This window comes from Lepidochelys kempii, chromosome 5 (assembly GCF_965140285.1).
Source record: "Lepidochelys kempii isolate rLepKem1 chromosome 5, rLepKem1.hap1, whole genome shotgun sequence".
NCBI classification, from domain to species: Eukaryota; Metazoa; Chordata; order Testudines; family Cheloniidae; genus Lepidochelys; species Lepidochelys kempii.
This window is the reverse complement of record NC_136384.1, coordinates 44,498,247-44,786,604: the sequence shown is the minus strand read 5'-3', so window position 1 is coordinate 44,786,604 and position 288,358 is coordinate 44,498,247. Positions and strand designations below refer to the sequence as shown.

The window sequence follows — 288,358 nt, the reverse complement described above, 5'->3', positions numbered from 1 at the left end:
CCCACAGTTCATGAGTGTACAGATATACACTGTAGTTAGATTGGGTTCATATTTACTGCTAAGATATCCTTGAACTAATTTTAAACACTGTACCCCCTACTTAACATCCAAAGTTAGGAAGTTCTCTTCTCTTTGCTTGTTGCTCTTAAATCCATGGGAAATATTCTGAGCAGTGCATGTCCTATGTTGTTCATCTTTGAGCTTTGGAAACTATGTAATGCTACCGGGATTTATTTGGATATATATTTTCTTCCCAATAGGTTACTTTCTGCAATGGATAATTCTCTCTCATTAGAAAAAATGCCCAGTGCATTTTCACTTTTTGACCATTATGCAGACAGTTCAGTGAGAAGTGACCAGAAGACCTTAAAATGTGTCGCTGGTAAGAATCTATGGGTGCATCCTGTGAAAAAATGAACATTTTTGGCAAAGCCCTGGAATTTATAAAAAAAGTAAAATCAGAATTTGCTTTGAAAAAAAAAAGTTTGGAGTTCTGAGCCTGTGTAATTAGCAATCAGAGCTGAATTGGAAATGAAGTCTAATTGTGCCTGTGTACAATTAAGCCTGTGTAACACTCTCCATGCTGAGGAAGCCCCGTGGTGCCTATGTGTGTGGGGTCACAAATATGGCAGCCATTCCGGGTGTGCTTCTCAACCACGTCCTTGCTGGGGAAGCAGGCCTCTGGAGTGGAGAGAAAAGTTGGGGGTGGACTGAAAAAAAGAGGCCACTGGATGTGTATTTATGTGGATCTAGTGGCTGGAAACCTATCTACATGTGGATCTGAAGGAGCAGTGGCTGCAGTAGCTGGACCCAGCCCACTCTGTAGGCAAGGGCAGTGACTATGGAGGGTAATGGGGTGTATTCTATGTCCCCAGCCCATACTTAGTTCTCTTCACAAAGCCTGTTTAGTTGCGTTTTGTGCCATATATGTGTGTGTGTGAATTTTACCTATGAAGATCATCCAGATCTGACCAGCAGTCATGGAAGTTAAGAGAATAAACAAGCCATGTTTGTCTACTGGCCATGGCTTATCAGCTTCATCCATTACTAGCTTTCTCTTCAGTTTTATGATTTCTGAGAACTAACAGCTCAGAGTCAGCATAGTTCTTTGCAGCAAGCCACCTATTCAGCTTCCCTCCCATCAGCATCCTGCCAACCATTCTCTTCATCTTTTCAAAACATATTTTTAATGTTTTTTCAAGAAATAAGAGAAGTAAATGTATTTAGATGTATCAAGGTAATTCTTCATTCAAGTGATGGTCTGAGTGCTGGGGCCCTACCCCAACACAGCCCTATGCCATTGTAGCTGTAAAAAAAAAAGTAACTTATGAGGAAATCTCTAGCAGTTTTTATTAAAGATTTTGAGCAAATTTGATGCTATTATTCAGTTTATGAACTGACCCTTCCAATCCAGCAGGTGAGTCCCACCTTCCTACTCTGGCTGCCAGCCAACAGCCAGGAGGTAAATGATGCAACAGATTTGCTTTGCCTTTGTTTTGTGTTTGCTTGCCACAAACATTTGGATTAAAAACAAGTTAGCTTCCTAAAGTTGCTGAACTCCCCCTCCTATTTTGATCTGCTTTAACCACCGTGTCCAATCAAAACCAAACCGCACATCCAACCAGAGCTGGATTTGCACTGACAAACTAGGGGTGAGTGGCTCTAGCTTCCATTTCCAGTTCCCAGTAACCCAGCCAGCCCCTTCCTATATTTCTCTCCTTCCCTTTTTCCTCCACATAGTCTTTTCCCTTGCTCTTCTGCACTGTATCCTTACATTCCCTTGAAACTAAATGTGCTATATAAACATAAGATATCATCTCTTCCTCTTTTTTCTTTTCCTCCATACCTTTTAAAACTCTCCCTTAGCTCCCTATGCAGTCTAGCCCCTTTCTCTTCCTGTCTAATCCTCCTTTTTGCGCTGTCTCTTCTCCGACTTTTGCATTGCTCACCTCTGCTGCATCACTCTATTCTATCTATTTAAGGTACTTATATGAAGTCCATTACTATACCATCCGTGACTGTGCCTCACAGTCTTTATCAATTTATCTTTGCAAGTAGAGTATTTGCCAAAAACACACATTCAGGTTGACTAAAAATTTAGCAAATTCATGCTGAATTTACCAAATTCTTTCAGTTGAAAACAAAACCAAATATTTTCGAGTTTTTCAAATCACCAGAACATTTTTGTTTCAGGTTAATTCAAAGCAAATTTTTTTCTCCGATTTTTTTTTTCAGCCAGCTAGCTGAAAAATGTATTCATCCAGTTCTGCTCTCAATGCCCCTGAGAGGTAGGGAAGTGCTATTATACCCATTTTACAGTTGGGGAACTGAGCCACAGAGAGGCTAAGTGACTTGCCCAATGTCAGACAGGAAGCCTGTCACAGAGCAGGGAATTGAACCAGGGTCTTCCCAGTCCTAGGTGCCATAACTCCTGGACCATACTTCTTCCACTTCTTTGTCGGTGCACTGATACTGAAATAAAATTTCCTCAGATTTTGATCTTTGAAGTCCTCTCATCCACTGCACTCTCTCTCTCTCTCTAGGTGCTGAATGGTTAATAAAATAGCAAAAATAGGGTGGTTGTTTTTTTCAGAGCCTTTTCACCACATCAGAAAATTCTCCCCTTCAAGCCACTCAGCATCCCTAAGAGCTTCCCACCCAGTAATTTTCTTCTCCCCATTCATCCCTTCACTTAACCTACTCTCTCAGTAAAAGCCTGGGGACATAGATTAACCTTGCAGCATACCCAGAATGTAATCAAATCTGTCAGGGAAAAAAGGAGGGAACAAATTCCAAAGTCAAGGACATGTCACTGATAAAAACCTGCCACCAGCCCCTGCTGTTTAAATCAGGTTACTGTTTGACTCAAGCACTTCCATTGATTGCAACTTTCTGCCAGGGGTACTATGAAAGGAGGGGGAAACTGACCATTCTCCGCGTTACACTGACCTTATGAAAACCCCTCCATGGAATGCTATATGTTTGGCTTCGTTTTCATGCCACTGAAAACTAGAGCTAGTAGAAATTTTTTTATGGATTATTTTTCCATTGGAAAATGCCATTTCATTGAAACTGAAACTTTCCCTGGAATCTTGTCAGTTTTGATTAAATTTTATCTCAGGAAAAAAGCCTCGACATGAAGCATTTTGATAATGTCAGTACATTCCACTTCAACATTTTCTGAAGGGAACATATCAATATTCTGTTTTGAAATGACTTTTCAATTTGAAATTTATTCTATATTATAAAAAATAAAGTTTGTATTAAATCAAAAATTTTCATTTCAATATCAACTAAATGTTTTGATTGACTTGAAACAACAATTTTTCAAAAAAATTCATTGTTTGGGGAATTTTGAATTTTGTTGTTTTCATTCTAATTTGGAACAGAAACAAATTTCAAAATTGCATGATTTCCCATTAAATGGGAATTCTGGTTCCCATACAACTCTTCTAAAAACCCACAACAATTTCCCCACTGGACACTATTAGAAGACAGACTCTTCTAGATGCAATAAAAAACCCCAAATCAGGTTTGCTTTTAGCAACTAAAGGGATGAATTTTTCAATGACAGGCAGATGTAATCTTACAGTAGCTCTCTGTATAAACCGCAGGAAAACAGCTAGCATCAGCATCTACTTTGTTAATGACACAGGCAATCATCATCATCATTAGTCTGAAGAGAACTGAAAAGAGCAAAAGTTTTCTGCTTGTATCTTTGTAGAATCCATGTAACATGGAAATTTACTAGGTAAATGAAAAAACAGTGTATATTTTTGTTCGGTGCAATCAGACTATTTAATGTTGAGATATGGTTTTGTCTTCCATTGACTCATAATCCTGAAAAACAACAATCTCATGAGGGCTGGTTCTATTTTGACTGCTTATTTGAGGTTTATGCAAATCTTAGAGGACTTTGTGGCATCCCCAATCAGGTCACAAGGTGTCAGATGATATAGGGTTCAAAATCAAAGTATGGCAGCCTTGCAGAGCTCAAGCAGAGTTCTATGTCTACTCCCTGAAAGGATTATCTTCCCACAAAACATCTCTGGACATCCAAGGAACAGTTCAACAATAGTGAGACTCCACACAGTCTCTCACTCTTCATGCTGTTAAGTTCTGAGCCCTGGAGGGCAGAGCCCACTTAGCATCGGGTCCAAGCAGAGTCTGTTCCTCTCTGGGAGCAATGGCCTCTCCCATAGTTCACATCCTTTCTTCTAAAGACCTATTGCCCGGCTGTCACCCCTCCCTCTACAACTGACAGACTGTACAATGTCTTCATGGTATGGCAGGTACTTTTCCTAGATTCCAAGGAATCTTATTAACTCTTTCTGCCCTTGGCTGGCAGTGGGGTACATCCAATCCTGCCTCTGAAACCTGGCTCCCTTCTTCAGTAGGTTTCCACTTCCCACTAACTAGCTCTAGTGTAGTATTTCCTATGAACACGTGTTTCACTCGCCTTTTTGGTTGGTCTCCTGTTCAGGAGGTGCTGTCCTGTTATAATCTCTCTGTTCAGGGCAGACCCAGGCTGCCAGGGCAGTTCAGCAAAAATAGGCTCTCCCAAGAGGCAGCCTGCTTCCCTCTCTAATACAGTGCAACCGACAACAGTCACCCTCCTGCTGGACTTTCTGATCTGACAGTTTAAATTATAAGAGGCACTTTGAGGCTTCAGCAGAATTTATGCCTCAGAGTGCACTAGAAAGTAGTAGATGCCTGAGCACATGGACTCTCTCTCTTCTATTAAGATGAATAGTCCTCATGGGGAAAGGACAGGGAAAGGAATGATGCCCATGACATTTTACTACACTGCAGTACATACCTGGTACTTTTAAAACTTAAAGCTATCACAGGACTCAATGGTGGAACGCGGGTTCCCATATCACCAAAGGGCAGACCCAGGCTGCCTCTATCTATTAATATCTAGATTGGGAGAAAGCAAGTTAGTGACATGGGCACTCCTAAGGCTGACTGGACTCTGAGCTGGTGGGGAAGGTTTTCCCAACCCCACAAGGACATCATTTACATCATGCCTCTAATGCTGGAATAATATTGTCTGCATCACAGATTGTAGACCTGTGTGATGGTCCTTTTTTTTTTTTTTAAGAAAAGAATGGACAAGATGGGATATTATCATTAGCTGCTGAGAAGTTCTGATTCTGACTAGATGCAGTTGTGCAGAAAAGGAAAATCTGCACCTGTAGAGCTAGGAAGCTCTACACCATCTTAGGGAACAAAAATCTTACCTGCCTTCATCTGATAGTATTAGGCCTTGGTGATCAATTCAGTATTTGGGTTTAGGATTATTTTATCTGGGGTCCTACCAACTGGATGATACTCTGGCCTCCAAATATGCATATGATCCAAACATACTCCTCTGCATACTGCCTCTGCCTAGCCTGATAATCTGTATTTAGCCCTTCCAGGCGTTGGAAGCCTTGTGCCTGGCTCCTCTTGGACTCAGGGTTTGGCTTCAATCCTTGAGCCTACCAAGAACTGTCATTGTGTCTCTCTGGGTGCCTCATGGGAGGTTTGGAAGAGGTGAAGGTAGGCCAGCAGCTCACATGCTGCTGGTTGTGGCATGCTGTCTGAGGAGGAGTTCTCATGGTACTCATGTAGCAACAACTAGCTGAACACTCATAAGCCTGGGAATTGCTGCTGCTGAGAAGATGGACCATTAGAGACAGGTAGCTGCGTATGGCCTGAATATTCACCTAGCTGGATAGCACTGATATTTTTACTATTTGACAAATATTGGGCTAACTTCTGTCAGCCTCTGCACCTATGCCAACCCCACTCAGATCAGTGGAATTGTATGGGAGTAGTGAATCAGACAGCGAATTTCACTCCTAGCCGTTGATTCACCCATCCCTAATTGATATGAACTTATTGGCCTAAAATTACATCTTTATTGTCCTTATTCAGTTATTTGAAATAGTCCCCCTATTTTTTATTTTAATGAATCCTTAACTGGCTGTCATCTCAAGTATTCATAGTTAAGGGAAAATAAACCATCTGGTTGCCTCATGACATGCATAGCTGGAGTTGGTGTGGTTCAATACAAGCAGTATAAATAACTACCAAGGTCTGTCTTCCAGTTCCACAGACTCCAAAATTGCTACCTCAGGAACCAAACTCGGCTACAAGCACATCAATTGCAGTCTATTGGACTGTGAGTGAAGGGGACGTCATTGATTGCTTCCAGGTGTATTGCATGGAGGAACCTCAACCGAACAAAGATCAAAGTGGTATGTGACTGAACCCGCATCTCACCAACATTAGTTCAGCATCTCAAATAAAATTATATCTAAAATGATCCTTAAAAGACGTGGCTGAGCTATTGCTACATGAAAGGGAAGAGCACAATATGACTGACCCTGAAGAGTTAATATTAACAATAGTAAGGACAGATAACTGAGGAGAACGTGAGTTAAGTTTTTTAAAAAATAGAATAATAGCTAAATATTTTAGCCAAAACATTTCAACTTGAGTGCTTAATGTTAGGCACCTAAACCCATATTTAGGTTCCTTAATTTTCAGAGGTGATGAGCTCCTGTAGTGCCTATTTGTGTTTATGGGAGCTGCAGATACAGATCTCCACCTCCAAAGATCAGGTGCCTGATTATGGATTTAGGGGTCTGGATTTAGGCTCCCAAGTTTGAAATATGTGTTCGATGGTAACAAAGCAGGAAGAACTCAGCAAAAATGCAACATTTCAACACACAGGTGCAGATTTTTCAAAATGGAACAAAACATTTTACTTTTTAAATATGTGAATTTGAAGTGCAATAAAGCAGTTTGTATAGTAAAAAACCAGACTAGTAATAAGAATTATTTAAAGTATTTGAATGTTGCTTCAGCATTATTTGTAAGATGTGTAGCGAGTTAAATTCCTTTCTGAGAGATTTAGTTACACAAGACCGAAATGAAGCCAAGATTCACAACTGAGGTATTACTAAAAATTTGGGATCCAGTCCCTCAAAGTATTGAGTGCTCTGTTCTCTGCTTGACTTCAGTGGGAGCTGATGGCACTCAGCACTAGGGCTGGTCTAAGAGTTTGTCAGAATTTTTTTCAGTGGAAAATTGGATTTCCAATTAAACAAAATCTTCCAAAGAAAATGTCTGCTTTCAGGCATGGTGTTGTAGCCATGCTGGTCCCAGGATATTAGAGAGGCAAGGTGGGTGAGGTAATATATTTTTTGGCTCAACTTTTGTTGGAGAGAGAGAGAGAGAGAGACATGTTTTTGAGCTACACAGATCTCTGCAGAAGAGGAAGAGCTCTGTATAGCTTGAAAGCTTCTCTCCCCCACCCTCCCCCCCATGGAAGTTGGGCCAATAAAATATATTCCCTCACCCATCTTGTCTCTACTTTCAGAAGAAAATTTCAATATGTAATTGAAAAAACAAATGCCCCCAACCAAAAGGTTTTCAATTTTGCCCAAAAGCTAAGATTTTTCTTTTCAAAATACTGCCACAGTGCCTCATGGGAATTTTAATCTGGGTGTTTTACACTTCCATTCTCCTTTATAGGCCAGGCTCTCTGGTTGGACTGTATCTCCCATGATGCACCACAGACAGGGATTCCTATGATTCACGCCTTTACTAAGAGCGGAGAAGGAGTTGTCCACCTAGAAAGCAGCCCACAGGGAAGAATGGGAGCGTAAGGCACCCATACTACAACTCCTGTGAGGCACTGCAGCACCATTTTAACTGGAAATATATTGGTTTGTGATACATTGCCAAAAAGTCTAAATTTTCTGTGGAAAACAAACAAACAAAAAGTAATTTTTGTCTAAATTTCCTACAGTAAACCCCCCCCTCTGTTTCTCAGCCATCTCTACTCAATGCCTTCCAAGAAGAACTTAGCATATTTGCCTGTAGTAATCCCTTTGTAACTTAACTTTGCTTTTCTAACATTTTATTTGAGAGTGAATGGTAAAGAGTTAAAGCAATTTAAGAGCTAGAATACCTCCATGTTAATTAGCCGAGGGAGTGCCTAGCTAGCTCTAGAAATGCAGTGTGCAATAAAAGGCCAAATGGCAATTACATTTGATGGTGCCCAGCAGTGGCGTTGGAACAATTTGTACAGTGCGGGTGCTGAGAGCCATTGAGCCAAAACTGAGAGCCAAAACTGTAAGCCCTGTAAATGATGGAAACCACTTCAAGCCAGGGGGTGTTACAGCATCCCTAGTTTCAGCACCCCTGGTGCCCACAAATAAATTATCTCCTTACTCTGCGGAACTCATTTAGTTCCTTCTTGACCATATTTTTGTGGCAAGCGTTAGGCCTATTGTATACAAGCCCTGATATGATCGACTCCTGTTTACATATTGGTCTATATAAGAGACCCTAAACCATACAAATTGTTTCTAACAGGTGTGCATTTCTCTAATGACCTGTATGTGTATGCTTGTACTAGCCCTGGTGGAAGAATACAGAGTTACAGTGAAGGAGAGTTACTGCATTTTGGAAGACCTGGAGCCAGATCGCTATTATGGTGTGTGGGTCATGGCTGTGAACTATACAGGATGTAGCTTACCAAGTCACAAATCCACTTTTAGAACTGGTAGGTATATTTTGACATTTAAAGATTAGATCTCAGTTCCTGAGACGGTATTAACCAGACAATGCTATTAGAAATGTAGAGAAGTGTTTCACTGATTCCATCCACTAGATAATAGGCAAGTCAAATAGTTTCCCTACCTGTAAAATGACAGCAATGTATTTACCATATGTGAAATTTGAGAAAACACAGAATTTAAAATGTCCCCAATCATGACTTGTACTTGAGGCATTGGAATGGAATGATATTAGTTCAATTTCTGACACTGTCACACATTCACTGTGTGACTTTGGGAAAGTCGTTCAGTCACTCCATGCCTCAGTTTCCCATCTGTAAAATGGGGATGATGCTGATGATACTTACTTTTCCCCACCTTTTTTCTGTCTTGTCTATTTAAATTGTAACTTCTTTTGGGGGGTGGGAGGGTTTCTCTTATTATGTGTATGTACAGCACCTAGCACACAGAGGCTCTGATCTTAACTGGGGATTCTAGGCACTATGGTGATACAAATAATACATTATAATAATGGCAAGTAATTAGATAAGTATTATGTATTAGCTTCATTTGACAGATGACGATCAGAGTTTGTGACTTGCTTCGGAGGCACTGTGATCTAGCAGATTAGGCATAGGTTTAGGAGGCCTGTGTTCTAATCCATGTTCTGAAATTTACTTTGCTGGATGACTTTTGGCAGATCATTTAAACTCTGCAGGATGAGAAGGATTATTCAATTTCCCTATTGGTAAAATATGATGATGATATTTACATGCTTCATAATGAAATAATATTTATAAAGCACCAAGTATTATTGAGACCACTTGGTGGGAGCTGTGCCTTTGAGATGGGTAAAGTAAAGTGTCCTCTTCCCCTCACCCCCCCCCCCCAAAAAAAAGATAATGGGAGAACATTATTGTAGTGTTGTTGTTTACAGTTGTTTCCACACACATTATTTCCATCTGAGGAAAAATGATCTTTCTATGCTAATTCAGTTTATTGGGTTTTTTTAGGATTGGTGACATGTGCATTTTGTGGTTGTCTTTTCATTTCAATCTGCCTAGCATATACATTGCAATTGCTTCATAGTACAGCTAACACATCATTGTGTTCACAGCACCCTCTACCCCCTTACTAAAGGCAGAAGACTGTACTGTGTGTTGGGACACTGCCGTCATCCGATGGAGCACAGCCAACCCTGAAGCAACAAAGTCTTTCACACTGGAGTACTGCAGACAGTACTCTCCTGAAGGAGAGGGTCTCAGGTCAGTCCCTAAGGTTTGAAATGTGGATAGATGAGATTAAAGAGAAATTAAGGAGCACTTTCCAGATCATGGATTATTATATAAGAGATTATTCTGTTTGTCTTGAATTACATAAGGAAGAAAAATCAGCTTCTGGGCCAGATGCTAATCTCTGAGGTTAGATGCGGGGAAACTAGAAATATCATCATTTTATTCTGCTAAACTAATGAACTCATTTACTTCAGCCCCAAACCTGAAGTCTGTAAGCAGTCTTTACTCAGGAAAAACGTCCATTGAGCTAGTCCTCAGTTGGGAAATAAAAGACATTAAGGGGCAAATTCTACCTTCTCTTCTTCAGCTATGGAGCCCTCCTGCCTCCTCCTTCTCCTCCTCCTCCCCTCCCAGCAGAACCAGTGCACTTGTACTGCACCGGAAAGGTCAGGGGCTAGGAAGTCTGTATGTTTGTTTAAAAAAAAAAGAATTAAGAGACCTGAAAATCTGTTGTGCTGGTTCATTACTAGAGCGTAGCAGAAGGATTCATTCGTGTGATTTCTTAAACACATCACAAGTATTAGTACGCTATTGGTATGGAGCTTTCCTGTGTTAAATTGTAAGATTTACAATTAGATTGTAAGCTTTCCTAAGACCTGATCCATCAATGAGTTCTGTGTGGGTGGAATGCCTGGTAATTTCAATCGGGCTCTGTGCTGGCACAGGGATCTGTCTGTGGAAATCATCTTGCTATATCAAAAAAACTTGAATTGTAAGATCCTCAGGGCAGGGATCTAGCTTGCTATGTATTTGTGCAGCACCCAGAACAATGGGGCCCCAGATCTTGAGTAGGTTCAGATTCTGGATATTCTTGCAATGTAAATAATAATAATGCAGGTACTCTAAAAATCACAATAATAGGCGTATCCAAATTGTGAGTGCATGCAACTTTTAAACCATTTCTCCTAGGAAAATAAATAATAATTAATCATCACTAATAAATAACATTTCCTATCCCACCCCAAAAAAGGCTCCCACACACTAACACGAACCAACTCTTGGATTGGAGCTGGTTTGGAATTTTTTGACACTTTTTTTTTTTTTTGGTCAGGAAATGCTAATTTGTTGAAACCAAAACGTTTTGTACTGCTTTTGGCTGAACTTTTGGGAGAAGTTTCTCAAGTCCAGGATGGAATTTCAGGAGGTGAGGAGTGAGATCCACCCCAGAATAGTCCAGTGAGAAGGTCACTCACCTGGCATGTCAGAGACCCAGGTTCAAGTCCCTGGTCTGAATCAGGCAGAGCAAGCACTCGAATCTGGGTAGCTGATGTCCCAAGTGGCTGCTCTAGCTATTTCTCTCCGGTGTTTCACCAAAACGCTTCAAAGGGTCTTTGTTTCATCCTGATATGGAATGGGTCCATTTTTGAAATATCAAATGTTCGTGGGATGGCAAAACCATTTCCCACCCAGCTTGGCTTACCATCCGTCACTTCAAACACAGTAATGATGCCGCTGAGTATATATGTTGTCATCATCCATATCCAGGCTCATATTGGTCAGGTGAGGGTAATAGACAGGTTCCAGTGACATAAGCACTGTCCCAGACTGCACTGACTTCAGTGTGTGTTCCCCATAACTGATCAGTATATTTTCTATCCTCTTGTACCTGCCCAAAGGATGGCAACAGAGAGAATGAGAAACCCCCCCAGGTCCCAATGACCTTCCAACCCCACATGATGCAGGGACAGTAAGGAAGATGGAGGTTTATACAGAGGGAAGATCCCATTGCCCAAAGGCGTTTGGGGGAATAGTTTAATTGTTCTTAAAAGAAACGAATTAGGTGACACACAGAGGCGGTTGGTGATAGTCTCTAAGGAAAAGGAAAAACAAATCTGATAAATACATTTTAAAAGAATATTTAAATAGCCTGCAAAAAAAGTCAGTACCTATGTGCCAAATGTAGCCCCCAGAACTCTGCAATGTAGACCATGGCTCCTTCTGATCTTTAAATAGGGAGTTGAGGCCTGCAAAGACTAAATGTGCCAGCACAAGATGCTTTGTCTTAATCTGAACAGGAGTTCTGCATGGCTGTCCCTTGTATGCAGGCAGCTGCAGTGTGCTCAGTTTCATACACATTTTATGAGGACCTTGAATTCCTGCCAATGTTGTCTTCAGTTAGGCAAAATGTGATTGCTCCTGACTATACAATACAAGTTTACTTACAATTAATTCGAATAGCCTTTATTTTGCTCAACAGCAAAGCTGAAAATGTTCAGTTTTCTGTCATCGGTGAGCAAAATAAGTTCAGGGAGCAGTTTGCTTGTGTGAAGATAACTGTGCCTACAAAATGATAGAATTGACTGACCCTCATTGTCAAGTATGTCTGTGCAAAATCTGAAATGTTCATGAGTCTATATATTACTGAATCAGATTGATATTTTGGCCTTTCTGTGGTAGAAAATAGCTTTTCACTGTGACCAGAGTGAAATTTCAGAAAGAACAAAAAATGAAATTTGTCAAAATTGCTCCAGCGAGATTTTCCCAATTTTTCAGAAAGGTTTTTGCCTCCTTTGATATAATAGTTTCTAACCTAAGAAAACCGCCATTTATTTTCACAAAAGTCAGGAAAAAAAGACTAAACTGGAAAATGCTCTGTACTAAAGTAGGATGTTCCTCTGGCAATATTTTTTTTTGCACATAGCCCAAATAATAAGTGGCCTGATGAGGGTTGGTGAGTATATGGTCACATAACAGTAGGGTCCAGGAAACTTTGTGGGACTCCCCTACAGTTTCCTCTGAATTTTTCCATTGGAGGCATGGGGAACCTCCATAAAAGCAAACAGGGAGTACGTTTGACAGACACCACAGATCTTGGGGATATGCCAGGCACAGGCCATTTACACAGTGAACCTGTATCTCTAGTCCCATCCTGTTTTGCTCCAGCTCCATGAAGCCCAGAGACTCCCCATCTAGTGCCTGCCTCTTGGATTTCCCTTGAAAGGGGCTTCTGCAGCACCAATAGGGATCCAATGGATAGTTAATACAACTGCTGGGGTGGCCTGGGCATGGTGGAGGGAGCAGAGAATGAGGGAGGAGACATAGGAAGTAGTGGGCAAGTTGGGGGGTAGAGGATGCAAATTGCACACTCCTGCTGGTATATGGAACTTGCCAGGAAAAGGTAATATGGTCCTAGGCTACATAAACTTCTCTGCATATATCCTTTTGGGGAGCCACCACAGAAAAGGAGGGGTCTCCAATGTACCACAGGGGGCTGGATCAGGTGCAAGGATACAGGGCTTACATGCAAATAGTTGTGGCCTCCTGGAGGTTCCAGGAGATCCACCAGGTATGTGCACAGGACCACACTCTTTCCTGTGGAGACAATCCCCACTCCCCAGTGGGAGAGTTTGGGGGAATCTCTGCAAAGAAATTGGCACAGAGATTTTCTCCTCAAATGTCCCCCCCCCCTTTCAACTTTTCACCTGCATGAGGGATGATTTAGTGCAGAACCTTTTTAGTCCTCTGACAACAATCAGTCCCTAACCTTGCTATTGTGGTGGCTGAAGATTTCCTACTGGCTGTGTGTAAACTCATGGAGCTCCTCCTCACACATCCTTGCTTTTCTTTAATCCTTTTCCAGGGTAAGTGGGCTTGAAATATTTCTTTTGATTTCTACACCTCTGCTGTTTTCTCACAGTTCCGCTTTTTCTGGGTGGAGAAGTCAATGGAGCTGTGGGTGGAAGATGGAAAATATTGAGAAATATAGTCCTGGGACTAGCTGTGTGGGCTGTTCAGATAGAAACTGTGAGAAACCTGAGACACAGAAATTAATATGTTGTGAATTCATAAGAAGTGTAAATAATTGTGTTTGTGTTTTCCTGAGTGAATTTAATCCTTGTGATCAGTGTGAGTTTGACACCCCTAGAGACTGAAATCTTCCATCTGTGCGTAGAATAGCAGGGCAAGCATCCCTGCCCATTGCCTTGCCAATATGATTTGGTTACATGGACACCTGTCCAGTAGGAACTGGATTGAGACCACCAACTCCTTTCACATAGACCACCTACTGGCAAAACTTTCTCTCAGCACCACTGATCTGTGCTGGATTTCAGCTGGCATCCTGATGCCAACTAGAACCTTCAGGTATCTATGCAATACTATACCTGTCTACTGGCAGGAATGCTAGCCTAGGAGAGAATGGACTGCTTTGCTTGAGGCCACTCTCAGAAGTACGGTCTCCATCGAGCAAATAGGTCTGGGAATGATATAACAATGTTGTCCAGTGTCAAACAGTGCTGTAGAGACATTGTGAAAACTTGTGTATGCTGAGAAGTTGCATCTGCCACTGAAGTGAATGGCAGCTGTAGGTGCTCAGAACCTCGGACAGCCCAAGGTGGCTCAAGATGAGCATCCCAAAACAGCCATTCAAGATTAAGCAATGCTTGTAAAAAAAAATTGGGCCTAAATGATTTGCATGCACTCACTGAAGAAGAGCCCGGTACTGTCTTCAGATATACTGTGAGGTGCTATACTTGCAAAATGTGTGCATTCAGCTCCCACCACAGATATCAAGGATATCAGCACAGCTCTAGATGTTGGGTTTCATTGGTGGATTGTTTGAAAGGGAAAATAACTATTTAAAATACAGAGGGGATTCTGAACACTTTAACATATGTAAGTCATCCATTGGCTTACACTGTATTTGAAAGTACCCCTTTAGAATTTTTATTGAAATAGATGGGAACCAATGGGATATAACTGTTGTGTGAATGAAAACAAAAAACAACTACAAATCAGATTTCTCATGACTCAGGAAAATCTCCAGTGTCCTAGGTAATTTCTGAGCATTGAGCTACATCAGTCAGGTGACACAATTTTGTTCACCAATTTAAATGTGAAGAAAAATGTAACTCCTTCCTGCTTAAAGTCAAATAGTGTTACTGTTAAATATAATACCTGAAATTTGGACACTGGCTTTGAGACTTAGATTTCTCATTCTAAACAGGAGCAAAAGAGAAAATGAAAAAAACATCAAGCGTCTTGTGTTCCTTTGCTTTTAATGCCCTGTACTTTTTGTCAAAGGTTTTGTAGCAATAGTATGCAACCTAAAGAAACCTCTTGGAAAAGGGCCAGGTTATGTCATGCTTTGACAATACAATTATCTTTTTACATTTCCAATTGTCTGTAAAATGTGCAGGCATATTTTAAACAGCAAGTATATAACAGAACACTCAGCATATTTTGTTAGATTGATTTCCCTTCCTTCCATGACAGAAATTACAGGGTTCAGTGGTTTTTGCTAGATTAAGGGTGATCTAGCATCACAGTTTATCACAGGTACTTGGAAATGGAACAGGCTTTTCCCATAGCACCATCAGGATGTTAACAATGCTGATTCCCTTCCCACATACTTGCCTTATACTCACATAAACGAGGCAGTAATCATGCCTTTTTCATTCTAAAGTTTGTATTACTGACTAGAGGGCTGACCTAAAGCATAACCAACAAAAGTGATTGCCTATGGCTCGGAGGGGGTGGGGGAGGGGGTGTCATTGGTTCAGTTTTCCACCTCATCCCTTCCCCCAGCAGCCAGACCAAAAGGCAAGGCATTCAAAGACATTTCTTGTTTGGGACTCAGCTTGTTGTGAGTCTGAAGCTGGCTGAAATTAACTGAGTGTTGCAAATGAATGTCCATCTTGTTGGCTTATCCTCTTTCATCAGTTGGCACCAGCAGGGATATTTTTTAAGCCTTAATCTCAGATAAAATTGATGGGCTCGTATTCTTAGGAAGCTTAAAGCTAGCTAAAATAGGTTACTAAGCACAGTACCTTACTGGCAAACCTGATCACTGTTTTACTGAGAGGTCCATTCTGAGTCCAGACACTTTTGTGCTGCTATGAAATCTGCGCTGTAGGTAAAATATTGCGCTCTCATATTGCGATGGGCCCAAAGCCGAAATTCAAGTATCCTCAGACTTGGAGGACATCCCAGTCTGAACTGGTTGGCTGATCCTACTCTGAACACACACGCAGCTCTGAACGCCCCTGCGTTTGGCTCTGACTCAGGATGTGAATGTTGCAGTTTGCTCCCCTCTCTACTCAGATGGACGTGTTGCACAGCCTTTGGTTAGGCTAAGAAGCCATCTCAAATGTTATGATATAACTATTCTGCAATGGGGGGAAAGGACACCACCTGTTTTCATGGTAGGGCAGTGACTTTTGTGGCATCTCTTAGGGAAAACAGGAAGGCATTCTGCAGAGGAAATCTCTGCTTGAGAGATTTTGCCCATTCATTAGGACAAGCAGTTTTCTATATGTCTCCTTGTAGCTCTATTTTTAACTACTCATTCTTTTAACTACTTGAGCAAAATGGCTCCTTTCCAGTGTGTTCTGCTTCTATCACAGAACTTTTAATGGAGAACTATGAAAAATGACTTCACCTGCAAAAACTATTGGGGTATCAAGGACATTATAGAGTGTCCCAGGCTATCTTCCCAGTTTAAGTAAGTGTGGACAACTTGTTTCAAAGCTTTGCAAAACTCCATTCCTGCATGAGTCTTGGCTGTCTCTCCTTCCTTGCTTCTTTTATTCTACTTTAGCCTGCCTCCAAAGTGCTTCTTTTGTATTCTTCTTGTACTCTCATCATGCTTTTTTCCATGTTCCTCCTATACTCAGACCAGTCTTTCTCCTCTATGAGACTCCCCTCTCTATAGTCATCCCTCCTCTAGTCACACTTCTCCCATAAAACCTTTCTGGGATAATCCACCAATATGATTATTCACCTGCTTAAAGGCAGGCACATGCTAAAGTACCTTGTTGAATCAGGGTCTTTGTCACTTACGTGATAGTGACACAATCTGTCAATCTCCATCAATTTTGGGTTACTTGATTCTGCATTTACTGCATCTCTTTTGGGATTTGCATGCTTATTTCTGTAATGAGGTTTGGCTTAGTCCTGATGAGCTTAAAACCCCCAACCCTTTGAAGTTCACTCATCTTTGAAGGACATAATGATTTTTTTCTAAAATTTTTCATGACAAAAGACACTGTAAAACGCATACAATGGAGAAGTGAAATAAATTGCAGATAGAGTGCAATCCTGCAATCTTTATGGACATAAAGCTCCTTTTGAAGTTAAAGGGAGTTTTGCCTTCATGAGGAACGTGTAAGGACTGCGAGATTTTGCTCATACTGATAAACAAGGCTCAGATGTGCATGTGAAAATCCTAGTGGAAGAGCACTGATCATTCTTCAGTTTGTACTGCTCTCTGGTGGGACATCTGCAGAAAAACAGTTTCCATACATTAGTAATAATGGACTTATGTAGCAAACTGCATTTGCCTGTCAAACATACTGTGGGATCATAGAAATTAGAGATGGTAAAGACTCATTGGCTAATCTAGTTCCATCTCCCTGTCGGTGCAGGAGCAGTAATTGTTGTAGTGTGACTATTCTGGTCTCATTTTAACTGTCCCAAGTGAGGGAGTTTCTGTCATTTCCCCTGGAGGAACCATTTTCATCTGTCCAATATTCAGACACCGAGCAGCTCGTCTAAATCGTCAGACTATGTGCTGGGGAGATGCACAGTTGGAGCCAGGGTGGGAGGAATCCTCTTCTCCATGTTTCAGAAAAGTTGCAGAGCCTTTTCTTTTCTTTTCCATGTTTCAGAAAAGTTGCAGAGCCTTTTCTTTTCTTTTTTTTTTTTTTATCTAGACACGAAACAGCAAGCAGAGAGAAGGAGGTTCTGTGCTGTGGTGATCCCCAACTTTCTCTCCTCCCACCTTCCATAAGCTGGCACACAGCGGTCTTGTTCGGAGCTAGGGTCCCCCATATCCAGCTCCTCCTTGTACAACAGAACCATGTGGTTCCATTGTGAAGGAACAGGCATGCAGATGGGGGCAGAATTTGACCCAAAATGTGCACACGGATGTGCACATTGCAGACAACAACCTACACTTACATTTGAAAACTGGGTAACTGTATGGCATGTACAGACTGGTACTTGTGGGCAAAGTTACCTAATCTGTGCAGGTACCTGCTAGCTGGGCACTCGGATACAGGTTGTGTGCATACAATGGTGTACGTGCATTCTATGGGACTCTGAAAATATGGACCCAGAAAGTGAGAAAATGTTAAATTCAGCCCATATGTTTCCATCAAAATAAAAAGTAAAGTTCCTATTTTTCCAGGCAACCCAAGTGCCTTCAAGGTCACTTCAAAGTGTCTGTGAAGTAGCTCGAGTGAGTGCTGATTCTCTGTTTTCCTGGAGTGTGTAATGGCACCAGCTGTCAAAGATATGAAGGCAGGAGCTTTTGAGGAATCATAAAGGGCAGGATTAATCAAAGTAGGACACTGTGCCAAGGCAGTTCTCCTACTGTTGTATCTTGCAAAGCTAGCCAGTTAAAGTGCACTGCAAAATTAGGGAGGGGAAGCCAGGTCTTTTTTGCTGAATGATGTGTGAGATCAGAGCCCTCAATAAGATATGTGTGGTTTTCATGTATATTCAAAAGGTGGTATCTTTCACTCACAGTTGAAATCTGTATTTAAGTAGCTCAGTCATACCAGCCATGTGTTCTCATCTGCAGCTGTATTTATTGACGGTTCTATTTGTTTAACTTGTTCATCTGGCAACATGGAGGCTTTACTGGGAAGATTTGATGATTTAACTGGGAATTGGTCCTGCTTTGAGCAGGGGGTTGGACTAGATGACCTTCTGGGGTCCCTTCCAACCCTGATATTCTATGATTCTATGATTCTATGATCAATGAAAATTAGGGGTCCTGATTCTCCACTGCCTTGCACTTTGTATACTTACTTCCATCTGCGCAATCTGAGCACAAAGTGGGTGTAAAATGCAACTAAATCAGATTAGTTGAATTTTACACCTGATTTACATAGGTGTAAATAACTATATAAGGTGCAAGGCAGTAGAGACTCAAGTCATTTTAAAGGAATAGGCCAGTAAAACGAGGGAAAATGTCATAGGTGAAAGGCAAAATCCATCTGTAATCTGAAGAAAAGAAGGTCGGTCTGTCTGTCTGTCTATGCTTCCATCCAACCTCAGGTTTTTCTACAGTGCCCATCACTGTAATATCCGAGTACAATATTATGTAGCTAAAATGGCTTAGCTGTTTGTATAAGAGATCATTTTAATTTGATCATGATAGTTTTAGTATGCATTTTCAATTGTAAAAATTGTTGAATTTTTCTAGATCTGTTGCTGGAATAAAAAAGCCTGAACTGCAAGTTAATCTGCAGCCCAATGTGAATTATTTCTTCTATGTGAGAGCTGCCAACTCATCTGGGACAAGTGAACAGAGTGAAGCCGCCCTCATCTCAACGAAAGGTAGATCTGCATTTTCTGACATGAAAACAATGGAGTAGAGTGGCAGGGCACCCAAAGGTGGCATAATTGCCCCAAAATGCTGAAATTTAGTCTCCAAAAGTAACCAGTTTATTGTGACATATTTATTGGGCCTGCTTCTGATTTGACTGACCTTTAGTGTAAATTGGGAATAACTCAGCTGAATTTAGTAGAGTTATGCCAGTGTAAAGCTGGTGTAAGTGAAATCAGAATCAGAACCACTGGAAACTGCCCAATGTTCTTCAGGTTCTGGAGTTTTGTACAACTCCTATGAATGTAAAACTCCTAAAACAATACCAAGTTCTGCCCTGGTTAGAGCTATGCAACTCTAGTGAATTCAACAGTTGACAGAAACTGATCTTTGCATTTCAGCCTCTTGTGTGCCTTACCTGGGTATGTTTGGGGATTTTTTTTTACCTTGGCAAGACATTTCCTAATAAAAGACTCTATTCAAAATTATTCAGAATGATGTGAAACACAACTAAAAGTCTGTAAGTGGATTTAAAAAACAACAACAACGTAGTCCAGTGTTTTAGGAGAAGATACATTATGGCAGGCTCAAACTTCAAGAACTGTGTTTTGAAAAATAATTGACTTCAAAACTTTTTTTAATATCAGGGATCTCTGTGTTGCCCCAAAGAGTTTTTGAACTACCCTAACCACTTGAGAGCCTTTGCCTTCTTTGGTATAATATTATCCATTACTAATGAAAAAGATTTTGACGGACGCAGAACAGCTTGTGGCAATAAGATTAGTAAAGAAATGTGGAGTACAATCACAGCAACAAACCCTACGTAAAGTAGTCATACAGTTTTCCAGCATATCTCTAGTTGTCTTATTTTTATTTTTGAGTGTGTGATTACCTATGGCAGATTCACTTGAAGTCTATGTAGTGAGGCCGTATTTATGATTGTGCTATTCTAGTGGGGAACTGGATTACGATAGTTTAGTACGGAAAGTTATTAAAGTTCAAAACTGCTGGGATCTCCTTTGTGAAACTTTCATGGTTATGCTAGAAAATGCTACAAAAATAAAATTAGCTGTCAATGCTGGTAGCCACTGCTGCTCCTGCTGTATAATTATTTTATGTGTGGGAGAGTGAAGCAGGGAAAACACTGCTGATACAGGTGTTGCCCTGATTTAAGGCTTGCTGCTTCCATACACCACCTCCTCCTTTTGTGAAAATAAGATGGATCCAAGCTGCCATGTTCAGATCCAGATCTGAATTTCAAGAGAAGAGTAGTAGAAGGGTGCACTGTTCAGGCTCTGCCCTTCTCTAAGAGAAACTCATCCTTGCTGCTGTGTCTTGTTTAGAAAACAGTAAATGTTGTTGTATTGTTTGGTATTTTATGATTCACTTCAAATTAGCACTGTAGTCATCCCTGAACTGGTGTGTGTTTCTTTATCATGAATAATAACAGGAACTAGATTTCATGTGATGAGTGACACAGCTCATCCTGCTTTGCAAGTGTCTTCCGATGGAACTGTGATATGCCTTCCTGAGAGAACCAAATTCACTGGGTAAGTATAAGAATCCTGAGCATGGAAGTTCTAATGTCTCCATATGGGGCCAGACTCTTCAGGCTTGTTTACACCCAGTTTTTTATACCATTTTAACTCAAATGGTAGAAAAAACATTTAGTTAAATTGGTGCAATACCCTGATATGGTATAACTGAGTCTACACTGGGAGGCTGCACCAGTTTAACTAAAAAGAAAAGGAGTACTTGTGGCACCTTAGAGACTAACCAATTTATTTGAGCATAAGTTTTCGTGAGCTACAGCTCACTTCATCGGATGCATACTGTGAAAACTGCAGAAGACATTATATACACAGAGACCATGAAACAATACCTCCTCCCACCCCATTGTTTCATGGTCTCTGTGTATATAATGTCTTCTGCAGTTTCCACAGTATGCATCCGATGAAGTGAGCTGTAGCTCACGAAAGCTTATGATCAAATAAATTGGTTAGTCTCTAAGGTGCCACAAGTACTCCTTTTCTTTTTGCGAATACAGACTAACACGGCTGTTACTCTGAAACCAGTTTAAGTTATTTTTTCTACTGATTTAGTTAAATCGGTGCAAAACCTGTTTGGTCAAGCCTTCATTGCCTTGTACCTTGTATAATCTACCCCTGCACCAGGTGAGTGCAAAATGCTTAATCAAATGGCAGCATTTTATGCTCACTTTAAACAGCTGTAGATGATTATTTAGGGTGCAAGGGAGTGGAGAATTCACCTTAAAAATAAAGATACACTGGACTTGAACTGCTTTAAGAGGGAACAGAACACCTCTTCAATGAGAGCAAGAATCTGCCTCATCTTGCATAAGTCAGTAAGGCCTTGTCTACACTATGTGGGGAGATCAATCTAAGTTACACAACTTCAGCTATGTGGATAATGTAGCTGTAGTCGACGTACTTAGATCTACTTACTGTGGGGTACACACTATGCTATGTGGATGGGAGATGCTCTCCCGTTGACTCCCCTTGCGCTTCTCGTTCAGGTGGAGTACAGGAGTTGACGGGAGAGCGATCTGCAGTTGATTTAGCGGGTCTTCACTTGAGCTGTTAAATTGACCGCCGATGCATTGATCACCGCGGATCGATCCCTCAGTAAGTGTAGACAAGCCCTGCATTTGTAGAAACTGAATGGGATAGCGCTTCAAGTTTAGCACTACTGTGAAGTGGAAACAATCACAGCTATAAACCTAAAACGGTACTTGTTTTGTGGTCACACCAATTTATTTCATTATTTGGATTTATAAAACAGCACCTATCTCATACGATATTTGCTCATGACAGTTGATTTTAAAAAAACTTATAATAAATTATTATTGAACTTTAGAAAACACCTTTGTTGTTCTAAAACAGAGGTATCAAGGGAATGTTTCAGAAAAAATAGCACCGATGTTGTGATTTGTTGTTGTATTATTAATTGATTTACATTATATTAGCAACAATATGCTAGGCACTGTTGATATAGATGATGAAATGGGCCAGATTATCTGGTTCAACTGGCATAAACAACCACCTTTATGCTCTCATATCACAGTGTGGTCTCTGGTGTAAGCTTAAGCAGCCTGAAGGCTATTCTAATTTATGTGTGACAGTCCATGGTCCTGGAGCTGTGCAAAGTAGCTGGCTCACATCAATAAATTAGACATATCGTGCCTGTCCATTACAGCTCAAAATATTGAAACGCTCCCCTCCCTCAAAACCAATATTTGAAGGTTGGGAGAGTGGGATACAAAATACTATCAAAATATACACTTTAAAAATATTATATTCTAACTTTTAATATTAAGAGAGGAAGAGATGGGTAACAAAACGTTGTATCCTCAAATGAAAAAAAACGTCAAACTGGCTTATCCAGACACCTTAATAAAATTGAGGCCAGATGGAAGAGAAAATACAACATATCAATGTCTGTCAGTCTGATACTATTTTTAATGTTGTAAAGAGGTTAAGGCTGCACTGAGAAACCTTCCCTGAAAATTAAACTGATAAAAACATAAAAATGGCCATAGTGGCTCAGACCAGTGGTCCATCTAGCCCAGTGCCCTGCCTGCCTTCTGACAGTGCCAGATGCTTCAGAGGGAATGAACAGAACAGGGCAATTAGCGAGTGATCTAGCAGTCAGAAGCTTAGGGACACCCAGTGCATGGGGTTGCGTCCCTGACCATCTTGACCCATAGCTATTGATGGACCAATCTAACTCTTTTTTAAACCCAGTTATACTTTTGGCCTTCACATCCTGGTAACAACTTCTACATGTTGACTGTGTTTTGTCTGAAGAAGTATTTCCTTATGTTAGTTTTAAACCTGCAGCCTATTAATTTCATTGGATGGCCCCTAGTTCTTGTCTCATGTGGAGGGGTAAATAACACCTTCATATTCATTTTTGTCTACACTGTTCATGATTTTATAGATCTCTATCATATCCCTCCTTAATTGTCTCTTTTCTAAGCTGGCTTGTCCCAGTCTTTTTAATTTCTTCTTGTATGGAAGCTGTTCTATACCCCTAATCATTTCTGTTGTCCTTCTCTGTACTTTTTCCAGTGCTAATATATCTATTTTGAGATGGGAAGTGCAGAACTGCAAGCAATATTCCAGGTCTAGGTGTACCATGGTGTTATGATATTTTCTGTCTTATTATCTATCCCTTTCCTAATTGTTTCTAACATTGTTAGTTTTTTGACTGGCACTGCACATTGAAAATATGTTTTCAGAGAACTATTCACAATGACTCCAAGCTCTCTTTCTTGAGTGGCAACCGCTAATTGAGACCCCATTGGTTTTTGTATAGTTGGGATTATGTTTTCCAATGTGCATTACATTACCTTGCACCTATCAACACTGAATTTTGTTTTATTGCCCAAGTCACCACGTTTTGTGAGATAAAAATTCAGAGAATAAGCTACATACTGGAGTGACTGGCTCTGCCCTTGTCTTGGCCCATACTCAGTTCTCTGACTCTTCAAGACCCTTTCTGTCTTGAAAATTGTCCCAAGAAGACCTGATTTGTGATTTTATTGCCATATTGACCATGGTTAAAAATGGCTGTTCATCTTACTTTCTTTTCATAAGGAGTATTCACTATTCTCTCTTTATAGCTCTGGCCCGTCGACTTACAGCATCTCCGTTAACGTGCTACAGCGACACTGCTGCACTGATGCAGCGTTTTAAGTGTAAACTTCCCCCAAGTCCCTTACGAGCCTAAATCTCATTTTCAAAAGTGACTCCTGAGGACTGGTCTACACTAGGAAAGTTAAACTAGTATAACGATGTCAGTTAGGGATGGGATTTTTTTTGTTATACTGGTATAAACCCTAGTGTGGATGCAGTTGTACCTGCATAGAAGGTGTTCATACAGATATAGTCTGTTTGGCTTCCTGAACCTCAGTAATCTACATTGGTACAAGCACCTTTCTACCACCATAACCGTACACATACTAGGGTTTTTTTCAATCTAACTGTACTAGTATAATCAAGTGGCAAAACTTTCTGGTGTAGACCAGCCCTTAATGCCTAAGTCTCTTTTGAGAATGGGACTTCTAAATCAACCAGGCACATTTGAAAATGTTGTTCTACATCCTTGTGTCTCTTTTACTGGACATCATAAGGCTTTCTATAATGTTTAATAGTATTAAATTCTCATGGTGAGTTTACCACAATGTGCAGGTAGAATCAGAGGATTTTTGCTAAAAGTAACTAAGCTTTTTATGTTGAAAAGCTTCAGTTAGGAGGAGGATGAAGTTAATATCTAAGCAATATAAGATGCTGCCACATGACGTGACTATAACTGATGAAAAGAACATTATGCAGTCACTATGCTGAAACACTGGCTTTGCTGTATTCTCTTTGTTCATAGAATTCCATCTGTCCTGGGTGAGCTGCTGCCAGCTCGTGGTCGGCATTACTGGGAAAGCACCGTCACTGGCTGCAAAGGCTACCGGATTGGAATCTCCTATAACTCTACCCCACGAGGCAGCATCCTGGGGCAGGATGATACTTCTTGGTGCATATGTTGTTGTTCTACACAAACAAGGTAAAGCTGAGTGAGTCTAGGTAATTGCAAAGTTACATTTTTGCACATGGTGGAAGACATCTTTGTTTATTTTTACTTTTTCAGATTTAAGTCATAATTAAAAAGATACCTATAAAAGATCTCTAGGTGCCCGGACACTTAGTCTGACAGCAGCTTAGCACACCTGGCAGCATTAAAAAACAAACATTTATCAGGCACAAATGAACCGAACCCAACCCAACTCAGCTCAGCCAGCCAGTGGATCAGGTACAGGGTTCTCGGGACATACTCTCAACTCTCTTGCAAAACCCTATCAAAAAGGGCTTTTGGAGCATGTGCGGAAGGTCATTTCTAGAGCACGGAGCAAGTTCCAGAGTCCTAGAGATCACACAAACACACCCTGCCAGCCATTCCACTCTTTTATAATGAGGGGGATCCAGCTTGAGTGCCCCTGTGGCTGCAGCTGTGGCATGGGGAAAGGGACAGTCCCAAGTCACTTAGAGCTATATAGGTAGGGTTATAATTTGTCACGAGGTCACTGTGGTTATGGAAATCCTGAACTGGAATGGAGTTGGTGCAATCTTGGAAATGGCCGTATAAAGACATTTGATTAGGCCCGAGTGGTGGGGTGGCTTGGCACACAGGGTTCAGCACCACTCAGGTTTGGCCCCTCTGCCTCTATTTGCAGAGCAGTGGATGGGCAAAACCAAAGTGGTGGTACAACCCTGTGTGCCAGGTTGCAACGCCCAGCAAGGGGAGCCGGGCCCAGTCCTATGGGACAGAACTGCTGCTGTGGGGTGAGAGCGGGGTGGGCTTGCTCTCTTTTCTGTGACTTATCTATTTCCTCCCCCCCCCCCCCCCCGTGCACTTCTGGCATGAAATTTACTAAAAATTTCCAAGATAAAATCGTAGCCCTGTTTATAGGGCATGAGCATACTACAGGTTCAAGTAAAGTGCCAAACTTTGGGGAGTACATTTTTAATTTAATCCTAAATCTGAGCAAATTAGCAACAATCAACTAAATGCAGCACTTGAGACAAATAGGGCCTGATCTTGTGAGGAGCTGAGCATCCTCAAATCTCCATGATGCCATAACTGGGCCCAGAGGCCAGAAGAGAACAAAGGTGGCATTGATGAATGAGATCAGAATGGGTGCCTTTCTCCTGAAAGAGAGTTCTTTGAAATGCTGAGGAGCTAGTGTAAGAGTTCAGAGTGTACAGGGTAGTATTGTGAAATAACTTCACCTTAGACGTGTAGTAAGTTTCATACTTCTCAGAGATCTCCTTCAATGTGTGAACTCCACTGTGCAAAGTGTGCAAGAGTGGAGCAATTTGTTATTGGCTGGGAAATAAATGGTGGTAGTTTATTTCTGATTAATGGCATCATGGATTCTCATTTTGTTTCTATTTCCCATTCTCTACAGTTTCATTTATAAATTCTTCCACCGTGGTGTAATGAATGACGTTTATGTGATGGAGCAGCCAGCCAGGGTCGGAATTCTGCTGGATTATAATGCTGGGAGACTTTCATTCTTCAATGCAGAGAGAGGACTAGTTCTGTTCACCATCAGGCACAGATTTACCAATGCTGCTCACCCTGCCTTTGTTCTGGAGAAAGCTGGCGTACTTAACCTGCACACAGGAATGGAGCTGCCAGAGTTTGTGAAACACAGCTAATCTTTTGCTTTCAAACTCTCCGGAAGACAAATCATTATAATTTTTGGGGGGCAGGGAGAGGGTATCTATTTTTCTCTTAACAAATGTTACCCACACCATTCTCCCACACATCAACACTAATTGTAATTATACACATAGCACTCTGTGCATGGAGAGGATAATAGACTCCTTCCCACTTAGTATGTATCTTGTGGTATATATTGAGTTATTCTCTAAAGGAAAAAGGTGTATATTAGAACCAAGCATTGGGAGGGGGAAAGATAAATTCATGAACAGGAACTGCAGTCTTTATGACGATAAAAAATCATTACCATACTAGCTGAATTTTGTTATGTGTGATGATGACATAAGTGCTTCTCTCTCTGAGCTTTAGAAATCTGCATTTCTACAAAAATAAATGGGCAGAGAAAATAAGATTACAGGGGCAACATTTTCAAGCCAGCCCCAAACTAGCCTCCAACGTTGCTCACACAAATTTTGAATCTGTAGACCCCATATTCTGCACCCACATTGTTCAGACAGACAGACTTATCTGATTTGTGTGCACACAGGTATCTGATTTGTGTAATGTGAATAGATGTTCAGCAAAAATATGCATATGCAGTTTTGGAGTCTGACGTGTTGCCTGTGTTTTTGGCCCTAAAATTACTGCCTGGATGGTTTAAAGGATAGACAGGGTCCTGTAGCCTGCAACCTGTGGAGTAAAATTGTCATCAACCTTCCTGTGAATTGTCCCTTTTTCATCTTTGACATAATTGCTGTTGCCTTTGATCTTACCTTACCCAGTTTCACACTTAAGTATAGAACTCCCCATAGATGATGTCCTGCTCTCGTCTCTTTGTCCCATTTGAGCTTTGTCTACACTAGCATTGGACCCTAGTTAACAAGCTGCAATGCTTGGGGGCTATTGTGATTGGCTGCCTAGAAATTGCTAGATAAGAAGACGAAGATGGCATCTGAATATGATTAAACATTGCCAGCAGAGCTATATTCTGGTATTAACCCTGGCCAGTGTTAGATAGAACTGTATTTCAAAGCACTTTACAAATCAGTGCTATGGGCCCTTCCTCTCCCGGCCAGATTCATTGGTGGTGGTACCAGTGAAGCCCTGTGAACCCCTGGTGTGTATTCACCCTAAGGAATGGCAGGCAATGCGATCCATGCTGTCCATCCTTGTGGTTCCCTACTGGGCTCACTTCTCATCTCAGTTAATCCCTGGTAAGTGAGGTTTCACATGTCTAACTGAGTGGAGTTGCTGTTGAAAATAGTTTTTTAATTAATTACAATTTAGGTTTCTGCTTGTCAAGATCACAGTTGGTGTCTAATCTGCAGTCTGTTATTTTTTTTATGATTTATTTTAGCAGCACCTACAAGTGGGCTAGAGGCTTCACAAAACAATAGTAAGACATACTCCATGTCCCATAGGGTTTACGCGCTGAGTTTGGTGTAGTGACAGATGTAACAAATACCTGGCTCACTGGGAGCATCCTGGAAGGAGTGCATCCTAAGGAGTCCTTTGAATCGAGAGAGGGATTCAGCTGGCTTGTTGGCTTGGGAGAAGGGAGAGTATCCCATGTGTGTGAAGGGGACGGTGTGGAAAAAGCCTTGGAACACACAAAGGGGGCACTGAAGGTGGTGATATTATCAGAGCTGAAGGGCCGGGTGTGGAAAGCAGAAAAATAGAATAGGCAGGAGAGAGGCTAGGTCAGAGGTGTAGGCTGTGTGTATTCCTAGAGCTCCCAGAAAGCCAATGATTTCACTGGAGATTTGAGTGCAGAAACAATACAGGGTTGAGTTTTTAGTAGGTAAATTCAGAAAATATTTATGAAAATGAAACTAAATATGCAATTCCCCGTTTTCCAGTTATTTTATTTGCAATGTCCTCTACTACTTGTCATTTCTGCATCCTTGCAGGGCAGCTGTGTCCCACGATCCAAAGTCAGCTTCACTCATCAGCAATGACATGATGTATTGCAGGGGGGACAAATCAGGGTTAAGGAGAGCAAGAATGGCAAAGAAAACCAAAACCACTTTTTGTGACAAACTAGAATCTTTCAGGCAATATTTACAGATGACAAAACAAAGCCTTGATTATAACTATTCATCGTTGTACAGGTAGCATTATAATAGTCCTTCTATATCAAAGGCTTTTTCAAAACTGTTCCAATTATACAAATACAGTATCTCTGTTGGTTTTGAAGGACTACCTGATAGGCTTCCCGGATGTACCGTATAATTCCCTTTATCCAAAAATCCTAGTTATCCAAATCCAGTGTGTCCCCCAGGTAGTCCTATGTTCAAAATAGCACTTCCATTTAGCTGAACACTTGGTTATCTAGAAAGTTAGGATGTCCCCCAGACCATTTAGCTAAATGGGAGGTACAGTATTTTTATATTTGCATTTTTAAGTTTCAGTTTTGATCTTGGATGCCTATGTGCATAGCACCAAAAAGTGGAACGTATTTGCAGGACTAGAAATCAGCTGTGCCCAAAATTTAGATTTCACCAGCATTTTGTCACTTACGTACTGCAAAAGCTAGACCTTTCAAACATAAGAAGTGGTGGTTGTGTGTTGACCCTAAGCAGTATATAACTCTACGCTTTTGTTATTTGCATACTTCTGTCTGAAAACGGAAGATCTGGAGCATTTTGCATTAGTAATATATTCCAAATAACTCTGGAAATATCCAAGACAGATGAACTGGTCAGATGCAAAATAAATATAGAGCTGTCTGCCCATCTGTGACTTTACACCTCTTCAAAGCAAATTAGCGAAACAAATGCAAAATCCAGCATGCGACACATCATAGGAAGCTGTGATTCTGTCTGGTAGATTTTGGGCCAGAGTCTGTTTCAGTTAAATCCATGTGCATGGGAGCAGAATTTAGCCCGTTGGATTTATAGATTTAAGTTCTACTCATCCACAAACAGGGTGAAATCTCAACTTAATTGTCTTGAATGGCAAAATTCCCATAGGCTTCAGTGTGACCAGGATTTCTCAAACAGTCTATATGTTTTCTGTGAAGTATGTGGATAATCTTAATTTAACCAATAATCCAAGAATAATGCAGTGCAGATTACTAAAATATGTGGACAATGTCTATTTAATTGACCTGTTTCAAAACACCATGTGTGAGAGAACACAATAGAACACTGAATGCTGGTAGGAAAAGGATAAATATATTTAAATGGTGAAAAGCACATTGATTAAAAACAATATATGCATTTTTGTTTGCAGCCACCAGGAACTGTCTATAAGAAATAAGGAGCAAGGTGTATATATTTGATGCCCACTCTGATGTTGGATACTTTTTTTTTTTTGAGCTGTCAAAGCATTTATTTCTTGCATAATGCCAGTCTCAGTTACTAATCTGGTCCACATTAATTAATGTTGAATGAACAAATAGCATGGAAGCTCATCCTAGCTTGGACAGCCAGAACAAAGCACATGGTAAATAATATGTATTACCCAAGACTTGTAAGCATACATATTGATTAGAGATTTACCAAATTTACGAGAAGTACGGATGTTGAAATCCCACAATATGATCTGCCAAAACACAGCAGTATGCAGTGTAAACTCTGCTGCCCCTAAGAATCTAGAGATGCAGTTACAGTGCTTTTTGTATTTGCTTTTGTGAATACAGGGCAGAGATGAGCTCCTAGAATTTATTTACCGGAATGTGCTTCTAGTGTAAGTTTGAATATAAAATATAGTCACTCTGGCTTTTCACTATGACGTATATTGAATCAAGATGTTGGGGCTTGTTACACCCATTTTTCAGGATACTGTGATTAATAGTTACCTATACAAAAACAAGATCCAAGTAAATATACAATATTGCTAGTGTTCTTGAGGCTGTTTTTGTTTAATGATACATTATAGCTGCGTGAATTATTTTTGATGATAGGCTGCTGGCTCAGCTGGTAGTGGCTGAGACATTTTTCCAAATGCTAATGAGTTTATGCAATATGTGTACACAGTCTGTTCATCATTCCATGCTTATCATTGCACAGGTGCGCTTCAGAGTCAAGACAATGCAACAGTAAAAAACTAAGGATGCTCGAAATACCCTGGGGTGTGTTTTTGTATTGAGGCATGGGGATTTGCACTTGCAGCTGTTGTTAGCATTAATTAATATTTGGCCTGATCCAAAGCCCACTGAATGGAAAGAGTCATGTTAGCTTCACTGGGCTTGGATTAGGTCTATAAATCCTTGTGCTCGGAGGTAAGAATAGATGCCTGACTATAAGAGATGATCATTAATTTCTACTGTCAAAAACAAGTGCTGAATGGGACTAGTATAGATCGTATTGATCCACAAATTTCACTTAGGCCTTTCTGTTCCAGAAAAAAAGCTAAATGCTTCATTTCAGTGACAGCTTGTAATATTATATATCAAGCAGAACCTGCTTTTATGAGTGCCCTGCAGAGCATATGGGGTGGGGGTGTCTATGAGCAATAACTTCCTCTTCTGTTGCAGTCAGTAGGTTTTTTTTTAAGGGAAACATCACTTAAGTTTAAATTTCTTTGTACTAAAGATTGTCTAGAGACACCTTATTTTGGAGATACGGAATGGAAGAAAGAAAAAAAAACACATTACACTATGAATTATGGAATTTGATTATGGTATCAATCACCAAGCCTATTTTAAAGTATGACATGTAGGTGCTAAATCCCCATTATTGTGGTGTTTTCTTTGGTATATGAGTGAGCTACACATTCTTATTGCCACTGTAGGGTTGGGTTGGGTTGTTTTTAATAGTATATAAAAACTAATGTGAAGTTAGATTCATTTGGAATTTCCCTCTTCTAAAATCATTCACAAATTGGGACTTTAGATAGGTTGAGGGTTAATTTTGATTTTGAAAATAGCAATACATGTTATAGCATCACTAATCTTCAGAAAATCATTCATATTTAACGAGCAAGGAATTCATAATCAACTATCAAAAAGCTAGATCCTAACCAGTGAGGAAAAGTAAATGCCCCATTCTGCCTTCAACAGTTTGTTGTGCAAATGAGTTTCAAAGTTCATTGTAACAAACAGGAATATTTTTGCTTATGTTCTGCATACCAGAAGGTAGCATTCTCTGGTCATGGACCACATCTCATTGCAGTTCCTCATGAGGCACAACATGGGGGGAATGGAAAAGAGATTCTCCACAAATGGAAGAATTGTCCCAATTATAGTTTAGTCATCAGGTGAAAAATGTATAGTTTAAAGTATTATTCTACCCTGAAAAACCTTCTTGCACAGCATATATGTTGCCTGAGTGTATTCAGAGATGCATTTTCTCATTTTACTAACAAAAATACATGTTCACTTATTTTAATTTATTGCGGCTAAACCTGCAGAATCAATGCTGTTAAGGAGGAGTGATGTTAATAATTGGCGTCTATTACGTATTATGCATCAACAGATGTGGTAGCTAAATTCCAATCAGCTATACCTTTACAAATCCACTTAAGACCAAGGGATTGCACAGATGTAACTAGGGGCATAATATGCCTTGCAGAATCTTTATTTCAGGTGATAAGGCACAAGAAGGAGTGAACCCAGTATGACTTTCAGAGCCTAATCTGAGGTTGCAGGGCTGACCATGAGAAAAATCACCTTTCTGCTTGTAAGTTAAGCATATATTACATATACCAGTCCTGCGAGGTGCTAAGATCCTCCTGAGGGGTGCTTGGCAGACTTGGATCATGGGACATGATAAATATATCATCCCACACACCCATTTTCACAGAGCAACTTTTCAGAGCAGAACTGCACCTTCAGGTAAAATTAACTAAGGTTATCTGTAACCGTGTACTAGTTATCGGCCTGTTTTCCTTATGTTTCCTCAACTAGACCTATCAAAATTCACACTCATAAAGCCAAGAAGCCCCACTGAAATGGTACAAATAGTAATATGTAGAATAAAACCATGTAACTCCCGTAACACACACAGTTGTCTGTTACGTGCTGATTACATAATATCAAGGGATCCTCATGCGGTTCTTTCTTATACATGTATATTTTCGTATCTCTATTATTAATAAATGCCATATATAAAGTTACTATTTACATGGATGCTTTATAGATTTATCATACTGTCAGTGCTTAATAAATAAATGTTGGTTATTTTATCTTTTAAAAGGTGAGATTTCCTGTCCATTCACATTTCCATCTCTTGCTTTAAAAACAGTCAGTCAAAGATTGTTCCTTGATTCAGCTAATAGCACATTTTATATAGGAGCACAAGACATTACACAGATGTTTGTAGAGCTCTCATCACCATAGTATCAGAGCCCCTTTGAGGCTTAAGTCAGAGGCATCTCTGGGGAAAGGGAAGAGTCCGTCATAACTGTGGGTCTTGGCCTGCGAACAAATTTTTATAAAACTCCCATTGGTTTCCGGACTGCAAGACTGGGCCCCATATGTTTGTTTACAAATGGCTGCATGAGACTCTAAAGTACTCTTCCTGAAGATAAGAGTCTGCCACAAGTAGTACACCAAAAAGAAGAAAAGGGCCAAATCCCTCTTGTCTTACTCAAGGAGGTAGTTTCATTAAAGTGTATGAGAGGATTTGGCCCATTTAGTGTCACACTTTTTGTTTCCCTAGTGTATGTGTAACAAGCTGGACGGTTACTCTTCATTGGTAGATTATAGCATTTTTGCTGCTTTTTTAAAGATCTCCATTAATGGCCAAATAAGGGAGATGCTAAAACCCTGAGTGGTTATAAGCACTTCTCTTTAAAGTCAGCTATTTTTCAAAGAAAGCTAGAATTAATTAATGCAACTCTGTTAACAAATACAATATTGATATTGAGTTAAGCAGGTTGGTTTGATCTTCTGGAATTCAAAATAGTAGTGAGCTCATCTCTTAGCAACTGAGCTAAGGGCTGGCAGTTAAGCTTCTTTTAAAATATAGAGATATTAAACTGATCGAATTATCTGCATTTCAGATTTTTAAAACTAACATCTAGAATTTTCATCTTGTGTAGACAGTACTGTGGAATCTGTGACACTACATACCTTGTGGATAGTAATGAACCTTTTAGAATGAAGTCTCTCTGTGATAACTGTGGCGTAGAAATACCTGGATGTCTGTTTTAAAGATGATGCATATGGTGTGGCCAAAATTCCCCCCCCTCTAAACTGCATTGACGTTCTCTTATCTGCAGTGCAGCGATAATAGAGAGAATTAATGGTTTTAGTGTAGTGGGCTAACGTAAAGCCACAGATGTGTGCTTTAATGTGTGCTGATAAGGAGGCAGGTTAAAAAACATAAGGACAACTAAAAATGTGGAAGGGGAAGTTAGTTAGGAGGACAGAAGCATGTGGACATTGGAGAGTTTTAAACCAAATGAAGGCATTTTAAGAATTGTACTACAGTCTTTATTGAATATTACAAGTGCAGAATATGCAATAGGAATCTGTCTGGTGGATCAGAGAGCAAGCATGCAGATCAAGGGGGAGAATTTTGCTAATATATGACACACACATAATAGCATATTTAAATCGGCTGTAACCTACTTTCTAATGTTGTAAACCCAGGTTCTGGGAAATGAAAAAGAGAGATGGAAGCAGTGATTTTACCAACACTACAGCTAGGTGTTCGACATTGCAAGAGAGAAATATAGGGGAAAGCCTGAGACGCATGCTGTATTTAAATTCTTCTTTGTAGAAATAAAGATTATTTTTGTAAGGCGTGCTAACTTTTTTTAAGCAAAGCATTAAATATGAAAATTCATATGCTTTCTATTGTAATATGCTGTATTTTACCCAGGCTGTTGAAGAAATGTTGTTGGAAGTGGTTATTTCATTAAACATACTCAGAGAAAACGTCTTTTGTTTTTCCTTGTTGAAAAATCTCTATTAACTGATCATTGAGAAGACACTGTTGGTTGGGGAAATGAGCTGTATTATTTTAACTTGACTCTTGGTGTCTTTTTTTTTTTTTAACTTGTATGGTGATCTTAGACTTTATCTGAACCTACTAGATCACATACATATTCATTTGAAAAGGATATGTTACAAATCTTAGGAATTATCCCCAATAAGTTTAGAAATAATAAGAAAATAAGTTTAAACTCCGAATGATGGTGCAAGCTTCATGTCCAGCTTCAGACCCAGGAATGGAGGACCTCCCTGTACATAGAGCTACCAGGACAACTAGTGCTGCATCTACATGGATGTCTTGGTCACTGGAGAGTGGTAGACAGCTAGGCAGTACTGCAGCACAGACTACATCTATGATACCAAAGTCCTCATCTATATCCACCTCTAAGCAGTAGGAAGTAAAAAATAAATCTCCAAGAAGTTCTCAGTCACTGTCTCACAAGAGCTCAGCTCCCAAGCGGAGTTCCATGCAGGCTCCAAGTGAGGCTGGTACCACAAAGATGAAGAGGAATCCGTCATCCGTCAGGGGGTTGGACTAGATGACCTCCCGAGGTCCCTTCCAACCCTGATATTCTATGATTCTATGATCTAAGGCAGACTCAGTACCAAGTTTGGATACCCATACCCTGAGTGGCAGAGACAGGGCTGAAAAGACTAAGCCCATCCCTGAACAACAATTCACACTGATAAGAAAATCATCAATACCAAAGACTGCTCATCTACCTACTGTACTGAGGGAATCCCATATCACGTGCTTAGTACCAGGTGCATTGGTACCGAAGCTGTCCTCCACAGGTACCCACTCAGCCCCATCTTTGATACTGTTGGTACCATAAGAGTTTAGGTGCCCTAAGGATCTGAGAATATATCCTGAGCTGGAGTTTCCCCTGTTAATGAGTGCTGTGGATTTGTCAGTGTCAAGCCTCTCTCGGTCACTGACTCCTCTATCACACACTCGCCCTCATCCACTCTGCAAGCTGAATGGCTATCTCCCCACTTAGACTATGTGGAAGAGGACTCATCAGACTGAAATTTTGGTGCAGGGTTCCCCTACCTATTCTAGGACACATCCCTCTACCTCCTATGCTGATGTATTACAGGAGGATAGACCTCAAATGGCATCCACATGGCAGAAACACAGATGACTTCCTCCACCAATGCCATTTGGGCCTCCTCATCTGGTTCTTTTTCTAATCATTATGCTTTGAAACCTGATCAGAATCTCTGACCTTAATGGAGGTTATGACGCATGGCCAGGAAGGGTTAAACATCCTGAAGGATAAATGACTCAAATTCAACTCTTAAAGACATATAGGGAGATAATTTGTGTTTTTGTGTATTTACATATATATGGGTAGTGGTCAACACTGTAATCAACAGTCCCTGTCTATGCTGTATTCTGTTAATTCAAAGATCAAAAGAACATCCTAGCATTTAAATGAACTGTAAAGATAGGATATTGCTGTATTCATCTCTCTTTGAAATGTATAGCCAAACATCTGCGAATGGCAAAAAGCAGGCAATCACCTTATGTTAATTCGTGTAGCTAAGTACCAGTGATGGACCTACTTCAAAGTCGCCCCAATTACCTAGTGTAAGCCAAGGGACTCCGACTTGTCAAATAAGGCTTGAAATTGTATAAAAGATTCTTGGGTCCCGATCCTGTCATTTCAGATCTGCTTAAGCTTCATTAGGGGAAGTTTGAGTGACAAGATGAGATCCAGTTCAGCTGATACACCCTAAATATGATATTGGACATTGGACTATAACCTGTGGACTAAATTCTAAAAGAACTCTTTGCAACTACAAAGCTCACCATCTCTGCTATGAATCTGAACCTCAAGAACTGAACTCATGTCTGTATGTATAGTGATCTTTTAACCATACTCTCTCTCTTCTCTTTTTAAATAAATTTTAGTTTAGGTAATAAGAATTGGCTGTAAGCGTGTATTTGGGTAAGAACTGAAATATTCATTAACCTGGGAGGTAATGTGTCTGATCCTTTGGGATTGGTAGAACCTTTTATTGTATATGATGAAAAAGATTTTAAGTTATCTTCATCATTCTTGACTTGGGTATCTGGGTGGAGGCCTGAGGCTGGGTTACTTAAATTTTGATCAAAGACATAGGGAACAGGCACAGCTGAAGTGGGACACCCACAGGAGTACATATCTTGCAGAACTCCATTTACTGCACAAGGAGAATAGCCTCTCCTTCTCAAACACTTGTGCGCTGTGGTCCTTTTGTAAGCCTTGTGGCCTGAAACTTTAAAGGGTAAGAAGCTCTTTGCTCCCATCACTCGGTGAACAGGTGGAAGTATGGCTACAGAGGGCCCCATTTGCATAAACTTTCTACCCAGAATTCCTCCAATGGCACTTTGGGACTCACCATAACTGCATACAATGTCCAGGGTTAGTTGAAAAGTGGACCTGAATTGAGAAGAGAGAGGAGGAAATGCTCCTATTTTGTGGCAAGGAGTGCATCCCTGGAGCATGGACTCTGCTCTGGGGTCCTATTTGTTACTGATTCCTTTCCAATGGGGGTGCTGTGCTGTTAGGAGGATTCTCTGATGAAGTGCAATGCAGAGAGGGCTCTTCTGAAGCCTCTGAGAACAGAAGCTGAGTGAACTCTGATGAGGGCCCTCCTACCCAACCACTAAATAAAGCTGAAATCACTCTACAGCCGGATGAGGTGGTGGAGCCTCAGGACAGGTGTGGGCAGCACTTCCCAAGGGACTGCAGACAGGCCTGCATGTGGACACCTCTGCACTGTGGGACTATGTGACCTACTGACATCAAACCATGAGTCTGGCTTAGTGGATGGGGAAGGAGAAGTGACATGGTAAAAAGACATATGCCTATGGGACACGCACACTGTGGCTGGGGAACTGACTTACCGGAATTAGTTACCATGCGGGAGTGATCTATTGATCATTCATATAGATAAATGCTGCTGTGTTCTCTTCCCCTAATAACGTTTTCTTTGTTTCATACAGACTCCGTGCTTGCAGATGGAGAACTATTGGCTGTGAAGGGGGCCCAGGGAAGCTAGTTAGTGACATTCTGTGTGGTTGTGTCAAGCTGGTGGTTGTAGTTAGTTTTCAGAGGGAACGCCAGCTGTTTCAACCTGGCCCTTTTTGTTGGTAACAACATCTGGCAGAAGGGTTACACTTTGACGCCCCGATCCAGCAAAGCATTTAACAATTTCACGGGTCTTAGTGCCTACGGTGTGACAGAAACATACATGCATTAGCCAGCTGGAGGGGTAGGTGAAATCAGGCTTAAATGTGTAGCCTGTTTCTGCAAATGGATGCCCTTATTGAAAGAGCCTGCACAGGAGCTCTGTATGTCTTCCTGCTGGGCTTGTAGCTCTGCATGGCAGCGAACTTCCCTTTCTGAACTCCACTCCTGCACAACAAAGAACATGCAGGAGCAGAAGGTTGCTCCATTGCCCCGACCCTGAGTTGTGCAAAAAGGGGAGCTCTGTTCCTCTGCAGGGTAAGAGCTGCAGCGGAGGGAAAAGCATGCGTAGCTCCCAAGTGGCTCAGGGAGAATGAGAATCTTCCCTTCATGAGAATCATAGGAGCTCGGCCTGACAGCTACCTCCCTCTCCAGCAACTCCCCGGCTTAGAGCTCCAGTTGTGAGGAAGCTTAGAGAGCGCCTCCATCCACCCCCAGCGGAATATCAGGCATGCCAGGGTATGGCAGAGAATATTCTTCTGCTACTTCCAGTTTTCCAGTTTAACAAGTGCTTCTGCCCCTTCTCTCCCAGCCCACTTGCCCAACAGACTCACAAAAGCTCATGAAGTGCCAGGCCATGTCCCTCTGTTCTACAGTGCACATAAATAATATTAACATGATTATTTTCATTTGCTGGTTTCAGAGTAACAGCCGTGTTAGTCTGTATTCGCAAAAAGAAAAGGAGTACTTGTGGCACCTTAGAGACTAACCAATTTATTTGAGCATGAGCTTTCGTGAGCTACAGCTCACTTCATCGGATGCATACCGTGGAAACTGCAGCAGACTTTATATATACACAGAGAATATGAAACAATACCTCCTCCCACCCCACTGTCCTGCTGGTAACAGCTTATCTAAAGTGATCATCAGGTTGGGCCATTTCCAGCACAAATCCAGGTTTTCTCACCCTCCACCCCCCCACACAAATTCACTCTCCTGCTGGTGATAGCCCATCCAAAGTGACAACTCTTTACACAATGTGCATGATAATCAAGTTGGGCCATTTCCTGCACAAATCCAGGTTCTCTCACCCCCTCACCCCCCTCCCAAAAACCACACACACAAACTCACTATCCTGCTGGTAATAGCTCATCCAAAGTGACCATTCTCCCTACAATGTGCATGATAATCAAGGTGGGCCATTTCCAGCACAAATCCAGGTTTTCTCACATCCCCCCCACCCCCATACACACACAAACTCACTCTCCTGCTGGTAATAGCTCATCCAAACTGACCACTCTCCAAGTTTAAATCCAAGTTAAACCAGAACATCTGGGGGGGGGGGGGTAGGAAAAAACTCTTGTTTTTTCCTACCCCCAAGAACAAACAAGAGTTTTTTCCTACCCCCCCCCCCCCAGATGTTCTGGTTTAACTTGGATTTAAACTTGGAGAGTGGTCAGTTTGGATGAGCTATTACCAGCAGGAGAGTGAGTTTGTGTGTGTGGTTTTTGGGAGGGGGGTGAGGGGGTGAGAGAACCTGGATTTGTGCAGGAAATGGCCCAACTTGATTATCATGCACATTGTGTAAAGAGTTGTCACTTTGGATGGGCTATCACCAGCAGGAGAGTGAATTTGTGTGGGGGGGTGGAGGGTGAGAAAACCTGGATTTGTGCTGGAAATGGCCCAACCTGATGATCACTTTAGATAAGCTGTTACCAGCAGGACAGTGGGGTGGGAGGAGGTATTGTTTCATATTCTCTGTGTATATATAAAGTCTGCTGCAGTTTCCACGGTATGCATCCGATGATTGGATATTAGGAAAAACTTTTTCACTAAGAGGGTGGTGAAACACTGGAATGCGTTACCTAGGGAGGTGGTAGAATCTCCTTCCTTAGAGGTTTTTAAGGTCAGGCTTGACAAAGCCCTTGCTGGGATGATTTAACTGGGAATTGGTCCTGCTTTGAGCAGGGGGTTGGACTAGATGACCTTCTGGGGTCCCTTCCAACCCTGATATTCTATGATTCTAAGTGAGCTGTAGCTCACGAAAGCTCATGATCAAATAAATTGGTTAGTCTCTAAGGTGCCACAAGTACTCCTTTTCTTTTTTCATTTGCTGGTGCATTTTAGAATTCCTGCAGGAAAATCAAAGGGCACTGAAGAAGCCTGCAATCAATTAGCATTGCCGCATAGAGGCTGTTTTGCTACAGAATTTGTTGTGGTTCTCCTTGCATAACTTTTGAGGTGAGGCTGCATAATTGAGCCTTGATGCACTGTACTGCACATATGAGGCCTTGTCTGAGATGTTATGGGACAATTCTGCTTTCTTTGGTTTGCAGAAATGCAGTGGGTTAGATTGTAGAAACAGCCTATGGCTTTCATCCTCAGAGGAATAGCCTCCGGGAACAAAACAACAAGCAAGTACACTAGAAGTCGTAGCAAGCACGGCACCTTCTCTTCCATCTTTCATGCAGCCAGTAGTTAGAGCACTGAATCCTATTTGGACAAGTGGGTCACTGAGAGAATACACCAGCATGAGATGGTCTCTCTCTTTCTCCTACCTACTCTACGATATCTTCAGGAGGAGTACTGTATGTATAGTATAGCTTATCAAGGAGTGGCCCCAATGGTATGATGAGATCACAGTTTTCTGTGATACTACTCCTGGAACTATTACACTAGGAAAGAGATTTCTGGTAGTCCCAGGTTTCTAGCATGGATTTCATTGTGTCAACTCATCACTCTGTCCGAGGCGGTGATTTCACCCCAACTGCTACACACTGTGTGGTATTTCCAGGAGGAGAAAATTGTGCAATACTGGGGGGTCACATAGTTCCTGCATCCTACTTCCCCTGCACTGTCCCAGGTCCTCAGTCAGGTGAATGAGCTGGGTCCATCACCATCTTTGAAGCTGTTTGCTTTGGGAAATAGTGCTGCTTGTCTCCTTTTTGCCTGCAGTGTTACCAAGCTCTCAAAAGCCTGAAAGCTCATTCATCTCCACCTGAGCTCCCAAGCTCTTAGCAAAGCTAATAGCAAATCCCCTTGGTTTTTTAAAATGTATTTCAAGCCACCAAAACAAACTAATCATTGGAAATCTTGCGTGTAATCACATCTCAGTGGAATGATTATGCTTCCCCGTGACATTTTGGTGAAACAGATTCCAGAAATTTTGCAGAGGCCTAATGCCCACATAGTAACCCAAAGAGTCTGCTTAGCAACCGAGAACTGCTTCAGGAAAAAAAAATCCTTCACAGTTTGGGAGCTGGTTCTTGTGACCGCCATCATAAGAAAGAGGAGAGCTGCAATCGTATAAGGTCAGTGGCATATGGCAATCCCATCACAAAGACCTCCAGTACCTAAATGTGGGTTTATTTTTCACCCTAAGAACTCTGCTAATATCTGAACTTAGCCAGATATGTCTCAAAGACCAGCCACAGCATTGCTCTTGGATCAGTCATAGCTTCCCAGGTGCTCCCAACACCCAAAGCCTGCTGAATTCTTTCCTCCAGAAGGCTGAGTTCAAGACCAAGAGTCCTGAGGTTGCTGCATAGTGTGAATGACTGTTCATTGCTCTATCAGCTCTGAACTTGGCAAGGGTGCAATGAAGGGGGGAGGCTGGGGACCCAGTCCCCCAACCCCTCTTTGGCCCCTCACCAAAGTGGGGTGGTGTAATAGAAGAATTTCTTCCCTGCTGACATGGTGGAGGGGTAGCCAGGCCAAATTCTGAGTGGGTGGCATTGTCAGTTCATGCATGGGAGCACAATGCCACTCAAATTTGGCTTATTTTGGTTGCTTGGTCCCCAGTCCTTCCAGCACCCATGCCACCAGCAAAGAAGTAAATAACTTGAGTTACTGGCTGAGGTTGGGCTCATATTTGATATAATAACATATGATGCCCCTCTCCTTAAGAATAAAGGATCTCTCGCATGTACATATACCCCACGACAAGACAACAAGAGACTGTATGTGAAGAGGAGAAAAAAGCAAAATGTTTTTCAGCTATCTTCCACATTTTCTTTATTTAAAAGTTAACCATTCACTTATTTGTAGTTGAGAAGAAAGCCATGAATGCCCCCTTTTTAAACTATATATTCCCTGGTTCTAAATAATCAGTATCTTCCTACCAAAGGAATGTGTTTTGCTCCTGTTTTTCTGTGGTTTGCATTGTCATTTGGGAAATATAATCTGATATGTGCTTTACCTCACTTAGCATCTTAATATTATGTCATTGTGACAATATTGCTGGACTATTTTTATATTTATTTTATATTTTGAAATGTTGATCTCTTTGGTATTGAGAGTTGCCCTGTTCTAGTGTGGTATGAAATAGTAATGTGGTGCAATTTAATGCAAAGAGAGGACTGGAAAATCTCTCTTACACAACGTCCCTTGTACAGAGTCATCACAAAATGTCCCACATGGTTTCATCTGGTTATAGATGTGTATTTTTCAAAGTGACAAACTTGTATTGCCCAGTAAATATTCTGCAAATGGAACTGTTTTAATAAATGGGCTTGCTGTTGTTGTTTATAACTATTCATTGTCCATAAGGGGGCAATATATGTCAAGAAAAACAGAATTGTTGGGTCTCACCGAAAGTGCTAGCAAGACACAAGATTAAGTGTACATTGGCTTCTCTAACTGAACAGCTTAGAACTGAACTGCTTTTGTAGGAGAAGGAAAAATAAGGAATCCCCACTCCCCATATCCTAGAATCATAGAACATCAGGGTTGGAAGGGACCTCAGGAGGTCATCTAGTCCAGCCCCCTGCTCAAAGCAGGACCAATCCCCAACTAAATCATCCCAGCCAGGGCTTGGTCAAGCCTGACCTTAAAAACTTCTAAGGAAGGAGATTCCACCACCTCCCTAGGTAACGCATTCCAGTGTTTCACCACCCTCCTAGTGAAAACGTTTTTCCTAATATCCAACCTAAACCTCCCCCACTGCAACTTGAGACCATTACTCCTTGTTCTGTCATTAGCCACCACTGAGAACAGTCTAGATCCATCCTCTTTGGAACCACCTTTCAGGTAGTTGAAAGCAGCTATCAAATCTCCCCTCATTCTTCTCTTCCGCAGACTAAACAATCCCAGTTCCCTCAGCTTCTCCTCATAAGTCATGTGTTCCAGTCCGCTAATCATTTTTGTTGGCCTCCGCTGGACTCTCTCCAATTTTTCCACATCCTTCTTGTAGTGTGGGGCCCAAAACTGGACACAGTACTCCAGATGAGGCCTCACCAATGTCGAATAGAGGGGAACGATCACATCCCTCGATCTGCTGGCTATGTCCCTACTTATACATCCCAAAATGCCATTGGCCTTCTTGGCAACAAGGGCAAACTGTTGACTCATATCCAGCTTCTCATTCACTGTCACCCCTAGGTCCTTTTCCGCAGAACTGCTGCCTAGCCATTCGGTCCCTAGTCTGTAGCGGTGCATTAGATTCTTCCGTCCTAAGTGCAGGACCCTGCACTTATCCTTGTTGAACCTCATCAAATTTCTTTTGGCCCAATCCTCCAATTTGTCTAGGTCCCTCTGTATCCTATCCCTACCTGCCACCATATCTACCTCTCCTCCTAGTTTAGTATCATCCGCAAATTTGCTGAGAGTGCAATCCACACCATCCTCCAGATCATTTATGAAGATATTGAACAAAACCGGCCCCAGGACTGACCCTTGGGTCACTCCACTTGATACCGGCTGCCATCTAGACATGGAACCATTGAGCCCGACAATCTAGCCAACTTTCTACCCACCTTATAGTGCATTCATCCAGCCCATACTTCTTTAACTTGCTGACAAGAATACTGTGGGAGACCGTGTCAAAAGCTTTGCTAAAGTCAAGAAACAATACATCCACTGCTTTCCCTTCATCTACAGAACCAGTAATCTCATCATAGAAGGCGATTAGATTCATCAGGCATGACCTTCCCTTGATGAATCCATGCTGACTGTTCCTGATCACTTTCCTCTCGTGTAAGTGCTTCAGGATTGATTCCTTGAGGACCTGCTCCATGATTTTTTTGGGGATTGAGGTGAGGCTGACTGGTCTGTAGTTCCCAGGATCCTCCTTCTTCCCTTTTTTAAAGATGGGCACTACATTAGCCTTTTTCCAGTCGTCCGGGACTTCCCCCAATCGCCATGAGTATTCAAAGATAATGGCCAATGGCTCTGCAATCACAGCCGCCAACTCCTTTAGCACTCTCGGATGCAATGCATCCAGCCCCATGGGCTTGTGCATGTCCAGCTTTTCTAAATAGTCCCTAACCACTTCTTTCTCCACAGAGGGCTGGCCACCTACTCCCCACGCTGTGTTGCCCAGCGCAGCAGTCTGGGAGCTGACCTTGTTCATGAAGACAGAGGCAAAAAAGGCATTGAGTACATTAGCTTTTTCCACATCCTCTGTCACTAGGTTGCCTCCCTCATTCAGTAAGGGGCCCACACTTTCCTTGGCTTTCTTCTTGTTGCCAACATACCTGAAGAAACCCTTCTTATTACTCTTAACATCTCTTGCTAGCTGCAGCTCCAGGTGCGATTTGGCCCTCCTGATTTCATTCCTACATACCCGAGCAATATTTTTATACTCTTCCCTGGTCATTTGTCCAATCTTCCACTTCTTGTAAGCTTCTTTTTTATGTTTAAGATCCGCAAGGATTTCACTATTAAGCCAAGCTGGTCGCCTGCCATATTTACTATTCTTTCGACACATCGGGATGGTTTGTCCCTGTAACCTCAACAGGGATTCTTTAAAATACAGCCACCTCTCATGGACTTCTTTCCCCCTCATGTTATTCCCCCAGGGGATCCTGCCCATCAGTTCCCTGAGGGAGTCGAAGTCTGCTTTCCTGAAGTCCAGGGTCCGTATTCTGCTGCTTACCTTTCTTCGCTGTGTCAGGATCCTGAACTCGACCAACTCATGGTCACTGCCTCCCAGATTCCCATCCACTTTTGCTTCCCCTACTAATTCTTCCCGGTTTGTGAGCAGCAGGTCAAGAAAAGCTCTCCCCCTAGTTGGCTCCTCCAGCACTTGCACCAGGAAATTGTCCCCTACATTTTCCAAAACTTCCTGGATTGTCTGTGCATTGCTGTAGTGCTCTCCCATCAGATATCAGGATGATTAAAGTCGCCCATGAGAGCCAGGGCGTGCGATCTAGTAGCTTCTGCGAGTTGCTGGAAGAAAGCCTCATCCACCTCATCCCCCTGGTCCGGTGGTCTATAGCAGACTCCCACCACTACATCACTCTTGTTGCTCGCACTTCTAAACTTAACCCAGAGACACTCAGGTTTTTCTGCAGTTTCGTACCCAAGCTCTGAGCAGTCATACTGCTCCCTTACATACAGTGCTACTCCCCCACCTTTTCTGCCCTGCCTGTCCTTCCTGAACAGTTTATAACCATCCATGACAGTACTCCAGTCATGTGAGTTAACCCACCAAGTCTCTGTTATTCCAATCACGTCATAATTCCTTGCCTTCACCAGGACCTCCAGTTCTCCCTGCTTGTTTCCAAGGCTTTGTGCATTTGTATATAGGCACTTGAGATAACCTGCTGATCACCCCTCATTCTCATTATGAGGTAGGAGCCCTCCCCTCACAGACATTCCTGCCTGTGCTTCCTGCTCTGAAGAGCTGCCATTCTAAGACAGACAAGGCAAGACACTGAACGCTAGTTCAAGTAAGAGAAAATAACTTTGAGGGGCTTCTTCCTGTACTGTCCCCATTTGTGCATGTTGTGTTGATGGCAAGGCGATGGCAGAATAGAAGACAATGGAATCCTGCCATCCTGTCCCCCCAGTCCTCTGGTCCGATAGTTACGCACAGTAAAAGTGGAACGACTGCACAGGTGTGAAACATAAGTAAATATCTGGACAGATTTCTTAAGCTAAAGATAGTAATGTGGTGCAACAGACCAAAAAAATATTGTCAGTAAAGAGAGATGTCTAATACAGTTAGCTTGATTCCAACAAATGACACCTGAAAGTCAAAGCTCTGATCTAATTGTATTATATGGGTCCCTTGCTTATACTTGTAATGTCTATAAATGCAGCTCTATGAATGCATGCCAGGGAGATCAGCAAAAAATGTCTTCACATGTGTCATTGACTTTTACAGAAGCCAACATCCACATATCTAAATAACAGGCAGTGTGCGCCAGCCTTGATCTATCTCTTCAGAAAATCATTTATTTTTTCCGAAAACAGCAAGATCTGACCAGTATTCTTTGAAACTTGCTGCACAGTGAGTTTAGTTGCCTTTATACCAGTTCTGCACCACAGCATGCTTCCCAGGTGCTGGGTAAATCCTTGCTATGGTGGATCATACTAGGGGTAGGTATAGGGCTACCATGCACCAGTGGAACAAAGCAAAGTGGCCAGAACCCAGCAGAGGATTAGGGCCTGAATTTGAAATTTGTATTCTTTAGTTCTAATCTAAAAGCATAAATTCTTTCAAAGTGACCAAAAAGGAAAAAAAATGAACTGGGGCAAACAAGCAAAACAAAACTGTGGAGGCCCCCGGAACACAGTGCATCAGGGTCTTCTTCACATCTCTTGAGTCATCAGGTACCGTAAGTACCTTTAAAATAAGAGCTCAAGAGAACCGAAAATAAAGAGTGGGGGAGGAGAAAATAACTCAGGTTCCAAGATTGAAAGGAATTTTCCTCTTAAGAATTTTATATCCTCAACATTTTTTTAAAGAAAACCCCGTGTTCAAACAGAAGAGCCTAGAATGAGTCGAGGTATATAACTCTGCTGCTATATAACTCTGTTAATTGAACTCGGTTGTTCTGTCACATGAAGATATCCCTCTTATTGAGTCTGTCTGCAGAGAAAAATCTCAGCTTTAATTCAGATTTCATTTTCTCTATTACAGCACTGATAAAATGTATGATCATTCCCTATAACTGCCCATGGAATGATGAATATAAAAAGTTCTGACCTGAAAAACCAACTTGGAATTTCTTAGGATGCTTTTTCATTGAAAAAGAATTTGTCCAATACCTAGAAAATTTGCCTTTCAAAATATTGGTAACTGGATAGTTCTTCAAGAAAAGGAGTAAGTTGTTTCTCCATCTTTGTAACAACACAGAAGTGAGGTCTGAAGGAACTGCACCTTCTTGAACTTCAATTCTCTGCTTGATGCTTCTCTGTAAGATACAGATTAACTTTCTGGGTGGGTGTTGGTAAGGTTTAATGTATACTTTTTTTATTGCAGTGTTAAATCTGGGAACACCCCAAAATGTCCTACCTTCCAGGTTTACTTATTTATAGCCATATTAGGAACTCCATTTCGGCTATTATCTAATTACCTGGGGGTCATTTGAAAGTAGAAACTAAGCAAGTACTCTTCTTGTGGCAAATTTTATTTCAAGTTTATTAACAGCATATGGTATTTTTGAGCTCATGTCATTCTTTTGTGGCAGGCCTATAATACTGTATTTACAAGGAGGGTTGCTTCCAAGAGTCTTATATGAAAAGTCAACTTCCAGTTGGACTGGTTAAAAGTTTAATATTTACCAGATGCAGTGCCCAAATTGGAAGGGGAGTGAGGGTAATGCACCTCCAAAATGAAGGTTTGCCCCACTCACTCCTAAAATGAAAAGATACTGTCAAAAAGAGACGCTGTGTTCCAACTTTTCCCTCAACCTTTTATTCATTTTTCCATACTCTTTTTATTTGTCTCACTCCACAGCATTCAGCTCTGGGGATTATAACACAACCACGTACGTTTCCTTAGCTGGAGGAATGAGCTGATAGTGCATTACAAAAGTCTCACTTTACTTTTCAGTAAGAAGTTCCACAGAATATCTTTCTGATTCTTAAAACTCAGGAAAAAGAAAACACAGTGGTAAGCAAATTAGCAAAGGACGCACATCGTTTGGTTGAACAATATTTATTCAACAGAAGCACTAAGGAACAGATTCAGGTGGATGGCTCACTAGATAGAGGATTGTTTTGAAGTTGATACATCAGTTTAAAGCTCACCAGTCTTGGAAGACATAGATGTGATGTGCTTGTCACATGTTCCTTTAAAGGGATATTATCAGAGTTTTTCAGCCCCCTTCCCTCCCCAAATGATTGTGTCCATGACACCTGTGCTGCTTCAAATCCTCTGTGAACCAATTAGACTGGTCTTTTGGGGGGAAAGTAAAAGAACATGTTCATTTAAGTTCTATTCCAAACCAGGTTAAAAATACTATTTACCAAAATAGGAAAGGACAAAGACTGCACGGTTCCACGCATGCTCATGGGTCTATCTGCACAGATACAATCGATGAGTGGAGCTGAAATAAGTAGGAAAACCTTTCCCTAGAGCAGCTCTTCTGCACAACCATTCTCCCCTCACTTACACCAGTTTAACACCACTGTAACTCCATTGATGTCAGGGGAGTTGCTCTGGATTTACATCAGTGTAAATGACAGGAAATTCAGGTCCCTTCTGGTCAAGCTTCCAAGAGGGCATTGGAAACAATGGGTAGTAAAATAACGTTAAAAACAATAAAAAAGCATTAGCTAGTGTCCTATTAATGTGAGCATTTCCCCAGAGCCAGCACACGTTCATGTGTTTAGGAGACTCAGGAGGAAACCACCAGTGAGATTCCCAGGAGACAGAGGTACTTTTACGGACTTTTAAAAAATCTGGTTCCATTTAAGAATAATTTCTGTGTGTTCCACTACTTTCTCCATTTACCAGTTTTAATTACAGGAATGAAAGGGGGCTTTGTACTGGAAAGAAAACAAATGCTCCAAAACTGTATTTTAAGATGTTATCACAAAATATTTCCATATACTACAAACGTTTCTAGACCATGCACTAATTTGGTCCTGTCCCACAGTATGTTACATTAGCCTGATGAATGACAATTTCTGCATTTTACAGTTAAATAAAAATATATCACTTGAATGTGAATTATACTGTAGGTTTATTAGAACATTTTGATTTATGGAAACCAGCAACCTGCTGTTTAAGATCCTTAATTCACCTGACTAATAATCTCTTCTCCACTAGGACTAATTTTAGCTGTTGCCATTTGTAATTTTTCAAGTTTTCGGCTTCTTCCTTCCGTAGAGTAACTCTTCCAGCCTCTCTGAAGTGTATTCCATATTCATACATCTAAGGATTATATATAGCTCCATCTGAAAAATGGTCACTGGAGGAGTTAGATATACAGGTAGGAACTGCAAATAAATAGATTATTAATGCCCCTCTGAGCACCAAGTCACTGATTCACTCACAATCACTTCCCACGCAGCTCTGGCTGAGTCAACCACTGAGGACTGAGAGGGCGTTGTAGCCAAGAGAGAAGATTCAAAGAGGATAATGATGCTGCAAAGCCCAAAATGGAAGAATGATTCAGAGAGGAAACTAAAAGAAGAGAAACAAACACATGAAATAAAAAATCAAAAGGGAAATAAAAATAGAGATGCAAAACTGGGTGGAGGAGGAACCCCAAACACCCAACAGTGGAAAAACAAGATGTTCAAAGGAGCGCAGAGAAGAAAGAGAGGCAAATTGAAGGAGATGAGTGCATAAAGGAAGAGAAAAGACATTAAATAATAGAAATAGTGGCAGACGAGAAAATTAGATCATCGGAGCAAGGCTAAAAAGGAAAGAAGAAAAAGCTATACATGTAGGAGAAAGACACAATTTGGATAAAACTTCAGGCAACCTCAGCTTTGGCTTCTGACTTTCCGCCCATATAAACACACATACAAGTGTTAGCATCCATAAAAAATGCTAGCATCTCTATTTGTTCAGGAGAAAAATCGGACGGCAGAGTGTAAAGCTTGACATTTTACATCTATGATAGAGTTTAGATTATGAAATGGAGAAATAGGTCCTGAGGGTTTGCATGAAAACCAAAAACTCTTTAGACATTTGAAAGTACAGTACATTGGTGATGAGTCATTTGTTAATTGAACTCATTTACCAGACAAGTCTTGGGAGTGGGTAAACCTGTTTTTCAAAGACAAAGGTGACAACTCGAGCCAGGTGTCATCAAACCTGATCAAGTGCCCATTCTTTGGCAATGATGGAACAAAGTGGCATTTTAGCAAACAACAGCATAAAATCTCTCCCCCCACCAGACTCCGTATCTCTTTGCTCTCAGCGTGAAAGAATTTTATCTAGGAGTCACTCTCAGGAAACTGCATTTCAAAGGGTGACTGAACTATAAAAGTGAGGGGTAAAAGCACCGCAAGTTATCTCTCTCTATCCATCTCTCTTTTCCACACAAGAAGACAAAAGAAACAACCTATGGACTTTGGGATCTGATTCTGGCCTGCGAGTTTGCTCAGCTATGTCCTGAAAACATGTGGTAAGAACTTCACCTTGAACTAAGTCTAGTTTAAGTTTAGAAAGAATTTTATATTTAGTTTTCTTGTAACCATTTCTGACTTTAATGCCTCATTACTCTGACTTTACTGCACTCATATAAAATCTCTCTTTATAGTTAAATAAACTTGTTTTATAATTTAATTAAAACTAATCCGGTATTATGAATTATTTGGGTAACTTCATTTAAGGTAGCACACTGTTGTATGTTGATACCTTTAGAGGGGCAATAGACTAATATACCTGACTGTCCAGGAGAGGGCTGGACAGTGAAAAACTCACATATTTGGGAGGAAACTTCAGAACTGGGAACCTGTTGGGGTCACCATGCAAATAGTAACCAATGCTGCTGGAAGCCACAGTGTGGCTGGTGTTTGCTGCCAGATTGCTGGGGTCAGAACTGCTGGACCAGGGCTGTGGCTATACCCAGACACTCAGGGTGTGACTTGCATGCGTTTATAAGGAGCCCAGTTTCGGAGCTACAGCAACAAAGAATTGTGAGGCACCCCAGGTTGTAGGGCAAGTGGTGACACAGCCCCTCACTGATCTGGATTGCACCCTGGAACATCATAAACCACAAACCAAGAGGCCATTTTTATGGTTCTGGTGGAAAACATGCAAAACTCAGCAGCTCCATCTGGTTTTCAGTCTCATAGGCCAGGTCTACACTACAGACCTATATCAGTAGAACTACATCACTCAGGGGTCTGAAATATCCACACACCTGAGCAATGTAGTTATGCTGACCGAACCCCCATGTACACAGCGCTATGTCGATGGGAGAGCTTCTCCATGGACATAGCTACCACCTCTCGGAGAGCTGGGTTAACTACACTGACAGGAGAAGCTCTCCCATCCGCGTAGGAGAACCTTCACTTAAGTGCAATACAGTTCAGCTGTAATGGGACAGCTGTGCTGATGCAGTGTTTTAAATGTAGACCTGCCCATACCTCCAAATCACAGCAAAACTCAGCAGAGTTTCATCTATGTTCTGTGTTTGTTCAACTGAATCCACTCAAACTAAAACTGTAAAAATGGTTCACATGAACCCACTAACAGATACTGTAATATGCAGTCCAAGGGATCAAATATAGGAAGAGGATTATTTTTTTATTCAAAATTCTTTGCAAAAGATTTTAGACACACCAAATTCTGGTCTGATTTTACCCCCTGAAGTTATTGGGTCTGCATGAAAGCATAAATCAGGCAGAATAGGGCTCCAAATGTTTTGCACTAGTACTGTATAACAGTAATTATGAGTGAGATTGTTTACTCCCACTGGTGATCAGTAATTTTCATGAATAATCTCACTGATTTCTCATGACCCAGCGAGAGGAAGGGGCTTGCAATCTGGCCCTATGTAACTTGTGATAAACTTGTCACTCCAGTAAGTCATTCTTTTCTCAGAAAAAAAAATACTTTTCACAATTTTAAATGGGCTTCTTTCTCCTCTTCCATTAATGAGTGAGACAATAGAGATGTCAATCTAGGCCAACTGCCTTCAGCAGCAAAACAGACAGAGGAAGTCATTTTTTATCTTATACGTACCATTTTCCCTTGTTTGTAAGAACATGAGCTAGGTCACAAATTCTCCAGCTTCAGCATAACTGAGGCAAAGAGTTAAAATAAAATGAAGCTGTCCAGAATCAATGCAGCCAAGGAATGGAGAGAACATTAGAACAGTTTTGTGTGTAATAGACTTTCTAATGGTGCCTAACCTCTTGCTATCAGAGAGAAATAGTTTCTAAACAAATTATTTGGTTTAAAAATTGGTTACTGTGCTCCTCTGAGAGGCGTTTTTCAGCAAATTATGAATTAAGATTTTTAAACATAGTACATCACAGTTCACTAGGTCACTAATCTATAGAATAAAAAAGAACTCCAAGAACTGGCAGTCCAGAGAAGGCATACAATAAAAGGCTTCAATGCAGTAAATATTATCTGTCCTTCAAAGGAGGCAAAATCCTATTGATGCTCTTCCCTTGGTGGTGATGATACTTGCCCACTGCTGTAAGTGCTTGGAGATTCTCAGAAGAAAGAGGTTGTACAAGTGCAAGGTTGTATTATCATTGGGTCAAACGCTGAGTAAAGAGTCTGCTTTGCACCCAGCATAAGGGCTGGCCAGAATGGCAGTCCCCGCAACTCCTGCTGAGTTGCTCCCCTACCTTGGGAGCAAATTGCCTAATCTGAAGTAGGCAGAGCCATAGCTTCCCCCATGCAGTAGGCCAGCCCAGTTCTCCAGTCTCACAAGGGGGAGTTTACTGCACTCCTGTATGGGATGTTGCAGATTGCTCTCTTCCTAGTGCAGATGGGGAGCTTCAGGAGCTTTCCTATGGGGTGCCCTCCTAAGCAGCCCGCCTTACTACTCTCACTGCAGTCCTTACTCAGACAAAGCTCACACTGATGCGCAAATGACTTATTAATTAATACAATTGAGTAATAGCAGCAGAAAGTGAAGCGTTTGTGGGGGGGGGGGGGGGTTTAAACCATTACAGCAATACGATAGAATGTTGGCCTGAATTTTTATTCTTTCCTCAGAATGTCTTTGGTTCTGTAGCATTTGAGTCAAACACAATGTGGCTTTTATAATTTAAGATTCCAATTTAGCAAAGCATCTAAACACATGCCTAACTTTAAGTTGACTTGAGTGTTAAGCTTGTGTTTAAGTGTGTCCCTGAATCAATGACACAGGGTTAATATAGTAGCATTGCTTAATTACATGATGAGAATTATCTACACCTTTGCACAACAATAAAGTGCTAATTGGTTAACACCTAGCTGCAGTGACAGGATTTAAACCAAAATCCATGTCCTTGCAGAACAATTAATGATCTATATTAAGCAAAAATGAGTGCACTTTTCTCATTGTATTTGGCTGGAAAAATAGATGTGTGTGTGTGTGTGTGTGTTTTTAACTGAATATCCAGTTAAGTGTATCTGTGTTAAGTGGAGTGCACTTTATATCAACTACTGCCTGACTGCACTGAGAAAATATTAAAAGTATGTTACTTCAGTAACATGATGTTTGGTGATACAGATCTCCTCTGTAGCTCTGTTTCACAGATGTGGAACTGGAATCTTACTGGGGTTTTCTATTGGGAAAAGTATTAAGTATGCATAACAATAAACAGATTTTTTGTACATCCTCCCCAGAAGGCAAAAATATTTAGTTTACTAAAAGCATTCAACTTCTGTCTGAGAAGGCCATATCAGCGTATGGAAGGAGTGAAAGATGTTCTTGGTAAGTTAAAAGACAACCTGGAACAAGGAAAATGGAGGTCTTAAAAAGATTGAAAGGAATTGCATCAATAAGTCAATAATAAGTAGCAGTGTTTTAGGAAACTAAAGCACGGTCACACAGACAAAAATAAACCACTAAGACCAAAGCTTAGCAGATCCCTTATCTATTAGTAGCCTTCTTCTGGAAGAGGCCTAAGGACCAGTAACCAACACCAAGATCATCACTCAAGAGCATCTGGCTCTGAATGTCGTAACTTAGGAGTGTTCCTCTCAGGATGTTGTCTTTATACAGAGGGAGTGTCTTGAGAGACTTGTGACTTGAGGTAACACCGGGTACTAATCCAGAATATGAATGATTGTTTATCCAAAATCTGAAGCCACTGTGTCGGTGAAGTTTGATCATTTTGGAACTAAACAGAAAGAAAGAAAGATACTGCATCAGTGTGCTGGGTTGCTGAAATTCATACCAAAGTTAGAAAGCTAGCTACAATATTATGACCAGGAATCTTTCTTTGGAAATAATATTTGAAGGGGGGAAGTTATTGGTTTTCCACTTTCCTTGTGGATTAAAGTTTGTAGGAGATCTTGAAGATATAAAATGTAATATAAGTGCTTAATAACATTAGTAGTAACAGAGAGAGAACTGAGCTAGCACTCCAAATTGGAGCATCCTGAACTTTGAAAAGTTTGGATCCAGATTGGAGCTTAGGGTCACTTCCTGGTCCTTGATTCTGCAATGGACTCAATCAAAGCCCCACACTCTCAAACAATGGTTAAATTCTGCTCTGGAGGCAGGTAAGCAGTAGTATTTGTATAACTTTCCTTTTCTCTGAGCTAGAGAGCTGATTGAACCCCAGCACACCCAACAGATTGCTAATGGATACCTCCTCTTCAGTGCTCCAGGATTCAGGCTGCAGGCCTGGGGAGGAGCACTCATACGCCCCTTTGAACCGCTACGATACATAGCTACCCTTTTAGAAAACCATGGACCTGCCTTTAAAAACCTAGTGCTCTTGGGGACGTGGCAGAAAAGGAGTTAACGTAAATGCTAACCATATTTATAGTTTATTTTACTGCAGCCTAGTTCATACTGTGCATATTCTACCAATTTCATTTTTTGTTCCGAATGATGCCCATGTACTGGACACTTTTCAATACAAGACATTCCACACTTAATTGGGGAAGCTTTTTAATTGGGCTGCCTCCCAAGGGATGACATTTAAGACCAAAGCTATTTATAGTAATGACTACTGCTTAATGGGGGCACTCATTTCTCTAAATGGAGACACCTACTGCTTATGTATTTTGTCTCCTTCTCCTTCTGGTTCTGCATGTTTGCTCCTCAAACAGCAGCTTTCAGTCCAACCTCGGCTGTGATGCATATGAAAAGTGGATGAATTGCGAGATGTCTGGTTGGCTGTGGTTGTTAGTATGTTCTTTCTGCACCAGCTACACATGCTGGGCCACTCTACTGGGAATCTTGCAACTGTTTCTGCCGCTAGCATTAGTCAGGCAGCAAGCTCAGCCCCCATCCCAATTCACACAGGCAACTCATTGAATTGAACAGTAATATGATGGACTCTGGAGCTCCCCAGAAAGCTCCATTGTTGTTAAAATGGTGTCCTCTGTAAATTCGGAATGGCAGACAGTGGAGACAAAAGGCCACTCACCAGGATATTCCAATTAAGAGGACTCTGTTATATTCCTACACAAATTAGGAGCAGAGCCCTGTTTTGACCTGTCTTTTTCTGGTGGGAGTGGCATTGTTATGAGTGGAAAGCACAGAGAAAAATTGCTTGCAAGTTTGGAAAGGTTTTGTCTTAAAGCACTGCTGTCACTAAATAATCATGTATTCATTTGCTGCTCTCCCACCAATAAAAGGCAACTAAATCTACAGTCGCATGGATCAGATTCTAATTCTGCCACATCATCAGGCTAATGGGGAGAAACCAAAGTTTATTGGATTACCTATGGCTGGCTAGACTTCCAGCTAAGAATGATGGAATGCTAAAACAGTAGAACACCTAAGCAGCAAAATATGAGGACAGCATAAAAATATTTTAGAAACTAAATGTGAGTGTGCCCATAACCAGTCCCAAGAATGTAATATGTCGTCTCTACCAGGAGAGAGAAATAAGCAGTTAGGAAAGGAAACCATATTATTACAGTGACAAAGGAGCTGTGTTAGAGTGATTGGCTGCAGACTAAAACTGAAACATCAAAAGGAACCTAAATCATTTATTTTCCCAGAACTGGGAAAGAGCTGTTTCCTTTGAATGAATAATGCATTTACCAAGTGTTTTCCTGTGCACCTAATTAAGATAATATAGAAAAGTATTCAGCATTTTCTCTCTGAAGCCTACACTTTCCAAGGATAACACATGGGCCTCCCATGAGCTATCAGTCTGGATACTTGTGCATTAGTGAAGAAAGCTGATGTTCATAGTCTGCCAATATTCCTGGGTCTCTAAAAATTTACAAATCATTTCCCCCTCACATATGTTCCCACATGACTGGCCTTTATGAGATCTATTATAGTTGGCTATGCCCAAAGAGTTGTTGCTGAGAAGGATCGTTAAATCTTGAACTTGCAGAGACTGGTGAGAGAACACCTCAAACAGAACTCTCTTTAGGGCTTTTGGCTAAGAGTTTGGCTAGTACTGTATGTTGTTAATTTTGATGGTACATTGGTTTATATTACCCAAATGGGGTTATTCAAAGGAAGGCACTTAAATAGCTGAACATCATCTGTCCAATTTGGCTGTCCTTGATGTCTAACTACATACGTCCTTGATGCCTATTTGGTGTGGCTGGATAAAAGTTTGCATCTGCATGATAGAAAATTGTGTGGTTAGGTTAGGTTAGCTATTAGGTTAACTGTGTATCATCCACCAGGTATAACATGTGGGATTCCAAGGCATTTCCAGTGCTGCCCAGTGTACCTAGTACATTCTTATTGCACTGTAACATTTATTGGCCTTTGGAAAAAATGTGGCTGTGATCTGCTATAGCAACACAACCACCTTCAGCAGGCTGCAGCTGGGAAGGGGATAACACTTTTATATCAGATTTGAGAGTTGGGGCTTATAAGGATCAACTAGTACGGCTGAAGGACACTCCTCATGTGATGTTTCACAAGAAGCTATGAAACCATTGGCTTTAACGTATTACAGCACAATGCAAAGAAGGGCAAGGGAAAAACCATCACAATAAAAGTCCATTGTGCAAATCATTTGTCAGTGCTGTTACCATCGCCATACCAATGTTAACCTCATGTCAGCATTGATCAGCTGCATTTATGCCCGTAAGAACAGCATATAAACCATTCATTCTAGGCCCATTTTCAAACTCGGGAGTACCAGTCATGCCAAAGCAATCCAGGCTCTGCATTGATCATGATGGTTTCCTTATAAATCTGAGAAATGATCAGATAACATAGATTCATAGATATTAAGGTCAGAAGGGACCATTATGATCATCTAGTCTGACCTCCTGCACAATGCAGGCCACAGAATCTCACCCACCCACTCCTGCGATAAACCTCTCACCTATGTCTGAGCAACTGAAGTCCTCAAATCGTGGTTTAAAGACTTCAAGGAGAAGAGAATCCTCACAGAGTAAGTTATTACTCTGTAAGTTAAACTACTCACAGAGTAATGAAGTGAGGCCTGCAGAATTTACCCCTCTGGATGAGATTACTTGCCCTTATTATTCTACTACATGGGGAGGAAGAATAGTCAGTCCAGTGGTTAAGGGTACTAAGTGTGGAATAGGAAGATTTAAGTTAAATTCCCAACTCTGCCAGAGACTTGGACAAGTCACTTAGTTTCTTTGTGCCTCAGTTCCCCATTTGTAAACTGAGAAAATAGTACTTCTGTGTTGTGAGGGGTAAATACCATGGCGATTGTGGAGTGATCAGATACTATGGTTAATGGAGGCTATCTAAGTACCTGAAATGGATAGGTGGATCAATATATAAATATATCAAGTGCAAACTGAATATTTGTCACATCCCTATTGCACCGTACACTATCCATCCATTTAATTTGTGCTGCAACCAAGTGCTGCTGGCCCCCCCATTGCAACACAAGAAAAACTAATTTATTTGGCCCAATAGTCCATGTGAGGAGGCCTCTGCATGTGGATCTGTCCCTGCTCATGTAGAAAGAGATCTGCCCTCTCTGCACAGATAACCCATCCAACTGAGAACTGCTGGATTCGGAGGACAGAGCTAAAGGTTGTAGAGGGCAACAGTGCAGGGAATTTATAATCTTTGTGATACCCTCCTCTGCAGAACTCAGAGAATTCCAGGTGAAAGCTCAATTGGAAGGTGAAACAACCAGGAGCTATACTGAATTCTTCTGACTTTCTTCTGTGGCTTCTACTGAGCAGCCCCAGGAGACCCAGGATGGAGGAGGTGCCTGCCATCAGAACAATGGGTATTCCTGCAAGATAGCTCATGCCTCTGTGTAGATGGGGATTGTCCTCTTCCCTGGGTGGGGCCTATAGTTCCTTTAAAATGTGCTCCCAGACCCTTCTACCAGATGTGACATTCCGGAACAGCAACCTTCTCCTCTGGATTTTTAGATGGGGGTTGGGGAAGGGTCACTTGCCCTTATCATTTAGTGGATGTATTGGGCTTACATTGCCACAGAGTGATGAGGCACTACTTGGACCTTAGTACATATGGTATCATCACCAACTTCCTTTTTTCTCTTCCCTAGTGCAGGTAATCAGGGAGGGGTTATAAGAAGGGCTGGTGGAGAGACAGAAAGGGGAGAGTGTCAGGGCTCCCTATTCCTGCTCTGCAGGCTGGAGAATCCCTCGACTAGGGAAGTTGTTTGCTACCCTTTGTTCCCTTGTTCTGATTTGTGATTATAAAGATCCTTTCCTGCTGCAAACACCTTACTGCCTGCTGCTGTGATTTGATTCTGCTCAGTCATCCCACCAGTTTACATAGCTCTTCTGATCAAAGATAAAAGCAAGTCTTGCCAGACTGGAAAGTTATTTGTTGAGTTTTTATTGTGAGGAAAGGCTTAATTCCTTCAGCTATTAGATATCCTCTTGTGCTAAGCTTTATTATTACCCACCTGCAAGGTTCCTGATATTGAATTGTTCTAACAACTGCATGTGTATTACTGAGAATGCCAATAAGAAGAAAATAGAATTTAAACCCCTCTTCCAACACTAGCCAGTGAGCTTCACTCTGGAGAGTTACAGTGCTTGTGACACCAACACCTTGCAGTGCCGTGTCAGAGAGTATGCCTTACTTTCCATATGGCCTTGCTGCTCATTTAATGATCATTGTGTTTAACGTTTACATGCTGAAGACAGTGTTTTGCTGTTAAAGCATTCAAAAGCAAAATGAGAAGATGGTTTGCAGTTGCTTACATTTCGCTCCCTTACAGCTGGTGTGGAGCCAGCCAAAAGTCAAGCCGCTAAAACTGAAGTCTGCACTTTTAACAATGACAAACCCTGGTCGTCAGTGGGCGGGATCGAACTAGGGACCTCTGGAGCTTACTGCATGAGCCTCAACTGCATGAGCTAAAAGCTAGGGGCCTGGTAGCTAACGTTATAGAACATACCCATTTAACTCTCTCTAAGTGGTCTTGGTGCCACTCGATGAGACAGAGCACCGCACCCAGGAGGTGTGTGGGTTACACACACACCGGCTCTTGCAGGTGAGTTCTGTGGACGCCTCCCATGGATCATGCTAATAGGGTCTGTACCTTTTTCAGGTAATCTAGCAAGCAATTCCCAGAAGAGTCCGAAAGTGCTGGGGAAATGAATAGTTCTGCACCAGGAAAGAGCTAAAAGGAGCCTAGAAAAACTGTACAAGTGGAAAACCTGGAATAACAGAGTCCTGTTCCTAATGTATTGATTGTACTCAGGAATGTACTCAGGAATGCCCTGGCTGGGATGATTTAGTTGGGGTTGGTCCTGCTTTGCGCAGGGGATTGAACTAGATGATCTCCTGAGGTCTCTTCCAACCCTGATCTTCTAGGATTCTATGTATTCTTAAGCCCCATATAGAGGCTCAGCTGCTGGTGGAGCAGCCTCACAAAGTTATCTAAATAATACCCATATGTACCATGGAAATGGCCTCCATGTCAGATCTGCATAGTCTAGTGAAGAAGGCCACAAAGGGGTTGGGCGAGGGAAGGGTACAAGTCCATCTTGATGTGGATCCAGTGACCATAGTATGCCACTCAGTTGGTGGGGCGGGGCTTAAGATGCTAGTCTAGCCCAGATGATGAAAAAGCAGTGAGTGGGTGGGTGGGGCTGTGCAGCAGCTATCCCCTGGTCTTGAATGGAGGGTGTGGATTAAAGCTCCATACTTCACCCAGTACTCAGGTTTTAATGAGTGAAGTCACTGACTTAAGTGCTTTGCTGAATTGAAGCTGAATCTTTACAATAGCAAACCCATTCTCAGAAATCAGGATTGGCATGTGAATGATTCATAAACAGAAAGAAAGCACCAAATGCACTGGATAATTTATTTGCCATGAGCAATTCAATGGCAAGAACTAAGGACCCAAATCTACTACCCGTCCTCCTGATGAGCTGCACTTTACTCCATGAGTTTTCCCATAGATCCTCTAAGTAAGTACTTCAGGATTCAGATCACTTGGTACTAATACATTTACCTCTAATTTTGCTAACCACTCCACCAGTTAGAACCCCAGACATCCTTTATCAGTCATGTTGCCTTTTCTAATACTTTATCATTCTGGCAATAAGGTGCTCCAACTTTGTCAGGGTGCTCTGCACAGTCTTTCTAGTCCTGTCTAGCTTGCCATAGCAGTCTGGTATGGTTTTTGGTTGAGTTCTCTTATTTCTACATCCCTGTCTTCTATCTGATATTTTAATCTTTACCAAACCAGGAATTTGTGCGGCCACTACACCCTACAAATTATTTTCCTGGTCTTCGTTTTAGTTATATTTTTTAAGCACCCAAGAAGCCTTTGGAAATGCAGTGCCACAGAAATAAACATTGATTGTTGTTATTATTTTATTATTATTGTGTATAATAATAATTTTGAATGTTATTGTGATCAATGTGTTGCATGTGGTGGCCATTTAGGATATAATCCATTTAATTTAAGATATATAACCTCTCCCTGGCTTCCATTGTTCCAGGTCCCTTTGGACCCAGCCTTTCTCTAGAGGGGAGGAGGTAGGGGACATCAGGACAGAAGACTAGGTCAGATGAAAAAATGAGGGGGAGGGGCAGGGTTATACAGGACCTTGAAGATGAGGACAGGGGGTGACATCCTTGCCCCATTGAACTCAATGGGAGTTTTGCCATTGACCTCAATAGGGCCAGGATTTCACTCAAGAAGTTTAAACTTGATGCAGTGGAGAAGTTGGAGCCAGAGGGGAGATTTAAAGATGGAGTCAGATTGACAGACTAAGATCAAGGACTATGATTTTAGCAGCTGAGTTTTGTAAGGACTCACGGGCATGTTGGGCTGGGGAGGAGGAGTTTATTGCACTCAATGTGTCCTAATAATCATTTTTTATACTAGGCAATGCAGAAGAGGCAAAACTGATTAAAATAACCTTTAGAGTTGCAATATGAGGAAATTCCCCCGTGTATTGGGTTCTGCCTTCCTATTGGTAATAGATTTATGGGAAGAAGGTGGGATTTTATTGTTTGCATCTCAGATTTAATCATGGTGGGGTGAGAGCAAATAAAGCATGTCCCACAAAAAGTTGTGCTAGAAACATTGCCAATGAGAATTCCAGCTACTCTCAGATGTTAGAAAAATAGATATCGCCTTTCATGTTTAAATCACTGGAAGCTGCAGTTTTCGTCTGGATTTCCTCTCAGATCCCTTGGTTTTATTGATAGGCACCCAATGGAAAAATTCTGAGATTACCAAGACTGTGGTCTGGAGCTTTGCTGAAGAGTTTAGCCACAATTCATCCCACTTCTTGGTAACAACAACAGATGTCTGATTCCTGCAATGTGCTTTTATTGTAAGTCATGGCTGCATTTAGCTCTGCCTTATTTGTTCCAGTTGCCATGAGACATTACAACGTGGATGATAAAATAGTTTGCTATTTTTAAAATCTGCAATAAAGATGAGATTCTCCCCCCAAAACCCAAAGTGTTTTAAACAATCTAGGTAAAGTATTGTTCTGGATTACAAAGGTAAGAGCTGATGCTGATGAGGTAGCAAGTCTAATACTTGTCATTTCACTCACAGAACCCCCCTCCTGCCCCCTGGGGCCAGAGTGTTTTATGGTTTGGACCTACTTTATCTATACAGTCACATTAAGGACCCTATGTTAGCTCTGTGTGCTTTGTTAGGAAACTTTAAGATAATGCCTGGTAAGATAGTGTGATCCTAATTATGCCAAATCTTTTAGAGCAAGGCTTCTATACAATCAGGGGTGCGATTGTTTTGGACGGACCTGAATGGCTTATGGCAGTGTCTTTAGAGATCAAGAAGCTGCGTGGCTCTGGCTGAAGGAGAAAGGACCCAAAGGGCTTATTGTATGACAAGAGACTTAACAAAAATGGAGACTACAGAGATGACAGGTACTTATTGTTATTAATTGTAGTGCCCGAGGATCAATCAAGAGCAGAGAGCCATTGTGGTAGGCACTGTACAAACACTGAGTAGCAGACAGCCCCTTCCCCCATGAAGTTATAATCTAAAGACAAGATGGTGTGTGGGGAGGGAAGGGGAACAGCACACAAGCAGCATGAACAGTGCGATGCCTCTGCAACTTTTCCTACCAGCTGGAGTGTCTGCCTGGCTCCTGTTAGTGGTTTTTCCCCAAGACTGCATGGGGGGAGGGGGTGCAGAGGAGAGGCACCACCCTAGGATGGGTTGGTCTACCCAGCACAGTTCTGGGTCAGGGAGAGAGGGAGTCTTGAGGCAGGGGACGGGTGGCCCCAGCTGGGCTCCATCTTAGTGCAGCAATCCCTGCTTTTGCTGTTTCTGCTCTGAGCTGTTTCTTTGGATGCTTGTGCCTCTCTGGGCTGTCTCTCACAGCTAGCAGACTGTAAGATGCTGTGAACCCTGCTGGGAATGGGCCTCAGGGTTTGGATACTTAGATTGTAAGCTCTCTGGGGCAGGAACCATCTCTTTGTTCTCATAGACTTTACAGTCAGAAGGGACCATGGTAATCATCTAGTCTGATCTCCTGCACAATGTAGGCAGGCCACAGAGCCTCACCCACCTATGCCTGAAATAGACCCATAACCTCTGGCTGAGTTACTGAAGTCCTCAAATCATGGTTTAAAGACTTCAAGTTGCAGAGAATCCACCATTTACCCATGCTGCAGAGGAAGCTGAAAACCCCCAGGGTCTCTGCCAATCTGACCCGGGGGAAAATTCCTTCCTGACCCCAAATATGGCCATCAGTTACACCCTGAGCATGGGGGCAAGACCTGCCAGGCAGATAAGTGGGAAAGAATTTGCTGTAGTAACTCAGAGCCCTCCCCATCTAGTGTCCCCTCTCTAGCAGTTGGGGTTGTTTGCTACTAGCAATCACTGAGGGGCCACATGCCATCGTAGGCAGTCCCATCATACCATTCCCTCCATACATTTATCAGGCTCAGTCTTGAAGCTACTTAAGTTTTTTGGCCCCACTGCTCCCTCACTTCTCTATTTCTACAGCACATAGCACAAGGGGGTCTTGGTCTGTGGGTGGAGCTCCTAAGTGCTACCACAATATAAATAATAATGTATGCCAATTACATGCTTAAAAAGATGCACCATAATCCCTGTCACATGGTTGTTAAGGAAACTCAAGAGTACCTGTCACATTCCAGGGTGTAATTTGTACCAGTGAGGGGCTGTGTCACAACTTGCCTTGCAATCTTGGGTGCCTCACAATGCTTTGCTACTGTAGCTTCCAGCCTGGATCGGTCTCAAACAGCTGAACAGCAGGCAGGTCATATCCTAAGTGTCTGTGTATGGCTACAGCCCTGATGGAGCAGCTCTGACCCCAGCAATGCATCAGACACACTCTGGCTTGTACAGCCTTGGTTACTATTTCAGGGTGCTCCAACACACTCCCCATCCTGAATTTTCCCCGAAACATGTGTTCTGCACTTACCAGCCCTTTCCTGGACAGTTCAGATATTAAAAGTCCTTTGCCCCTGTAAAGGGTCAACATGCAAGTTTGCTGCTTTACTTGGAGTTACCCGAACCGTTCAGTTTAAGCATTACACTGGATTAGTTTTTATTTAAAAAATAAAACAAGTTTATTTAACTACAAAGAGAGAGGTTTTAAGTGAGTACAAGTATAAGGTATTAAGGTCAGAAATGGTTACAAGAGAAATAAAAATAAAATGCTTTCTAGTAACTAAACCTAACAAACTAGACTTGGTTCAAGATAAAATCCTTATCACATGTTCCCAGCACCAGGGCTGATCAAATTCTCCAGTCAGAACCGCTCCCAAAGTCTGGTTCCTTTGTCTTCTTAGGGAAAAGAGAGAGAAAGTTAGGGAGAGAAAGAAAGAGAGGACACTGGGGTCTTTTTGCCCCTCAGTTTTATAGTCCAGTCACCCTTTGAAATGCATTTCCCTGCGGGTTACCCCTAAATAAAGTTTCTTCCAGCTGTGAGGATGGAGACATGGAGTCTAGTGGTGAAAGAGATGTCATGTTGTTGTTTGCTAAAATGCAGATTGATCTGTTTCTGCTCCCCTACCTGGCCAAAAAATGGCTGCTTGACTGGTGATTGCCAATCAATTTTGATGACACCTCACTAGATGTGTCACCTTGTCCTTTGTCTTTGAGGAACAAAGTTGTCCCCTCTCCAGACCAGTCTGATAAACACATTTCAGTTTAGGTTCATAACTTTACATATAATGTTGTTACAAACATTTCACTATGATATTATTGACCACCAAGTTATTAGTTTTCAAGTGATACCTCACAGGCTATACCAAGTGATACCTCACAATATATAATTCTGTACATCAAGTGATACTTCACAGTACATAATTCTGTGCAAGGATTATTACAATAGTCTGTAGGTTATGAACACAGGGGTGCATTTAGTCACGGTACCGTAGCCACTGTTAGGTATTATGGGGCTTCCCTGTCCCTGTGGTCCGTTTCAGAATGGCTGCATAGGGAGAAGCAGGTTTTTTGCAGGGGGTGGGGAGATAGTACATCCCTCTGACCCACTCACCCAGGAGAATAGGAATGGGAGGTGAGGGTTCTTTGAGTAGCCTGCTATGGGGAGTGGTCATGTGTCCCCAAGAACTGGGAAAACTTGTTGAGCCAAAAAAAATTTCAGTGAAAAATGCAGATACAGCATGACCAAACCACTGCATGAATTTGTGTCAATTTCACCCAATTGTTTCAGTTGAAAAAAAAAACTGGAAAAAAATTGAGAAAAAAAATCAAAGCATTTTGCTTCAGCTTTTACAAAAAGCTATGTTTTAGTTTTCCAATTCAAAACATCTTTTCATTTAGAAATTTTCTTCATTTAAAAAAAAATTAGAAATATAAAAAACCACTCAAAATTTAAATGAAACACTTAATTTGACCTGAAACTATTTTTTCCCAATTTTTTTTAAAACCTGGGGTTTACGGGGGTCATGGGCCTGTTGAGAGAAGGGAGGTATGCTGTCTATTGGAGGATGTAGTTCTTGGCTGTGTAGGGTGAAAATTGTATTATGACAATGGTAAACAATAATAGAAAGAATCACGTTCTTCTTACACTGAACAAGGAACAGTAGGATAAAGAAAACAGTGTTATCCCTAAAACTAATCTTTTTCTCCTTTCCTTCTTCAATTCAGCACTTAGGCCTTCAACCTTCCCCAGCCTTGCTTCTCACTATGCCTACCTTACTGCTACGGTTTAAAGAGACAGTGCACGTATCCCCACAACTCCCACTCCTTTCCATATCAGCAGTCTTTAACAAGAATTAATATTTAACAATGAGTCATAGATTCAGATGAATCACCAGCTTCACCATTCAACCAGATCTAGTCATCTGGCCTCAGGGAAGGTTTTTGTCCAGTTTATTCCGTTGATTATCAAATCACAGATGTGTAGTTTTCTGATCAATGGTGATGGGAGGCTTCTCAATAAGATTATCGCCCTGAACTAAGGCTGTGGTACAAGTACCATTGCTGCTACAGTTATACAGCAATTCAGCTGGGTTTAGAAGATGCCTCTTGTTTCTTTTGTGCTGAGCACCTAGATCAGCTTCAACCGTAAAGGATCTCTGGGTGCAGTTATGACAAGTGAGACTGGCTGGTGGTGGGCATTATTTTTCCTGATTAAATATATGAGGGACTGGGTCTTGAGGTTTCAGGCTGTATTCAGACAGCATAAAAAAGTCCATCCCTACAACCTTGTAGATTTGGTGTATTTCAACCTTGTATCCTGTAAGCAGGGCTGCTTATGATAAGATGAAGATCTATCTCTGAGGTGGGCAGGGTTGTTCTGATCTTTCAACTGAGCTGGTCTTAGACTTTTCTCTGAGAAGAAAGTGTTTTTCAGCTGTTCACCTGCGTTAATATGGGTTTTTTTTCTGTTGTAGAACTGTTTTAAGAATGTGTTATGCTCTCCCTGCCAGTGCATTTCCTTGTGGCAGCTGGTGGCTGGCAATAGTATGTACAATCTCTGGGATCTAAGAGACACCTTGTCTACGTTTTTACAGCTTATTCTGTAATTGTAAACTTTAATATCTCCAGCAATATCTTTAGCATTCCACTAGTATTGCTGGAGGATGTTAAACAGAAGCTACTAAAGTCAGATATTTTTAAATCAGTTGGTCCAGATAATTGCATCCAAGAGTTTTAAAAGAGCTGACTGAGGAGCTTACTGGACCATTGATGTTGATTTTCAATAAGTCTTGGAGCACTGGGGAAGTTCCAGAAGACTAGAAGAAAGCTAATGTTCTGCCAAATATTTAAAAGGGTAAACTGGATGACCCAGGTAATTATTGGCCTGTCAGCCTGACATCAATGCCTGGCAAGGTAATAAAGCAACTGATATGGCACTCAATTAATAAAGAATTAAAAGGAGGGCAATGTAATTAATGCCAATCAACATGGATTTATGGAAAATAGATCCTGTCAAACTAACTTTATATCTTTTTTTGATGAGATTACAAGTTAAGTTGATTAAGATAATAATGCTGATGTAATATACTAAGACTTCTCTACGGCATTTGACTTGGTATTGCACAACATTTTGATTTAAACACTAGACAGATAAAATTAACATAACCGATATTAAATGGATTAAAAACTGGATAACTGTTAGGTTTTAGAATGTACTTGTAAATCAAGTGCGTGTTTAGAGTGGGGGGTCCCACACAGATTGGTTCTTGGCCCTATGCTATATAACATTTTTATCAATGACCTAGAAGAAAACATAACATCATCACACACAAAGTTTTCAGATGACACATAAATTAGGGAAGTGGTAAATAATAAAGAGGACAGGTCACTGATTTAGAGCAATCTGGATCACTTGATAAACTGGGCACAAGCAAATATGTGCTTTAATCTAGCTAACTGTAAATGTATACATTTAGGAACAAAGAATGTAGGCCATACATACATACAGGTGGGCTTTGTCCTGGGATGCAATGATTCAGAAAAAGATTTGGGGGTTGTGGTGGATAATCAGCTGAAAAATGAGCTCCCCGTGTGATGCTGGGTCCAGAAGAGCTAATGCGATCCTTGAGTATATAAAGAGGGAAATATCAAGTGGGAATAGGGAGGTTATATTACATCTGTATTTGGCTTTGGTGAGACTAATGTTGGAATACTGTGTCCAGTTCTGGTGTCCACAATTCAAGAAGGTTGTTGATAAATTGGAGAGGATTCAGAGAAGAGCTGTGAGAATGATTAATAGTGATACACTCAGAGAGCTCAATATATTTAGCTTAACAAAGAGAAGGTCAAGGGGTCTAAAGTATCTACATGGGGAACAAATATTTAATAATGGGCTCTTCAATCTAGCAGAGAAAGATATAACAATCCAATGGTTGGAAGTTGAAGCAAATAAATTCAGACTGGAAATAAGGCATTGATTTTTAACAGTGAGGGTAATTAACCATTGGAACAATTTACCAAGGGTCTTGGTGAATTTTCCATCACTGACCATTTTTAAATCAAGGTTGAATGTTTTTTCTAAAAGATCTGCTTTAGGAATTATTCTGGAGAAGCTCTCTGGCCTGTGTTATACAGGAGGTTAGACTAGATTATCACAATGATCCCTTCTGGCCTTGGAATCTATGAAACTATAAATTTCCTTTGGAAGATTTCTGGAGTGCTTGTGATATTGAGTGGGAGGGGGAAAAAGAACTCTTTTCTGTCTGGTGTTATAAAATTGTCAGCTTGTTACTTTGAGGGTGAAGCAGAATTCACCAGTATCCATTATCGACTTCTAGTGAAACTAATACGGTTGCACCAAAGGTTATATTACCCATGGGGGTGGGGGAAGGGGAGTTTACATAACTCCATACTGACAGGTTTCAGAGTAGCAGCCGTGTTAATCTGTATCCGCAAAAAGAACAGGAGGACTTGTGGCACCTTAGAGACTAACGCATTTATTAGAGCATAAGCTTTCATGGGCTACAGCCCACTTCATTGGATGCATAGAATGGAACATATAGTAAGAAGATATATATATATATATATATATATATATATATATATATATATATATATATATATATATATATATACACATGCAGAGAAGTTGGAAGTTTCCATACGAACTCCATACTGCTTCACTGAGCTTCTTAAAATCTACACCTCATCTTTCCTGGGTTTTTCCTTGTTACACCTGTCTCATTTCTGCCTGGGGAACTCAGAGCTCCTAAGGATGCATTTTCACAGTGCTTTCTTTTTCTCAATGTGATTCCTTTTCTTCCCTTTCTTGCACCATGCTTCACCTACTTTCTTGCTGGGTGTCTGGCATTGTTAGTGGTTCAGGCAACTGTGCCACTTGGACTGCCTGTTCCAGGATGAGCAAAAATATTAACTATACTGTTTCTGAAATCACAGTGCTTTTTCATACAGTACTAGTATGTCTTCTGCACCTTTTCTGACCCTGGGAAACCTTTGCGTATTACGTTCCTTTTTGGAATGATATGCTCCTCATACGTCATCTTAAAACTGATGTTACAATTATTCTCATCTTTTTCCTCATTGTGGACAAACTATTTCTGAATGTTTTCAGCTTGATTTCCCTTTGCATGGATTAATATTAATACGTGTAGGCTGGCCTGTTCTTCATTGTTTTCTGTATTCAGTTGCTTTGTGTTCTGGAATCTGGTGATGCTCTCCTTGCACCGAGGCCATTTTATGAGCTTGTCAAACTTCAGCGTTGAATTTTGGCATTTTTATTTATGCTGGTACTGGTTGAAAAATCTTGCATGAAGATTGGCTGCCATCTGCCTCACTGTTGTATGCAGTGTAATTGTAGCCGTGTCGATCCCAGGATATTAGGGAGACAAGGTGGGTGAGGTAATATCTCTCTAATCTGCCTCCTTGACCGTTGAGGAAGATGCCCTCATTCATCCATAGTGGTGGCAGCCACGTTGCAGAATAATAATTTTCCTTAATTGTGGAAGCTGAGCACCTTATTGTAGAATCTTTATTCTGCTATTGCAATGCTACCTCTACAAGCAGTGACAATCGTTTTCCAGTAGTCATTTGTGTCAGCATTTGAGGGGATGGCATCAGTAAGCAGCCCCAACATTCTTTCCCAGGCAAAAACTATACGGGAGTTCGCCCTGGTTGCTTCTGATAATTTTAAAGATGGTAAAAAGAAAGGAATGTGTGCTTTGAGTTCCAGAGTGGGCACTGATTTACATGCTTGAAATTATTGGTTTAAACAGGTATTTGACGGATAATATTTGGAAAGGGCATCCCTCTATTCATAGGTGATGGAGCTAGGAGTGCTGGGGGTGCTGCCGCATCCCCTGGCTTGAAGTGGTTTCCATCATATACAGGATTTACAGTTTGGTTCAATGGCTCTCAGCACCCCCACTATACAAATTGTTCCATCACACCTGCACATGTATTTAACCTACTCTCAGTCAATCCTTCCAAAGGAATTGGTGATCAAAACATACTGCAGGTGAGATTGGCTCACATTCTCTCTCGATATAATAAGTTGTCAATTATTTTTTGAGATCCACAATTGAAAAGTTGAGGCGTAGGGGAGGGAGACAGCTCCTAACATAACTGTCTGAATGGGCTGCTTCTGTGAAAGGCATCAGCTGTAAGTTTAGCAATTGTTTACAGATTCTTGGCAGGCATCAGGATACATATCTGCTTGGAGTAAGTGCCTTGCGGGGATGACATATAGTGGGTTCTCTTACTAACTAAAGGGCAGATGGTAACCTCAGCTGCGTGATACATGCCAACACCTATCTCAGAAAGTAAAAAATCTCCTACTCTGTTTCTATGTATTTAGTCTGGATTTGCTTGTGCCAGAGAATGAGTAGCAGACATTTTATATTCTACAAGAAACTGTAAATAATTTTTAGTACTTGTGGCAGGATGGTAGCACTGGAAAATTGACATTTCTGCTAGGCCAAAAAGTACAAAATGGGCAACGGTAGTAAAAGCTTCCTCACACTGCTGCCCCAATCTGCCTCCACCCTGACTTCCTGGGACCCCTCCTCCCCCATAGAAAGGTAGACCAGTCTCTAAATGGATTCAGTACTTGGTTTCTCTGCTGGGGTTTCCAACAAAGGTGTGAATCACTGTCAGCTGTCATAGTGTTTTTTTATGATTTGATCTGTGTGCTAGCAACTAGAATAAGATGAGAAAAATTTGATTCATATAGACCACTGAATAATCCCTGGAGTAATAGACATGCTAGTGTCCAGCCAAAGTGAACTGGCTCAACATGGAGAATGCAGTGATTTTTGGCAAGTAGACATGACTGGAACAGGTATTGTACAGAATTGTAATACACTTAACCCGTCTTGAAATTAAGCTTTCCCCTCTTCATTCTCCAGGAATTTGCAGATATTCTTTATGCTGGATACTTGCCTTTGGTTTTTTGTTTTGATTTTTGTGTCTGAATTGACACTGGCCCTGCCTTTATCCAGAAACTGCTGCTGCTTTTGTTGGTATATGTGGAAAATGTGTCTTTCGTGAACAGGGAGCCCAAGGGATCTACCCGCTACTTAACAGTGTCAATGAAATGCTTAAAAGACGTGTTCCAAAAATGTTACAAAACTGAAATATCTGTTTTCCTTTATTACAAATTGAATTTATGGAAGACGTATACTGGACAATGAGAATAGTATAAATAAACTAATTACAGCCAAAACTCTTTAATGGGGTGGTTATTTTATGATTTTTATAAACAACAACAACAAAACTTTATTAGCTGGAAAAACAAAATGAGAATCGTCTGCAGGCTTCCACAGTAATTCATTTAATTTCCTGTTTTCTGTGTTGTTTGACTTCTGTAGCATGATTATTAAAAGCGGGGGGAGAAACATCAACTGCTTTTCTTTGAAGATGGTACAGGAAACTCAGGAAATGTAAATTTCAAAGATTTACAAGTTTATAGGAGGAATGTATTTTACAAACTCTGTGTACATTCCAAATAATGAACTGACTTTCAGGATGCTGTGGAGACCAGCAGCATCCATCTGTTTTAGAAAAGAAAGCATAATGTTCTTTCCATATGGTAAAGGCCAGAACAAAGGATATGTAATATGGTTGTGTAACAGTGTCAGAAAATAAGCTTCTGCCATCCCTAATATACCAAAAATATAGTATCCCCGTCCCTCACTTTATGCCACTGTAGGTATCAGATCACTGCAGCCTAGTTCTTCCCAGTGATAATACTGCATCCCTTTTAAAAAAAAGTCTGAGGTCTAGAACTATTTCCATTCTTGGAAAAACAAGCTGGCAGGAAGCAGTGGGATCATTCTGTAAAGTATCCAGCCTTGCTCCCTCTAGAATAGGTAAGGAGTTTAACTTGGAACCCTCATCTCTGCTGTCTGTCTGGAGACTCTGTGCCTCCATACTGTTTCTTGGGCCTCAGTGGCTTCTCCCTTGTTAATGTGGCACTGATGTAGTTGCACTACCAAGCCTTCTCCTCTTGATGGCAGCTGCCTCCAGATTCCCCCCAAAGGAAGGGTCAACAGCACAAAGTGACTCTGTATAAATGCCAATACAGATCGATGCTGTGTTTATAAAAGCAGATTCCCCACTAATGTTGGGAAGTGTGGAGTGAGATGATGGCGTACCTAATACACCTGGCATCATACACTCTCCTCTCCCAGTTCTAGTCTTCCTTAACACATACAAATTTCTGACCCTATGGAGGCACTCCACAGAATCCAAAGACATGAGTATGGTGTTATGGAGGTAACACATGATTCTGCTCCTTATGGACAGCAGGCGAGCCACATCCAAAGGTCTCCCTGTGGATGTACCTCCCTGGGGGACTTCTAGATAGGAAATAAGGCACGCTTATGGTACGAATGTCACAGAAATTCCTTAGCTCTGCTGAACAATGTTAAAAATGTGCACCTTATTTGTAGCCTAAATTCGTCTAGCTTCAACTTCCAGCCATTGCATCTTGTCTTGTCATATCTTTGTCTATTAGATTGAAGAGACCACTATGATCAAATTTCTATTTTCCATGTAGGTTCTTATAAACTGTAATCAAGTCACCCATTAACCTTCTTTTTGTTAAGCTAAAGCGATTAAGCTCCTTTAGTCTTTCAATATAAGGCATATTTTCCAATCCTTTAATCATTCTCAGGCCTCGTCTCTGAACCCTCTCCAATTTATCACCGTCCTTCATGAATTGTAGACACCAGACCTGGACACAGTATTCTAATAGTGGTCACAACATTGCCAAATACAGAGGTAATATAACCTCCCTACTTCTACTTGATATTCCCCTCTTTACACACCCAAGGCATTGGTTCTTTTGGCCACAGCATCACTCTGGAAGAACCTGAGGGGGGACCTGATAACAATTATATAATATGTTAAGCGCTGTAATAAGGAGGACAGTGGTCAATTGTTCTCCAGGATCACCGAAGGTAGGACAAGCAGTAATGGGCTTAATCTGCAGCAGGGGAGATTTAGAGTAGATTTTAGGAAAAGCTTTCTACCTATAATCCTAGTTAAGCTCTGGAATAGGCTTCCAAAGGAGGTTGTGAAATCCCTATCACTGGAAGTTTAAAAGACTATGTTAGACAAATTCCTATCAGGGATGGTCTATTAGGCTTATGGTCCTGCCTTGACACAGGAAGCTGGACTAGATAACTTCTTAAGGTCCCTTCCAGCCCTACATTTCTCTGATTCTATGTTCTCTCCAATATGTTCTGGGGACTCAGTGTTTATTAAGTGCTCATCAGCAGTGAACCAAATATCATAGCTGGTTTATTTCTTTCAGAAAGCTGATAGCCCTTTTTGTGTCTCAAATGGTCTGACTAGTATATTGCACACTATCAAAGCTGAAATAACATATTTTGCTTGTTTTTAATCAACAAATGTTGGAGATACTATTCATAATGTATGCAAAATTCTGAAATAATGTTATATTATAGCATTGGGTTTTTAGTAAAAGGGTTAAAACTATGTTGGTATTTATTATAAAACCTGGTTTTCAGAATTTTTTTTATAACCTAGCCATTTTAATTTAGCTTGTGGGAGACGGGATATCAAATTTTGGCAGTAAATTGTCAGCTTTAAAGTTAATTTCTATCTTAAATAATAGCTTATATTGACTAACCAGACATTTACATTATATAGACTTTCAGACCATTTATTTATTTATCTTTTGTAATACAGGCCTCGTTTTTAAAAGTTCTTAGGGGAATGTTTGCAATATATCACACAGGGATTTTACCTTTAAGATTATCAAGGGCTATATAGCTAAATTCTTTACAAGGCTTTGAAAATGCCCTCCTTATTCTTTATTGTGAGCTATTAAAGAAGCAACTAAAGCAGCTGAGAAATTTGACTTTAGAAAGCTTCCCAGCAGGCACTATTCATAACATTTTTATTGTTGTCACTAACAACCTCGGTTATGTAGTGTGATAAAATGGTAACGGTTTGAATGGAAGTACCACAGACTATTCTTAATAGCAAAATCCACAGGTACATTTCCAATGAGATTAAAGGGAACTATTAATTTCTCAGTGGGAAGATGGGAACTGTTCTTAAAGCACTTTTGTGTTTAAATATTGAACCATATACGATACTCTTGTTGCTATTCTCTGTTATTTGTACTGTTGTAGCACCTAAAGGCTGTGCCTGGGGATCAAGACCCCATCTGGGTAGGGCCTGAGAAAAGCAAAGGGTGATATTAAAGACCATATTTGGTTGAGGTTTGTGATTTCTTTGAGTCCATTTGTCTTGTATTTTGTACAGAAATGATGAAATATCTGCTTAAGAGTGTGATATACAAATACCAACATATATAGACATATAGACAAACGGATAAGAAAGGCAAAAAGATGAATTATATAGAAATGTGTCTCCTCCATTCCCAATAGACATACGTTTGATCAGTAGTAACACGGTGTTAAGTGCCCTGGATTTTAAACGATATATCAGGATACAGCTACAGTGTGTTGAGAGATGTGGGTGGAGAATGAGGACAAGCTCGTCTAAAACAAGCAAATGGAACAAATTTCTCAATGAAAACCTCAGATAGCCTGAAGTCTTTGGCAACATTACATGGACAACCTTTGCTGCTTTAGAACAAGTTGTACTTCTACTGTTTTTCCAGGGTATCATATAAACATACACTGAACAGGTTACAAGCAGACAGATTTGCTGAGGCCAATACATAGAAAATCCTGCTCCCCGTACCATTCAGATTCCTGTTAATTGCTATTACTGGAAAAGCCTTCCTCTCCCATACTAGCTAGGTCACGGGAGTGTGGTTAGAGTGAGGTGGGGGAAATTGTAAATGAAATAGAGTGTTCTTTTGAGGGATGGGGTTGCATGTCACCAACTCCAGGAGGGATATGCACTGTCATGTAGGGACTCTGGCTGCCTTCCGATTTTTGGTGGAGAATATACAATGTGCATTAAGGGTATGTCTGCATTGCAATCAGAGTTGTGATTGCAGCACATGTAGACGGAGCCAAGGGACCCTGTCCCACTGAAGTCAGTGGGAATTTTGCCTTTGATGTCAGTGGGTGCTAGATCAGACGCTAACACTGTAAATTCTTGTATGTCCTTCCTAACACACCGCTAGAGCAATGCTGCACTGCATAGTCTTGGTCTCAGTTAGGTGGACAGGGATCTGGGATCAGAGGAGTCAGTAGCTGGGGCAAGGCAAAACAACCAGGTTGGGGACAAGACAGTGACAGGGGATCTAAGGGTATGTCTACACTGGCAGAGTTACCGCCCCGCTCAGAAAGCACTGAAGGGAAACCGCTGTTGTGTGTTCATACCGTCAGCTGCCTGCACAATAGCGTGTTCACACTGGCAGCAGTATTTGGAGCGGTGCACTCTGGGCTGCTTCCCACAGAGCATCTCTTTCTCGTCTGCTGCTGAGAGTTATGGGAAGGTGGAGGGGGTCACGAGGTGTCCTGGGTCTGTCCCAGTGCCCCGTGATGCATTGCTTGGCATCCCAGCAATCCTTATGCTTCTGTCCACATTTGGAGCCATCTTTCAATGGTTTGTGTACTGCATGCTCTGCCTCTTCGGTCTGCAGGAGTGGATCCCGCACTGTTGACCAATACGCTGCTCACTCTGACCAACACATCACGAGTGGCAGTGGAGTTATTCCTTAAACTATAGAGGCAAGAGGAATGTGAAATTGATCTTGCCACTCATACTAGCTACGACACTAGATTGCTTGTGTTATTCATGGAACTGCTGACCACAGCGGAACACCGCTTTTGGGCTCAGAAACAAGCACTGAGCGGTGGGATCACATCGTGATGCACATCTGGGATGATGAGCCATGGCTGCAGCACTTTCAGATGAGGAAAGCCACATTCATGGGCCTGTGTGATGAGCTCGCCCCAGCCCTGTGGCACAAGGACACAAGAATGAGAGCTGTCCGGCCACTGGAGAAGCGCGTGGCGATTGCACTGTGGAAGCTGGCTACTCTAGACTGCTACCGATCGGTCGCTAACGGGTTTGGAGTGGGAAAGTAGATCATTGGACTCGTGTTGACGGAAGTGTGCAGGACCATTAATCGCATCCTACTCCGAAAGATTGTGACTCTGGGCAATGTGCGTGACATTGTGGATGGCTTTGCACAAATGGGCTTTTTTAACTGCAGAGGGGCAATAGATGGCACGCATATTCCAATTCTGGCACCAGACCACCTAGCCACCGAGTTCATTAATCTGAAGGGGTATTTCTCAATGGTTCTCCAAGCACTTTTGGATCACCGTGGGCGTTTCACAGACATTAACGCCAGGTAGTCTGGAAAGTTGCATGATGCACGCATCTTTTGGAACACTGGCCTGTTCAGAAAGCTGCAAGCAGGCACTTTCTTCCTGGATCAGAAGATCACCATAGGGGAAGTTGAAATGCCCACTGTGATCCTGGGAGACCCTGCCTACCCCTTAATGCCGTGGCTTATGAAGCCATACACGGGGCACCTTGACATCAGCAAGGAGCGGTTCAACAACAGGCTGAGCAAGTGCAGAATGACTGTTGAGTGTGCTTTTGGCTGTTTGGCCTGCCAGCGCTGCCTATATGGGAGGCTGGACCTGGCCGATGACAATATTCCTATGCTTATAGCCGCATGCTGTAAGTTCCATAATATTTGTGAAGGGAAGGGTGAAAGCTTCACTCAGGGCCTGGCCTCTGAGGCTCAGCATCTGGAGGCTGAATTTGAACAGCCAGAGACCAGGGCTATTAGAGGGTCCATAAGGATCAGGGATGCCTTGAGGCAGCAGTTGGAAGCTGACAACCACTAATATTTGTTGCTATGCTCGGGAGTGCAATGCTTGTAATGCTAGGAGGTGATTGTGACTGGTGCAGACGATGCAGTATGAAGGTTTAAAAAAATTGCCTGTTGCTTTGCAGGGTTCTGTTTGCTTTCAATTAATGGAATGCAGATTGCTTTCAAACCAAAACAATTCTTTTATTAAAAAACAGCAACCGGAGGAGAGAGACAAACAAAAAAATACCTCAGCACTGAGGGGGATGAGGGAAGGGAGGATCCCGGGAGGAGGTGGGGTCCTAGGACGGTTAAAGATTTATGTATGTCCCGGTATCATATCCAATCTTCTCCTTTGGAGTACAGTGCAGCGGGTACTGTACTTCAGCAGGGCTCAACTATAGAGGGATGGGTGCTGAGTGCAGTGGGTACTGGGAGTGCGCAGGGCTGGACTGGGACGGGGGAGGAGTAGAATGCAGCAGGTACATACTGGAGCCAGAAGGTTGATAAGAGTGTGTTGGTGGTGTCTGGGGGATGCATGGGAAATAGTTTTGTGACAGCGGCTGCAGGGGAGGGCTGGTGCAGAGCTGCTCGGTTTGCAGTGCTAGTAGAGCCTGGAGCATGTCCGCTTGGCGCTCCATAACGTTTAAGAGCTGCTCCATGGCTTCACTCTGGTGCGCCGCGTTCTCCTTTTGGTCCCCCTTCTCGCTGTCCCGTCACTCCTTCAATTCCTGTTTTTCGGTTGCAGAATGCACCATGACGTCACACAGAAAGTCCTCTTTAGTTCTTCATGACCACTTTCTAATTCTGCGCAGCTGTTCAGCCAAAGATAACAAAGAGGGGGGCTGGGGTCCCGAGGTCATACCTGTGAATCTGAAATACAACATTTTACAGAAGCAGTATTGTTTGTAATACAGAGACCACTGATTCAGTGATTCACATACCTGTCACTTACTGGCTGACCCCAGGCAAGCACACATGAGCCACAAGACCCCCAAAATGGTGAGTAACTGCAAGGGCAGGGGAAATCAGTGTTCCAGGACTGTACTGTACACTAGGCACATGGCTCTTGGGGAGAGCCAGCACTGTAGCAGGGCCCTTATAATCATTCCTGTCCCCATATTTTCCACAGGCTGTGTTCATTACGGAAGATATCTCACTGCTGAGGGTGAGCTGAGGATCTACTCCAAGACTGAGGCTTCTGCTCTGGCCCTTATGCGGCTCGCCTGTGTGCAGTAATGGTTCCCCCCATCCCATGACAGCAGAGTGGCAAGGGAAAGTTACTCTTAATGGGGCAAGAAACAAAGCAGCTCTTCCAAAGAACCTGCAGCAGCAGACTGCCCAGTCATGCATCGTGAAATCTGTCCGTAGGTATCATAATTCCTACGGCTGGAGCGCAGTTGGGACTGCACAGCCTCCTCTCCCCAAATGCTGATGAGGTCCAGCAGCTCGGCATTGCTCCAAGCAGGGGATCACCTGGTGCATGGAGCAGGCATGGCCACCTGGAAAGATGTGCTGAGACCACTGCGTGTGTCACTGAGCAAACAGGAAGGGGACTTTCAAAATTCCCAAGGAATTTAAGGGTGGGGCTAACAGTTGGTCACTTGAGGGAGGGGCAGTAGAGTTCAAACCGATGACCAGAGAGGCATTGTGGGACACCTCCCGGAGGCCAATCGCAGCACTGTAATCAACCAGGGTGTCTACACTGGCACTGCAGAGCTGTAGCCGCAGCGCAGAAAACTCTACACCTCTTGTCAGGGTGGGTTTTTTACGGCGCTGCAACCGTGCAGTTTTTGCTCACAAAGTGGCTTGGCAGCGTGTGCCCCTCAGGAGTTACGCTGCAGAAAGCTGCTTTACTGTGCAGAAACTTGCCAGTGTAGACAAGGCCTAAGAATATTCATATTAGCAAAACTAAGGGCTAACTTCTGCACTGACTTAATGAGATGGCACTTAACTCAGTAAGGAATCTGGCCCTGTATGTCGCATTTTTTAACCAGAAAAAATGCTAAGTGGGTATGGACTTAAGGCCCAGGGATCTGGACATGTGTGGGGAAAAACAGTAATAAAAAAAAAAGTTTTTTTACCATGGTAAAAACAACAAAAATCCAAATTTGGACAAATTGTGCCTCCCTCCATTCTCCCCCACGAATACAAATCAGATTTAAAAGCAGACAAATATTTGCCAGTTAGGGGCTGTACAGACACCTGGTGGCTATCAGAGGCCTCCATGTCATTTAATCCACCACACAGCTGGATTAATACTAAGTAAAACACACACATTTCTTCCCTGGCTACTGGTCCATTGAATCAGTGGGGAGTTTGGGAGGGGTGAGGAAGGTTCTCATTAAAATGCCCATCACTTTGTGACCTGGATCTGCCTAACAAAAGGAAAGAGAATTCTGAGCCCCACGTTTTTGCTGGGTGAAATGCCTGGAAGGGTGCACAATCCTGGGCCGAGGCCTTCTACAGCTCTTGCCAGATTTAATGTTAGAAGGTACCTACATTTTAGCAAAGGACTAAGTCAAAAAACTCTGCAGATCCCATTGGCCAGGAACCACAGCCAATGGGAACTGTAGGGGCAGTGCCTGTGGGTAGGGGCAGTGTGCAGGGCCATCTGGCTGTCCCTGATCCAAGGAGCTGGAGGGACAGGCCGGTCACTTTCGGGCGCCGCACAAAGTAAGGATTGCCCAGCCAGAGCTCGCACCCCTCAGCCCCTCCCACATCCCAATCCCCAACCCCAGCCCTGAGCTACCTCCTGCACACAAATTCCCTCCCAGAGCCTGCACCCCCAACCCCCCCACACACCCCAACTCCCTGCCCCAGCCCTGAACCCCCTCCTGCACTCCAAACCCCTTGGCCCCCGCTCTGAGCCCCCCTCCTGCATTGCAAGCCTCTCATCCCCAGCCCCACACCAGAGCCCGCACCCACAGCCGAAGCCCCCCCACCACCACTCTGAACCCTTTGGCCCCAGCCCGGAGCCACCTCCTGCACCCCAAGCCCCTCAGCCCCAAGCCAGACCCCCTCCCAAACCCCTACCCCCTGCTGCAGCCCAGAGCCCACTCCTACACCCTGAACCCCTAATTTCTGGCCCCACCCTGGAACCCACACTCCGCAGCCAGAGACCTCACCCCCTCCCGCACTCCAGCCCCTGTCCCAGCCCGGTGAAAGTGAGTAAGGGTAGGGGAGAGCGAGTGACAAAGGGAGGGTGGTGGAGTGAGTTGGGGTGGGGGCCTCAGAGAAGGGGTGTGGCAGGGGCGTGGTCTCAGGGAAGGTGCAGGGCTGGGCAAGGCACGGGTGTTCGATTTTGTGCGATTAGAAAGCTGGCAACCCTCCCTAAAGGATCTGCTGCTTCAGGGCCCATCTTTTGTGTGGAAGCTCATGCTTTGTCAACAGAGGCTACTCCAGTCTTTAGACTTCACAGAGCAGCTCCATTGCCAATCCCTGGCCTGGGCAAAGAATACTTCCTTATCCTTATCCCAGTGGGGATCCCCAGTACCTAGCTGGGTTATTTAGCCTTGGGGAAAGTTTGTATCTAGCTAGGTGCAGACAGCTACCCCAGTTTGCATTTGTACGTTTGTTCTTAGGTTGTTCCTGTACCTTTGAGTCCAGGAACTACAATTCCCACTGGGGGAGGGGAGTAGAGAGAGGAGAAAGAGAAGGAAAGGAAGAATGTGGTATGAGGTCTATGAAAGAGTGAGGGGAATGAACTTTATCTTTGTTGTTATCAAGATTCCAGAGTTTCTCAAAGGGGTTTGGGTATTTGGAGAGATAAGAGGGTTTAATGCAGAGGCATTTACATAATATAATCTCATGCCAATGTTTTGGTTGCTTTTTCCTGTGTGTTCACTTTTAAACATTTATAAAGACACTGACTTCTACATATTCCAGCCCAAGGCTGTGACACATCATCAGACTGTTTCTGATTAGGAAGAAGAGAGGGGTGTTTTTAATCAGAAAATTCTGACTATCTGTACAAAATGAACCCTGTTCAGAAGGCACTTCTGTTTTTTTTTTTTCCAAGATGCCGGCAGAAGTGCTGTAATGACAGCAGCATTTTGCCCTAGAAATGTTCAGCACCCTAGAACCAGAAGGCTGCTCAGTGGCCAGAACTGCAGGGAAATGTTCTAAGTCAGTGGTTCTCAAAGCCGGTCTGCCGCTTGTTCAGGGAAAGTCCCTGGCGGGCCAGACCGGTTTGTTTACCTGCCACGTTCACAGGTTCGGCTGATCGCGGCTCCCACTGGCCGCGGTTTGTCGCTCCAGGCCAATGGGGGCTGTGGGAAGGGCGGCCAGCACGTCCCTTGGCCCGCGCCACTTCCCGCAACCCCCATTGGCCTGGAGCGGCGAACCGCAGCCAGTGGGAGCCGCGATCAGCCGAACCTGCGGACACGGCAGGTAAACAAACCGGTCCGGCCCGCCAGGGGCTTTCCCTGAACAAGCGGCGGATTGGCTTTGAGAACCACTGTTCTAAGTGACATAACGTGACATCATTCAGTCACATGAAACCAGTTGAGCTATAAATCTGAGCTTCGGCAAGCATGGGAACTATGAGGAATAATCCTTCGTGAAGCATACAAGCCCACTGACTGTATTTTCCACTGAATGCATCCGATGAAGTGAGCTGTAGCTCACGAAAGCTTATGCTCAAATAAATTTGTTAGTCTTTAAGGTGCCACAAGTACTCCTTTTCATTCTCCTTTTAGGCTTTCAATAAAAGGGATCGCTTGAAGAAATTGCACTGTTGAACAGCCAGGCCCCAGGAAGTTCAAAATGCTCACTGTCTGGGGGCCACCTGAGACGCTGACCTTGTAAAGTGACCTACAGAGATTTTCTAATTTCTTTTTTTTAACTGGATTAATGCAGCAGTAGCTGAATCACAGTTGCAATTTAAATAATAGATAGGTCTTACCATAGCGCTGAGAAATCTCTGATTTCCTGTGCATTCCAGTGGGGAGGTAGAATTTCTGTGGCCCCAGCCCTACATCAGATTCTCAAAAGAAACCTAGGATTGAGACTCAGGATAGGGAACAAGAAAGAGGAAAAGTTCTCCCTAACAAGAAAACGTTATAAAGTTCTCTTAAGTGCCCACTTTGTGTTACCAGGAATCATGGAGGAGAGAATGGACTGAGGTAAATTTTGAGGCTCGTGAGAATTTATCCTTGTGCTACATAGGAAATGACCTTTTTCCTCCATTGTGTTTAGAGTAATAGTTATTAGATGTAGAAAGGCAAATTGAGAAGACAATAGATCAGAGGCAAAAGTAAAACCTGCTATTTGTATTTCCTTAGAGGAATACTGTGGAGCTGAATAAAAACATGTAAGAAATTTATTCACTGCCTTCTAGAGCGTTTGCTATGCTAGTTTTGAAATAAGGTATATTAGTTACCATTTCAACTACTGATGGGAGAGGGAGTCTAGCGTGGGGATGAATGGATACTGCTAACTGGAGACTGCATTTGGAGATGGAAACAGCAGCATCTCAGCACATATCAGAAATTATTTCAATTCTATGTATAATAGTGTCCTATATTAACAGATTGGATATTAAAGGGCTGGTCCTGCAGCCTGTACATAGAGCTGGACCCCTGCCAATAGTAAGTCACACTGATTACATGGATATGTTGTGTATATAAAAACTACAGGACTGGACTTGAATTGAGTGGCCAACTAACTGCACTCTTTGATTCAAACTTCACACTTCATAGGAAACAGCAGACTCATTATTATCCCAGAGAAATTGGCTAAGATAGGTATATTTTTAAGTACTGAACCAAGTCCCTTTAAGTAATCCATTAAATAATATTTGAACAACTTTGAACACTTTTCAGATAATGACATTGTAAAAGTCCAAAGCTGCTCCAGTGGAAGGAATTGCAAAGAGGCCTTCCTTTAGAGTGTTGTTTAACTAGTAGAGTAGGGCTACCTGAGGATTTACAGTCAGTTGTCCGCTTGTCTTGTTCTGCTGTCTAGGCCACATACAGGCTTCCTAAGGCTGTGCGACTCCCTTACTTAATAATTCCATATTAGTTCTGTTTGAACTGCTTTTTGTAGACAGCCGTTAGAGTTTCAAACCACTTGTGTTTCAGATAAACTATGAAAAAGTGTATCTGAGATTATAAAGTTCTACTCATGTCAATATCATCATTACTTTGTGTTGTGATCCCCTTAGCTCTGACAAATTAAGCAGGGTGAGGTCAGGAGACTATGTGGATGGGAGGCTGCTAAGAAATACACACATGCTGCAAGCAATGGTGTTGTTGACTGAGTAGGTGGAACTGAGGGGGCTCAGAACAAGCATGACAGCATGGTGCTAGGAGGAGAACATGATGCTGCTGGAGACGCCATCTTTCAAACAAGACATAAAACTCAGGTCCTGAATGCCTGCAGTAATTCTCTCTCTCTAAATATTTATATAGCTGACATCATTGTAGTATTTAAGCATCTATCACTAATGTCTTTTTGTGAGAGAGTTAAGTTTGATTGGATGGCTAGATTCCAACGTAGGTAGTTACAGCCAACCTATTTAAATGCTTCGTGCAGTTTCAATTGGCTGTGGGATTGTTCTTCATTTTCTGTCATAAACTATGTAGATTGTTACTCCGCACTATTGAACAGTTCCTGCATTTCACCCCAATGAGGGATGAAGTGATACTTTGTAGAGTACATTTGACTCCAATGTCCTAAATAAATGAAAGGTATTATCTTTGCTACAGGTAAAGAGGGGGGTGGGAATTGAAATGCTGACCTGATCCATCTTGAAGGGAGCACTCCAATTAAAACAGGTGAAAAGCTAGAAAATGTCTGATTTGTGCTCATTGTCATACACTGGAAAACGTGCTCCTGCTGTAAAGCCATGGCAATACTCATGTTATTGCTACTGATTTCTTTCATTTTTCAAAAATGAAATGAGTTTTCTGATATGTCCTATGCTAACCTGCCAGACAGTCATGATAATCTAGATACCAAAAGATGTGAGATGGCCTTATTTCACTGAAAATAATCTATTCCTGGAACATGTAAATGGCATCAATCTATTGAAGGCTAGTGTTCTCAACCACAGCTACTGTGGTTCTCTGCTTTTCCACTACTCCAATAATTGGCCAAACCACATCCCAGGGACTTAGGTTTCCTGCAAATCCTAAAGAGTTTGGATTCCATCTGAACTCCCTTATTTTCCAAACGCAACTTTTTCCTTCTCCTACATTCCAGCTGTTGGTACTCATTTGCCACCCTCTGGTCAAAACACAGATTGTCTCTTTCCTCCCACTTTTCACAACACTCAATGACATCAGCTTGGCTATGTGTACTTTGTGATCTAGATTCTTGAGACCTGGCATTTCTTGCCTAGTTTATTCTATACCTAAAATAAGTGGTTATGTGGAATAACACACCAGAGGTACATTTCTGAGATGACTTAAAGTAGTTTCAAAATGAGCTGTGCATGTTCTGATAGTGTGTTGCTTTCACTTAGGGCATCTTTAGAAATCCAGGGGGGAGCTTCAGTCCTGTTGTGTATAATTTCAGAATCCAGTGCTGTCATTTAGAAGATAATGCCCATCTTGCTGTATTATCTGTGCACCATATTTCACTGATTTTCACCAAATATTGAAAACTGTGGAAGTATTCACACAAGGCTTTCCTGGCAATTCAGATCTTTGCCTCCTTTGTCCAATTGCTCCTGCACACCCCTGTCTGACGACTGACACTGGGACTGTTTCTTTTGAGGGGTTTTTTAGCCTTGAATTTGAGCAGAGGTTGAATAGGACATTGCTGATGCCAGAAATCTTGCAGGAAAATGAGTGAAGCACATAAACAAAGTGAGACAAATTGCACCATCCCACAGGAATGGTTCATGCCCCACCATGACCCTCTTCAGCCTTCTCCCCACATCACTCCATCTGGGAACAGGGTTTGACACCCCTGTGGAATAGGCTGCAGGCCCTGCCCTCAAACTTGTGGGCATCCAGGAGGGACAGCTGGGAAGAGGCCTTCTTGTGTCTCTACACTGTCTAGCCACTGGTGTTCACACCCGTCTTGCCCCTAGCAATGTGGTTTCCTGCAAGTAGCACTACCCGGGATGGCCCACCTTGCTGCAGCTGCCACCTGGAACTCCCTTCCCACCCTTGTCCCCATAAAGCTCTGCAGAAAAGTTTATCCAGCCTGAGGTTGTAGTATCTTTTCCAGGAACCGCTATGAGAGGTAAAGCCCCGCAGGTCTAGAAGCCAGGCCTACAGAGCAGCCAGGCAGCTGACAGCTCCATGCTGCCACCCAGCAGCAGCTGTAACCAGCTTGTGCTCCATTGCCCATCACCTGCTGTGGCTACAGACCATGGAAAGTCCCATTTCAAGGGTCTGATAGGCAGAAGCCTCATGGCTCCTGATTGGCTCCCCACCATATATAAACCCAATGGACATTCCAGGAAGTGTCTAGGCAACAGGGTGGATCTCCTTTCATTGCCATGATAATTTCTGCTCCTGAACTTCTGGCTTTGACCTCAGCTGTATTTGGTCTTCGCCTCCTGACCTGAAACCTGACTCAGACTCTGATGCTTCGTAGCAACCCTGACCTGGAACCTGACTACAAACTCCGCCCCCGCTCCTTATCTCAGATTTGACCCGGCTCTGAGCCTTGGTCCGGACTGCCCTTGTTAGGATCCTGACAGTAGAAGCAGATTACATGCAGCTCCTGTGGTCCCTTTCACTCAGCAGCCCTCCTGCTCAAACCACCCCCCACTGCAGACCCTGGACTTGGAGAACCTTCAACAGTGTTCAGAGGAGTGAGGGAGATCTGGGCCTGGAGAGAGAGTGGATCTAGGGGAGGACAGTCCTATCCATTATTAGGCTAGCCATTCACTCCATCTCAGAAGGAAAAGGTACGAGAAAGAGTTCTCTGAGCACTGTCTATTCTAGTTCTTCCATTCCTGTTTGGATGGACACTGGAAGTTGTTGAATATGTCTCTGTGGAAAGCTGCCTCTGTCCATGGCTGGAAAGCACACTTGGTGCCATACTTTTAATCACCCCAATCCCCTCTGCACTGTCACAAACGGCTGTGAAATAAGTTAGAGTATGTTGGGGACTGCTATGTAACTTTGCAGACCAGCTGGGGCTGGTACAGCATCTGTGATAAAACACCCTATATGGGAGACTAAAAAGCTTTCAAAGGGCCTGAATGGTCAGTCCAGACACATCTGGATGTTTACCCAAAACTTATGCAAACCCAAACCCTTCTAGGGTTCAATCCCCTTCTTCCTGGCAACTCTCCTGACTGTTCCCCGGCTCTTTTCTCATTCCCTGTCACCCTTCTTCCCCCATGCTTCCAGCTCCTCACAAGTCAATCTCCTTCCCTCAGTGGCAGGCTTTGGCTCCCTATAACAGCCCCTCTGTCCACAGCCGGATTAGGTGGTTATTTTTATGTATGTTAGGCAAGTGCCTTCCCAGCAACAATCCTTGATCATGACTGTCAACCCTCCCAAACAGCATCCTCCTTTCCTGAAAAGTGTGGCTGGATAAAGATGCTGAATCTGCAACTATGGTGGCATTTATGCTGATTCTCATTTGTGTATGAGCATTGCATTTCATCTTCAGCCATCTTCTCAAAGAGCTGCTGTGATGGTCCCATGAACTGAACCCAGAATGTCCCAGTAGCTAGGGTGACCACCTTTTCAAAAGGCAAAAGCGAGACCCCCTGCTCCTCTTTACCCTGAAGCCTCATCCTCTGGCCAGGCCAGAAGTTGGATCCAGGCCATGGTAAAAGGAGCCCGGGCTGCCCAAGGCAGGTGGAGGGTCTGGGATTCCCCACAGCAGCCCAGGCTCCCTGGGTGGCTCTTACCATGACCTGACTCTGGCTTCTGGCCTGGGGATTGCGGGGAGGAGGAACAGGGGTGGGGCCTCATGGCAAAGGGTGTGGGCTAAGGCCCACTTCAGCCTCCCCTACTGGGAAGAGGCTGGCACTGCGCCTCAGCCTCGGGCAGCTGTGGAGTAGCACCGCAGGGAATCCAGGACAAATGCTGACCCGGAGTCATTCAGCCCAGGACTGGGACTTGAACTCTGCATTTCAGGCCTGGCCTGTCCAATTTTCAGAGTGGTCACCCTACCAGTAAAGCATTGATCCCTTCTCTATAGCGCACCAGCAGAAGGGTAAAATTTTTGTCTGTCTTTCTGTCTATCAAGAATGCAGTAATCAGTGCAAATCGAATGCTGGTCTAAAACTGTCATTAGTGAATGAAAGAAGCAGCTTTAAGGAGCCACTTCTGTTTTCTGCTTTAATGTGTTTTGCATGTTTGTTACTGACATGTGTTTTAATGTGTTTTAACTGATTCAAGTTTAAAGATGTTGTAACCATTGAAGAAAACAGAAGTATGATCACCATCGTGGCTTCTGGTTGCATAGATTGCAAAACATTCTATTTTCTCTGGATTCAATTTGTACCCTGGAAAAACACTAGAAACAGATGATTTACTATCTGAATTTTACAAGCAGTTCAAACAGGGATAGGCGCCCTGTGTGCTGCAAATGGTATAGAGGTTAAGCATAATCAACTCCCTCCAGAGTCACTAAGAACTACCCTAATGATGTTAGTGGTGAAGTCAAGGAAGCAGGCTAAGGAAAGATAGTTTTATAAGCACATTTCACTGTTCAACACAGCCCTGCTAAAAAGCTGACTTAGAGAGTCTTACCTCCAGAACACTTTGATCTTTTTTCCAAGGATACTAATCAATATTAGTAACCACTTGAAAACCAGTGGAAGGCTTTTGTTTCAGTTCCGTCTGCAGATGGAAAAGGTCTCTGAGGTAGCTCCTGGACATGACTATATCTATCCTCGAGAAAAATCAGGCAAGTATGCTTGGCGTTCATATATATGTATGTTTTTAACATTAGTCTATTAGCAAACTGGGAGGAATAATGAGCAGAATTTTCTCTGCACTGCAAATATTTTGTGGCACCAGGCAAAGATATCTGTTTCCTCATACAGTATTCTTGCTTGTGAGCGATGTCTTTTTAACACTGATGAGCCCTGCTCTGATTAGGCCTCATGAATCTCAGCTTCCACCTGCTGACCAAGACATTATAGGAATGATATTGTTCACAATTTTAAAGCTTAGGGTTTGCCTTTTAAAGGCAACCTAGGAGCATAATACTGCTCTGACCAGGCCTGCAAAGCAAGCCAATGCCAATATAATTCTTTGCACTATGGTTATATGACTTCTAGGAAAATATGTCATGAGTTCAGATTTTTCCTAGTCCTATCAAAGCTGTACAATGAGAGGTTTCAGAGTAACAGCCGTGTTAGTCTGTATTCGCAAAAAGAAAAGGAGTACTTGTACTTCATGGGAGTGAGCTGTAGCTCACGAAAGCTTATGCTCAAATAAATTGGTTAGTCTCTAAGGTGCCCAAGTACTCCTTTTCTTTGTACAATGAGAGACTTTTCTATATCATTGAAAACACCCCCTCCCATCCATTAAATTAATTATCTCTGCCCAGAATAAGAGACCCCTTGGAACTGATATAATCTTCCTCATGGATGCAATCTCTTTACCATATCTTCCTGTTGATACCTAATGTGTGATGTCCAAAAGTGATTAATGGGAATCTGAGTTGAGACATCTGAAAGGAGTCTGATTTTCAAAAGAGGCCAATCACCTGACTCTTTAAAATCAAGCTACATTAAGGTTTCAAGTTGGGCACCCAAAAATGAAGTAATCAAAAATTACTAGTTACTTTTGAAAATGTAGGTATGGTCCTATTTTTCATTAGCCTATAGGAAAAATACTGTCCAGAATGGAGAGGAAGAGATTTGATGTTAAATGAATGCTGCAAGCTAAGTTCACCAACCTAGAGTTATAAAAGTTAGAGACTTAGAGATGACTTATGGGGCTGGTCTGTGGCCATATCATGTTAAGCCACATATCCTGAATTAAGATCCAGGTTTGTTCAGTACTTGTTTACAGAACCTCTGGACAACATTTAGGTCATACCAGCATTACTGGTGTTAATGATTCAGCACAAAACAGCATTTGTTTGGAATCAATACTGGAGCAATGTAACCGTATGCCGCCAACAGGCGGAGGGATATTGGAGGTTCTGTTTTACATATGAAACATAAAACTAAGGTCTGGTTCAACTGGGGTCACTAGTGGTCACTAATGGTTGCATGACGGTGGGGATTGCCTCACTGTTTCTGAAGGAGGCTAGAAGCAAGGAGGATTTTAGTTCTCTGAGGGCTGAGTTCACCTTTATAACTTAATTGGAGTGGAGATTTTTCTAATTACTTCTCCTGGTGGTATAGCCCATGCTGGCCCATTTCTATTTTTGAGATCTAGTATATTTGCTCATCCTGATTATTTTAGCTGGAGCACTGTTATAATTTGGTATTTTGTTGTACTTAAAGGGGTCTCTCTCATTCCTTAACCTCTCTAAAAGGCCACTGAGAAATTATCACCAGCATGTTAAACACACTCCTCTTCCCCTGCCCCCAATAAAAAAACACTTGCCTAATACTGCTTTCCTCTGGAGAGACAGGGGGAGCAATGGTAGCCATACAAGTTTGAAATGTCAGAATCTGACCAAAGGGTGAAATCCTAGCTCCACTGAAGTCAGTGGGAGTTTTGCCATTGACTTCAATAAAGGCAGAATTTCACCCTAGATTTATAACCTACAAGAAACAGTTAAAAGAACATTAAGCATGGTGTAATTGAGAATCAGTCTCATGGGGTCTGAAGTACAGGTGCAGAATTGGAGTGTAAATGCACTTTGTGCTACCATTGTAAGAGACAGCTGTTTGTTCCATGGAAAAATCGCAATAATGTGAACTTTAAGGCATGTTTTTGTTTGAAGCTTACTGACAATTCTGAAACTAATTATCATGACAATACACCTTCAGAGTTGGAGCTTCCCCAACAACTGCTCTCCTCCCTCCGCCCACATTTTTCAAAATACCTTTCTATAAAGACAGGTTTCAGAGTAGCAGCCGTGTTAGTCTGTATTCGCAAAAAGAAAAGGAGTACTTGTGGCACCTTAGAGACTAACAAAATAAATTTGTTAGTCTCTAAGGTGCCACAAGTACTCCTTTTCTTTTTCTATAAAGACCGAGTCTTGACCTGACTTGCTCGATTCTTCAATAACATGCAGAATTTTAGTGCTTTCCTTTTTCTCTGCTTTGGATAAATAAAGAGTTATACCAGAAACTTGGAAGTGAGAGGGGAAAAAACCATTTATTCCCTGACATTATTGAATCAGTACAGGCACAGCATAAACATAATTAAGAGTTAGTTGAGTTGATTTTTCTTGGAATGACAATTTCACTTTGTTTTTTTGTAAAGCTGTATCATGATTGAAGAGAAGAAATAAATTTTCTTAAAATGATGCCAAACTGTTAGTGACAAAATAATTTTAAAAAGTTAAAAGGAGGCTTAATGACAACACCTTGAGTGGTGATAATCGTAAAGCTGCTGTAGCTAAATCCTTAGATGATTGATTGTTTCAGTGTCTGAATATTCTTTTTGAGGCTGCTCTGGATATTTCTCCCTGTTGTACATTCTGAAACAATATCAAGACATTAATTTAAAATGTGTTCTCTTCTTACTGAAGTATCTACACGGTGGCTCTTTTGAGAGCATAATCCACATTTTACTCTCCTTTTCGTATGACCCGAAGTGCGTTGTTTTTATTAACAAGTATTTTTTCCCATTAGTGGTGAAGTATTTGAGAAAATGAAAATAAAGGTGTTTGAAAAAAACAAATCAAGAGACTCATGGTCTTTTCTCTAAAAGTTGGGTTGGTAGTGTTAGTGTGCTGGCCCTATTCCAATACAATAGTTACATTTGGCATGACTAGATCAGCCCTTCACTTTTAGGTCCTGATTCCAAAAAGCACCACTAGTTAGGGCAACACTTAATTACATGCTTAAGTATTTCCTGATTCCAGGCTGTAACATGGCATGCCCTCACTGACACGGCACCTCCTGCTAGTTACCTCTGGAATTAGCTCATCCCAGCCTCCGAACACCTCCTGCTGGCTGGTGTCTCCCTACTGGTACCTGCTTCCTTTCCTTCTCCACCACTGTAGTTCAGGAACCCTCCTGGCCCACAGTGCCTCTTCTCTTGGGTACTGCCCCATGGCAGTACCCCCACACTCAGGGTCTTCCCCTCCCCAGGGAGCCCCAATCCCCTAAGCCCACTTCACCTCAATGACCCACTGCCAGTCTTTATCTAGCCCCTTCCCTCAGGGACAAACTGCAGTCTGAAGTGGCCACTCTTCTTCGACCAGGGGGTTAGACCTGTGGCCTCTTCTTCCCCTGGCTGCTTCCCCACAGCCCTAGTACCTCCTCTGGCCCCAAAAGCAAGGCCTCTGCCTGGGGGTTTGCCAGGCTGGAGGTTCCCCAGCTCCTCCTGCCCTTCCTCAGCACTACACTGGCCAAAGTACGCTTTTCTTCTTCAGGCAGCCAGGTCCATCTCTCTCCAAAGCTGGAGAGAGACTGACTGCTTTTTGGCCCTGCAGCCCTTTTATGGGGCCCAGCCTGGCCCTGATTGGCTGCCTCCCAGCCTTCTCTGATTAGCTCCCAGCCCTCTCCAAGGGCTGGCTTTTAACCCCTTCTAAACCAGAGCAGGGTGACTGCCCTGCTACACAGGCCATGGTGCGGTACACTATCCTTCTCAGGTCTTGTCTCACTCTTTTGTGGAGTGGAACAATGTGCTGTAAAACAGCTCTTGTGAAGCCCCACACAGGTAACTGCAGTTCTATGGTGGGTAAAGTGCTCCCATTATTATTTGTATTATTGTAGCACCGAGGAGCTCTAGTCATGGACCGGGGCCCCACTGTGCTAGGTGCTGTACAAAAACAGAACAAAAAGATGCTCCCTACCTCAAGGAGTGTACAATTTAAGTATAAGAAAAGCGATAACAGATGGTTACAGACACATGGGAGAGTACAAGTAAACAATGAGACAATATTAGTTTATGTAGATTATACAGAACTTTTGGCCCCAATGAAATAAAAAGCATTGCCTTTGAAAGTCTGCCTCATGCCATGGTGCACATAAGCCTGGCAAGGACAGAATTGAGCCTCTAAAAAAATCTAACCCTGCCCAGGTTTATTTAACCTACAGTTCTTAGTTGTGTTTAGAATTTAACCAGAAGGCACAAATGCTTGCTCCTTGTCTGCGTTTGTGTTAAAAGCAGGTGTTAGCAGGTGTTAAAACACAACTGGAAATTTTAGTATATACAAATCCTTAAAAGGAGGCTATGTTATATGGATAATAAATAGCCTAAATTACAAACTGTAATATCCATTTGATAAATTTAACCTGTAATCACTTTTTTCAAGTTTTCTGTCTACTGCTGTTGTCTGAGCAGTGATTGTTTCATAAGCTATTTTGCTGCTACCTCAGGTGGATATGGTTAAATAGAAGGATTTGTGTGTCTTTAATTTTTCAACAGAAACATTTAAGCTTGAGGTCTACACATTTTCCAAAGAGGGTTGTTTTGGTACCAAAAAAGCAGCACTATATGTTTCAGAAATGGAAAAGCCCCACCCTGCCTTTGTGGTTTGTGGTACAGTTATGGACAGGTACTGTGGACAATACACATCCCTTTATGCACCAGTATCAGTCTGAATTCTTTCCTTTAATTCTCAATAATGATTCTGAAAGGAAAGGTATTAGCTTGACATCACTACAGTCAAAAATTCTTTATCCACTAAACAGCTGCACTGCTGCAGCCGATGCTGTAAGCTTCCTAGCACTATCCTGCTGCTTTGATCAGTCCCCATTTCAGGCATTTCTAGTTGTGGAGTATTTCATACTCCACCATAATTCAGTCCTTAGACTCTCAGTTGTATCACCATATGGTACTTGGGCACCTCAGAAATACCTAAGCAGCTGCCAATAGTGGCTGCACCTGTGCTGTGGACAAATATTCATTAAATCCAGGATTAAACTAAAAGAAAAGGAGGACTTGTGGCACCTTGGAGACTAACAAATTTATTTGAGCATAAGCTTTCGTGAGCTACAGCTCACTACATCGGATGCAAGTGAGCTGTAGCTCACGAAAGCTTATGCTCAAATAAATTTGTTAGTCTCTAAGGTGCCACAAGTCCTCCTTTTCTTTTTGCGAATACAAACTAACACGGCTGCTCCTCTGAAACTAGGATTAAACTAGTGAACTCATTTCACACAAAACTTCACTGGTGTCAGACAGGAACATGTTTCGGCCATTAGTGAACTGGGAAGAGCCTGACTAGGGTGAAAGACTCTATAATCTCTTACCAGCAGGTCAAGCCATTCAGTCTCCTACAAAGCAATTACTTTTAGTTAGCAAAAACACTGACACCAAACTGAATACTTCAGGAAAAGTACATGGAAAAAAGTTAGTTGATTAGAATTCATGCTTTATATATATATAAAGCATGAATATATATCAGCAGTTGTGGTTAGAAGAAATAGGTGGGCAAGTCTTTAAAATGAGTCTGTCTAGATCCATTTTTTCCAGAATGTGTCCATGGTGTATATTCAGTTACTTAAGTTTGTAGAAGTATCTCAGACCAGACCCTGGCGAGTCTGGTGTTTGTGGTAAGCCTAGGAGTGAGGGAGATGTTACTAAAGCTGAAAATACTCCAAAAAATATTATTAAAATGTCAGACAACAGCGCCATGGGACACTATCAGACACAGACTAAAACAGAATGGAAAAAGTGTAATTATCCATAAGAACCACCAGCTAGTTACTTAATAGAAATCACATGGTCTGTAACCTGTGGTTAACATTTTAGCTGCTCCACATACACTTCAGTGAGCATAACCTATTATATTTCATTCACATGCTTTTTGGAAGATGGGTGGTAGGTTTCTGAAAGATAAACATCCAATTTACTGTTTCCCACTCGCAACATATCCTTCCCCCTTTGCCTATGTATTATTTTAATAATGTTTTGACAGAGGATAAGATGCAATGAAATAGTGCATTATGCTGGGCTGTCAAACACCCTTTATGAAGTAGATAAATCAGAGAACGGATGTAATTTTGGCATTTATTTTTCCTTTCGCAAAATGTCATTGCAATATGGAGTTCAGCCACATTTCAAAGTAGTAAGACTTTCCTTTTCTACCAATAGATGATTTCTTACTCAGAAATAATATTTCTAGTAAACAAAGAGCATCTCTAAATTAATGTTCCACTTATGTCATGCTTTTCCAGGTATAAGAAGCCACTAGAACTTCAGGAAATTTGGATGTCAAAACAGGTAAGCTAGAGTGGAAAACAGTTGGTACAGAAACAGGCAAAAAATTTCTACCAATCTATGCTACTAGTGCAAAGGAGGCAGAGAGATCTTACTTCTCTGCCTCAGAAATAGCAGTGTCATGCCCTACAGAGGTTTTCCAGACTGTAAATCACTTCATAAACTCAGTCTGCCTCAACTCAACCTGGGAAACCAGCCCCTCATTTCATGAGATCACGCACCTACATGATGGCTTTATGAGTCACCCAGAACACAAGACCCTGCTTCCAAGAATTTGGCCTGTTTACACAAGAAGCAATCATAGCAGCACTGACAGAAATCAAGGCCATACATGGAACTGACTCCTGACTTTAGTTTAAAAAAACAAACAAAAGAACCCCCCCACACACTTGGGACATCTAATATGAGATTGTAAAACCTCCTTTAAGAAATCTACCGCCCACCCTAAAGCAAAGTACCTTCCAGTACAAAAGAAAGCATCACTCAGTGCTAGACTCCTCACAAACTGCTCCTTAGTTCTCACCTCCCATGGCTAAACAAATTGAGAAGTGAGCAGAGTATCCAACAGCACCTATCACTCACCAATATCCTGGACTCCTCTCAGTCAAGGTTCAAACTAGGGCCTGGTTTAGAGACAGCACTTGTTGCTATGGTGGATGACTGTCTCCTGTAAGTACACAAGGAAAACACATCCATAATCATCTTGCTCAGTCTTTGACATACTATTCAACATCCCTATGAAGCTGTTGGGAGAGACAACACAGGCTGAAGTGCTAGCTGCACATAGAAAACACCCCCCCCTCTACATGTCCTTTATGTAAAACTTAAACAGCACCACCTCACAGCCGTCAGAATCCCTAGGTGAAATCAGCTCTTGGATAAAGAGCAGATAGCTAAAGCTGAATTGGGGGACGACTGAGGTGATGCTGCTGGCAGGAAAATGGAAGACCTTCAAAAAAACTTGCCACCTCTAACATCCCTCACGACCAAGGGACTTTGTCCTCAGACTTAGGCCATATCTACACTACCAATTTGTGTGGACAAAAGTGATGTTGACACCCAAAAGTCAACATGTTAAAAATCGCAATTTCATGTTCACACTTGTTCCCTCTGTTGGCAGATTGCATCCGTAGTGGGGGCACCGTCATCAAATGTGTGAGCAATGCACTGTGGGTACCTAGCCCACAGTCCTTCTGGCACTAGGTGGTGTGGGACGATGGAGCGGATCGCGGCGCATCTTGAGACAGTTCTAAATGCCCTGTGATGAATTGCTTTCTGTCCCAGCACTCCATGGGCATGCATCTTTCTTTCGCGGCATTTTTTCAATGGCCCTTTTTTTGCTGTTCACCCCAACATCTTTGTGAGAAGGGATGGATCCCACACTGCTCTCCTATGTTCTGTCATGAAGACATCGCAGATGGCAGTGCAGTTAATCGTGAAGTTCTTAACTGAAGAAGATTCACAGGCGCCCGACATTCTGCGTGATATGGATAGGAGCAACTTTAGATCACTTTTGGCATTCACAGAGCAGGTGCATAGAGTAGACTGTTGCTTTTGGGCTTGTGAAACAAGCACTGAGTGGTGGGATCATATCATCATGCAGCTTTGCGATGACGAGCAGTGGCTACGGAACTTTTGGATGCAGAAAGCCACCTTCCTGGAATGGAGCTTGCTCCAGACCTGCAGTGCAAGGACACCAGAATGAGAGCTACTCTCTCAGTAGAGAAGTGTGTGGCAATCACTGTGTGGAAAGTGGTGACTACAGACTGCTACCGGTCAGTCACGAATCAGTTTGGAGTGGGGAAGTCAGCCATTGGGGCTGCGTTAATGCAAGTGTGCAGGGCAATAAATGCATCCTGCAATGAAGGACCATGACTCTGAGAAATGTGCGTGAAATAGTGGATGACTTTGCAGAAATGGGTTTCCCTAACTGTGGAGGAGCAATAGCTGGCACACATATTCCAATTTTGGCACCAGACCACCTTGCCATCAGTAGGAAGGGGTACTTCTCCATGGTGTTGCAGGCATTTGTGGATCACCTTGGATGTTTCACTGACATCAATGCAGGGTGGTCTATGAAGGTGCATGATGCACGCATCTTCAGGAACACCAGCCTGTACAGAAAGCTGTAAGCAGGGACTTCCTTTCCTAATGAGAAGATTACAGTGGGGGGTGTTGAAATGCCCATAATGATCCTGGGGGAACCTGTGTACCCCTTACAGCCGTGGCTCATGAAACCTTACGTGGGACACCTGGATAGCAGTAAGGAGCGGTTCAACAACAGGCTCAGTAGGTGCGCTGGCAATGCCTTTGTGGCAGGTTGGACCTCACTGAGGAGAATATTCCTATAGTCATAGCCGCATGCTGTACATTGCATAATCTCTGTGAAGCTAAGGATGAAAGGTTTGCTCAGGGGTGGAGTGCTGAGGCAGACTGCTTGGCCGCTGATTTTGAGCAGCCAGATATCAGGGCTGTCAGAGGAGCCCAGAGGGGAGCTATTCGAATCAGGGAGTCTTTGAGGCAGCACTTTGACAACGACCAGTGACATATAGCGCTGTCTGAGTTGCTTCAATGTTACATGACATGTCGTTTTCCTAGGGGGCAATGGTGACATTTGTGACCTTCTATTCCTGTAATAGAGGTACTAAAATGCTTGTGCAAGTACTTGGAGTGCCTGCACTCTCACCTTCTAGAAAAAAATTAAAGCGGATTTACCAGTTTGCTTTTATTGCACAAGAAACAGCACACACGAACACACAGATGCCTGGTGGGAGAGGCAGACTTTCACAGCTGTGGGCAGGTCCAGCTATCATTGTGAAAGTTGTCCGCGGGGTTGGAGTGAAAGGGAAACCGAGAAGTCCCGGAAGGTGGAAAGGACTGTGCGGGTGCAGTTGGGGGGTGGGGGGGGGCATGGAAAATAATTCTGAATGTGCTGCAGGGGAGGTCAAGCACTGATCTCCGCCTGAAGCATTATTAAGGACTTCGGCATTTGCATTTGCTCCTCCATTACTTTAAGCATCTGCGCAGTAGCATCCTTAACAAACATGTGATTCTCTTTTCTGTCCTGCCATTTGGCTTCCCAGCACTCCTTTCACTCCCTTTTTTTTTGCATTGGAGCACTGCAGGATCTCCCAGAACATGTCTTTTTTGCTGTGTCTTGGGCGCTTTATTATCTGGGGGAGACGCTCGGCCAGGGTACTTGGGGTGTTCCTGAAGGCCACGTCTAGTGAAGCACAGGGGACAATGTACAGAAGCAGAATTGTTAAATTCACACACAGCATTGAAACATTTCTGTTAAATACACCTTTTGCAACATTGCCAGCACTCTCTCGCTGACCCTAGCCAGGCACATGTCTCTGTGAACACTCAAAGCATGGTGAATGTTGGTGGCAGCTTGTGGGAATGGTGGTGGGGGGAGCATCTCTACATGGGGAAAAGAGCACACACTCTTTGCAAGGGTCATGGTGCAGCACTCTAGGGAACAAATTCTAAAATTCTCCCACACTTTTCCACAGGTGGGGGTAATTCTAGCAGACATCTCACTGCTAAGGATAAGCAGAGAAACGAGGGTACATCTACTCCATGTTTGTGGCTTCCGCCCTGCTCCCTATGCTGCTCGCCTATGTGCCGCTTTGGTCCCTGCACAAGTGATTGCCAAACAGCGCAGGAAAGTTTCCTACGATGGGGGAAGGAACAAAGCTGCTCTGCCATGGAACCTTTGGCAGAGGATTACTGAGTACCTCCAGGAAAATTTCCTGGAGATCTCTCTGGAGAATTTCCATGAGATCTTGATATGCATCAACACCCTGTTCCACTGTACTGATTAGCTGCACAGGGAAATGTCCAGCTCCCAGAAACACAGCCAACCTCCCACATTTCTATACCCTGAACCCACCTCCGCACTACAAAAGCCACAGCCACTTATCAGGCGTCTCACCTCCTGCTTCTTGCTCCCCGGAGAGCAACTGCTGAGACTGGCTAGACCCCTCCGGAGTGGAGAACAGTTCGTGGCCGCCTGCCCCACTGGGTGATCCTGCCAGGAGCTGCACACCCTTCTCTAACTCCACCTCTTCATCAATAACTTGGTCCTCTGGATTAGGTACTCCTTCCGCTGCCTCCATTCCCTCTGAAGCATCCATGGGGCTCTTGGGGATGGAGGTGGGGTCATCACAGAGGATAGCATCCAGCTCCTTATAGAACTGGCAGGTCTTAGGTGAAGCACCGGAGTGATGGTTTGCCTCCCTCACCTTATGGTACACCTGCCTCAGGACCTTTATCTTTGCTCTGCACTGCAGCATGTCCCGATCACAGCACTTTTCGCACAAGCCTTGAGAAATGTGCCTGTAGGTATCCCAATTCATATGGCTCAAGAGCAGCTGGGACTGCACAGCCTCCTCTCCCCATATACTGATCAGATCCAAAAGCTCTGCTGTGCTCCAAGCAGGAGAGGATTTACTGTGATAATCCGCCATGGTCACCTGGGAGGATGCAATGAGACCTCTCCACGCTGAGCAAACAGGAGATGGAATTTCAAAAATTCCTGGGGCTTCTAGGGAGGAGGGATGGATGGTTGTTTACCAGCTGCAGGGCAGTGGAGTTCAAACTGCTGACCAGAGTGGTCAGGAGAGGTACAGTAGGACACCTCCTGGAGGCCAGTTAAGACACTGAAATGAAGTGTGGTGTCTACACTTGCATGTTGTCAATGAAAATATGAGGAAAAAGACTTAAATCTCTCATGAGGGTGGATGTATTTTGTCGCTAAAACCAGGCATTTTCCCATGACAAAAGTTGCCTCGCAGTGTGTAAGCAGTCACTGTTTGGGTTGATAAATGGCAGTTTTGGCAACAAAACATGGTAGTGTAGACAAGGCCTTAAATAAATCCACAATCTTTTGGATCTTCAGTGCTGTCTGATTCCCAAATAGCCATGACAGCAGAACCCCCCTCCCCCGCTGCATTCAACACCTCCCCAGTTACTGGAACTCATATCTAGGGAGTAGCTGCACACCTTTGTAAAATCTGCATCTGGTACAATATGCAACATCCTACCTATTAAACAACACATGATTTTTGTGAGCATACCATCCTGGCGCTCACTGGCTCCCCACTCAATACAGAGTCCAATTCAAGGTCTCAGTCTTGTCTCTACAACACCAGCTATGTTCTGCTAGAATAACGAAACTGTAGACAAAATAGGGGAAAGTCTCATAAGACTAACACTATACTCTCCAACCATCCCCCCGTCAAGCCTGGACCCTAACACTGGAACTCACACGTAAAAGCATTTATAATGATTCGCCTGGCCTCACCTCACCATATTCAGAATTAAATGCAAACTGTAATGAGAGAAGCCAAGGTGAAGAGAGAAGTTCCTCTCATATGCACCCCAATCTGATTAAAGAATTGAGGAAGGTGTTTATTTAAATATTTTTGTTTATTCTCTATGGACACTACCACATGAAAACTAGACAGCTTCTTGTTAGCATCCCAGTCTTGCATGCCATAGCTCTCCAACTCAAATTATTTATAAGCTAGGAGTGAACAAGAGCCTTGCTGTAATGGAAAGAAAGAGATTTACTCAAGATAAAAGAAGGGGGGAAAGGACGAGAGAGAGAGAAGCCAAACACCTTTATTCAGAAATAACCATCCAAACAAGAGATGTTTCAGAGTAGGAAAACGCCAAGGAAACACAAACATCATATTACAAAAAGTAGAGAACAGTTAACTGGTAGGGTCACTATAAACTGACATTGTCTATTGGGAAGGGAGGAATATTTACAGCCTAGGTAAGAAAATTTTTCTATTCTTTAAGTAGAAAATGTCAGTCCCTAACTTAATTGCATCTACATAGTAATTCCACAACAGTAACCTGCCAAGCAACTAAGTCAGCTGATAAATGATTGTTCAAACAAGTGAGTAGTAATCATAAATGGCCGGTTTGCTTGTTTAACAAAAAGAATGAGGAAAAGCAACGCAGGAGGGTGTAAGATAAAGCTGGACCACCACCACCTTTATTTTAGATTTGCTCTGGGTAAGTCACAACTTTGCTGTGGATCAAGTCTCCCTCGTTTATAAAAATGGGGATAACATTTACACATTGGGCTCAGGGGGGTTGTAATGATCCGACAATGTTTGCCGTGCACTGGAAATGTCAAGCATTAAATGTTACAGTGGAAAGTCTGGCAGCAAAAATACCTGCAAACTACCTCACCACCCATGTCAAAATAATTTGACCACTTTAAACTGAATATAGAATGCTTAAAAGGAAGGCTGTTTCTACTTAAATTTCAAGTATCAGGGGGTAGTCGTGTTAGTCTGTATCCACAAAAACAATAAGGAGTCGGGTGGCACCTTAAAGACTAACAGATTTATTTAAGCATAAGCTTTTGTGGGTAAAAACATCTGAAGAAATGAGGTTTTTACCCACGAAAGCTTATGCTCAAATAAATCTGTTAGTCTTTAAGGTGACACCGGACTCCTTGTTGTTTCTACTTAAATGAACATTCTTGACACACAAGGCAGTTGATTTCTCTACCCTCTCATTCAATGTTGGCTTAATTATGAGAAAAGGAATATTTATGTATACAGACAGTGGTGTAAAAGCACCCACAGCCACATACATAACTTCAACATTATAAAACACTGATTATATTCGATGGTTAGGATTTAAACCAACAGGGTAGCAGTGATTGAATATGCAAAAGAATAAATGGTGCCACAGGGAAATCTTTTACCAAAGTTGTTTATTGGAAGATGTGTTTATAAAGGCAATGGAGTGCAAGATTCTTCGGTAAACTCTTTTTGGTTAGTTTTTAAATGACACCTAACAGTAACGATAGACAGTTCGCTCTTAAAATGGTGACAATTGCAGAATGTCCAAACACACATGAATGACATCTGTGCTTAACCTTAAATACTCTTTATAAAACTGGATACAATTCTTGTGCCCACACAGTCCTGATAGAGTACATTATTACATAAGAAGGAGAGGAAAATAAGTACAAGCCTAAGGCCGTCAGTTCTTTACATGGATTTTTCATTGTCAAGTGAGAAAATGTGATTGAGCAATTTAAGTTTTTTAGCGCTTGTTGCAATTAGGCTCAGCCTAAGTGTCTAGGCCTAAACCTGCTCTGCATCAATTCCAGCTTTTATGATCAAGGGTTCAATATTGCAGCATGCTCAGCACTTCTGTGAGACAGGTCAGTGAGTGCTGAGAGATCCAGCACCTCACAGGAGTTGCTTAGCACCTTGCAGGATTGTAATCTAGGGCCCCAATTCAGCAAAGCACTTAGCCACAGGCTTACCTTTTAAGTACATGCTTAAGTGCTTTGATAAACTGGGGTCTACTCAGTACATTCTAAATCTAACAGGTCATTAAGTAATATGGCGTAGACAAGGCCAGTGTGTTTTAACAGCTCTTTCAATAGCTTAGATCAGTAAAGATTATTTGATCTATAGCAACAAGGTTTTAAATATATAACAGAAAAAAATCTATTGATATTATGTATGAGAAATACACCATAAATGGTTCCCACTGGAATGCCAAAAATAATAGTAATGTTGAGTAAGAGAGGTACATACTTTGAGAGTCTGAAAAACTATTTTAACCAGAAATCATAATGGTAGCGGTTTTCTTAATACAATTCTAAGCCATTTTGGCATATGTGCTGTAACTTTATAAAAATGCAATTTATAAGAACATACTATATTCCACTAAGATTTGCAGCAAAAATAAATAAAGACCATTTTAAAAGTTAGCCTTTGAAGCCTTAAATAGGTACATTTACAGCAGCTCATTCTTTATACTTCTCATCCTATTTCTTTAGGGTATTACAGATGTCCCCGCAACTAGAACAGAGAAAGTTACAGAAAAGTTTGCTTTATTTTTATTTTTAAAAAGGACCTATACATACTTCACAGGCCCACTCATTTTCATTCTCAGACAGCGCCTGGGGCAATCACTGAATGACACAATGGATTAATCAAACTCTGCCCACCACCTAAGTGTAGCACACACGTAATCTGATGTCTGTCTTCATACCAGAGGTAAAGATTTCCACATAAAGTTTTTACATTTGAGTTACATTGCTTAAATATTGGTCTGCACAAAAAATTTAACAACGATTGGCCACTGACTGGAATGAGTAGTCACTAAATAAAAACCCTTAATATTAATATTAACTAATTGGTAAATTAAGACTAAATGGGGCTTGATTCCAGTCTGACCAAAGGGACAACAACAACAACAAACAGTACTCAGATTTAATCAGATTGGAGGAGTCTTGATCATATATATATATATTTAATATAAAAAAACTAAATTATTCAAAAGCTTATTTAAATGTAAACAAATGTAATATACAAATCCACCTATTGTGATCTCTTTTATTCTACCAACTGCAAACTAAGCTTCCCTTTCATTACTCTGCAGCAGTGTCTCTTAGATCATATGCAAATGCTTCCATAGGAAACTTTGCCTCTAACACAAACTTTTAGTTCTGGATAAGTGCTTCAAAAACCCCTTTAATCTCAAAGAAAGAGTTCAACTAGTTTACAAAATACGGTTTTAAAGGGCAAACATACATATTCACAAAACAGACTTACTAAGTTATACTTTTCTTCACAATTACATGTTTGTTAGATTATGAAAGAACTTTGGAGAAATTATGCAACATGATCTCATTCTAAATCCTGTCAAGATGCAGACAGTAAAAATTTTCAAAACATTTGACAACCCTAGGGATGTACATGAAAGTTATTTTATTCAATTATTGTGTGTGGTTTCAGTATGTCTCAAATTGCTAAAACATTCTAGAAGTAGCATGTAACAAAGTTTATTTCCACGTGTCCACTGGAGACACATTTTATTATAAATAACAAGATATGTTAAAGTTAAGATTACATTCTTTGCTGATAAAGTAAAGTACAGTATTTACACAATCCACAGTCTTGTCTGTATAAATAGTTTATCTACATATACTGAACGTTGGAAAAGTTGAGAGAAAAAAATGTCAAGAGACTTCTTAGTTTGACTTGTCAAATAAAGTTAGTAGTAATCTTGCACATATACTCGTCTGCATCATCGCTCTCTAAGATGAAATCTTGAATTAACACTTGACAAAAAGCAGCTCCCATTTTGGCTGAGCATCTTTAGTAATCTGATGATATCATTAATAAAGCATCTGTCAACATACCAAAATTTCAGAATTATTTAGATTTCTAGAACTGACAGTGCTGCTAAGAGGAAACATAATTACATGTGCATCTCCTTTAACAATTCAATGAAGATTTTGCAATGCGACACTCTCAAGGACTTGATGATCAAGGAATAAGATTAGATGGCTTTTGTTTTAGTTTTTGGGTGAATGATAGTGCTTATAAAAGTGAGACACTGATGACTGGTTAGAGACTGGCCAGCAGTATAAAGTAGAAAGGCCTGTGCAAGCCTCTTCTCACAACCCTAACCAATGCACTTCAGTCCAGACCAGCTAGTCTGGTCTTTTGCCTTTGTTGAACCAACACTGGCAATCTTTCTATATTATAGTTTGTGCTATGATTTTGTAGCATGGCTATCCAGCAGGCTGATGAAACTTATTTGACTAAGGCCAGATCTCAATAAAGGTTCAGAAGTGATGTTTAGTACATTTGGTCACTGTGCCTCCTAACAGTGCAATGTGACTTTTAAAAAATACATACTCTTAAAATATAATATATACACAATACATTATTTGTGAAAGCACATTAACAAATGGCCAGCATCCCTCATTGCTATTCAGTTCTTGTCTGCCATCAAAGATAATCTTTCATTGCTTTCCCATTTTAGAACTGAATTTGGTAGTCTGCTAAAATCTAGAAAAATGCAAGAAGTGGTGATTAAGTAGCTACACTAGTGTATAGCAACCTGATCAAGCTATAACATGGTTACAGTAAAACCAAAAATCTTAAAAGTAAAATGAAATCTTAGTCAACAAATGTGCTAGCCTAAAAGGCAGAAATCTCCAGAAGTTAAGGCAATTTCATACAGTACATTGTTTAAGGATTCACTCTATCCTCAACTTAGTGTTAGTTCACTAGACTATAAATTTTCCTATAGGAACAGACAGCATGGGATGTTTTATACCATATTAGGTGATTCATCCCCTTGTCAGACCACATTTATGTAAAGAATTACTGTGAAGTTCAGATTACTTGAAGGCAAACACATTCATGGCAACACAGGCTGTCAGGGCGACAAGCGATTCAATGAACTGCTTTCATCTCCTGTTGCAGTAAGTTTGAGTGTTGTCAGCTTCCGAGGGGGATGTTGAGGACTCTTACGAAGGTTATCGTCCATCTGCAGGAAACAAAATGGAAGCTGAATTTGGTGTACAGAAGAACACAGACGCATGCCAAGAGCCTGCATACTCTGCATGGTTCCAGTCATGAATGTTTGTGTGAGTGGTCTCACCCTGCTATTTCTGCTCTCAGCCCTGGTCATAAAGGATGCTTTGGTTCCTCTCTCATCCCTAAACTCCTGCTTGTGCTTAGATGGCTATTTATACCATGGCACATAAGAAGTGGGACAGTTATGTGGGCTCTTCCTTGAATCATCTAACTGAGAGCATTGAAGAACTGCTGTGGCTCACCTTCTCCAAGGAAGCCTAAGTATCAGTTTTATGACAGCCAAATTCTGTTGGATCAAAAGTCATAAAGCTGCCAAACTCAACTGGCGCATTAATCTGCTCAGCACCTGAAGCAGCATTCAGCACCTTTGAGAAGTGTAGCCTTTAATTTCAGAAGTGCTGCAGAGGAGTAGGGGAATTTCATTTTATAATGATTTATAAAATATATTGCTAAAAGAGCATGATAAGATCTTTTCAAAGACATGTTAAAAGCAATTTCTGAATAAAAGGATTTTAACTTCCCAGAAGAAATAAATGGAATTTTAAACACTCCACATAGAACAGTGCATAAAGTTCAGCAAATATGCTACAATTGCTACCTAATGCAGGAAACCCTCCATATTATTCATGAACAAACCATTTTATACATTGACATTTTTCTCTGAATGTTATTTTTAGTCACATCTGGGTGGCATCTTTTAGTGAATTAATATGCTTAGTGTCCTCAAATATTGTCCCCAGTAATTTAGTGCTTATGAAAGGTTCTGACAGACGGCCATGGAAACAAGCGCCCTTTACCAAGTACAGGACAGACCAGAGAACTTCTGACTGACCCATTAACTAAAAAAAAACAAACAAAAAACAAAAAACCCAACAAGCATTAGAAGGAACAAACGTAGAATTAAAAATACAGAGTGAGTAGGGCAAAGAAGGAATGTTCCTAGACAGGGGATGACAAGTAGTTACATAGAAGACTCTTTGGTCTTCAAACCAGTCTTCGAACCGAAAGGAAAGGGCTTAAATGGATGTCCAGAGCAAGTTCCACATCTTAGGGGACACCATGAAAAAACTTTGTCAGTTGCCGATTTAAGTGGTGAGAACAGAAACCATAACAAAAGGGGTAGTGTCAGACTGCAGCAGATCTGATGATGTGGACATCTCTAGATTGCTAAGACAATTCACACAAGGCCCTGAACAGTTACATGGGAAGGACTTTTGGTCTCTAATTCCAACGGATTATCTGAACTGCAGGCCTAAGAGTGAAAAACTGCCTCTCTCATTACCAATTCCTTATTTAGGGAGAAGTCTGGATTATTCATAGGGACATGGTTAACCAAATTCTGCTAGTTACCAGCATTTATTCAAAAGAAAATTGCTGACATAAGCCTTTGGAAGAGGACAAGATTTGAGGCAGGGATTGTGTATTTTACATGTGTGTACAGTGACTAGCACAATGGGGCCTTGATCCAGGAATGTGGCTTGCAGGTGCTACTGCAACACAAATAATACATACTCCTATTAATATGTTGTGTTATCCTTCAACATTTGAGCACACTGTATTTCCTTTGTCAACAATACTGCTTTGAAAACAATGAAACAGTTACCTCAGGAAGCAGAAGAATTTGTTACTGGTTTATTTTGAATTATGACATTATGTTCATGTTTTTTATGTAAATTAACTCCTTAGCAAAGAAACAAGGAAAGAAAAACTTTGCATTGTAAAGTTACAATGATTATTTAGGGCAAGTTTACACTACAAAATTAAGTCAACCTAATTTACATCGACACACAGCCACCACAGTAATAGAATTGGTTTTACACATCCACACTACGTTCCTTGTGTCAGCGGTGTGCATCCTCACTTGGAGCACTTACACTACTTTAACTGTGAGTGTGGGAAATTGTGGGACAGCTGCTGAAAGGCAGCAACAGTCGATATATGCAATGCAGTGTCTGCACTGACACTGTGTTGACCTAACTACATCGATTTAAGCGCTACACCTGTCGCAGAGGTGGAGTTCGTAAGTCGGGGTAGTGGGTGAGTTACATCGGTGGGAGCTACGTTTTAGTATAGATGCTTACAGAGTTAGCGCAACATAAGCTACCTTACATTGACATAACTCTGTAGCGTAGACCAGGCCCCAATATGCAAGAATAGCTGGGAACAACAATGAAGTCACAAGAACTAATGGAAAATAAAGACTGAAGAAAAATAACCTTTTCAATCAAGTTGGATTCCTTATTTACAAGCTGTGTGAGTTTCTGTAGATTTGCATCTACGGTATCCTGTCCAGACGGAGAGACGCCTAAAGCATCAAAGCAGAAAGATGAAGATGGAAAGAAATTTAGAAGAGCTTCACAAGTCTCTTGCAAAGCTTTTTTGGACAGAAAGATCATGCAGTTTTTCACCCCTATAAACAGGTCCACTGTTCCCTCCAAGCTGTGCACACGCACACAGGTCCTAAATCCCACGCACATGTGTGCACAAAAAATGAAACACTACATCGGAGCCAGTCCGAAATATCATTTACAGGTGACTTTTGACATTGTTTGCCCGCCATCTATCAACACAGCCAGATTCTACTAGCTGGCAAGGGGAGGAAAGGGAAAGGAGGTTAAATTTCCTTTTTCTAAGTATTTAAAAATGACATTTATAAAATAACATGGTGTAAAACTATTATCATCATCACAAACTGCAAATTAAAACTTTTAAACGTATAACATTTTACTCGCTTGGGCGCATTTGCCTCATAGTGCACAAATCTGAACTCTGCTTCAAAAATTTGCACAGAAGAAATTTTTTGTGCACACAGCCTGTCAAAAATTAGAGGGAACATTGAACAGGTCTTTAATAAAGAAACACTTTGTATTGCAGACAATGTTGTAGCTTTTTGTTTCCAAACTGAAATCCTGAACCCGAACTTCTGTGTAGATATAGGTACATCCTGCTAATCTTGACATGCTTTAAAGGGAAGAATTAAGTGGTTCTCAACCCTTTAAAAACCATGCCCTCATGTTACAACAACAAAAGAAAGTTTCAGGATCCATTCTCCCCCCAACTCAAAAAAATTGTGATTCTTCTCCCCACTCCATCTAGCCATAAAGAAGACAGAAGGGCCACTTGCACAGAGGTTTGACAGCAAAGTTAAAGCCATAAGCAAAATCTGCAATAATCAAATACTTAGGGCTTGTCTTCACTACCATGCTAAATCGGCACTGCTGCATCGCATGTCTGGTGAAGATTCATTATGTCAACAGGAGAGCACTGTCCCATCAACGTATTTACTCAACTCAACAAGAGGAGGAAGCTATGCCGGTAAGAGAGCATCTCCCGCCAACATAGTGCGTTGTAAACACCGCTTAAGTCGATGTACGTTACGTCACTCAGGGGAGCAGTTTTTTCACACTCCTGAGTGACGTAATTTACATCAACTTAAGCAGTAGTATAGACCACTGGTTCTCAATCATGGGTACGGGGACTCCTGGGGGACCAAGAGCAGGTTTCAGGGGGGGCACCTAGCAGGGCCAGTATTAGACTCGCTGGGGCCCAGGGTAGAAAGCTGAAGCCCCACTGCAGGGGGCTGAAGCCCAGGGCCCTGAATCCCACCAGCCAGGGCTTAAGCCGAAGCTTGAGCAATGTACCTTTGGTGGAGCTCCTGTGGTGTGGGGCCCCAGGCAATTGCCCTGGTTGCTACCCCTAATGCTGGCCCTGGCTTTTATATGCAGAAAACCAGTTATCGCGGCACAGGTGGGCCATGGAGTTTTTATAGCATGTTGGGGGAGGGAAAGAGGGGAGGAAGGGCTCAGAAAGAAAAAGGTTGAGAACCACTGGTGTAGACAAGCCCTTAGCCTTCAAAATGCAATGGTAATCTTAACTTGTCCAAAGTGATTAAGAAGTTATGCACTCACCTCTTCTCCTTTCCCCATTCCACAGCCATTTGATTTTGGCAAGTCATTAGATATTTTATGTAGGATTTCTAGACTGACTAGACAGGTTTATTCTTGTGCAACTGACATTAGTAACCCTTTATCTACTGTAATGCAAGAGTACCTGTTTCCTTCCCAGATATATTCCATGCCTTCTATCCCTTCCCTCGGCCTTCCAAAGAAAGGGAAACCTCTCCCACAACACACACACACACAAGCTATCAGCGGGCAAATCAGAAGAGTTAATATCAGTCTGGCTTTTTGAGTTTTTGTCAGTACTGTGCTTATATCTACATCTTAACATGAAATGCTGGTGCACTGATGCCTCAGGTTGTGTCATCTGCGGGACTGAACCTGGGATCTCTGGATCTAAAAGTATGAAACTTTACTGCTTGAGTTAAAGGACCAGATCCATTGGCTGGGAAGCAGTAGCAAACTCAAACCTCTTACATGATCTAGTCACTAGAGGAGGAATAAAGACCCACACTACAGGTCTCGGTGTGGCTTACACTGGTAGGTTGTTTTCTAGAAAAGGAACAGAAATCTGACTGTGAAGGGACAGATTCTAAATACAGGAGGAAAAATTGGTAAATAAGGACCAAGTGCTGTCATACTTTATTGAGCAAAACCTCCCTGATTTCAGTGGGAGACCTGCGCAATTTAAGGACCACTAAATTTAGCCATATAGACTTAAGTTATCCTCTTAACCCAAAAGGAGATGTCTGTTTAGGCTGAGGGAACAAAGATGAAGAGGAACAATCAAGTTTCTCAGTTTCATATATCAGAAAAACAAATGTAGATTTGTTCCCATTTCCAAATAATATACGATAAGGGGCAGGAGAAGCTACTTTAAAATGTTAAACAAGTGCTGTTGTCACTCCACTGTTCAAGCATTACTTTATCCTACTATACAACTTGAGAACTGATCATGACTTAATTTCTTCTCCACACCCGCAACATGAAAAGCCATAGGCCAAAGTTGTAGCTTTGTAACTGACTAATATAGTTTCAATTTGGCATCCAATGGAAAGAGGCATCCTTCTTTTGAATATAGTATCCATGTTAAAGAAGAAAAACAAACATGGCTTACCTGTAACATTAAGTCTAAAGTAGCCACTCAGGATGTCATCACAGAAGCGACACAGGTTGGAAAGCTGTTTCAAGTGCTCTTGTAATTGGACTCTAGGGAAGTGCACTTTATAAAGAGGTGCAATAAAACCAAATACAAAGGCATCTAAGGTTGTAGGCCTATCGAGAATAAAAAAAAACAGACAAAACATTAACAGTGCAGTACTCCATAAACCACTTTCTGAGCACACACCAAAAAAAATGCAAAGCACAATTTAACCAATTATTCTGGGACTCCATCACACCATCAGCTGAGTGGACTTCTACTGACTTTAGAGCTTCTGAATTTGAGAGGGCCTTACAAGCTCAAGCAGCATAATTTCAGAATTAAAATTCAGCCCTGCTTCCATATATGGTAGGCGTTCAAGTCACATTACAAACCATTTCTTGCACCACCTCCGGAACAGTCTAGTCTCCTGTGCAGAAACCAAGTAAACAAACTTTAGGCAGGGAAACAGAATCTGCTCACAGGCCACAAAGCACTAGTACATCCAGCACTACAGCCCGTAACTAGAAATAGGCAGCAGTTGACCAAGTGTGGGGGGATCACTGCATTGATTTAGATAACCAACACACCTCTGCCCTTCCATTTTCATGCTTCCAAATCCCCCAGAACCACTTTGGAGAGAGCTGCTGAGCTCGCACACATGGGATATCCACCTGCACAGTAGACCTCCTGTGGGTCTACTGTATTTAGGGCCTTCCACACTTGGGGATTGAGGCAGCATGATGTGGCCAAAATTGGGAGTTTGCTACACTTAAAGTGGATGGGCCTGGTTTTAATTATTTTGTTCAAGCAGTGGCCATCACCAGCAAAAGACATATAAATAAGTGGAGAAAGCACTGAAGGTTTTAGTGAAAAATTATAATCTTTGGTTCACCAAGACCCCTGTCTGAACAGACTGACACTAAAGTACTATGTTGTTTATAACATATACATTTCTCTTCAGATCTTACCTCCAAAGATAAATGTTAAACCTGAATCTATTTTGGAGCAGCATGAGACATTCTTGCAATTAATCAATAATGTTAGAGCATGCACTATGTGAGATGACTATCAATCATAAAAAGGTTTACACTCACATATTTCCAAAGAAAAACTGAGATGTTCCCAATCTGTTTGATAGAAGATTTAGGCACTCCTTGGCATCTCTGTATATCTAACAAGAGAAAAATTGACCTAAGAGCAATAAAAAGTGGGAAGACTAGTATGCAGAACAGCATTTATCGTTACACAACATAAGTCTCCATTTCAGCTCTTCCCCTTGTCAGTACCAATTTGTGACCTAAGTTACTCATAAAGCAAAGCATACCTGTGCTTCTACTTCACTCAAACTGTATAGTGGAGGCTCTCCCCTCATCAGCAGGATCCTGTTAAGTGCTTCCCTGGACATCTTCCCAGGTAGATATAAACTCAATGGAAATGGAATCCTTGAAGCAAACCACGGCTTTGTCACAGTACAGTAATTTTCAGCCTCGACCCAGAATGTGTGCAGCTGTATCAACACAGTGAAGAACATGAACAAGAGTTAATAGGAATTCTAATGAAAACATTATGCTTCTCTTTATAAAGACTGTGTAAGGTTCTCTGTTACACAAATAATAGGAATTATAGTATTAAAAAAAGCAAGCAGGCGCCTTACTAAATTATATTCCCACACACAAGGCATTAAGATACAGTTTAAGGCTGTAACTATGCTCCTATTAAATTAAGACATTAGGACATTGTAGATAATGCACAACATTCAAAGCAAAGATTCTAAATAAATCGACGACTGATCCTATAGATCATTCACTCATCTTATGGTGCAGTGTCAATGTCATAGGAAAAGTTTATATCACTATCACACACTATATCCTTCAATATTTAACATTCATAAACGATTTGGAAAAAGAGGTAAACAGTGAGGTAGCAAAATTTGCAGATGATACAAAACTACTCAAGATAGTTAAGTCCCAGACAGACTGTGAAGAGCTACAAGGGGAATCTCACAAAACCAGGTAACTGGGCAACAAAATGACAGATGAAATTTAATGTTGAGAAATGCAAAGTAAGGCTCATTGGAAAACATAATCCTAACTATACACATATAATAATGGGGTCTAAATTAGCTGTTATCACTCAAGAAAGATCTTGGAGTCATTGTGGACAGTTCTCTGAAATCATCCACTCAATGTGCAGCAGCAGTCAAAAAAGCGAACAGAATGTTGGGAATCATCAAGAAAAGGATAGATAATAAGACCGAAAATATCGTATTGCCTCTATATAAATCCATGGTACGCCCACACCTTGAATACTGCATGCAGATGTGGTCGCCCCATCTCAAAGAAGATATACACCTACAACCTGATATAACGCGATCCGATATAACACGAATTCGGATATAACACGGTAAAGCATTTCCCCTCCTCCCCAATCCCTCCCAGGCTTGCGCAAGCCTAGGAGGGAGGGGGAAGAAGCAGAGTGGCAGCAGCACGCTCAGGGGAGGAGGCTGAGGCGGAGCTGGGGTGGGGGTGGGGGGCAGGGAACTGCGGGGAACTGCAATTTTTCTCCGTGGGTGCTCCAGTCCCGGAGTTGGCGCCTATGGTGGCAGTGTGTCTGGCTCTGACATGCTGCTCAGAGCGGCGTGTTAAGAGGGCCGTGCCGGGGCCAGGGGGTTGGATAAGAGGTAGAGGGGATGGGTTTGAGACAGTTACAGAACTAAGTGGGATGAAGGAGATATTGGTGTTTATTGCTCTCAGGAAGTAGATGAAGGTGAAGAGGCTAGGTTAGAATCAGCACCAGTATGTGAAATTTGGTAGACCTGTAGCATGGTAGGTAATGGTTTCCAGTATAAACTGGAGCCAAAGTCATACAACTCCAATATAGAGGTAATGCAAGCAGCTACAGAGTTCTACATCTTTACTGTAATTCACAGTATGTTGGTGTGGGCTTGTGGCCTATGTTAGATGTGATCGAGGTATGGAGGCTACTGGTGGACTGTTAGAACATGGATATGAATAGAGTCAGGGTAAAGGTTGTTAGAGAACCTTAACTTTGAATGTGTAGGCTTTTACATTTTTAAACAAGTACAAGACTCATGTTTAAATACAACTGATATAGTTCAGGCTCTAAATGGGCATCTTAAAGTAGTTTTCATCTGAGAATTTCCCTAGATGTCTTTAGAGGGAAAAGAAAAATCTATATCGCATGAAAGCTTGCTAAGGATAGTTATTTTGCTTTCTGATACAAAGATATTTTATGACAATACTAGATGTAATGTACAGGGAACACAGGTTATTTAATAGAACATATGACAAAACAGTCTTTAAATCAAATCTCAAGAGGCACATGTGTAAGTTCTCTTAAACTTGGGCAGTTCAACTGAGGGCATTTACAGACTCTGTCAGGACATCTTCATACCAGCATACCTTGAGAAGTTCCAAAAATCCATTAAAAAGAACTCCACAGTTATGCCCCTGACATTATCAAAAATGATCAGGCATGTCAGATCTCATTCAGGAGTACTAAATAAAACACATCTGAAATTTCTATTTGACACATTGGGGAACCACGCACACCAGTAAGGGGTTCTGTCACTGCCTGCCCTGGTTCATGTCTTCAAGAGCAATGAACCAGAGGGGAACGGTCTGGTACTTAAGAACTTAGAGAGAACGGATTTAGGACACTCAGGACTGGAAGGGCCACTGGTGTCACCTCCAGTGAATAACTAGGCTGGCAGAAGCCAGGGTGAGACCTTGTGCTTATGGGCAGGCTATTGGTGTCAGCGATCTGAGACATAGCAGCACAGCATTAAGGAACCCCACGGTTACAGGATAGATAGTGACAGAACCCCTTACTGGTCTGGGTGATCCCCCAAATGTCACATTACTATGCATTGGTTGCATTCAAAACGTTGCATTTAGAAAGAAAATAAAGGAAAAATAGGTATAGCTCATTTTAAAAAGAGTATCTCAGAGATACCTTGCCCCCCAGATTTTTGGAAGCAGACAGAAGTACTGTCAAAATTGGGCTTAAAAAAAGGAAGCAAGTTGCAGCCACAGCTGTGGTGTGATGGCTGCGTCTACACAATCAACACCAATGACCATCTCCCATAAGAATCCATTTGGAGCAATGCATGCTGCCTAACACCTTCACAGATACAAATATTTACGAATAACGTATAGCCTGCTCCATTCAGTGTCTGAAAGCGTTCATCACCCTCTCTCTGAAAACCAAGTTCCTTTGAAATGTCTCACACTGGGCAATATTTAATTATTGATCACATTTTATCTTGACCATCATTCTATGTTTGTAGATGCTTACCACAGCAGGAAGCAGTTTTTCTTCAAGTAGTGCAATGTAGGCCAGTGTGTCAGCTCCTTGTTTTGCAGATAGTTCATAATCAGCATTGTATTTCTGTCAAGTTAAAAAACACACATGCAATACACACACACAGTGTCACATGAAAATTCTCACACAGAAAAGAAGTCCCACAACTGGTGGCTTCTGTAGAGCTAAACAGTTATTAAGCAGGTCAAGTAACCAAAATAATTTTAAGTCCTGCAATCTAAGAATGGAAAATGTATACCTACTGAAATTTTCTTCCTTTAATCATCCATACCCTCTGTGCTAAACCTCTCCATGCCCAACCTCTCTACTGCTCCCAGTATCCTCAGCCTCCACTGGAGAGGAAGGCCCAGAAAAACAGCCTGCCTTTAACTGCTTTCCAAGCAGCAGCAGAGTGAAACAGATGCAAAAAGTATTACTCAGGTCCCAATACTGTACTGAACTCCTCCGGTAGATAGCTCTCTCAGTTTTCTGTAAAGCCTCATGCACATATGGAGATGTATAGAGAGTAAACCAAAACACTCTTTTATTTGTTATTTTTCAAAGTTATCCTTTTAGAAATGTAAACACTGTCTGAGTCCTGAAGGTACCTTAGATCAAATTCTAGATTCAATTACACCAGCATAAATTTGAGTAATTCTACTGAAGTCAACAAATCAAATCCATTTAAGTTAGCTGAGATCAGAATCTGACCCTTGGTGTTTAGCCTTGTAGTTCACTGCCCAAGGAAAGAAAAGAGAAGTGGATATGTGTATAGACTATTCTGTACCATTCCTGGTTTCTAGAGCAGAAGTGAGAAACTTCTCAAAGAATGAGAAGATAGATACACACAAATTTATGCAGGTACATATTTGTTCCTTTTAAAAGATGACCTGCAACAGATTTTTTTTAAAATGGGTCTTGTGCCCACTTTTTCAGTCTTTACACTGTGTAAAGAAGATTTGGACGTTTGTTTTGTCAAAAAGAGACAAGTGTAGATATACTGGGAGTGTTAATGGTTTTCTTCCCAGTTTTGTGGAAGACCTCTGGGATATCTCAGAGGATGCATATTGTTAGTTCTCACACCTTGATTGGAAAGAGAGAAGTATTGAATCTCTAACCGATGTCTTTTCTCCAAGAGGTTCCTTAGTCACTGATGTTTAAAATTCTTGGGTTAAATATGTGTTAAACAGTGTGATTAAAAATCCTTTCCCAGCTCCAATTCTCAGTTTTCACTCTCTTAATTCTTCTGATGTCATAATATCACTAACTTTCCAGTCATCAGAGACTCTTCCAGGCTAGACAGGAACTGAATTTCTGATGTAAAAACAAAGCAGGGGGAAAAAAAAGAGACAATACCATTTTAGGCCCTCTTCCTACATTATAAAGATGGAAAAACTGTACAAACCAACTCCCACCCTTTGCAGATTACTTAACATTCTAGATGTTGCTCATCAAGAGTAAAACTGTACATTGCCAAAATGTGCATCACGAAAAACGATTCCAGATTTTCTTTGTTTTGCTATCCAAAAAATCCCCACAGCAGATTAAAAATAATAGAGGTTTTAAAGTAAAATAAACATTTCTGTTAGAGTAATCCAGTTATGTAAAAAACATGACATAAAAATGTGATCTATAAAAACCAGCAACATTAGAGAAAGATTAGCTATTTGAACACTTCATACACAACTCAGGCTGGGTCAACCTGCTCGATGAAGCTTTTGTTGTTTGTTTTATATTTAAACCTTAGAAGGGTTAAAGTTAGTCCTGCTTAAACAGCTAACCATGGTCCACACTCTGCCACCCTTACTCATACTTGAGAGACAATTACTTATGAGTAGTCACAATGAAGTGATCTAGTGCTACTCTACACAAGTAAGAGTAGCAGAATCGGGCTTCATGTTATTAGAAACCATCTGTATGGATATTTACAGATAAATATTGTGACACAGGCAGAAATGTTTCATGACAGAGAAAAAAACAAGTTGCAAATTAAATTAAACTGAACTAAACCCAACATTTCTCTTTAGCAAATTAGAGACCTACCTGTTTTCTTAGGAAGTTTAGTATTTTTGCTGGCTGAGTAATAACTGTGTCTTCTGATATCAACACTGGCACATCTCCTAAGAAGTGAAAATTATACTGTCAACAGAATTTACATGGGACACTTTTAATTGAATTTGAAATGGGCCCTAATCCTACAAACACTGATACAAGTGCTTAGCTTTACACAACAAAGAACTTCATTACGGTCGTGCATGTGTTTCCAGAATCAGGGCCATAGTTAGCATGAAAAAGAATCCAAACAAAGACAGGGCCACATCACAGTCAGACTGAAGTCAATAGGATACGCTGGGCACTTTTGAAAAGCAGGCTACTTTTTAGGTACCTAACTGTAGCTACCTATTTGAAAATTTCAGCCAGTAAACCTACAACTTGTACACACAACTAGTCCGTTAGGCCATTCTCCCATCTTTCTCCCCCATTTGTTTTAAACCCCAGTTATGTCTTGCCTTAAACTAGAGCCACAATCTGATCTGAGCAGGCAGATCCCTGCACCCTTATGGAACCTCATTGACTTCAATGGGACTCCTCACAATGGTGTGAGGGTCAACCTGAACACACCAGATTGCAGGATTGGGGTTTAAGATTGTAAACTCTTTGGGACAGCCTACAGCAGTGGTCCCCAAACTGTGGGGTGTGCCCCCCGTGGGGGGGGTGCGGAGAAACATTCCAGGGGGCATGGTAAGGCCCAGGCCAGCCCCTTTGGGAGGGCAGGGAGGAAGAGCCACCCAGCCCTGTTCTGCCCTCAGCTCTGTTCTGGCTCCGGACCCAGACCTGCCCCCAGCAAAGGCCTCAACTCCCAGCTGTTGCTCTGCTCTCGGCCCTGGACACAGCCCCAGCCAGGTGGGGAGGGAGCGCCACCCAGTTCCACTCCGGCTCTGCCCCCAGCTGAGGCCCCAGCTTTGGCTTCTGGCCACGACTGTGGCCTGGCCACGGCCCCACTCCCAGCCACGGCTCTGCTTCCGGCTGCAGCTCTGCTGCCAGCCGCAGTTACGCTCCTGACCATGGCCCCAGCCGCAGCTCCAGCCCCGGCTCCCAGCGGGATGCACACAGATTACATTTATAGGAAAGGGGGGGCATGACCTTAAGATATTTGGGGACCACTGGCCCACAGAGTCTATCTTATATTATATTTGTACAGTACCTACCACAATGGGACTAGATTTGGTTGGGTCTTTAGCTGCTACCATAATACAAGTAAATAAGACTGTATTATTGAACCAGAGTTTTGGAGAATTAGTTGAATTTAAAATGCTCTTTCCTTATATTTAACTTGTTAAAAAATACAGAATTTATGAGCATATATGTTAAATTAGATCCTGATGTAATTCATAGAAATCAAAGAGATATACCAGGGATGAATTTTGCCCTACAAGTCATAAGGGGCGAAGTTCTATGTGGATATAAGTGATACACAAGCTAATCATATGACAGGTAGCAGTGGCAAATTAGTTTAACTTGCACTGATTTGGTTTCCAGAGCCTGTGCAAAAAGAGTGTGATTTACATACCAATGATGAAGGAAATAAACTAGCAGGAGAGTCCAAAATAAAGGCCTCCCTAGCATATTATCTTAAACCCACCTCTTAGTTGTATTTCCTCATACACCATCCTTTTGATTCACCTTTGTGTAAATTCATCATGGTTTTGCACATTCAGATTGGTGCAAATTATACTTCTTGACGTTTACACTCATCTTCTAACCAAGTTACACCTAATTTAAAGGAACACTGGTAACTTGATAATCTAATTTCCATTTGAAAGTTCTGTGGCTACTATTTTTACAAATTACCTCTAGCTATACTGTGCTGAAAAATTAGAAAATTTTAACTTTTTTCTGATACAATTTGTTTACTGTGTGTGTTTGACAAAACTATAGGTATAGTCAGTTTCAGTGTTTTGTTGATTGTCAGTTGTATCAAATTTACATAGTGATCCAGGACATACTATTTATACCCTCTGGATAGCACTTTACTGTCATACAATTTTCAGGCTTGATATTGTAAACACATTTTCATGCATGCTTAATTTCATTAATGTGAGTAGTCCCACTGACGTCAAATAGATTACTCACATGTGTAAAAGTTTGGCATGTACATACAATTATTTGCAAACTCAGGCGTTCATTTGTAAAATGGCTAGTGTGTATAGGAAAAAAAATTACAAAAGCAAGTACCTTTTGGAGCTCTCCATGAGTTATCAATAGCATTCACTTTCACTGGCGCACCAGAAAAACTGGCATAAGCCTGCAATAAACATTGCATTAAAAATTCTAGTCAGCATTTAAAAAAAAAAAGTGATCTTTTTAAGAATTGATATCACTAGAGCACTTCTGGGTAGCCATGTTGTTAATGGTTCACGATCTCACTTTCTTTATGCACATTCAGTGTATTTTTTAACAAATAGATGACTAACATTATTAATCTTTTTGTGCTAAGAGTTAGAATTTCTTGCTGTAACTTGTACTTATATTAACTGCAAAAGGGTTGGTTTAGGCAGTTTCAGGCAGTGGTGGTCAGCTAGAATAATTTTTAAATGTCAGAACGTTTCTAGGAAACTAGGAGTTAAGAATAATGTCCTGACATCAGTGCCATACTGCAAACACATAGGTATCCAAATTAACTCTATGTTGTAGAAAGACTTTGGAATTATGTGACCAAGCATTACTATGGGCTCTAGAGACTAAACGGGAAAAGACATGGCAGCAATTCCCTACCTCCTGACCACGCCAGCTCCCCTGTGCAGGCTCAATGACTTCAGGGCAGCTCTGCAAGGGTGTAAAAGTCCACCAAAGCAGATCGGCTATCAGGATTAGTATTTTAGGTTGTAAACTCCTCAGGCCGTCATTTAGGTTTAAAGAAATAGTTTTCCCTACTGAGCAATCACCGAGACACAGACGTGAACAATAATGTTGCTACACTTCAATTAATGGGCTTTTTGCTCGTCTCTGCCTATAGTACCTGCCAGGGAAGCTGTAGCATCGCTTTCCTGTAGCCCAAACAGAGTCCCAGGCGAGGTATAAATAACGCGCCATTCCGCATCAGGGAACCGGCAGGCGGCATGAGCCGTAACAAAGGTCCGAACACAGGCCCGTGGTGGAAGGGAACCGCTTCCCGGAGTTATTTCAACGGCCACAGCCCGGGGATCGGATTTCCCGCAGCGCGGCGCCCCGCAGCTCCCATCAGCGGCCGAGGGGCTCTAGCCGGGGGCCGCGCCGCCACGGGAGCTGGGGCCGTTTGCCATCGCCCCAGGCAGACCGGCAGCCGGCTCCGCAGAAACTGAGACGAGAACTAGGACTCCGCGCCCGGCAGCAGCTGCAGCGGCGCCGCCCCGCAGAGCCAGCCTCCCGACCGACCGACCGACCGCCCCCCAGCGCGGCGCCAGCCGGGGCCATCCCGGTCCGCGAGCCGATCGGGCGCGAGCTACTTCCCCGCCCCACCTCCCGCGAGCTGATTGGGTCGCCCCCCGCCGGCCGTTACCATGACAATCAAGGACTCCCTGTGCACGGACGGCAGCCCCCAGTCTCCTCCCCAGCAGCTCAGCTCCATGGGAGACGCCATCTTGCCGCGGCCCCTTTGCCCCGGAAGCGATTGCTTCCGCCTCGGGCCTTCCGGCGGGTGCTCCGTCCCGCGAGACGCGTGTGGCTTGGGCACTGGTGGGCCTCGTGCTGCTGGCTCCCGGCGGGCGGGGTTCGGCGCTAGCGCGTGTCGCGGAATTCTGGGCGGCCGGAGCCCGCCCCCAGCGGCCCGGCACCCTCCCAGCTCAGCCTACGCGCAGCCGCCCGCCCCGGAGCTGCGGCGCCCCCACCACGGGGAGGGAACAAGGCGAGCCCCCCTCTCCACCGCATAGACCTGGCTGCTGGGGCGGCCCGCTGCATGAGCCCGCAGCTCCGCAGACGGGGGTGGTGCCGTAGGTCGCCAGTGGGGTGGCGCCTTTAATTTCCCCCTCTCCCCTTCATGCCCAGTCTAGTTGAGTGCCCTCGCCACTGAGCCTCACTGTCAGCCCTCGGCAGCTAACATAGGGTCTGTCTGCACAGCCGGGGGTTAGTGGGAGTGGAGTCAGCTGGCTGGTCTGCGTTAGCTAGGCCTGAGCACCTGCTCCGCATTTTAACCCTACAGAAGGCTTCCTGGTTGTAAAGAGGAACAGGAATACAGTGGCTTGGGTGACTGCATTGAAACACTGTTGGATAGAGCTTTTCCACCGTGCTGCAGATGGAGCTAACATCTTGATGAAGGCAAGCAGGCATAAGCAGTGATCAGTTACAAGTGAAAAGCAAATCGGGATGCACTTATATTCTTTAAAGTCAGAAGGGACCATCATGATTATCCGTCTGACCTCCTGCATACACCAACTCCAGAAATAGCCCCTTAACCTATGGCTAGGTTACTGAAATCCTCAAATCATGGTTTAAAGACTTCAAGTTATAGAGAATTTACCATTTACATTTGTTTAAACCTGCAAGTGATCCATGGCCTGTGCTGCAGAGGAAGGTGAAAAGCCCCCAGGTCTCTGCCATATTTGGGGTCAGGAAGGAATTTTCCCCTTGGTCAGAATGGCAATCAGTTAGACCCTGACCATGTGACTCACTGCAGTCACCTCCAAGTGCGCAGTCTACAGCTTCTCTGTTACGCTGGCTATACGTAAACTTTTTGTTATCTTTTCTTATACCTATGTAGGGCCCTACCAAATTCACGGTCATGAAAAACGTGTCACGGACTGTGAAATCTGGTCTTTTGTGTGCTTTTACCTTATACTGTACAGATTTCACAGGGGACACCAGTGTTTTTCAAATTGGTGGTTCTGACCCAAAAGGGAGTTGCCAAGGGGTTGCAATGTCATTTTAGGGGAGATGTGGTATAGCCAATCTTACTTCTGCGCTGCCTTCAGAGCTGGGTGGCTGGAGAGCGGTGGCTGATGACTGAGGGCCCAGCTCTGCAGGCAGCAGCACAGAAGTAAAGGTGGCGATACCATACCATTCCATCCTTACTGCTACGCTACTGCTGGTGGCAGCTCTGCGTACAGAGCTGGGCTCCCAGCCGGCAGCCACCGCTTTCCATGGCGTTCTTATGGCTGTGGGGTTACTTTAACTTCTGTTTTCCCCACAAACTTGAATACTCTGCAATTTCTTCACAACAATAAACATTACTCTGTTAAAATGTTAAATCACGGTAGGCTTCTGTCAAGTCTAAATCTGCCTTTGCTCCCAACAAACACTAACCACAAGAAAAAGTGCCCTGTATATTTATATAAGCAGAAATAATGTAGATTATTACATTACTCCTTTCTGACATTTTGTTTTAATTATGTCTATTCACAGAGAAGGAAAAACATGGTTTCCTATTTTAAAAAAGTGACTTTGAACAAATAAGTGTTTAATGTATCACAGTAGTTAAGAAAAAATGTTAAAAATAATTCCTTGGTGAGATGCACAAATATTTGCTCGCTGTACTGTATCTTGTTTTCTGTTAAATAATGTTACACACATGTCTATCTCACCCAGTATGTTGTGCTTTACTATTAATATGAAAGAGGAACTCAAGAGTTAATTCAAGTTCATAAGTCATGATAGTAACCGTAAGAAATCCCTGCACATTTTTCTGAGATACTGGAGCACATTAGATATGGGCCTGATTTAAAAACAATTTAGGACTCTGTCCTTCCATCAGAACTATGGTAGACAGAGTATATCTCATCTTTCCATGGAAATGAAATGGGAGAATACTTATCTCATTTAAGTTGTTATATGCCACATAAATATGTTTCTGTTTGGACTATAAGACCAAAATTATATATTAGCTAGCAAAGTACAGTTGCCAAAGCTAGTCATATACAATAAGTGTAAAATGACATTCCAGAGGTGAGTACTTGTTTATTTATGTTTAAAAAATATGCTGTGCAGCTTTTTGGGAGTAATATTTTGTCAAATTTAAATAACTAGTAGCTGAAAGCCCCTCACAGGGATAATTAATAAAGCTGTGTGTCAGAAATTCAAAACTGGCTGAGAACTTAAAGATTGGATGGTAATAGACCACAAATCCTGGTCACGATTGAACCTGGTGATAATCTGTGGCTATGGTTTTATAGTAAGTGTGAGAGTGGGCAAATGTGTGGGTTGTGTTAGGATAGCTGTGTTGATTTATGTGTGGGTTGCAGTGTGCTGGGAGAGTTGTGTGAATTTGTGTGGGTGGCAAATGAGGATGTGTGTGTTTGGGGTTATTGTGTGGGTGGTTTCGAAGAACTGTGGCAGTTGGGCCAAGTAATCCACCATCTGTGCAGTCTCCCAAACACAGTAATGAAATTGTTATATGCAGATTAGCTATAGAGCAGGGGTTCCCAAACTTGGTTTGCGGCTTGTTCAGGGTAAACCCCTGGCAGGCCACAAGACACTTTGTTTTCCTGAGCAGGTACGGCTGCACGCAGCTCCTAGTGGCTGCGGTTTGCCCCTCCCTTGATGCAGCCGGGGCAATAACAGCTCAGAGGACTCTGAGGAGGAAGTTCTCCATAGAATATCAAGATAGCTGGAGACAAGGGAAGCAGAGAGAAAGCAGCCTTCAGCGCCGATTGAGACTGAATTCCAGGAGGGGAGAAACCTTCTCATGGTGGTAATCAGCTGTGGGCCTAGCTCGTCACATTCTACAAAGCCTTGGCATGAGATCAAGCTGTATACTCCAGAGCAGGCAAAGGCAGTGGGAAAAGCCCTTGGTTCCTTAAATCAAGAGACAGCCCTAGGCTGGCTGGCCAAGGTAAATGCTCTCCCTGGACTTGGCAAAGAGGATGATGCTGTGTTGGTGTAGGAGTGTATGCTAGGAGAAGATTTCAGTACCCTCCCCATCCATCTACAGGTGGGGGACACAGAGAACACTCTACAGCTGTTTGAATGTGTGCTGAAATTCTACTTTCCCCACCAAAATCTAATAGGAAGGTACTACTGTGAATGGCAACAGGTTCATGAATGACCTGAAAAGTACTTAAGCAGGAAGAAGCTATTGTATTTCTGACTGGTGCTCTTTCATGCGACACTCCAGAGTTTCAGGAAGCAGTCTTGTGAGGGTTAGCTCCCACCCTGAAAGTTACTTTAGGATCACTGAACCATCAGACCATCTCACTGAGGGAACTGGAGGACAGGTTATGAGAGGCCTATGAAATCCAGAGAGAAGCCTTCCCTATACCTGGATCCAGGAGGAAGGTAGCAGTGACCACAGACAGAGTAGCAAAGAAAAGGAGTTTCCCAAAGGTCACAGAGGGAATTCCAGCTGTCAGCAAGGGGAAAAAAAGGTCTGCAGCATAGCATCATGGTAAAAATAGTTACCAGAACAGCTCTCACAATGAGGAGCAGAGGGCATTCAGAAATGCCTTATGGAAGAAGCTGCTTAAATTTGACACTAATGAAGCCATAAATGGATTACCAGCAGAGAAGCTGCTACAACGGCTCACGAGGTACGAGAAACAGGAAGCAGTCTCCAGCAAGCATCAAGAAGGAAACACTCCTAATCTGATGTGATGGGGCCAAACTCCCCCTCATTCCCCAGTAACGGCACCTAACACACAACAAATGGGGAAGACCAACCACATCAGTCACGATGGAGGGAGCATTTGGGAAACTTGGTCATCAGATGCTGATAGATACCTGTGCTACAGTTTCAATCCTATGCACAGATGCTGAACCTAAAGTGAAAAGGCGCCCCATCAAAGACATAAAGGTCCTAGTAGGCTTTAATGGAAGGGAAGGTATGGTTTTCTTCACAAAGCCAATCAGATGTGTCATCCATTATTGCTACCAAAGCTGTCTTTGGAATTCAAGCCTTAGGTGGCCAAGGTATCTTTGGCATGGACTTACTATCGCAGTTGAATCTGGTAGTGGATCTTCTTAATCAAAGGTTGATCCAGAATGTGGAAAATGGACAGCATGTGGTAATTCCAGCATCCCACCATGTGGTAGCTGTGAAGGCACCTGAAGATCTAGTGATGCCTGATTGGAAAGCAGAAGTGGCTATAGTTGCACAAAGACACTTGGAGGTGTTTGCTAAAAAAAACCTCCAGTGTGGAAAGATAACAGCCGAGGTAGTGGTTGACGAGCCAGATCCCAAACCATAAAGTCAGTACCACTATCCTGCTGCTGCAGAAGATGGCATCAAGAACATTGAAGCACTAGTAGAGCAAGGAGTGCTCATAGAGACTGAAAGCTTTTGCAGCTCTCCAATGTGTTCTGTCATAAAGGTGGATAAGAAGACGTGGCAATTAACGATAGATTACGTTGAGCTCAATAGAGTGACCCCATGCCTAGCCCCAGTGGTTGCAAAATTTAATGAAATAATGGCAACCATTGCATCAGGAGCGAGATGGTTCTCCATACTGGATCTCTGAAACGCCTTTTCTTCAATTCCACTTCACCAATCAGCTTCGTATAAGTTCGCCTTCATGTATAAGGACTGCCGGTACACCTTCAGCCGCGTCCCACAGGGATTCCACAATGCTCCCTTGATTTGCCACTGATTTGTCTCAAGAATGTGGAATTCCATGGCAGAAAGAGACAATATCTTGAGCTATGTGGATGACATCTTAGTAGCTACTGCCACACAAGAGAGGAGAACCTCGAAATCCTGGATGCTGTCCTAAATAAAATAAAGAATACCAGATTCATCATTAACCCAGCCAAGGCTCAGCTAGTGCTCTCAGAGGTCACCTACCTAGGAATGAGTCTGGGAAAGGAACAAACCCTCACTAGAGCACCTGCACTGGCATACCCGAAGCCCAACGAGCCATCCCAACTTCCGTTGGGAACAGCAGACCAAGACATCAGTGCAGTCCTCCTCCAGGACCAGAGCAATGGACTCAAGCCCATTGCTTATGGATCAAAAGTCCTGAGTGAAGTGGAGCGGCAATACAATACCTGTGAAAAAGTAGTACTGGCTCTAGTATGGTCCCTGCGTCACTGGGAATATTTAATTGGCACGTCCCCAGTGATCCTCAAAACCACTCATGCTCACCTCAACTATGTTCTATCCGGTCAATTAATGAGGGTCGAATGTCAAGTCCCAGACTTGCTGGATGGATGCTTAGCCTCATGAACAAAACTGTTGACATGCAGAAAACATCTCAGTTAGCTGTTCTACCTTATGCCCTCCTCAAAGAAGGCCAAGAGCATGAATGTCCACTGCCTCCTAACGAGTGGAACAGACTAAGTCACCCTTCCAAGTGGAAAACAATTATCAAAGAGTGAAGGACCAGAATTTAAAGATCTGGGTGGTGGATGGTTGTTGTTTCCACAGGGATGGAAAACCCTATGCAGGCTATGCAGCATTATGGGTAGAGTCTCGAAAGACCCTGCAAGGAACAGTGAGGCCAAACTCAGCCCGGGACGCAGAAATAGTGGCGGGGCTAGTAGTGCTACGTGAGGAAGATCCAGAAGACACATGGATATGTTTCGATTCTGATTGGATCATATGGGCATTAAGTGAGTGGATGCCAGTAGGGGTTCAGCGAGGAATGAGGTCAGCTGATGGAGGACAGATTGCACACTCGAAGTATTTGCTGCACCATGCGTGGAAGTTAGCATCCAGAAGATCAGGTAACACTTACCTTTGCAAGGTGAAGGCTCACCGTCAGGACCACGCAGAGATCTCTATGTTGAGCAACAAAGTCGACCAATTGACAAAAGAAAGCCACCTTATTGGGAGAGGAATATTTCTGGACCCATTCTGATGAGGGGGTGCTAACAGTACAATCGCAAGAGGTGGAATTAACAGGGCAACTGGATGTGAAGGAACTGCAGAATAAAGATAAGGCGATCCAAGACGTGCTAAAAAAGGAGGAACATCGCAATTATCATATTTTTTTAAAATAAACACTAACTCATAACGGCCTTAAGAAAAGATGCGAAAGATGCGTCACCAGTTCTGGTTATGCCCACCTATCCTCACAGAGAGATGATTAGTCTGGCCCATAACCAGGGGCAGTTCTGTGTGGCGAAGACTGTAGGCCTTATAACCTCTGTAGCATGGTGGCCAGACATTATCAAAGATGTGACCAAATACATTCAAAACTGTCTGGCCTGTGCCAAAAGCAACTCGAACAGAAAAGTCATCAAAGGGCCTATGTTGCACCAAGGCATTGGGGGACCATGGTCCTGCCTACAAATTGATGATACAGGTTCCTTACCATGCACAGGATGTGGTCACAAATATTGTTTAGTAGTCATGGATTCATTCATGAAGTGGGTGGAGGCATACTCCACTCGTGACTCTACAGCCATAACAATGGCAAAGGTGTTAATGGAACAAACATTCACCAGGTTTGGGCTGCCAGAAATCATAGACTATAACCAGAGACCCCACTTCATAGGAAAGCTCATGAATACCATGTGCCAACCCCTTGGAATTTGCCAAAAGCTTCATATTGCAGGGCAACCTCAGAGCTATGGGCTTGTTGAGCAGATAAACAGGACCATTAAGGCAGTGCTGAGGAAGATCATCAGTGGTCAGGGCAAAAACTGGGACCAGAAGCTCCCGTTGGTCTTAATGGCAATGAGATTAATTGTGTCCTCTCACGGGTTCACCCCACATGAGGTGCTGATGGAACGCCTAATACGAACACCTGAGCACTGGTGGCTGGGAGGTTTCCCCCTCAGATGACCACCAGCCATGGCTAGTAGTGGACAGAATCATGAAAAAGTCTTAAATGACATCAGCTCAATTCAACATCAAGTAGCCTTCCAGCTGAAAGCCAACATAAAAATAATGGATAAGAGACTAGGGAATTGCCTCAACCCCCTTGAATGGGAAATTGGGGACAAAGTTATGTATAAGTTATTTTCTGACCAAGGGCATACCCTAAGTCCAAGGTGGCTGGGACCAGTGGTTATCACAAACAAAGGCAGCCCCACCGTCTATGAGGTTGAGCTGAAGGGGAAGAAAGGTAAAAAACTGAAGTGGTTCCACTCCACTCAGCTTAAGAAGTGGAAGGGGACTGAGTCATACATGTAAAACCAAAAGTATAATTGACATTCTGTTTGGTTATGCTGTTGGGGTCAAGATTCTTCAGTCGCCTCTTATGGTTTATAAGATGTGTAAATATGTATTGTATGCTGTCTGTGGACTAAGGGGAACATTATTTTTGCAGTGTGGAGCCTATAAAGGGTATTAAGAAAACTGAGCAGATTGGTAAAACATTACCAAAAGTTTGGGGAGCGTATCATGGCCCAGCATTAACAGATGATGTTGGCCATATTATGGTATTTGCGTATAAGAGTGGGGCCAATTGTTTCCTCTGTTGGAAAGAGGAGAGAGGTCTAATATGGCCTTTCTCCCCCATGATAGTGCTCAAACAGCATTATCAAGCAAGGATTCGGAATCCCTGAATAGGGTTGTTACATTTAGTAAAAGTTGTGGGGTGGGGAAAGATCCAAGACAAACACATAATAAATTGCTTCGGTGGACTTGTGACAAGAAGTCTGTTAAGCTGTGCTTGCCTGACCTCTAATTTGACACCTTGAGTTAGAGAAGGGATAATGCAGGTGAAAGTGTTTATGAACGCTCAGTTCTATGTACCCTATTTTAAAGTAAGACTGCATACCCCTTCAGAAGCATACCTTGTACATTTGAATTGTAGTAGCAGACCTGAGCACTACTGCAATACTTCTAATGGTGTAAATCATTTTTGTTCATTGTATAAGCAAACATTATTTGTAGCTAGTTGTTACGGAAGCATAAATATTTCCATCTTTATAAATAATTCAGGGGTATGGTATTTGGCAGGGGTGTTTGGAGTCAAATAACACATCTGCCGGGGATAGACCAGGAATGGAGTCTTAGAACTTTTAGTAAGTAATCTAGCTAGGTATGTGTTAGATTATGATTTCTTTAAATGGCTGAGAAAAGAATTGTGCTGAATAGAATAACTATTTCTGTCTGTGTATCTTTTTTGTAACTTAAAGTTTTGCCTAGAGGGGTTCTCTATGTTTTTGAATCTAATTACCCTGTAAGATATCTACCATCCTGATTTTACAGGGGGGATTTCTTTATTTCTATTTACTTCTATTTTTATTAAAAGTCTTCTTGTAAGAAAACTGAATGCTTTTTCATTGTTCTCAGATCCAAGGGTTTGGGTCTGTTTCTTTTTGCGAATACAGACTAACACGGCTGTTACTCTGAAACATGGAAGTGATTGTAATTCCCAAATCAGATACTAGTCACATCAGCCCCGTGTTAGTAAAGCAAGATCTGAGATGGTTGCTGATTACTAACCCTAGATATGCTCTAAAGAAAGTAACTATGGATATGCAACTATTGGTAGAAAATGTATAGCCTTAAATGTGCACCTTTCACAAAATCATCAGTGATGGGATGTATGGGTTAACAATACTGCGCCCAGGTATTCTGAGATAAAAAGAGATCTAACCGCGAAAGTATTAGGTGTTGTAGGAGCTAGCCCGGGAGTGGTAAACTCCTTAAAGGCTAATAGCCTAGCTCATCCTTAAATCAACCCTGATAACATCATTAAACAAAATCAGTGACCTGAACTATGACATCGTCACCACCATCTCCGCAAGATATAATGCCCAAAAACAAAATCAGGAAAAGGTAATAGGTGCCATAGGTATCTACAATATAATACATTGTGGGCACTTACCTGCGTCCAAGTGCAAGCATGGCTACAGAATGTGGTCAGTTGGAATTCTTAGCATAGGATTTCAAGGCATCATCCCAATGGAAATAAAGAATTTAATGTTAAGGGATGTAACACCCTTTGAAAAGGAACACCACACTTGGTATAAGCTGTTGATTTCAGCTTTGACCCAAATTTAAAGAGTCACTGCCCATATATTAACCATCAATAACGTGAGCACAAATTGGGTGTATCCCCTCATCCCACTTGGAATCATCATTAATCAGACAATCATGATTCCTGTAGACATCCCAAAATAGGTACTTAAAGATGAGGAAAAATACCAATGTGTTGATTTAAGTGTTTGTGTCTGGGAACCAAATAATGGCTATCTTTGTACCACAAATGTGTATGAAGGACCACACATTTCTTTAAGCCCAGACCAGGGAAGGTGTCACTATGACCCGCAATCACATATGAGCAATCAATCTGAGCTAGTAGTGATAAACAGCAACTGTATTTGCATCAGGAATAAATGTAAAAAGTTTATTGTAAATTTCTTCTAGGAAATTGTCAATGATCCTCATGTAAATTTATGTATTTATTTTGTACTTATTCAGGGATGTGATGTAACCTTTATTTCAGATAAGATGAATGTGCAAAATATCCATTGTCTTAATTTGTATCAGCATGTGAACCCTGTTAATCTAGGGATTAACATCGATGTGTTAAAACAATTGGTACAGTATCCGGTCCTAGAAAATCATATTAAAGATCTAGTGGAGCACAGTAAAAGCATAATGCTGGCCATGCATCATTCCACCGATCAAATCAAGAAGATTCTTAAAAGGTGCTGAAAAATTTCAAGTTTGCCCGTTGGTGGGAAAGTCTATTTGTCATTCCCACTAAATTTGCAGAAGCCTGGCACATCCTTGTCCATCCCTTTATCATTATTTTAATCTTGCAAGTTGTTACTATTATTTTAATTGTGGCAACTATTGGATGGGTCAAAGTTAAGGTAAAAAGGGTCATGAATACGTCCATGTACTCCGGCAAACCTGAAGTTTAAGCAGTGTAGATGATAACAAATATAGCTAAAGCTATAAAATCACCAAGGAGGGGATATGTAAACCTGTACCTGTGCTCTTACCACCTGATTCCCTAGCTAGACTCGTCTGACCACCCTCTCTATAGGCAGGTCAGTGCTGCATTGCTCACGCTCGCTAGTTATTCCACCTAAAGAGTTAAGTTAGTGTACGCATTGCTCCATGCATGACAGTGAGTCAAGAACTGACCTGAAGAGAGAAGATCACAGTTTACCTGTGTGAAGATCCCCGTATGTTCCTGAGTCCTGTATTCTTCAGTGTCCAGCGTTCCAGTCTGTCGTCTCCATTGGTGTCTGTGCATCCTTCCTACCTACAGTATATGGTGATGTGTTAACCCTTACATTATTGCTGTTGTACCCATTGTGTGTAAAGGGTTCTTGGGTTCAGGGCTTTAAGCCCACAGTTGTGTTAACATCCGAGTTGTTTATATCTGGTTATTCTTTAGTTGTGGTTCTTGTTTAATAAATCGTGTCTCCTTTGCACCTAGCCCTACTAACTAAAACCCCAAAGATAGAGATAGGGGAAAAGGTGCAACGTGAATCTTCTTAATTAACCTATTCCTAGGTTAACAAGAGGAGGAGAGCAAGCAGGGAACCACACTCAGTGTGAGTGAGAGGGAAGAAAAAGGAAAGAGTGATGGGGAGGTTGCATTGTATTTTGTCTGTGTGGAAAGGGAGAGCTGCCAAAAGAGTTAAACTCAGAATGCCTTGCAGAAGTGAAATGTGAATTATCTGGCCATTGTGCCTGGTCCTAGTCTTAAAAGAGGCATAAAAAAGGCAGCAGCTGGAGGGAATTCACAGCACAGAACGAGAGAAATGTGAGTGTGGCATTATAGTTAAAATCAAATACAATGACCTAGCTTTGTGAGGTGACTGTGTTGATAGTTGTAAACTGCATGTATCAACAGTCACAAAGAGCTATCACAGAGATTATTTCTCGTAAGGGTTATTCATTTCTTAGGAGTAGAGGGCATCTTCTAGTGAAATTACTACTTTAAACAAGGAATATTAAACCTTCTGAAGTGTTTGTAGCCCTTATAAGAAATTTTGGGACATGACTCAGCAATATGTATGTAAACTTCCCAAAGAGTCAGCTTAGTTTGGATAAATAAATAAAAAAATAGGAACAATCTGGTCAAAAATTTCCCAACATAAGTTTTCCCATCTCAAAATGCTGATTCCACAGAATTGAAATGTCCAATGGGAATGTACTGATTTAGTCAAACTCTTCAACAAAAAATTCTCTAAAAGCTTCATGTCACTCAGGTTGAGCCACTTCATTTTGAGTTTGTCATCTTGACTACTCTGCATCATTTTATATAATAAAAAATCAAAAATAAAGTGCATTTTGATAGATTCGATATTTCCAAAACAATTTTTTGAGGGGAGGGAAATTTTCATTTCACAGGAAATTTTAACTTTTCTTTCCATCTAGACAAAAAGGAAATTTTGAAATGTTGGACTTTCCCATGGAATGGATATTGTGAGTTTTGAACGACACTAAACAGGAACTGGCCATCCACTGAAAACATAAAGTGATCATATTAAACCAATATTGGTCAAGTTATACTGATACTGATAACCCCTTCACTATAATGTTTTGTTGTGGACCTGTAAAGGCATTGAATGGGCTAGCAGCACACTTCAGCATTCCTGGAACCATTCATTGGTACTCTATTATTACAATTGTTATTTTAAGTATGCAAGTAAAATATTCTCATCTTTCAACATGGAGAGGCAAAATATCACATTATTCTCACACGAAAAGAAAACTCCATTGAAATAACAATCTATTAACATCCCCAGTTCATAAAGAAATATAAAAATAAGGAAATAAGAGCAAAACCCTATTCTCAGACCTCAACAGGTCTGCAGGACGTTAATGGGCATTCTATAAATGAAGTGAGAGCAGAATGTCACAGTTGAAATCTACCATACAGATCTGAGAGCAGAATTTTTGCCCCAAATTATCAGGAGTATAGGTAAATCAAAGGAAATCATTGTCCCTGTATATGTTTCAGAGCACTATATGATCAGCCACATTAATTCGAAGTAAAATTATGCACAATTCCACACTAAGGGCCAAATTATGTTTCTCCTGAACAGACGCGCTAGAGGGGGGGAAGGGTTCAAGGAATCTTTCCTTCCTAATCTACCCATCCAGGGACTAGCTATAATCTACTTCCTTGTTTGTCTGTCTAGGCACTTATATGACTCCCATCCCCATAGTCTTCCTGTGTTGGAGTGTGCAAGGATAGGTGGCCATTGCTGCCTGCAAGTTCAGTGGCCTAAAGGAGACTGTTTCTTTGTGGAGGGAGGGTGCATCTGTGGCTCTTCTCTGGGTGCAGGCTAAACTGGCTGTATTGGAGGGATACATCTGTTAAACAGGTGTAGAAGGATCAGCCCTTTCTACACTGCCCCAGGGCCAAATTCATCCCTGTGCTACTGCAGAGTCCAGTGCAGGGATCAAGAGGAGGCAGCTTGCACCCTCCCTCACCAATCCAGGGGCTATCCGGGATCTTTCTCCACTAGGATGCTTGCCTGAAACTCCTGTTAGTGTTAATGAAAGCTACGCATGCAAAATGGGAAGGATTATATGTCATTTTGAAAAGTTTAGGGCTTGAGCCTGCATTTCTGTACGGGAAAAACTCTTTGAAGTCCATCTGAATGTCGCCTGTGTACACGTTGAAGGGTTAGGTCTGTATTATCAAAATAAAAGTAAAAGGCTGTGATTTAGAGCTGTGTTTCATTCCTGTGTCTTAGTTTGGCAAGTATTCTAAGTTTTTAAAATAGTGACCCAAGCACCCTTTCATGAAAACCAGTGAATCTTTCGTCACATGTTAAGAACAAATTATGAAAGTTGAATTAATCGATTGGGCTTTCCCCCCCATTACTTGGAATTTGAACAAGACACTACCTTTTTTTTGCTTAAAAAAAGGAAAACCTGCAGTGTTGACAATTTCTCTAAATTCTGTATGCTTAGTATTCTGTTGATTTACATAAATTAGGAAAGAAAAATATTTTAACAGTTGAGTTGAGCTTCACTCACAGACCCTATATTAAGGATTGCAGTCTCATGTGCCTTTAAGAAATTTCTTTATAATCATGTTATTAAATGTATGAACGTTTTTTGATAATATAGTGCTTAGTAATTTTTCATGATTCCTGTTCAAAATTTTAAGCTCCACTCAGCTAACCTGGAGTTGAAATTTCAGAGAATATACAACAGTAAAAATGTAATAGTTACTATCATAGTAGTTTTGTTATCCGAAGAGACAGTTAAAAGGTCAAATACTCACATCCAGACAGCAAATAAACATAGTACTTTGTGAAAATCCTTTTAAAGAAGGTTGTGCATAGGTATAAAATCCTGTTCAGTCTGTAACATATAACAGTAATAAAACTGAACATAGAAATGAAAGCCTGGAAAACTGCAAGGACCTTTTATGTGCACTGGCTAAGTACATGTAAACATGGATTTTGACTTCTGTTTTTATAGAAGTTGTGAACTTGCTCTGTTCTCTGACATTTTATTAGGTAGCACAGCATATTTGTTAGAACCAAATTCTGCTCTCTGATATGCACATGCAACTCCTAGTGCACACATGTGGGAACAGAATTTGGCCCTTAGAGAGCAAATACTGTGAAATTCATGGCACTGGAGCAGAAATCTTTCTAGCATTAAATCCACTGCTGTCAGTGCACACCATCAAGAATCACCTCTGTGACCTAATTAGAACTTGAGCTGGTCAGAGAGAAAAACAAAATTGTAAATGCTGTAGACAAAAAAGGGAAGTCTCATGAAAATGTTCCCTATATTTTGACAAACTCTAATGAATACATTGCTTAATGGAGCTAAACAACAACTATAGCAAATATTTGAGTCTGTTAACTTAGATTAGTGATGGCAAACCTTAACATTGTCCTTTTTTTCTCTGTAGTGTCTACGGTAGTTACTTGATGCTTTAATACATAGCTGTCAGATTCCTTGCTTTGGTGGTTTTGTCTCAGGCACTTAAATTTATATTTTCAAAGAATAGGGTCTGGGGGTGAAGGAATTCTCCTCCCCCAACCCTACTGAGTGTAGAGCAGCAGCTGGACTGCTTCACGTCTCTAATTCTAGCCTCTGCAGCACCTGCACTCCATAGGTAATGGTGGTGGGGCTTCCACTTGCTAAGCAGTGGGTGCTCCAGTCCCACCCCAGATGGCTTGCAGTGTTCAGGCACACAGTGATACCCCCCAGCCGCATGGTTCTAATCTCTGCACTGCCCATTAACTGTGCACTCCATGCACGACTGCCATTGCACACTAGTCAATACCCCTTTGCTCACTAATACAAGTCCCTTCCTTCTTGTGCTCCTCCTTCCTGCTGATATTCAAACAAACAATGATCCACATTCTGCCTGGGGTAGAGGGTAACAACACTGACTTGAATCCCCAATGGTGTTGCCTGTGTTGTCCCCTCTGATCCCCAGACTTCTCCCCCCTGCTCCCTAACCCAACAGAAGGCAGTGGCACCTCTAGGCTATGTGCTACTGGCAAGGAACATGAGAGGAGCCAGGCAGCTGTTTTCCATGGCATACTCCCTTGGGAATCCCATTTGATTTCAAGCACAAAAGTGCCCGGAGATTACTTATGAGACAACCCTACCTGAATGGGAATTCTGCATGGCCATCCGTGAGAGAGGTTGCAAGAGAGCCCGGCTCCAAAAGGAACTGGGTGTTTTACATTAGAAATTTATGGCCTGGCCTGGCCTGGCCTGGCTGGAAGACGCTGTGGTGACTGGAGAATTACTGAAATAGTGACACCACAAGAGCCTAAGAGACTGACAATTAATTGAAAGAGAGGGGTTTTAGTTGGTTTATTTGTGTTTTCCTTAGCATTTATTCAACTTCTCTGATCTATAATCATATTGAATAAAAGGAAGTCTTTGTGAGAGACCTCACCACCTCTATGTAGGCTTTAGAGCTCACATTAAACATGCTCCGGGCTTTCCCAATGGTCCCTAGTCTTCTAAGCAAAGCCATGGAAGACCAGGCTTGACAATTCCTAATTTTTCTTATTAGGACCACTCGAGGAACAAAATTCACTCCACTTTCTAACCAGAATTAATTAAATCGGTGCAACTCCTTTTTGTGAACACTTTGGAACCAGTTTAAGAGAGAGGCTAAACTAAACAGATACCAACCACTCAGACATTCTGAAATCAGCCTACACAATTTCCATCAGCCATTTCCTATTTAGTTAAATCAGTACAATTTCTGGGTGTAGACCAGCCTTCAGGTAAAAAACAAGCAGCAAAGAAATCTTTAAAGGGCATGCTTTATGTGTGCCAGTAAATGGTGCTCTGTGCACAATTTAAAAAAAAAAAATCTTTTGCAGGTCACCTTTAGGGATGTATTTAATTTCTGTTGATTTTCATAATTTATCTAAGGGCCACACTGGTTAATGCTTTCATTTGGATCTGTTGGGTGCAGGTTTACTGGAACAGCTACTAATATAAGTGAATAGTAGTTCAATTAATTTTCCATATGAGTCCCACTTTTGATACACGTGTATTTTGGGTGTAAAATGGAGTTACGTCGTTGGAAGACATCCCTGGATTTCCAAGGCAAGCGCCCATGACGGTGGGTAATTGTATCAGGAGCGGGTTGCTCTGTTTCAGTCTTTGCTAGTGTACAGATTCTAATTTCTTATTTTAAATGAGAACAACCAAAGTTGTGGCCTCTCTTTTTCGAAATACAAGAGAGTAGGGAAAGTGAACCTCCCCCCAAACTCCTTTCCCCCTTTAGTGCTGGGGAGAGCCCCTACTCCCTGAGCCGATCTCCCTGCGCCTGCCTCTGTGTTTCTCGGGGCAACTCTTTGTGTCTGTCTGCCTCTAAGGCGGCTTGTCCCGCACAAGCCAGCGGCTTCACCCCCTGCCTCTCGCCCTCCTCCTTCCTCTGCCTGGTCTAGGGGAAAGCACCCTGCGGCCAATGGACTGGCAGCCTCCCGAAGTTCCGCCCTCCTTCCCCGCACGGGGAGCAGGTCCCCGGGTTAAACAGCCCCTGTCTGGGCTGCCGAGCTTGAGTGAGCGATTGTCCCTGCAGAGCCTCGGAGCAAGAGCCGCCAGCCCCGAGCCGCGCTCCATGCCCCTCTCTGCATAGGGGACAGCTCCCCGCATCCTTCTCCTCTTCCCCCAAGGCGCGGCAGGAGCCGAGAAGCGGCGCTGAGCCGGGGAAGGGGTCTGGGCTACTCTCTCCCACCACTGCACTGACCATGATGAGCAAGCGGCAAGTCACCGTCCTGCTCTTGCAAGTTCTCCTGCAGTTTAGCCCGGGCTCTGGCGCCCAGCCTGCCCCGCAAGGTAAGGGGCAGCTACCCTTCGGCCGCCGGACGCGCGAAGGGGCTGGGATAGGAATAGGTGGGGCACTTTCCCAGCTGACTCGCCAGTGGTCGCTGAGTATTTATTCTGCTGAGGTGCATTGTCATGCTAGACAGCAGGTGTCTTGACTGGAAACATACGGCAGTGATAGAAACCGAGGATCCCCCCTCGCAAAGATGGCTAGATTGAATGCAAATAAATCTCCTTGAGGTCATTATTTAACCCGTGAAAGGGGCACAGCAGAACAATGTTTCATTCAGAGACATTGGAATTAAAGCGGATTAACTGACTAGGGAAGCACCAGGGTCTCAAACTTTTAAACACTTTCCTTTTTCCAGAGTATGATTGCCACTCATTTCTCCACTGTCAATGCAGCTTTCATTCTGGTGCATCCCCACTGGAGGACTGGGCGAGCTTGGCACACAGATCCAGGAATGTGGATGCTCTCACACCTGGAAGTTCTTGTTGTTCCTAACCTGCATTATGATGCAATCTCATCAGTAGGTGCTCTTTTCTTGGGCCCAGAAGTGGTACTTCATTGTCTTCAGCTGCTCTGTGAACACCACCAACAGCCTTGAACTGTTTTTCACTATGTTCCTTAGCAAACTATCCTTGAAGAAATCCTCATGTCTCCTGTTGTTGCAGTACTTCCTGCGAGTCTGCAAATACGGGAGAAACATGTGTCCTGTATTTGCAGCATTCATGAGAACAGTGCAGAGCTTTGTGGGCTCCATGCTTCTGTCAGAGATGGCAGATACTTTGCTGGTCTACTGCCTTGGACAGGAGCCCTTTTTTTGCTGGTCTCCTCCCTGATACCCTCAATAGCTTCCCTCATTGCCTTCATTCTCCCAAGCTCCTTTCTCCGCTAAGAACTTCACAACCTCTCTTCTAGAAATCGCAGATGCACAATTAGTCTTAACATTTTTGTGCTGGCCTCCAAAACAATATTTTGTCACTCTCTTCAAATGTAATTGATCCCCCTCCAATGTTATCACGCTGCACTGTACAGGTCCATCCTAAGGAATTTGGAAAGAGTTGGTAAGATGATTCTTGGGATATGCTGCAAACTTAACTGACTCATTTAAAAAAAGAATGAAAGAACAAAAGAGTGTAGGTGTTTGTGGGCATACTGGCTGCATGAATGAGATCTGCTGCGTGTTCCTTTCAGTTCTAGCAATTTGCTCATGTAAGTTTGTTTTCAAGTCTGCCGTTCCAAGGAAACGGGCTAGAAGATTACTTTTCTTAAAATGAAAGTGTGATTCTCTTTTACATTTCTTTTTGTTCCTTCCAACCAGATCATGGCCTTGCTGGGGCCCCAAAGCTGGCTTTGTCCAGAGAACACTGCTGTAGGACATACCTGTAGGAGGGTAGACGCTTGTCCTAGCTAATAACTGTTGCTAGCAAATGAGTGCCTCACACCAGGGATGGATTTGATCACAGTGATACATCTGCATTGAAGTCAATGGATGTTCATCTTAATTCATCCCAGATACTTGGATTTGGTGCCTATTTCTAAAAGAATCCCATTGGTGCTAAGAAGTTGTGCTTTATTAGAACCCAAACAATTCAAATATATCTTTTAAACATAAAAATGCTTATTAAAGGGCATTTAGCCTGAGTAAAGACTTCAGGAGCAGGCCTGAAGTGATCAAACATGTACAGAATCTCTAAATACTTCATAAATATCCTAATGTAATATATTAATTTATCAGCATTTAAGTCAGATTTAGTTTTAAATGTCTGAATAAATTCAAGCTTAATTAATCTCATAAGAAATTAGCAAATATAAAATATGTTCTTAACACAAAGCTATTTACTAATATATGCCCTTTTCAATAACTGGTTTAGCATTTAACACGCCTAGAAGATTTCTATTTTATGCCAATGTTATAACTTAGAAGATTTAGCTGCATATTTTGGGTGGTTATTACCTGCACGGGTTTGCTGTATGAAGTAGTGAGTTGTCCTTCTGTCTTTGATTGGGGCTATGAGGCTGCTTTCTATGGGCCAAATGTGAAGAGGTGTCAATCCCTCCTCCACCATATCACTGATCTCAGTAGAAGTGAGGGCTCAATCCTTCTTGGTTGCCCTGTGTATATAATGAAATTGTTTATGGATATAAATTAAATGCTGTCGATGGTATTTGGCTAGGTGGCTCTCAGACATTCATTTCTCTGGTATTCAACAATAAATCTTGGGTACATTTAGGTCCTGGTCCTTCTTTTGTAGTGTACCACAACACCTAGTAAAATCAGTGGGAGACTGAGGTGCATAAGAATCAGGCCATTAAATTGTAGAATATTGGTGCAACTTTCAATTGGTTTATAAGAAATTAAGGCCGCCTATAAGGGGAGAACCTCCTTCTTTCCTCATTCTGTGGGGGAATTCCCTTTGCATCCAAATGCAATGGGGAGCGATTCTGCCCTCTAACCCAGCTGGTATCCTGAGACTTGCATAGAATTTGGGAGCATAGAACTTGGGAGCACCATGGAATCCCAGTGCCTCCTTACAGCTGAGGTGTTTTCATGTGATCCTGGAGGAAGCTGTGTTCCCATGTGGTCCCTTCTGTTGGCTGCCCTGGAGACAACTGCTGCCCCGGGTGTAGGGAAAAGTGCATTCAGTGGAATGGGTCAAATTCATTATACAGAGCGGTCACTTTGAAAAAATATTGTGAACTGAGTCAAAATTGTTGTAGCTGAGGGACAGAGTTATAGGAGATGAGGCCAGGCAGAGCAGGCCTACCTGACCCTGACCATTTCAGCCCAAACTATATATTATAACCTTGGGAAACTGAGGCAGAGCATACCACAGAGCTGCTGTTACCTTTTTTTCTGTGTACCCCATCTTCCACCACCATTGAGTTCCACCAGTTTTTGTCTTCATGTTAGTGAGGGTGGGGTAATATAGCCCAAACATGATAAAGCTATTAAAAGGGCATACCATATGTACAGCATTGTGACTAAATAAACAGAATTACCACAAGTTTACTCAAGTGGTTCCTTTGTAATTAGTTCTTATAGGAAGGAGATAGGAAATATGCAATTTTAATAATATTTGGTTTATATCTGAGATGTGCAAGATTTCTAGTAGCATTGTTGATTTGGTTTGGAGGCATTTAATTAACTTTTTCCTTCCCATCTCTATTTATTACTCAAAAAGCAGTAATAATTAACCAGCATAGTGAAAGAACACTATTTCATCAACAGAAAAGTGTGCCTTTGTTCCAATTCTGTCCTAGAAAAATGTATTCAAAGATTTGGAAATATTGAGAAAAGCACGATTTGATATATGGGTTAAAAAGGAAAAAGTGAGAGAGATTCTATGCTTCTAACTATGTCAGACTATCAGAAAAAGGTCTATATGCATTCTTTAAAAGTTAAAGAGAATTCAAGTAGATTTCATTATGTCACTCCTTTTAGTTTCTTAATCTATACCTTCAGATGTGCCTTGATTTGGTATACTATGAAGAGAATGTGGGTCTTATTTACATAAAATGTCTTTTAGCTTTCTGGAAAGTCAGCAAAGAAAGCAGTCATTTATATCATATTAGATATCTGCCTATGTAGACTATATTAACTGAAACCAAAATATTTGTACCATACAGTACAGTGCACTGAAAATCTTTTACATGCATATTTTGACTTTAGATCTTGGACTTGATTGAAGCATGAATGACAGTGTCTGAATTTATAAAAACAACAGTGGGTTAAGAGATTTCTATTAAAAAGATGAATTTTAGAAACCTGCATTAAAAGATTTTAATAATTTGAATTGAAAAATAGAGTAAAGGATGCTAGTATTTGAGCAGTAATAAACAATGCTTGCTAACAATTGATGCTAAACAAAATAAGTGACAACAAAGGCTATAAAAAGTCTGATGTCGTGAGTGAAAGATTGCTTCATATATTCTAGCTGCCGTTCAGAGAGAATTTGGATTAATTGCTAAAATATCCCCATGACAACAAAGAATAGTTTCTATCCCCCAAAGAGAAGTCATTGTGGGATATTAGATGAAGTTCTCCTGGGTCATTATTGTACTATAATTTGATATGCAGTTTACCTACCAACGTCCCAAATCATTTTATTTTACAGTTTTTGATCTTCTTTCATCTCCCAGCCAGAGGCTGGTAAACTTTCTACAACAAGTGCTTGCTGATCCTACATTGAATGAAGTATATGTGCTCTCAACATTCAAATTGCAGACAAAGAGTACAGCCACCGTATTTGGCTTGTATTCTTCAGATGACAACAGCAAGTATTTTGAATTTACAGTGGTGGGGCGATTGAATAAAGGTAAGTCATTTGACTCCAACCCCCTTATTTTATGGATCTACAATTATTGACATGTCTGCAGTGGTCTTTACAAACAATGTTATTTGCAGCTACTCTTTTGTTGTTTATTTCACTCCTCATCACCTGCTCATTCTACTGCTCAGGAAGATATAAAATGTTAGCAACATTCTCACCTCCCCTTTTATGCTTCCGTGCACAGCACTGATACTACCCTGATGCCGACTAGGCGCAGCATGCTGAGAAAATCAGCTGGGGTCTCTACTTTCTACCAGCCAGCTTGCTACACGCAAGTGCTGCATGGCTCCTAAAGAAACATGTAAAATTATTTTTCTTTCTTTTTCCCCTGGGACAATAACTGCTTCTTATTACTAGGGAATGTGACAGACGCACGCACATGCTGCCTCATGCATATGAAAGAAGGGTACTTGTGCTGTGGACCTGAAGTTTAGATTTGACTGTGCAAGACAAACATTCCTAGCACTTATAGAATCTTTCAGGCGATGGAGAATGTTTGTTCTCCGTTTATTGGAATCAGTTAATTAAGAGGCACCGTCCAGACTTGAGCAAAGTTAAAATTTCTCAACAAATATATTTCTAAGCTAGATGTAGGAAAATTCTCCCACTCACTTAAAAAAAACAACTTATTTTTTAATTAGAAAATACAGAGGTGCATACAGAGAAAACCCTTAAAACCAAAGGTCTGGTCCTGTAGCTCCAGAAAACTGCTCCTGAAGTCAATGAGTAAGAACTGCACAATCAGGCACAGTGTATATACACACACGCACGCACGTGCACACACACATACTTTTTGTTGAAAAAAATAAGTCACACTTCTGTCTAATTTGCAAGAACTTTTGCATGCCTTCAGATCTTTCTTGGTATGAATTATGAAACAGACTTTTTGAGCTTTATAGACAATGTTTAAATTGTTCCCTGGCGGTTCTTAATATGTTTCTATTGCACACAGGGAACACAAAGAGTGAGTTACCTTCTCGTCTTTACAGATGATCCCTCTGTGTCAGGATTGAGGGATATTGATGGGCAGTGTGGAGAAGCTTGCACTGTCACTACTCATTTCCTTTTGGACTCTTGAATACGTAGAGAACTTCAGTCTACAAGGCTGCCACTCTAGCACCATTATATGATACATTCAGATTTAAGATTAGTTAAAGAGACAGAGCTTCCTCAGTAGGGCTTTCCATTGAGATCTATTCCCCTCATTATTTTTGTGTGGTTTGCCTACGATATGCACATGTATAATTAGTTAACATTTATCAAATGCTTTGAAAATATCCACTGTGCAGTACAATAGGTGTGGACAGTAGGTTAGAATGCTCATTGGAGTGGGGCTTTTCACTACAGCTCATCTTAGTTAGATGATTGCATGGAATCTGGGGATGATTTGGCATCCTTTTGAGTGTAAATATAGTATTATTTCAAGACTTTTTTGTTATGCACATTGTGGGCCCAGATGGCAAATGGACACCTAAACAAGATGAAGTGAGCTGTAGCTCACGAAACCTTATGCTCAAATAAATTTGTTAGTCTCTTAGGTGCCACAAGTACTCCTTTTCTTTTTGCGTATACAGACTAACATGGCTGCTACTCTTAAACAAGATGTGAAATCTAAACATTTGTACTTCAGAATATAGGGGCATAATATTTCCACTGATGCACCAAGTGTTGATCTAAACAACCTGAAGCAGGAGTTAGTTATGTGTGACTATGCGCTGTTTGAAAACTGGGGTCCAGATGTTTTGCACACATTCTGGTTTTGTTTTTGTGGATTCTACCGTAAATACATTAATGCCCATGTGAGGGTTTACAGCAGAATAATTGGACATGGCTTCCCCGCAACCTGGATTTGCTAAGTCTACACTAAAGTCTTATTTATACCAGAAATGTGCACTGGTTTAACTAATTCAATCTAGTTAAACTGCTGTAGACTTCTAATGTCATTGTACAGTAACTGGTTTAAATCTTGCTTCTATCAAATTACTGTAAGTCAGTCTTACTGATGCAAGATATTTTGATAGAAGCAAGAGGTGAACCATTTTAAGTGTATCTACGTTAGGGGTTTGCACCTATTTAAGTAGGTCGATTTTTTTTTTAGTTTAATCTAATTAAACTGGTGCATTTTTCATAGACAAAAGCTAAAATAGTCCTACAGACTTCTCATGCTCACTGTCTAATAAGGGCACTTGGAGAAAAACTGTTCTCACATAATAGAATTACCTCTTTTACAGCAATGTTTCTTTTAAAATCTAAATAAATACAACTGATATAGCTTAACAGCTCTGTGAGCCACAATCTATTACTATGCTGCATCTGTAGTTTCACTGAAAATGCTCTAAGCTCAAACCATTTTATTGGCTTTCAGGGGCCAGAATGACAGTGAATATGTTTTTTAGACAATGCAAGTAACTGAACTCTTCACTAGCTGCAGGTTGGCTGTGTGAAGTGTTCTGGCGGTGGGAGGGTACTTGCAGGATCACAGGTGGTTTAAGTGTAACTGGGACTGTGGTCCATCAAAAATTTGCCCTCATCTTCTTCAACAGACTGTTCCAGCCCCCTCGACAGACCTTTGGCTTTGGCCCAATAACGAGTCCTTGGATCTTCCTCTCAAGCCAGACAGTTCAGCTGTCCTAAAGCTATCCTGGCAGGTGGCCAGCAATCAGTTGTGTGCTCCACCACTGTCCTCTGGTTTCTCACTCTGACTGACTCACTGCTGTGTTCGGTCATTCTGACTGCAGGGCCCAGTTCCAAGGATCCTGCTTTAATATACCCCCATGCACGTAGAAGTCACATAAGTAAATGCCTGCAACATAGAGTTGGCAAGTGAAACTCAGCGTTTGCCAGCAAGCAGACTCGCTTTTTGTCAAGTTACTGATGACCCCATGTAATTCTAAGGAAATCTCATGTCTGGTTGTTTTTGTACCTAAACAATGGTTAAAATAATTGAGTCATTGATTCTAACTGCTGAGATTTCCAGAAAGGATATATAAACTAAAGATAGAAGGGGCCACACTTTGGTATAAATCAGAAGTGACTTAATCAGATTCATTGGAATTACTGTGGATTTATACTGGTAAAACAGAGCAAAAGGTGGTTTTTTATATTAAAGAAATTACCAAAAGAAATTATATCAATGCATCAATGTAGTGTCCAAAGAAAATTCTGACGAAGTTCAGAACACATAGGAAGCACAGAGTCATTAATAGTATAAAAAGAATAGTGGAAATCCCAAACCTTAGAATAAATCACAACTAGAGGGGTCATCGTAACTGCCTACAAGTATCCAAAGAGTTTAAACACCAGTCTCCTGTTTCTTCAATTCTAGAGGGTTGTAACCATAAATATATCATACATAATATGTACCAAGTAGCTTTACATTCAGGGAGCATTTTTGTAGTTTTCCCTGCACCCTACCTACAGACCTTCTGCCTCTCACACACAGACTCATTGGGTAACTTATAGATTTCTCATTCCCAAGAGCAGTAAAATGTGGAGTCTGGACACTAGCTAGGAAGGATGTTCCAGCAGCTTTTACCCCATTAAAAAGGAGCTGCAATTAAAAAAAAAAAATCCTCCAAACACTTTTATAAGATTCCAAAAGAGGAAGGAAGTACATTGTTTATATATGTATTTAGCCTTGATTTTAAACAAAATTTGAGACAGTTACCATCCCCTTGAGATGCCGAGGAGTCCAAGTTTGCAGGTATCTGGATTTCTTAGCAAGAGCGAGTGATACCACAAAAAAAGGGCCAGATTCCAAAAACGTTACTTAAGCTAAGGCAATGGGATCTTGGAAAGTAACTGTATGAGCTGTAGATGTGTTCTCCCTGCTGCTATTATGGATCTCCACATATGCTTAGCTAGGTTGCCCCCCATAAGAGATTGTGGACAGAGGAAGGTTTCGCAGGTAACCATGGGGATAAGTGCTGAGTGGCATCGAGGAGGTGTTTCATTCTCGCTTGCAGATTCAGTTTCCTTAGGGGATATATTTTTCTTTTCCAACTTTACTCATTTTTTAAATTTTTTTTCAATATAGTAATTTAGTTAATAACAAGAGTGTCTTTGTGTGAAGTGCAGTCTATCCTGGGGGCCAGGTGAATTCATCAGGTAAGCCAGGTGCTTGACAACTCTTCATCAGGAAGCATTAAAAGAAGAGAGATTTTAGTACTCTGTTTGGGTTCTCTTCTGTGTTACTTTTTGTATTCATTTTCTGTTCATCATGGTGAAAGACAGATCAAGAAATAGAATCAAGTAAAAATTAGCAGTGTATTTGACTACACAAGTGTTAGCATCTTTTGCAAAGATGTTATTACTGAAACTTACACTCTATCTATGCATTTCTGCTCCAGAATAACTTTTAGGATGTCGACTAGAATTCTGCCATACTATTAATTGCAGATTGCCAGTTAAATGCTGTACCACTGTTAATGTGTATTTTATTAGATTATGCCCTCTTATGATGCCATCTGCTCCATCATTTGAGTCATTTAAAATGAGCCTGAACAAAGCACTGGAGAATGATCTGTAGGCAACAATACTGTACCTATGAGTTTTCTTCCATCTGCACTTCCTGCAATTCTATGTCAAATTTATTGTCCCTGCTTATATTTGCATATGGGATACATTTGTCAAAACTGAAATGATTAACTGAACCAGAGCAGTGAGAAGTATCCACAGTGACCTTCCAGTCGCCAGCCACTGAGATTATCAGGACACGCCTCACGTTTTGTGTTACCATCCTATAGTCATGTTGTGTATTTTCTACTAGTCATCCTGCGTTACGTGAAGAATGATGGGAAGTTAAACTCTGTGATGTTCAGCAACACCCAGCTGGCTGATGGGAAGCGCCATACAGTCCTTTTGAGGCTGAGTGGTCTGCAGCGGGGATCCATCACAGCGGAGTTATATCTGGACTGCGTGCAGGTGGATGCCATTCAAGGTCTACCTAAAGCTTTTTCAGGTCTATACCACAGCTCAGAGTCTGTGGAAATTCGCACCCTAGCTAAAAAGGCACAGGTAAGTATGAAAACTTAAGGGCAGGTGGGGCAATTAGAAAGAGGGTGCATTGGCAGTGAGAAGGTTTTCCAGTAATCTGTAAAATGAATGGAAAATAGGGTGGCTTCTCTAGATACAGAGTGAAATCCAGGCTGCACTGAAGTCAATGAGAATTTTGCCATTGATTGCAAAGGGAATGGGATTTCCCCAGTTTACAATCTAATATAATCAAGATGTTTTAGTCTAGGTATTACTTGAAGGTCAGATTATTTGTAAATTGTCACCTACAGCAAAAATGAAAGCTCTAAGTAGCTTCCTACAGATTTTTAGGTAGGAACAATACATAGACTGCATGTATGCTCAATGTGCATGCGTACAAGAAATATGCAGTTTGACTCTTCCATCTCTAATGACTGTGATTCAGAAATGGAAGGAATAGGAGGAAACTACACTGGCAATGATCTGGAGTCAAAATCCCAGCTATGTGATTATAACCTTGCTATCCACTTCTGCCTGGGCTATTCCAAGCAGGGGGGCTGACATTTTTTGCTGTGATTTCCATATCAACAGTCCTAGGAAAGCAGTATCTTTCAGGAACACAGCACAAACATCTTCCATCATTGCAACTAGTTGTATGCAAAAAATTCTTAACAAAATGGAAAGCTAGTCAAAAACTGAGTGTTTGCTCCTCATTTTATTACAAACTTGAAAAGGAGCCCATTTCTATGACACAAAATGGTAAGGTACCCATATATTTTTTTGGAGTGAACATGATTTTGTTTTCAAGCAAAAAATGTCTTTGCACTGAAATCACAGAATTTTTTGGTATTGTTGTTATAGCAATATCTATTGCTGAAATTCGTTGAATGAAATCATGTGATTCAAAATGGCAAAAAACCAAACCTGTGTGAAAATCTGCGAAACCAAAATGTGGGGTTTTGCCCAGCTCATTGCAATGTATTCTGTCAAAAGGACTTTATGGAATGGCCAAAGTAGTGAGGAGGTACAGTAGCGTGGCCATTAAGCCCCGCCCATCCAACATGGGTTTAGAGCTATGCATACATCAGTTAAAAAGCTTGCCCCATTTCAAGATTGCATGCTTGTTTCTTTGTTGTGCTGGAGATGGATGCTGTGAATTTCTCTGATTGCTCCAGGACACTTTGGATGAGCTGAAGCTGGTAGTGAAAGGCTCACTTTCCCAAGTAGCAAGTCTGCAAGATTGCTTCCTTCAGCAGATTGAGCCTGCTGCTCAGAACACAGGTAAATAAGTTACAATACCCTGCCTCCATAAGTTATCCTGAGGAACCAATTACGGTGTATTTTATAAACCTGAAGAAACCATTCAAATTAATGAGGGCAACCAGATAGAATCATGGCCATGATGACATCATGTACATTTTTTTTTAAATGTCACAGGATGGAGGGGAACACAGTCACAGATGCATGTAACAAAGCAACAAGTCACTGACAGTTTTGGGAGAGTCAGTGGTGCTGGGAAAGGGCTTTTCTTGTTTGAAGGGGTACAAGCCAATCCAACTGCTCTTTAGCTCAGGCTCTCACCCAGCTGGTGAGATAGTTCTGCTTAAAGCAGAGGCTCTAATTGTTTTGGATTTTGAAACAGATTTATTTTTACATGTAACGTGGTTCCTGGTTATTGAGTTGTCATGGGTAGGGAGAAGCAAAATGGGTAAGGGCTGCTGTGATTGCTCTCCTAGACAGTAAGAGGGGAAGGAGTAGACAGGGCAGAGCAAAGTGGTTTAGTGACAAACTGACTGTTTTCATAGTGTCTGGGGGTAGGGAGGAGAAGAACAGGTTAATGTTGTGCATACAAGATGTCAACATTACATAAGACACTGAAGCCAATAGGGCCAGTTTAAGACTAAAAATATCCTTGTAAATGAAAATACAGGATCTGTGACAAACCCTCTTTCCCCTGCCACCTCCTGGCAAAACCACAGCCTTAATCATTTTAATGAGGATTGATTTAATATAGTTGTGAGACAGGGTACATCATTTTTACACAAGAGTACCCTGTCTGGAAAACAAGAATTCTGTTTCACTAAAGTTTTCAAGGTTTAAAAAGTTGTTTTTGTCCTGCAGTGGAACTAAGGTGACCACACAGCAAGTGTAAAAAATTGGGATGGAGGTGTGGGGGTAATAGGCACCTATATAAGACAAAGCCCCAAATAGTGGGACTGTCCTTATAAAATTGGGATATCTGGTCACCCTAAGTACACCAGAGAGAGACCCTTGAATAGCTTAGAGCCTGGTGGTTGGGGCATTGCCCTCAGATGTCCTGCTCCAAAGCAGAGACTTGAATCTGGATCGCCCACACCCTAGGTGAGTGCCTAACCATCAAGCTGTTGGCTATTCTGGGATGGAAGTGCTCTCATTTTGACCAGAAATTCCATCATGGACCTGAGAACCTTCCTGATGAAAATTTCATCAAAATTGAAACTTTTAGAGGAAAGGTATCTGTTTCCACAAATCAGCATTTTCTGATGGAGGGACAAAAAAATTCATTGAAAAATTCCTGACCAGCTATTTGTATGTGTGTTAGAGCTTCATAATGATTAAGTAAAAGTCAGGGACTGGTTGTGGACAATGAACAAAAATTCATGGAAGCCCACAACCAGTACCTAACTTTTACTAAAAATACGAAGGGGGTGGGAAGGGATGACTAACAGTGGGAGCGCTGCCGGAGGGGGACCATGAGGGCTGCTGGTCCACTGGCCCCAGGGTCTAGCTGCCTGCGGCTGCTCTGGCAGCCCTGGGGCCAACCACGGCAGCTGCTCCAGCCATGCTGCTGCTCTTGCGGCAGGGGCTGACCCAAACCGCCCCTCCACTCCTGCTGCTTCAGCCCTGGGGATGCTGCTCCGGCAGCCCTGGGTACTGGCTGCTAACCACTGCTCAAGCATCCCTGGGCCTAATCGCTGCTCTGGCCCTGCCACTGCAGAAGTCATGGAGGTCCCCAAAAGTCATGGAATCCATGACTTCCATGACAGAATTGTACCCTTAATAATGATGACTGGAGACGCTTTGCTTTTAGCTTCAGATGTCCCCTGTTGCAGGTCTCCATTTCCATGATACTTTATATTTTTGTTTAGATGTACAAGTCTTGAGAGGTTTAGTACTAAAGGTTCCTTCTTCTTTCCCCTAAATTGGCATGCACTTACAGATACATCAGGAAATTAATTCAGCACTGTCACTTGTAAAGACACAAAACTCAGTGAGCAAGATTTCCAAACTGAGGCCTTGCATTATTCCCTTTTGGAAATATTTCTATAATTTTTGTTCACTAATTAATAACTTAAGGGTGAAACCCTTTCCTATTTGGTAGTTAGATGTGGCCTTTTATGAGACCTGGATGAGCATTTTGTGCTGGCCTCCAATTTCAATCACCTACTCACTTTCAAATGGAATTCATATAATATTAAATGCAAAAAACCTATGTTAATATAATATCTTCATAATTAAAATCATGAAAAGAAGAGATGCAAATGTTCCAACAGCAATATTAACTCAGCTGGATTGCACATCCTGTATGTTTCACTGTGTATCTTTTACAACAATAATGTATCAAGTGAATGCACTACATTTAGCCAGAATAAACAGGAATGGAAATGCTTAGCCATCCATGGGTATAGGATCCATGTATTTTAGGAGAGGCTCATTTAAGTTGAGCTGTACATGGGAGTGGTGGAGAGTCTGGGAGATAAAGAACTGTCAGTCGTCTTGATAGCCTGCCCTAGGACTCCTTACTCAGATGCCAGCAGCATCCCTTTGAGACCCTCCTTAGCTGGCCAGGAGACTTGAGCAATGCTGATGTGAGATGGGAATATAGTGATCCTGGGTAGGGGCTGGATGTGTAAGTTTTGGGCCCTGTCATTGTGGACAGAAATATAAAGCAAAACGTAGATTTTTACAGTAGACAAAACCAGGGTGAGGCATTTAACAACAACCTGGCTGGTTTAGTTTGCTTTAGGGTTTTTGGCTGACACAGAACTGGGCTAGTAGATCCATGTAGTTTCATACCTATTGGCCACACCTGGCATGCCCCAGCTCCCTCCTGGAACAAGCTGCCATGGGACACTGCTTGTGCCATGTGCTTGCTGAACAACCGTGTTAACAGCTTCTCTGAAGCTTGGTTTTTGCAGTGGAGCTTTGATAATTCTCCTATGTTTAGGACCTACTACAACTGCAGAATGGGGGCAGGATTTGGCTTTAAATGTAGAAGAAAAAATGTTACAGGAAGCATTTTTGGTGCATGCAAATTTAGATATCTGGGCATTTCAAAACCATCCTGTACAATTCACAGCACTAAAAGCCATTAGTCCACCTTTAAACCTAAAGGTTTAAAAGTCTACAAAAATTAAGTGTTCACACCTGATCTGTTTTTGATTTAGAGGCTGGCAACAAAGCAGCCTCTGAAACCATAAGAATTTTACATTTTTTGCAGATCTCAATCAATAATGGCTAAACCAATTCTTTGTAAAGAAAAGTTACTACATCTGGCCTGACAGCTTGCAAGCCAAGTTCCACACTTAAGTATTTTTGAAATGGCCAAGATATTAAGTCTCCCAAAAAAATAAAAGTTGGGACTGAACTGATGTAGCAGTTCCAGGTTACCTCAGCGTCTTTTATTATTTTGATGAGAAAAATCTGAAATGAAGAAAAGCCAGTATCTTTCAAATTGGTCAAGTCCCCTGAGCATGCCGGATCAGACCAGAAATGCTTTGAAGTACAAAACAATTTAGTAAACATTAATAAGACCAATTTCCATATAAGCATTCAATACTGCAGCAAATAAAGTATATGTAAACTCACATATAGCAACTATATATTTAACAATTTCAAAATACTCTACCTGCTTAGAATGCAAAAATATCAATACATATCTTGTGAATTTTGCAGATATCTAGATTTAAATTAACAAAGGAGTAAATTAATTAGCGCTTGATTGAATAACCTTGTGTGAGAGTTATATACAGACACACAGTGAGATGGGTCAGAAAGCCCTAATTTGGAGATACTAAGTGTTTCACCTCTCATCAGTTCAAATCCAGGCCAGATGGGTAGTGACTAGTTGTTGATACTATTTGATGGCTTTAGGGTGCCCTGAAGTTAAAGTAACCATGTGTCTTGGTTTTGCCATAAGAGGCCTGGCTTTTCATATGATATCCTGGCGTCCCCCAAACTTATTTCTGGACACCTGAAATGTCTTCAATTTTAATTTAGACTATCAAAATTTATATATATAATATATAATAATAACAAAATATATATTCAAGATGTACTGCTCTACTGAGCAGAATTTGATCTATGTCTACCAGGAACAAACAGTCCCAGGGAACTAGCTTTCAGTGTGATGAACAGTGTGCAGAGTGGAAAGAAAAGTCAAATGAATGTAGATACTGTCAAATCTGTTCTTTGACTCACAGTGAATGTTATTGACATGTCCAGTGCATTATGATAAACTCATTCAGAACATTCAGTAAAGGGAAAAAGTCCTCCACTCTGAGACGTATGCACATGCTGCTGCTAAGTCAGAAATGGGCAGTAGTGGTATCAGCACACATTTCTTTTGCATGGCTATTTTTTGACCCTAAAAACCACCACCACAGAAGTGTCTCCTTTTTATTTTGAAAATATGGTCACCTTGCCTGAGATTAGTCATCTCAGCCTGGTTCCTAGTGGAGCCAGCAACACAGCTAGTTCTAACTGGTGTACTTGTTGACAGTATCAGCAAAGAGTCCAGACATTGAATGGGCCTGGAGCTATAACTGTCCTCTAACTCTTGAAGATGGTTCTCCCACCATGTTGCACCAATGTGGAGAAGTTTGCATTTCCTCTGCCTTTGCTGTCCCTGTTGTGTGGCTAAAAAGGAGTTCAATCTTCAGTGCTTTGAATCCAGTATTTCTGAAGAATATTGAGTTCACACAGATGCTTTCCTAAAAATTAAAGCTATTGCATTTCCATTGTGTTCCCTCCCTACTGATGCTAAGATATTATGAGTTATCTGCTCTAGCTCATCCTCTAAGATGGTTTCAGTTCAGACTTCAGTGCTGATCTTGGCAAATGAACAAAAAGCTACTAACGTTGTGCATGACTTCTCATTTTTGTTGTCCCTACAGATGATTTTAATAGGCAATTCATGGGTCACATGATGCAAATGAACCAAATACTAGGAGATGTGAAAGACCTTCTCAGACAGCAGGTACTGTATGAGGCTTTCAGCACGAATACCTCAAATCCAGATTAGAGCACGGCTTCGTGCAGCTTTAGGGCAGAATTTACCTAAGTGTGATGCTCCTGTACAAAGCTTTCTGTCTGCGCAGTGGGAATGAAATGACCCTGTAGGGGACCTACACATTCGGGCATGTTGTGGAGGGGCCACTAGAGGTGGGGCAGGAGATGGCCCACTTATATAGCTCCATTCACCAGAAACCCCTCCATTCAGAGTGCAGAAGAGCTGTAGCTACTATTCTAGCCCATTGGCTAGCTAGATAAAGGTAGTCTTGCACATGAAAAGGAAACTAATTGCACTATTTGCCTCACTGGTGTGAAGTCGCTAGTGTTTTACTGATTTGCTAAATATCTTTTACTAACTATGGGCCTGATTCTGCAAACACTTTCTACTGCACTTAGGCCCCAGTTCAGCAAAGCATTTAGGCATATGCTTAAGTCTACCTCTATTCAGCAAAGTGCTCAAGCACATGCTGAACTGTAGGCACATGCTTAAGTCCCATTTAAGTCAATGGGATCTAAACACATGCCTAAAGTTAAGCACCTACTAAGTGCTTTGCTGAATAGGGATGGACTAAATTGTGGCCATAAATCTTACCACCATGAGTAGCCCTATGGAAGTCAATGTACAATCTGTGTAGAGTAGTTCTCTACAGAAGATGATAGGACTACTCATGCTAAGTAGCACCATGCTTGGGAGTAAGCATTTGCAAAATCAGACCCTGTCATTATAAGGTACTTTGTGAATGTTTAGTGATTTTATTAACGTCTAGACAAGATATAATGCTGCTATGGGCAGCCAGGCACAAGTTAGTCACCCAACTAATACATATTTTCTGTACCCTAAAGATCAAGGAAACAACTTTTTTGAGAAATACTATAGCAGAATGCCAGGCATGTGGTAAGTATTCCTGTATTTTCTATAAAATTAAGAGAGGACCACATAAGATTTGCAATTGTTTTAAAACAATCCTCATTGGATTGCCACGATTTGATTTATAGGAAGTATTGAAAAACAAGCCTATTCTTCTGGGCTCTAGGCATCTTTGACTTAAGTTAAAAATAGATTCCTATTGGGGTAAAGCCTAAAGCTTCCGCTCCCCCCAAAACCAGAAAATAACCAGTCAAAACCAAGCAATACTCTACCTCATCCAAAACAAGCAGCCCTCATCATGCCCCTACCCCAGGAGCTTAGCCTTTTAGCATGCCAGGAAGGTACTTGCATTCAGACTATTTCAGACCAAGAGTCAATTCAGTTCTAGTGGAGAGCCCATCAAAGATTATCCTGATAGCAGTTCCCTCTCTTTTCAAGTGATGGTGTTCCAGCACCTTTGGTGACCACTGTTCTAACGGTATTTCGTGCGGGGAGAGATGGAGGGAATCCCCAGTAGGAAGGTCAAAACTTACTATGTATGTAGTATTATTGTAGCTGTGTTGGCCCCAGGATATTAGAGAGACAAAGTAGGTGAGGTAAAGATATTACCTCACCCACCTTATCTTTCTAAAACCTACTATGTGCACCTCAGCACCTCAGATTCTACCTGCGTGCAGATCGTGGACCACCGGTGCCACATGGTCCCTGGGAGATACACTGCTTAATATGAAAAAAGAAAAGGAGGACTTGTGGCACCTTAGAGACTAACCAATTTATTTGAGCATAAGCTTTCGTGAGCTACAGCTCACTTCATCGGATGCATACTGTGGAAAGTTTAGAAGATCTTATTATATACACACAAAGCATGAAAAAATACCTCCTCCCACCCCACTCTCCTGCTGGTAATAGCTTATCTAAAGTGACCACTCTCCTTACAATGTGAACTCTGAAAACTCTGAAAACTGCTTAATATGCATGTTGTTAAGAACCTTAGTAGAATAGATGAACAAACAAACAGCCACTTTCGGCGCCAGCTCGCATTGCCAGGCTGATTTAGGGAATCTATACGAACCTTGCATTGAAGTAGTCTAATCCTGAGGTGACACAGGTATACGTACAGTAGCAAGGTCTGTATTCAAAATAAATGGGCAATCTCCTGGCCAAACAGAGAGAATTATAAAAGCCTTTCTGAAGAATCCTGGGAATTCTAGCTGGGAATAGCTAGAATTCATAGCTGGGAATCCAACAGTTCCCCTAAATGCCAACTCTTTTACCAGCAGAGGACACCCCCCCTTATTCAGAGGAGTAGGAATAATTGTTGCCAGATCTTCCAGTAGCTTCTTCCACACTATCAGCCCCCCACTGAATCTCACCTTGATTAAGCTTCAGCTAGCTTAGTTTTCAAACATGTGAGACACAGACTAGAGCCACAGGAAGTTTCTTTAAAACCTGCACTGTGTTAATCAGCTGAAGGGATAAATTATATGCATTGGTACCATTCTGGCACCTGTCTCGTTCTCCCAGATTTGTCCTTTCCCACTCTGGTCAGTCTCTCAGTACATGAAACAATGTTCTGGATACTCTGTCACATATTCAATATGCTGCCACTTGCTGCCTCCTCCCTCCCCTTTTTTCACTCCTCGTAAATTCTCCTCTCTCTGAGGTGAAATAATAGCTCTGTTTTTTACACTGAGGGCAGCATTGCTGATTTAGCCAGAGTAATAGCTCACCTTGTCTTTCCAATAGTACCATCAACCTATAATCCCTCTGGGACCTGTTCCCCATTTGTCCTTGTTAGGTCACTCTAAGCTGCACTTATTGCTTTGCTCTGGCCAACATCAGAAGTTATAAATTTATAAATCTGCTCTGGGACTAACTCAGCAGAAAGACATTCATATCCCTGTGACATATACAACATAGCCTTAACCTCCACTATTCTGCAGGTTCTTGATCAGTTCCCAAACAAAAGTCTCCTCAATCACAGTCCAAGAAGTTGCTACTTCCGCAGACCAGCCAACGTAAAGGATATTTATGATGCAGAAACACAATCCCACTGCTGAGCAGTGGATTAAGTATCTCCTAGAACACTTGCCAATTGAAATGCATGATGGATATTTCCTTGAATCACTAAAACTGCTGTTCTTTCTACTCAAAGGTTTGGGAGCTACAAACTTTCCAACTCTGCCCACACTGCCCCCTAAACCCAAATGCGAAGCCAACTCCTGTTCCAGGGGGGTCAGGTGCACAGAGACAGCAGATGGATTTCAGTGTGGGCCCTGTCCCGAAGGGTTCACAGGAAATGGAGTTACATGCTCAGATATTGATGAGGTAAAATATTGACTTGTAAAAAGAAAAAAATCCCAACTCATTTCTCACATAAAGGGCTGCTGACTCTTGCTTTCTGCACCATTCACTAACTGGCTGCACCCTGAATATTAATAAATCCTGGGCCAAGTTCTCCACTCCATTACACCAGAGGTATGTTGCCATGACTCCATTGTTGTCAGTGAAGTTACATGGGTGAAAATTTGGAGTTATACTGTGGTGACTCAAGACTACTGTATTTATTTTTCAAGTATCTGCAGTATGTATTTTCATTTTACTCCTCTCTGAATGTTACATTGAAAGGGCAGAGCTATTGACACAGTTATTGGGATTCCACAAAAAGATTAAATTTCATCAGTTATGGGGCAGAACTGCAGAAGCACTTCCTGTCGATGTGGATTTTATTTCTCTGAATTTCAGTGCTCATAAAAAGTTTCAGTTTAACAGCCTTGAAGACTGAAGTCAGTTTATTCACAAAATTGGCCAGATTTTCAATTCAGCTGTAAAGGTCAATTGCAAAGGAATAAACATTGGGATGGTGCCCTTTCTTGCTTCTTTATGATGTATAAAGAAAACCTAAAAGGATTATTTTTATATTTTTGTGGGAGGGAGAGTGGTTCTACATTAGAAAGTCAGGTTTTGTTCACCATTGAAGACTTGAGAATTAACAGATTAATGACATCTGAAAAACCAAGGAAATGAAACCTGATTAATCGAAAGAGGAAGTAAGAATTATTCAGAAGTGTTTTAAAAAAAAAAAAAAAAAAAACCCCACCATCCACCACCCACACTTCCTTGGTCCTAATTTTCCACTTCTTTATACTGATTGCTGTTGGGAAAAAATATGGTGTAATGGAGCGGAGAATCAGGTTCTTTGTATTTTGGTTGGCTGCAGCACTTACTTAACTCAGAACAGTTTGGTGGGAGGGGAGCTTCCTTTGTTAAAAATTCAGCACTCCCACTCCCTTTCAACTGAGGGCTGAAAAAGCTCCCAACCCACATTTTCAAAAAGCCACTCAATAAAAAAAGCACTCAATATTCCTGATATTTTGAAGGGGGAAATAAAATTGTACACCTTCTTTGTACATCATAAAGAAGCATAAAAAAAGGCACAAACATTTACTTTTCAGGCAATATTTAACAGGCTTCTGTTTTTATACCTGCAGATTTATGTCTGCAGTTATTTGCAGACTGTCTAGTCACTTAGAGGGTATTTCTACACTGCATTGTAAACCCTCTGTGGGACCCAGGCTTGTGGACTCGGTGTTTCCAAGACCACACTTGAGCATCCACACTGCATGGTAAACCTGGGCTTACAAATGCTGGGCCTGGGTTTCACAGCTATTCCTAATGCATCTATACTGCACTACACAGAGCTACTGACTCAAATCTGTAGTCTGAGCTGCGTCCACACTGCAAAACAGCGGTGTTTGGACCCGAGTCACAGTAGGACTCGGGCTCCCACCCACCCCACTAGCAGTGTCCAAGGACCTGGGTTCTGAGTATTTGCTGACCAAGTCAGACTGGTTTGTGTGCAGACAGAATGGGGCTTGGTCTGCAGTGTAGACATACCCATGGGGAGCTGCAACTGTGATTCCCAGCACAGGTGGATGGACTCTGCGAGCTCTGCTTAAGCTAGCACGCTAAAAATAACAGTGTGGCTGTTGGGCACTGGTGATTGCTTGGGCTAGCTGCCTGAGCCCCCTGTTGAGTGGGCTTGGACTTGGGAGGCTAGCCTGAGCCGCCCCCCCGTGCAGTAATGCTCATGTTGCTATTTTTAGTGCGAGGCTGTCTGTCTACCTGCACTGGGAATCTCCCCACCCAACTGCAGCGTAGACATAGGCTTAAGTGTTTAATCTGCAGGTGTACATCATAGCGTCTAAGCACCTCCCAAGTAATTAAAAATAGAAATAACAATCTCTCTTTCTTCCTCCACAGCCAGCAGGAGAAATAGCTTGAGTATTTGATAGTTGTTTTGATTGCTGGTTGATGTTGTGTGTGCAAGTCAGAGAGAGAAGGTGCATGAGTCTATTTGTGTCCATTTATTAAAAGAATCTTATAGAGGGAAAACTAAGTTGAAGAAATTGAATGTATGTTCCAGTTACCTCATTTGTGGGTAGAGTCAGGTGCTTAAACATCACATGAATTGTGCCTACTGTTATGTCAAGCACAAAAATGGAGGTCTGGGTTTGTAAATCTGGTCCAATAGGCATAGCACAAACAGCTTCCTCACACTTGCTACTCTGACTCAGTCCACACCTGGATGGACCTTGTCCTTACCTATGGTAGGTGTGCAAGGGAACTTCAGTCTCCAGATCCTTCCCTGCCCTGGTGATTTTAAGCAAAAATCCTGTTACTACCAGTGGAGCAGCTCTACCAATTGTGGGAGGACTAATCCAGACTGGTCGCTAGTGTGTTCAACACGAGTGGTTCAGGCTTGCTTTGAACATGGTCAGATCACACAGTGTTAAAAACATAGGCACTAGTGCCCCACCATGGTGGAGCTGAGTTAGTGTCAGAAACAGTGGTGAAATTTTTGCCAAAAAGATATAGAACAGACACACGCCATGCCCATTCAGACCTTCACCTTTATGCTGATAGGGCCAATAAATTGCCAATCAATGTGGGACTTTTTCTTTACAAGAGCACGTCTGTTAAAAACTGGAATAATGCCTACAACTCATCTCACATAGGCCATCAAATGATAACTTTTGTTGGGCTAAATTAGGGTGGCCACCTTTTCAAAATGCAAAAATGGGACAAATACAGGAGCCCCACCCCCTGCTCCTCCTCTTCCCCAAGGCCCCGCCCTCTGGTCAGGCCGGAAGCTGGAACCAGGCATTGGTAAGAACCGCCCAGGAAGCCCAAGCTACTGTGGGGAGCCCTGGACCCTCTACTTCAGCAGTCCCCAAACTTTTCACGGTTGTGCTCCCCCCATCCCTGTCTGCACCAACCCCGCCAGAGCCGGAGCTGGAAGCAGGGCTACTGCTGGGGGTGGGGCCAGAGCAGAGCTGGGGGCCAACCGGGGCTGGGTGGTGATCACTTCCTGCACCCCATGGGGCTGGCCTGGGCCCTGCCACCCCCAGCCCCCAAACATTCCTCCTCGCACCCCACAGTTTGGGAACCGCTGCTCTACCAGCCCTGGGTGGGGGGCTGTGGTGCCCAAGAGCAGCCCTTGGCCCATGTCCCCACCCCCTCAGGGCACACCACCCTGGGTAGGTGAAGGATCTGGGACTCTGGGGTTCCCCACAGCAGCCCGGGCTCCCTGGGCAGCTCTTACTACTGCTTGGCTCTGGCTTCTGGCCTGACTAGCGGGTGGGGCCTCAGTATAAGAGAAGGTTCAGGGGATGGGACCACAGAGGGGGCAGGACTAAGCCGCCCCACTGGGAAGAATCTGGCACTGCCCTTGAGTAGGCGCAGAGTGGTGCTGCAGGGAATCCAGGACAAATGCTGTTCCAGACTCATTCAGCCTGGTCCTGGGACTTGAAATGTACATTTTGGGACTGTCCCACCCAGTTAGGGATGGGTTGTCACACTAGGCTAAATGTGGGGTGCATTTGAACCAGTGGAATGCTCTCTATGGCCTTACCCACACCCAAACTGTCTAGTTGTCCAGGAAGGACACTTTACAGAGGGAGACACAATGATACGTTAACTGCTTCTGCATATCATGAAACCAGGGCATTTAAATAGGAGTTTTGTATTCAATAACTGTTAAAAAGGAATCTAGAATTCCAACTGGGAGCCATTCTCATCCCTGTCTGAGCCTTGAGACTGTTAGGCCTCTCTAGTAAGGCCTCTCTAGTAAGGCCTCTCTAGTAAGGCCAGGAGGAAGCGTTGCTGATTTGTTTGGGGATGTACCGCACAACCTTAAAATATTGTCTTAATATGTATTTTGAACTGCATGTCTCTTCTATAAATAATGACATTGTTTGAGCTCCCTCTACTGGCTAAAAAGAAATCTACTTTTACAAATCCGGAGCTACATTGGACCTAATGAGCAAGATGTCTGTCTTACATTTAAATTCACATTGCAGATTATGCTTTTATAAAATCTTTTATTCTATTAGGCTCCAAAGCATGATTTATTTCTCCCAATTTTGTGTTTAGTAGTCTGTTACAATATATATATATATAATGTTTATATGTTGATTACTTCTTAACCTACCTTCAGTGAACATGGAGAACAATTGATTGCCATCCTCATTATAACAGCCCTTAACATATTTGAAGACTGTCCCTTTGAGTCTTCTTTTTTCAAGACTAAACATGCCTAGTTTCTTTAACCTTTCCTCATAACTCAGTTTTCTAACCTTTTATCATTTTCATTGTTCTCCTCTGGTCTCTCTCCAGTTTGTCCACATCTTTTCTAAAGTGTGGTGCCTATCTAGAGAGTTGAAAAATGAACATATTCAGGATTTGTCTGCCAATTAACAAATGGTGTTAGTATTTGACATATACTGGACAGGGGCAGGACTGCAACAGGGCATCTGACATTTTAATTAATTCATTTTCAGGTTACGTTTTCCCCCCTGTATTATATCAAATACAAACAACAGCAAAATGCTGCTATTTATATGTGCATTGAATACAGGTGGACAGTCATTCCCCAGTGATCTAATGACTGCTGCTATTACAGGGCTTTCTATTTCGGTCATGTCCATTCAAGTGGTACTTGGTCAGACTTCAGCAGGAGTTGAACCCATACAACTGAGGGGAGAGTTGAGCTCATGGTTTGAGACTTCTAGGACAACTATACAATTCAATATTATTTAAGTACCGCTTTAAAAGGCCATGTTTTGGAATCTGAGATCAACAGAATGTTATCGACTCACTGATGCAGGTTCAATGATTCATTTGTGTCTTTTTAGTGCCGCTATAGCCCGTGCTTCCCTGGGGTGCGCTGTGTGAACATTGTTCCAGGCTTCAGATGTGAGGCTTGCCCCCCAGGATACACAGGACAGACAGTTCAGGGGGTGGGGATCAATACTGCCAAGAACAATAAGCAGGTGAGTGGCAGCCAGACACACCGCCATCTCCGGTGTGAGAGGCTGGTTTGATATCACTTCTGCTTTCCAAATACAGTTTAAAACAAAACTATTAAACATTCTAATTATTTTTCATTCAATAAAATTACACGTGTTTTGGGCAGCCCAGCAGAGTGTAGCGTTATTGAATAGATGGCTACATCATTTTGTCCCTGACTTTAACAGCCATAACAACAGGTTAATGTGGGGTGAAGGAGAGACAGGAGAAAGCCTTACCTAATGGGAAACATCCTGTAGGATTTGATAGAAAATGCCAAATTTTCTGTAGGTCCATATGATATCTTGTAAAAGAGATTTATTTTCCTTCTGTAGATTTCTATAGGATGGTTCATAAAACTTACAGTAAAGTTGGCATCTTTCGTACAACTCTATAGACCAGATTCTGAGCTGAGTCCTGAGTGTTACTATAGTGGCAGCTATACCACACATGGGCTCCCCTAGGTTCGGAGAGACTTCAGTTGGCCAGATCTGCCAGGTTCATAGCTGCTTCGCATTCCTATACGAATACAGCCCTATAGGTTTTAGTGTAATTTCTATAGAACCCTACTGGTTAAGACCCCGTTAAATTCTATAAGAGTTTCTCAGAAGTATCACAAACAGACTAAAAAAGCAACAGAGCATATAGGTGAGAAAATTTAGTAATTGATTCTTCCACATTGTACATAGTAATATGTTATGTTGATGTTACACTCATCAATGTATAGGAAATTTAACAGGGCATTAGTTTAGGACAGACTCTATGGCAGGAGTTCTCAAACTTCATTGCACCACGACCCCTTCTGACAACAAAAATTACTACACGACCCCAGGAGGGGGACCGAAGCCTGAGCCCCTTTCCCCACCCCCTCCGAGTCCCACTGCCCTGGAGGGGGGGGGCAAAGCCAAAGTCTGAGCCCACCACCTGGGTGGGGGGCCAAAGCCGAAGCCCAAGGGCTTCAGCCCTGGGCAGGGGACCTGTAACTTAAGCCCTGAAGCCCTCAGTTTTGGCTTTGGTCCTGGGCCCCGGCGAGTCTAAGCCAGTCCTGGCAACCCCATTAAAATGGGGTCGTGACCCACTTTGGGGACCCTCCCAACCCAGTTTGAGAACCGCTGCTCTATGCTGTTATAGGTGGCCATTTTGTTTGCAGTTGTTAAGAGACAGTCTGCTTTTCCATCACAGATAAAACACAAAATAAGTAATTTTAAAAGAAAAAGTTAATGCCACTCTATTTATAGGGCCAAATTAGATTTCCTCTGAGGCTGAGTTATGCTATAAAAAAAAAAAAAAAAAAAAAAAAAAAAGGAAGAAATGCGCTACCTCAGAAGCAATGCCAAAAGTCATTATGCAGATACAAGGTCCATTAACTGGGAAGAAGTTCTTTGTAATTAAACTGGCTCTAAAAATATTGGCTGTATTAAACCAAACAAAAATTGATTTAGCATCACAACACTTCTGTGTGGTAGGGAAGTACCACTACCCCTACCTTACAGACTGGGAACGGTGGCACAGAGAGGCCATGTCACTTGTTCGCAGTCACAAAGTCTGTAGTGGAGCAGGAATGTGAACCAGGTCTCCTGGGTCACAGGCCGGCATCCTAACCTTTGGACCCCCCTTCCTCCATTACTGATTTAGATTGAATGCCATATTGAACACGCTTGTTTATGTTTCTAAAGCCTTTGAAGGTGGTCAGTGGGTGATTTCCCTTCACACTTGGATCTAAGGTTCACTAGCTTTTAATTATAAACTCCTTATTTTGTTGTGCTAGGTCTGCTTGGATATTGATGAATGTAATAATGGCCAAAATGGAGGGTGCATTCCAAATTCCCACTGCATAAACACCATGGTAAGTACCCTTTCATTTACTGTTTTCAAAACTGATCATTTACATCAGGCTGTGATTTGGATCTGTGGTTCTGGCTTGAGATAACCTCTGTATTATATCTTTTGACTATCTAAACAAAAAGAATCCCATCTCCTCCCTAAAAGTTAAAACAACCAGTTTTTAATGAACAATTAGCATGGCTTCATGACAGGTTTCAGAGTTGCAGCCGTGTTACTCTGTATCCGCAAAAAGAAAAGGAGGACTTGTGGCACCATAGAGACAAACAAATTTATTTGAGCATAAGCTTTCGTGAGCTACAGCTCATCCTCTCCTCTTTACCCAGCAATGACAGCAGTCTTCCCTTCATCCCCTGCAGTTGCAGGGAGTTCTGGCAATTGTGCAAGTATTTGCGGTGGGGCATCATCTGAAAATATACATCTTCACTCCCCACTGGGTGTAGCTGCAACAAGACTGGAAGCCAGCAATTCCTCCTGGTACCCTGTAGATAGGGGCAGCCTCTCCATTTCTCTCTCTCTCTCAATCATCATAGTATATAGGGGAAGTCAGGGCAGAAGAGGAATGATACAGCTACCAAACAGTATAGGTGTTAAATGTAGCTGCTATATTACAGAAGAGTGAGCAGAGTGGAAGTAAAAGTGGAATGAGAGGAGTGAAAGGAGGAGAAAAGGCGTGGAAGCTCCTTTTAATACATTTTGGGCCTTTCACACCCCTTTAGCCTACTGCTAAATGCTGTTTCACTATGAGATGGTCTGCTGTGTATAGCTAAGTAAACTCACACAAAAAGAATAAGAGAACCCCCACATTTAAATATTTAAGTTTATTGAGTGCTTCTGGTGATATCAAACTGCAAGCTCTGGGTGAGGTACTTTTACATAAATTAAGTATTGTGTTACTAAACCCCTTCCTCTGCTGAATATCTTTCTCTTTTTTTAACATCTACAGCATTTCTATCTGATGCATCTTCTGTCCTGTTACTAGACCAGGCATCTTTAGAGATCTTCAGCCCTTTTTCATGCAGTCTTTAGGGAAACAAGTGGGCCTCTGGGTAAGCCAGTTCTTGAAAAGCTCATCAGTGGAACAGACTGACTGTCTGCCCTGCCTCCATTAAGTATCATCTGGGTCAAGAAATGCTGTTTTAAAGGTTGTTTAACTCAGGGGTGCCCAACCTATGGCCTGCAGGCCATACACGGGCCACCAGAGCATTTCATAAGACCCGTGGCCTACTTCAAACACAATACGCTAAAGGCTGATTCATTAGTGTTTTGCCATCATGTTGACATCATTTTAGTTTACACAAATGTGTAAACAGACAATGCTATACCTAGAAACAACCTATCTAAATAGATATGAAACAAACTGAACTTAAAATATAAATCAGTACAGGTGACTTTAAATTTTATTAAAATATGTAGAATCTGTTTGGCCCACACAAGGTTGTGCTTAGGTTTATGTGGCACCACTGGATTCGGAGCCATGATACAGCTAAGAATACATTGTGCAAATCCAAAGTAACTAGCGGATTTCAGGAGTTGTGAGCATGGGTGAACTGAACCCATCAATTTTATTTAAATAAAGGGGGGAAAGAATTGCACAAAGCACTGGATTTCGTACAGTCCTAACCACATGCAGATCTCAGCTAGCTGCCAATTTTCTAAACTATCACTCATGAATTATTTGATTTATACAATTCTCCATCTATCTCCACGTTCAAACTGTGTGGCTTACTGCCATGAAATCAGATGGCACAGATGAAAATCCTAAACAAATCCAGACAAAACCATGTCCTTCCTGGTACAGACAAAATACTACATATGTGGGTTATGAGTATGCTTTTCCAATCCACCTGGACTAGGTCAACTCTAACAGGTCACCCATGAGGCTTTGCTGCTTAAGAGGTAGGAAGTCATCCGAAACTCCTGATAAAACAAAGACTCACTATTTACACATAGAGCTGCATGTCTAGTTATGTCAATATATATTTGTTCCCTTTCTTTGTCTTTGAAAATGTTGAAAGTTATTATTGATTATGGTGGGGTTTTAACTGATGTTCTTGTTGTTGTTTTTTCACCGGACAGTAAAAGATTAAAAATAATTAAGCATGGGGAATAGAGAGCTCAAGACCAAATGAAGTGCCTGTGTGGGCTTATTACAGCCCATTAGTAAACCTGTCCACATCACAATACCCACCATCAGTAGCAAAGGCACTAACTGCAACATCCTTGCTTGGAATCTCTGGGCTTGTTTACCTAAGAAAGTCACACTGATGTAGTTTCAGTGTTATTTTAAGCTGATTTAGTTAAGCCAATACAAAAGGCTGCATGGACACTTATGTCAGTTTAAACAAGGTTTATTTTGATCTAATTTATGTCAAATCCTAGACATTGTCAACAGACAGAAGTTGTACCAGTTTAGCTTAAGTCAGTTTTTAAACTGATTTAAGCAAAACCAGAGCAAACTTTTGGTGGACACATTTATTTCAGCTTAAGAGCAGCTGGTTTCAATTTAGCTTAAACTTGTTCCCAATTAAGTGAAGCTAAACCAAAACAAGGCTGATTTATACCAAAATAAGAGTCCACACATGCTTTTCACCTGTTAAATTGATTTGTAATCTGTGCATAGACAAGGGCTCAGCAAAGAATGAACAGGCATGGAGACTGTAATATCCTTTCCCACCTTGAAGTTGGCTCATCCTGAGTGTGGGCTGCTGCTGGTACTCTACCTGTTCTCTGGATAAATAGGGGACTTTGGTCCCACCACAGCTGCCAGTCTCACATGTTTGGTAGCACTAAGTGCACGTGAAAAAATGTCTATTCACAAAGGAGCTAGCAAGACGCCTCAGCGAACATGAAACTTAGCCTGCACATCATAAGCAAACAGTGTGAGGCAAATCACAGACACACTGTTTCGGGAAGAGGATTGCTTAATTTTAATGCAAAACAGTGAAACTCATGCAAATGATTGATGGTCTTTACAGGGTTCTTACCACTGTGGCCCATGCAAACCCGGTTATACTGGAGACCAGGTCAAAGGATGCAAGGCTAAGAGCAGCTGCAGAAATCGAGCCTTGAACCCATGCAGTGTCCATGCACAGTGTACTGAAGAGAGGCAAGGAGAGATTTCATGTACTGTAAGTTGATGATAGGATATATTTTAGGCTGCTCCAGAAAAACTAGAAAAAACAGTCCTACTGAGGCAATGAGCAGGATGTTTTAGGGCCTGTGTACACTTTGATCAGTAAAAAAGTGTGTTTGTAACCAGAGTATTACCATTTGACCCAGTTACAAAACAGTCCAGTTGTGTCCAGATAGCAGACTCTCTCCCCTCCCCCCAGTACATCTACGTGGTAGCCAAATCTGGGTGGCTACATTTACTATGCTGCCTAGCAGCATTTGTAGGATTGTGTTCTGGAAAGTCTGCCTCTGCTATCTGAGCTGCTATCCTGTATGATCTCAGCAGAAAAGTATGCCAAACATCAACACGCACAGAGCAAGCATCAGCATCACATGGATCTCTGGCCATGTTCTGCTGTCCAGTGAGTTGTGAGGAAGGTTATCTGGTATATAAGTGTGGTTATGGGCTCCTGTCTACATAATGAGATAAGAGTATTCTGACCAGATTACCTGAAGAGTGAGCATGTCAGATTAGATCTCTGGCGAGGGTGACACATAGCTGGTTGCTGTAGTTATTAGTCATGCAACGTGTGGGCACAAACTGTGCCACTAAAGGGGTACAAACTCAATCAGAAGTTTTTGTGTAGCTGGAACCTTAAATACAATAGGCCTAATAGCGTAACCTTTGTACAGGCAGAATTTCAAGTGAAGTGCATTTCTTTTGCCACAAGGAAGACTAATATCAAGGCATTCATACACCAGGAACAGCAGTTCCCCCACTGTGTCTAAAAGAATGAAAACATCACAACCAATGCCTACTGCATTAAATAAAGATCTGTATTGCTCTTCTCTATGGTATATTTAAGAGATTATGAGGGGTTTTTTTCTGCTGTTGTAATGAAAGGGTTGGACAGATCTATTTACTTAGGAGTATTTCTATTTTTGTATGCAAGCATCAGATACGGAAGGAGTCATTTAAATTTGACATTGGTTAAAGTAATCTGAGATGCCAAAAGACTATTCCTTGTTATGTTGACGGTTTTCATTCTAAACCTATTTGTCTTTGTTTAAAGAGATGCAGTAGAACGAATCAGGTGTGTGGAGATTCACTGCAGCAGAGCTCAATTCCATGCCTTTAAAGATGTCAGCTCTATGGGCAGGGTCTCTAGAATACTGTAATATTTCAGAGTCCCTTTCTGTAGCAAGGGTTTATAAATTCTGTCTATAGAGATCACTAATCTGCTTCGGCCAACCAATGGGATACAGCACCTTTCACTTCTTTCTGTGAAAAAACCTGCTGGTTTTAGTCTAATTCTCTATGGATATGTTTCAATACCCCCAAAACACCATGACAGCTAGTATTTATCAGGCTTGCTAGATGGCATTCTCAGTAGAGAGGCCAAGGACACAGTACATATATAGACTTTACTGCCCTTTCTACCCTGGGAGGTAGCAACTCTAAACCAAGATTGAAATGCATTGGTGGGACAGCATGAGGAAGCTATCCCTGCTAGAGTGTGACCAGAAGTGCTCCCTCACCCAACCTCAGTCTTTGCAACTCATCCAACTCATCACCCTGGAAGCAAGGGACTGATCCTGCATATGAATACCACATATGCTCTACAATTTTCTTCTGAGGTCTGAAGCTAAATCAGACATTTTTCCTTCTGCTATCCCCTCCCTCTCTGGCCCTCTAGGTGCATCTCAGTTTTAAGTATATTTATTTCAAAGAAAAAACTGGGATACTTCAAATGTCTGTAACAGAGAGATTTCTAGATATTGGTGCTGAGGACAGTCAGGAGAGGTCTGAAGTCCACTGGCAGTTTTACCCAGACATTTGGGTGTGCAGTTTCAGCAGTTACATCCACAAATTAGGTATTTTTGAGAACTGATAGCAATTTAGATACTTAAACGTTCGTATGCAGAAATGCCCAATTTGCTCATGCAAATAATTGTGTGTAAAATATTCCAGAGAGATTTCAGACTTCTCTTTCTGAAAGTCTGGCCCTCAGAATATATGTTACATACTTTGGCTCTTTTTCCAGTGGGTTTGCATTTTGTTGTCTTTCAGAGAGACTATTGACCTCTGCTTCACCTCGGATCACTAATGCCTACCTTTTCAAAAGCAACCACTAATTCTGGATGATCACCTTGAGACACTGAGGATCTGAGCATCCACTGGAGTCATTTGGAGTTGTGGGTACTCAGCACCTCTGAAAATCAGGCCCTACGTGTCTGACGCTGGCAATCCAAAATTAGCAGATACATTTTAAGTTTGGAGCTAAATCTCAATGCCTACCTTAACAGATAGCGATGTGTGCTTGAATATATCATTATACATGTTAGTGCCTTCTGCACAGCATATTGATCCTTTCTGAAACTGACCTAGGGTCACATCTTGAGCATTGCTGTACATGTTTGCAAAGTGGAATCTTCAGTCTTTCTGTGGTTCTATACTAGTGTTTTCATTTGTAGTGTGGCATTGGTTGGGCTGGTGATGGTTATATCTGTGGAAAGGACATAGATATTGATGGCTATCCTGATGAAAAACTCTCATGCTCTGCTGATAGCTGCAGAAAGGTAGGAGGCTTTTTCTTTTTAATCACCCAGGGGAGTGATAGTATGGGGGCATGAAGAGGCAGTGAGGGAAACACTACGAAGTATAAACACTTTTGCAAGTTCTTTTATGCTTATTTTGTTTAAAATACATTTCATTAAGAAACTTTTCAGGTTAATAGTAAAGAAAGTCAGTCAGCCCCCAGGAGAGAGATTTCAAGTAATGTTGTGGAATGCTGGTCATATTTCTTGGGTTTATTTTTTGCGTAGGACAACTGCAGATTTGTTCCAAACTCAGGACAAGAAGATGCAGATGGTGATGGACTCGGAGATGCCTGTGATGAGGATGCAGATGGAGATGGAATTCCTAATGAACAGGTACTGTACACAGACATAGAACATGGTTCAGGTTTGGAATCCCAGGCCAATAGGCTGGAATGAAGTTGGTGCAAGGTGGGACGATTCTAAACGTAATACAGTACCATTTTCCTAGGCATGTCCCACTGCCCTCACTACATTTAGCCACCCGTACTCACCAGCACCTTCTCTAATGCACTCATTTCTATTTATACAATGCTTACATCAAAGACCTAAAAAATCACACTGTGACAAACAACCTTAACTCCAACCTACCAATAAGAACATAAGAATGGCCCTACTGGGTCAGACCAAAGGTCCATCTAGCCCAGCATCCTGTCTTCTGACAGTGGCCAGTGCCAGGTGCTCCAGAGGGAATGAACAGAACAGGTAATCATCAAGTGATCCATCCCCTGTCGCTCATTCCCAGCTTCTGGCAAACAGAGGCTAGGGACGTCATTCCTGCCCATCCTGGCTAATAGCCATTGATGGATTTATCCTCCATTAATTTATCTAGTTCTTTTTTGAACCCACTTTTGGTCTTTGCCTTCACAACATCTTCCGGCAAGGAGTTCCACAGGTTGATGGTGCAGTGTATGAAGAAATACTTCCTTTTATTTGTTTTAAACCTTCATCTGGTGACCCCTAGTTCTTGTGTTATGAGAAGTAGTAAACAACACTTCCTTATCTACTTTCTCTACATCAGTCATGATTTTATAGACCTCAATCAGATCTCCCCTTCGCCATCTGTTTTCCAAGCTGAAAAGCCCCAGTTTTATTAATCTCTCCTCATACGGAAGCTGTTCCATACCCCTAATCATTTTTGTTGTCCTTTTCTGAAACTTTTCCAATTCCAATATCTCTTTTATGAGATGGGGCGACCACATCTGCACATAGTATTCAAGATGTGGGTGTACCATGAATTTATATAGAGGCAACATGATATTTTCTGTCCTATCATCTATCCCTTTCTTAATTATTCCCAGCATTCTGTTCACTTTTTTGACTGCCGCTGCATATTGAGTGGATGTTTTCAGAGAACTATCCACAATGACTCCAAGATCTCATTCTTGAGTGGTAGCAGCTAATTTAGACCCCATCATTTTATATATATAGTTGGGATTATGCTTTCCAATGTGCATTAGTTTGCATTTATCAACATTAAATTTCATCTGCCATTTTGTTGCCCAGTCACCCAGTTTTGAGAAATCCTTTTGTAGCTCTTCGCAGTCTGCCTGGGTCATAACTATCTTTAGTAATTTTGTATCATCTGCAGATTTTGCCACCACACCACCCTTTTTCCAGATCATTTATTAATATGTTGAATAGGATTAGTCCCAGAACAGACCCCTGGGGGACCCCACTATTTACCTCTCTCCATTCTGAAAACTGATCATTTATACCTACCCTTTGTTTCCTATCTTTTAACTAGTTACCAATCCATGAGAGCACCACCCCTCTTATCCCAGGGCACCTTACTTTGCAAATTACTTTGGAATTAGAGGAGTTCCTCAGATCTGTCACCTAAAAAGAATGGCTTAGGTTTGGGAATCTCCCTTACATCCTCGGCTGTGAAGACCGATGCAAAGAATTCATTTAGTTTCTCCACAATGGCCTTATCGTCCTTGAGTGCTCCTTTAGCATCTCCATCGTCCAGTGGCCACCCTGGTTGTTTAGCAGGCTTCCTGCTTCTGATGTACTTAAAAAAAATTTGCTATTACTTTTTGAGTCTTTGGCTAGCTGTTCTTCAAATTCTTTTTTGGCCTTCCTAATTGTATTTTTACACTTCATTTGTGAGTGTTTATGCTCCTTTCTATTTTCCTCACTAGGATTTAACTTCCACTTTTTAAAGGATGCCTTTTTGCCGCTCACTGGTTCTTTTACTTTGTTGTTTAGCCACGGTGGCTCTTTTTTGATTCTCTTACTATGTTTTTTAATTTGGGGTATACATTTAAGTTGAGCCTCTATTATGGTGTCTTTAAAAAGTTTCCATGCAGCTTGCAGATATTTCACTTTTGGCACTGTACCCTTTAATTTCTGTTTAACTAACCTTCTCATTTTTGTGATGCTACATTACTTGTAATTTAGTAATTATTTAATGACAAATTTTCCTTGAAAAAAATACTGTGTGACCATGTAATTAAATATCTTCCATTGTTGTTTGCAGTATTGGTATAGCAGTGGTAGTTCCCAGAATGTTAGAGAGACAAGGTGGGTGAGGTAATATCTTTTACTGGACAACTTCAATTGGTGAGAGAGACAAGCTTTCAAACTTTCACAGAGCTCTTCTTCAGGTCTAGGAAAGGTACTAAGAGTGTCACAGCTAAATACAAGATCAGGCCAACCGACAGCTCTCTGACACCACGTACTATAGAGAAATCAAAGAAGACCCCACACCACAATTTACCCAGGAACTTAAGGATATAATCAAATCCTTCCCCAAACAACTCCAAGAGAAACTCTACAAACCCACCCCCATGAACCCACCCCCGTGACCTTTTACATGGTTCCCAAGATACACAAAGGAACCTGCACAACACTTTCAAAAGATGAGCCTGGGAGCTTCAATTCATAAAAACTTTGCTTGACACTAAAAATCATGGTCTTAATAAAGACATTGGATTTATGGCTTATTACAACAACCTGCAATCCACTAGTCCCACTTTTTGTGCTATGACTGTGCCTTAGAATATGTGTTAACTACTTATGCTAAACAATCTGCTCTATCTTGTTCTTAGCTGTGGCACTGAGTATCTTTCCCAGACCTGAAGAAGAGCTCTGTGTAGCTTGAAAACTTGTCTCTCTCACCAACAGAAGTTGGTCCAATAAAAAGAGATTAACTCACCTACCGTGTCTCAGCAGTGAAATAGTTAAAGGTGAAAATTTCAGTGTCAACATTATGTTTCAGACATAACAGTTCCATTATCATGAAATGGGCAGGTCTCACCTCCCAGAACTATTGTTACAGGCTGTCCACATTTTGAGGAGGACAACTCTGCATTTATTTACCTGTTCATTTTTTCAAGGGTTTCTTGAACAACCATGAGAGTTAGGCACTCTTGTTTTTATTTAAATTGAAGTTTAGATTCTGTAGCATCCATCCAATAGCAGTGTCACAGAGTACACCATTCACCGTTTGTCTGGTGCCTCCTCCTAGCTGCGCTGGGGATTAGCTCACAAGGTTGACACCCCTTCCCATGGTTGTATACTGTCACTCCGTCTTTCTCTCTGGTCTGCAGCCCCAATCTTGATTCAGGAACCGCAGTATCCTCTTCATGAGTCAGCCCTCTGTCCAAGTCACTCAGCATTCTCCCCTTCAGGGTATAGGGCTTCAAAGTCTCTGTCACTCCCAGTGACCCCGACACTCTTTCAGTTCACTGCCCCACCAGTGCCACTTCCCCCGTGGCAGGTAGGGAACCCAGGCCTGCCCTCTACTCCGGGTTCCAATCCAGGGACCCACAACCCAGCAGTTCTGGGCTTTCCTCTCCCAGCACAGACTGCTCCTTCCCTGGACTTATAGATTCATAGATATTTAGGTCAGAAGGGACCATTATGATCATCTAGTCTGACCTCCTGCACAATGCAGGCCACAGAATTTCACCTACCACTCCTGCGAAAAACCTCTCACCTATGTCTGAGCTATTGAAGTCCTCAAATCGTGGTTTAAAGACTTCAAGGAGCAGAGAATCCTCCAGCAAGTGACCTGTGCCCCATGCTACAGAGGAAGACGAAAAACCTCCAGGGCCTCTTCCAATCTGCCCTGGAGGAAAATTCCTTCCCGACCCCAAATATTGCGATCAGCTAAACCCTGAGCATATGGGCAAGATTCACCAGCCAGATACTACAGAAAATTCTTTCCTGGGTAACTCAGATCCCACCCCATCTAATATTCCATCAAAGGCCATTGGGCCTATTTACCATGAATATTTAATTACCAAAACCATGTTATCCCATCATACCATCTCCTTCATAAACTTATTGAGTTTAATCTTAAAGCCAGATAGATCTTTTGCCCCCACTGCTTCCCTTGGAAGGCTATTCCAAAACTTCACTCCTCTGACGGTTAGAAACCTTCATCTAATTTCAAGTCTAAACTTCCTGGTGGCCAGTTTATATCCATTTGTTCTTGTGTTCACATTGTTGTACCAATAAAATAAAAACCAGCAGGATCTTATTAAAGGGAAAAAGGCAAAATACCACATTTATTGTGAATACAGAAAGAATCATAGTAAGCAGTTAGTTATAGCTATAACATTCCATTCAATCTCATATTTATTCTCACATTCATTCATACAAACACACACACACACACACACACAGGTTCTGCAAGGTTGTTATCATAGTTACCAGCCTTAGAGTTGCTCATGCCAAGTCACTGGCCAGGTGGCCTGGACATGAGGAGGGAGCAGGGCCTTGTCAGATGCTCATCTGATGCTCCTGGAAGTTGGTTTGCAGAATCAGACCCCAAAGTTCTCACTTTTTAGAGTCTATTTTTATAGGAATTTCTTCCTATGCCAGTCTATGGGAATTGCTTCATCATGCTGTTGCTGAATCAATCAGCAGATAGCACATTCCTGACGGCTCCAAGATGTTATCTTGTTCTTTGGTTCTCCCATTCTTGAGGCTGTTGGGTGGATTCCAGTCTGCCCTCCGGGTGGGGTCCTCTGGTTATTTCCACTTGACGCCTTCTTCAGCCGATGGACACTGGATTCTTAGGCTGGCACCTCCCTGATCATTCAGTTATTATCCACACCAAGCATCCATCCACATACATCCTCTATCTCTATTTTAATCACAATTTTTAATACAACAAAAGGGCGGGGAGTCTCTGGGTGCTGTTTCTGTTGTTAGAGTATTGCTTTGAGTCTCTCTCTCTGTGAATTGCTTTGAGAACAGACTCTGTCTTAGAATGTACTAACACAATTAGCAGCTTGCAAGTTTCACACATAGAGGGAGAGAAACAGTACCAAAAACCAAGAGACCTCTTAATTAGTAATACCCTGGAATTTAAACTCTGGGGAATCAAACTCATTTGTGATTTTAATACAGAACTTCTTTAATATGATCCAACATAATCCCCTTTTTGACACTAAGATTTATAATCGTCAGTGTCACTTTCTATGTAGCCTATTCAAGAGAAAGTACTGTGAGGCAATTTGAGTTTGTGATTCCAATTCATGCCACATACATGATCCTAGTGATGTATCTTTACTACAAGGTTCTGGGGCAACAGGCAAGGTGAGGCACACGCACTTTTGAGGAGTCCATTCGGTACAACCTCTAGTGTCCAATAGCTTCCCTCCCTCCCCAGCCCACTGGCTCAAGGTCCAGGGTAGCCAAAAGGATCCCATGTGTAATATGGGGAGTGGGTTAACCTTCAATACCTTTGCCTCCAGGGACTGTTGGTGTGCAATTTTGACAACAATTTCTCCCATTAACAAGTCTGGTTTACAATACTGGAAACATATTGCATCCATTCATATTGATAAGTGTCAAACAATGATCTCTTTCTTTTTTAACAAATGCATCAAACCCTTAATATTTCCCAGTATGACCCAGAACATTTTGTGTTCCAAAGTAGCTAGTGCAAGTATCTGCATTTCAGTGCATCCCATAGCTATGGCTGTGTAGTTTCCTATTTCTAATATTTTTTTTTCTTATGGATAAGCCATGTGGTAGTATTAAGCCATTACTAAAGATTCCATCGGCCTTTTAGGTTACCCAGACCAATTTGGACCAAGTCTACATTGGCATGTACTTGTTTTTGTATCAGGCTGTCCTGTAGCTGGGACAGAAAGCTTAATTTATTTTTAAGTTCCTGCAGGTCTTCAGTATTTTCTTTTTAAACACACAACAGTGCTAGCAACAACACAAAACACAAGACAAAACATAGAACACAGAACACAATTTCTATTGTGACAGTAGATTCATGGTATTGGGTTGCTTTTCAGCTGGCAGCTTTTCCTGATTTTCTGAAAGACAAAAAGAACATGTTTCTACCCCTTTTGGGGTGGCAGATTATTGCTTAAAATATTTCTTTTACAAATACCCTTGCTGATTGCAGGCAAAACAGAGAAATTGCCCCCATATTTTCCTGTTTTTGTTCTATAGGCAGGCCAGGTTTCAAAGGCTTTTATCTTTTAAGGGTTATGGGGAAATTATCCCACTGTTTAGTCATTAAATCCCTGAGTTTTCCTTCTTATACAGCAGACCAAGTTTATAATGTTTTTCCTGCTGTGTTAAGCTTTAAGTTTTATTTACAGGTAATAACTGAGAAGCATCATTACCACACGACCTTAAAGGATTTTTCCAAAAATCATACACACTATACGTTGTTACAGGGATACTTATTATCATTAAATTTATTAAAATTATCTTGTTATCCCATGCCTTTTATTTAGATAATTTGTTTGCTGACCAGGTATGTCCTTTATCTGCAGCTCCTTTGTGCTGCTAGTTCTTTCCTTCCTTTATCATTTAGGTAATTTGCATTTTCACAGAAACTTCCTGCTTTTGGATTTAAAGCCATCAGCAGCTCAGAGACTCTGTCTTAGGGACACAATCAACTTTCACCAGAGTTTTGATTACTTTTAACTTCTGCTTCCAAAACACACAGCAATCTGAAAAAGAAAACCCAACCTATTGTGGCTCCCTTTGGAGCCCTAATAGCATTTTAATTAAGTAGCATGGTATGTTTGCATTTCTTTTGACCCTTCTACAATATACCCTGCACATGTTATGGGGCAAATGCACATTTCTTCCATAGTTTAACTTCTATAACATTATCCAGATCCATTTTTACATAAGGTGTCACTATTTCTTTTTTTTGCTTACAGAGTTTTCATGTACCTTTATCAAAGTGACAGTCTGATTACTCAGAGCCATTTTAAGACTCAGTGTTTCTAACATTGCTTCTTTTTGTTTTGTGCACCTCACCCCTGCTGTTGCTTCAGAGAGGCACTGTCTTTTTTTAATTTTTTTTTTTACTACAACTCTCATCTGCTATTTTGTTACAAAAACAAACAAACAAAAAACAAACAAAAAGAATCCAAAATTTTTTTTTTTATATTCTCCTGATTTTGACTGCCCTGCTGCAGCCACAACTTAAAAACATTTTAAATTTTGTAAAGCATTGAGTTACCTTTTAAGGGTTAAATGCCAAATCCCAAAGCCAAACAACACTAATTACCTGTGTCTAGCAAAAAGGTCTGTCAGTTTTGCAACTTTGAATTAAAGAGTCAAATAGATTTTTAGTGGCATTATTTAAAACAAAAACAAAACTAACTGGTCCTTAGAACTTTACATATTTACACACACACAGACAGATACATACACATTTTCTTTTCCTTAACATCCCTTCCACACTGCTCTGTTTTTTACATCTTACATTCCCTTTATACATTTGAGGCAGTTAAGTTCCAATAGAACCCTCTTATGTTCTTTTAGCAAATTTGACTAAATTGTCCAGTCAAATGATTTTAATCAGATAGTTTATTTTTGCCTGGCTAATTTACAGACATTCCTTTGGAAAAGGGCCCATTTTTCTTTCAGAATGGCTGCAAAGAAACCAAGAATGCTCTAACACTTTTCCTTTTTAACATTTTTGGGTTAAAAGTTGTTTGGGTGAAATACAAAGTTTAACTGCTTAATTCCCTCCAGCCTCTGCAGAGTTAACTTTTTTTTTTTTTTACTCTCTTTTCTCTTTGTAATTATGCCTGGGGGTGCCGTACATAGGACCTTCTCCCCCTTTACCTGCCTCCCTCCAGCCTCTGCAGAGTTAACTTTTTCACTCTTTTTGTATTCCTGGAGTGCCTCTTTCACTATTTTCAGCTGGCTTTGGATATTTGTAGCCAGCACCTTCCAATTGTCTGCTCCCTTTTCCATTTGTGCCTTTTCCTCTTTACATGAAGACAAGCGGAGGGAAGAATCCTTACATGCCTCCCACAACAACCAAACTGCTGCTGCATCTCTTTTGGCAGCATTAGAAGGTTTGTATATGAGGATATACTGAGCCAGTCTATCCTCTAGGTCCGAAATAGTGCAGACATCAGCTAGGGCTTGTTTAGTCCAAGGACTGTGCCCAAATTTTTTTTTGAAGGATTTGTTTAAAAGGTGTAATTTCTTTAACAAAAGGTGAGGTTGGAGTTCCTTCTGACTCCATTCCTCCCTCTAGTACTGGCTTACCCTGTTTTCTTTTAAACATCTTAACATGGATATTTCAATCTCTTTGTCACTGCTGGTATTACTTAGCAAGTGACACAGCCTAGATTCTGAAATCATAGCTTAATCTATGTGTTTTTCCCCTGCTACCTTCCCGGAGGCCAGCAGGTCCCCTGCTACCTTCCCAGAGGCCAGCAGGTCCAGTTAACCTATTTCTCCCTGCTACCTTCTCGGAGGCCAGCAGGTCCGGTTAACCTGTTCTTCCCTGCTACCTTCTCGGAGGCCAGCAGGTCCCCTGCTACCTTCCCAGAGGCCAGCAGGTCTAGTTTAATCTGTTTTCCCTGCTACCTTCTCGGAGGCCAGCAGGTCCCCTGCTACCTTCTCAGAGGCCAGCAGGTCTGGTTTAATCTGTTTTTCCTGCTACCTTCTCGGAGGCCAGCAGGTCCCCTGCTACCTTCTCGGAGGCCAGCAGGTCTGGTTTAATCTGTTTTTCCTGCTACCTTCTCGGAGGCCAGCAGGTCCCCTGCTACCTTCTCAGAGGCCAGCAGGTCTGGTTTAATCTGTTTTTCCTGCTACCTTCTCGGAGGCCAGCAGGTCTGGTTTAATCTGTTTTTCCTGCTACCTTCTCGGAGGCCAGCAGGTCCCCTGCTACCTTCTCGGAGGCCAGCAGGTCTGGTTAACCTAATAGAAATGCCTAGCTCACTAGAGCTGGCGGTGTGCACACCAATATTTACAATAACTGAGGTTTTTTACCAATATTCCCCCTTTCGCAATTCTCCACCAAAATGTTGTACCAATAAAATAAAAACCAGCAGGATCTTATTAAAGGGAAAAAGGCAAAATACCACATTTATTGTGAATACAGAAAGAATCATAGTAAGCAGTTAGTTATAGCTATAACATTCCATTCAATCTCATATTTATTCTCACATTCATTCATACAAACACACACACACACACACACACACACACAGGTTCTGCAAGGTTGTTATCATAGTTACCAGCCTTAGAGTTACTCATGCCAAGTCACTGGCCAGGTGGCCTGGACATGAGGAGGGAGCAGGGCCTTGTCAGATGCTCATCTGATGCTCCTGGAAGTTGGTTTGCAGAATCAGACCCCAAAGTTCTCACTTTTTAGAGTCTATTTTTATAGGAATTTCTTCCTATGCCAGTCTATGGGAATTGCTTCATCATGCTGTTGCTGAATCAATCAGCAGATAGCACATTCCTGACGGCTCCAAGATGTTATCTTGTTCTTTGGTTCTCCCATTCTTGAGGCTGTTGGGTGGATTCCAGTCTGCCCTCCGGGTGGGGTCCTCTGGTTATTTCCACTTGACGCCTTCTTCAGCCGATGGACACTGGATTCTTAGGCTGGCACCTCCCTGATCATTCAGTTATTATCCACACCAAGCATCCATCCACATACATCCTCTATCTCTATTTTAATCACAATTGTTAATACAACAAAAGGGCGGGGAGTCTCTGGGTGCTGTTTCTGTTGTTACAGAGTATTGCTTTGAGTCTCTCTCTCTGTGAATTGCTTTGAGAACAGACTCTGTCTTAGAATGTACTAACACAATTAGCAGCTTGCAAGTTTCACACATAGAGGGAGAGAAACAGTACCAAAAACCAAGAGACCTCTTAATTAGTAATACCCTGGAATTTAAACTCTGAGGAATCAAACTCATTTGTGATTTTAATACAGAACTTCTTTAATATGATCCAACAACATTGGTACTGAGCTTAAATAATTTCTCTCCCACTCCGGTATTTATCCCTCTGATATATTTATAGAGAGCAATCATATTTCCCCTCGGCCTTCTTTTGGTTAGGCTAAACAAGTCAAGCTCCTTGAGTCTCCTTTCATAAGACAAGTTTTCCATTCCTTGGATCATCCTAGTAGTCCTTCTCTGTACCTGTTCCAGTTTGAATTCATCCTTCTTAAACATGGGAGACCAGAACTGCACACTGTATTCCAGGTGAGGTCTCACCAGTGCCTTGTATAACGGTACTAAAACCTCCTTATCCCCACTGGAAGTACCTCTCCTGATGCATCCCAAGACCGCATTAGCTTTTTTCACGGTCATATCACATTGGCGGCTCATAGTCATCCTATGACTCCTTCCTACGACTCCTGGTTTCGCTCCTTGCTCTGGGTGTACCAGCCTCAAGCCCTCCTCCCAGGGAGTGACTGCCCTTTACCAGCTAGGGTTGCCAACTTTCTAATCGTACAAAACCAAACACCCTAGCTCTACCCCTTCCCTGCCCCAGCCCCGCCCCCTGCTCACTATATCCCCCCTCCCTCGGTGGCTCGCTCTCCCCCACCCTCACTCACTTTCACTGGGCTGGAGCAGGGGGTTGGGGTGCGGAAGAGGATGAGGGTTCTACGTGGGGGTGCAGGCTCTGGGGTGGGGCCAGAAATGAGGGGTTCAGGGTGCAGGAGGGGGCCTCAGGCAGTGTCAGAGAGTTTGGGTGCAGGAGGGGGTGAGGGGCTTGGGGTGCAGGAGGGGGCTCCAGGTTGGGCGGGTGGGGGCAAGGGATTCAGAGTGTGGGAGAGGGCTGTGGGTTGAGGCAGGGGATTGGGATGCAGGAGGGAGTACGTGGGCTGGGCTGGGGGTGCGGGCTCTGGGGTGGGGCCAGGGATGAGGGGTTTGGGGTGCAGGAGGGGGCTCCAGGTTAGGAAGGGCTCAGGGCTGGAGCAGGTGATCGGGGTTGGAGCACAGGCTTAACTCGAGAGGCTCCCGGCCAAGGGCACAGCAGGGCTAAGGCAGGCTCCCTGCCTGTGCTGGCACCATACTGCACCCTGGAAGCAGCCAGCAGGTCCGGCTCCTAGGCAGCGGGGCCAGGAGGCTCTGTGAGCTGCTCTCACCCACAGGCACCACCCCCTCCAGCTCCCATTGGTCTCTGTTCCCAGCCAATGGGAGTGTGGAGGCGGAGCTTGGGGCGGGGACAGCATGCGGAGTTCCGTGGCCACCCTGCTGAGGAGCTGGACCTGCCGGCCCCTTCCGGGGCCCAGTGTGGTGCCAGGACAGATAGGGACTAGCCTGCCTTAGCCGGGCAGCACCGCCAACGTGACTTTTATTGGCCTGGTTGGCAGTGCTGACCAGAGCCACCAGGGTCCCTTTTTGACCAGGCATTCCAGTTGAAAATCGGACGCCTGGCAACCCTATTGCCAGCAGCAGTCCCTGTTCGGTGCCAGCTTCCTGGCTTTATAGGCCCTGCCTGTTATTGCACAGCTGAACCCGCTTGCAATCAACTCCCTGCTCCCTAGCTCTTCCTCCAGGTGCAGTCTGTGGAGTTAGTAGGCCTGCCTGGCCAACTTAACCCCTTCTAGTCCTGTGTGGGGTTGACACCCTGTCACAGGTAGATATATTAACAGTGTTAATTCAATTAAAAATTAACAATGAATTTAAAAAGTAGCCCATGTCTCAGATTTTGTTACAGCAAAACAATTTTCAAATCTCAAAAACACCCAGGAGCCTATTTGCTAGAGGGAGAGGCAATAAAGTTAGTCTCATCCCCAGAAAAAGAACTTAGAAGCCCATTTAAAAATTATTATAACTCAAATAATGAATAGTTTGGCGTGAGAATTCAGTCTGTACTCAGGGCCTGGTCCAAAGCCGACAGCAGTTAACGGGAGCCTTTCCAATGATTTCAAAGGGCTTTGAAGCAGGCCAGGTCCTCAAAGAGTAAGTGCTGTCAGTTTGGGATGATTCACTGTGTTATTGGTGCATAACAAAAAATGTAATTCCTGCTTTAAATGCAAATCCTAATGCAGTTCTAACTGTGGAATTGCTTTGGCGCCTTCACAGTATTGAACCTGCATTAACAATAAGACACAGCTGATACTGTAAACTAACGTAGGGCCCTATTGTCCTGTCCATCTCTGGGTGGAGAGAGGATGAGAACCCAGGTGTTCAAGAGGAATGCGCAGAAGAGGGAAGTGCTGCTTCCTTGTTACTGTCCCCCCCAGCCCCTCCCCACGGGCCTTGCAGAATTAATACCAAAGTAGAAAACATGTTAAATCTGGAATTCAGGCTTTTTTGGGTGAAAAGGTCAAATTGCCAAGCAGAGTCTTGGTTTGAGGATATACCAGTAGGGGGAGCCGGCTTTTTTCCTAATGCAGTGGTTTTCAACCTTTTTTCATTTGTGGACTCCTAAAAGATTTCAAATGAAGGTGCGGACTCCTCTGGAAATCTTAGACACAGGCTGCAGACCCCCACGGGTCCATGGACCACAGGTTGAAAGCCACTGTCCTAATGGATTGAAGCAGTGTGCATCCTGAAATGCAGACCCTGAAATAAAACACATTAAATAAGAGAACCAGCATATTAAGGCAGACCTTTTAAATGGACCCATGTGAAATGAGAACCAAAAGTCACTGTTATAAACAAACCCTTTTGCACATTGGACAGTAGTACCTCTCATCCACACACACTGTATATAAAAGCTGGAAGTTGGTATAGGACCAGTGAAATCTGGTCCTGATTTATAGACCACATAGAATGCCAAGCTATTTACAATAATATATTTGCATCTGCAAAAGAGTTTACAGTGTATAAATGAGAGTTAGGATTATTTGACTCAAGTAAGAATTTAACAGAAAGGAATTTGTGTTTTTCTCCCTGTTAGGATAACTGTGTATTGGTGCCGAACATTAAGCAGAGGAACAGTGATCAAGATATCTTTGGAGATGCTTGTGACAACTGTCGCACAGTCTTGAATAATGACCAGAGGGACACAGATGGTGACGGGAAAGGAGACGCCTGTGATGATGACATGGATGGAGATGGTTGATCAATCTGCACTTAACATAATTCTTTAAAATCACCCAGCATGTGCTGTGTGTTACGGCACGGCTACACTAGAGAGTTTACAGCTGCACCACTGTAAACTCTCTAATGTAGCCGCGCTAAGCCGACAGGGCCTCTGCTTAACTACTCCAGCCCCCACAAGCGGCAGTAGCCCTCCCGCCGACATAGTGCTGTCCAGTGCTTATGTCAGTGTACTTGTCTCTCAGTGGATGGTTTATTCACATCCCTGAATGACATACATTAGTATCGTGTATGTCCTGTAGTGTCGACATTGCCTAACAGAAGATGTTTGGAACCAGCTTTTAGGCATCTCTAAGGCCGAATACTTTAGTTCTAGTTTCCAACAGTGATGGGGTAACCCAGAGATACTGTGTAAAACCCAGCAATTTTGACTGTTTCCCTCCTGGCAATTGGCATGGCTGTAGTAGAGGACACGAAACATGTTGCAAGAACAGTTCTGACTAACCTGTAAGACTGCAAAGTGTGATAACTATGAATCCCAACAGCAGCAGCAACTCAGACTAAAATGCAGAAAATTTAGGGACAGCGTCACTTGGTCAAACACATCTTCTCATGTGAGATTTTGTCAGAGATCACATCTCTGAACGCAACTCCTAGTTGCAGCCATTTTTTTTTATTTTGTGTAAATATTGATTATTTTTTTTGCTCCACCCCAAGCCCTGGGCAATGTGCAACAGTTAAATTCCACAATAATTCATACAACAATTAAAAGGCTGTTGAACATTTTAATGGACTATCAATATTAACAGCAAAAAAAAAAAAAAAAAAACCAAAAAAACCCCCCCAAACCTCTTCACAATAATCCACAGGACCAACCACATCCTAGCACATCTGACTGCCTCCTGCCTGAATGCCCAAGAGATCCCGGTCATGCAACATTTTATTCTCATTGCTGCGTGGGGCTTGGATAAAAATCAAGTGCCCTTAAATGTAATATAATAAATGAAATGTCACATGATATAAACTGTATGGTATGGGGACAGAATGCATTATGGGGACAGAATGCAGTGAGGTGTGCAGGAAAATGGAATGCAAGGCAAGGTCATTAGTGAGATGCTCCTAACCTTTATTAAATGAGATGTGCACAGAAACAGATTTGCTGTTAATGTTTATGATGTAATCATTCACTGTGCCCTAAGTGAACTGCTGCAGACATTGGTGATGGCTGAACAGTAATGCTGTATTCTGTGAAAATACATAAACGGGTGCATTTGGAAAATACACACATTTGGAAACCGAGGGATTAATTTTGACTAATATTGATGATTTTTCCAGGTATTAAGAATCTTTTGGACAATTGTCAGAGGGTTCCCAATCGGGACCAAAAGGACGGGGATAACGACGGTGTTGGTGACGCTTGTGACAGCTGCCCCACTATCAGCAACCCCAACCAGGTTAGTGAGGGGAAGAAAAATCTGTAGGATAGCACAAGCCTCAGCCACCAAGTTAGTGAAAAAGTGACGGTGAGCACCAAATAACTGTAGAAGGAGACAGTTGGAGCTACAAGAGATCAGCTGCTTCCATTTTGTTAAAGGATATGTAGAAAAAACTTGTGAAACTTTGAAAGCTTGAGTTTGGAAAAGGAGACTGGAAATAGGAACAGATAGGTGCTTTTTCCACAGTCTGCATGTCTCATTGTGCACCTTCTCTGATCAATTTGCCGCAACATCTCCCATCTGTGGTGGGCGAAACAAGTCAATACAAGCCTATACAAGTCAATGGGAAGACTCCAGTGGGAGTACAGATTCGTTACATGTATTCTTTCTTTCATTAGGGCCAAATGTTGATTTTCTTATTCAGACAAAAACCTCTATCACCACAGACTTAGAGTCTGTTTACTCAATGAGTAGATTTGCTACAGTTTTCTCTTCAGTTGTGTAACACCGTAGGCTTATTTTTAAGGTACAGAAGAGGGAAACCTCTTCTGGAAAACGAGGGTTGACTCATTTTCAGTATCTCAGGCAACTTTCTTTTTTTTTTTTTAATTCCTTCAGCTAGAACCCCAGAATCTAGTCCCGCCCAATTTAATACTACTTTGTTTTTCTGCCCTTGTTAAATAAGTTTTCTTCTTTCGATCACCCACCAGAAGATCTATTTTATAAAAAGAACTGATCCTGCCAATATAGTACTGTCATTTTAATATTCTCTCAGCAGTTAACACTACAATTTCCTCTGTTTCTGTTTCCAGTCAGATATTGACAATGACCTGATTGGAGATTCTTGTGACACCAACCAAGACAGGTACAGTACCCCCATCTAATATCAACAAGAGAACAATACTGGATCAAATTTAGCCCTGGCATAAGCTAGTCTAATTCCACCCACTTCAGTAGAGATGCACCCACACTCCCATCAGGAGTTCAGCCCTAGGTTATTTTCAGTATTTCCTGCCCAGTAAGAACATACTTTATTTTCATTACATAAAATTCTCTTCTGAAATAACTATCATTCAAAGCCATGGTCATCAATTACTGTTGCTATAACAGTAGGTAAACCATCCCCCCTTCCACTTTCTCCCATGCACATATGTACATTTCATCAGTTCAGGTCCAAAAAGGGTATAGAAAACAGGTACATGACATGATTCAAAGCTGATTCTGTAGAAAGAAAACTGGCAAGCTCCACACAGAATTTATATTATCAAATCAACACAAATCAAAACCACCCAAACAATTTTAGGGGGAGGTGTTTTCCCCACTAACACACAAGACTTCACTATAACATAAAGTTTCATTGTAAAAGGCAAGGACCTACCTGAAAAAAATGTCCCTTTCACTTTAGTATAGGAGTAGTGGTAAAGTCTCTCTTCATCCCTTGCAGATACTAGGCGGGGCAGGGGCAGGGGCAGCTGAGGATGTGCTGGGGAATCCATGAAATGCCATTTCTTTTCTCCCAAAGGCAGTGACTGTCACAAGACCAGCTGCATTCGCTTTCACTCTATGATGAGAGCAACGCCAGCAAAACTAGGTTTAGGGCATTATATTTTACTCCTCTTTCCACAAGGAAAAGGCAACTACTACTTGCCCCTGCTCAAAGCAGAGGAAAGGGGAAGTGATTAAATCCCTTAGGAATGCACCATTTCCCACGCATGGGAAGGTGATAATTGCTGCATTCCAAGGTGATTAGCACAATGGAAACCACTGAGGCCTGGTCGGCAGTAAGGATTTCCTGAAACTACCCTACCATCGTTTATCCTCATGTATGGGGATTAGCTTTAACATGGAGTGAAGCTTCACTGCAAAGAGAGTGAGGCCTTGTCTTCACTGCTAAAAAAGTGTGTTTTCTGTCTTGGGGTAGCTGTCCCACGAGCTATCCTGGGGTAAAAACACAGTGGAGACAAGGCACTGTAGTTTTTCTGTGAGGTAACTGCAGGTTATAGCTACTCTACAGCCATTACAGTGGCACAGCTACAGTGCTCCAGATGTCCAGGTGGAGCACCGTAACATAAACGCTTCCCACATCCACCGAAGGGGCTTTTCTGTCAGTGCAGTTAATCCACCTCTCTGAGAGGCAGTAACTAGGTCAAGGGAAGAATTCTTCCGTTGACCTAGCCGCATCTACACCAGGGGTTAGATTGCGTTAACTACAGCACCATGGGCAGTTGTGAACTGGTCGATGGAGGAGGCTAGCCCCCGCTCCCTCCCTTCTGCCCCCCCGGGCCACCAGCCGACAGCTCCTGGCTGCCCAAGCGCCCCCAGCCCCGGAGCACCAGGCAGCCACACCCCCAGAGTACCAGGCTGGCGGGTGGCACAGTTCTAGTGCCCCAAGCACCAGGTGGGCAGCGCAGCAGGGCCCTGGCCCCAGCGCCAGCTGCCCAGAGTCCCAGAGACAGTCCCTCAGCCCCAACCAGCCTGGGCCACAGAAGAGCAGGACCTGCTGGATGGGGCCTGGGGGCGGAACATGGACGGGGCCACACCAGGCTTTTTTGGGGAGGCTCAGCCATACACAGCACTCAGGGCATGAAATTTTTCACAGCCCTGAGTAATGTAGCTAGGAAAAGTGTAGACCAGGCCTAAGTGACAGCACTGTATCCCCAACTGGGCTTGACCTTACCTAGTTTACCTTGAGGTAAATCTAAAGTGCCTTATCGCCACTGTGGTTTTGCCTCAGGGTACCTCACACACGTTTGTTACCCAGAGGAAAAACTCGCCTTTTTTAGCAGCGAAGACAAGTCATGACTGTCCGTTGATAAACGTTGCAGCTAATCCTGACTCTCACTGCACTTCACTGTGGCTCTGGCTACTCTAGGCAAAAAGGTATTGGGGGGAAAAAAAATTGCTGGAATGCCTTGAGTTTGCAACACCCTCTACCCCTACACAACAGCAGCCCTAGGTGCTTCACCAGCATGGGTTATACAAATTGGTTGCAGTACCTGAGGTAAGGTCTTCAGAAGGAGTCTGACTGAGCCATTGTAGCTTATGGTGATTTCACTACACCACAGTCAGGAAGCCACAAATAGGTTTGGAAGATTTTTATTGGTAAAGGTTGGTAAATGTTGATTTCACCGAACACACACAATCCCTGAACAAAATATTTCCATCGATAACAATAGCAATTTACAGATATGGAAAGTCAGATAAATGCTGCTTGAGAAGTTTAGTAGATTCCCGCCTTCATGTTGTAATATGGGCATTAACTGAGCTGGAGCTGGTACCATTTAGATATGGCTGGAGGGCAGTTCCTCTGCTTCCCCTTCCCACCCTCCCCCAAACCCCGTGATTTACCATGTGTTAATTTTAAGAAGAGGGAGCCTCTGAGGCAAGGACACTGCCAGGGTCAGGTGTAGGGGGATCTCTGCTCTGCCTGGAGAATGCAGCCTCCTCCCCATAATTTGGCAAAACAGCGAACATTTAAATTGATTAAAAATTAGAAAAGGCTTAAAAATAAACATTGATTAAAAAAAAAAATCAAATCCTGCCAAACCTAACTACTAGTGATGCAGCTGTATCAGTTTAGCTAGGCCTCAATGCAGGGCTGCTGCTGTATGGACATTTCCCAAAACACCTGTCAGTGCTGAGTACCATGGACTAGGCCCATCAGGAACCCCCGGTCACAAAATGTTTGTACCTCAAAATATTTGTCAAAAAGCAGTGTTGCTAAACCATGGCAAGGAGAAGCCAGGCACGTAACCACTTCCTGTACTCCGTGTCCTCACATTCAAAAACTGAAGCTTCACTATAACCAGATTAACTATGAGCAATTTTCACGGTCCCAGATATCTCATTTCACGGTCCTTGTGAGAGTTTTCCTTTCATTACATGTGCTGGCATCAGGATCCATCCGATGGCATCAACTATACTTTGTATTTCATGATTGATTAGCTGTTGTGCTCTAGTCTGGGGAGAAGAGCTGATTCTTTGTGTGTGTGTTTTGTGTGGTTTGTTGTTTTGTTTGAATTCATAGTGACGGAGATGGACACCAGGACAGCACAGACAACTGTCCCACAGTCATTAACAGCTCCCAGCTGGACACTGATAAGGATGGGCTGGGTGACGAGTGTGACGATGATGATGATAATGATGGGATTCCAGACCTCATGCCCCCGGGTCCTGATAACTGCAGACTGGTTCCCAACCCAGGACAGGAAGATGACAACAGTAAGTCTGTTCTACCCACCTATGCAGTTAGTGAACATGCAGTACACTTACTGTAAGGCAGCATGTTCTCACCAAGGGGAACCAAGTTCACATAAGCCCCTGTTGTCCAAAGTCTAAAGGTAGATTTTTCTTTTGTACAGGAGGGAGCCCTGTTATGTACAAGTCAGGACTGACACATATTACGAGTAGCAGCAACCAATGGCTCTGTCCCATACTCTGGGCCACATTCTGTGCTGCATCTCTCAAGCAGGCGCAGCTGGGGTGGGGAGAAGCTTTAAGCCATCTTTGGGCCTCCCAGATTTTAGGCTACTCTGCGGGCTGGGCAGCCCAGGGATCACTCTGACTTACAGAAGCCTTCCTTGGCTGCCTGTAAGCTGCTGCTGTCACACCTTTGACATCCCCCTTCTTCTCCAGCATGCCCCTACCTTTGAGGAATTCCCTCCAGGGGCACTCAATGCCCTTCATGCTGCTGGAATGGCATAGAGGTACTAGCAGAGGCTAGAATTTGGCCCTTGGCTCTCACTTTCATGAACAATTTAAATTCACCAAATTTATTCAGATGTGAAAGACAGACTCACATTAGGATCCCTGTGACTCAGCACAAAACTGTAAAATCATCTGTCTGTCTCTGTTTTTCTTAAACCAACTAACTTGTAAAATATCCCTGGAAGATTTTTCAGTTTTCACCATAACAATGATACAAAACAATCTTAAAAACAAGCCAATACTGTAAAATCTCTCTACTTCACATTAGTGATTGAGGGTACTCCTTGCACCTTACTGAATCTTGCAAACAAGCAAATGACTAAATGGTTTACAAAGCAAGGAGAATGCATCATGGAATATACTTTATTCGTTAATTTGGATATTTGTATTTTTATACTTAACTAGAAAATATACCTATACAAGAATTTCTAAAAACAATGGTGTCTTGGTCATTTGAGAACTTAGTGTGGAACTGTGCTGTCAAATCTTTGCTTACAAGTGGCAAAAGACAGTCATTTTGTGTCTCATTATGTGGTATTAATTTTAGTCCAACAAAAGTGCTATACACTTGTATTCTGAATTTTGCTTGATCTGTTAGCCATGTCAGATCTGAGTACAGCGAATGGTGCGTTTGTTAAACCTTAAAAAAACACCTATTGCACCTGTCAAATTTGCTGTAAGTTTCAAGCACTTTCTGTAGGTTCCTTTGCCGCCATAAATTTTAAGGTGAGAAGGGACTCTTAGATCAATAACTTGTGTATGGCTAAAGTATATCTTCCAGAAAGGCAACCAGTCTTGATTTTAAGACATCAAGAGATGGAGAATCAACTACTTCCTTTGGTAGTTTGTTCCAATGGTTAAGACTAAGGTGGTTGTAGATAATTCCCCTTTTGTTTCATTGATGCATTCAGGTGATGGAGTTGGTGATATATGTGAATCGGATTTTGACCAGGACACAGTAATTGATCGAATTGATATTTGCCCTGAGAATGCTGAGATCACCCTCACAGATTTCAGGGCTTATCAAACTGTGGTCCTGGATCCCGAAGGTGATGCTCAGATTGATCCTAACTGGATGGTTCTGAACCAGGTAAAAATACATTCAACACCTTTTAGCTGTCAGAAACAAATAATTACAAAACAAAATAAAAAAAAAACAAAAACAACCCAACCTGTGCTGAGCTTATCAGAATCTGTCATTTCTTTGCTAAAGCATTACAATCAACTGATGCTTGCTAAAAGCCAAAAGGAAAGGATATTTTTGAAAAAGTGTGCAACTAAGTTTGAAGTTACACACAACACTTGGGCTAAAATAATTACAAACACAGAAAGCTTATTCCGGGAGAACTTCACTGCTGCACAGAGGGCCAGCATGAGGCCGATGTAGAGCTGTGGAACATCTCATTGTAGCAGTTGCAGTATCACCCTATTGTTTATTACGCCTCAATAACATAATTAAATTTCCCCTCTCAGGGTATGGAGATTGTACAGACCATGAACAGTGATCCTGGCCTCGCAGTTGGTATGGAGACCATTTTTGTACTCATGTTTTGCAATAGAAAAGCTTTTGGCATGTGGTCAAGTTTTCTGCCAATGATTGGTCTTCACACAGTGTCTATCCATTGCTCCTAGGCTACACAGCTTTCAATGGGGTTGACTTTGAAGGCACCTTTCATGTGAACACGGTGACGGATGATGACTATGCTGGCTTTATTTTTGGTTACCAAGACAGTTCCAGTTTTTATGTGGTAATGTGGAAGCAGACAGAACAGACTTACTGGCAAGCAACTCCATTCAGAGCTGTTGCAGAGCCTGGCATTCAGCTTAAGGTACTGGGCTAAGTAACATCATCAAATTTGGTGGCTCAGTGTTCTCTGTGCAACGGCTATCCAAGCATACAAGGAGTTGGCCATATAATGCCTATGCTATTCTCCCACCATTGCTGGGGACCACCAGCTCTTTCCTAAAGGAAAGGTTAATTTAATATCAGAGTGGTACCTTGCATATGTGCATCACTCTAATAACTTCCAGAGTAGCAGACATGTTAGTCTGTATTGGCAAAAAGAAAAGGAGGACTTGTGGCACCTTAAAGACTAACAAATTTATTTGAGCATAAGCTTTCGTGAGCTACAGCTCACTTCATCGGATGGATCTGATGAAGTGAGCTATAGCTCACGAAAGCTTATGCTCAAATAAATGTGTTAGTCTCTAAGATGCTACGAGTACTCTAATAAGCGTATGGAAATGCAGAGGATAATTTGAATCTACCAAAATGTGTGTGCCAATCAATGCTCATTAAAAATTTATGAGGCAGTTTTCATCGGTTGCCCTAGAGTTGAAATGGGCCCTTTTAATTAGAATAAATACATAAAATCAAACCTGGACACAGATCTCATTCAATTCACTGGTGATGGCCTAAAGGGACCATTTTAAAGAGGCTGTGTGTTTGTCTAAAGCAGAACTTCCCCAAATGTGGTCCATGGCACACTGACTAGTTGCCCATTGAGACCTTCTGGCACATGCTGCTGGCTCCTCCTTGTTCCTAGCTGCTTAATGAAAAGACAGCAAATATTAAATACTTTAATTTCTCCTTGTAAGCAGTGTCTACAATTGGCACAGGGATGTCATGAGCTCATGGATGGGAGGGGAGGTGTGCAGAAGGCAAGTCTTCTAGTAAGATGTGATCCACACTATGAAAAGTGAGAGCTCCTGGTCTAATGCTTAAAGGGAAAATTTTCTTTGTTCACTTTCTAAACAATGCCATATTTGTCTAGGCTGTTAAATCCAAGACTGGCCCTGGCGAACACCTCAGGAATTCACTCTGGCATACTGGGGACACTAATGACCAAGTCAGACTGCTTTGGAAAGACCCCAGAAATGTAGGTTGGAAAGATAAAGTCTCTTATCGATGGTTCTTGCAGCACAGACCCCAGGTTGGATACATCAGGTAGGGACTGGCTTGTTTAAACCTTTGTAGAGCTAAAGAGCAGTTATTATATTTTTTATATTTGTGAAATTCTAGTTAGGGTGGGGTGTTTTTGTTTTTTAGAAAAACCAAACCCCATATAATTACAAGTATTGTCAAATGTCTCTGGGCTTTGTAGCTGCTAAAGACAGACATTGCTATTGTGCCTGGTTTTGCTTTAAAAGTTTTTGAAAATACCAGTGACACCACTTCTAGAAACACATTCAAGTCTTAACATTTCACAGTTATTTGACTTCTGTATAAATATTCCTTAATGTTTATCCCGTGGAATATGTACATATAAACTGTGATAATTTATCCACAACACCCTGTGTAACAAGTAACAGAACTAATCAACCAAAGCTGGCCCCACAGAAAGCGTAAAGATGTAAAACAGAACAGTATCAGTAATTAGCACAGCATGATTATATATGTATACATATATACACACACACACACACGCTATAAGCAGTGTTCGTGTAGCTGTGTTGGTCCCAGGACATTAGAGAGACAAGATGGGTTAGGTAATATCTTTTATTTGACCAACTTCTGCTGCTGAGAGAGACAAGCTTTCAAGCTTACATACAGAACTCTTCTTCAACTAACCTTGTCTATATGAGATATGACCTCAATATGTTCTCTGAGTGTATGTTAGCATAGAAGTTCTTCTTGTCCCTATGATGTTTACAAATTGCCAGGGGCAAGACAAGTAGTCGTGATGGTGGAATTCACACTCTTTGAACAAAGTCTGGAAGTAGTGAGGCCATTACTGCAGTCACCTTTTTAAATATTAAAAGGCAAAAGAGATGTTGAGCCAGTTCTAAGACTATGATTCAGTCAGCGAGAAGCCTTTACAAATTGCTCTTGATTTTTAATCTGTTTTTCAATAGATCGGGATTTACAGATGTAATATGAGCAATGTTGGCTTTGGCTGACATCCATGGAGAGGTGTAGGTCTCCTAAAGAAACAGGGCATTCTATTTTGTTAATATCTAAGAAGGGCAAAAAGACAAAAATGAGAAAGCATTTTAACAAGAAATCATCATTCAGGATCAGGGGTTTGATCTTGGAACATTCAAGTCAATAGAAGTAGGATCTAAAAGTATTATATGAAAAAAAAAACCCAAGTGCACACGGCCCTGCTCCTTGGCCCCATCAGACCAATTGCATATTTGCGCTGTTTTTCAAGTAAGCTGAATAGGGCAAAGGATTTAATAAACTTCAAGATTCATCACAGTTTTTGCAGCTCCCTGCCTTTCAGAGCATGCTGAGTATACAGCCACGCACTCTCTTTTTAGTAACTCCAGTTAAAAATCCTCAGACACCAAAGGAGCGGATAAAGCGAGTCTTATTTAATCCTTCGAGAACAAGGGCCTTCAGAACCAAAAGTGAAAGTCTGAGCCAACGCTTGGACCATAACTCACTACCGTATGTTTTGACTAAGTATAGCAGCCCTGTGGACTATGTAGCATCGCGCATTTCTCGGAGACTTCAGCAAGGCCTAGGAATAGGCACAAAAGCCAAAATAGCCCAGGAGAATTGATAAACTAAAATTCACCAGCTGTGCTATTTTTGAAAACACCCAAATAAACAAAAATCAAGGATGGTAAATCATTCCTTTTTATAATGGTTTTATAACAAGGAAACTCTTGGGGAAGGTATCTGTATTTCCATATGTGTTTGTACAGCTCTTAGCACCATGGAGCCCTGATCCTGATTGGGTCCCAGTGGGCACCACCATCATTTCAATAATAAATACTGATATTTACAGGTAAGTACACAGCTGAACGTTTGGTGCAGCTGGTATGGAGCTAGCATAGCCAACTGACTCCCCCAGTGTGGGGAGCATGCTGGGATGAGAGTGGGCATGTAGGGTTGCCAACTTTCTAATTGCACAAAACCGAACACCTTACCCTGCTGTGGTCAGAACGTACAATGATCCCCAGTGATCCCCAGCTAGCGCAAGGCCTCCTACGGGGCTGTTAGAAGCTAGCCTAATTTGGAGCAACTCTGCCCCTTCTCTTCCCCACGGGCACAGCCCTATCACAGCTGAGAGTTATAACTCTGGTTTCTCTTCAAGTTGATGGTGGTATGGTCCTGAGACCAGTCTAAGGAGCTTGTCACAAGGTAGAAGAAAGATAGATATTAAAAACACTTTTGCAAAGCAACAGTGGCTATCTGAGCGCTGACAGGGGTTGCATTTGTTTTATTCTGAAGGGCAAGATTTTATGAAGGTTCTCAACTGGTGGCAGATTCTGGAGTAACTGTGGACACTACCATGCGTGGAGGAAGACTTGGTGTTTTCTGCTTCTCTCAGGAAAACATTATTTGGTCCAACCTGAAATATCGCTGCAATGGTAACATTTCTCTTAGAGCGACTCAGCTCATGATTATCAAATGACTTACTGTATTAGAGAAGTAGTTTGGGCTCTTTTTAAAAAAAACAAACAAAAAACCAAACAACTTGCAGCCTTCCTTTTCACCAGCAAATGAATCTGTGAAACATTGTGCCTGACACCGGCCTTAGTATGGATCGCGTCTTGCCAGAGGTAGAATAAGCAGCTCAGCTGCTCTGTTGCTCCTGATCTGCAATATACATGTAATCTGCCAGCATAGTCCTGCCCTTATATGGAGCATGCTAACGACACCAAGTAGGTGCAATTAGAAATGTTACTAAAAGACCAAATGACCACCACCTCAGAGCTAACCATACAGCAAATGAGGCGCTGTCCTCGGTCAATTAAATATTATGTCCCCCAGTACACATTGCATTCACTCATACATCCATTGTATGGGATGTTAGCCAACCCACACTCCAGCCAAACTGCTGCTGCTCAAATCAGTTAGTGGAAGGCAGTTTCTTGTACCGGTCTTTACAGTTATAGCTATGAGCTTCCTCCGCATGATGCCTGGCACCACAGCTGAGAAGGAACGCTCATCTGCAGACAGAATTTAGACATTTTACACCTCTTCAGTTTTGGCCAGGGCTCCTTCTAGCTGAACTCAGATCTCCAACGTAGTAAGTTGGCATGAAAATCTCTGAATTAATTTTAAAACAGTAACACAATACATCATAAAACTTGGGCACACTTTACAAAAAACACAATCCTGGGCTGCATCCCCCCAACCTCGCCTAAACCACCACGCTGCCCTGGTGCTCCCATGTACTTTGTGCACACAGCTGTACTTCCCCGTTAGATAATGAGTACACCCTTTCCTTATTGCATGAAATTCTTCTGGAGGAATTGTTCACATGAGGCTATTTCTGTCATATCAACTCATCAGTGGAACACAATCACTTCTCTCAGAGTAACAGCCGTGTTAGTCTGTATTCACAAAAAGAAAAGGAGTACTTGTGGCACCTTAGAGACTAACCAATTTATCTGAGCATAAGCTTTCGTGAGCTACAGCTCACTTCAGCGGATGCATCCGATGAAGTGAGCTGTAGCTCACGAAAGCTTATGCTCAGATAAATTGGTTAGTCTCCAAGGTGCCACAAGTACTCCTTTTCTTTTTGCGAATCACTTCTCTCTTCTCAGACTCAATCTCGGCCTGACCAAACAGTCCCCTGGTATAGTCCCCCCCATGTACTGAAGAAAAGCCAGTCAGTATTTGCTCACTGCAATACTGGCTGACTGAGCTAGTAACTTACATTTTGTGGAATTAAACATTTAAATCCAAGTCTCCAGCCCAGAACTAGTGCCAAGGTGAAATGTTGCATGTTTAATGAGAGTTGCCAGCTTAGAATAGGTGAAGCAGGGCTCTCAGAGCTGCTGGCCTTTCTGCAACTGCTCTGCCTCTAGTTTCAATGACATCACCAGCAGGAGAGTGAATTTGTGTGTGTGTGTGGGGGGGGGGGGGGGTGGAGGGTGAGAAAACCTGGATTTGTGCTGGAAATGGCCCAACCTGATGATCACTTTAGATAAGCTATTACCAGCAGGACAGTGGGTTGGGAGGAGGTATTGTTTCATATTCTCTGTGTATATATAAAGTCTGCTGCAGTTTCCACGGTATGCATCTGATGAAGTGAGCTGTAGCTCACGAAAGCTCATGCTCAAATAAATTGGTTAGTCTCTAAGGTGCCACAAGTACTCCTTTTCTTTTTGCAAATACAGACTAACACGGCTGTTACCCTGAAACCTATCAGAAATGTTGTGATTCAAGCGAAAGACCCAGGATGGCAAGTGTAATTGGCCCCTTCATGAAGTGAGAGTTGTTAAGATTAGAAGTGTGATTTTTCCCAGAAAGCATTCTCCCCCCACCCCCCAGCTTTAGCACTTTTAGAAAAATGGTTCAAAACCGACTGGCTCTGCTTGGCAACAGGCCTGCTTCCCAAGCTACATCACTGACTCTTCCATAGCAAAAGCACTATCTCCACATATTCAGCAGGACTTTCCCTTATGGAAATAGCAGCATTGCCAACTCTCACAATTGTAACACTCTTCTCACAATACTTTCTTCACGCCCCAGTTGCTGGAATCAAATGATCTCAGCTTTCATTTAAAAATTAAAAAATGAAAGAGTTTCGGTCTAGCCCTCACAGTTTCAGATCAAAACTTGAATCCGTTGTCCAAGTAAATCCTAAACACTTAAAAAAATACAGATGGCAAATCAAAAGCCCGCCTTCCCCCCAATTCTTAAGCCAAATTTGTGGTTGACTCATGATTTTTGAAGGCTTAGGTCAAGGCATGGGTCTGAAGCCCCGTACAGCCGAGTACCTCTGGCTGCTCGTTCAGCTATGTGCCTCGGAGGCTTTTGCACCAGCTCCCAGGAGCTTCAAGTGAGAAGCCAGGGGATTTGGCACAAGGGTTTAAGGGGACACTGTTCACTTGAAAACGAGTCAATTTCCAACCAAACGAACTACAGTGATTTTGGCACCATTGACGTGCCAGGTTTTAAAGATTTTATATTGTTTTAATGGGTCCTGTGCCTGTAGCCGTGTGAAAAGCCCACCCAAACAGGGGACGCTGGCTGGCTGCAGGAAGCCGTGCAGCTGAACCGGCGAAGTTCTGACAAAGGCACAGAGTAAACAAAAACAAAGAAATTGTTGCCTTCTTGTCTTTTCCTGTTCAGTCATTCAGGTGCAGTTTGTAATAGGACATTTTCAGACAAATGTGATTTAGAAATTGACACTGTCAACTTCAAGGACTTTTAACCCACTCCCTCCCTCGCTCTCAGTGGCCACAGACTGATAAATCTGGCATGGTATTTAAAACCAGGAGAGAGACATATTCTTCATGACTTGGGGCAAACAGTAGAAAAAAAAACTGCTCGTGAATGTTCAGCTGACTTGGAGAGAGTGTATTTTGGTTCCACTCCATTGCCACAACCAGCTCATTTGGCTGCTCAGCCTTTATTAGCCCACAAATACCTTCAGCTTGAATCATCACAGGCAGGAAATTGGGAGTTGCTTGTTCAGTTATAAAATTCGCTATTTTCCCTGCTGTGGTTTGTTACACAACCAATCACTCTTGTGCATTCCACACAGTGCAAAGGGATAATGTGCCCAATTCTTGAATGGTCTGCAGCTCAAAAGTTATTCATAGAAATGATTCAGCATATTAAAAATTCAGCTCGGGACTTCCACATTCTGCTGAGAGGCAATTCGGATTAGAAAAAGCAGCATTATTTAGCCAATAAGTTATTCGTTCCCAGTTATCCACACTGCTCTAGTTCTAAACACTCATCAGCTACCCAGGAACAAGACTAACCTTTGCTTATTTTCTTGTTTTCAGACACCATCCCTGAGGACTTTCAGGAATTTCAAGCTCAGCAGCTTGGAGGTGGAGATATTTAACACAGAAAGCAAACTGATGTTGCTATTTCAAACAGTAAAGCAATACTTTAAATCCTTATATGATTTTTTGAGGGGGGGGGGCAAGAGTGCACACTGCAGCTTGTTGTGGTTGATATAACTGTCAGACTTCGTGTAAATATGAAAATAAAAAGATGATTAAAATAGACAGGGGCGTCACTGTCTTTTTAAATTAAACTCCATGAGGCAGCAGGCCAAGCAATTTTCAAACGCTTGGCTATGAACTGGGACGCCTACTTCATGTGCGCGCTCACATAAAACAAAGGATGCAACCAGCATGAAATGATCAGTGGTTCTCAGAGTTGTAGAAGTCCAAGTTTGACACAAACTCTTAGGTCATCTAGTCTATGTTCCTGTCACAGCAGGTTTGTTCTCCATGGGTAGCTCTTCTCACGCTCTTTTCCAGTCTAGTTTTTAGTGTCTTTAGTGAGCAAGGAAAGGGTCCCATCCTTTCCCCTGGACTATTCCAGACCACTCCCTAATGGGCTAGTCTGAGAATTGTTTCTGATTTAGTCTAACTTTTCCTTCTAATTTCATCCATGAAAATCCAGCTGTCTACTCACAGAAATGTCTGAAACTAATTCTGCTAACAATGGGGCATGGCCTAAGGCTCTAGCTCTTCAGTTCTCCAAAATTCCTGGCAAGCAGTGTTAATCACATATCTTCTTACTTGCATGCTCCATCTGCGGAAGTCATTTGTGTAGTTAAACATTCAGTGCTTGTCTGTGTCTGTTCAGAGTACAAATCAGCACGTAGAATAGTCTGTTCTTAAAAGGAGCTGCACTGGCCTATTTGAGTGTCACTTTGGAAAATCTTCAAAACAGCATTAAGAGAGGTTTCAGAGTAGCAGCCATGTTAGTCTGTATCCGCAAAAAGAACAGGGGTACTTGTGGCACCTTAGAGACTAACAAATTTATTTGAGCATAAGCTTTCATGGGCTACAGCCCACTTCATCGGATGCATAGAATGGAACATATAGTAAGAAGCTATTTATACATACAGAGAACATGAAACAACGGGTGTTACCATACACACTATAATGAGAGCGATCAGGTAAGGTGAGCTATTACCAGCAGGAGAGAAAACAAACTTTTTGTAGTGATAATCAAGATGGGCCATTTCCAGCAGTTGAAAAGAACGTGTGAGGAACAGTAGCGGGGAAGAATAAACATGGGGAAATAGTTTTACTTTGTGTAATGACACATCCACTCCCAGTCTTTATTCAAGCCTAATTTTAATGGTGTCCAGTTTGCAAATTAATTCCAATTCAGCAGTCTCTCGCTGGAGTCTGTTTTTGAAGTTTTTTTGTTGAAGAATTGGGACTTTTAGGTCTGTAATTGAGTGACCAGAGAGATTGAAATGTTCTCCAACTGGTTTTTGAATGTTATAATTTTTGATGTCTGATTTGTGTCCATTTATTCTTTTACGTAGAGACTGTCCGGTCTGGCCAATGTACATGGCAGAGGGGCATTGCTGGCACATGATGGCATATATCACATTGGTAAATGTGTAGGTGATATGTCTATTCAGGGGACACCATCATAGGGCCTAATCACATCAGCCACACTATCATGTGGGTTCCTAATGAGAGCGATTACAGCTATTGGGGAGATTAGTCATCTTAAGGAACATAGATGGAGGGAGGGGGCAGAGAGTATGGAGTTTTCAGGAGTCCCATCATGTTCCCCAAAGGTTAGAAAATGCCTCTTTCCCTCATCTCCCAGCAGCCTGGCAGAAAATCTTGGAATATGGCTGGTCCCTAAGGTATTAGACACCTTAGGCCAAATGAGGACTGGTTGTGCTTAAACATCAGCACAATGGCTTGTGGGGGGAAGATAGGGTACCACAAGCCATAAAGGATATGAACATCAAAACGTATTAAAACAAAAGGAGATTGAAGTGATTGGAACAACTGCAGAATAAGTTCTCTTTTTAGTGCTGCTGGTGAGGCGTTCGCACAGTGCAGGTGTATTTTGGGTTCTTGCTGTTCATGTTTTGCAAGTTCTTGCTGAACATGTTTATGCAGAGAGTCCATGCAGCTTCCATGCCAGTAGATCTATTATCGACATGGTCTTTGCATAGAGGCAACTGCAAGAAAAGTGTCAAGAACAAGGAAAAACCTTTCTGTGTGGCCTTCATAGATCTTACAACAGCTTTTGACCTGGGCAGAAGAAAGGTCTTTTTCACTTGCTAGAAAGAATTGGCTCCCCACCCCACCCCAATCCTCACTGTGATTCAATCCTTCTATGATGGCATGAAGGCTACAGTACAGTATGATGGGGATTAATCTAATCCACAGGGGTGTCGAACAGGGATTCTTCGGTCTTTTCTTCTCTGCCTCTTTGGCATGCTTCTCATCTAGCCCCAAGGTCATACATCTTCATCCAAGAGCAAATGGAAAACTCTTCAGCATTGCACACTTTAGAGCAAAAGGCAAAGTCAGTCACCAACATCACAGGGCTCATCACAGACAATGAAGAGGAGCTTCAACAACTTTTCAGTAGTGTTGTGACAACTTGTTATGAATCTGGACTAATCGTCTAAAGACAATGTTTATGGCACAAGACATGTTTGCTGCACCAGAGATATCAATAGCTGAAACCATGCTAGAAGTTGTGCACAAAGGTTCTGCGATCTAGGATCAACCGTATTAGTAATCTCGAGATAAGTTATCAAAGTTAATTCTCACATCAGAAAATCAGCTACCACATTCGGTCAATTGACCGAGCACATGTCGAATCACAGGAAACTAACATTGAACATCAGGATACAGGTCTACCAGCCATGCGCTGCTGTACGGTGGGGAGACCTGGCCCACTTGCAGCAGGCATGGAGGAAAGCTAAACACCTTCCACTCATTGGGGGAAGAAAAAAAAAAAAAAGTGACACCTGAGAAAGCAAAATTGCCAAGTCTAATCACTACATGCAAACACAGATGTTGCCCTTAGCTTGGTCATCTGCACTGGATGGACTATGGACGCATTTCAAAGGATCTCCTATGAGGAGAACTTGCGATGCCAAAGCTACTGGGCCAACCAAAGCTCAGGTTCAAGGACGTTTGCAAGAAGGATTTGAAAACTTTCAACATCAACCCCACAAGTGGGGAGATGCAGCTAGCATGCGGGAGTCCTGCGCTATGCCAGGGAGCCAGAGGCTGAAAAGACATGGCTGCGAGAGGAAAGCACAGCAAGACTTAAGCACTAGTAGTGCACCAGCTTCATCCTCTGGTGGTGCACTGTATGCCTGCACTATTTGTGACAAGGACTGCCACTCGAGAACTGAACTGTTAAGCCACTCGCGATACTGCCACAGGACACGCAGTAAGTGAGCTGCTTTGGCGCTTACATCATCATCTTTTGAGATTTGCCACCAGGTCAAATTTATCTGGATTGGTGTCAGAGTTACACCAAGGAAAATTTGTCCCCTCATAGCCTAAAAGTTAGCACACCAATAGCGTTTTCCTCAATCTCCTAGCCCCATTCTGTACAATACCTAGTTTCTATTCTTCAAGTCCGTACAGACACACTTCCTGAATGAATTCACCGACCTATGCAGATGGTGACTTTTACTCCCCTTGAGAGAAATCTGAGGATTCAAATCCACGGCCATGTAACTATCCAGACTTGCATACACAGCCATGGAGAAGCTGCCATCAATGGGGTGGAATGTGGCAGGAGTTCTGCATCAGCAGCAGTGCTCAACAGTTTTCACAGAGGATGTGAGGAGCAAAGTCTACAGCTGGAGCTACCAGGGGGATATATTATGGATGCGGATTGCTGGGATTTGGTTGCTGATTTGGTCACTAACACACCAACTTAGAAACTTGCATCACCCTGTCTGCATTTTGCCAGCATTACCCAACACTCATTTGGGGAAGAAAAATGAGAGGGGAACTTTCTGACTCCACCCTTGCAGGCTTGAGAAGGGATACAGAGCATGGGGCCGATATGAAGTTGGGCAAGCATGGCAGGACAAACGAAGCAGCAGAATTAATTTTCCCCACTTTCATTCTTCCAACCTTTGCATCAAAGTGGAAATGCTGAAACCTTCTTTCAGTTTTAAAAAGGACAAAGGATGGTTCTGTGGATAAAACTCAGAATGAGTCAGGAGATCTGAGCTGTATTCCTGTACTATGGCTTTGGCAAGTTAAAATCCAAGTTACAGTTCCACAGCTGTAAAATGGGCCTAGTCATTTTTCTCCCATAGGTGTTGTGAGGGTAAATTCTACTTGAATGAAAGTACCCCCTGAAAAGCACTTTGCATTCTCCAATGGCCACCAAGTGATTACCCCTGGATCAAAGATCTCATGGTCAGTGCCACAATTTGTTAACTCTTTCATTAACATGACAAATGGTAAAATACCACTGTAAATAGATGTCAGAAGCTTCAGTTCCTCACAGACCTTCAAGGAAGATTAAGTACAAATCATCAAACCCAAGCAGCCAGGATTTCCCTTTAATAGGAATATGCAGAATTCTGGAAATAGGAGTTGTAAATTCAGAGGTAAGGCTGCACTGAGATTTTGCAGTGAAGAATTGGAATCCCTGTTTTACACTTAAAGGATTGAGTTTAGTCTCCATATTTGGCACAATCTCTCTTTACACGAGAGCTGAAATTTGCATCTCTTTAGGATTATATTTACTAACTTTTGCAGAGGAAACAGTACTATACTCCTTGTGGAAGTTTGGCCCTTCTTTCCTAACATTTCTGTAAATTCCTCCAGCTAAGCCACCAAAGTCCCAAAAATGCCAAACTTTTTCACACATCTCAAACATAGCAGGCTACTTGGTTTTATATTTAAGTTTAAAATGTCAACAGGTAGTTATAACTGTTGAGTTTCAAAGCATTGCCAACTCACGATTTTATCAAGTCTCATGACAGTTTGCTTTTCTTTAAGCTCCAGGGGTCAAGAGATTCCATAAGAATCTAAGCTTTCATTTAGAGAAGGTAAGTTTCTAGCCCTCATAGAAATGTAGGGCAGGAAGGGACCTTGAGAGGTTATCTAGCAGCCACCCCCCACCATGCTCAGGCAGGACCCAGTATACCAAGACCATCCCTGACAGGTGTTTAAACTGTTCTAAAAGACTATCAATGACAGGGATTCTACTGCCTCCTTTGGAAACCTACTTCACGGCTTAACTACCCTTACAGTTAGAAAGTTTCTCCTGGTACCTAACCTAAATCTCCCTTGCTGCAGATTAAGCCCAGTGTTTCTTGTCCTACCTTCAGGGCACATACAGAACAACTGATCACCGCTTTCTTTGCTACAGACCTAACGTATGAGAAAACTGCTATCAGGTCCCTCCTCAATCTTTACTAAAGACTGAGCATGCTCAGATACTTTTAACCTTTCCTCAGAGATCAGCTTTCCTAAACCTTTTTTCATTTTTGTTGCTCTCCTATGGACAAAGTGTGGCACCTAGAATTAGACACAGTACTCTAGCTGAGGCCTCACCAGTGCCAAGTAAAGCGTGACAACTACCTCCTGTGTCTTACAGATGACACTCTTGTGAGAACACCCCAGCATATTTGACTCCTTTGCAACTGTGTCACCTTGTTGACTCAAATACAATTTGTGACCCACTATAGCCCCCATAAATGCCATAACTCATCGTTGTAGAGACAAACTTTGAACATGTGATTGGAGTACACCCTGACGGCTAAGAAACAAGGCAAAGATGACCTGCAGAATGTTGGGGTTTTTTTTAAAACAACCGTCTTGATTTAAGCCAATCATGATTTTGAGGTCTGACTCAAGGTTTTTGAATACTTGGGGCTGCCATTAGTACTTTCACCAGCTACTTTGTTACATCAGCTAGATCTGTTTGCAACAACATTTTGTCAAAAAGCTTTGGTTAAAAGTTTCTTTTTAGCGGTGCTCAACTGGGCCCCCACTGGTTTGCCAAGGCAGGGCTCCTCTCCTCTCTACTTGTCCACTCAACATTGAATAGGATTTGAAAAGATTGAGGCTCTCTCTCTCATGGATGCTGTTCAGTCATGGTATTAACTACGGTGCAGACATCTGTCACAAAAATTTGACTGTGTACAAAGTGTTTATTTTTCAGATTTTCCCCAAGAGTAAAATAGCTGAAAATTGAAGACATCTCTCACAACTGATACCACATGTTATTCGGTTTGAAAATGGGAAGTAAGGAAGAACTCTTGGTTACACAAATTCAGGGAAAATTTGAAATAGACTGCTTAGGAAAATTCCATCCAGCGCAGGGTCTTGTTTGTCTCTTGCAAAATGGAGAAGGGGGCAGGGAGTGGTTATAGCTAGAAGTGTGGGTCCCACCACTGACCAGTAGTTAAGGGTACTAATAACCACCTCTCCACTGTTACAGTTCCATAGTTTCCCAGATGATTGCCATGTTTGCATGGACATGCAAAGCCAAAATTAACATTTTTCTTAATGAATACTTATTGAAAGCTGCTTCAGACACTTTGTAGAGCAGCTGTTAGCGTAGTACAGCTCCATGGGAATGGTAACATTTAATCAGCACATTCATGCCAAGGGGGAGTGTTATCTTTCCTGGCACTCAGAGGCAAAAATTTCCACTGCAGCAGCAGTATAGCCAGAAAGGAGCTCATTACAAAGCACCCCAGCATGCAGTCTGGCACTTCTTTTCCAAGCTCACCACAGACACTGAGGCCTGGTCTACACTACAGGGTTAGGTGGACATAAGCTGCCTTGTGTCGACCTAGCTGTGGAAGCGTCTTCACTTAAATTTGGCTCCAGTTGACCTAATCGCCTCTCTGTGCCGATTTAGTAACACCACCTCCCTGATCGGCAGAGAGTCACAGTCAATGTAACTAGGTGGAGACAGGGTCAGTGTAGACACGTGTTGCTTATGTCAACTGTTACTGGCCTCCAGGAGCCATCCCACAGTGCCAATACAATTGACACACGCGCTCCTGGTGAGAGCACACACTGCTGACACAAGGAGCCAAGTGTGCGCGCACACAATTAATTTAACAACTGCGGTGGCTGTATGCCACTGCAAGTTAGGTCAACATAATTTTGTAGTGTAGACAGAGCAGGGGGTGAGGAAGGGGTCCATAATTTAGCCCCCAGGGCTGTCTTCAGTAAAATGCGGGTTAGTGTCTTTGCGCTTAGCTTGGGAAAGAAGTTGCGCCAGGCTGCAAGCTGGGGTGCTGTGCAATACATTTCTTGGGGACTACACTGCTGCAACAGCAAAATTCTGCCTTTGATGGCCTGGAAAAACAACATTCCTCCTTGGTATAAATATTCTAGAGGTTAAATATTACCATTCCCCTTGATTTGCACTGCAAGAACAGCTTCAGTACAAGAGCCAGTAGCTCTATTAGGTCTTTCAGTTTTAAAGGACGAAGGATGGTTCTGTGGATAAAACTCAGAATAAGTTGATTAGCCCCATTTTACAGATAGGAAACAAGACCAGGAGATTAAGTGACTTCAACAAGGCCTCAGAAGGAGCATCAGAGTCCAAGTGAGAAGATCTGAGTGGGATCTCACAACAGCCCTGTCACCACCAGGGCGGACCCGGCAGCATTGCCCCTACAAAATATTTAGGGGCCTGCCATAGAATTGAAGGAGCTGTGGCCATCGGCTTCATGGGACCAGAAGGCCAACTGTAGGAAAAACTAGTGTGACAAACTGAACATTATAGGGAGTTCTATTTTTAAAGCTCTCACTGCAATGAAGGAGGCTAGAAATGTTCAGTCAGAAAAAGGAGTAAGCTGGGCTACACCTGGAAATCTACAGGCTCCCATTCAAGCACATTCAAGAGAGCTGTGCTGCTACAGCCTTGAGACCCTGGAGACTGATGGCTACTCTATTCCTATGCTTGAGGCATTCACCCTCTTTGTGCTCACCACCCAGGCTGGAGGCAGGCAGGCCCTGCGGTGTAAGTTAGCCTAGTGCTCTGCCTTATTCTCTGCTTCCCATGGATCCCTCTGGTTCCTGGAGAGCAGAGAATATCAATAGCGCCGTGCACTCCCGTGGGGTTCCTGGCATAGGAGGCAGATCAGGGATTGGGATTGGAAGTGGAGTTGGGCTGGTGCGGGGCCTTCACCACAGCTCTCTGCTAGCCAGAAAGGTTCCTCTGCACAGAGGCCATTTTCAGAAATGATCTATGCCAGGGCAGGATCAGGCCCTAGATCTCCAAATCAAAACTCTTCCCTTACTACAGGTCCTGGTACAGGCCTGTTCTTTTCACATTCTCCTTTGGGAAGCACTCACCTGCTCAGCTTGTCCCATCACTGACTCACAGGATCTATTCAAACATGAAAAATGTTCTGCCAAGTAGCCAGGCAGAGGAGTGGGTGGATAATATTGGCCAGAAAAGGCAGTCAGAACACCACGCTGCAAAAAGAGAAGAAATCAAAATGCAGGTATCTTAGAATATCGACAGTTTGTAGCTGTAGCAGTTTAAAAGCAGCACAACTCTCTAGTGCCAACATCCCACAGTAGGGGGTGCTACTGTTTTAACTACGTTTGTTGCTATATAGTCAGTGGTACAAAAACTGTGCAGACCAGAAAATGTTAATAGTGAGCAGCATGGTTTCTGTTCAGTTTTAGAGGTAGCCTTTAGACCTAGGAATATGGCAGTCTGGATAGAACAGTGAAGTAGAACTCTCGGTTTTCTAGGTTCAGTTTTATCTGATTGTTGTGCAATCTTGGGTTAAGTGAATCACTCTGCTTCGACCTACCCATCTTTAAAATGATTATATCAGCACCTACTTGGCAGGAAAATATAAGCTAAAAACACTGTCAAAAGAAGGGAATTGTAATTGCAATCTCTTCGTCAGTCATTTGACCAGATTCCACTGACAGATCTGTCACGACTATTCATATTCTGGTGGAGCATGAGTGAATGTCACATGTCCAACAGATAAACAGACCAGCTCATACAACTGGCAATAGATATGAAGTCCATACATTACTGCAGGACAGACTTCAGAAATTCTCAGACAAATTCCCAAACACAGAAAAACATTTAATAAAAATGAAATTTTCCCTCAACCAGTTATGCCCTAAAGATGTATCTGCCAAAGAACTAAATAAATTTAATACAAACTTTATTAAATTACACAGTTAGATTTCTAAAACTTTGTACATGTAAAACAATTCATTGTAATTTCAAACAGGCAGAACTTCATTGGTCTATTAAACATTAAAACTATAACAGCTTACACTATCCATATATAAAAGAAATGTTTCTTGAAAACCCATTAACATGCTTTAAAAAGACAAAACTGTTTATAGTTGATTTTGCAATTAAGAAATTAAGTTCTGAAATCCTTAACAGCTCTCAAACTTCAAAAACAGTCAAAGTTGCTACAGATCATAACATTCACAAACAGTTAAATAAGCTTAAACTAGCAAACATCCATGTTATTGGAATAAAATTTTTTAAAAAAGTACACCAAGAGATAAAAAAGCTTATTTGAAATTTTTTTTTAAATTAAAAAGAACTTTAAAAAAAAGACTCACATTTAAAAAAAAACATTTTAAAATGTTAAGTTTTGGATATTTTGCATCCCCCATTTTTGGAAAGGACATGGAAAATTAAACTTCAATTTGTGGTAAATAAAGCAGTACAATGGACCTTATTTCTTGTCAATAATTTTCTGGATTTTTATATTCTAAATTTTGGTACTAGGCTCAAGCTGAAAGTATCTCTAACAAATTAATTCTCTTTACATCAGGCTCACAAATACCGCCCAATAACATCTAAACATCTGGATATATTTCAGTAGGAGAAAAATAAAAAGTTAAGGTATGAGTAACGTTACATGATTTCCTTATGGTTTTCCAAAATGTGTCTACGCTTCGGATTGAGAATTCTTTGGCAAACATACAACTACAGTACTGCACCCCCCAGCTTTGATTTATCAGAACCTCAAAATGCTGAAAAGACTTCAAGACTGACAATAGCAGTTAAGAGATTTGTGCAAATGGCTTCTGATCTACAGTAGTCAGAGCAGGAAAAACTGACTTATTTCCCCAAGTCATGTGTTTGAAATACACAATTTCAAACTATATGATTTATAAAACATTGACAGATGTGGAACAGCTTTAAGTCACATTAAAAACCATAACTATTAGTGAGGTTAGTGGGTTTAAGGTCTACTTCAAAAGCTAGAAAGCCTCCTCCCATGTTAGAGATTGAATCATCATGACAGGCCTCACTAATCCAAGCCAACTGACATATCTGTGACATATCTGTGATATAGATATCCCTCATTTCTGGCATTTCCCTTTCAGATGTGGGAAGTACAATAATACATGTTAACAGGGGATTGGAGGGTTGGGAGTCAAATATAAAAATGTCAAGGCCTTTAAAATGTATGGTCCCTGTGATTCCCTTTTATAGAGGCAAGTAAAGCACCAGTGTAGACAATGTTTACACAATCCTTTAAAAACCAGAATATTAAGAGAATAAAATTCCACTGCATTCATGATGCATTTTCCTCCTTCAGGAGGTTCCGGAGTGGAAGGGCTAGATTCTGCTTTACAGAGATCGGAAAAATATAATTTTAGCATGGAGGCAAAAAGTAGGTGGGTCTGCTGTTTTGAATACTGGAACTGATCCCCATTTCCCTTTCAAGTCCCAAAGAGAAAAGATCACCAGGTACAAATTACGAAACTCTGCTGTTTACTATCACTGAAAACATTTCCCAATTTTAGCAACTAGGAGTAGGAATCTGGCCAGTTTTCAGTTGCTTATATTTCCTTAAGATACCAAGGAGAGAGAAGGCTAACAAAACAAGGACCTACAAATGGAGGAAGACACAAATATTTCTGGAGACCAAAATTAAGACTAAAGTGAGGACATTGTAAGTACTATCAAGCCTCAGTTGCAGATAAGTTTTCTAGTTTACCACATGAAAGATGCATATGAGGGTGCCCAATAACATTTTACAATCCTGTTTTGGAGAAAAACCGAATAGCTTAGAGTGTTAGAAATAATTAGGAAAGTCAGTGGATTGTTTTGTTACTGATCTGATTAAAGCTTCCAGGTCAGTTTTTGAAACGTGCTGATAGACCTGGTGTACTAGCCAAGTTACAAGCAGGGTAATTACATTCCGATTGCCTACATTCTCCTGATGCATTGATTGGAAATAAAGGACTGCCAGAGACTAAACTTTTGCATGATGGTGCTAATGCTTTCCTGATCGGAGCGATCCATCACAGTTTCAGGGTTAAATGCTCTTCCCCACCCCCAGTCTTCCTCAAGGGCACCAGCTTAAAGTTTCAGACTTCCAGCTGTCACCTTCCCTGGACAACAGTGTCTCTTTCCATCCAGACTGGGAGGTTAGGTTTGCAGTTCTTCCCTCTGCATTTCAGTGGGATTTCCCCAGCAGGTCTGGCCAGTTAACCTTTCTACAAGGGGTAGAACAGTGTGCACCAGTTACCAACCATCCTTCACAAAGCAAAGCACATTTATTCTTAGGGTAAAAGCATTACAGAGAAAACATACAAAAAATAAACACTCCTATACACATGCTAAAAATTTTTTCCAGAGGTCACCAGTAGTCTTATGGGGGTCCTATTAAGCCAAGATTTCTCCAATCTTTCTGCAAGGGTTGGGCCATCTTTGGATAGAAGGTCCTGTTTGCTGGATCAGAAAGGCCCTGTATCAATTTAAACTCAAGACTTTTTATGCCAAAAGCCCTGTGCCTGTTGGTTTCCAGGAACCCAGTTTGAACCAGTGCATGCAAATATCCCCAAAGGTTGGTACCTCTCTGGAGGTGTTTGCAACTAGAGTGATTCATCTTAATCACTCTCTACTGTTTTAGTTCCCTGATGGGTATACATGAAAATCCAGACTACCACAGTAAAGCTTTAACAAAATTAAATGGGTAAGTAATTGACTTAATATTTTTAAAAAGCCAATCCAAATTTCAATTGAAATTATTGAAGTCTGAAGTGATTTAAAGAGTTCAAAGCTTAGCATATAAAATGTTGTGATCCTTTCAAATGTAAGCACAATTTACATTTACATGTCCCAGCATCTGCCTGCTCATGGAGCCTGAATACTTTGAGGAACTATCACACTGTGGGAAAATGGAGCACAGACAAGTCCATTTGCCTTTCACTTGGTCCTTATAAGTGTTTTTGGCCTTGTTTGCTAATCCAGCTATTTTGGTTAGGAGGCTTGCTCTCTCCAAAGTCTCCTTGACTTCTAATTGGAGTGAATTTGGGTTCTCACAATTGCTTTCATGGTCATTGCTGACACAAATAAAGGAATGGGAGTTTGCTCCAGGCTCAAGCACAAGTGCAGCAGGAAAGAAGAAAAAATTATTCAGAACCAATGTAGTTTCTGAAGTAGAGGAAAACCTCAACAAAACACAAACTTACTGCAAAGCAAAACCATGTTTCCTCCAATACAAGGGACCGTCTTGAAATAAAACTTGAGCAAGCATTTTAATTTAAATACAAATTAAACTGGAATGGACTTCTGGAAGGAGGAACAAAGGAAGAATGGGTTTAGCCTATTAACAGTAATAGGCTTCCCATTCTCAGAGGTGGAACAGCTCTTTGTGAAAGTGGGTAGCTTTCAAGATTCTTGCAAATTTTAAAAGGCAGACTAACACAACCCATTTAAACCTCAGTTCCACAATAAGTCAAAAGAACAAAGATATATACAAGGCACATGGCAGGGCAAAAGAGAGTACTGGGTGTCTACCAGTAGGTGCGGCTATCTAGCTTACACAATAAATGCATGGGGAGATAAAGTTCTCCTCTTACTTATTTAGCTACTGTCCTAATACATGACTCATGACAAGCATTTTATAGAACACTGAAGCATTAGACACTAAGAGCTTCTCATTCCATCCTCTAAAAAGTCTTTCCATAGCATCTCCTATTCCTGATTACTACAGAGCAGTAGCTTGCATCAGAGTCCTACCACAGAATTTTGTCAAGTATAGATTCAAAAAAACAGGAGTCTTTCATATGCACAGTAAGTATTAGCACATCTTAAGGTCGGAGGTGGTGTATGAGGCAGCACCATTGAATCATAGGCTCAGTTCAGTTCTTCCAGTTTGAGTCTCAACTGAATTATTATTTATGGCAGAGATATGTCTAATAGGCACTTTTAAAAATGCATGTTCACCTGAGCAGATAATGATCAATGAGCTGGATATCCTGAATTGTGACAGACCCTAACACGTGACTTTAGGAATCACACAAATAGCTGTCAACAGGAAGTTCACAGTAGAATTTTTTAAAAACTACACTAAGCCCCCTAATATTCCCCTGGCCTGCAGGAGGGAATACATTGATTGAGGAAACTCCATGGGCCTACACTCAAGGAGACCCAAGGTGATGTCATCTTCTCCAGACAGGGGAAACAGGCACACCTTTCCATCTGCACAGATGTCCGGTGATCCAAATGGATCTTGGACATCTGTATAAAGGAACAGCCCCTGCAAGTTACTCTCTGGGCGTTCTCCTTCTGGTAGCATGGCTCACACAACGTTAGTTTGGAGTGGGATAATGCAGTGTAGAGTCATCCTCCACTGCTCCCTTTGCATCCTACCCAAATTCTGCAAACCCTATGCACATGTACTTTGTGAGACGGGCCTGTGTGGTGGACTCAGGGATGCAAGTTCAGGAGGAGAAAGAATGACTGTTGCCTCTTCTTTCCTTATGCGGCCATCATTTCCTCTGTGCAAAATAGCTATTGCCCTGCATAAACTGAACTACAATGAGTATGCAGTATATACACATAAGGATTTTTTTTTTGTATACAGATATTGCCTATAGTCTCGCTATTAGTGGATGCCTTGGCCAATACACATTTTAAAAGATACCTGAAGGAGTTAAGCCATAATATAGTCACAAAAACATTAATATTTTAATACACTTGTTTTTCATACCATGGATGTATATGACACCTCAATACTACACTTACAGATATTTGAACATTAGGGAATTTCATTCAGATTTTCTGGACTGTACCTTGATTGCAGTTCAGAGTCCTAAAACCAAATCAAAACAGTTTGAAAAACCTATAATTATACAAATCAGAAGAAAATTTGGAATTTCAGTTTATCAGCTCTCGACTGGCTAAACACTAGCGATAATTTCTTCTCGTTTGAAAAAATAATTCTTTTTTTTTTTTTTTTTAATAATTACAGTGTATCTGAATGTTCTATACAATTTGCCCAAAGTTGCAGCTTTTCCTGTTCTTCTCACTGTAAACATTACAATTTGGGCAAGATGACCCCTAGTTGTTATCTCATGGTCCTTACTCTCTTGCTTTATTTCAGATTTCAATGGGACTCTAAACAGGTGCGCGGTCTCCGTGCAGGATCAGAGCCTTCAAAATGGAAGCATAATCAATCAAAACCCAGAAAACTATTTATTCACCTTTGTAACATAACAAAACTTATTTAAACTGAAGTGGTGTTGGGGTGTGGGTGAGAGAAAATGGGGAAAGATTCACGGCCATACCAAAGAAACCCACACATCAGTTTTCAGCATGGAGGGGATTCTGATGGATATCTAAGCCCCTGGGAACAGTGGGGTTAGTAGCATAAGTTTATAGGACTTCACGAACTCTGCAGAGTTTACTTGAGGGAGGAGGATGTGCAGGGTTTGGGAGTAATTCAACCCTTACAGAGCCATATCAGATCAACTCAGACCCCAGAATGAGACAGTCACTTCCTGCCCTTCTGGTTCCAAGGAGAAAGCCCAGAAATCTTTAACCTGAGAGGTCTTTAGGAGCGCTCATTCCCTTCCCCCAGTAGCAATGGGGAAAGGTTTATTTCTGCTCTTTATTTCAATGATCGTTCTTAGCATTAAGCAAACGGTTTTTCTGAGTTGTTAAAATGCAATACTGGAAGCTAGCACTGGATGGTATGTTTTGTTTTTGTAAGGGTTGTTTAGGGAAAAGACCTGGGAGAAAAGGAAAGTCAAACAATAAGCTGACGAAAGAGGGTACCTATACCTTGGCTATAAAAAACTGCATCTAACTCCTGCTAAAGCCAGGAACCAGAATTCTCCATCTTACCCCTCAGTGTATGCCAGTGATATGCATGTTAGAAGTACTAGAGATAGCATTAACCGAACAAATCTATCATAGTAAGTGCCAAGTAATATGGCAGCAATAGAACTCCCATAATTATGGCAAAACAGACAATCAAGGCATGATAATGTGTTCATAGACCATCTATTTACATCAGAATCATGTGGGTTTTTTCCTTTTAACACACTAAACTACAAGTATTCGATTCCTAAAGAAAGGGTCCAAGTTTAAAAAAAAATAAATAAAAAAAGATGAACAGAAGAACGGCTATACTGGGTCAGACCAAAGATCCATGTGGCCCAGTATCATGTCTTCCAGCAGTGGCCAGTGCCAGGTGTTTCAGAGAGAATGACCAGACAGGTAATCATCAAGTGATCCATCCCCTCTCACCCATTCCCAGCTTCTGGCCAGCACAGAAGTAAAGCTCACTAACTTTTTGTAGTTCCACGGACAGCACAGTCATATCACAGTGGATAGTTTTCTTTCTATTTTAATTTGACAAACTGGTATGAATAGGTTAGTTTCAAAACTATTGGAATTCAGAAGGATTCATATTAGTTTTCTTTTTATTTACCTACTGAATAACTGATATAAAGAGTAGTTCTAACCAGGAAAAAAAACTAACTAATAACGGCAATGAAGGGTCCATGTTTATTGGCTCAGTAATCTCCTGACCACATTTATTCCATTCATATTTAAAAAATCGTTTAACTTGCTGGGAAGATTCTCCACATGGAATTTAACTGGCCAAACTGTTAATGATGTGTCACTAGAATAGAATTTTGCTCACACTCTCATAGCACTGCTGTGCCATTATAGGGAGCTGAAGTAAAGAAGTAGAAAAATATTTTTCCCAAAAAAGTGCACAACTCTAAATACCCAAGACGCAGACATATTGAGTAAGGTGATGCCATTTTACATAGTTCCTTTCCTGGCCATAACCCAACGTTAAAGTATTAGGAAATTAGTAGTGAAAATTTGAGGTTAAAGTCTGAGGGAAACCTCTAAATGTGGGTAAATATTTAGACAAAAATAATGCTCAGCACTCTCATTTTTAAGGTTAAAGATGTTGAGCAATGTTTCCCTATATTTTCTTAGAATCTCCTTTGATTGTGTGGCACACATTGTGATTTTCCTTTAATAAAGAATGTACCATGCATAATATCCCTGTACAGACTGGGCAGTTTGCACTCAGTTACTGCTTGCAAAACAAATCCCTCAGAATTCCATTACGATAGTTTATGCTACACATGCAGCATTCACATTTCGCTGATAATTGGGTCTGTTTTGAATTATACTACAATTTAGCATCTGTAGAAATCTGAAGATAAAAAAGACAAAAACAGCATTTCCTTTAACAATATTTAGTATCTCTGAATATTTCAGATATATGTCTCCTAGCGCTCCATATGATCAATTGTACTTAAAAGGTGCCTTTCAGTTTACATAATAAATATTTCTATTGCCATTGGTATGTTTCTCTATCATGCCATATTTGTAATAACTTAATATATATACATATTGAGTAATTTAATATATTTAGAAACCTTTGAGCAGATACATTGCCCAACTCCCACCCCAGTCAAACATTTACTCGTTTTCTACTACTGAAGTAGTACTTTAGGTGCATTTGTGGAGAAAGTTATCTGGAGACAGGCATCAAGACTTGTGTGAAGTATAAAAGGATAGTTTGAATTTGAATCACCACCGCTGTAAATGGCATCAGTAATGAAAAGTATAAAAACAAATACATTTCCTTTTGTTACAAGGTATCTGACATTCCACAGGAGGGAAAGATACACTTTGCACTAGGTTTGGCTTTGCTCTTCTTGCCAATAAAGTCAGATGGTCAGTTATTCTACAACAGTTTTATTTATTCCAGTTTATGTACCATCACCCATATTTTCCCCACCCTTCTGCATCAGTGTTGCAACACTGTCTTTCAGTAGATTTGTTCCTTGGAGTTACATTTTTGTTCAGACAGTTAAAAAACATGGTTAAAAAAGAGGAAGTCTTCAGATCTATGTTTCATCTGACAAGAGGTAACTAACCAGCATGTTAAGACACCTGATTGATAGACTTATTTCTCCAGCACAAAGTGACTGAAGTATTTGTAACGATCGCGCTTGTGAAGTCTCACACTGAGAATTGTCGGGTTGGACAGCAGAGAGGTGCTATGAGAGTCCATAGGTAGAGTAGGACACACACCCAACATGACGCCATCTTAATCCAGAAGATGGACCAGGTTCCACTGAAGAATTTTTCAATCTCAGCACTTTCATAACTGTTAAAGAGATGAAGGGAAAAGGTGACAAGAAATGCAGTAAGCGGTTACACTCACCGTTCCTATTTTAGATTTGTTTCCCTCTGCTCATTTTGAGAAAGTTACTGACCGCCAGCAACCTAATTTTGAACCTGGGAGCAGGTGAACAGCTCTTTGAACAGCTCTGTTCAGGTAACAGCCAGGACAGACTGCTTATTCTCTCCCTCTCTCAACCAGGAGGCAAGATGTAACCGCTCCAGTTTTGGGTATTTCAACTGTACTCCTACATTGAGAGCCGTCCAGTAACATTACATGAATGTTAAGATTTTTCCATGAAGTTTACTTACTGGAACCAGTGAGTTACTGTCATCATCACGTAGAGAGAAGCCAAGAAGAAAACGAAGTGGAAGTAGGCATAGCTGTATACTGTGCCTCTCTTTTCATCATATATTACAGTCTGACCGCCCCTTTCTTCAACATGCTCTTCGGTGTCAGCTGTATGAAACAGGGAACAAGAAGTTGTTTCACACAAGAATGGAAACAGTGGTAGAGTTCACATCCTATAGATTTAATTAAAATGAACAATTTTAGGCCCAGTTCAGTTCAATATCCTTATCCAGCAGAAAACTTAAGCATACTCTTGACTTCAGGCACATGCTTAAGTTGCATTGAAGTGAATGGAATTTAAGCACATGTTTAAGTATTGTCATGAATTCAGGCGTTTTAACTTGATCACAGGATCCTGAGCTTCCTCACTTTGTACTAGGTCTCAGTCCATGGAGTACTCCCTTGCTGATACCAAAGTGAGAGTCCCAACACCACTGGGTCTTCTGACAGAGGGGGCAACAATTGGTACTCCATTTGTTGTTGTTCCTACACCCAGGCAGAGAGCAAAGGCTCAATATAGGAGAAGAGCACAGAATTCGGAGCACACAAATCTGGCAGCGACAGCAGGACACCCCCTTTTGAAAGTATGTTAAGAGCAGCTACTCCCCTTTCACACCTTTTTTTTTATTTCATATAATGCAAGAGGAGAGATTTCCATTCCATCCTTGTGTGGTTAAAGTATTTAAATTTTTTTAAATGACAAAATTGTATAGATTTTAAAATAAATATTTAAAGCTAAAGCATTCCAGAGTGGTCTTAGTTTTTGAATAATTTTTTCCAATGCATTTCATGCTGCTGAAGAAGTTTCAATTTCCACAGAATTTAGGACACACGCACCTCTGTATATACTGGGCCTGGCCTTAGTTATACTCTTGTGGTTTGGGCTAAAAGGAACAAGCAATGCTAAGCAAAATGTATAAGGAATGCATAGTTACCATCTCCATCTGGTGCACAGCAAAAGCAGCAACGAGCTACCTACAAGGCAGACATAAAGTTAACAAAGAGGTTTCATGCAACAAAAGAGAAACAGATCAGCAGATTAAGTCAGCCTGTTGTGCCTAAATTACAAATACTAATTTATAAAAACATTGCTTTGTATATTTGCAACAGACAACACAACTAAAGCCTCAATCAGGAACAGACAAGCAATTTACAGCAATAGACCTTTTGGAAGTTAGGCAGCTACTCTATCTTGGTGTTAATTAACCATTTATGGAGAATTATACTGCATGTATCTATTTTACATAATCTAAGACCAATATTCAAATGACAAGAGGGTAGTGTAGCTACAGTGGAGTAATGCTGCAAAATGGCTGTGTACAGTAGTTCCTTTCAGACCAAAGTCACGGGTGTTTTTAAAAGTAACATTTCTTTATAGAAATGAGAATGTAAGGAATATTAGAGATTCTGACTACATTCAGCAAGACTGATTATACAAATATAAGCCTCAAACTTAAATAGACATTTGCAAGGTTGGAGCCAGCAGTAGTAAACTGAAAGTTACTTTATCTTCATACCATTTTATGTAAGCAAGGGGTTTTTGTTTTGTTTTTTTGGTGGACAAGTCTCATTTCTCAGTCTAGAAGCTAGTACTTCTCTGGTGGCACAATGACACTCCTGAAATGCATTTGGGTACTGCCGCATGTTTTCCTATTTCCACTGCCTGTTAATATAGAACATTGCACTTTGATTGTGTGTTTTCCCAGTATTTCTCTTCTTGTGCACAATTCCACAAAATACGTATTTACTCTGCATTTTCTATATTGCATCTCCAACACCTGTTGTTCTCGGATATGTTTCGGTTTCATTTTGGGGGAGGTGGTGTTCGGTTTTGGAGTCTAATAAAGTATACATACCAAGAAATTATGTTGTACTTTAAGATTTGTGATCTTTATACTTCAGTTTAATAGATAAGGATTTTCACACTCGCTTTGTATGATTAAATACTCTCTGGATGCAAAAGATGATAAAAAGACTAGCAAAGTTCCTGCTTAAGAGATTGGCTGAGTTTAATGAAACAGGAGAATAAATGCTCCTCCTATAGTTTGGTTTAACAGGGTTCTTTACTTTTTTAAGTTAAATTTGGACAAGAACTATTGCCTTTCGCTTGCATTATTATTTGGCTATATCAAGATCCTGAAGTTAATGCCAGGCTCCTCCAAAGAAAGTGTTTTTTCTTTGGATACATGTGTCAGAAATTCAGGCCTTGCACATTAAGTGATGTAATTAGTACTGTTGGCATGCATACAAATAGGCATTCAGAGCAATTAATTATCTCTAGTTTAGGTACAGAAAGACTTTCTGTATAAATAGATGCAGCTGCAGAATTATGTTTACATTTCTTGTCAAAAGACAAAGGCCCTTTACCTCACGGAAGACAATCAGAATGGAATTAATTAGCCATTGCCCATCATTGCTTTATATTCACATGCAACAGTCCCCATATAACTCTCTAAAACCAAGGGCTTGTCTGCACTTACATTTTATAGCGCTGTAACTTGCTGGCTCAGGGGTGTGAAATATCACCCCCGAGCGCAGCAAGTCTGAGCGCTTTAAAGCACAAGTGTAGACAGGCTCCCAGCGCTCGGAGCTAATCCCCTCGTGGAGGTGGATTACCAGGAGTGCTGGGAGAACTCCCCCCCAGCGCTCACGCGTGACCACACTCGCACTTCAAAGCACTGCTGCGGGAGTGCTCCCATGACAGCGCTTTGAAGTTTCCAGTGTAGCCATGCTCCCAATGATTTAGAAATAACTCTACTGTTGAGTGCTCAGTTCAACCTTCTCAGACAAATGGACCAGGGTTACCAGGCTAAGACTGGCTGTGCCAGCCAGTGCCTTTCGCTTCCCATTCAGCAAATTTGCATTCTAACATACAATAAAGCTTGAACTGCTTCAACTCTCACGCTAGCAAGACAAGACTAGGGTCTGAAGCAACCCAAGTGCTATTGTGGGTCAAAGTATGCACAACTGATTGGTAAGGAGGCAAAAAATGTGCATTGGGATCCAGTACAGAGGGTCATCATTAAGGTTGTGTGTCTATGTGCCTTGAGTACCAGGCACACATGATTGAAGTACAGTGATTTTGCAAAATGGAGTGCTAATAATATCTATTTACTATTCAGGCATAAGCAATAGTTACTATTTTTCAAAGATTTATGTGAGTACTACCTGCATGTATGTTATATACTCACAGTTAATTACTGTAGTATTTTTATATACTTATCTTTGCAACCAAGAAAGGCTAGAAACACCACTTTTTAAAGATGACAGTATGAAAGCTTAGATTCTGTAGAAAGTTTCATGACACCCAGAAAGAAGCTTTTACAATACATAGGATTGGTTCTAAGTCTTGATATACAAAAAAAGCTAAATTTGAAGTATGTAGCTTGACCCACTTAGACAGCAGAGCGCACAAATTCTGAGTGAACATATTGGAAAAGCTGATTTTTTTTAATGCTCAGAGTTAAGTGGGTTGAATTATTTTGCTCAAGATTTCCCACAGAATTCACCTTTGGGGTAAGAGCAAACACGGATATTTCTACCTCAGATGGAAGCTATACAGCAACTAAAACGAGGGGACTAGAACGGAAGTGGGAATTCAGTCTTCCATACTGGGAGCTGACAACATCTGCTAGACATTTGTGAAGCGAACAAATGTACGTATGCAATAGAATGGCTTATTTTTTACCACATATAGCATGACAATGGGGGAAGAGAAACAAAACAAAGTGTGTTAGTGGTTTTGGGTGGGAAGAGATTAAGAAACCCTGATGTGGAGAACTAATACTTTTGATCACGTTTTACTGCTTTTGAATTTTCTCAACTGCCCTGTTCTGCAACTAAAATATAATGATCTCATCTTTGCCTATATTCCTAATAAATATTTCTTTTCTGCCTCTAACTGAGAGGAAGTGAGCTTCTGGAGAACAGTTACACCCCGGTTTAATGCAAACTCTGTCATCACAGGAAGTCTGCCGAATGCTAGAGAAAAAAAAAAAACTGCAAGGACAGTGGCATACTATTTGGGACACATTAGGCAAGTCCTCTGAGGGACCAGCAGGAGCTGTGAGGAGCCAGCCCAGGCAGTAAAGACTCAGGAAATTCCACCTTTCCTGACAGGAAGAACATGTGGCATGTGAATAGGCTTTTTACGTAGCTATCTGTAATAGAGTGGCTTGTCCCTGAAGGCCTGGAGCCAGCCAACCCTAGTTATTCAGAAGGCACACCTGAGTAGGGGTCAGCTGATTACCTTATTAAAAAGCAGCAGGAAGCGGGGAGGGGAGGGCTGGGAGGGAGAGGATGGGAGGGGAATGACGATGTGCTCAGGGAGAAGACACCAGCATGAAGCCGGAGGGAGAGACGTCAGCAAAGGCCTGCCAAGGCAGGGAATGGCAGCTGGGAGTGAGCAGGCTCCAACAGAGAACCCTAAATTATTAAGAAGGGACTAGGCTCCAGGTAGGGAATTTGGTATGAATAGGTTAGTTTCAAATCTATTGGAATTCAGAAGGATTTATCTTAGTTTTCTTTTTATTTACCTACTGAATAACTGATAGAATTTAAAGAGTAGCTGTAACCAGGAAAAAAAAAACTAATAATGGCAATGAGGGGTCCCAGGAAGACTGGGAGCACAGACTTGATGGGGATTTGAGAACTTTGGGGCTGGATTTATTACAACAATACAATCATTCCCAAAACAAAGAAGGGCATCGCTGAACTACAGAAGTGTTGCATGGAGTTCTTCAGGGGGCCTGAAGAGGGGAAACAGAAGCAGAGTCCTGCAGAGCCACTTGTGGCCACAAGGGGTTGCTCAAGAGGCAGCTAACCCTTTTATACCATCCTCATAAGTTCTGGTTGAAAATTCTAAATGAACAATACATACAATCAGAAGACAGACAGCTTGAAAGTGAGCCCCGAGATGGTATTGTGGGTAGAAGCAGTTTGTTACAGTTCAGGGGAATAGTTAACTCACTTCAGTTTCAGGTGTTGCATATATTCCTCTCAGTGCTTCAGAGCTTGCACGAGTTGTTGAGGTCAAACTAGGATCAAAGAGAAGACAGCACCATAACATGCAGCGTAAGTATGTTTCCTGTGATGCTGAGAAATCTCATGGGGAACGTCTACACCGGCAGAAGGAACGAGCCTCCCAGCCCAAGCAGTGTGCCAGCAATGGCACTGTGGATGCTGTGGCTCGAGCTGCAGCTCGTGCTCTCAAGCCCCTGGGCCTGAGCTTGGGTGACTAGGTCAAATGCCCACCAGAGCCACCACCACACTGCTGAGTTTAGCGTGTGCCAAGTCAAATGAACCGAGCACGAGCCTGTGTAACCCCAGGCTGGGAGTCTCGCTCTCAGCTGCAGTGTAGACATACCCTAAGGATCCAGTCCCTCAACAACTGAAGTGATAACACAGGATGTAAAGTCAAGTGCTAAGTCTGTGAAAGGTTTGTTCTGTGCAAGTAGAAATCTACAGGACAGATCACCACCAGACTCATTCCGTAATCATGAACTTAAAAATAAACTAGACAACTTCTATTAATGTCAATGCACCACCCAGCAATCAACTTAAAAGCTAAACACACACAAATTTGCATTTCAGAACAGGTTCTCCCTGCTATGCATGACGGGTGTTTCGCCTTTCCCAGACTAGTTTTACAGCAATTACTTTGACCAATCCTGTAAACAAAGACCACAGTCACAGCCTTGCAGATGAGACAAACTCATAATATTTATGAGCTATTTGCTAGGAAGACTGTTTATACCATTATTATTCCATTTCCTGTAAATTGTTGGGGGAATCCTTCCCAGTTTCCACCCAACTTCTCTCTGAAACCAGCTCTTATTTTGAGAGAGGAAGGATGGCTATGTTACACAAACTCTCCATGACCCACACTGAAATGTTAACACAAAAACATACTATACCCCTTGTTTCCTTCCTACCATTTAGAGTATAGGTTCTCATACTGAGGAGGAGTTTCTCATTTAGTTCTGAACATGGTGGTATTTGTGGTTCTGCTCTTCCTGAGAGAATGCTCCATAGCCTAGTTTCAACTCCTCTAAAAAGTCTGTCTTCCACACTGACAAATCTTTCCCTATGGATTGAAAGATTCATTGTTCCAGTGGAAAGTAGACGTAACTGGTCATTGCAATAAATCAAACCTGGATCATGAATACATGGATTCATGGCAAGATCCTTGTCTGATAGGAGTTACCAGAATAGTGAGGTTTCTCTGGATGGGAGGACTTGTTGCACCACCTCTTCTAAGACAGCCAAATTCTTGGATGATGGAGATTTTGAACTGGACTCTTATTCAGTGCGGAGCCAATGCAAAGATCAGTGCATTGCAGTTACAGTGACATGGCAACTTGTGTTGTGAAGCAATTGGGAGTTTTTTCCTGGTACATTCCTAAATAGGAGTTGCAATAGTATAACTCAGACACCATAAATGCAGAGACCTACTATGCCCAGATTCAGGTCTGACAGGAAATACCAAGGTAGGCTGGTTTCTCCAGATATTAGGACTGCCCCACCTTGTTCAAATGCAGTCTCAATGCCACCCCCAAAGAGGTGCTTTTAGAGCAGGATAAGAATCTGACACACCTCCCTCTACACACAGATTAAAAGGTTTTGTAAAGGATTTCTGATTTTTAATATGATGTGCATTTCATATAATTTTTTTTAATGGGCATGTTATTGCTGTACCAGAGCAGCTGTTTACTTGTATTTACTTTCCACATCAACATATTTCTTCAGCTGAGCTAAATTTTAAGAATAAATCATAAAGCTATTAGAATTTCTTTAAAAAGACTGCTGGTAAAAGTTCTCTCTAAACAAAGTGTCTTTCACTACATTACTAACACCACCCTTTCTATTACTGAACATCAATATTAAAAAACTAAAATAAAGAAATCTAAATTACAGTTGAACCTCAGAGTTACGAACCAACCAGTCAACCCCAGACCTCATTTGGAACTAGAAGTACACAAACTAGCAGCAGAGATAAAAAAAAGAGCAAATACAGTACAGTACTGTGTTAAATGTAAACGACTTAAAAAAAGAAAAAGGGAAAGCAGCATTTTTCTTCCGCATAATAAACTTTCAAAGCTGTATTAAGTCAATGTTCAGTTCATTTTTGAAAAAAAAAAACAAAAAAACACTAACGTTTTGTTCAGAGTTACAAGCAACCTCCATTCCCAGGGTGCTTGTAACTCTACTGTACTTTTCACTGTTTGCTTTTTTTGCATTTCTCTCATGGACAACCAAATAGACTAATCGGTTTCAGGAGGGCTTCTAGTCAATTTCACATTCAGAATCTCAGACACTAGTAGTGCTTGATCACATACATATGAAAGACATAACTCAATTAATTATGCACATTGCATTTAGGAAGTTTATTAGACTGAGGTCCTTTACATGGGTGGCGATGGATGGAGAGCCACACTACCCAGCAGTTTGCCACACAGTTAAAAACCACAAACTATGTCCAAATTACTATCAGAAAAGCCACTACTTGGCAGTACTTTCTGTAGAATTTAAGACTGTGAAAAAGTGATGTTTCTGGTCTTGATGATTAAGAAAGTTTTCAAATGTGAACAAAGGCAGTGTTGTCTTTCCGCAGTCAGACCCATTAAACCAGCTATGTCTGCAGACTCAGGAAGGCAATGCTTCACTGGTTCATGTTTGGAATTTCTTCCACCAGTAGATGTGGATCCTTTTCATAAAATGCTAAATCATCATTAGGTTTCAGGGTTGCCTATTTCATCACTGATCATTTTAGAGAAGAAACATCCAGCCACTCCGGGACTGTGGGAAAGTATGATCAGATTAATTTCCCTCCTTTCGTGTAATTCTACCTCTAGCAATTGCTTTGCATTTGCATTGCACACATTATAAAATCTTAATCTGTTTGATCCCCACATTTAATGTACCAGTAAGGTAACTTAAAAAAACAAAACCAAAGACTTACCAAGAATATAAAATGCAACAAAACAGAAGAGTAGTGCCCAATCCAGTAACCAGGTTCTCATCTCTGGGCAAACCCTGGCTAAAATCAGGTACGCAGATTGTAATGTTCTTATGGTTCTCATCTAGGACTTAAAACACAAAACAAAACAAACGTAATTAATAAGTTCATTTGACTTCAGATTAAAGAAAAAAATGTGTTTCCTGAAACGTCAAGAACAATCTTTTTTAGAAAGATTATCTAGGCTGGGAGGCTGAAATTAGACTTGCCAGATGTGTTGTTTCTTGAAGGGCAGAACTACAATAAACTTCAGCACTTTGCTGGCTCACCGGGACAGAGTGGAGAAATGTCAGGCCATGGGGTAGTTCTTAAAATCCCAGCTTCTCTGCTGGGCTTTTCACCAACACTTCACCTCCCCACTCTTTTGGAGGGCCAACTGACAGCTGAAGAAGTTTAAAATTATACATACATTATAAATGTGTTACTGTTTGTAAAGCTGGGGTTACATTATCCTGTATAAAGAAAAGGAGGACTTGTGGCACCTTAGAGACTAACCAATTTATTTGAGCATGAGCTTTCGTGAGCTACAGCTCACGAAAGCTCATGCTCAAATAAATTGGTTAGTCTCTAAGGTGCCACAAGTCCTCCTTTTCTTTTTGCGAATACAGACTAACACGGCTGTTCCTCTGAAACCTGTCATTATCCTGTATGTCTGTTTAAGACAGGGGTGTTTTAAGGGCAGCCCAACTGCCAAATATAGGCTCAATGAGGTCTAAAATATGGCCTGTGGCAACTCCACTCCTTAAATGATGCAGTGAGGACAAAGAACTACACTGGTTATGGGCATATTTTATTTTAAAATGTATGCAGGTTAGCTGCTGCCTTCAGGTTCCTGGCAAACTGCCAGCTAGTCCTTGGTGTCAAAGAGAATGTGCTGGCTGCTGCTTTCCACAGCTCCCATTGGCCAGGAACAGAGAACTGCAGCCACTGGGAGCTGCGGGGGATGGTGCCTCCGGACGGTCAACGTCAGCATGATGTCTCACGGCCTGCAATCAGATTACCCTGATGGGCTGCAGGTTGCCTACTACTGGGTTAGAGGAAAGGCTTTAGTGCAATTCATCTGAATCACAGAAATCTATTTTGGAGCTTGGAAAATGGCTCTCTGTTCACTAGATTCATCAGTCTGGATGGATTCCAAAAAGGAATTCCTTGAGAGAAAAATGGAGACAAACCAAATTTTAAAAGAGCCCAATGTTAGAAAAACTATAGCAAGGTTTTTTGGCATCTGGAGATGCTCTGTAAATGTGAGGCACAATGTGTTTGAATTAGCACGTGAAGAAGTACAAGGACACCCATATCTGGTTAGGATCAATCTTAAGTTTTTATACTCCGTGAACAGCAACTGTAGTACTACTCAAATGCCCTTGAAGCAAAAGATTTGAGAGTAATTTTTCAAATGAAAGGGAAAATGGGGTCAAAAACTAGGTAATTTGTTCCAAAGTTCCATGCTCCCAATTAACAAATCTAGCACATCAATTATAGGTAGGACCCTACCAAATTCACGGCCATGAAAAGAACTTCACAGACTGGTTTCAGAGTGACAGCCGTTTTAGTCTGTATTCGTAAAAAGAAAAGGAGGACTTGTGGCACCTTAGAGACTAACCAATTTATTTGAGCATAAGCGTTCGTGAGCTACAGCTCACTTCATCGGATGCGTACTGTGGAAGTGTAGAAGATCTTTTTATATACGCACAAAGCATGAAAAAATACCTCCTCCCATCCCACTCTCCTGTTGGTAATAGCTTATCTAAAGTGATCACTCTCCTTACAATGTGTATGATAATCAAGTTGGGCCACTTCCAGCACAAACCCTTACTTCTGTGATGCCTTCAGAGCGGCGGCTGGCTCTGAAGGCAGAATCCTGCCAGCTGCAGTGCAGAAGTAAGGGTGGCTATACCATACCATACCATCCCATCTTACTTTTGGGATGCTGCTGCTCAGCTCTGAAGGAGCAGTACTGCAACCCCCCCCCATCTCCCACAACTCCTTTTTGGGACAGGACCCCTACAATTAAAACACTGAAATTTCAGATTTAAATAGCTGAAATCATGTAATTTACCTTTTTTAAAATCCTATGACCGCAAAATTGATCAAAATGGACCATAAATTTGGTAGGGTCCTAATTATAGGAGGTCTTATTGTAATGGCAACTAAAATAGCAACGGGAGGAGGAGGGGGTGGAAATCTACTGGATAGAAGTGAAAAAAGGGCAGACAAAAGTGTCCAATCTGAAACAAAAGAAGGCTATACATCTTTCTGGTTGTTATTGCATGCATTGGCCTACATCCTATACCAGTCTCTTCTGCCAAAGCTAGCATCTTGCATTGAACTCATGACCATGCAGGATTTGTTTGGCATGATAATCTAAAGGCCTAATCACATTCACTTTTGATGCAGCAGGTCTTAAAGGACCTTAATAAAGCTCAAGATAACTTACTAGTTTCTGGTGGTTTGCTTGACAGAGATGAGAAGGTGAGATACATGACATAGCAGCTGATAACTCCTGACTGCAACAAACCAGAGTGTGGCTGGCCTTTAGAGAAAAAAAGGTAAGATACTGAAGCATTTTTATGGGCTTTAACAACAGAAATTCAAATGGTCAAAGTATCTTCCACATGGGAAATATTATTTAATCCTTTGCCTATGCACTTTAGAAAGTTTCCAGACAGACTAGGTAGGTATTTCCTCTGAAGGATACAAGAAAACATCCCTTTCTCCACTGGCTGCTCCAGGGAGGTTAAGATCCCCAAACCAATAAGAAATAAACACTGTTTTGGCCAACCATACCAAGCTCAAAAACAATATTCACACCTGGTGTAAGTTACTGGCAGACTTAACAATAGCTATAATTGCTTATCATTTAACTTTGAAATTACTTGAAGCACTGATGTATCTCCAGTCCCAATGCATGAAAGATGCCACAAAAAACAAAATTTTTGTTGAAACACGAAGTGTGATGTGAAAAAGAACAAAAATTAGAATGGTTGTGAATTGTTCCAGCCCTAGTCTCAAAAAACAGATAGATGGTAACTGTACGATGGTGAGAAATGAGCATGAAATCAGAGCTGAATGGGTTTGAATGCTATTCTCTTAACAATGCTATTACAGCAAAGGTAGCGTAAGTGGCTCCATACCAAGCAATGTCTATGCATGTGAAACCTCTGCTATGTGTCCACCCGATCAGGGAATTGTATCAAAGATCCTGGCATGCTTGTCATAGAAATCACAGAAATGTGGGACTCAAAGTGACCTCGATAGGTCATCTAGCCCAGTCCCCCACACTGAGGCAGGACTAAGTATTATCTAGACCATCCTGACAGGTGTTGGTCAAACTTGCTCTTAAAAACCTCCAATGATGGATATTCCACGACCTCCCTAGGTAATCTGTTCTATTGCTTAACTACCCTGACAGTTAGCAAGTTTTTCCTGGTGTCCAACCTAAACCGTCCTTGCTGCAATTTAAGCCCCTTCTTTTCCTGTTTTCGGTGGATAAGGAGAACAATTTATAAAAAGGAGACTGATAACAAACTTCTACAGCTTGAAGTTTTAGGTCCCCCTACCCCTCAGTCTTCTCTTCTCCAGACTAAACAAACCCAACTATTTTTAAGCTTCCCTCTTATGTCATGTTTTCTAGACCTTTAATCATGTTTGTTGCTCTCCTCTGGACTTTTGCCAATTTGTCCACATCTTTTCCAAAGTGTAGTGCTCAGTACTCTATGTGAGGCCTTATCAGTGCTGAGTAGAACGGAAGAATTACTTCTCGTGTTTTGCTTACAATACTCCTGCTAAAGAATGATACTCGCTTTTTTTGCAACACTATTACATTGTTGACTCATATTTAGCTTGTGACCCCCAGATCCTTCTCTGAAGTACTCTTTTCTAGGCAGGAAGGAATAATCATGAAGGGACTACGTACAGTACTTTGCATTTGTCCTTACTGAATTTCATCCTATTTATTTCAGGCCATTTCTACAGTTTGTCAAGATCATTTTGATTTCTAATCCTGTCCTCCTAAGCACTTGCAAACTGTCTCACCTTGGTATCATCTGCAAACCTTTACAAGTGTACTCTTTAGCCCATTATCCAAATCATGTATGAAGATATTGTCTAGAACTGGACCCAGATCCCGGCAGGACCTACTCAATATGCCCTTCCAGCTTGATTGTGAACCACTGATATCTACTCTCTGAGTACGTTTTTCCAACAAGTTGCATACTCACCTTATAGTACGTTCATCTAGCCTATATTTCCCTAGTTTATGAGGAGATCATGTGAGGCAGTATCAAAAGCCTTACTAAAGTCAAGATACATCACATCTACTGCTTCCCCTCTATGGACAAGGCTTGTTACTCTATCAAAGAAGGACATTGGGATGGTTTGACATAATTTGTTCTTGACAAATCCATGTTTACCGTTACTTATCACCTTATTATTTTCTAGGTGCTTACAAATTGATTATCTGTTCCATTATTTTTCTGCCTGGCCTATAATACAGTGGGTTGTCCTTATTCCCCTTTTTATAGATCAGTACTATATTTGCCCTTTTCCAGTCCTCTGGGGTCTCTCACTTCCACCATGAGTTTTCAAACACAAATCGCTAATGGCTCAGATCTTTTCAGCCAGCCCTTAAGTATTCGAGGACGTATTTTATCCGGCCCTGCTGAATTGAAGATATTTAACTTGCCTTTAAGTAATTCTTAACTTGTTCTTTTCCTATTTTAGCCTCAGATCCTACCCCATTTACACTGATGTTCACTATGTTGTCTAACGTAGGTTAGTCATTTGATCACCATTTTGGTGAAAAACGGAAACAAAAAAGGCATTGCCACTGCTGCATTTTCTGTTATTGTCTTTCCTGCCTTGTTGAATGATGGGCATATCCTGTCTTTGGTCTTCCTCTTGCTTCTCATGTATTTGTAAAATGTTGTCTTGTTACCATTTATGTCCCAAGCTAGTTTAAGCTTTTTTTGGCCGTGGCTTTTCTAAACTTGTGTTGTTTTTTTTATATTCATCCTTTGTAATTTGACTTACTTTTTGTATGATTCTCTCTGATTTTCAGGATATTGAAGATCTCCTGGTCAAGCCAGGGTGGTCTCTTACATCCTTCCTAACTTTTTTATGCGTTGCGGTACTTCGCTCTTGTGCCCTTAATAGCTCTTTAGAAAACAGTCATCTCTTCTGACCTCTTGTTTCCCAGGCGATCTTACCTACCAATTCTGAGTTTACTACAGTTTGCCTTCTTGAAATCTATTGTCTTTATTCTTCTGTTTTCCTTCCTACCATTCCTTCCAATCATGAACTCTATCATTTCATGATCATTTTCACCCAAGCTGCCATCCACTTTCAAATTTTCAGCTACTTCCTCCCTGTATGTCAGAATCAAATCTAGAATAGCCTCTCCCCTAATCCCTTTCTCCACCTTCTCTAATAAGGCGTCTTCAATGTATTCCAGTAATTTGTTGGATAATCTGTGCCCTGTGGTAATATTTTCCCAACAGATGCCAGGGTAGTTGAAGGCCCCCGTCACCACCAAGTTTTGTGTTTTGAATGATTGTCAGTTGTTTTTAAAAAAAAAAAAAGCCTAATCCACTTATTCCTCCTGGTTAGGTGGTGATCTGTAGTAGACCCCTACCATCACATCACCCTTGTTTTGTACCCCTTTTATCCTTACCCTTATGCTGTCATGCTTAGTGACACGGGTCAGAGAGGCGATGGTATGGATTTTATGGAGACAGAGTGACATAAAAGCTAACTCAAAACACAGAGAGAGAGAGAGAGAGAGACAGAGACAGACACATGCGAGAAAGGTATACACACACTGCGTCAGTACCCGATGACATCAGCCTTGCTAAGTCTGATAACCAGAAGTAGGCTCCAGAGAACTCTCAAGGTGACCCATCTCCAACAAAACAAACAACAGACAAAAATTTGATAAGCACACTTACGACTTTGGACACAGGGTGAGATAGCTACCAATGAAATAAGAATGCACAGGCCACCATTTACACCAAGCAGGATCTTGTTGTATGTGCAGCCCTCGGCGCGCGTGTAAAAGACAGCCATCAAAATCAGGGCTCCCACAGCAACGGAGTACAGGACAAGAGTGCCCAGAGCTAGTAAGCCATACCACAGTTTATTATGCGTTGTGCCCGCAGTCCTGTTTGTAAGGAAGAAAATATATTAGCTATAGAAAAAATATGGAACATATACTCCTTATCGAGATAGCTTATATGACCATTAGAGCTGCACAAAAGTCAGCATTTTGCTCTCTATAGTACATACATTGTTTCAGCAGTATAGGCTGTGACTTCTGGGTATTTTACAAATATAGTTGCCTTGCTAGATTCATTTGCTATCACCAGGATCTATAAAACATTCCATAATGCTAGTGTTGATCATATATCAAGACTTTACACTGATGTTTTAATGCCTGGCTATTTCCATAAATATAGCCTGCAAGATTCTGAAGATTTGGAACAGCTTAGACTGAGCCATCTGCAAATCTTTGACACTGTTGTAATCGTAGCTCCTAGCTAACGTAGGGGATTCCTTGACTGGAGCCAAGGACGACCCTTCCAGGTCCCAGCTCATTAGTGAAGTTCTTCCATTACATAAGCCCTGGAAAACCACGGTTAAATACACCGCAGCTATTCTTATCCTCCTACCACTACAACAGTTTTGTCCATTCAACCATTCTCCCGTCTTTTGGCTCTCTGTATCCTACAAGTTTTACTGAGTCCTGAATTCCCTACCCCCCACTCCCACCCACCCCTGCAGAACTGATCTTGGGGGAACAAAGTATCAGACGGCATCATCCAGTACAATCAAGTTGTCTGTACTAACAGGGCAGAAATGATTTGCAAAATGGTTTACAAAAATCTGTTAACTCAGATGGTGCCTTTGAGTTACATGCCACTGCTGGAAGTCTCCTTTCAGGTCACACTGACAGCACTGGGTTTCTTCTACAGTTAATTATTGGCAGCAGTGGTTGTGCTGTGACAAGAGAACACATTTTATCTTATCCTCAGGAAAACAGTTATCAGGGGAGAAAAGGGAGAGAGCAGAGGGTTTTAAACCTTTTCTACAAGCTAATGGGATAACTGTGAAAACAAAAGAACAGAGAAAGACAGCGGAATGGATGGGCAGGGAATAGCTAAAGGGAGGGGATTGTGTGTTTGTGTAGGATTTAAGAATTCTAAAATATTAATGGGGCAGGGAAGGAAGGTTCCAAAGCTACACAAATGGGAAATCAAGCCTATACAAAAGAGGCTGGGCAAGGGGATTGATCAAGGAAAGTTGTAGAGTTGGGTGGAAACAAGTGGCTCACCTCTTATTTAAAAACTGGGCTGAGGTGTGTCTATAAGCTTGCATGAAAACAAAACAGGATCCACCAGTTTACATCACTGCTTGAGTGCTGTGGCTATGCTGTATGGATCCACTCTATTTTATCAAAAATGGATTATACTGATACAGAAGTGAAGAGGCTTAAATGATGGGGTCCTTGAAGCACTATTACTATTTATTGGAAACAGAACTATTTCAGTCAAATACAAAGCAACAAGAGGTCAATAATAAGAGGGAGAGAAATGGCATCCAAAATGGGGAAAAAGGAGAGTGAGTAAAGAGTAGAAAAAGACTTAGAAGGTTGGGGAGTACTGTATCCTCTTTAAGTAAAGTTGCCTTCCATCATAAAATAGTGTCCGTGGTATTTTTAAATACTGTGGTTAATTTTCTGTTAATAAAAACATGCATTTAAAGAAGGATTGCAATACAATACATTATACAACCAACTGCTTGCCAGACACATACCAGTTTTTATTCCATTTGTGTGCAAACTCCACAAGCAGGATAAGCTGAATAAGTATAAAAAGGAATCCTCCCGCTGCACCTACATAGCGCCAGGCTGCAAGGGGAAAAAAGATCAATTTCCAATTATGTTGAATTTGAGAGCTTAGATAAACGGAGCTTTGTGGTATCAGGGCAAAAGTCTACGCAGTGAAACCATTATACAGCTCATCAAGACACATCTCAATTAACCTTGACTAGAGACCTTCCTGAAAATGGCAGAGGTCACCTGAAAGACCAGTGCAACTTTGCATCCATCCCAGCTGACTGATAGACATGATTCAGTTTATGGCACTCCACACATTCTAGAATATCCACTACAAGTTCATTAACCTGAAGAATTTTTGTGGAGAAGGTTACTGTATATGAAGAGAAGCTACTGAAATCTTGCTACATGGTGCAGAAAAGCGGTGGCATCAGTTTACAGATCTCCTAAAACCTAAAATTGTTGAGGAACCTGAGGCTGAAAATGACTATCACTAGATTCAAAATTACACAGATGTAAAAATAAGGGGGAAAACTTATTCATTCATATTTGTAGGAATAAAAAAAAAGTGTTCTGAGACACCCCCACAGCTACCACAATCCTCCGCATTCACCTATGACTGGTTTAAATCAAGACTGGATGCGAACACGTACATGATAAAATAGCCTTTGGGTCCCCGCAGAAGCCACATGGGAGTAATTCTGCGTCACTTCCTTTCCAGAGTGGTCAATCTGCATCCTGACCAGATACCTGATTTTTGTGAAAAACTAAAGGCTCTGAAGCAGCAGTTTTCAAACTGCGGGTCACCACTGGGTCATGGAACGAAAGGCACGGGGTGGTGGCGGCTCTGGTCGGAACTGCCGACCCGGCTGTTACAAGTCCCGTTGACGGTGTTGCCCAGCTAAGGCAGGCTAGTCCCTACCTGTTCGAGCACTGCGCTGGGCCCCAGAAGTGGTCAGAAGCAGGTCCGCCTCCTATGCGGGGGGGGGGGGGCGCCCACAGGGCTCCATGCGCTGCCCTCACCCCAAACACTTGGGGATGCCCGTGGACGAGAGCCATGCGGAGGCACATGCATGCCTCCGCCTGGGAGCCAGACCTGCTGCTGGCTGCTTCTGGGGCACAGCACGGTCTGCAGTGCCAGGACAGGCAGGAAGCCTGCCTTAGCACCCCTGTTGCACCACTGACCGGGAGCCACCCAAGGTAAGCCTGCGCCCCAATCCCCAACCCCCTGCCCCAGCCCTGAGCCCCCGCGAAACCCAGAGCCCCCTCCTGCACCCCAAACCCCCCAGCCCCACCCCAGGGCCTGCACCCCCAGAGCCCTGACCCCATCCCACACCCCAACCCCCTGCCCCAGCCCAGAGCCCCCTCCCATACCCCAAACCCCTCATCCCCAACTCCGTTGGATCACGGACATCTATTTTCAACTGGGTCACCAGAAAAAAAAAGTTTGAAAACCACTGCTCTAAAGGAAGTGTGTGCAGCTATTTATCTAAAGGCTCATTTGGAGTCATTGTATGTCTTATAATTTGGAAATGCATCTAGTAATACAGGTGTATAATGGGGTCTTTTCTCACTCAACATTTGACCCTTAGGCTATAACTATAGACAGTCAGCTATCCGCACTAACAATTCATAGCTGGGGAATGTGCTAATGAACTTTAACTGTGACCTGAGTAGTATTTTGCCAAGAAAACTTACCTTGATTAATAAGAGCTGAACAATATTGGTGTTAGTTTACATTGCTCTTGGCAGAGTTATATACATTTGTTGTACTGCAGCATTATGGTTTGTGTTAAATGATAGACTGAAAGTACTCAAGTGTTTGTCAGTTTTGATAAGCTATTGTATTAGTTTAATGAGCATGAAGTTCTTTTGTAAAAATGTCAGCAAAGTGGAGTACAAAACTGAAGGTGTGAATGGGCTGTGTGTATGTGAGGGGGAGGGGAGAAGTCTAGTAGGCTCCTCACCCCTACTCAGTAACTAGGTACCTAGATTTCTAGTAGGCTCCTCACCCCTACTCAGTAACCTAGGTACCTAAGAACCATACCTATCACAGAAGGTTACATTGCAGTTTAGCTAGTAATAGGGCTGTGCAAACCATGCAGTTGCACATGATGCCTCCCCAGCCAAACTAATGGGGCAGGGAGCAGTGGTAATACATATATATTTTATTTAAATAGAAAAAGGGGAAGAGCTACAGAAACCTTCTGGGAGGTGGAGTATGCAGCAGATGCCTCCTGTTTGGAGAAGGGATTGAAGGAACTTCCAAACACCCTTCCCTAAGACATTGACACAAAAGAGACCAGCACATACTTCTTGATTTTTTCTGTGCAAAACAGACTGGGGGAGAAGAAGTGTTTCCTGTCTAGAATCATCAAAAGATTGTTGTTCATGTCCTGACTCAAGAGCTACTTTTTCTCCACTTACACACGTTCATGTTACTCCAGAGAATCAGTACAGTGGAAAGGGTCACTGCGGCGCACCTGGATCACGAATGCCTCCAAATAGTAATATTCTAGAATTCCATCACTTTCTAACACAGTGGGTGTTTAAAGATTAAAGAACAAGGAATACGTAACTAACTTCAGCCTCATGAAACTGGGGTGGGCACCAGACTCACCAGGAGCTGTTCCTGGTGGTGCTAGTGGGCAGGGCTGGGAGCAGTACTGCCATGCCAGGGGAACTGCCTGGGCTGGGCGCTGGCTCCTGCGAGCAGCAGCCCGACATACTGCTGCTTTTCCCACTGTGGTTCATGGTAGAGCCCTGCAGCTCTGTGGATATCTGCTTTATACACGTGGATATCCATATCCGCGGATATGAATTTTGTATCTGTGCGGGGCTATATTTAGGAGCACAAATCCCACTGAATTTCAGTGGGACTTTTGCTCCTAACTCCCTAAAGTAATTTTTTAAAATCTCCCCCCAAAGCTGACATTTACATATGGTTGAGAAAACATTCTCAAACCACTCTCAGAGTTAGTGACAGTAACTGCTACCAATTTATATTCCCAATTAACAAAAACGGTTTCAGACACTACTATGGAAACAGGATCCACAATAAATAAATTGGCAATACAACATCTCAGCAAGAAATCTAATTTTCTACTACTAGACGTAATTTGTTTAGTTTCTGCACAGCTTACAAGATCCTGTCTCATTACAGTCAGTCACTGCTAGTTTTCAAGAGAGAGGATTCCAGTGTGCTTTATGTTTTGTGTTACTTGGCTTACGGTACCACCTTATGAACAGAACAAGCTCTCTCTGTTGCAAATAATGGTATTCAGCTGACTGCGACACAGCTAATTATACAGACAAGGTGGGTGATGTAATACCTTCTATTGGACCAACTTCTGTTAACAGATAATTATTTGCTCACCCACTTCGCCTCTAATAGCCTGGGACCAACACAGCTATAACACCAAAGCATAAAGCTAATTATATCAGCCAGAAAAAAACCCAACACATTTTTGCATATTCCTAAGTGTCTATATTTTTCAGCACTCGTTATGACTATCTGTAAATCCAAAAGCTTGTAAGGCAGCACAAGTTTGTTATTTTGTTCACACACGTACCCTGCGCATGTGTATATAACATGTTAAAAATATTCTTAACTGTTTATACAAAACTAAGAAAGAAGTGAAACAACTACGGCAACCCCATTCATTCACTCAAGGGAATACGGGTTTCAGAGTGGTAGCCGTGTTCGTCTGTATCAGCAAAAAGAACGAGGAAAACTTGTGGCACCTTAGAGGCTAACAAATTTATTTGGGCATAAGCTTTCGGGAGATAACCGATCTGTCTCTACTGTTAAGGTTATAGGCACTCATACAAGCAAAATGGAAAGGGTATATGCATACAGAAAGATAAAATTGTACCATTAAGGAAGGTGTCTTGATCTGGAATGAAAAAAGCTCCTGAGCACATGGCTGCCAAAACTAGAAGCTTAATGAACCAGAACCTGGAAGACAAAACCGAAGTGGAATATTATTTATAAAAGAAATTAAAAGTCTTCGACAGGAGTTCTGTCTGTTTCATAGGACAGCTGTGCCTTAAGTAGTGGTTACTGCTCTCTGGTACAAAGGAATCACTACCGGTCTGAATACAACTTAGAATTCACTTCTACACACTTATGTACATATGTCAAACAAACCATCAAAATTAACTCAGTGCTTTTGATAACACTATACATAATCAAAAAGAAATGCAGTATGGAAATCTAGCACTACATAGGGAATGTGATTTATTGCTTGATTTTAGAAGAGGGCAAAATAAGCGAACAAGCTAAAACTTACCCATTGTGAATATATGCTCGGCAGCTTTTGCTGTTGTTAATTTTGATGGTAAGTAAGAAGAAGATAAAGAAGAAAGACGCCATTCCAAAAGAGACCCTATAAACCGCAGAGTATCCCACTAGCTTCTCACACGTCTCACCTGCTTGAATACCTTTGCAGATGCGCTCATAAAAAGGAATCTGAAACACACACACAGTGAGAAAATTAAACAGGATTTACCGTAATTAAGCAGATTGCACTCATATAGTTTACATGTGTACAGCTGACTTAAAAATAGCTAATTGGATGTATTTCACACTTACAAGTTATGTTTCAGTGACTCTGAACCATCAGTCTGGACTGAGGGGTAAACTGCACACAACAGGTGAGGTGGTACATAGATTATAAAGGATTGGAAGTCTGGAGCCACAATTGACAGCTACTAACTCCTGTCAAATGCCTCAGTACAGGGTGAAGGGGAACAATCCCCTACTCCTCACCATTTTTAAAGGAAGATTGGCATCATACCTCTTCTTTAAAAATAAATTGCCAGAAAGGTAGGAAAATTCCATCCCTTTCCCCACTTGTTAAATATTTGCCTTTTAGGCCTTGCCCTAACTTTGTGTGGTTGTTTGTTCCCTCTCATATTCTGGCCTCAGAGGCTCACCACACTAACGTGGAAATGAATACTCCCGAAATGTCTCCTGAAAAGCAGGTTTCTGTGACTTTTATCCATTTATGTGCTCTGTCTCTGTATGCAGACTAGACCTCGCCCCCTCACCCCATAGCTAGAGCAGATCCCCAAAAGAAGGATTTATAATGGGTGAAACACCATTAGTTTAGAGGAAACTAAAGTCTCTCTGTATCCTCAGAGCCACCAACCTAAACCAATGAGACTTGTAAAGCAATACACCATCAGATGAGAGTGGGGATCATTAGTTCACTTTTCTTACATGAACAGAGGCTGACACACACAGTGTTTTGCCCTAGCAAATGTTCTCTTCAAAGATTTAGAGGAACAAGACAGAAAAAATAAATTCAGCAGCTGCTCAGCCTCAGATGATTTCAAGAAAGAGAATGAGTCTGGGAAGCATACCGGGGTTGTAGATAATACCCTACATAAAGAAACAGCGCAGCTCCAAGAAAGGAAGAATGCTGGTCTCTGCTTGTCCCAGACGACAACTCGAAAAGCAAAATGGAAAGGGTCAGAGAGCAAATGGACAGAAGACTGGATGATTAGATTCAAGCCATATTGTAACTCTTGAAAGATTTTCACCTCCAAATACTTTCAGAACATGGCTAGTATGCCAAGCAAGACATGATTACTTGAGCAAGCAGAACACTAGTAAACAAAAATGGATGACAGGAGCGTACAAGTGAGGGGTTGGTGTACTTGCTTTCTTTGGAGAGTCACACCTGTAATCCTCTACTACCAGCAACAGTCAATCCACATACCAGATCAACCAAAAATGTCCACAGCCTGAAAGGTTTTTTTAAAACAGCTCTGCAACAGGAGGTTAATGTATCATATGACTATGGCAATGCAGAATTGAGGACAATAAGGAGTTTTTGAGGTGTATTAGGAACAAAAACCATCTTAACAGTACTGGTCCATTACTAGACAGATATTGTAGAATCTTCAACAGTAGTACAGAAAAGGCACAAGTGTTCAATAAATATTTCTGTTCTGTATTTGGGAAAACCAGAGTAATATAATCATATCATATGATGAAATATTTTCCATTCCAACTCAAGAGGATGTTAAAGAGCAGCTACTAAAATCAGACATTTTAAAAATCAGCAAGTCCAGATAATTTGCATCTGAGAGTTTTTAAAGAGCTGGCTAAGTAGCTCCTTGGAAAATTAATGTTCATTTTCAATAAGTCTTGGAACACTGGGGAAGTTACAGAGGACTGGAAGAAAGCTACATTTGTGTGAATATTTCAAAAGGGTAAATGTGATGACCTGGATAACTACAGGCCAGTTAGCTGGACAGGGCAGGGCAAAGCATGGCAGGTTGGGGCCTGGTCACTTGCTGCTGCTGCCAGTGCCAGGCCCCCTGTTAGCCTCCCAGGCCATGGGGCCCGGGGCAGTTGCCCTGGTCTGTCCTATGGCCAGGACGGCTTATATTTTCAGAGCCCGAACATTTGTGGAGCCGGGCCCACATTCCTGAATATTGGTGGAGCATGGGCACCACAGGCCTGTATAACTCGCTGCCTAGGTCTTCAAGTCCTTAGACTTATCTCAGACACAATGCCCACAGAACAGTACCAGCTAGACGGGTGGTAAACTGAGATATCTGCTTATTGTACCATAACTTGATTGATTTTACTGTCACTATGTCCTCCCTCTACCCCCAATGGCATCTGTTGAGTCTTTTCACAACCTAGCTTGAAGCTCACTGGGGCAGGGATAGTTTTTACTGCGAGCTTGTACAGTGCCCAGAACAATGGAGCACCGATTAGTGTCCACACATGTTACCCTGATACAAACTCTAATAAAATAGGCAATGCTGAGATTTGTTTTCCTAGACAGAATGCAAAGTAGTGAGAGTTCCCCAACGTGCATGGGGTAGACAAACATTCTTATTAAAATGAAACTTTTAAAACTATATTTTTTTCCAAACACACCAGATAGTGCAAAAAACTTATGTTTGCGAAACTAAACTCTCATTTGTAGCTGTCCCCTCCCAAGACAAGCGTCTTAGGTATCATTGAGTTAACAGATATGCTGCTAAGGCAAATGATATAGAACCGTTTCAGACTTAGTGAATTTACAGCAAATGTAGAAGCCAGATTGGCACAACATTCAAATGGCATCATCAAATCAATAAAATTTCAAAAGGCGAGTTAGAAAGGGTAATATTCACTCCACATGAAAGAGGATGTTCACAATATTAACAGGAGTATTTGATCTCTAAATTGATAGAGCAGGCACAAAGTCATGTATCAGATATACAGATGAAGAAAACACTGGGACTAGGTTTTAAAATTCATGAGCTCTCTATTTTTACAGATGGTCAGACTATACAAATATTGGAGAACTATAGTTTGCTTATGGCCTGGTTTCCGAGGTTGCTGAGCACTCAGAAATCCCATTGAAACCACCTCTAAATATCAGTCCATAATTAATGTCTCAGTTTCCCAATCTGGATAGAGAATTTGAAGGTGCACCCTGCTAAGGCTGGGCTTAATTAACTGTTGAAGCTTTTGAACTTTAAACATCCCAGAACATGCTTTATTACTAATTTAGAGAACAGATAAAGAAAGCCTAGTTTCATACACTTCATTTTTCATTCAAAACAATCAAATACTCTTAATTTAAAAGAGCAATTATCTTTCCGGTTCACACTAACTCCTCTTCTTTGTGCCATTTCTTCCCACCACTGAGCCTTCAAGGCAAAAGAACAGGCAGAGAAATTGGCATTACTGAAAATCATATTGTTGAGGGCTGCTTAGGAGACCCTGAAATAGTTTACTGTTTTGATTAGAATATTTGTTTTGTTGGAGACACAAATTGTATTAAAACCTTACTAATAAAAGAAATGGATTTTATGAATTTTTGGCATAAACATGTAAATTGTCTTCAAAAAATTCAATTTCTTGGATTATATTCAACTTCTCTCCATTCAAGCTTCCCACAAATGAAAATCTAGTTCCTGTCAAGCAATCAAGATGGTACATGAACTCTGGCAAACTAAAGTGTTTTTAAAAAGCCAGAGGTCAAGGAAAAACAATATGCCTGTATTAGTCAGCCATACAGACTACAGGCAAGCAGAACAGAATCAATCTAGTAATTTAAATAGCTGATTAAACTGGGAAGCAACTTTAACCATGTGTTCCACGGCACACTTTCTTTGAGAAGAGTGCAGTGAAACAGCCAACGCAACGCTGGCTGAAGACCTCTTCTGAACTTTTAAGACCACCTTACTCAAACAGAAAGGCAGGCTTGATGCTTATTCCCTGGAGAAACTAACTAGGTTCCAGTCTTATGTTACTGAATTATTGAAAATTCAATCCACTCCCTGTTTAAGTAGCAGAATCAGATTTTTGTTCTGTAACAGAAACAAAGTTTAGATCTCATGCATTAGTATGTTGTGCTGTCAGGAGCTATGGCAATTTGGGGAATCTATGTACACCTTACAAATTCTAGTTGATTTTAAGAACTTGCTGTATCATTGAATGCCACGTCTATACTACAGGAACTATAGCAGCAAAGCTACCGTGCTGTAGCTATGCCAGCATAACCCAACAATGTAGACACAACCCCCAGCGACAGAAGGGTTTTGTCACTGTAGGAATACCACTTCCTTCAGCAACGTTAGCTAGGTTGATGGAAGATTTGTCTGTCGACCTAGCTATATCTACACTTGGGCTTAGGTCAACATAGCTACATCACTCAGGAGTGTGGATTTTTCACACCTGAGTGACATAGCTATGTTGGCATAAATTTTACAACAGGTCTCAGCGTATGTGGAATTCACCTTGTGCTGTCAGAGCTGAGTCAGGTGTCTCCCAGTCCAGGGACAATGGAAGGTCGCTAAATGGCTCCCATTCAAACTGGAACACCTTGGGACAACGGGGTGGAGAAAACCAATTCTCTTAGTTTCAGCAAATTTCTCTGCAAGGGTCGGGGGATGAAGGAGTGGAATTCCCCCAGAAGCTGAACAAAGATTTGGTGTTCGCTCTGGATCTTAAAGAAACAGAGCCTGAGACACTCAGAGGAAGAACTCTCAGGAGGAACACAGGCACAGGCTCTTGGAGGGAGAGATGTCTTTGAAAGCAACCCGCCCAAGTTAAAGGAAGCTGGCTGGAGAAAAAAAGAGCGGATCCAGGGATGCCAAGGGTCGGCCGTCCTTAAGAGTGAGAGTTACAGCACAAAGAGTGAGATTCAAGGTGGTGTGTTAGGTCATTGCTTAAGACAGGGACTCTCATCATTGCTCCTTGGCAACAGACATCCAATAGTCCAGGTTTTTAATCCAGCACTTAATAGTTGGTTTTAAAATGTACACTGCTTAACATTGCATATGAAACACTTACATATCCTAATTCACACTAAAGTCTAGGGCACATGAGAATTCCACTGGTTTGCACTGCATATAGATTTTAATAAAAACAATTATTTGCTGGTTGGCACGAGAACCTGGATGGTTGGAGATCCCTGAGGGCCAGAGATGTTAAACCCTGGTTTAGGCACACAGTCAGTGGACAGAACAAGAGAAATATTGAAAAATTTTTGTTTTTATATAAAAACAAAAATGAAAACTTATCAATGCAACAATATGTTTATTTTGCATATCACCTTGTTAGAGTGATCATTTGAAAAACATTTACTATACAAACCTAATCATATTTGTACTATAGTCAGTCATATTACATATACAGCAAACTAAAATAATCAGATTCCAAAATTAAAATAAAATAACCAAATACATTCATTTAATGTAAAATATTTTAAATAAAGTAATTAAATTGAATTTAGTTATTTTGAAGCTAACAAACCATAAAGGATTCAGATTCCACATTTCTTTTAATATCTAAATTTAGTTTTATGTTTATTTGTGTGCTTTTTTAATATTGCCATGTGGCCCCTTTTGCTGTTTTTATAACTTCTTTTGGTGGCTCAAACTTGAAACATGGCTCCGGATTTACCAGCCCCACTTGGATAAGAGGACTGTGCCCTGTCTAGTATGAATGGTGTCTTATTTTTTTTGAAGAAAGACTGAATACACTCTTCTCCTGTATTTGAGTGGGGAGAAATTAAGACAAGCCTGGCAACCTTGGTTAATGGGAACTTTAGAAGACCACACTGAAAAAAAAGTAGTCTTGCCTGTTACCAGGACAACGAATTTGTCTTGTGTGGTTTAAATTTTGAACTGTATTTTGCAGACCCTGCAAACTTTCGACGAAGTCCTGCCCTTTTGGCTCAGGGGACTTCCCAGCCCTTCTTGGGCCTGGACAAGGAGGAAGGGAAAATATCCTACCCAGCTTCTCTCTCCTTGGCACAGGAGGCCCACAACAACTCTTGTTGGTAACTCTGCTTGTTACCTCTGGCCAACCGGGGTTTCAGACAGGCTTACCTGCAGCTGGCCCCTTTTCACCTTACTCCCTTTTTTCTCCCTGGCCTGGAACAGCTCAGCTGGCAGCAACCTTCCAACGGCTGGTATGTGACTCTGTTCGGAGCAAAGAGGCAGCATATGGACAGCCCTCTTTCCCAGAGCTGGTTCTGGTTGCATGGGAGAGGGAATCTTGCCCCACCCTCTCTACAAGATCCCAGGTCTTTAGAAGATTGGAAGCAGAGGTTTTCTCCAAATACAGATTATTCCCAGTGACTGCCTCCTTTATCTGCCTTTGTCTACATTGAAACCTCCCAAAAATCTTAAAAGGCCATGCCACATGACCAAGGGTGGGCACAACTACCTTAAGTGGCCAAACCACACCACCACAAGAACTTTTGCAAAGTTTGTGTATGTTCTGTGCCTCAGCTATCACGTGTCCCTGAAGTAGTAAACTGTAAACCAGAGTACCCTCAAGACTGTTGCTCTGGAAAAGGGAACCAGCACTAGTTATGGTGCCCAGGCAGACAGGCTGCCAGATCTCCGCTCTCAGAAAGAGGTAGTAGACTGAAGAGCTGCACCCCAAGAGTGTGCGCCCAGGAATGCAAAGTCAGAGGCAGTGCTAGGCCTTGGCTCTGACCCAGGAAGCTTAAAAGCACACAGGCCCAGCATATAGGCCCAAAAAGCAGCCTGCAGAGTGTCCAGAGGGCAGCTTGACCAGGGCTGTGACAGAACCTTAATTATAAGAACTATTTTAGACCATAGTTGCCCGTATACTTCTGAAGCTTTAAAGAGCTGAACAACGTCTGGGTAGCATCCAATGAGTAGTGACCACAGGAACATGATGATTCAAACACTTGAACAAGGAACACTTCTTATGAAAGGAGTGCGCATGTGAGCACCCCTTCACAAGAGTTAAAGAACATAAAACCATGTTCCAATCACAACCAGCCCCCTCTGCTTTTTAGGGTATGTCTACATTGGCAAGTTTCTGTGCCACAAGTTATACCACTTATTAAAACGCTGGAATTAAACCGCTGCTGCATGTCCACACTGTGCTCGTGATGCTGGGGCACATCCACATTAGCAGCTCTTGCAATGGCAAAGACAGCAGTGCACTATGGTAGCTATCCCACTGTGCAACTGGCCGCAGTGTGCTTTGGGAAGGGTTTACAATGCCTCATGGGGCAGGCACAGAGTCACATGATGCAGGTTTCCCAATCCCATTGTTCCAGGGGCTTCCTACTACTTTTTCCAGCTGCTTTTCAACTGAAGTGGTGGGGGAGAAGAGTGTGTGACAGGGAGTGTGCGTGTGTATCGAGGGTGGGAGAGAGACAGTGTGTTTTGGGGACAGGGAGTGTGTCAGCATGCTGTCTTTTTTGTAAGTTCATACTGTGGCAGGAAGTAACCAGTCCTGAGGCAGGGAGAGGGAGAAATCCTGACATCAGCCCCCGCCTCCATCCCTGGGCGCTCTGCACAGCAATCTCTCTCTCCCCCAACACCTCTATGTTCAACAGCAGGAGCATTCCACATTAATGGTTTGCTTTGTGTCCCGGAGCAGATCAGCACAGCACACAATGACTGTCAAAAACGGTGCTTTGAAAGGGGAGGGGCGCATGTCTCCAGGGCAGCCCAGTTCAAAACAATGAGCAGAGCAGTCATTTGAGGCATTATGGGACAGTTTCAAAGGCCAATTACAGTACAGAAAGCAATCAAGTGTCTACACTGGCAAAAGAGCGCTTGAACCTCTGCGCAAATAGCCTTACGACTCTTGTCCAGGTGGGTTTTTTTTGCAGGGCTGCTACTGAGGAATTTCTGCGCACAAAGTGGCTTGGTAGTGTGTACACATCTGCAGTTTGAGCAGAAAAAGCTGCTTTACTGTGCAGAAACTTGCCAGTGTAGACAAACCCTAAAACACAAAACTTCAAGGATTATTCTTCCCTTTTGAATTTTCTCTGCTGCTAAACCCACTACCGCACTTTGATGCAACTTTAAACAGTACCCACAAGAGGCTCATAATAGGAATGTTTAAGGGACTAGAGAAAGTTTCTCCTCAAAGACTGGAATCCGTTCTGTTTGCTCTTACAATATTCATTTTTGTTTTCACACTCTAACAAACAGCAAAGACCACAGTGAGGAAATCATGGTGAGACTCCTCCCACCCTTGAGAACAGAATGTCCACCAATTGTTAGCTGGCTTTAAGATCGGTCTGCTGTTCTATCATATCCCACAAGTGATCCAAATGAAGCCTGTATAGCGTTTACTGAAATAGTTTCCACATAACTAAACAGGAAGAAGGCCGCTCGTCATTAGATCTTTGTTCCCTTATGAAACCCAACTGGAAACACAGACAGCTGGAGGGCAGAGAGAGGCATTAGCAGAACACAACTCCCATTTTTTTAAGGGGGAAGGGAGGGAAATGACTGGAACTCTGCTTCAAGAATGACTCATTGTAAGGATGTACCAAGAGAAATATTTGGTGAAGGGCTATACCCTTCCAGTTCTGCCATCTATACATGAGGGTACATTAAAAGAGCCCCATCATTCCCTTTAGAAATAATATACCAAAAAACCCTGTTACTTACGTGCTCTTTCATTTCAGTAGCTACTGTTCTTGACATCATGATACAGCAGATGAGCGTTACCAGTATGAAGTAAAGTGCATACATGAAGCGGGTGCTCGTAGATTGCTTTATCTTGGGGCAGCATTTGCAGCACAGGGAGCAAGCAGCAGTACCACAGCAACAGGCCAACTAGAAAGGCAGAAACAGACAATGTTATTCATTCCGGCAGCATCACCTCATTTTAACTGACTAATTTTGCTAGGGCTGCTGATAGACTTCCTAAACACTCCAGAAATAGACAGTAACCGGAGGGGGATGTATTATCCTAGGTGCGATGGCCTGCTTGATTGCCAGTGAAGGGTAAAACCAAGATGAGCTCTAATAATTCCACAATGGAGAGTAGGAACAAAATGTACTTCTGACATCCTAAAAAAATGTTTTCTGCATTCTTAGGCAGCTCCTGGTACTGGCTGCATCCTCCCACTTGATCCAGCAGTACAAATTCACTCCAGTGACAATGCTCTACCTCCCAAAACACACACACACTCCCCCCACTGATAGAGGAAATAAGTCAAAGGACCTGCACTAAACGGGAATCAACTCTATGGCAACTGTAACAAAAACAAAGACAAGATGGTTTAATTTGTGATCTGAACTGGAGATTAATTTTATCTCACAAAGACTGTGTATAACTGTACTGATTGACTCCAATTTCTCATTCAGTGTTTAAATCCTTTTATCAAAGGCATACTGCACTCTTCATTGACGTTAACTTGTTAAAGTTGCTCTCTCTTTATTCAGACCTCTTATTTGAGTACTTTCCTTTTTGCTATAAAAATATTCAGAAAGTTTTATAATGGTAAAGACTGAGTGAATTAGGGAAGTTTTGACCAGCAGGCAATCATTCATTCTCTGTGCTCAAAGCAAAACTAAAGCGAATGTTAAAAAAGTATGTAGTACACAGGTTAAGAAAAGAGTGTCTGTACATCTCGATATAGTGCTTAGAATCTAAGCCTTAGATTATCCACAAATACAAAGTTAAGTCATAAGATTGTGCAAAATATTATATATATATATATATTATATTTTGCACAATATATTTTATATATATAAAATCAGCAACAACCCAAATTTAGGTGAACAACATTATGGCTACAAAAGGAAGCACTCAAATCATCAAATGCCAAAGTTAAAGTTGTTCAGACAGACATAGCCATGCCTCATTGTGTGTATGCATTTTAACAGTTTAAAGAATCACATACTACTTTTCTCTTAAAAAAAAAAAAAAGAAGAAGAAGAAGGAGTACTTGTGGCAATGAATACTTATAACACACTATTCATATAGATTATAATTACAGATTACATACTGGGTACCGGAAACTATTTTTCATTCCTTCTGAGGGTACAGTTGGCTATGTTCAGAAGAATATTTGGACACCCATCATATTCAGGGGATGTCATGTAATACATTCTAAACAACAATGGGAATTATAAAAAGCTGGTTAAGTTAAACAGCCGCAGGTCAGAGTTTGACACTGATTAGGATTGTCTGTATTCCAGAAGGACCCACAGTTTGCAAGGTGCTATCCACATATACAATAAAATCAGTCCCTGCCCCAGGAGAAAAAGATGCTGACACCAATATGTTCACCACAGAAGTTTCACAGATTTGTATCTTGGAAGCCAGATTTCAAGTTCAGCACTAATTTGAACTCCAACAAAGAATTAAAATTTTAACAAATGATCAACGCAATCTAAATTATGTACTCACTATCATGATATCAAGTATGTTCCATTCACCTCACTTCCTGGTTTCTATTACTATAAGGCAGGGGTTCTCAAACTGTGGGTCGGGACACCATTTTAATGGGGTCGCCAGGGCTGGTGTTAGACTTGCTGGGGTCTAGGGCTGAAGCCAAAGCCCCACTGCTCGGGGTCAAAGCCAAAGCTGAAGCCCGAGCCCCGCCACTTGTGGCCGAAGCCCAAGGGCTCCAGCCCTGGGCAAAAGGTGCTCAGGTTACAGGCCCCGGGTGCCTGGGGCTGATGCCCTCGGGCATTGGCCCCCACCCACCCAGGATAGTGGGGCTCAAGCTTTGGCTGTGTCTCCGCCCTGTCTGGGGTGGCAGGGCTTGGGTGGGCTCGGGCTTCAGTCCCTCTCGTGGGGTCATGTAATAATTTGTTATCAGAAACGAGTCACTGTGCAATGAAGTTTGAGAACTGCAGCTATAGGGTCAAAAAATTCTCCACAGGACCTATTGCCTACTGTGGGGTAGCAGTGGATTCCATTAACATAGTAAAAAGACAAGAGACGAGAAGACGTGGGGAGAAACAAAACGTTTCATGACCTTTTACACTAGTTAACTGCTTTAATTATAAAGCAATCACTAAAAATATAGTTACGGTTCAATTTATAAAGCAAGCAGGAATTTTAGTTTACTCATTATGGATTAATATTTTTCAGCAGAGTTCTAGTTTCCATGAGTGAGGCATTAGGCTAGAGTACATACATACATTCATACTGACACACTAATAAATCTTATGTCTGTACTCTATCTTCGGTTGGAATACCACAGAAAAGTCTGACAGCGATTACAAGTATTACACAAAAAACAAGGCCTTGGCTTTCTACAAATATTTATAACCATACCTCCATCTTTCAGACCATTATGTTGAGCAGTCAGGGCTTTAGTTAATACAGATGAAATCTGACAAAACATTAGAAGGAATCAGCACCCACTTTGCTCAGTGTATGTCCCAAGAGCTCACAAGGGGAACAGTTCTCACCAAAGAGGAACTCAAGTATTTTTGAAAATAGAAAAAAGAAAAGGAGTACTTGTGGCACCTTAGAGACTAACAAATGTATTTGAGAATGCATCCGATGAAGTGAGCTGTAGCTCAAGAAAGCTTATGCTCAAATAAATTTGCTAATCTAAGGTGCCACAAGTACTCCTTTTCTTTTTACGAATACAGACTAACAGCTGCTACTCTGAAACCTGAAAATAGAAAGTTCAGTAAGATTGGCATTTTAATCCTTCTGCTGATGGCAGTTAGTTTGCTGGAGACACACATTTGTGACAGCAGTAAAGAAACCTTATGGGAACTTTTCTACACTATTAAAAAATATATAGAGAAAAATGATTAGCTAATTGATCTAACTACCATTTTTTCCTTGCATGGACACAGTGCAATACTAGTTACCTCCACTGAGCATGATGGGGCATACCCTGGACTCCAAACTCAGTCAAGGTAAATAGCATCACACTGCAAGACAATGATGGTTAGATCAAGGTTCGTTAACACACCCCATCTTAACCTTGACCCATTTTTCTAGTATATGCAAACCCAGTATAACTTTGTGAACTCCCACCCTACTTCAACATCAGAAAGAGATACACTACTTGATTTAAACAGGTTAATGGAACAGCATGAAAACCATGTTAGGCCCCAAACCAGTAACGACTGACACACATGCTGAACTTTATGACAGTGAGTACCCTAATGAAATCAGTGGAACTACTCATGATAGTAAAAGTTAAGCGTGTGTGTAAGTATTTGCAGGACTGGAGCCATACAGCGGGCTCCTTCTCCCTGCTGTTTTCACAGGACCTCTCAATTTAGCAATATGTCTTTTAGTGGAAAGAGTGTCTCAGAAATGCCACAAAATATTCCATTTAACCATTATGAGAAATGCATCTGAGCAGGTGGTGAGCTTCAAGATTGCTGTGCAAAATAGTTAGTTTCTTTATGATACCTTCCTGCGCCGCTTCCCGCAGGCCCCAATGGCCTGGAGTGGCGAACTGCAGTAGGTGGGAGCTGTGATCGGCTGAACCTGCAGATGCTGCAGGTAAACAAACTGGCCCGGCCCGCCAGGGCTTTCCCTGGCGGGCCGCGGGCCAAAGGTTGCCGCTCCCTGGTCTACATGCTGATTTAACTGCACAGTTAGTTGTAACAGCTGCTTTAGTCTTGAGTAAATATACAGTACTGTACCCTTCTCCACGAATAGGTTCTCTTTAAAAGGAATTTTTTGCATTGAGTTCACCATGCCTTTAAAAAAAATTTTAAAAGCTAGTGTTAAAGCTTTCATACAAACTGACAAAAGCTAGGAAACCAAAAGTGCAGAGTAAAAGTTAACCCTTTCTCAACTTACGCTATTTATTTTCAGGTGTACTATAAGTAACAGCCCAAATCAGTGAAAGGCTTCTAATTTAGATTATTGTCAATATAGCTGGTCAAAAAGCATTTAGCAAAAAAATGCAAAGTTTATTTCCATTTTGCAGGGCTCAAAATGGTCCCCATTTTTAAATTTTTGCTATTTTCCCTCCATATTTTTTGTTTAGCATAAACAGTTTTCCTACTGAAATCAGTATTTTCATAAATGAAAAAATTTCAATAATGATTTCAAAAAAGAATTTTTTTTTGGGGGGGGGGGGGGGGGAATCTATAAAATTTTAACAGTAAATAATGTTCCGGAAAACTGTGATATTGTCAAACATTTTCACAAAATTTTTTGGTTTTATGAAAAAACATTCGTGCTGAAACAAAAATGCAATGTGAAAAATTTTGACTGACTACTTATAAGGTTTTAGATTTATCTTGCTGCCAACACTTCACATATTTAAACATTATTTGTGCATGTGGAAGGTCTAATTTCTGAAAGCTTCAATTACTGACAACACTGATGTCACATCATAAAGTTAGTTGTCATACCAGACTATTGGTTCTAGATGGCGCTCTTCAAAATAATGTATTTAGATCAAGTTTTTCAAAACAAAGTGGTGCTGTAAGCAATGTAATCCCTAACAATCTTTGATTCTTTTTCCAATGCATTCTTACACTTCAGTTTAACAACCTTCAGAATCTACCTACACAGTAAAAACCTTTAGTTCTGTTGGAACAATAAAATGGCAGGGTACATCAATATGCTTGTGATTCAGTAGTTTTATTTTAAACAAAGGATGCCTAAATGCAACGAAGTGTGCAAGTTTCTGCTAAAACCCTTCTATACGCAAGGATTCCTTTTCAAGTAAAACTAGTTTTAATCTCAGCATCAAAACTGATTGACTGTGTTGCCTTGGGCAAATCATAAATATCATACTTTCGAAAATGTGTACGACGTGATGGTCCTAAATGCTACGGCTAAAAGAAGTGTAACTTAAGGACCACATTTCTGAGAGTCTTTGTCTAAATCCTCATAGCTGTTTCCCCATCTAGAAAATGAGGACAATATTTATCTACCGTCCCAGGGTGTTGAAAAGTAGGAGTTAACATTTGTACAGTGTTCTGATGGTATTACTACTTAAGAAACCATTAGCATGTCAAAATGTGTTAAATTCTTGTGGTGCATGAGCCAAATGAAAATGCCATTAATTCTTCAGATATAAAATTAACCTGGAAATAATTTAAGAGAGTGTGGTGGTCTTCAAATGGTTAATTACCATGTTAACCGCCTGTTTCAAAGGAGTTCTGAAATTTATAAAAGATTTGCTACCCCTATAGTATCTCAACCAGTAAATCACAATACTTTCCCTATGCTAACACATCTTGCAGTAGTGACCCAGCACATCTCCTCCCTCCTGATGGGAGAGTCTCTTCATTACTGAGACTCACCTAAGCCAGTACAAGTAAGGTTTGCACCTGCTTCCATTCCCATCAAAGGGTTTCCTTGCCTTTTAATTGTACTAGCCCTGTTCTTATGCAATACTTATTCTGAAACTGAGACAGAGTGGCTGTTCCAAAATTGGAATGTCATTAAGTAGCCACTTCAGAACAGGGTTGGGGAAGAAGTGTAAACAGATTAAACAATAAAGCAGTCTAAACTGCAAGACTAGAGAGCTATAGGAATGAAGAAGAAGATCTTCTGATTAGCCACATATTTCTAGAAAAAGGATAATTTTGACATCTTTGTATTAAAGGGAAACCACTAATTTAAAAATATAAATATTGATTTTTTTAACCTATTATTGTTGCAAGTAGCTCTAAAGTCATGATAATTGAAAGACTGAAGAAACTGGTTCTCTCTCTCTTGTTTGTTTATTCTGTGTATTTAACAGCACTATCTACTCCTGTGATAGATATTGTAATTAGGCTGTGATTTAGTCATGGAAGTCACGGAATTCGTGACTTCAGCCAGCACCAGCTGGGAGCTGCAGAGTATCCCCAGAGCTCCCAGCCGCCAGCGGAGAGGTGCCCTAGAGCTCCCAGCCTGCCCGCAGCTGCCCAGGCTCCCCATTTAGTCATGGACATCTTTAGTAAAAGTCCAGGACAGGTCATGGGCTTCTGTTAATTTTTCATTATTGCCCGTGACCTGTTCATGACTTTTACTAAAAACATCTGTGACAAAATCTTAGCCTTAATTATAATCCCACACAATATCTTTGGGAACAGTATTATGTTAAGTTTCTGTAGCACTGTGGGTCAGGGATTGTATGCAATTCCAGATGGCAGGGATCTCTCAGCTCCTCCAAGAGCTAAAGAACAGCAGGGGTGATTAAACTAAAGTTATTCACCTTTAACACTTCCAGAGAGGTACTACCCCCTGCAGAGGCTTGCCTACACTGGTTCAAATTGGGCTGTCCAGAGACCCAAAGAAAAGGCTTTGGGCATAGAAAGTCTGAGTTTAAATGGACACTGGCTTTCTTTCTGATCCAGTAAGCAGACAGGATCTTCTGTCCAAGGGGGACCCAACCCTTGGCGAAAGAGTTGAAAAGACTAGGTCTACTCGGGCCCCATAAGACTGATGGTTGACTCCTGGTAAGCTTTTAGCACATGAATAAGAATGTTTATTGTTTTTTATATGTTTTCACCTTAAGAATATACATCGTTGCTCAGAAGGGGCTGTGTGGTAACACGTAACTGTTGGCAATAGGGTCTGTCATAAATATAAAGGAAAGGGTAACCACTTTTCTGTATACAGTGCTGTAAAATCCCTCCTGGCCAGAGACAACATCCTGTTACCTAAAAAGAAAAGGAGTACTTGTGGCACCTTAGAGACTAACCAATTTATTTGAGCATGAGCTTTCGTGAGCTACAGCTCACTTCATCGGATGCATACCGTGGAAACTGCAGCAGACTTTATATATACACAGAGAATATGTGTATATATAAAGCTGTAGCTCACGAAAGCTCATGCTCAAATAAATTGGTTAGTCTCTAAGGTGCCACAAGTACTCCTTTTCTTTTTGCGAATACAGACTAACACGGCTGTTACTCTGAATCCTGTTACCTATAAAGGGTTAAACTCAGCTAACCTGGCTGGCACCTGACCCAAAGGGCCAATAAGAGGACAAAATACTTTCAAATCTTGGGCGGGGAGGGGGTTTGTTTGTGCTCTTTGTTTACGGGGTTGTTCTCTCTTGGGACTGAGAGAGGCCAGAGAGAAATCCATCTTCTCCAACCCATCCTAATGCAAGTCTCCAATATTGCAACCAGTATAGGTAAGCCAAGCAAGGCGGATTAGTTTCTCTTTTGTTTTATGTGAATTTTCCCTGTGTTAAGAGGGAGGTTTATTCCCGTTTTCTGTAACTTTAAGGTTTTGCCCAGAGGAGGATCGTCTGTGTTTTGAATCTGAATACCCCGTAAAGTATTTTCCATCCTGATTTTACATAGATGATTTTTACCTCTCTTTTTTTTAATAAAATCCTTCTTTTAAGAACCTGACTGATTTTTCCATTGTTCCAAGATCCAGGGGTTTGGGTCTTTGATGATTTTGTAACCAATTGGTTAGGATATTGGTCTCAAGCCTTCCCAGGAAAGGGGGTGTGTAGGTCTTGGGGGGATAATTTGCGGGGAGATATCTCCAAGTGGTCTCTTTCCCTGTTCTTTGTTTAAAATGCTTGGTGGTTGCAGCATACGGTTCAAGGACAAGGCAAAGTTGTATCTTGGGGAAGTTTTTAACCTAAGCTGGTAAGAATAAGCTTAGAAGGTCTTTCATGCGGGTCCCCACAGCTGTACCCTAGAGTTCAGAGTGGGGAAGGAACCCTGACAGGGTCAGAGCCCTAAGAGAGACAGTGAAGAGCAGGCACCGGCCTTCAGGCAGACTGGCTTGCTAGGGATATTGCAGTGTAAGGCAGGAAGCTCTGCAGCCTTAAAAACCTCTGGTCAGAAGGGAGTGGGATAAAGGTCCCTGCCCACAGATATTTGGAAACCTGACTGGGCACTCCTGGAGTAGACTATAAATGCTGGAGGGGTAGGGGTAGAGATAGAGGTGCAGTTACCCTGAACCTGTGACAACTAGATTTTGCCATTTGCCACATATAAACTAGTTTAATCTCTTACTAACGATCCATACAATAACAAGGGAGGGAGAAAAGGACTGGAAAGCCACAAAAATCTGCCAGGTGGAGGAGGGGAGGTAAGCAGTAATGCAGGTGAAACTAATTTTCACTCCTTTTTAAAACTAACTAATTCAGGCTGGCAGTCTCTCCAAGTGCAATACGGCTGCAGAACCAGCATTTCTTATATGGAGACGCTCTCCAGAGGACAAGATCTCTTGAATTTTGTAGTAGTAGGGTTGCCAGCTCTGAAATGCAGAAAAACCAGCCACTGACCAACTCCCCAGGTCCCCACCAGCCTGACCCTCCTCTTCCCCTCCCATGCAGGCTGTAGCGCAGGTGGGCACTTGGGGGTGGTTCATGGCCTCTTTGCCTGTTACATTCCCATGAACTTCTACACTCACCCCCCTCCCAGAAGCTTCAGCCCTTGAGTAAGTCCCCATTACCATGCCATCCCAGGAGCCCATGCATTGTCCACCATGGTCTCCACCACCTTCTCTCCCCCTGCTGGTGAGCCTCAAGTCCCTCACGCACTAAGAGTACCTGCCATGGGTTTGGCAGGTTGAGGGCCTGGCTTACAGAGTGGCATCTGGCTGCTGTGCCAGCCACGGTCCACTTCAAGCCATGTGACTTGTGCGCACTGGAAATTGTATGCTGCATGGCCGCCGTCAAGTGTGCATGCTGCAGTTTACAGAAGTAACACTGGTGCCATGACCAAAAAAAAAAAAAAAGGCAAAATTTCCACCGGCAACAGGCAAGGCACTGCAAAAACTGGCCAGGTAGCAACCCTATGTAGTAAAAAGAGTTGCCAACATTAAAGGGCAAATTTGGGGAGGATCTTGTAAGACAACACAGGCAGCACAAGAATCCTGCCTGAGCTGCAAGGTTCTCCCCTCCAGCAGTAGAGGCCACTCTACCACTTATTCAGCAAACAACCATAGCAGCTGTCTGCATTATCACAGGGCACCCCAGTGGGCTCCAACAGGCCAGAGTTCTGGAGCAGACTCAGCATAACCCCTTTTCTGAGGTTGGACTAATTCCCTCTGCCACCACAATGCCAAAAGGAGGAGTCAATGGAGAAGGGCCCAGGGGAAACCCCCGCAAGCTGGAGCCTGCCAGACAACTGGGGCTGGAGGAAGTGGAGGGCTGCAGGAGCTTGCTGGTTGAGTTGGGAAGCCAGACAGTGGGGAGACAGGAAAGCCAAAAGCTGTGGGGAGAAGAGGGGAGAGACTTGGAGCCCAGAAGAGCCAGAGCCTGCATTTTTGTGCACACATTTTGTACGTATCGAAGGTTGATTTTTCAATCTTTAACTGTCATCCACACACTGCAGGTAGGGAGGGGGGAAACTGAAAAGCCAGAAGACAATCCAAAAGCAAGATATACTGATTTTTAAAAAAAACAGCACAAAAAACTTGATTATGAGATTGATTCATTTTACTCTCAGAACTGAATATAGTATAAATCTGATATAGTATACCATACTCAGGCAGTACTGGGTATAGCATAAATCTGATATGCCATTAAGGACAGATCTTATTGCATTTTATCACAAGATACTATTGCTAAATACAGAGTGGTACTGATTGAGGAAGCAGCTTACATAATTTGACAGATAGACCTGTAAAGTTGGCTCACATAATTTTAAATATCAATAATTACATAAAAAGAAAAAAAGGAGTACTTGTGGCACCTTAGAGACTAACAAATTTATTTGAGCATAAGCTTTCGTGAGCTACACCTCACTTTATCAGATGCATTCAGTGGAAAATACAGTGGGGAGATTTATATACCTAGAGAACATGAAACAATGGGTGTTACCATACACGCTGTAACCAGAGTGATCACTTAAAGGTAAGCTATTACCAGCAGGAGAGGAAAAAAACCTTTTGTAGTGATAATCAAGGTGGGCCATTTCCAGCAGTTGACAAGAACATCTGAGGAACAGTGGGGGGGATAAACATGGGGAAATTACTTTGTGTAATGACCCATCCACTCCCAGTCTCTATTCAAGCCGAAGTTAGTTGTATCCAGTTTGCAAATTAATTCCAATTCAGCAGTCTCTCGTTGGAGTCTGTTTCTGAAGTTTTTTTGTTGAAGTATTGCCACTTTTAGGTCTGTAATCGAGTGACCAGAGAGATTGATCACACCACACCCAGACCACACCACACGATCCATTGTCTACAGAGAAGCTCTACGATACAGCTGCATTTGCTCCAACCCCTCAGACAGAGACAAACACCTACAAGATCTCTATCAAGCATTCTTACAACTACAATACCCACCTGCTGAAGTGAAAAAACAGATTGACAGAACCAGAAGAGTACCCAGAAGTCACCTACTACAGGACAGGCCCAACAAAGAAAATAACAGAACGCTAATAGCCATCACCTTCAGCCCCCAACTAAAACCTCTCCAACGCATCATCAAGGAACTACAACCTATCCTGAAGGACGACCCATCACTCTCACAGATCTTGGGAGACAGGCCAGTCCTTGCCTACAGACAGCCCCCCAACCTGAAGCAAATACTCACTAGCAACCACACAACAGAACCACTAACCCAGGAACCTATCCTTGCAACAAAGCCCGTTGCCAACTGTGTCCACATATCTATTAACGGGACACCATCATAGGGCCTAATCACATCAGCCACACTATCAGAGGCTCGTTCACCTGCACATCCATCAATGTAATATATGCTATCATGTGCCAGCAATGCCCTTCTGCCATGTACATTGGTCAAACTGGACAGTCTCTACATAAAAGAATAAATGGACACAAATCAGATGTCAAGAATTATAACATTCAAAAACCAGTTGGGGAACACTTCAATCTCTCTGGTCACTCGATTACAGACCTAAAAGTCACAATACTTCCAAAACAAAACAAAACAAAAAAAAAACCCCCACAACTTCAAAAACAGACTCCAACGAGAGACTGCTGAATTGGAATTAATTTGCAAACTGGATACAATTAACTTAGGCTTGAATGAAGACTGGGAGTGGATAGGTCATTACACAAAGTAAAACTATTTCCCCATGTTTATCCCCCCCTCCTTCCACTCCCCACTGTTCCTCAGACATTCTTGTCAACTGCTAGAAATGGCCCACCTTGATTAACACTACAAAAAGGTCCCCCTCCCCCAGCTCTCCTGCTGGTAATAGCTCACCTTAAGTGATCACTCTGGTTACAGTGTGTATGGTAACACCCATTGTTTCATGTTCTCTATGTATATAAATCTCCCCACTGTATTTTGCATCCGATGCAAAATTGAATGCATCCGATGAAGTGAGCTGTAGCTCACGAAAGCTTATGCTCAAATAAATTTGTTAGTCTAAGGTGCCACAAGTCCTCCTTTTCTTTTTGCGAATACAGACTAACACGGCTGCTACTCTGAAACCAATAATTACATAGGATCCAAATGGAAATTTTTGACAAGACATTGTATTACATTCTCACGAACTACCTAATCACGACATAATGTTTTTAGATTACAATATTTCATATTTAATTTGCATTTAACAAACATATCAATTTTAAATCAAGATTTTCCACAAACAGCTGCTTTTCTTAAACATGAGCTCAACTTTACTCTCATGAGACAAACTACAGAAGAAAAGCCAAATGTAAAATCCTGTTTCCTGTAAATTTAAACAGATGTTTTATATAATCAAAAGCAACCCTCTATTGTGGAGGTCTTGTATAGACTATATCCTCCATTACATTCCAGGGGTGAGGAAGGGGGAAATCTAAAAAGAACTAACAAATCTAAAAAACTAAAAGGAGACTTGACCCAAAAGTAAATAAATCAGACTTAATTCCTGTTATAAATGCATTACAAGAATGAGGGTTCCAATGTGTTCATTTTAAACAAGTTTGGAAATTTCCTGTTTTGAATCAGTTGTAGAGATAGTTTACAAAATACAGAAGTATTTTCAAAGCGGGATTCCAGTATCTGCTTGGCAAGGATATACGTCATGCAACGTAGTTAATTAATACTAGATGTCTTATTGTTACTAGTTTTGAGTCAGAGTTAGAAATACTGTAGCATGGCTGTTAAAAGTTCGGCAGTGTGCCATTGTAATGGCTAACAGGATTTTTGTTCTGAGAAATCAGAACACAGTTATTTAGATAGGCATCACCAAGTGGATGTTTGGCATGGCTTGGCCTTGAAACAAAGTAACATTAATTCATATACTGTCCTAGGAGAATTTGTTCCCCATTCTTAAGGCCAACAAGTTATACAATAAAACTAACTACTTTGAAATTAAACCCAGTAATGTTTCCCATGACTAGCACAAAATTGATATCTGTGGTTCATATCAAAAAGGAATATGTCTCTCTAGCGCAAGAGCGTGGGTGTCGATATTCAAACAGAAATATAGAAAAGCAAACAGAAAACCAAGAAAAACAAGAAGCACTTTTGCCTCTCACATCTACCTAACGGAGAGGTACTGTTAGTATATCGGCTTGTTTGTCAGCCTGAGATACAATTTTGGGTGTGACTTTTTGATATGCTTATATTGTATACTAATGTGTAAACGAAGGACAGAGACACTGTCTTTTGCTTCTGCCTGACCAGATAGGTTTGATACCATAATGGGAAGAGATAAGGGATAGAACTAAAGTGTTACAGCGTATGGTGGGAGCGTAATATAAAAGCATACGCGGAAAGGCTGCCTGGCTCCTCTCTCAAGCCAAGGTCAAGCAACCAGTTAGGAGGGGCAAGGAGGTTTGAGGGGGCCTAAGACACCCTAAAAGCCAAAGAAAGGCCTGGCCTTGGCCAGAACACCACCTCATTCCTTACCCCTCCCATGGGATACAAAAGAGGTGGTATGAAGACCACCCTGACTCACAACCCTCCAAAACGAAACTTGACCATAAGTTGTAAGGGGTGAGACTAGGCGCATGCACTGCAGGTATATTTGGGCCTGCTAAGGAGGTGGGAATGGGGAACGGGGACAAGGCAAAGCTCTGCAGCATCAGAGCTGGGAAGAGGGATACAGGGTAAATGCTTTGCGGCATCAGAGCTGGGAACAGAACACTAGGAAACAGACTCTGCCGGCATGTGGAGCTATGGATATGCTTGCTTTCAACTAACCCAATAAACATTGCATTGCCTGCACTTTGGAGGTCTTCTGCTTTCTGTCTGTGTGACAAGAACCAGGGGAGGGGGTGAAGGGAAAGCCCTCTAACATGCCTTCAGCCCGAGTTCTTTATGCAGACATGCTTTCACCATGCTGAAGGCAGAGTTAGCTTATACATTTGGGAATAAAAAGGAAATTACAGTCAATAATAAAGGATAAAAAATAATAGATAAAATAGTGCCAATAGCGGAAGAGTAGCTGACTGATGAATGTAACTTACTGCTTCGGCACAAATTGGTGGAAGGAGAGAAGGTCTTGCCTCTCCTTGATGATTGATATAGTACATGCAGCAGGTCACGTAGTCTATCATGATCTTGACGGATGTACCCTTGATTAATGGAAAGAACTGGATACAGGCTTTCCTGACCGTTCTCAGTTCAAGGAGGCTGATGTGCAGAAGAGACTCCTGAAGCATCCATTTGCCCTGAAAGGCGTGTCCCTCAGGCACACTCCCCCACCCCAAGATGGATGTAACCGATGTTACGGTAATAGTGGGAGGAGGTTGAGTGAAAGGAACTTCTATACAGACCTTGAATGGGTCCTTTTGCCAATTGAGTGAGCTCAATACTTGGCGAAGGACAGATATTAGCTTGCCTAGGCTGTGCCTTTTTGGAATATAGAATGTTCTGAACCATCCTAAAAAGTAGTGAAGGTGTAACCTGATGCATTGTGTCACACAGGTGCAGGCTGCCATAGGACCCAGCAATTGGAAACCATATTTTGCCAACATCTGGGGGCTTATCAGTATTGTTAAAGTCATACACCGTTCCACGGGAAGGTAAGCTCTGGCTGTTAAGGCATTCAGAGAAGCCCCTTTGAAGTTTATTTGTTCTAGTGAGGTCAAAATGGACTTCTTGATGTTGAGTTGAAATCCTAGCCTACAGGACAGGGACAGTCATCTTTACTGCAGAGAAAACTTGGTTGTACAACCAGCCCTTCCAATTGTCAAGGTTAGGAAAGATGATTATTCCCAGTCAACATAGGTGAGTATCTACCACCACCATGACCTTTGAGAATACCCTTGGGGGCAAAGGAAACCACTCAATATTGGATGGGATCCTGACTGTAAAATGGAGAAATCTCTTGTGAGAGGGATGAAGGGCAACATGAAAATATACAACCTGAAAGTCAAGAGCTACGAACCAATCTTTGAAATCTAATGACGGAATTATAAATGCGAGAGTCACCATCCTGAATTTCTATGATTTCACAAAGGCATTTAAGAGCCTGCCCTCGAATATCAGTCTCTATCCCCTATCCCCATTCATTTTTGGAACCAGAAAGTAGTTAGAAGAGAAACCCTTCCACCTGTGCTGGATTGGAACTAGTTCTATGGATCTTACACATAGGACAGAGATAACTTCCTGTCTCTGTAATGGTTCACAAGATGGGCCCCAGAAAAGGGTCGGGAAGGGGAGTGGAATCAGGAGGAAGGAGAGTGGTAAAATGGGTGGAGCAACCCAATATTATATCCTTGAAACCCCAATTTGTCAGAAGTAATCTGTTCCTAGACAGGTCAAAAATGGAAAATCCAATTGCCAAAAGATGGCAGATGGGTAGGATGGTGCAGCTGCAGATTCTCAAAGCGAGGATGTTCCTCGCCCTTGGCAGACCATCAGAATTAGCTGAGTATGACAGTTGGGCAAAGGTAACAGTAGTGGTAGGAAGAAGAAAAGGAGTACTTGTGGCACCTTAGAGACTAACAAATGTATTTGAGCATAAGCTTTCATAAGCTACAGCTCTCTTTTTGATACGTTGGTCTCTTTCTAGTTGACTCTATGGATCTATGATAGTTAGAAATTGGACCAGACAGAGATCCGAGTGTGGCCCTTGAGTCTTTTAAGGTATATACGGATTTGTCTGTGGACTCTGAAAAAAGTTGGAGTCCATCAAAGGGGAGGCCTCCCACAGTATTTTGGGCCTCCCTAGGAAAACCAGACAGCTGCAGGTAAGACACTTGATGCATGACAACAGCAGTGGAGATGGATAAAGCTGCAGCACTGGTTGCCTCTAGGGAGGCTTGCTATGTTATCCTCACTAAGAGCTGACCTTCACCCATAATGGCTCTGAACTGTTTTTAGTGTTCCTCAGGGAGACAAGTGTTTAATTTACTATAATTGGTGTCATATTTTGCCATCAGAGCTTGGTAACTTGTGATCCTGAATTACAGGATTGCAGAAGAGTAGCTCTTGCGACAGAATATAGTAAGTCGTTTTTGGTCTTTACCATAAGGCACAGACTTTGTATGATGCTGTCTGGCATGTTCATTGACTACATCCATAACTAAAGAATTTGTTGGTGGGTGGGAGAAGAAGAACTCAGAATGTGTGTCTGCACATTTATATATAGGCGATGCCATGGCAGGGGTGTGCCAGTTTAATGTTAACAGGTTTTTAAAGAGTCTAACTGACAGGTGATGCAATTCATGCAGCGAATTAGACCTCTTACATTCAACAAAGTTTATGTTGTGACTCTTGGACCTTTTCTAAAGAAATTTGGAGCAAATCAGCAATGTTTCATCAGCATGTGAAACGGTTTAAAAACATCAGCCAAAGAAGATAGTAGAGGCATTATCTGGCAATATGTGTAGGGATATTTTGCTCCTCAAAAGTTTCTTCCTGAGGCTAAGGCTGCTGAGGAGGAAGAGAGGGAATAGGAAAATGTCTTTGTCTATGCTCCCCATGGGAGTAGCTAGGAGCTCTTGAAAACAGCTAGCAACAAAGAGTCCATGTTCCAAATATGGCCACTGATGTGGACCATAAGGTAGAGGAGGGGGCATTCAGGATTGATCATACCAATGAGGAGGGCCCCGAAAGTTATTTCTCCCAAGCCACGTCCCTCTCAGGGTAGGTGACCAAGGAGATGTCCTCACCATGATAAGATGGGAGATCCTTGAATAGAGATGCGGGAATCCCAGGAATCATCTTGAACATAGTCCAACAGCGTGGCAGACAATGAAGGTAAAGTAGTTGTCTACCCTATGCAGCAGTTAACGGAAAGGTAAGAGGCAACAGGGAAAGAGATGGTCTCAGCAATCCAGTAGATCTTGGTACTCACAAGCACTTTGTATCCATTAGCAATGGAAACTCTGCTTCTTCAGAAACAAAAAGATCCCTGGAGTATCTTAATTTTTGTGGTACTGAATGTATCTGAGCCAAAGTCGACTGAGGCTCCATAAGAGTCGGGGTCAGTACCAATATTGTTGATTGTTTCACCGGTTTCTGTAAGTGTAAGGGCACTTATTCCTTCAGAGGCACGTGTCTAACAGTCAATGTCAGTACCTGAGATGTTGACAGCTTCTGGCACACTGATATACCAGACTGGGATACCAGTTTGGATACTGAGGTGGATGTTACTAGCCTCCAGGCATCAGAATGCTTGGGGTCTGCAAAGGGTACCAGTTTCCAAGAAGCAGAGTTCTTGGATCCATCAGTACCAAGGACATCTTCAGTATTGAAACATGCTTGGTACAGCGGCTCTTAGAGGAACTCAAAGTCTTTGACAAGTTCCTGGTAGCAGGACCACTTGGAGCCTCAAAGGTACCTATTCTGGGAACTGAGGGCTCCTGGGGTGACCAAGATTTCGTCAAAGAAGGCTCTCTGGTGGGAGACTCAGAACTTCTCTTCCTTGGAGCCTTGTCAGTACTTTCACCCTTATCTCACAAAGATCTCAGTGACTGGGATACAAAGGTCAACGGGGCAGTAAATGCAGCATATGGCTGATCTTCTGAGCCGGGTCTGAAGCTGGTCTGAGGGCTTGCTCCATCATGTGGAGCCAAAATTTAATTTCTCTGTTCTTTCTGGAACTGCTCTTAAAAGAAGTACAGATCTTACCCTTGGATGGTATTTGGATGTCCCCTAAACAGAGGCACCAAGAATGACCATCGCTAACCAAGATGGTCTAACAGCAGGAAAGGCAGCGCATGAAGCTTGGCATAACCCAGCATAACAAGCAAAGAAAAAAAGGCAGGTGAAAGGTGTTGGGTTTGACAGAAAAACAATGGTAAAAAAGGGGGTCTATCCAACCAACTAAAACTACACTAAGCGACAGTAAAAGGCAAGCTTCAGGAAAAACTGGAAGCAGGCATGCTAAAGGCACTATCCCAGGCTGTCTGGTGGTTGTGAAGGAACTGAGGACAGTTCACTCACACATCTCTATATATCCTCAGTACAGGCAGAGCCCTACTACTGAAAATCTCTGATCAAAGTGGAGCACTCATAAGGACACTACTTGAAGAACTGTTTTCCCTAGAAATCAGCCATTACCAATTGGGAGATGACCCCAAAACACTCCAAGCAAACAGTCTCACCTTGTGTTCTTCAGTGTGGAACACTGTTTTCTATGCTCAAGCCACACACACATTAATATTCAACACAATCAGTCCTGTAGGATCATCACAAGAACTTTGAAACTGACTCCCACACTGTCAGTATGCTGCCTCATGGGGATTGCATCACCATCAGCAAGGAAGGATGCATGCCAAAGAAAGGAGACAAAAACAACTGAATACTCTGAGACACCCACTGCATGGACACTTCCACCACCTGAGAGATGGAAGTCCAGAAAGAGCTTTGCCTCTGAAAATTTCTTACCCCAAAATACCATTATGGAAAGCTGAAGAGTAACAAAATGGAAAAAATGCTGATGATTGTCAAGAACCTGGCTCCTTCAGAACTCCTCCACTCAGGCACTGACCTTAAACAAAAACATTCGTAAACTCTAAATCGATTAAGAGCATGGGGGGCAAAAACTGGAGATATGACCAAGTGGAAGTTGAAGAATGTCTAGGCTTTCCACATTCACATTCGGGGCCAAACACTGCCTGATGCAATGCCCTCTGTCAACATCTTGCACTTTGAGGAACTATTTGAGAAAAGTGATAACACCAGGTCTTGGTTGCAGTTTTGGAGCAATAAGCTATGATGCTGGTGGTCAGTAAAAAGAGAGGTTCTTTCTAATCCAAATTTTCTGCTGGTTTTACAGACAGTTAAACAACTTCAGAGAGCCAGTAAGGAAGCAGGCTTTTTTTAAAATATACATGTATATATAGAGCCCTACCAAATTCATCGTCCATTTTGGTCAATTTCAGCCATAGGATTTTAAAAATTGTAAATTTCATTATTTCAGCTATTTAAATCTGAAATTTCACAATGTTGTAATTGTAGAGGTCCTGACCCAAAAAGGAGTTGTGTGTGTGTGGAGGGGGATGGGTCGCAAAGTTATTGTAGGAGGGGTTGCAGTACTGCGTCTTCAGAGCTGGGCAGCAGCAATGCAGAAATAAGGACGGTATGGTATGATATAGCCACCCTTACTTCTGCACTGCTGCTGGCGTGGCGCTGTCTACAGAGCTGGGTGCCCGGCCACTAGCCGCCGTTCTCCAGCCACCCAGCTCTGAAGGCAGTGCAGAAGTAAGGGTGGCAATACTGGAAACCCCTAAAATAACCTTGTGATCCCCCCTGCAACTCCCTTTTGGGTCAGGGCCCCCAATTTGCAAAACACTGGTCTCCCCCATGAAATCAGTACAGTATAGGATAAAAGCACACAAAAGACCAGATTTCACAGTGGGAGACCAGATTTCACAGTCCGTGATGTATTTTTCATGGCCATTAATTTGGTAGGGCCCTACTAATAGGATAATTTCTCTCCATTCAAAGAAGTTACAATTAGCAACATGGAAACAGTATTTAAGTTACCATCCTAGCCTAGTAAATCTAACCATGCTACCACTAGCAATATCAATAGTGGCTTTAAGAAGACTGACATTTAGTCTTTAGAGCCAGTCAGGAATGGCTTTAGAGCCATACACATCTTACACTATTGGTTACTATCCCACCATTAGAGCTGTAAGGATGGACATGCTAGTGCAGACAAGATGCCAGCAGGCACCAGTTTTAGCCACCATATAGGGTAGCCCTACTCTGAGCATGGTGAGCTGACAGCTGATAGAACGCTGTGAGCTGGTCTCTGTGGCACCCCCCACCACTCCCACTGCTGTAAAGACAGTCCTCCAGGCTCACCAGCCTGGTGTACTTAAACTATCTCCACACTTTGAAACAAAGATTTTAAGATCTGTAAACTTTTGCAGTATGAAGACAAGATATGTATTAAAAAGCATCAGTGAGAACGGCAGCTTGGGGAAATCCAGTTCAGTCACCACCTTTATCCCTCTACACCCCTACAGGGATCCACAGCAGTTATAATAGTTGCAAACTGGAATCCGCTCACAGTCACTACACTACTGCATCAGTTTTTGTTTTTAAGACTATGGAGAGCTGACTGGAGTCCTTGTAAGCACCAAAATAGGAGACTTTGCATGCTCTACAAAATGAGAGACGCTACACTGTTTTAAATCTTGATCCTATTATGGTTCCCCATCCCCAGGGGCGAGAGACTCACTGCAGGTATGTAATAAGAGTGCCTTGAGAAGACAGGAACTGTAAGGGAAAGGTGAAAAATACAAGGGACTAAGGAGTTCCTCAATGCAATAACTTTCTTGCCAATCAGTATTTAAGGGACATAAACATGGCTGGCCTAAAAAATGTCTTACCTTAAATACTGTCCCATAATGAAAGTTTACTTTCAGGATTCTAGGAGCATCTCTCAGCCCTTCCCAACAAATCCATTGTGTTCTCATAAGACACACACTTCGCTTGTTGGACCTTGTGCACATTACACATTTTTGCACAGGTATAGCTACACTGGTACAAAATCCCAGAGTAAATGCAATGAACCAGTGTGACTTACTTCAGTTTCCAACTCGATAAAGTCACAACTGGTGCAACCCCAACTTTACACTGGTCAATCCATAACATAGACAACCCTTTGACCCATAACAAACAAAATGAGGGGGACAAACCACTGCATGCTTGTTTATTTTTAGAATGCAGCATAGATTCTAGTTTTAAAAGGCCAATTTACACCATTTATTCCTATCTCCCTATCAGTGCAGTATGTGTTATTTTACACTCACTACTCAGTCTACTTTTAAGTGTGCCAAGTGATGCTGCTTCTGCTACTTCCCTTGGGAGATTACTCCACAGGCTATAGATCTGCCAGGAATCTTTTCCTGATGTTCAGTCCAAGTTTTCCATTTCTGAATTTACATACCATTACTCCTAGCTATAGCTTCTTGTATTTAAGTTCTAAGCCATAACATTCCATCAATATAAATGTTTTGCATTCACAGATAGAGAAGGTGATGCTATTATCTTTGATAGAAATGATACTGGAAGGCAGAATGCAATTACACAGCTGCAGTTTAGTCAGGGACACCAGCCATCTGCACCCATGGAAAAAAAGGCAATTTTTAATTATTAAAAATCCTGAGTATGGTGACAGTTTTACACAGTACTCTATAAACATACATCCGTACACATTTTACAACTATGCTAATAAGGAGTTTTAACATTGAACAAGATAGGACAAGTTTGACGAGCTAGAAGAAATTTCAGAGAACAAATGCTGAGGATGTTTTTTGATAGCTAACAAGTCATAAATGCAAGATTTTCCAACTGCACTAAAAGGAGTGAAGAAATCCAATTTAAAAATCTTCTCGAGTTAAAGGCAAAAGCAACCATGACTGTACTATGTTTTGTATATTATTTTCTAAAAGGTCAAAAAGGTACTGAAAGTATTTTAAAAATTATTTAACACACCACAAGACATCTCCCTTGAGAATCAGTTTGCCTCTTCATCTTTTATAGAAAGTAGCTTGAACACCAGAACCATAGCACTGCTCAGACTGAAAGCGTTGAATGCATTTCCTCAAGGGTGACCGTAAATTTTACTTTTTGTGGGGATTTCTCTTTGTGTCTCCAGTGTGGAGGAAAATTTTCCACAGATATCTCATTTCATTCTCTAAATGCAGAACTGACTGGGTGTAGGGGGGGGGCAGAGTTTTGAAACTCCCACCTAATGGCATAAAAGCCACAACGAAAAACTTAAGGGGCTGTCCGTTCACATGCCCATATTACACATATATTAGTATTTTGGCTTTTTAACCACTGTTTTAAAATATGGGGTTTCTTAGCAAGCCAGATTAACACCATCAGACAGCGTATTTGTAATTCAAGCATAGTAAGTGATCAGACAAAGGTGCATTCTACAGCAAATATAGCAAGACACCAGCTGTAGCACCCCCCACCAGATCTCTCTGAACTGTTACCTTGCCCTGGGGTGCTGCAGCAAGCTGGCTTCCCCCAAAGCCCCAGGCTGCCCATGCAGAAAAGCGCCAGTCTCAGCACTCAGTCTGGGTTTAGAGAGCAGCAAATGCTTTCCAGTCTGGGTTTCAGAAACAGCTCATTTAATCTCATTCCACTGAACTGACTGCCCAATACTCAGCAAATAGGAGCAAGTGGCTATTTAATTGCAGGTTCCTCTATGACCTCTTAAAGGAGAGCCCATGCTCTCCCTACTTGAGCATCTGCTGATTGCTGGTGCCCCGCTTAGAGACACAAGGCTGGTCAGGTAGTATTTTGCATTGGACCAACTTCTGTTGTCATTTGAACAAAGTCACCCCCATCCACAAACAACTTCACTGACTTCTTATTTATTTCAGCCAGCTAAAACTACTCTCCTTGTTTTCAAAACCCTCTGTGGATTTGACCTGAGCTTTGTTTTCACTGCTAAAAAAGGTGTGGTTTTACCACTGGTTAATTAGTGCTCATTTAGTTAGCTACTGTGCTGTAAAATCCTAGTGGAGACAAGGCACCACACCTAGAGCATAGTGCTGACTTTGCAGTAAAAAACACAGGTGCCATTGGGCAGGTCTACACTTTAAAAGGTGCAGCTGCGCCACTATAGTGCTTCATTACGTCCATACCTATGTCCCCTCGAGTAACCATAGCACTGTCTACACAGGGGGCTAGGTCAGTATAAATACATCTCTCAGGGCTGGGGATTTTTCCCATCTTCTGGGCTATGAAGACATAGCCTAGCTGGCCAACTTCACTTACTTTGGGCCATATTCTGGTTTCAGTCACGGTGACCTAACTGTAGAACTCCTCCCCCTAAAACTAGGAATTACTCCTGATTTACACCTGTGTAACAGATCAGAATCCAGCCCAGGCGTACCTCTCCCCTCTTGCTTGGTCATTTAGGCACCAGGGTGCTGCAGCCCTATCAGAGTTGAGGTGCAAGCGTCACAAGGGTGTGTGCATGCTAGGGACACTTGAACCAGTGTAACAACATCAACACAGGTTTCAGAGGAGCAGCCGTGTTAGTCTGTATTCGCAAAAAGAAAAGGAGGACTAGTGGCCCCTTAGAGACTAACCAATTTATCTGAGCATGAGCTTTCGGGAGCTACAGCTCACTTCATCGGAGGTGGGCCCCCGGGGCCTTAAGCAATAGCTTAGTTTGCTTATGCCTAGCCCCGGTTCTGCCCCCGCCCTGCAAGCTCAGGTCAGCCCCGCTTCCCTGCGAGTCGCCAGCCCGGCGGGGCCGCCCCTGCTGCCCTGCGAGCCGCCAGCCCGGCGGGGCCGCCCCTGCTGCCCTAGGAGCTGGGGGCGCGGTTCGTCCGAAACCAGGCGGAACTCAGGGCCGATTCCCTCGGAGCGCGGGGTCACCGGGGAGCGGGGCCGACAACCAGCGAGCGCTGCCCGCCGGACCCAGGCAGCCCCCAGGGGGCAGCGAGCCACGCGGACCCGCCCAGGCACCCCGGGGAGCGGACTCGCCCCTGCCGGCGCTCACCTGGCCCGCGCAGCACGGCGCGGACATCCCCGCTCCCGGCGGCGGGGCTCGGCTCTCGGCAGCGTCCGCAGCCAGCGAGCAGGGGGCGCCGCCTCACCCGGCTCCGGCGAGGCTCAGCGGCAGCCGCCCCATGCGGAAGCGGCCAGCCCGGGAGACAGCCCTAGGTGCCCCCGCGGCTTGGCTCGGCGGGCAGGACACAAGCGCCCAGCTCGCTCCAGGCAGCCGGACAGGACTTGACTTTAGCCCAGCCCAGCCCAGCCCCTCCTGCAGAGCTTCCGCTGTCGTCAGGTTGGCGGCGCGGCACGGCCCTCATTGGCTTTCCGCCGCAGGGAGCGTCTCCAGCAGTTGACAAGAACTTGGGGGGGGGGAATAAACAAGGGGAAAGAGTCAAATTGTCAACTGCTGGAAATGGCCCACCTTGATTATCACTACAAAAGGTGCCCCCCCCGCCCCCCTGCTGGCAATTGCTCACCTTTCCTGATCACTCTGGTTACAGCGTGCGTGGTAACACCCATTGTTTCATGTTCTCTGTGTATATAAATCTCCCCACTGTATTTTCCAGGCATGCATCTGATGACGTGAGCTGTAGCACGAAAAGCTCATGCTCAAATAAATTGGTTAGTCTCTAAGGTGCCACAAGTCCTCCTGTTCTTTTTGCAGATACAGGCTGCTACTCTGAAACCCAAGAGTCCAGTGGCTCAGAGGAGAATGAGTGTGTGGCTAAAACAAACGATCAGGGTTCAAAATAGCCGATTCTAGTCCCTGGTCTTGGTGGGCTGCGCCTAGGCTGTGGGGGGTTATGCCAGCAGAGCTACGGCGCTGTACCTATACCGCTATTGTCAGTCTACACCGGCACCGCTTTAACGTGCCTTGTGTGGTCGCAGAGCAGCAACCACCTCCAGGAGGGGAGCAGCACCCAGCGGTGGTGCACTGTCTACACTGAGGCTTTACAGCACTGAAATTTGCTGCGCTCAGCGGGGTGTTCTTTCACACCCCTGAGCCAGAAAGCTGCAGTGCTGTAAATTGCCAGTGTAGACAAGCTGTCATGTAGATCTTAGTGCGTCCCTGGGCGCCAAACCAGCAGACCATGGTTCTTTGCACTTTTATGATAATAAAACACAGAGCTGTAACTAGGCATTTTAGCACCCAGCGAGAGCAAGCATCTTTGTACCCCCTAACATTTTTTGGGGTCATTTTTCCACCCAGAAGTGTTCTGTGGCTCCCCAGATGTTTTGGTTGCACCCCCCCACACACCCCAAATCAGACAGGCTGGGTGGTCTGCTAAGGTGAGTCGGGGTGGAGGTGGTGCTCCTCCACTCCCCAGCACCACCACACCGGACTGGCCCTAGCAAGCAGGTCTTTATGTTGCCTCCGTTTTGGCCCCATTTTCCCACCTCTGTGGCTTTGCGCCATGGGTAGATGCCCCTCTCAGGCTATGGCCCTGATAAAACTGCTACCTATATGATGTTAAATACACACACATACTCAGTCACCCTTCATCCCTCCTGCCCCATGAAAGTATATTTATTTCTGGTAATAACATTACAGGCCATTTAAGGGAAGGAATTTGTACAGTATGTTCCTACATTGCGGTGTTTTTAGAGTCAATAATCTTGGGTGTGAGTTTGTAAAACTCCAAATGAGACACAGACCTGCAAAACACATGGCCACTGGGAGGGATTTTTCTCCACAACAAATCTTCCCTAAAAGTCAACTCAGCTGTTTCACCCTCTTGCAAATAAAAGAAATAAATCCTTATTTCTTTCCATTGCCTTCCAGGATGCTTTATTTCAACATCTTCTATACCACAGTGTAAACAGGAGCCTTGGCTGATGAGCAATTAAGAACCACCACGTTATTGTGTTTTTAACATTAGCTAGTTAGTTATTTGATGCTTTTTTATGGTGCATATCCCTATAGGATCTGAGGCTTCAAAAACATCAACTAATTTATCCTCACAACTCTTCTGTGAGGCAGATGTTCGATTAAAGTAATAATATGTGTATGTTATGGGAAAATGTGAGAAAGAAAAGCCTAGAACAGACCCTGGATTGGCCTGACCATTAGAAGGAAATAGGCCTCTCAGCCTGCTGAGTCTGTGCTAATTGAGATATGCCTGTCAGTTTATAAGGTCTGTGTTAATTGTAGAAACACATCCCGAAACAAAAAGTCTGTTCTAAAGTGATAAGATTACCATCAAGGGCAGCTGGTGTTACAACTGTTTTCCTAAACTCAGGAATAAGATCTGTTAACCCCCATACTTGCATTTTTATCTTGTTTGTTTTCTTTTTATGTAACAAGTGGTATGAATAGGTTTATTGGAGTCTGTCATGCCCCAGTGATTTTAGAATGGTTATGTTAAAGAATGAATAGGTAATAAAATGTAGATGTGATAGAAAAAATGTTAAGTGAAATAGAGCGATTGCGATTGTATGTTTGTAAAGTTGAAGCACCAGCCTTAGAATCATAATAAACGACACCACATCTGGAGGAAGAAAAACAGCTACCCTCCGACAGGACCATTTGGCCGAAGAATGCACTGGGAGAGATAACCCGATAACCCTGAATCCATCCCAACTGCCCCAAGGACAGGGAGAACGGAGGCAACAAGATAACAACAAACCGTCATTGCTGTGCCATCTGCGTGATTGATTGTCACTTCAAACGTGAGAACACCATGACGAGGCAAACCCCATAGACTTGGATAAGGATGGATCCCTATAAAGACAGACCCTAAAGACTGAGGACTTTGGGTCTGTTTGTGCAACCAACTTCCAGGAGCATCGGATGCGCATCTGACAAAGCCCGGCTCCATCCTCGTGTCCAGGCCACCTGGCTAGTGACTTGTCATGAGCAACTCCTAGGCTGGTAATTATGATAACAACCTTGCAGAACTTGTGTGTGTGTGAATGAGTGTGTGAGTTAATGGAATGTTATAGCTATAACTGGTTTCAGAGTAGCAGCCATGTTAGTATATATTCGCAAAAAGAAAAGGAGTACTTGTGGCACCTTAGAGACTAACCAATTTATTTGAGCATAAGCTTTCGTGAGCTACAGCTCGCTTCGTCGGATGCATACTGTGGAATACTTTCCACAGCATGCATCCGATGAAGTGAGCTGTAGCTCACGAAAGCTCATGCTCAAATAAATTGGTTAGTCTCTAAAGTGCCACAAGTACTCCTTTTGTTATAGCTATAACTGATTGCTTACTCTGATTCTTTCTGTATTCACAATAAACGTGGTGTATTGCCTTATCCCTGGAATAAGATCCTGCTGGTTTTCATTTTCTAAGTATAACACAGAGGAGTATTATTATCCCTATTTTTACATATGGGGAAATGGAGGTACAGAGCTACTGAAGAGTATGACTCAGCCCCACTCAGGGGAACATGCTTGTGGACTTCCTAGATTGCTCTTACTAGGGTAACCAGCAGCTACATGCCTGATACTCCGGAAGGTGAGGAAAAAGCAGGATGTTGGCTCTGTCCCCAGCGCCCAAGGCTCCAGCTCCAGAAAAGGATAGAGGTGGCAGATTACTTCAGCCCAAGAGCAAGGAAGGAATTATGTCTCCTAAAACAAATTATTTCCCTCCTGGAGCGGCACATCTATACCCTATCCCTTACATAGGGCTGTGCCTAAAGGCACAATCTAGCCTGAAGCGACATGTCCAAGATCATACTCAAAATCTGTGTCAGGACTCAGAATAGAATCATATCTTCTGAGTGCCAGTCCAGTGTCTGAACCTTAAAACCATCATTCCTAGCAGCTGCTTATGGGTAATGATTATTCCTCAACAAAATCCATAGACTTCAGTGCACTTGTCTTGCACACTAAACACAGTAGAGTTACACAGTGGGCCTAGATCTTGATCTCACTTAAACTAGTGCATATAAGTAGTGGATCCATTCAAATCACTGGAATTATAATACTGGGATCAGATTAGTGTGAGCTCAGAACCATGTAACAGAGACTGTAATTGAAGTTAGGCCAATAAAAGTTATTACCTCACTCACCTTATCTCTGGTTCACTAATAAGCATTTTAAAAATTCCTTATTTTTACTATTTAGACTACAGTGGATTCAATGTGAAAAGTTTGTAAACATAATTTTTAAAAAGGCCATGCATCTGCATGATCTCTTCTTGAAAGTCTACAAATATAAATTTACATTGTGATAAACTGACCTCTACTGGACAAAATCTGAACAGCTCAGCTGTGTCCCATAGGTGTTATATTGCTCACAGCTAAAGGAAAAGAACCTTTTTAAGCTCAAATGATGGAAGTCTTTGCTTCTAGAACAGCAGGCTCTGAGCTCTAGCCCTATTGTTGCTGTTAAGTTTTCGGTGGCCAATGTATGTAGCAAACTGAGATCTGAAGTAGTGGTGGCAGTCATGGATTTCTCACATTCCTATAAACAAAAGGCATGTGAAGCATTGTTTTTCTTGCTATTGCAAACAAAGAAGATGAAGCATAAGATAAATGTAGATGATCTTGCAGTAGTGTGACAACTTTTTGAGAAGATGGCTGAATTTAATATACCATGCACGGCACTTTTTATAGACTTCTGTCAGGCCTTTGATTCAGCGCATTGAGCAAATGTGTGGGATCCAATGAGGCAACTTGGCATGCATGGAAAGATACTGTCATTGACAGAAGAGTTCTGTAATGGAACAGGAAGCAGTGTTCCAAGTCAATGGCAGATACAAGGCATGGCTTCCTTTTTCCCCAGGAGTCCAGCAAGCTTGTGTGCACCCACCATCATTGTTCAGTATCAGCATTGATTAGTTGATGGATAAGTTTGGAGACAACTGTCAGTGGTACTGAGCTGAACGCCATTCTGCTTTGCACCTTGAATATGCTGATGACATTGTCTTGTTGGCTCAGCCTGGTGAATCTCTGCAGCTGATGGCTGATGTGGTCAGACAAGAAGCAGTACACAATGGTCTGCTTATTAATCCAGAGAAAACTAAGTGTCTGGTCATTACCACCAAGCAGCCTTGAGCTCCAGATTAAAATCAGCACAGTATTAACCTGTCTGGATGGGACATGGAGCCGGTAGCAACTGTCAAATACTTGGGCAGCATCATCATAGACAGCAGTAGGTGGTGCTCAAAAGATATGGCCCCTTGTATAGCCAGGGGCAACTCTAGTGCAGATTCTGCCTAGGGTGTCCGGGGAGGCCAGGCCAAACCTGAGTGGTGCTGCAACCCCATCTGCCAGGTTGCAATTCCACTCACTCAAATTTGGTTGGGCTGCCATTCCATTATAGACTCATAGACTTTAAGATCAGAAGGGACCATCATGATCATCTAGTCTGACCTCCTATGCATTGCAGGCCACAGAACCTCACCCACCTACTTTTGTAATAGACCCCTAACCTCTGGCTGAGTTACTGAAGTCCACAAATCATAAAGACTTCAAGTTACAGAGAATTCACCATTGACACTAGTTTAAACCTGCAAGTGACCCATGCCCTGTGCTGCAGAGGAAGGTGAAAAACTCCCAAGTCTCTGACCCAGGGTAAAATTCCTTCCTCACCCCAAATTTGGTGATCAGTTAGACCCTGAACATGTGGGCAAGACCCACCAGGCAGACACCTGGGAAAGAATTTGCTGTAGTAACTCAGAACCCTCCCAATGTAGAGTCCCATCTCTGGCTTTTGGAGATTTTTGCTATAGGCAGCTGCCAATGGTCCACGCGCCATCGTAGGCAGTCCCATCAAAACATCCCATCCATAAACTTATGAAGTGCAGTCTTGAAGCCAGTTAGGTTTTTTGCCTCCACTGCTCCCTTTGGAAGGTTGTTCCAGAACTTCACTCCTCTGATGGTTAGAAGCCTTCATCTAATTTTGAGCCTAAACTTGTTGATGGCCACTTTACAGCCATTTGTTCTTGTGTCCATATTGGTATTTAACTTAAATAACTCCTTTTCCACCCTGGTATTTATCCCTCTCATTTATAGAGAGCAGTCATCTCTCTCCTCAGCCTTCTTTTGGTTAAGCTAAACAAGCCAAGCTCTTTCAGTCTCCTCTCATAAGGTAGGTTTCACAGTAGCAGCCGTGTTAGTCTGTATTCGCAAAAAGAAAAGGAGTACTTGTGGCACCTTAGAGAATAACCAATTTATCTGAGCATAAGCTTTCGTGAGCTACAGCTCACTTCATCAGATGCATAAAGTGGAAAGTACAGTGAGGAGATTTTATACATACACACAGACCATGAAAAAATATACATTGTAAGGAGAGTGATCACTTAAGATGAGCTATTACCAGCAGGAGAGTGGGATGGGGGGAGAGAAAACCTTTTGAAGTGATAATCAAGGTGGGCCATTTCCAGCACATTTCCAGGAGTTAACAAGAACGTCTGAGGAACAGTGGAGGTGGGGGTGGGGGGAGGAATAAACAAGGGGAAATAGTTTCACTTATGTAACCCTTCTGCCCGTCAGAGTTGGCAGCAACAAGGGCCGGGTTCAATATCTAGGGGATCCATTCCGATAACACAATGCAAACCGGCTCAAGCCCCCACCCAGTGACCTGGGACAAATATATACCACCCCTGCTGGGCGTCTCCAAGAGGCGATACTTCCCCTCTTGCAAGCACATAGTCTGAGTGTAGCAAAAAGCCTTTTAATAACAGAGAGAAACAATGTGGCATTATGTTGGGGAAACACCACCAACAGGATTCATAACACAACCCATGAGCAAAAAAACCCACCCCAAGCAAATTGGGGCATGCCCCTTTCCCTTTGGTTCTTGAGTCCGGCAACCCCAAATCACCCAAAGTCCCAAAAGTCCAATGACCCAAAAGTTTCTGTCCCTGGTCAGGGCAGCCCCAGCGTTCGAAAGTTTATCTGTGGAGCTTTACCTCCCAACCTGGGTGGAGATGGGACGGGGGTAAGAGGCACCTTACATGATCTGAAGCTGACCGCCCCACAGCTCCATAGGCCTTCACTCCGCTCCGCTCCACCAGCCACCCCACGAACTCCTTCGCTCAGCTCCGCTCCGCAGCCCACAAGCAGCTCCCGCCGTCCCACGAACTGCGCCACCAGCCGGTCCACAAACTGCTCCGCGTCCCACCAGCAGCTCCCGCCGTCCTACGAACTGCTCCACCAGCCTGTCCACCAGGCACTCCAGCCATCCCGCAAACTGCTCCACAATATATCTTCAGGCTCCCCCACTACTTAACACAACGCTCAGTGATTTCAGCTCTTAGTCAGTTCAGCTCTTTGGTGAATTCAGCTTGTAGTAGGGGAGCCTCAGTGCTGGTGCACTATTAGCCCAAAGTGAGCTCAGCAGCCTGTAACTAGACTCCTAATGGAATCAAAATTAGCTCTGATATTCCACAGTGGAGAGAGGAGGAAGGGCAATTAGCATGTAAGGCCCTCACCAAGGGGCCCATGCCACCAAGCATTAATACTTGTCCCCAGCCTCTCTCTCAATTCACAGAGTTTTGGAACCCATGACCATTGCCTAGCGAGTGCCACTTAGTTGATGGTGACTTATCATAACAAAAGGCCTAGCACAGTTCCAAGCACAGTTCCCATAGTCAGGGTAATAACAATTTATTCTTCCTGCCCCAATAACAGTGACACTGGGGATCCCACAGCAGCCAAAGTGACCATTTGGGCAGCTATGGCCTCGTTCTAGGCGGGGTGGGTGTGCCTATGCAAATGAGATCAGCCCCTGAAGTTCTTTTCCACAACTTGCCACACCTCACCACCAGATGTCAGGGTGGAGCTCGTCCTGACACTGCTTACACTTAGTATAATGACTCAACCGCTCCCAGTCTCTATTCAAGCCTAAGTTAATTGTATCCAATTTGCAAATTAATTCCAATTCAACAGTCTCTCCTTGGAGTCTGTTTTCAAAGTTTTTTTGTTGAAGGATAGTTACTTTGAGATCAGAAATCGAATGTCCAGAGAGGTTGAAGTGTTCTCCAACTGATTTATGAATGTTATAATTCTTGACATCTGATTTGTGTCCATTTATTCTTTTACGTAGAGACTGTCCAGTTTGACCAATGTACATGGCAGAGGGGCATTGCTGGCACATGATGGCATATATTACATTGGTAGATGTGCAGGTGAACGAGCCTCTGATAGTGTGGCTGATGTGATTAGGCCCTATGATGGTGTCCCCTGAATAGATATGTGGACACAGTTGGCAACAGGCTTTGTTGCAAGGATAGGTTCCTGGGTTAGTGGTTCTGCGTGTGGTGTGTGGCTGCTGGTGAGTATTTGCTTCAGGTTGGGGGGCTGTCTGTAGGCAAGGACTGGCCTGTCTCCCAAGATTTGTGAGAGTGATGGGTCGTCCTTCAGGATAGGTTGTAGATCCTTGATAGTGTGTTGGAGAGGTTTTAGTTGGGGGCTGAAGGTGACGGCTAGTGGCGTTCTGTTATTTTCTTTGTTGGGCCTGTCCTGTAGTAGGTGACTTCTGGGTACTCTTCTGGCTCTGTCAATCTGTTTCTTCACTTCAGCAGGTGGGTATTGTAGTTGTAAGAATGCTTGATAGAGATCTTGTAGGTGTTTGTCTCTGTCTGAGGGGTTGGAGCAAATGCAGTTGTATCGTAGAGCTTGGCTGTAGACAATGGATCGTGTGGTGTGGTCTGGGTGAAAGCTGGAGGCATGTAGGTAGGAATAGCGGTCAGTAGGTTTTCGGTATAGGGTGGTGTTTATGTGACCATCGTTTATTAGCACTGTAGTGTCCAGGAAGTGGATCTCTTGTGTGGACTGGTCCAGGCTGAGGTTGATGGTGGGATGGAAATTGTTGAAATCCAGGTGGAATTACTCAAGGGCTTCTTTTCCATGGGTCCAGATGATGAAGATGTCATCAATATAGCGCAAGTAGAGTATGGGCATTAGGGGATGAGAGCTGAGGAAGCGTTGTTCTAAGTGAGCCATAAAAATGTTGGCATACTGTGGGGCCATGCGGGTACCCATAGAAGAGCCGCTGATTTGAAGGTATACATTGTCCCCAAATGTGAAGTAGGTAGGTTTTCTATTCATCAGATCATCTTAGTAGTCCTTCTCTGCCCCTGTTCCAGTTTGAATTCATCTTTCTTAAACATGGGAGACCAGAATTGCACACAGTATTCCAGATGAGGTCTCACCAGTGCCTTGTATGTTACTAACTCTTCCCTGTCTCTACTGGAAATACCTCGCCTAATTCATCCTAGGACTGCATTAGCTTTTTTCACAGTCGCATCACATTGGCAGCTCATAGTCATCCTGTAATCAATGAATACAGCCAGGTCTTTCTCTTCCTTTGATGCTTCCAGCTGATAAGTCCTCATCTTACAGCAAAAATTCTTGTCGTTAGTCCCTATATACACCTATATGACCTTGCACTTTGCGTTATTAAATTTCATCCCATTTCTATTATTCCAGTTTACAAGGTCATCCAGATCTTCTTGTATGATATTCTGGTCCTCCTCAGTATTGGCAATACCTCCCAGCTTTGTGTAATCTGCAAAATTTATTAGCACTCACTCACTTTTTGTCAAGTTCAGTAATAGGAATGTTAAATAAGATTGGTCCTAAAACCAATCCCTAAGGAACTCCACTAGTAATCTCCCTCCAGCCTGACAATTCACCTTTCAGTATGACCCGTTGTGGTCTCCCCCTTAACCAGTTCCTTATTCACCTTTCAATTCTCATATTAATCCCCATCTTCTCCAATTTAACTAATAATTTCCCATGTGGAACTGTATCAAATGCCTTACTGAAATCCAGGTAGATTAGATTTACTGCATTTCCTTTGTCTAAAAAAGATCAGTTATCTTCTCAAACAAGGCAGTCAGGTTGGTCTGGCATGATCTACCTTTTGTAAAATCATGTATTTTATCCCAATTACCATTCACCTCTATGGCCCTAACTACTTTCTCTTTCAAATTTTGTTCCAAGATCTTGCATATAATTGAGGCCAAACTAACAGGGCTGTAGTTTCCTGGATCACTTTTTTTTCCCTTATAGGAACTATATTAGCAATTCTCCAGTCACAGAATTGAATTTATAAATCCTTGCTATTATGACAAAGGGAGGCCAGGCCAAACCTGAGTGACTGGCACTGTGACCTGGAACCTGGTTCCTTGACTTCTACATAACCACCTAACCATGAGAACGCTCACCACACCCCGCCCAGACAGTCCAATATCTCCCGTTGCCCCACTTGAAAACCTCTGTTCTAGGAACGGGGCAACCTACTGAAGTTTTGCTGAGGGCAGCATATTCTCTTGAGCAATCTCTGCGTATAGGAGCAGCTGCTGCCATGTTTCAGCCCCTCAGCAGCCTCTGAGGAGCCATTGTGGCATCAAGCTTGCTACGAAGCTGCAGATCTGTAGAACCAGTTATACCGACTTTATTGTATATTGGTGAAACATGGGCACCGAAGAAGACTGGAGAATATCGGATTTAAGTTTTTTGTTCTTGTTATCTTCTTCAGCTGTTGCATATCAAGTGATAGGACAAGATCAGCAATAAAGATATTCAAAGCCGAACCCTGCAACCACCTCCACCAGCATTGGTTCAGTTTTGGTGGCTTTTCTGACACGGGACATATTATTAGACTGGAACACCAATTCATTCTAAGCATGTGTAGCAAGGAATGCTGCTATATGGCTGGTGATCACATGGGCACCAAACGCTTTAGTAGTGCAATAACATTGCCAGTGATGGACATAAACTGAATATCCAGCATAAGGGCCTAGCCAGAGATTAATCCAAGTGATGTTTAATCTGCAAGGAGGCCCTGTCCCTGTGGGATTTGCCATGATGATGGTGACAGTAGCATGACAACAAAGGCAAGGAAATTTTAACTTAGCTCCCCAGCTGGTGTAAATTGTCATTGCTCCATTGAAGTCAATTTGCATTAGCTGAGGATCTGCCACCCAATGTCTGCTTCCTTGCTTTTGTAGATTTATGCCAGAATCCTAAATTGAAATGTCTTTGCTTTGATATGTGACCAAAACCTATTACAGCACACAGAGTCACAGGCTCTGTGCAAACACCAATTAATAATAATAATCCCTTGGAAAGCCTGGTAAAGTGGTGTACATTGTGGGAATATGGCCCATAGCCTTTACTAAATACTAGATGTAAGCTTCTAGGAAACCTACCAAATCCTGCGATCATCCCTACACTGCCAAGCACACAATATTCTGGAGGGGTTTGAAAACATCTCCTAACTACATCATAGGGATCAGACACATTATAGTGGAAAGGGTTGTCTAATACAAACATTTGCAAAATGACACTTTTCTGAAAGTAAAATATTTACATCAATGCAGAGACTTCCCTTTGAGGTCTGAAAATTTACATATAAAATATTCTGTTACCTGTTACCAAATACTTTGCAACTTCTGCTTTTGCAACTGTAGTTTGTGTTTTCCCGTCCATTGTAAAGTAAGGGTCTTTGAATGCACTCCTTGGAATGGAACTCAGAGAGGATAATTGGTTGAGGCACTCTTCTGGGTAAAAATCAATCTAGAAGAGTTAATCACACACAATCTTAGCCAAAAGCATTTAGTGGACAAAACTCTTTCCTGTAAGTTGTCTATGCAAACAAAAATATTAACTTGGCATTGTGCTCACAGAAGATGCAATATGATGTAGCAGTCCTAGGTGCAATACAAGTTGGTGGTCTAATGTCAACTATGAAGTCCAAATGGACTGAAATGGTGCAGTTTTAATTAAAAAATGTATCTAGACTTGCATTCTATTTTGTGCTTTTCTTAAATATATTCATTATTTATTTATAGACATTTCTAAGGCACTTACCTTTAGGCCAGATGAGTGCTCCTCTCCCAACACTTCTGTCAGACGGATATCATCATCATCATCTCCATTTGACCCAAAGAGAAACAAAGTATTAGTCACCTTGTCCATTGCTGTACAAATAGTCCGGGGCAGAAATGGGAAGCATATAAGATCAGCTTATTTCCTGCGATGCTTGTGCCTTAGCCACAAAGCCACCCTTCAAAAAAGCCAACGCAGTTTCACAGTTAAACATTGGTGTGGTGGTTGATCCCCCTGCTGTTGCCCAGGCTGGCTTCCCTCAGGTCGTTTCATTCTCCCACTACTCACCCTGTCCTCAGGCAGCTTCCTGACAGCACTTTTCTGGAAGGGTAATTGCAGGCCCTTTATTCAATTGTTACCTCTGTTCCTGATTCACTCAGGGCTTGTCTTCACTACTACAAATGGCACTTTTTCTTTTTTAACCTCAGTCTACTAACCGGCATGAGCTATCCCAAGGTCAAAACACAGTGAAGACAAAGCACATTAGTTTTGCCATGAGGTAAACTTGCCAAAGGTCAGTCAGTGGACAGGCATGGGGCTGTGTAACGCGGGCTTTAGCCCATTTGCTTGCAGAGAGAACCTTGAAAGTGTAAGCAGATTGGTACAGTTGAAAGGCACAAGCAACTGGGCTCCATTTCTGCAGCAGGAGGTGAGGAGTGGGGAAAGAACCTGACAAACTCTCCTCACCCCACACAGTGCATTGTATTTCACCAGCATCTGGAGTCCCCAGCTGAGCCAGTGGTGTAGTGATTAAAAAAAGAAATGAGCAAACTAATAAACTCATATTCCCCTAATTTACCCTCCTGAGCTGAGCCCCACTGTTCAAACACATAGTAAGGGGCAGTCCCTGCCCAGAAAGCAACACCGAGAACATCTGGGAGGGAGAGCAGAGGCACAGAGACTTGCCCAGGGTCCTAGTAGATCAGTGGCAGAACCCAAGTCTCTGGAGTCCCAGGCCCCACCCACTGGAGCCCGCTGCCTCTCTCAGAAACTGAGCAGTTCACATTTGGGGTGTAGCCCAAAGAATCAGTTCACTCCCCGCCCCCAGAATTCTCAGCCCAGGTCAGTGCATAGTGATGTGGGGGTAGCGAGCAACCATGAGTTATTTCTGGGGGTGGAACAAGAATTGTTTCATAAGTATGTGCAAAAGTGTGAGCACTAGCTCTGGAATCAAAAATGTAAATAAATTAGTTTTGTATGTTGGTCCTCCAATCCCTTCCCACAAGGCCGCTGGGCACCCATTCCTGTGCACTGTCTTGCTATCTACCTATGCTCTGACCCCTGACTGGAAGTGGCCTACCTTCATATTCCCTCTGCTCAGCATCCTCAGGCCCACAATGATTGCCTGCTTGCAAGCAGTTTCACTGATCTCAGGTGTTTGGTACAAAAGACCAATGCCCAGTGTAAGCCTCTGTCCCAGCATGCAGCCACCTGGCTGAAAGATCCTTCTTTCCCTCCACAGCATCACTGAAATAACCGGGGGTGGGGGGCAGTTCCCCCATAATTTTAGCTGCTGCTTCTGTTGTGGGTGGATGAAGCACCATTATGTTTGTCCTGCCACCTCTTCCCCCAATTCTCCCTTCCCACACTTGCTACCACACTGCTTCCCATGTCAGACAACTGCAGAACCTCCCCCTGAAAACTGGCGGCTGACAAGGGTTGAATGCAGTAGCATTTTTTGCAAAAGAAAAACACTTGCACAAAAGTAAATAGCTTTTTGGCTGTAGCTTGGACAAATGTAACTTACTCACAGACTAAGGCCAGAAGGGACCATCACAATCATCTAGTCTGACTTCCCACATATCACAGGTCACAGAACCTCCCCCCACCACACACACAAACACACACACACTCCTGTAGTTAGGGTGACCAGATAGCTAGTGTGAAGAATCAGGATAGGGGGTGGGGGGTAATAGGAGCCTATATAAGAAGAAGCCCCAAATATCGGGACTGTTCCAATAAAATCGGGCCATCTAGTCACCCTAACTGTAGTAGGCCCATAATCTCTGGATGAGTGAGACCCTCAAATCTTGATTTAAAGATTTCAGGTTTGTAGTAACTCACAGCCCTCCCCATCTAGTGTCCCATTACCCATTGTTGGATATATTTACTAATAGCAGTCGCAGATCGATTACATGCCATTGTAGGCAATCTCAACCTACCATCCCCACTATAAATGTATCAATCTCATTCTTGAAACAGTTTAGGTTTTTTGCCCCCACTACTCCCCTGGGAAGGCTGTTCTAGAACTTCACTCCTCTGATGGTTAGAAACCTTTGTCTAATTTCAAGCCTAAACTTATTGATGGCCAGTTTACTTGCTGTTAAACAATACTCTAAGGCAGAAAAACACCCCTGCATGTTAATGCACCTGCCCACTAATGCAGAAGCCACTTTATTGCTGATAGAAAAGGAGTACTTGTGGCACTTTAGAAACTAACCAATTTATCTGAGCATAAGCTTTCGTGAGCTACAGCTCACTTCCTCGGATGCATACTGTGGAAAGTGTAGAAGATCTTTTTATACACACAAAGCATGAAAAAATACCTCCCCCCACCCCACTCTCCTGCTGGTAATAGCTTATCTAAAGTGATCACTCTCCTTACAATGTGTATGATAATCAAGTTGGGCCATTTCCAGCACAAAACCAGGGTTTAACAAGAATGCCTGGGGGGAGGGGGGGTAAGAAAAAACAAGGGGAAATAGGTTACCTTGCATAATGACTTAGCCACTCCCAGTCTCTATTCAAGCTTAAGTTAATTGTATCAAATTTGCAAATGAATTCCAATTCAGCAGTCTCTTGCTGGAGTCTGGATTTGAAGTTTTTTTGTTGTAATATTGCAACTTTCATGTCTGTAATCACATGACCAGAGAGATTGAAGTGTTCTCCGACTGGTTTATGAATGTTATAATTCTTGACATCTGATTTGTGTCCATTTATTCTTTTACGTAGAGACTGTCCAGTTTGACCAATGTACATGGCAGAGAGGCATGGCTGATCTGATTTTAGCCCATTCTTGGTGAGTAGTAAAATAGAATTGTTTCGCTCAGTATTTTTACCATCTCTGGGCATATCTACACTACAGACTTAAGTCAACCTATGTCAGGTCGACCTAATTACTGCAGGTTTCAAAGTAGCAGCTGTGTTAGACTGAATTTGCAAAAAGAAAAAGGAGTACTTGTAGCATCTTAGAGACTAACAAATTTATTTGAGCATAAGCTTTTGTGAGCTACAGCTCACTTCATTGGATGCATTCAGTGGAAAATACAGTGGGGAGATTTATATACATAGAGAACATGGAATAATGGGTGTTACCATACACACTGTAACCAGAGTGATCACTTAAGGTAAGCTATTACCAGTAAGAGAGCCGGGGGGAGAGGGGGGAACCTTTTGTAGTGATAATCAAGGTGGGCCATTTCCAGCAGTTGACCCATCCACTCCCAGTCTCTATTCAAGCCTAAGTTAATTGTATCCAATTTGCAAATTAATTCCAATTCAGCAGTCTCTCGTTGGAGTCTGTTTTTGAAGTTTTTTTGTTGAAGTATTGCCACTTTTAGGTCTGTATATAAATCTCCCCACTGTATTTTCCACTGAATGCATCCGATGAAGTGAGCTGTAGCTCACAAAAGCTTATGCTCAAATAAATTTGTTAGTCTCTAAGGTGCCACAAGTCCTCCTTTTCTAATTACTGCCATAGCTGATGTCCACACTACCCTCCTTCTGTCGTTGGTGCATGTCCTCACTAGGAGCACTTCCACCGACTCAAGAGGGGCAGCATTGGGGGCTGAGAGCCAGGTCTTACAGCTGCACACAGCTCCCCACCGGGAGCCCAGTTGCCCTCTGGGCTCTCGGCTTCCCACTCCCAGCCAGGAGCCGGAGAGGAAGCCACCTGGGCTTTTTACTTCCCCACCACGAGCGGGGTGCAGCTGCCTTGGCTTCTCAGCTCCCTGAATGGGGAGCCAGGGGCAGCCTGGCTCTAGCTTTCTTGTCAATTTCCTGCCAGGCTTTCTTGTCATTTTCAGGGCTCCAGCTTGGAGCCCTGAAAGTTACAAGACAACCAAAAACCAATGTAAGTAATGCAGTGTCTACACAGACACTGTGTCATCCTAACTACACTGACATAAGCCCTATGCCTCTCGTGGAGGTGGAATTATTATGCTGGTATAGAAGGGCTCTTAACAAGACTGTAGTGTAGACACTGACATAATTAGGTCAACTTAAGCTGCTTTATGTTGACCTAACTCTGTAGTATAGACCAGGCCTCCAAGATTCATTAGTAAGGCAAACCTCCCTCTCCTGCTGCTGTAACTTGCAATCTCTGTTCGGTCACTTACCGGGTCATCTATCACAAGACATAGAAAGATTTCTTTTGTGTAGATGGCGAGCTTTCTCCCTGAGGCCTGGAATAACTGGACCTTCTTCCTTTGTGAAGGAGCATGACATCTTGTAGGGTTGCAGCAGAATGAAAAGGATTTAACATAATCACTCTTGTGCTATTATGTCTCCCAGGACCTGGACCTCCACCAGCCCCATACCCAGTCCTCCTCCAAAAAGAAATTTGGGGGAGAGTTGGAAAGTAAAATTAACTCACCATTTATTTTTGTGGGAAAACTTTTCTACTAAGCTTCACAACAGACAGATGCTGGCCTAGAGAATCAGGAAGAGAATCTCAACTTTTATCTCAAAATAATGCTACTTTTTACTGGCACGTGTGTACACGGAGTATGAAAATACAAGGATTCAAGAGCACTCGCAAAGTTCCCCCCCACCCCTTTATGTCAGGACCATGTTTGACAGTATCAGACTCATCAAGGGAGGGGAGGGCTCCTAGGAGACCACTGTCAGTGAAGAGTTTCACATTTTGGGGCCAAGTGATGGATGAGCCAGGGTGAGTTGATCGTGGAGGTGCATGAAGAGTGCTACAGGTAATTGGAAAGCATGAGGAGCAGAAGGAGAAATGAAGGAAGGAGGACAAGGAATTGGAGGAGAAGCGAGGATGAGGAGAAGCTGCTGGCAGAGTATCTCCACCACAACTGTGAGATGAGGGAGCAAGACATGGCCTTTCAGAGGGACATGTCTGAGAGACTCGGGCTCATGAGCCCTGGATATAAATCCACAGGGCTGATGAGCATCCTCGCCTCAACATTATCATATCTCACAACCTGTGGACAACAATGCCTGGGGGAGCCAATAAATGAGCCATGGAGCTTCTCACCATGGGCAGTATCTGCTCCAATACAGGGAAAAAAGAACAGATACAGATGCAGTGTCCTTATCTGTGACAAAGTTGTATGTGATGTTTGCACACCTTTTGCTAATGTGAGCACAGCTGGTCTGTCCACATTTTTAGCACCAATCAATTTCGATACAGGTAAAGAGAAAGGAACATTTATTTCTTTAATGCGTGCATAAACACTACATTTGATTTCAAGGCAACAGCTCCAAATGTGCCATAAACTCCATAAATCAGATCCTGTGTGCTCCCCACACAGCTCAAGAATGCAAACACACAAGGCATCCTTTACGGCCTTTGCATAACAGACTAACTGGTGCATTTGGTGGTTGTCTATAAGCAGATCCCAAAATATCATTGCTGGCAACCCAATCCTCCCCAAAGCATTCCCCTTTATCCTCATATATAATGTGAAGCACACAACATGCCCTAATCACCATTATGGAGTTAAAGATGTTACAGTCCAAAAGAGTCCATGAGCTGTGCCATCTTGCCTGGAGTTGGCCAAAGACACATGCCACCACCATGTTAGACCGCTGTAACACTCTGCCATCATGCACCCTGCCAGTGCATTCAATGTACGAGTCTATGAGTATGCCAAGATGACCTGCGAGGGCCTGCATAATGATGATGAGTAATAGCCTTTCTTACCATTCACTTGTTTGAAAAGGGGCATGGGATGGGGATATATGTCCCATCACTTGCACCTGCACAGCTCGGGAAGCCCGAACATTCAAACCTCCATAATTGCAGGGATATTTCCAATTCTGGCAATCCCGGAGCACAGCACCATTGATTGCCTTGGCAAACCTCCATGAGCATTGCCCAGTGGTAGATTTCCCAATGCCAAATGGATTGCCAACAGATCTGAAGCAATCTGGAGCTGCCAGTTTCCACAGGGCAAATGCAACATGCTTCTGGACCATTATTTGCTCTTTCATCTGGATGCTCTGCCTCTCGAATGCCTGGGCGAGCGCCTCACACAGCTCCATTAATGTGTTTTTCCTCATGTGCTCCCATCAAGGTGAGCTTGTGGTCCTGGTCCAGAAGTAGCAGTCTGCGCAAGGGTTATCTGATATTAAAACAGCATCAGCTCAGTTGACGTTCCATGTCCACATCACCCTGTTCAGCTGTTGCTGGGCTTCTAAGTGCAAGCTGCTGCTGCCTTCAACTTCTCTGGCCCAAACGCAGCCTCTGAAACCCTTGTCAACATCTCCTGGTAGCCGCTTCTGCAGAGGCATAAAAAAAAGTACTGCCTCCAAAACGAGCAGTGGCTACCAGTCTCAGTATTAGGGAGAGGAGGATCAATAGTTTTTGGTAAGTCACCACCACGCCAACTGGGTTACTGCCAGGAGATGAATTTCCCAGGACCATTTCCTCCCACAATCCCCAGGGTAAACAGACCAGTTGCCCCACACCAACCTGCAAACGCAAGCACAGAGCGATACAGTGAGTTGCGGTGCTATCAATCGTGGGCATATGCACCCAGATGGCTCTGTTGCTTGTCACGGACACATACGGTACCAGTGCAGGTGAAGGGGCATGACAGCAGTGTGCTAATATTGACATGTTTGCGAAGGCCACTGGATGCTGACTATCCTGCAATGGCTTCCTGCAGTGTTATAAGTTTGTCTTTCTCCTCTGCCCTGCATCAGGGTTTAGGCTCTGGCTCTGCTTCTTTTTATATGCATATAAACACATTTTATAAATCAAATCGAAATCTGAAGTCTGACCTAGCCCAATGCCCAGCCAAGGCGTGATATCTTTGTTCTTTAGTCAATACACGCTACACAATGTATTTCTTTCTGTTCTACACCACAGAGTTTACTCTAGGAGCATGCAGAACTTCTGAGGACTGGGTCATATTGCTTCAGGTCAGCTTTTTGTTTCTTTCCCTATGTTAATACTTACAAAATACTGACGTGCATTTAGGCTTTCTTTCCCACTTCCACCAACTATATTTAGGCTTGGGAGGATTAGATTTTTATCAGGAAATGTTGGCAAGCATCAATTTAACCACCCACTAAAAAAACCTGATGAAAAAATATTTCCATAAATAATAATAAAAAATTACATATAGGCAAAGTAAGAAAAATGCTTCTTGAGAACTTATAAGAGTTTGATTTAAGGATATTTGTATATTTTGACATGTGATGTTGGCAATTTATATTTTAAGTTATAAAATTATAGAATTTGCACTTTTTGAATCTCAATATCTCCTGTCATTAAATAATTACTATCTGACACTGTCCCACACACATAATTTCCTGCAAAATTTTGAATTCCTGTGGAAATTTAAATGGATAAAAATAGGGGGAAAATGCTTTAAAATAAATATCTATATTATCTGTCAAAATTATAAAAAGAAATCAAATTTTGCCAAGCCTAACGATATTTCTGCAGTGGGTGGCATGTAGGCGATTTGCATAACGTCTCAAAGCGTTGATTGCTTTTCACACCCTTCGGAAGAAAATACTGCACGCTTCGTGAAAAGAAAGGCACCCTTTAAACAATCCAAATAAAGAAAATAATAGTTAACACATACATTGAGGTCAGAGAGGGCCAGAGCTCATGCTACTCACATAAGTAGCAATCACGTGAGGCTGAACTCAACTTCTTGTGTGAGGAAGGATTGATCCTCTGAGCAAGTTTTGCAATATCAAGCCAGTGTGGGTAATACCTGAGTCAACACATTAAAGACCAAAGAGGAAAAGGTACCCAGATAACTGGTCTTCGGGCATAGCCAGGGAGTCATTCAGCAGCAAGCTAAGGGGTAGCTGAAAGCATTTTGAACTCAGGTGAACTTTTCAGAAAGCTTGCCTGACTGCCTGATGGCAGTGCCTGCCTGGAGCAAGGAAGAGACATCATTGATTCATAGATTCATAGATATTAAGGTCAGAAGGGACCATTATGATAATCTAGTCTGACCTCCTGCACAATGCAGGCCACAGAATCTCACCCACTCACTCCTGCGATAAACCTCTCACCTATGTCTGAGCTATTGAAGTCCTCAAATCATGGTTTAAAGACTTCAAGGTAGATAGATGTTTTTATACAGTCTCTAGTGGTGGTTTCTAAGACCTGGTTTCCACAGTTTTTGTACCAATTCATTTTGGTTGGGGGTGCAATTACACTAGTCAGTTTTCAGGAGCAATCTATACTAATCTGAGGCTTTACACTGTTACAACTGAGTCAGATAAGGGGTTGTACCAATGTAACTATTTCAGGATAAAAAACACACCCCTAACCTAAGTAGTTAAATTAACACAAAAACTGTGCAGGGACCACCCCAAAAGTTACAACGGATTGTCTAACACACTTACACTGCATGTCAGTCAGTCCTTCGCAGCTATTATCCTTCATGAGGGGTCAAAATGGAAGGTCACAAGGCTACTTGCTTTTGCATGTTATGCATCATATTAGTTCCTCTTTTAAAAATAAGCTAACTTTTGTTAAGTTAGCGAGGGAGCAGGGACAAGTCAGCGCTGGTGAGTCAACGCTGTTTCATTCCGCATGAAACTCTCAAAAGTTCTCTCATCCAGGGCTTCTCTTGTTTAAGTTCAGTTTGTTCTCTCAGCTGTTTCTTCTCCCCTTTCCCAGTTCAGCTGTGGTTTTCCCTCCCCTGCTGCAGAGATTGCTAGGATCCATGGGATGGGGAAGCCATGGTTCTTTCCCATTCTGCACTCCCCCAGGCCCTTCCCTCCTGAGGAGACAATTGCGAGAAAACTCAGCGATGTTGTTTGCCCTGTGCCCACCTCCCATGGGAGAAGAGGATCTAACTTAGCTGATTGTATTTTATGTTCAGCTTTTATAAGAGATTGACCCTGCCTCACTCACACTTCCTAAACTCCCAGTAGAATCAATTTAGAATCATGTTCTCTGTTGCGGTCCAAATACAAGACAGAACAAGGCTTTAAGCAAGCAAGCAGGCTGTCTGCCGACGGGCTGGTCTGCCTGTCAGCTTTCCACCCTCTCTTTTATTTCTCTCCCTCCTCCTGCGCATTACATACTCCAACAGATAAAAGGAATACACTGGCTTTGTTTAATATTCTTATTTACCAATATCTATCTACCGCATTCCTTGCTCTCGGGCCTTGAGCCCAGTCCTGGGAGGCTTACCACGGTTCATGTCATCTGGGCGAGTTTCCAAGGTTCATGCCCTTGAGAGGAACCGTGTATGCACTGCTCCTACACAACACTCCGGGTGTGCCCTGAATGTTGCCAAGTGCATGAACCCTGCATGAATCCTACCGTTCTCAATGTTTTATGATATAATGATGTCTCAATAACCAGGGGAGGGTTTGGACAAACTGACTACCACGCTATCTGGAGTGGCTCATGAGCGAGTATACCAACCTCAGGGCAGACTGTTAAGAACCAGGGCACAAACCCCCAACTGGTTGGTTAGTGAAATCTAAGTACAGAATTCACTAACCAAGTCACAAGTATAAACTCCTCAGGCATTATAGAGCCTTGCCATGGAGTCTCAGACAGTCCCCTTGGGCATAGCTGTCTATCTTGTCACCCAGCCATGCCCGATTCTGTGATAGAGGGTCACTGTACACCAAAGATCACTAAATATTGAGGACCAGTTACTTACCCCAGGTCACCTTAGATCTCACACCAAAGATAACACCAGTAGCCAATTCTATAACCACGGCCGGCTCTGGGTTTTTTGCTGCCCCAAGCTCCGAGAGCGCAACTGGGCAAGCAATTAAAAAAAAAAGAAGAAGGATGGCTGGAATACCGCTCCTGGAATTGTGCCGCCCCGAGCACGTGCTTGCTTTGCTGGTGCCTAGAGCTGGTCCTGCCAGTAACAAACTAACTAAAAGTTTATTAACTAGGAAAAAGAAATTAGAGTTATTTACAAGATTAAAACAGATAAACATACACACAAACGAGTTGCAGTCTTAGGTTTCAGATGGTGATAGAGCTGTTGAAATATGCCAGCTCCGTATGTCCATTAGGGCTAACCCAGGTTCGTCCTGGGGATCTCTTGCTTATGTTAGGTTTCAGAGTAACAGCCGTGTTAGTCTGTATTCGCAAAAAGAAAAGGAGTACTTGTGGCACCTTAGAGACTAACCAATTTATTTGAGCATAAGCTTTCGTGAGCTACAGCTCACCCTTCATCGGATGCGTACTGTGGAAAGTGTAGAAGATCTTTTCATATACACACAAAGCATGAAAAAATACCTCCTCCCACCCCACTCTCCTGCTGGTAATAGCTTATCTAAAGTGATCACTCTCCTTACAATGTGTATGATAATCAAGGTGGGCCATTTCCAGCACAAATCCAGGGTTTAACAAGAATGTCTGGGGGTGAGGGGGGACCCTGGATTTGTGCTGGAAAATGGCCCACCTTGATTATCATACACATTGTAAGAAGAAGTATGCATCCGATGAAGTGAGCTGTAGCTCACGAAAGCTTATGCTCAAATAAATTGGTTAGTCTCTAAGGTGCCACAAGTCCTCCTTTTCTTTTTGCTAATACAAACTAACACGGCTGTTACTCTGAAACCTGTCATTGTAAGGAGAGTGGTCACTTTAGATAAGCTATTACCAGTAGGAGAGTGGGTTTGTGTGTGTGGGGGAGGGGGGTGAGAAAACCTGGATTTGTGCTGGAAATGGCCCAACTTGATTATCATACACATTGTAAGGCGAGTGACCACTTTAGATAAGCTATTACCAGCAGGAGAGTGGGGTGGGAGGAGGTATTTTTTCATGCTTTGTGTGTATATAAAAAGATCTTCTCCACTTTCCACAGTATGCATCCGATGAAGTGAGCTGTAGCTCACGAAAGCTTATGCTCAAATAAATTGGTTAGTCTCTAAGGTGCCACAAGTACTCCTTTTCTTTTTGCTTATGTTAGGAATTTGTGCCCATTAGAGTTCAGACAACATAAAGAGACCCCAATTCCTTCTGGTCAGGGATTTTTTTTATCACCACCACCCTAGCGTCCAAGCTGATGGGACATGGGGTTCTGCATGTAACCTCATCATGGGTGGGTGAGGGGAGCAACTGACAAAGTCTTCGATTTACAATGGCCCATTTGGATTCAACAGTCCTTCCTGCTAGGCAGGAGATAACACTTTCTGTAGGAATCCAGCATTTTGCATTAAGTGAAGGGTTGGGTCCCCCACCTTGGTGAGTTAGAGTTTCAGAATAAACATTTTACAGTTATAGAGCAAACATGTAAGCACTACCTTATAGCATGGGACACTGATATTATAAGTAGGATTAATAGATGCAGCATTCTACAAGCATTCCATAAAGTCTAAACCCTAAATTCTTATAACACTAATATCTGTTTTAAATCTAGTAACACACAGGTAAGACACACTGGAGTCCAGCTATTCTTTGGTCAGTGTTCACTGAGGCACAGGCCTTGGCATGAGCTGGCACCTGGTCTGCCAGTGTAACACTGACCAGAGAAGAAAATGAAATCTGCAGAAGCAGAGAGGAAACATCTACAGTTTTGATATTTGTCAGAGAGGAATAGAAAGGGAAATTTCTTCTAGTGTAGTTCATATTTTGAAGAAATTAAAAAAAAACAGATTACACTGCTTCTGCAGGTTAGCCATTTTCATCTCATTAACTCACTTTTATGGTGTACTTTACAGTTTACGTGCTCATTAAATTCAATATTAAAGGGTTGGAAATAGTTTTTAAAATAACTATATATTTTACTTGAGTAATGACCTGACACCAGTCAAATTATGTGTGTGTATATGTGTGTGGGGGGTGTTAATCCAATAACTCATGCCCAAATTGGACCCCTCTGTCACAGCCTGTTATTTAACTGCCTTGACTGTTGCGAGAACGGCAGGTTTCCTCTGGAAGAGACATTCCAGTGATGGGGAACATCAGGGTATACAAGGCTATGAAAAACATGGTCAAACACTCTCGCTGAATGTGTCTAATGTGGGGGTTTTATCTGTGCAAGAACTGCAAGACAATGGTGGTCTTACACATAGGTGGTCACCAGAGGCAGCCAGTGGAGCCCCTTCCGCCATGCCCCTCACCCCAGCAGCCAGAGCCCCAAGCCCCGCTTTCCCCTCCTGCAGCCAGAGCCGCGAGACTGCCTGCCTATCCCACGGCCGGAGCCCCGACCCCCTCCACCTGCCCGGAGGTGCCCAGCCCAGCCGTGCCAGGTCAGCCGTCCCCAGGGGAAAAGCATCTCTTCCCGAAGAGTCTTTTGATATGCCCCAGTCAGATTCCAGGGCGGCTTAGGAGACATTATGTGATATTCAGCTTCCCAGGCTCATCAGTAATCTCCTTGGAGTCCAGGCAGATTACTAATGAACCCGGGAAGTTTAATAGCACATACTGCCTCCTCAGCTGCCCCAGAACCTGCATGGGACACAATAAAGCAAAAACTT

At 42.3% G+C, this 288,358-nt stretch overlaps 3 protein-coding genes and 1 long non-coding RNA gene across 11 annotated transcripts; 2 read left to right on the top strand and 2 right to left on the bottom strand.

The window, feature by feature from the left end:
- Positions 1 to 99,521: 99,521 nt before the first annotated feature.
- On the bottom strand, positions 99,522 to 118,569 carry MTX3 (metaxin 3). 3 transcript variants are annotated; one of them, XM_073344129.2, is made up of 9 exons: positions 118,353 to 118,569; positions 117,050 to 117,119; positions 114,857 to 114,933; positions 112,808 to 112,900; positions 109,815 to 109,997; positions 109,585 to 109,661; positions 108,464 to 108,621; positions 105,664 to 105,752; positions 99,522 to 103,397 (listed from the first exon to the last, which is right to left on the bottom strand). In XM_073344129.2, the coding sequence occupies exons 1-9, from the start codon at positions 118,431 to 118,433 to the stop codon at positions 103,287 to 103,289; spliced, it is 939 nt and encodes a 312-aa protein (XP_073200230.1). In that variant the 5' UTR covers positions 118,434 to 118,569; the 3' UTR covers positions 99,522 to 103,286. The 3 variants fall into 3 exon arrangements, with proteins under 3 accessions (XP_073200230.1, XP_073200229.1, XP_073200231.1); XM_073344128.1 differs by lacking the exon at positions 118,353 to 118,569 and adding an exon at positions 117,834 to 118,213; XM_073344130.1 differs by lacking the exons at positions 105,664 to 105,752; positions 118,353 to 118,569 and adding an exon at positions 117,834 to 118,214 and having other exon boundaries at positions 103,305 to 103,397.
- Positions 118,570 to 134,839: 16,270 nt separating this feature from the next.
- THBS4 (thrombospondin 4) lies at positions 134,840 to 194,574 on the top strand. The gene is made up of 22 exons (XM_073344118.2): positions 134,840 to 134,927; positions 139,038 to 139,238; positions 144,022 to 144,269; positions 145,403 to 145,508; positions 150,383 to 150,465; positions 151,344 to 151,395; positions 153,524 to 153,696; positions 158,565 to 158,702; positions 160,487 to 160,564; positions 163,539 to 163,691; positions 166,150 to 166,254; positions 166,501 to 166,608; positions 179,380 to 179,539; positions 180,858 to 180,976; positions 181,771 to 181,823; positions 184,986 to 185,179; positions 186,577 to 186,755; positions 187,139 to 187,187; positions 187,298 to 187,494; positions 188,440 to 188,612; positions 190,848 to 190,987; positions 194,366 to 194,574. The coding sequence occupies exons 1-22, from the start codon at positions 134,840 to 134,842 to the stop codon at positions 194,425 to 194,427; spliced, it is 2,859 nt and encodes a 952-aa protein (XP_073200219.1). The 3' UTR covers positions 194,428 to 194,574.
- Positions 194,575 to 196,727: 2,153 nt separating this feature from the next.
- SERINC5 (serine incorporator 5) lies at positions 196,728 to 264,479 on the bottom strand. 6 transcript variants are annotated; one of them, XM_078852782.1, is made up of 15 exons: positions 263,958 to 264,231; positions 242,222 to 242,325; positions 240,876 to 241,043; positions 232,256 to 232,434; positions 231,839 to 231,921; positions 227,942 to 228,035; positions 226,078 to 226,289; positions 222,570 to 222,665; positions 220,076 to 220,202; positions 217,085 to 217,151; positions 213,051 to 213,090; positions 212,076 to 212,223; positions 211,674 to 211,749; positions 202,667 to 202,789; positions 196,728 to 196,864 (listed from the first exon to the last, which is right to left on the bottom strand). In XM_078852782.1, exons 2-15 carry the CDS (start codon positions 242,243 to 242,245, stop codon positions 196,826 to 196,828), a joined length of 1,476 nt encoding a protein of 491 aa, XP_078708908.1. In that variant the 5' UTR covers positions 242,246 to 242,325; positions 263,958 to 264,231; the 3' UTR covers positions 196,728 to 196,825. The 6 variants fall into 6 exon arrangements, with proteins under 6 accessions (XP_078708908.1, XP_078708909.1, XP_073200222.1 ...); XM_078852783.1 differs by lacking the exons at positions 242,222 to 242,325; positions 263,958 to 264,231 and adding an exon at positions 264,430 to 264,479 and having other exon boundaries at positions 196,731 to 196,864; XM_073344121.2 differs by lacking the exon at positions 242,222 to 242,325 and having other exon boundaries at positions 196,731 to 196,864.
- Positions 264,480 to 266,714: 2,235 nt separating this feature from the next.
- On the top strand, positions 266,715 to 280,675 carry LOC140911324 (uncharacterized). Its single transcript, XR_012158904.1, has 3 exons — positions 266,715 to 266,825; positions 278,696 to 278,762; positions 280,256 to 280,675. It is a non-coding gene; the product is annotated as an uncharacterized LOC140911324 (long non-coding RNA).
- Positions 280,676 to 288,358: the final 7,683 nt, after the last annotated feature.

What these genes read in the sequence shown, in the direction of transcription:
- THBS4 (XM_073344118.2), top strand. Translation starts at nt 134,840, where the DNA reads ATGATGAGCAAGCGGCAAGTCACCGTCCTGCTCTTGCAAGTTCTCCTG. An exon ending in CTATCAGCAACCCCAACCAG is followed by an intron (nt 180,977 to 181,770) that starts GTTAGTGAGGGG and finishes TTCTGTTTCCAG; the next exon opens with TCAGATATTGACAATGACCT. An exon ending in AGCCTGGCATTCAGCTTAAG is followed by an intron (nt 187,495 to 188,439) that starts GTACTGGGCTAA and finishes ATATTTGTCTAG; the next exon opens with GCTGTTAAATCCAAGACTGG.
- MTX3 (XM_073344128.1), bottom strand. Translation starts at nt 117,935, where the DNA reads ATGCCGCCTGCCGGTTCCCTGATGCGGAATGGCGCGTTATTTATACCT. An exon ending in TAAACTTCCTAAGAAAACAG is followed by an intron (nt 112,901 to 114,856) that starts GTAGGTCTCTAA and finishes TTAACTTGACAG; the next exon opens with AAATACAATGCTGATTATGA. An exon ending in AAAAACTGCTTCCTGCTGTG is followed by an intron (nt 109,998 to 112,807) that starts GTAAGCATCTAC and finishes GTGTTGATACAG; the next exon opens with CTGCACACATTCTGGGTCGA.
- SERINC5 (XM_073344121.2), bottom strand. Translation starts at nt 263,984, where the DNA reads ATGTCCGCGCCGTGCTGCGCGGGCCAG. An exon ending in CGCCGTGCTGCGCGGGCCAG is followed by an intron (nt 241,044 to 263,957) that starts GTGAGCGCCGGC and finishes CTGCCTTTCTAG; the next exon opens with TTGGCCTGTTGCTGTGGTAC. An exon ending in CTCACCCTGTGTCCAAAGTC is followed by an intron (nt 222,666 to 226,077) that starts GTAAGTGTGCTT and finishes TTTTCTCTAAAG; the next exon opens with GCCAGCCACACTCTGGTTTG.